Source organism: Pagrus pagrus, assembly GCF_965226575.1.
Source record: "Pagrus pagrus genome assembly, chromosome: 16".
Lineage (NCBI taxonomy): Eukaryota > Metazoa > Chordata > Actinopteri > Spariformes > Sparidae > Pagrus > Pagrus pagrus.
The window spans coordinates 20,429,753-20,718,110 of NC_140200.1; the positions used below are offsets into that span (position 1 = coordinate 20,429,753).

At 39.7% G+C, this 288,358-nt stretch overlaps 14 protein-coding genes and 1 long non-coding RNA gene across 20 annotated transcripts in view; 5 read left to right on the forward strand and 10 right to left on the reverse strand.

Moving 5' to 3' along the window:
* The window catches only part of msraa (methionine sulfoxide reductase Aa), a 40,195-nt gene extending 27,395 nt beyond the window's left edge, over positions 1-12,800 (reverse strand). The window contains exon 1 of the mRNA XM_084377740.1: positions 12,585-12,800. Coding sequence (XP_084233866.1) covers positions 12,585-12,720 — 136 coding nt within the window. The 5' untranslated portion in view covers positions 12,721-12,800. The remainder of the gene's footprint in view (positions 1-12,584) is intronic.
* Positions 12,801-22,902: 10,102 nt separating this feature from the next.
* On the forward strand, positions 22,903-26,378 carry LOC311271853 (nuclear factor 7, brain-like). The gene has a single exon (XM_084377758.1). The coding sequence runs from the start codon at positions 24,659-24,661 to the stop codon at positions 26,168-26,170; it is 1,512 nt and encodes a 503-aa protein (XP_084233884.1). The 5' UTR covers positions 22,903-24,658; the 3' UTR covers positions 26,171-26,378.
* ift172 (intraflagellar transport 172) lies at positions 26,160-71,199 on the reverse strand. Of its 2 annotated transcripts, XM_084377756.1 has the most exons (48): positions 71,000-71,199; positions 70,354-70,497; positions 69,509-69,621; positions 69,361-69,400; positions 68,887-68,952; positions 68,368-68,447; positions 68,072-68,159; positions 67,749-67,963; positions 67,491-67,614; positions 66,705-66,800; positions 65,153-65,314; positions 63,486-63,539; positions 62,474-62,577; positions 61,641-61,726; positions 59,989-60,101; positions 56,447-56,614; positions 55,223-55,359; positions 52,948-53,055; positions 52,040-52,124; positions 50,725-50,817; positions 48,636-48,713; positions 48,055-48,303; positions 46,794-46,872; positions 45,372-45,492; positions 44,682-44,826; positions 41,778-41,867; positions 41,494-41,591; positions 41,080-41,215; positions 39,063-39,179; positions 38,110-38,252; positions 37,614-37,707; positions 37,395-37,459; positions 36,546-36,726; positions 36,290-36,399; positions 33,892-34,021; positions 32,443-32,541; positions 32,228-32,337; positions 31,921-31,984; positions 31,547-31,633; positions 30,894-31,010; positions 29,886-29,996; positions 29,643-29,762; positions 29,356-29,451; positions 28,977-29,036; positions 28,771-28,869; positions 28,532-28,685; positions 27,406-27,497; positions 26,160-26,994 (listed from the first exon to the last, which is right to left on the reverse strand). In XM_084377756.1, exons 1-48 carry the CDS (start codon positions 71,036-71,038, stop codon positions 26,905-26,907), a joined length of 5,250 nt encoding a protein of 1,749 aa, XP_084233882.1. In that variant the 5' UTR covers positions 71,039-71,199; the 3' UTR covers positions 26,160-26,904. The 2 variants fall into 2 exon arrangements, with proteins under 2 accessions (XP_084233882.1, XP_084233883.1); XM_084377757.1 differs by lacking the exon at positions 48,636-48,713.
* Positions 71,200-75,214: 4,015 nt separating this feature from the next.
* On the forward strand, positions 75,215-97,753 carry cad (carbamoyl-phosphate synthetase 2, aspartate transcarbamylase, and dihydroorotase). Its single transcript, XM_084378466.1, has 44 exons — positions 75,215-75,619; positions 76,516-76,655; positions 76,889-77,018; positions 77,235-77,377; positions 77,543-77,684; positions 78,089-78,260; positions 79,437-79,622; positions 79,723-79,832; positions 80,097-80,239; positions 80,480-80,611; positions 80,975-81,208; positions 81,303-81,524; positions 81,710-81,898; positions 81,984-82,108; positions 82,357-82,490; positions 82,633-82,745; positions 83,828-83,992; positions 84,084-84,169; positions 84,461-84,707; positions 85,703-85,801; positions 86,051-86,275; positions 86,450-86,632; positions 86,717-86,935; positions 87,124-87,291; positions 87,377-87,559; positions 88,434-88,538; positions 89,029-89,274; positions 89,381-89,462; positions 89,683-89,849; positions 90,046-90,210; positions 90,572-90,703; positions 90,890-91,091; positions 91,206-91,396; positions 91,902-92,042; positions 92,521-92,610; positions 92,862-93,021; positions 93,259-93,452; positions 93,998-94,072; positions 94,351-94,563; positions 94,774-94,899; positions 95,046-95,201; positions 95,296-95,397; positions 95,740-95,834; positions 96,810-97,753. The coding sequence occupies exons 1-44, from the start codon at positions 75,529-75,531 to the stop codon at positions 96,907-96,909; spliced, it is 6,723 nt and encodes a 2,240-aa protein (XP_084234592.1). The 5' UTR covers positions 75,215-75,528; the 3' UTR covers positions 96,910-97,753.
* Positions 97,754-98,844: 1,091 nt separating this feature from the next.
* On the forward strand, positions 98,845-117,990 carry dnajc5ga (DnaJ (Hsp40) homolog, subfamily C, member 5 gamma a). Of its 3 annotated transcripts, XM_084378467.1 has the most exons (7): positions 98,845-99,008; positions 110,139-110,266; positions 111,778-111,991; positions 112,538-112,694; positions 113,096-113,274; positions 114,518-114,557; positions 115,222-117,990. In XM_084378467.1, the coding sequence occupies exons 2-5, from the start codon at positions 110,148-110,150 to the stop codon at positions 113,269-113,271; spliced, it is 666 nt and encodes a 221-aa protein (XP_084234593.1). In that variant the 5' UTR covers positions 98,845-99,008; positions 110,139-110,147; the 3' UTR covers positions 113,272-113,274; positions 114,518-114,557; positions 115,222-117,990. The 3 variants fall into 3 exon arrangements, with proteins under 3 accessions (XP_084234593.1, XP_084234594.1, XP_084234595.1); XM_084378468.1 differs by lacking the exon at positions 114,518-114,557; XM_084378469.1 differs by lacking the exons at positions 113,096-113,274; positions 114,518-114,557.
* A 6,797-nt stretch (positions 117,991-124,787) lies between these two features.
* trim54 (tripartite motif containing 54) lies at positions 124,788-138,800 on the forward strand (the record flags this gene model as incomplete). The annotated part of the gene is made up of 8 exons (XM_084376710.1): positions 124,788-124,979; positions 126,249-126,427; positions 131,051-131,225; positions 133,446-133,541; positions 133,646-133,879; positions 136,426-136,448; positions 138,178-138,302; positions 138,648-138,800. 8 exons carry the CDS (start codon positions 124,788-124,790, stop codon positions 138,719-138,721), a joined length of 1,098 nt encoding a protein of 365 aa, XP_084232836.1. The 3' UTR covers positions 138,722-138,800.
* Positions 132,661-141,172, reverse strand: LOC311271172. The gene is made up of 6 exons (XR_014624360.1): positions 140,912-141,172; positions 140,529-140,782; positions 139,199-139,291; positions 134,717-134,970; positions 133,457-133,525; positions 132,661-132,870 (listed from the first exon to the last, which is right to left on the reverse strand). It is a non-coding gene; the product is annotated as an uncharacterized lncRNA (long non-coding RNA).
* A 3,220-nt stretch (positions 141,173-144,392) lies between these two features.
* uts1 (urotensin 1) lies at positions 144,393-147,410 on the reverse strand. The gene is made up of 2 exons (XM_084377332.1): positions 146,991-147,410; positions 144,393-146,422 (listed from the first exon to the last, which is right to left on the reverse strand). The coding sequence occupies exons 1-2, from the start codon at positions 147,096-147,098 to the stop codon at positions 145,979-145,981; spliced, it is 552 nt and encodes a 183-aa protein (XP_084233458.1). The 5' UTR covers positions 147,099-147,410; the 3' UTR covers positions 144,393-145,978.
* A 1,740-nt stretch (positions 147,411-149,150) lies between these two features.
* mpv17 (mitochondrial inner membrane protein MPV17) lies at positions 149,151-166,770 on the reverse strand. 2 transcript variants are annotated; one of them, XM_084378307.1, is made up of 8 exons: positions 166,727-166,770; positions 165,848-165,928; positions 162,201-162,316; positions 160,252-160,344; positions 157,294-157,389; positions 152,432-152,464; positions 152,223-152,275; positions 149,151-150,954 (listed from the first exon to the last, which is right to left on the reverse strand). In XM_084378307.1, the coding sequence occupies exons 2-8, from the start codon at positions 165,918-165,920 to the stop codon at positions 150,885-150,887; spliced, it is 534 nt and encodes a 177-aa protein (XP_084234433.1). In that variant the 5' UTR covers positions 165,921-165,928; positions 166,727-166,770; the 3' UTR covers positions 149,151-150,884. The 2 variants fall into 2 exon arrangements, with proteins under 2 accessions (XP_084234433.1, XP_084234432.1); XM_084378306.1 differs by lacking the exon at positions 166,727-166,770 and adding an exon at positions 166,646-166,687.
* Positions 166,771-168,598: 1,828 nt separating this feature from the next.
* Positions 168,599-190,243, reverse strand: LOC311271965 (uridine-cytidine kinase-like 1). 2 transcript variants are annotated; one of them, XM_084377985.1, is made up of 15 exons: positions 190,129-190,243; positions 187,704-187,912; positions 184,666-184,772; positions 183,494-183,664; positions 181,342-181,413; positions 176,781-176,970; positions 176,325-176,386; positions 173,988-174,007; positions 172,678-172,776; positions 172,464-172,557; positions 172,195-172,257; positions 171,943-172,065; positions 171,272-171,379; positions 170,839-170,995; positions 168,599-170,379 (listed from the first exon to the last, which is right to left on the reverse strand). In XM_084377985.1, exons 1-15 carry the CDS (start codon positions 190,215-190,217, stop codon positions 170,303-170,305), a joined length of 1,641 nt encoding a protein of 546 aa, XP_084234111.1. In that variant the 5' UTR covers positions 190,218-190,243; the 3' UTR covers positions 168,599-170,302. The 2 variants fall into 2 exon arrangements, with proteins under 2 accessions (XP_084234111.1, XP_084234112.1); XM_084377986.1 differs by lacking the exon at positions 173,988-174,007 and adding an exon at positions 174,625-174,641.
* Positions 190,244-192,320: 2,077 nt separating this feature from the next.
* slc30a2 (solute carrier family 30 member 2) lies at positions 192,321-211,654 on the forward strand (the record flags this gene model as incomplete). The annotated part of the gene is made up of 8 exons (XM_084377951.1): positions 192,321-192,403; positions 202,063-202,268; positions 203,299-203,445; positions 204,562-204,715; positions 204,898-205,117; positions 205,546-205,651; positions 207,207-207,341; positions 208,750-211,654. 8 exons carry the CDS (start codon positions 192,321-192,323, stop codon positions 208,893-208,895), a joined length of 1,197 nt encoding a protein of 398 aa, XP_084234077.1. The 3' UTR covers positions 208,896-211,654.
* Positions 211,655-216,212: 4,558 nt separating this feature from the next.
* On the reverse strand, positions 216,213-243,148 carry gtf3c2 (general transcription factor IIIC, polypeptide 2, beta). Its single transcript, XM_084377458.1, has 20 exons — positions 242,874-243,148; positions 241,993-242,101; positions 240,253-240,871; positions 239,954-240,099; positions 238,262-238,464; positions 237,936-238,021; positions 237,489-237,566; positions 236,779-236,880; positions 235,598-235,825; positions 235,208-235,319; positions 234,947-235,064; positions 227,704-227,729; positions 227,352-227,481; positions 226,921-227,065; positions 221,946-222,107; positions 221,588-221,666; positions 220,192-220,320; positions 219,715-219,993; positions 219,384-219,491; positions 216,213-218,589 (listed from the first exon to the last, which is right to left on the reverse strand). Exons 2-20 carry the CDS (start codon positions 242,015-242,017, stop codon positions 218,389-218,391), a joined length of 2,976 nt encoding a protein of 991 aa, XP_084233584.1. The 5' UTR covers positions 242,018-242,101; positions 242,874-243,148; the 3' UTR covers positions 216,213-218,388.
* Positions 243,149-245,222: 2,074 nt separating this feature from the next.
* On the reverse strand, positions 245,223-250,705 carry LOC311271949 (uncharacterized protein). The gene is made up of 4 exons (XM_084377952.1): positions 250,623-250,705; positions 246,655-246,707; positions 246,087-246,446; positions 245,223-245,899 (listed from the first exon to the last, which is right to left on the reverse strand). Exons 2-4 carry the CDS (start codon positions 246,698-246,700, stop codon positions 245,697-245,699), a joined length of 609 nt encoding a protein of 202 aa, XP_084234078.1. The 5' UTR covers positions 246,701-246,707; positions 250,623-250,705; the 3' UTR covers positions 245,223-245,696.
* A 2,887-nt stretch (positions 250,706-253,592) lies between these two features.
* Positions 253,593-255,533, reverse strand: LOC311271395 (uncharacterized protein). Its single transcript, XM_084377039.1, has 3 exons — positions 255,271-255,533; positions 255,107-255,175; positions 253,593-254,078 (listed from the first exon to the last, which is right to left on the reverse strand). The coding sequence occupies exons 1-3, from the start codon at positions 255,527-255,529 to the stop codon at positions 253,846-253,848; spliced, it is 561 nt and encodes a 186-aa protein (XP_084233165.1). The 5' UTR covers positions 255,530-255,533; the 3' UTR covers positions 253,593-253,845.
* A 5,725-nt stretch (positions 255,534-261,258) lies between these two features.
* LOC311271367 (uncharacterized protein) lies at positions 261,259-263,242 on the reverse strand (the record flags this gene model as incomplete). Its single annotated transcript, XM_084377004.1, has 5 exons — positions 261,259-261,276; positions 261,629-261,744; positions 261,932-262,291; positions 262,501-262,553; positions 263,208-263,242. The coding sequence occupies 5 exons, from the start codon at positions 263,240-263,242 to the stop codon at positions 261,259-261,261; spliced, it is 582 nt and encodes a 193-aa protein (XP_084233130.1).
* Between the last annotated feature and the right edge of the window lie 25,116 nt (positions 263,243-288,358).

Below are 288,358 nucleotides of genomic sequence, written 5' to 3' on the forward strand. Positions count from 1 at the left end.
CAAGATTTGTCCCAGCTGTTCCTAAACGCACCACAAAGACAGTTGATTGTTGAGTCTCATTCCCAGGACGTCAAATATTAGCGACTTTGTAAAAGCAATTCAGGGCTCCATAGTATTTTTTCTAACTGGTTAGGTGCACCAGCATATAATATAGGCCCACACAATAATACATTTTAACACGTTCTTAAAACAATATGTAAATGATTGTAAAGAGTAATAAAGGTTCAACCAAAAGTTTTTTCTTTATTTAAATCATACGCAACAAGAAATTACAATAACCTCAATTTAAAAAAAATAAATTGCTAGATTTCAGGCACACCAGTGCGACCAATGAAAATGTTTAGTCACACTTGACAGATTGTTTTGTGCACCTTGGAGCCCTACCTACACCTATTGTGCATGCATACTGGCAAAAAAAAAAAGGCTGAAGGATTTGAAAGAAAATCTGAGTCCTGGGACAACTTTTAATGCTGGTGTACATTCAAAACCCTGTCCAGAGGTTGTTTCTAGGGCAGAGTGGGTTACTCTTGGACAGGACGTTGGTGATGCTCTCAATGTGAGTAAAGTACAAGAACAAGAACATGTACTAGTGACTTTTTAGGGCGGCTTTCTGTTTTTCTGACTTCCCATGCTGCTCTGATGTATTTTCAACCTCAGTTCCTAATTTTTGTGTTTTCACGTACAAGTTACAGCAGGATTAAGACCTGTCAAAATCATATATAAGATATTTTAAGGACAAAAAATATTGGGTTATTGGACTTTGGGTACTTAGATTTTGGGTAGATAAGATCTGAAAACCCTGCAGAGTGAAAACCATACCATGGTGGCAGCTGTGGCTCAGGGGTTAGAACAATTCCCCTGGTCTGCATGTCGCAGAGTCCTTGGGAAAGATACTGAACCCCAAACTGCTCCTTATGTGGTGGTCGGCACATTGCATGGCAGCCACTGGCATCAGTTTGTGAATGTATGTATGAATTACTGTACGTTGCTTTGGACAAAAGCGTCTGCTAAATGCCTGAAATGTAAATATCATACATTTTAAAGATGCACCTTTTTATTTGAACTTCCCCTGGCATGTTTGTGTCGCCGTGTCTGTCCTAGTGCACCTTTTTCCTAAACATTCAAACAGTGCTAGCAGCAGGCAGGTAACGGCAAGCAGGCTTACGCTAATAATGGTGACTAGCAAAAAACAATTGTTTCGTCTCCTTGCCAAATTTTGTTTTTGTCCTCATGTTTCCAGTTATTGTTAACTGTTCTTGTTGTTAAGCCGTGTGTTAATGGAATCAGTACATTTTACTGCTCTTGACTGCTTACAATTATTTACAATGATTATTAAATTATTATTGTGTTTTATTTTATGGACAAAAGCAATAAAGAAAAGGGTTTCTGCTCATTCAGGCCTAAACTGTGTTAACTGGGCCGATGACATTGTCTTGACTGCAGACCCGTAAATGGAATCGCATCAAAATCATATCATGACAGACTTTTTGATATCATCAAATACTGCTTTGTCGTTAAAAAAATTGACATATCTTATCGCAACGAAAAGCGATGATTTACACCCCTACTGTATAATCAAAGTCAGCAAAATTTAGCACAGTGGTTTTCTACCTCGATTACCCATTTCTCTTTCCCTTCATGCTGGAAAATAAAAGAACCAGGAGACCAGACCGGAGCCTCACGACGCTGCCCTGAAAAAGAAGCTACAACCTGGCCTGAACGTCCAGGGCTCCCCCGTCTCCTCCCCCAGGAGCTCCAGACCTGACAGTGATGAATGAAACACTGCAGCTAATGTCTGGCTGGGGGATATTGGAGAGTCCACACACACACACACACACACACACACACACACACACACACACACACACACACAGTGAGAGAAAAGATTGCCTCAACTGCTCTGCAATTAAATCTACAAAGTAACCTCCCCCCCACCCTTTCCTCCTCCTCCTCCCCCTCCTCCTCCTGTGTCTCTCTCTGATTGCCTGGTTTCTTCATCTTCCTCCTCCTCTCTTTCCTTATCATCATCCTCCTTCTACATCTCCCTCCTCCACCCATTTTCCACCGTGTTTCTCTCTCCCTCCATCTGAGCCTCTCAATCAGCTCTTCTGATTGCCATCGTCGTTTTTATTACTGCCCATCATTACAGTCGTCAGTGTTATCCTCATTGTTCTGCTGCTGACAGCCTTCTGTGCTCGTCTCACAACACACAGGACGTCTCAAGGAAGCCGTGCACTTAAATTACTCATGTTTCTTAGAATAAAAACATTCTGCTTTAATGGGCTTCGGACACAATGGACAAGGTTGTCGTTGAGGATTGCTGCCGCCCGGATGTGTTGTGGAGGACTTCATCTTAAAAAACACTTGTTGAAAATGATGAAGGTTGTACATTGTGTTGGACTGCTTAAAATTGTAGAGGCCAGTTTCCCACATGAAAGCAGAGACATGAAGGTTGCTGGCTCGATTCCCCAGATCCAATAAGTGTTGTAAAGCGCTTTGAGCTGTCAGTAGACCGGAAAAGCACTTTAGAAATGCAAGTCCATTTACCATATTTATCATCAACTAAATGTAAATAAAGTGTCCTGCTGGCGATTGCAAAACTGGTGACTTTTTTTTATTTTTCAATAAATTACCTACAATGGATTTGGGTAGATTAATTCCAGATTGAATCCAAAATTTGGGGTTTTTTCACTCAATTTAGAGCAAAAAACTTCTCTTTGTCACTTTCCTCGATGCATGGTGGGTCAGGATCTCAGTCACAACACCGTTTAACAGCATCCATATGATTATAAACAGTCGGCGGATACATTCTTAGATTTACAGGTGGAAACTACACAGATCTCAACGTTATGATGTGTACCGTCACGCCTCTTTTGGTTCCGCAACACCGGCATGCTGTATGAAGTGACAAACTGGAGCGGCTTGTTTCAGTGTGACAATACAAAGGCGGTTTAGAGGCAAGACTTTGTTGTGGCGATATTGCACAATCTCTGTGTGAAAAGGGCTCATATTTTACTTGGGCAGTCCGTGTTCCAGGATATTAGACTCCTTTTATTTTCTTAATCCGTCTGAGAGAGCAACACCATCCATGATTGATGCTATCTAGTATTACATCCCTCCTGTAAATGCACTGACTGTGATGCGGCCTCTCCTTTTTAATGTAGTACTTATGACGTTGTTTTGTAAGTGCACTTGGTTGTTGCGATGTCGCTTGGTGCATGTTGGTTTTGATCGGCTACATAATTAACGTGGCTGAAAAATCCTGAACACAAGGTGTGTTTTTTAGTCAACTATACTGTATAAAAGTTTCTGCAGATGAAGAAAGCAGACAGCGTTGCTGGTAGAGAGAAACAGAGAGGCAAGGAAAGCCAGTGTGCATTCATGAAGGTGGACAATTACAGTATAGCAACAGTGCAATGTCGGCGGACTCTTAAAGGGGTGCTATGTAGTAGATTTAATTGCAGAGCAGTTGAAGCAATCTTTTCTCTCACTGTTTGTGTGTGTGTGTGTGTGTGTGTGTGTGTGTGTGTGTGTGTGTGAGAGAGCTGTAGGCTTTGACTCGATCGATCACTCAGAGCCATTAGCAGTGAGTGTGTGTGTGTGTGCTGTAGGATGGTGGGGTGAAGAAAAACAGAACTTAATACACTTTCCACTGTAAAGACGGACTGATGAGAACCTCTCAGACATGTTTTAAAGTAATGGCTTTATGCATTCACGACGTACCGTACTGTAAGTCTACGCTGTGGACCGATCGACTCAATGCTCACAAGATATCTGGTACTCAAGATTATTTGTAGTCAATAAATGTAGAGGTTGTTTACTGCAACATGTTTACAGGCTTTTATAAACATCAATACATCTATAATATGTTAAGAAAACCACTTCATCATACTGTGTACATTATTATGTGGTTCCTGTGATTAATGCTAAACTATAGTATAGCAGCTACTAAGTAAAGAGCAAGCACTTTAGCATTGCTATGTTAAGGAATAAAAGGTTGCAGTGTTTACATGGAAGGAAGTGTGAGAGAAAAGACAGATGTGCATTGGTTTCAGTCAATCAGACCAACAGACTTTAGTTGACACAGACATTGAAATTTCTGACTATCTCCTGCAGAAATGGGCACAAACGTACTTCTAAAAACCACCAATGATTGCTGTTACACCTAGTTTCCACATATGTGAATTATGTTTTTACGGAGGGGAGGAAATTCTCAAACACATCGGATATCACAGAGATTCCCATAAGAATGAACGGACTTATGGTTGGCGTGCTCCTTCATAAACATACGTATGTGGAAGTTGTTACCCATTTCTGAAGCCAGATACGGATTGAATAGATCAAATAAATGTCAATTTGTGTAAATGGTAAATATATTTCATGCTGCATGAATATGATTATTCTGTTTTGGAGGCAGGAAATAAGCACAGCTCTGGCACTTTAGCGACTCATAAAACTGCTGAGGTTCAAGTGTTAGCAGGTAACACATTGCCATACTTACATCCCACATATGCAGGAAAACAAAAATATTTATTTGGTTGTATGAAAAATCCAGTCGAACATGCACTCTTCTGAATAGTTGGATTTTGAAGCTTTTCAAGATCATTAAACTCTCTTCTGATTCAGTCAAATACACCTTTTACACCAAGAATCATCTTGTGTTTCCAGATAAAACAACATTAACGCTCGATAACCGAACCAACACAGTTAACCTCTCAGCCTCATTCTCTCTCTGCCTCCATCTTTTCATCTCCACCTCTCTGCTGATCTATAGGTCTCCCTCATCTGGTATGTCGCTCACGTTCTCCCCTAAACGCCCGTCATTTTGCCCTTCAAGGTTATCGGGCCAGTGTGTAAACAACAAAGAGCTCCGCTGATGGGATCTCGCACAAAAAAACACATTCATTCACTGGAATCCCTCTGTGTTGTCGTGGTAACGGCTGTTACAAAGGTGGATGCACTGAAGAGCGTCAGCCTGAACCTGATAACACTGCACAGTCACTTAACAGGTACAAGAGATGAGATGGAAGCTCTGATATACAGGTTTATAACACCAGCTTCACCTGGATTCACCTGCTAAACATGGCTGTAAGTATGTGGACACCTGAACGTTACACCCACATGTGATTGTTGAACAATGGAGGAGGAAGTATTCTCATATATCATGTAATCAGATCACTATTACGCACGCATTAATGTGGAAATCAGGATTTTAATGTTGTAGTTTTTTGAGATGAAGCTCATTTTGAACTCTTCTGCACAGGAATTAAACTTACGATCATTTTCATTATGGTTTAATCTTCTGATTGTTTTCTCCATTAATTGATTGATTGTTTGGTTTGTAAATATTCTGAAAATAGTGAGAAATGCCCGGACAATGATCCAGTGCCCAAAATGACACCATTGCAATATTTGTTTTGTCCAAACAACATGTATAAAATTCAATTTCTGTCCAAATTTCATTTTGATATGTAGTGGTAGTGGATGTAGGGATGAAATGGAGAACCAAAACCGTTGAGAACTGGTTCCAACTAATCTAATCCATCAGCATCATATGTCTCAGAGGTTATTAACTCCTTGCATCTATGCTCGCATGTTTCTCTGACAGTTATGCATTGCAAAAGAAAGACGTCAAACTCATGCAGGAACATTGCGACAAGGAGTCGTGACAAGGAGGAAGAAACGGTCCAAAGTGTGGCTTCATTTCACAAAGAGAGATGACAAAGGTAAAAGTGTTGAAACACCAGTAATATGGTGAAACATCTTTCTATGTAACATGAGCTTCAATTCCAGGAATGACATGTATTTGTCGCTCTACATGAGTGCCACTGCTTCCTAACGAGGCAGCATGTTTGTTACCTAGCTAAATATTCTGGGTTGAAATAACGTTAGCATCATGCAGGCAGTTTTAGCAATTTTTTTCATTGACAAAGAAAACCAAAATAAAGAAAAAATGAAGACTGTCCGTTTTAGATGATAAGACAGTTGCTGCAGCTAGATGTCAGGCTGCAGCCAGCTCAATTAAAACCGATCAGGAATAAGAGAATCAACCGACAGGCAGAATAGATAATGGCATTGGTATCAATAAATTTTATCAATTACCTCTTTAGGTAGAAATAGAAAGTGACTCAAGTAAAGTACAAGTACAACAGTGTGAAGAGAGCGCTTGTATTCTGTAGAATTAAATGTTACTCAAGCAGTCTGGACCTGGGATTGATCATTTTAGACAAAAGTAAGTTTCTTGAGTTTAAATCACATGTTAGTTCCTGATGAACAAGAGTAGGGTAGCTGTTGTTAATCTAATCATTCATTATTCAGTCATTGTTTAATCCTGTCAAAAAAATGGCAAATGGCTGTCCAAAGAGATGTCTTTCAATTGCTTGTTTTGTCTGAGAAGTCTAAATCCACTTAATTTTCAATAACATGCTTCGAAGAATAGGTAGAAAAAGCTCACATTTAAGAAGCTGTAACAAGCCAGTGTTCTGGGCTTTCACACTAAATAGTTTGCTCTTAGGATTCGGTTAATTATCAGAATTAATGGATCGATTATCTTTCAATTCACCACTTGAACATTTTTTGTTCATCGTAGTCCACTCCACTACGTTTTCTCTGCTTCTGAGGTGCAAAAACACCAACAAAGAAATTAGTCTTTCTATCTGAAATGATGGATACAGTTGCGTTATCTTTGCCAACTAAAGCTCAGTGAATTAACTGGTACTTGGAGAGCAACTGGAGTTGCTGCAGGCTGTTCATATGGAGAGAATCAAAACAGCTGGCCAAAGGGGTTTCTGGCTTCAACTGAGCGGCAGCTTCCAGCTCATGGCGTGTGGTGCCAAGAAACAACTTTTTGTTTTTTAAATAAACTTGTAGAAATCACAGTCTCATTAGCACATCATCACTCCTGATATTTATATCAACCTCAACGAGTCTCTCCAAATATCCTCTGTAAAAAAAATTACACGTTCCACCACAGAAGGCTGCAATAATAATGATTTACACCTGCTCATTAAGAAAGCAGCTGCTGGATGTCTGAACACATCTGTGTGAAACTGTGATGAAGATGACATTAACTTCTTCATTAAGCTTCAGTTTTCACTTTTTCCATCTGTGTGTGTGGGTGGGGGTGGAGGGGTTTACAGGGCAGAGTTAAATGTTGATGATAATGCCCAAGTAACAAGAAACCACTGTAACTAATGAGTTTTATACAATATAGTAATCTTACGAGTCTAATGTTTTCTGCTTCACCAGAAAAGACGTCACATTGTAACCTCAGTTGCATGGTGGGTAATGTAGGCAGCAGGGTTTGAAAAGAAAGAAGAATGTGTGGAATAAAAAAGGTGATATCTCTGGTTATGCTGTATTGATTTTGATCATTTGTTTATAAACTGTCCATAATGAGTCCAACAGAGTTATAGGAGTGCAATGTTAGACCAGTGGACTGGATTAAGAGGCAATTCATCAGATTACCTGCAGCTTCCTCTGGACTTTATACTACTTTTTCACATATGCAGTAGCACTCCCCAAGACCTGTAAACACTCTTTCATGTGAAAAATTGGTAGAGTTACCCCACATATGTCAGGTTCTTACCTACATCAGTAACCAAACAATGGGGGAAAAGCAGTCTGTGGGTATTCCTAGTGGTGTCTTTTAGCTTGTAGCTGAGGTTTGTAATTCTCGGAAGTCATTTAAAAAATGTTGATGACTCATCCTGCACTCAGGGTGTATTAGTTCAGCATCTAATTAAATGCTTTCTGAATTTTTACGACGCTGTCATGGATGCATTAAAAAGAAAGTGGTCCTGGGGTCTGGTCCTCATTGATTACTGTACAAAAACACATCTTAAAAACTTGTTAAACTTAAGTTCCTTCAGTGTTTGTAGCAAAAAGCACATTCAGCACAATTGGCTACTGTGAATGGCAATCACTATCCACCCTTGGGTTAGGGTTAGGGTTATCCCTAACCCACCATCACCCAGAGAGGGCAGTAAAAAACTGCTTTTTAGCCTGGTGTTGATATACATATACACCAGCCAATCCAAAAGTTCTGATTACTTTTTTGATGTTAATATTTAATCATTTAAAAAAAAAAGTTTTTATTTATTGAAAATGACTTCTCACTGCCCACCTGCAGTACCTTCACGGCCCACCAGGAGTTGCGGACCACACTTTTGGAATCTCTGCTTTAGCCAGTGACAGCTGGACAAATTGAATCCAGATCATGTGATATGATTAAAATCTCCAGAACATGACTAAATGGACTTTGTAGTGGGGTTGTTTTGTCAACAAGATGAATATTTAACTTTCAGTCACAGCTATCAACAGCAACCAAGTCAACTGCATAAAGATATTCAAGAGGTCAAACAAAATGGAAACACCTGCTTTGGTCTAAGGTTTAGGATTTTCTAGGCCCCTCACCATCTGATTAAGATTCAAGGGGCTACGATGCAATTATAAAACAATTCACATTTTGATGAAGCAAAACTTATGATTCCTCTACATGATTTATTTTTCCTTGCTGTGTGACGACTTGTTCCACTTTTTGAAACATAGCATTTTTTGCAATTAACCTGATGTGGCAGATGGTTTGAGAAAGTCGTCTTTGGAAATTGGAAAAGGGAAGGCACTTAAAAAATACTTGGCAGGTGATAGGACGAACCATCTGTCTACCACCATCTATCATGGGCTAGCTTCAACCAATCAGATCAACAGCTGAAGCGTGCTACCACCAGCGGAGCCAGTTGGTAAATCAAACTCTTGCCAAAGCCAATCGAGAGAAGAGTGAAAACATCCTTTTCATCGAGAAAGGCCTTCAGTACCTATCTTTGGTCTTATTTCAATGAAATAAATTCTCCAATTCCGACATGACTGATGCTATAGCAGCAACGCTAACCTTTTTAGGAGCCGCCATTGTTTGTCTCAAACGAACAGGCGCCTCTTTTGCCCGGAGCTGCCAGTAGTTCCTCGTAGGGTGCTAACTGGTCCAAACCACTGTGGGTAGGCCTTAAGCATGATCTCATGAATCCAGCTATCTCACAAAGTAATTCTGTAATGTCCAATTATTAAAAAAAACCAGATGAATTTACTTCCTTTATCTTTGATAATGCTCAGCCATCTTCGCCAAAACTCAGCAGCTAGCTTAGGACGTAAACACAGCGCACAGGTTAACGTCCAATTGTGACCAACGGTGTTAAATGTCCAATTATCAACCATTTCTGCATCAAGATATAATCTTTCATAAGAGAGTCACAATATATCTAAGAATCCATTGTTTCCCCACTGTTACTTTGGTCTTTAGGCTTCTGGCCCAACCGGGTTTTGAGACAAATGATCACATTAACAACACATCAAACATCTCTCTGCGCTTCAACTCTACATGAAGATTTAGTGCTTACACTAACATGAAACCATTTTCACAACATACTTTCACTTCCAATTGGTTTTGGTCAAAGACGTTTCAAAGCCCAACAAGCATTCGTTCACAAACCTCTTGCTTGGCGCGGCGTTGGCCTTCCTCTGGCTACTAGTAGACTTTGAAGTCAAACATCCGTCCTTGTCCTGTTCAGAGTCAACGTTTGGCTAAACGAAAAAATTTACTAGATGCTACTTGGCTGACATTAAAATCACAGGTCGGCTTATCGGATATTGCTTCACTTTGTCTCTGAAACCCGGTCTTGTCCGATGTCTCCGATTGCAGAATATTGCTCAAAAAAGAGAAAATCGCTTGTTTTGTTTTTGGTTTCCATAGCCCTTTCAGAAGCCGAGTTTTCGGTCAAAGTACTTTTTCTCTCTCTTCTTTTCGGAGCCGAGACAGATATTGTCCCCATCCACCACCACCACCAGCACCACCACCACCACCACCACGCCTGGACATTTCTTGATTTCCTCTGGCGCTGCAGCCCTGAGCCAGACAGACAAAGGAGGGGAAGCCCTGCCAAGTCTCTCCACTGCAGGCATGGCTTTTTCCTTTCCTCTCTGCTCCCTCGCTCTTTCTTCGTCTCTGTCGATTGTGGCAGCGTTCCCGAGAAGCTTTGGCGATGGTCCAGCCTGTCTGCCACTCCGTCTGAACCCATCCATCCATCCATCCATCCCATCCATCCCAACCGTCCTTTTGCAGTGGACCCCCGCCCTCCTAACCCCTCCACTTCCACTTCCTCCTTCCCCCGTCCAACCCCCACGAAAAAATACTCAACACACTTTGCGTAAATCGACCCAAAATAAAATTGAAAGACTCATTTAAAATCACTCAAAGGTTTGACTCTCTCCTCCTCCCATCCTACCATTTCTTTCTGTCTCTTTAAAACTGAACCCAAACAGAGTCAATATATCATCTCCACACAACCTTTACACTCGCTCCTTATTTCTGTCATCTTTCCTCTGTTAAATGTTAAAGGGTAGTGAGTGAGTGTGTGTGTGTCTGAACGAGTGTGTGTCTTGTGTCTTTTGTTCGGTGCCAGTGCAGATCTATTCATCATTTGCCAAGACTCAGCGCCCTCACTTGTAGTGAAGAGGGGGCAGATCAGTGCCAACTGCCCCGACTGCCAACTTACTGCTGCTGTCGGTCTGTTTATACACACACAAAACTCTCAACTGTCTCACAAACACACACTTTTGTTTCAGCCACAGACATGTTAGAGTGACAATTATCCTTTAGAATAAATAAATAAATCAACAGATGTATGGATTATTAAAAGACAACACTGATATTCAAGAACAGGAGATGATAATATCATTATTTAATGCTTTTATAATTGATGAAGCAAGAATTCAATATTGTCTTTATAGAGTTTTACAATATTCTTCGGTCTACATTATTGTTTCATAGCAAATTGTGCTTAATAATAAAAGGCTTTACTTTATTGAAAATGATTTTTATATATGTAAAGATGTTTCTGAGATGATGCAGAAAGGTGAAACATTTCATTATTGCTTTGAATATTGATTTTGATTGTTTTATGTGATTACCAGTGTTGGGGGTAACAGTTAGTAACACATTTCTTTAAGAGTAATATAACGAGTTAAAAATATTTATTCCTATCTCATAATAGATTTTTAGATTTAGGCTATTTAATTGTTCTATATAGGTTATTTGGGCATTTTGTTCATAGTAACTAAAAAGTAGTGTAATAAGTCATTTATTCCTCTGTGCAGACAGTAATATTGTAACGTAATGTATTACTTTAAAATGAAGGTAACTAAAAATATGTAATTTATCGCATTTTGAAAGCAACTTGCCCAAAACTGGTGATTATGCACACATTTACTGTACAGTGACTTTATGCAAAAGTCATGTCATAATTGATTGATAGTAGAGATGGAAAGATTTCCATACTTTATTAATGACGTAAAAAATAACTGTGCATCAATAATATATGTTATAACCATCTAATTTGGTTTAATCACACTGAAAACTAGGTTTTCAGGCACTTCTGTATTACTAAGTTGGATATATCTGAGATTTCAGAAGAATCCTAGTTTCACAGGGTTGCTTGATGATTCAGACCAACGCAGACCTGCACAGCTTTGATTGCCGTCTTGCTGGGTGCACTGCATGGTGAGTGATTTTGTCTGACTTGCTCTGTAGGCTCACATAAGACATGGCAACCTTGTGGGACAACGACATGAGAAATTGAGTTTCTCTCTACGAGAACCGAAATGTTTGATGGGAAATGACTTGCCAGTAGATCGAGCTGAGTGCTTATCGGGAGCTTTTACCCTGAAATGCTCCACAAAAGTTCTACATATATTAATAATGTATATAATCCGCGATAATACGAAGCCAAATTGCTTTCATGGACTTAACAAGTTCAGCATTTACAAACTGTGATTACAGCACAGCAGGTGGCTCTTAGCACCGTGAAAGTTGGTCTGCAATCCAACTACATCACTGGCATTCAACATGATCAACTTCCATCATGACACTGAGCAGTAAACAATGTATTTAATGAGTACATTTCTGATCATTACAATTAAATGAATTTGTGCAACCTCCATAAATGCAAATGAACTGACACAAGACAGACAAATGTGAACAAATAACAGGCTGGTTGTAAGTTATATAAACACAAGTTATCAACCGACACTTTTAGATGTTTTGCAGTTGTTGCTGCTGCTGTATAACTTAATTTCAGGTTTTATTCTTATGCTTTTATTTATTTATTGTGTTTCTGCACTTCTATCTTCTTGTTTCCTACATCTTTAATGAGTCAATTAGTCAGGAAATGGTTTCATACTTTTAATCTGTACTTGTGTCCATCCTCTTACAGTAACAGTGATGTTTATCAGTAGCACAGGAAGCTAATCCTCCTCTGAGTCCTCCCTCGACTATAACCGATTACTCTCGTCTCATTTCGGGTCGAGGCTGAACTCATCTCTCACTTGCTTTGGACCTGCTCTGCATCTTTATAATTCAGTATGTTTCGTCGTGTAAAGTATACCCATACACGTTATTCTACGATAACCAGAACACCGTACAACCCACGAAAGTTGCTCATATTAGCTTGTTAGCTAACATGGTTGTATCATAAAGTTGTGTAACTTCGCTACAGAAGCTGACATTAGCATGCTAAAGCTAGCTCCAGACTTACCGGATACTTTGATGCCGTCTGTCCGGCCGGGTAGTGCTGTCTCCGGGGTCGGCATCTGGGCTTTAGAGGCCATCTCTCCCATCCTGCTGTTGACAAAATGACGCCAAATCAGACGGACCCTGGAGGAGGAGACCATTGAACCAACAGCAGCACTGACACACTCCTGCTGCACACCGAGGGCTAGCTCAGTTAGCTACATAACAAGCTAGCTTACCTAACTGTCAACACAGGGCTTGTGTAATCTCAAAGTCCCCACGTGTTACTGACCATGAGCACAAACAAGGCGTCATGCCACATATATACAGTTATCGCATGTTATAAGACAGTTATCTCTCATGAATACGTCAGAATTACTGCTCAAATGATGACTTAACAGTAATTATTTAGAGAAAATATTAGTAATTTACTTATTTCCTCTCTTTAATTGGCATCACATGTGCGCCGAATTCACCAGACAACTTTGTTTTTTCTTCAGTTAGTTGATAGTACACTTTAAAGATATGTACCATTATCAGTAAGTAAAATAACACTAATTTGTTAATTTTACGAGTGGAGTTTGGTGATGGTACAAGCTACAGTTGTCCTGCAGAATAGTTCCATTGGCATCTTACATTTGAGCTTTGATTCTGTTAATATGTCACTTTGTTCCTGCCTGTGGCTGTTTATAATTGTTTACTAACAGGTGTTACAGGTTCTAGCCCACTCTGAGCTGCTGGTGTCATTTACAGATTGTAGTAAAAGTTTAACGAGTTTATACAAAATCACCAAGGCTATTGTTTTACCCATGAGTTATCTGTAAACGATAAAATTAACACATAGTATGGCCAATATCTGACATATACTAGCCTGTGATAATCTGATATAACTCAATTTCTTCTTATTTTAGTCAAAAACGAGTGGTAGAATTTTATATAAATGAGGTCTAATTGACTGTAAATGACCAAAATCAGTGTCTACCTTTTGGTAATGTGTTGAAATTAAGTTGGCTAAAATGTGTAACATAGACTTTTGCTAATAATGATTTAATGCTTCATGAATTTTCAAAACAACTCAATGTGCTGCTATTTAAAAAACTGAAATGGTTTCAAGACAATGTCCCGATTAAACTTTGACACATAACAGCTTATGATAATCCATCGACATGTATTGATTAAACATGATTAGCAAACAAAACTCAGATTATTGGGGAATTCAGTTTACTTCTTATATTCTGTCTATCTTATTCACAGTGCTGAAATTATCAATCTAGATGTAAATGTAGCAGAGAGAGCCGGTAATCATGACATTTATATGCTTGAATGTTTTTTATTTCAAACAATCATTCAGATTTTAAAACCAAAAAGATCATTAATATTAAATCAGATGAAACCAAATCACCTTACGGTCAAAATGTGGCAGTTAGGCTAAAATATGGTGGGATACAGTGCAAATAAATATAAATAGGAACATAATAAAGTGATCATATATAATGCAACGTACCTTGACATCAGTAAAATATACATATGTTGAATTATAAAATTGAACAATATGAATATGGCATGTATAAGCACACTGTAGAGAAAAAAACAATACAAACAGCAGATATAAATGAAGTATATGTGATAAATATAGGCTAGATAAGTAGTTTCGACTATAAATGTAAAATAAATCCTGTATTTCTTGACATTTATGTATGGTTGTGTGTGTAAATATTCATTATATTCACAGTAGAAGGTCCACAGATGAAACAAATCTACACTCAAATGATCCGTTTGTATTGTTCAGACTCTAACCAGTAAAGCTTATGTGTGGCTGGCTGAAGAAAAGATGGAAGCCACTGATTATTTCATGGTTTGTGGCTGTAATGGTGCAGTCAAATGAGTGCACAACAGCCCCCATCAATCTACTGGTTCCCAGTACGCAGGGCAGGGAGGGGGAGGGAGGAATGGAGGGGGACAGATGACGAGCCATATGGAAGAACCCAGGAGGAACGCTGCTCGAGTTGGAAAAATATTAATTCCAGCGTCTGATTATCCCTGTATGAAGGTGAGAGTCATCAATAATTCAGGAGGCTTGTGCATAATTTCACATTCCACCAAAGAGGAGTCGAGAGTGGAGAGGGATACGTGCCGTTTAATGTCTGGTACCTTGGAAATGTGTTTCTGGTTGCCTCAGCTAGTGCAAGTGATCCAGTGGAGATATTAAATGCAAACGAGTCTCAAATATAACCAACAACAGACGCTTCAGGACAACATTTGTTCCGTTTAAAAACCAGTTATAGGCTTGTTTCTCCCTCAGGTGCCTCGTATGACTCACATCGGATGGATATTATGAACACCTCATTAAGATTTATGCCAACCTACAGTGGTTAATCTGGTTTTTGGTGGTTTTGATCGCCACTTTATCACAACATCCAACCCTAGGCAACAAAATGGAGTTAAGTCTGAAATGCCGACTGAATAAATAGGAGTTTACTAATGGTTCGGCCTACACGATTTATATGCTTTAAGAAACAGACAAAAATAAACTGAAAATCACTTGAGTGGATGAATTTAAATGGATTTGTTTCGTGCTTTTATTTTCTGTTTCTGTGTCATTTTGGGAAATGGGCCTACAATTGTTTCATGCAGCACATTAGCCTAGCTTAGCAGGCTGAAAACAGTAGGAAGTTAGCCTCCACCAAAAGAGAAAATTAGCTGTAATGCTAAGGCTAATGGCTCCTTAAACCACAATGTCTTGATTTATATGTTAAACACGCAGGATACAAATGTAACCTAACTAACAGAGCTCTTATTTGTTTGGTGAAGCTAAGTTCATAGACTAGCCACATTTTTTGCTTCCACTGTTGGTGCTGAACTAGCTTAGCCTAGCTTAGGCTAGTTGGCTTAAACAGGGGGAAGTTAGCGTCCACCAAAAGAGATTTACAGCTGAAATGCAAAAGTCCCCTTAAACCACAATGTCTTGATTTCTGTTTGTTCAATATACAGATACAATATATAGGCTGAAATAAAACAGTTTTGAATTGTTTGTAAAGCTAGCTTGATTTCTACTTGTTAAATACACACAGAAACGGCTAGTAGATGTAGTCCTAGCTAAAAAAAAGACAACTATTACTTGTTGGAAAGCATTTTTTTTAATGAAGCTAAGGTGATGCGAGCCATATTTTTCTGCTAGCCTAGCTTAACCCCAACCATGACTATGCACAGAGAATACATTTAATCCAATCTGAGCTCAAAGGACAAACACAAAGAATTAAATCCTGTATTCCAATAAATACAAAAGCTATATAAGGCATATGGCCAAAAGTATGTGGACAATCCTATCTAGGCTACTTTTTTGTAGGCTAAGGGAGAAATCTAAATTTTCCATTGTGGAAGAGCTGCACGGACCTGATCATCCAACATTAGAGACCACCACGGAGAACATCTCTGAAGATCAGGGCTTATTGTTGGAATGAAGTGTCTAAAAATCAGGCTACATATTGTCCCTTTGGCCTTTTTGGGGGATATGTTGTTTAATTAATGACAGGTCAGAGTCAGCTGGATTGTGTTTCTGATGTGTTTGGTGAGGCAGATGCTCTCACTCTTTCTTTCCTCCCTCCATCACCATCAGAGGAGGATGAAAAGCAGAGAGGGAGGACGGAGCTGGAGGCTGAAGCTGAGGATGTAAAAACCATCTGACTGCCTCTCTGTCAGAGGACCACCCCCTCCTCTCTCCTCTCTCCTCTCTCCCTCTGACTGCGCCCAACTTCTCTCCCTCCATCCATTCGGCTACTGTATCCAGCTCCTGACTGCACCCAGCGCACACAAAACCTGATTTCTGAGGGTTTAGGATGTCGCTTTTCCTCCGGCTTTCTTCTGGATTTGGACTTATTCATGAGTCTGGGAAAAAAGAAAGGCGTTTTTTTTTTTTTTTTATGTTTTCTCCCTGAATTCAGCTGCAGAAGAAGGACGGTCCGACCTCCGCATCCCCCGCAGCATCCCTCCCGCTTCCTCCGCATCCTCAGCATCATCCCCGCACGGAGCTCCAGAGGAGAGAGAGCACCGCGCGGCGCACAAGAACCGAGCCGGTCTAACGCCTTCCATCACCGGACAAACTCAATCACCTGCATCGGTGTGTTTTAAAGGAGGTCTCGGCTGCTTTTTAAAGTAAATGTCCGCTAGAGAAAAAAAAAAAAAAAAAAAAATAGAAATCTGCGCCATTTGTCCTGCACCCTGCACCCTGCTGCTGAAAGGTATTGTTCGTCTTTATCCGCACTCATGTAACGAGGCCTCCAGCGCTCATTTCTACAGAATGTTTCTTGAAGGCCTCGCAGGTTTTAAACCTCCATCAGCTGCTTTCATCTGCGCTAAATGTGCTCGTGCAGCAGCCGCAGTGAGCTCGTGCTCTGCGGAACTTCTTATTTCTCTCTAGAATAAGAGGCTGCACACACATCAGGGGTAAACACCCGGATCCCACTGAGATACGTCATAAAATGCATGATATTTTACTCTATAATGCTGCAGTATTATAGCTGTTATGTAAAAAAAGAAGCCCATAACCTTTTTATGCATATATAATTTACTGTAATCTAATCACAGATCTGTTCATTATGTTATTTAATGTGCCCTCTGTAGGTGTGTGTGCCTGAATATTGTAAGATTTTTTTTAATATAGGCTCCAACACACACGCCCGACCCCCACAAAGGCAGCCATCCTCCCCCCTCCCTCCTCCTCCTCCCCTCCCCTCTGCATTTTAGCCTACATGAGCTATCTGGGTCATTAGCATTTCAGCGGTTAATGAGGCTGCAGATGGGTCTATCTCCTCTCCTCTGCTGGGGAGCCGATGAGCAAGCACATCTGCATCCGCAGCAGCTGGAATCAGAATGAGCAGAAATATGAATGCACCACGGTGTGGTGTGTTTGTGGAGCTGTGGGTGAGCAGCAGCAGCAGCAGCAGCTTCCTCCCCTGCAGCTGTGTCATTAATGCAGTGGTGTATAAGAACGTGCATTATGGCTGCTGCTGCTGGATAATGGAGGATAATGCTTTAATGGTCCGCAGTGCTGCTTTAAAGGAGCATACCGGCGTTTTCTCCGTTCTCAAAGGCTGCATTCTTATATCACTTTTAGTCATTTTCCTCTTCATGCTGCATTATTTCAGATTTTTTTCCTCTTTTTTTGGAAAAGGAAGCCATTTTTGGTTGCAGTTCATTTCACTATGGTGTGAAAATCAGTTTGCAGAGACTTTAGAGTCGCTTCAGTCGGGCGATAAATCTCAGTAGAGTCAATCTGAAGGGGGCCACAGGATTAAAAGGGACACAATGTCTCTCGCACAAAACAATGTTTGCCTTTTTTTGTAAAATACTTGACACTTTATCCTCTTCGGGTCCTTAAAATGACACAATCCAAGAAGGAAAACAATAAAGATTTGGTTGAATGTGTCCAGCTGACCTGTGAAATGAGCCATTAAAGAAGGTGAGAAGCAACACTTACATCTCTGCAAACTGATTTTCACATCAAAGGAAGAAATAAATGCAAACCAGAGGCTGCTTAATGTCGCAGCATTTATGGCATATTTAGGATAAAACAGTCATAGTAACAGGCTTAAAACATCCAGAATGCTGGTGTTGTCATTAGTGGTAAGTGCTGGTAGTCAATAGTCAATATAGCTAGAAAATAATATACTATCTTGTCAATTTTGTCCTTGGCTTGAAGCCCCCAGCATGTCGCCTTTTGTGTGGAGGTCACCAGGACATCCTTGACAGTTAATCACAAGGCTGACATGGACACACACACACACACACACACACACACACACACACACACACACACACACACACACACACACACTCATACCGATGGACTTTCTAAAGCATCTTTCCGAGCTGATCGTCAGAGGCTGCAGATAGAGACAGAGCACTGCAGGAAAACACACAGAGGCCACCAGAGCATAAAAACACAATGTACTAACAGTAACTGTCGGCAGTATAAACATAAAATCCAGTGTAATCAAGCAGTGTCATCATAAATGCTATTGTCAGAGTGATCCCATGGTAGTGTACATGATGTACAGGTGTGATTAGTCAACATTTATACTCGATATGACTGTAGAATTATTTTTAGGCTATACTGTGACATCAAATCTGTATCTTTTATTTTGAAATCTCCTCAAAAGCACCTCATAAATGCTCCGAGTGGGCGACAAAATAGAATATCACTACATTATTAAGCAAATATCTCGATATTGATGCTCGGGCAATATTGTAGGAATGACTGTTGATAAATAATCATCAGTATTGTGGATATAATGGCTCAGTGGGTAAAGACAAGTATCAGAACAAGTGTAGAAAATGACATCACTTTACTGAAAAGACAACACTTACGTCATATCATGATACAACAATTTTGAAAAAAGACGATATATAGTCTCATATCACTATAACTATTCTACAGCAGAGCCAGGAGTCAATATATTTGGCCCAAACTGTAACAAAACACTATATATTTCAGTGTAATTAATGTAATGTATTTCAAGCTCCATATATTTAACCAGGAAAAATCTCTTTTTCAGGAGAATCCCTGCCAAGACAGGCAGTAGCACAGTTACACGGTTACAAACATAAAACAATAATGATCTAACTTGATGACTGAAACAACTACTGTGAGCGATAAAGAGGAACTGACTTGGACAAAGCCCAGTGAAGCTGAACACAGAGATGTGAAGGGATAAAGTGGGACTGAACAGCACTGGATGAAATGGGACTGAGTGGCATTGGTGGACAAACTGGAGCAGAGCTGTTTAATAAAGCAGAACAGTATGAAAACCCATTGAATTAGATGAAGTAGATGAGAGTGATCTAGTGAGACAGGACAGGAAAAGAGGAAGCAGAAGAAGAATCTGGGTCGTCTCTCCTCGTGTTCACAGCGGACCTTGATTTAAATGTCCATACAATTAAGGCACGCGGTGAATGCCAAGAGAGCGGCTGAAAATCAGCTCTGAACTCAGTGACCGAGTGTGTTCAGGTGACGTGAGACAGCCTCTAGTGGTTAAATTAAGATCAATGACTACCAGCTAAAAATGGCTAAAACTCAAGTGGCCTTCTGAACCAACAGCATGGATTCACTGAATAAAGACGGCCATTTTCTACTGTTTTAACCACTTTGATAATCGATTCATCGGTTTGAGTAATTTTCTAAAGATCAGATAAAAAATCTTCTGATTGCCTCCGTTTGTGAATAGTTTCTGGTTTCTTTCCTCGGTGACAGTAAACGGACAAAACAAGACGTTTGAGGACGTCGTCTTCTGCTTTGAGAAATTTTTTTTTCATACATTTTATAAGTCAAACTAATTGATTAATTGAGAGAAATGCAGCCATTTTGTCTCATATCTGAAAAGCATCCCAACTTAAAACTGAAACTAATATGGAAGAGGTTGCTGCAGTACCACTGATGAACACTAGTGGCCACTAGATAGGTGCTCCAAAATCCAATCACTACTATAAATCCCAACTTCTCAATTAAAATACAATAATGACTTTTTTAACATGAGAAATATACTTCTTGACAGTAAACTCACCCTTTTCCATGTGTCTCGGCGATTTTGAGAATCATAATACAATTTAAAGGACATAGAAGATATATTTGTGGGCGCATTTCATTTATTTATTTGTAAGTAAAACAAACATTAATGGACATTTCTATAAATGTGCCAGTGTTAGCTGGCTCATTTTGAACTGCAGTCCTTTGGTGAGATGTTTTGAAGCCTATAAAGTCATAAAATTCACACAATAAAGACAACAAGACAGCAACAGCAACAATGCAAGAATGCGCAAGACAGAACACAAACATTTTCTTAATTAACATGCGTCTCAGCTCATATTCACCAAACTCCAGTCAGAGACCTCCATCCATGACACAATTTTCTGAAGAATTTAATCACAGAGGGAATTTGCAGAAATTGCTAAAGAACTGTCAGTAGAAACAAAACCCTGCTGAAAGATTCCTTAAGATAACTAAGTTCATATTCATTAATAATAATACCGTAAACTTTACTAAAACATTACTCTTCTTATTCTCCTTGATGCAGTAGAGTTGATAAAGCTCCTCTATCCCTACATGTAATCGTATCACCAAGGAAGAAAGAACAGAGAAACAGTCAAATAGTCTCTCACAGACTCTGTAAAGGCTTTAAATGTTGCTTTATTAACGCTGCTTCCACCTCTCTCCTTCACCACCACCATCACTGTTTCTGCATTTCTGCTCTGTTGCCTCTCGCTTACATCACCCTCCATCATTAAAATCAAAAATCCAGACTCCCGGTCCGACATGCAGGTCAAGTAAACGTCCTCACCGATGCATCAAGTTTATTTGAGTTTATAGACTTTTTTACAGTAAAATAACAATTACATTTTTTTTAAATAACTTTCAAAATCATGTTGATGGTACAGTGACTTGTAACAGGGTGAATGGCGTCTCTGTCACTTGTTTCTGCACTATGTAACGTCAGTGAGAGGGAAGGATCACAGCGTTACATACATACAAGTTTTCAACACATGACATTGTTCTGCTGTAATGAGTTTTGTTTGTAGTCAGCACCTACATCACATCTGACAAACTGTTACAGACCTGGGATTTGTGTTTTAAAGAGTGGTGTTGCACTCAGAAACTGTGGGGGGCGCCAAATTGCACAAAACACCAATTTCTATATAATGTTTCTTTAAAGTATGAAGGGTGATATTCAAATAACCAGGTTTACCAGAGGCCTTATACTGAATGTTGATCAGGCATGTAGAATATCCTCACATGTATGTAGATATAAAAATAAAGGAGCTGAGGAAGGTTAAAGCAGTGAGGACACTGCTTCTTCGTCTTCTTCTTCATCTTCTTCGTCTTCCTCTTCCTGAGCTGATACTCTCAATGACAAATAAAGAGTCGAATTACAAACAAAATCAAGAGAATTGCAACATTTTGCGACCATAATTTCTTAATTCCCTTCAGTAAAAGGCACATTTTTGGAACCACAGCCTCCTGAGACTTTGTTAATCGCCTTCTTTCTAATAAAATAACTGTATTTTAGCATAATATTTGTCTGCCAATCACATTTTCTCCTGTGTAAATGTAAATAAACACATGAATACACTGATATATGAACTGAATGATGAGCATGTCGGTGAGTATGTTCAGTTTCAGGAGACATGGAACCAGAACAGGAAATGTCTTCTCTTATCACTTACTAATGCATTTCCCTCAAACACGCAGGCTTCTATATTGATTGCGGATGTACAGTATCTCTGCTGGGAAATGAGGCCATATATATACTGTAGGATGCAATGGATGTATGGACAGTCAACCACAGTGAGGGGATATACAAAGCAGGACTTTGTGTTTGATATTTTGTTTTGCAGATTGTGTTTTTTAAAAGATGTTTTGTGTAAAAAAGGTAATGTAACTGCAATCTGACTGAAGTAAGATGGAAATACAAACAGTAAAGCTTTATTTTTGCAACTGATTGATCTGATGGTAGTACTTGCATCTTTACAAGTGGAATCTGAGCCTGAATTTAAAGGTTTTGAGGGATTACAAAGACTTTTTTGTAATGCAGACCTTAAAACAGCTGCCAATCATCTTACAACAGTCGGTCTAGAATGAAACACATCTGAAAAATATAAAATAGATGATCAATATAGAAGAAAGGAATAAAAAAAACTATATAATCTACTAATTGTATCCTTCAAATAGATTATTTTACTTTAAATTTTACAAACGTGATGACGTGTCCACATTTCTATATCAACTTCAAATAAACAAATGAATGTGCTGTATTTTCCCAATGATGAAATGTATGTATGTGTATTTTCTCATTGACTGCTGAAGAATGAAATAAAGAAATGATTCAAATGATTCTTGTTTTTCATCTTTCTTCTCATTTGACAGATTTATTTATATTCCGCACATATTAAAGGAGCTTTATGCCAGAATTTGAGTTTAAAACGTTTAAAATAATCAACAGAGGTTTGAAGAAATAAGCGTCGACATCATGTCGAACACGTCTATGTGTAGTGTTGCAGAGATGACTACTGAAGCTAACCAGCTAGCCTCGTGAGTTAGTGTAGCGTCTGGTCTGCCCTCAGTCCAACAGGAGAGGATGAAGAAGTAGCACCTCGACGGCGAGAAGCCACGATCGTCAGCAAAGAAAGACGTGACAGGAATAGAAGCAAAACATTTTGCGTAACATTGGTGTTCCCACTGCTGGAGAGTAAACTTACATATAGTACTTTTAAGGAAAGATTGTGATAATTTTGAACACTGATAAAAATCCAAAGGTGACACCTACCGTAACCTTCCTGGTCTGTAGGAGCCTTTAGCTGTATTATTAATATATTATAACATATTGATTTAGATAGGCACTTATTTTTAAAGAATCATAAAAATTGACTTCTCTTCTTTTCTTGAACTTGGAGCGAATAGTGTTTAGGTCTGTTATTATCATGTCATGCACATTGACTTTAAGGACACAGTGGTTAAACACACAGTAAATAGTTCTGTGGGGCATTTTTGAATTTTTGCGTCAGGAGAATTATCAACAACAGCAACAAGACAGTCAAGATAATATGGTTTTCATCCTCACATTCAAAGTTGACATCACTGTTCATCAGTTTTGTCTGCGTTTGAGCACCGAGCATCAATGACATAAACAGAGTCCACCTCTCCTCGTCCTGATGAAGTCCTGTTGCAGCACCTACATACATACATTTCTTACAATGTGAACGTGAAGATATGAAGGATATAAAACTTTTCTTCTACAGGCAATAGTGGTTTACCCGAACGTCCTTAAATGTGCATACAGATCTTCCTTCACTGCAGCTGCTTTTCACAAGAGAACATGTTCTTGACATACCAAACATCAACAGACCTTCTGTCCTCGTGCATCAGGAACACTGAACTTCATGACAGGAGATTCACATCCACCTGTTTTTTCAGCATAGATGAGTGTTAGATTTGTGAAATTCTCAATGTTGAGTTATAACAGCCCAGAATACGGGCTGTTAACAGTGTTTCACCACAAAGTTTATAAAAAGAAACTTCAGAGGTGGGTGTATTGATTGGAAAAACAGAGTGTGGACATGTTTTTGCATCCAGAAAGACAATCACATCTATGAAAATCAAAATTTTTAGTCATAACTGCTATAGTTTAGCTAGCTAGCTAATGTTGCTCACGTTAGCTAGCAAACATTAACGTTGCTAATGCTAGCTAATGTTAACATTGCTAATGGTAGCCAGCTAATGTTAGGGCAGTACAGTATGCTGGGTGAATACTGTAGAACTCAGTCATTCGTTTTTTTCAACTACCAAGACTATTGATACCAACGGTGTTACACTATTGGCTGACAAATCTTGTTCGAAGCAGGAACCAACTGTCAGGATTCTAACACAGACATAAACAAAACAATCATTTTGGACGAGACAAACTTTTAGATTAAAAAAAATGAAATTCATAAAAATGTTATCAATACGACCTTCAACAGTTTGGTCACAGATTCAGTTGGGCTATGATTGAAGCTGCTAATGAAGCTTCGGGCCAATAACCTCGACCAGAGTTGAGGAGAGTTTTCACATTTCACAAACCTCCATATCTCACAAATGCAGTCGTACTCCCTAAAACCTGCATCAGATGTTCAAGTGTACAATCGGTGGACTTCTCCTTTAAAAACACTAGTCCTGGATCCAGGATCAGTCTGACAGGATGAGTCAGACTCTCCCTCAGGTAATTTGGCAATATCCGTTTTCACAGTTACGCTAACACAGTGGATTGAAACACACCCCTGGTTTATTCCAGTTGAACATTCAGCTCCGCCTCCATCCTCTTTCCTTGACTCACCTCTTCCTGAGTAATTACTCCTCCACTGAGAAGACACTCATACACCGAGAGACGAGAGAGAAGATTTAGGAGGGGAAACTGGAACATTAACACCTCCACCTGCTGCTGACTACAACCAGTAAGTTTTCAGAGAGCTCAGACTCTAAACAAGTTTATGCAAGACCAGAGACGAGTCAGCTGACTAATATCTTGTCTCAACATCGTGGCTTGGGTGTTTCCTGCTACGCTGAAAGAGAAAATGGCGTCCAAATCAGAGGAAAATCTCCGCTGTCCTGTCTGCCAGGACATCTTTAAAGACCCTGTTCTTCTGTCATGCAGTCACAGCTTCTGTAAAGACTGTGTGCAGAGATGGTGGAGAAGGAAACAAACACTCAAATGTCCTGTTTGTAAGAGGACTTCTTCAAGAAAACACCCGCCTCCTAACCTGGCGTTAAAGAACCGGTGTGAGGCCTTCCTACTGGAGAGAGATCAGAGGTCTTCAGGCGCTCTCTGCAGTCTGCACTCTGAGAACCTCAAACTCTTCTGTGTGGACCATCAGGAGCCGGTGTGTCTCGCCTGCAGAGATTCAGAGAAACACACCGACCACAGATTCAGACCCGTCGATGAAGCTGCGCAGGATCACAAAGAGGAGCTCCAGAAATGCCTCAAACCTTTGCAGGAGAAACTGAAGCTCTTTGAAGAAGCTAAAAGAAACTGCGATCAAACATCAAAACAAATTAAAGTCCAGGCCCGAGACACAAAGAGGCAGATCAGGAAGGAGTTCAAGAGGCTTCACCGGGTTCTAGAAGAGGAGGAGGAGGTCAGGGTGGCTGCTCTGAGGAAGGAGGAAAAGCAAAAACGTAAGGCGATGAAGCAGAAGATGGAGGATCTGCGCAGAGAGATCGCAGCTCTTTCAGACACCATCAGCGCAGCAGAGGAGGAGCTGAGAGCTGAAGACGCCTCGTTCCTGCAAAACTACAAAGCTGCGCTGGAAAGAGTCCAGCAGCGCCCCCTGATGGATGACCCAGAGCCGCTCTCAGGAGCTCTGATAGACGTGACCACACACCTGGGCAACCTGAGTCTCAAAATCTGGAAGAAGATGAAGGATGCGGTCGTCTGCACTACAGTGATCCTGGATCCAAACTCTGCTCATCCAGGACTCATCCTGTCTGATGATCTGACCAGCGTGAGAAGCAGAGAGCGACAGGAGCTCCCTGATAATCCAGAAAGGATCGACAGCACCTGCTTTGTGCTCGGCTCAGAGGGCTTTAAATCAGGGTTTCACAGCTGGGTGGTTGAGGTTGGGGACAGTGCACACTGGGTCTTGGGTGTGGCACCAGAGTCTCTTCAAAAGAAAGGAGATTTAGACCCACAGTCTCGGTTACTGACAATAGGGTTATATCATGGGACATACAAAACAATCGCCCCGAGTCTATGTGATCATGTCTACGTTCTTCCAGTGAAGAAACAGCTCCAGAGGATCAGAGTGCAGGTGGACTATTACAGTCTGTCATTTTTTGATCCAGACATACTCATACACAGGTTCCCACACCCTTACAGTGAGAGGGTGTTCCCATACATCGCCACAAGAGATACACTCCCACTGAAAATTTTACCAGACACACCAGATATCAGAATATTTGTACCGAATACTACCACCGTGAGTGATGATGACGATGACGATGACGACAGGTATGTAAGTGATAGTGAAATTATTTATGAGAATAGGGGAGGGTTAAGGGAAAGTGATTACTTGAAAATCAACTTTTAATTTTAACTTTATTAAACAAAATACATTCCATATCAAACACACGGTAAAGGCATTTTCACAAATTCCCCCCCGACTTTGCACATGAAAAAGTCTGAGAACAATAAAGTAACTGCTGGAATAAGAACTATGTAGTTAAAATGTGATGGAAACCTTTGGCTTTTATTCAGCGATGCCATCCTGACAGAGAAAATCCTTCTGATGGGAGAAAGAGGGAGAAGATAGAAAGAGAAGATAAAGTGGGAGATTGAGTTCCCAGGTTAAATCACGGTCATGTCCGAATTAAAATTTCAACTAACGTGTGTCCACATTCGTCCGCTTTGCTTCAGTGACGTGGCTTCATACATGGTCTCAATTCAGCAGGAGACTGAGCAGAAGAATTGTCTAGAAATTCCCAGGTTAAATCAAAGTCATGACGGAGTTAGAACATTTTATCAAGTGCGTGGTTGGTTTACTTGTTCTTCGAAGAAAAAGTCCAGTTACACATGGCTGATTTTTAAGATGACTGTTTCTGAGATTAAATGAATAAAAACAGGCTTTGAAACAGCGCTGAGACTGCCATGAAAGCAGATAAAAATGAAAAGTTGAATAAATAAAATAAATAGTTGGTTTGGGACAGTTTTGGGACACGTGAAAAAAAACCGACAAGAAACAGAGAAGAAGAGAGGTGAAAGAGCACAGAGTGTAACAAACACAAACAGAAAAGAAGTGTGTGTGTTTGTGTGTGTGTGTGTGTGTCAGTGGAAGGAGAAGCCAGATGCCGGCGGGCTGTCGCACCACTGGCTGATGAAATTTAGGACGTCCTGACACTCTGGACTGTGAGTGGTCTGCAGGGGAAGATGGACACAAAAAACAACCAATCACAAAACAGCTTCAACGAATTCTGTCACTGACCCACATGTGGTGTAAAGGTGTGTGTGTGTGTGTGTGTGTGTGTGTGTGTGTGTGTTTCGTTGAGATGGGAGATAATGATGCTGCGATTAGTCGACTGCTTATGCTGATTCACAGAAAACGGCTGAAGTCGAGAGATGATGAAATGCAGTGAAATGAGTTTGGCTTTTGTAAGAGAGACATCAAACAACTTCCCTTTGTGTGTGTAGTATGTGTGTGTGTTGGACAGAAATGTAAAAAAAATAAAACATTTAAATAAAAAGAGTTCATCCATGCTCTCTTCTGCCTTTGACCAATATTAAAAAAAACAACAACACAAGAAATCAATCTTGAATTGGTCTTCTCACCTTCGTGGCCATGAGGAATTTGTTCCAGTCCTCCTTGTTGGCTGCTTTCCCCACAGGAGGGAACTCCACCTTGTTCCTCAGCACCGGGTAGCCTGGAGGCAGGAACACCACAGAGTGAGGAGGGTAAACTGGGAGATCAACACCACAGTGATGTTTTACTTTGTTGCTGCTGGAGTTGTATTTTATGTTACAGCTTTACATTTTCCTCACATGTAAACTTTAAAGGAGCCGGTAATCCTTTAAATAAAGGTGCTTGTAATAGGCCTTTGTTAAAAGGTAATGGGGGCATCCTTACAGGATGTTTAATAACATTATCATAAATTATTAATGTGTTAAAGGGGCAATATGTAGTTTTGAGGAGGAAATATTATTCAGAAGAGAAAGATCTTTTTATGCCCAAACAAACTAAATAAACAAACTCTCTTTGTTTTCATGACTGAATGGACAGAATAAACAAACTGACCTTAAAGAGCATCAGTTTCATAGTGTTTTACTCTGTTTATATGTGGCGGACCCTGCCACCTTACTAGCTGCAAACAGTGTTTTGGGGACATTATTTTCCTCTGAGAACAGCTTGTTTATTCAGTTACGGAAAAGATTAATATTTCTGACTTGTGGCTTTTTAAAGGAGATCTATAAGTCCTTTATAGTTAAAAAGTTCAAATTCCCCACCAACGGGAGCTCTTCTCTCCCACAGAAAACACTGCTCCTGAAACACCTCGTCAGTTTAGTTCCGTGACTTTCACAGAGTCACACATTTGCATAATGTCTGCCTATATTCGAGGTAGAAGTGAAGCTAACTGGAAGCTGAAAACAAAGACAGAGGCGACCAGAGGCACGGTGAGCAGTGCTAGCTCATGTATGTGTGAGCTGACCAATCAGACAGAGGGGGAACACCGTGCTGCTGGACAGTTTGAGAAAACTAATTTGTTTTTTGAGCATTACAGCATGTAAACTTGTTCCAGTAGTAACCCAAAATCAAATTATGAAACTGAAAATGAGCATATGTCTCCTAAACATGCTTATTGTTTGTTTAAAAAACATTTATAAGCACTTCCAAGTAACTTGTTAACATTTTATAGACTGTGTGTGTGTTGGTATATATCTGTGCGTGTGTGTGTGTTACCGGTGAGGATGCAGGGCAGAGAGCGCAGGCCGGTGTTGACGGCCACCAGCGAGGCTTCATACGAGTTCCTCTCATCACGCGGCAGAACTTGCTCCAACCGATTGTCCATGGACACCATCAGCACCCAGTCACGGATCTGCTCCCGCTGGGCGTCCTGTAACACACACACGAACATCAGCCTCATCAGTGTGTCCACTGGGATGTTTAAGTGTTAAGTGTTTGGTGGATGGATCTCTTACAGTGACACAGAGTTTGGAGGGAACCGGAACCTCAAAGGGAATGTCGGTGTCGACGAAGTCAGAGTGGTCCAGAGCGTCCAGGGTCCCCTCATCAACTGCCTGGAGGAAGAAATCAACCAATCAGAAATGAAAAGTCCAGTGTTGATTTGAGACATTAACGTTTCATCATGTCCAGCTCTACAGTTGAGTCAAGACAGTTAACTCACTTCACACAGATCCAGGAAGTGATTGAGGAAGATGAAGGCCATGTTCTCCCAGCCAACAGCCTGCCACATTAAAAAGTAAAAAGGAACATGCATCGTTAATCTGGTACAGAGGTTCATGTCTCCGTCAGAAGAACGGAAATGATCTTCTAGAACAAAATGTACGGAAGCCCTGAGAGGCAAATGAAGAAAAAAAAAATTGGTAGGATCATTTTTAAAAAAAAAAGGGTGTAGCAATTTCCCTTTTTCTAAATAAGACTAAACGCGTTCTTCTTTTCTTCCTTGTTAGTTTTAAATTCTCTGCGTAGTCTAGACACAAGGTATATTGTGTGTTGGCAAAGTTATTAAGTGTAGAGACTACACCTCCTCATGGTAGACTCACCCTGCAGGCCAGACCTGCCTCGTAGAACGCCTTGTCTGCAGGAACGAGCTCAGTGTGACGCAGCAGAGACACCGACAGCTTGGCTGCTATACTGATCTGCATAGAAACAGCAGCAGAAGAAGAAGAAGTAGAAGGAGCTTTAATTTGAAAATGACTAATAAAACAACTGTCACCTCCAGCTGTGGAGGAAGAAGTAGGAAGTTAAGCTCTGACATTAAAAATATAATGTATCTATCAGAGTCTTGTTTTGGTTAAAAGGTAAAAAGAATCTGTGCTGTTTGGAGTACCAGCTGCTCCACTCCTCTGGCGGCAGATCTCGTGGCGTAGTAGTGAGCGATCAGCAGCATCTGCTCAAAGTCTTCATGAGCTGGAGAGTTCGCCTCGGCTGACCTGGACATGTTCTCACACTGAAATCATGAAAAAAAAAACAGAATCAGCTTCACAGCAATGAATACATTTAGCTTTATACTACCCCCTTAAGTGGTGCTTTTCATCTCAGGTGGTCTGAACTAGATACTGTTGTGATTTACCAGCTGCAGCAGGAAGTTGCGGAGGTCGGCCCACATCCGGTACGACTCTTGTCCATCAGTGTCAGGAAGGTTAATCAGGTCCAAGAAGAGGCGCTTGTAGATGTTAAAGTTCTGAGAATAACAATGGTGAAATGTATTGTTGGTCCTTTCACACATGCTTTGTGGTTATATCAGAAACAGGGTGACTACAAGTATCAGACGCTTACATTTAACACTTTTAAAGATCTTTTCAAGATGTTTTTCACCAAATTTAAGATGGAGGAGGAAAAGGAGATCCAATCAACCATTGCAGGATAAGTATAAAGGTGTGTAGTATATATGTGGTCCCATGCAGGGGTACATTTTTATGCAGGAATCAGGTTATTAGAGGGAGTAAGGTTAATCTTCATTTTGCCAACATAAAGTAAAAAGACAATATTCGGTTCAGTGGTAAGTTTAAAGATTTGTATCATCAGAAATTTGGACTTGAAGAAAGAAGAGGACGCATTTAGGCAATTTAAACCTCGTGGATTCAAATTTAAGACTTTTTAATGACTTTTAAAGAACCCGCAGAACCCTAATAAATAAATGACAATATACTGACACATAAGAGATTATGACATTTTCTTAGTGTTGCAGTTTTGCTTCTGAAATCGTGTCAACTGGGGAGGCTGTAGCCTTATTTTGTACATCAGAATGGTGCTTGAGAAGAGAAAAAGTCCTGGTTTGTGACTTTGTTATTCAATTTTCACAAAGCAACATGGACGTTATTGTCTGGTGAAAACTGCACTGACTTTGGCGGATATCTTTGTCGAGATAACATATAACCTACAATTTTCAGTCTTGCCATGAGCAGCATTTAGGAAGGCTGGCTGACCTGAAGCTTCCTAAATCCAGGCGCTAAGAAATTCACGCAGCAAAACAGGAAGTGTGAGAAACACCTCACAAGGTGTCGACTGAGAGTGAAAGATAATAAATAAACTGGAGCTGTTTTCCATGAATATGAAGTTAAAAGTGTGTATTCAGTACCTGGGTGTTCGGTGGAGCTCCGTGCTGTATGTAGAGCTGCAGAGCCTTCAGAGCTTCTTCCTCCTTGATGAGGTGTGTGGCGTACAGAGCGACGTACTTTTGGAGGATCTTAAAGTTCTGACAAAAACACAACAGGGATAATGAGGGATGATTTCAAACGTAAACTGTACAGCTTTGAATTTTCAAATGTCTTGCTTTTTTATCTTTCCTTTTATTTTGCTACTTGCTATGTGTATTATAATGCACTAAAACACAAATTACTTTTTTGGTAAATACCTACGTGGCAATAAACCTGATTCTGATGGAGCGCTGACATGTTGAGCCAGGTTTTATGACCAAAACCCCTTGATTACATGATATTAACCCCCCCACTAATCTTACAATGACTTCCTCAACAAAACAATCAGTTGTTTGCTGTAAAAGAAATGTGAAAATAAGATGACGTCCTCAAATGTCTTGTTTTGTCCACAACCCAAAGATACTCAGTTTACTGTCATAAAGCAGGAAAGAAACCAGGAAATATTCACATTTAAGAAGCTGGAAATGGCTGACAACTAATTGTTGAACAGATTCATTGTTGCAGCTCTGGTTTGCACCATTTATCCAAATGGATAATTTTTCCAAGAGCGTGAGGCTGATTATGTGTTCAGTACCTGTTTAGATGCTGTATCCAGACATTTGTCCCACTGGCCTCTCTCTGCGTACATGTCCAGAGCTGCCATGACATCCACACCGACCAGCTAACCAGACACAGGCAATCACAAAAAACAGGTTTCATCAACGACAACATGAAGCTTAAAATCAAATGTAAACTTCCAGAAGATTCTGTTTCTTTCCGATTGCTTCATTTCCTGCGCAATATGGAGATTTTCCCTGCAGTGATTCACCTCGTTCTCATTCATTTGAGTGAATAAATGATGGCCCCAATCAGGCTCAAACCTAGTGCTCAGTGTTAGCTCGATAATATTGCAAGAGTTCTCTGGATAAATTAGATCCAGTCTGTAACAGAGTGTGTAGTTGTACTTACAGAGTCCACTTTGCCTTGGTTCTTAAGGTGCTCTTTGTATTTTTGGTCCACATATTCCTCGTACCTGCCAAAGATCACAGTGATGACATACAAGGCAGTTACAACTAGAGATAACTCCGATTAATCTGAACTGGAGACAATTATCTGTACTTTTACAAGGTTATGAGAAGTATTTACAGTCTCCTTGAGTTTGTGATTTTAAAGTGTATTTTGACTTTTGAATTCAATGTAAATCTTTGATTTTTCTTCTGTTTAGTCTGTAATGATAACTGTGCAATGCTGTGTGTGTGTGTCTTTGTCTTTAAACCTCGGCTTCAGCTCCTTGGCGACTCTCTTGGCTTTGTTCCACTCCTCGCCCTCGATGAAGACATCGATCGCCTCTTTGATGAGGTCCATGTTCAGGTAGAGCTCAGCAGCCTGAAACATGTGAGCACAAACAAAAAGAAAAAACACAATACAAGTTTAAACAAAGCAGATTGGTGCCAAGACACGGCGTGCATGCTTTTGTGTGTGTTGACCTACAGCGTTGAACTTCCTCAGCTGTGTGAGTCGTGGTCCGACCACCAGGATCACCTCCATCGCTCGATCTCCACTGAGGAACTTGATGGACAACTCTGCTGCCTGGAAACACACACACACACACATCAGGACACACAAAAAGCCCTCTGGTGCGAATAAAATAAATCAAAGTTTTTCATTGGTTTGTACTCTGCTCACTAGATTTAATCAGACTAACCATTGTGTATGCTCCAGAAGTTTTGGTAACTCCGGAGAGGAGCAGAGGTTAAGTGATCGTACCAGTAGCTGGAATAAAATCTACTGTGCACGTTCAGGCTTTTTACAGGAAGCCACTTATTGATCCTGTTGACCCTGTGACCTTCACTCGAACACCACCAGGAGACCAGATGTCCACATCTCAAATGAAAACACACTTGTCTTTCTTCTCGTCATGCTGGTTAATCAAACTCCCAAAAGGAAAAAAAAAGTATTGATCTCTGAGACCCTGTAACCTTTCTCTTTCAGCGCCACCATCAGACCAACCATTCAGATTCTAAATGATCTGATCTCCATCGCACTTCAATCAATAACACACGATACCTGCTGTGTGACCCCTGAGTGAAATCTATTGATGTTGGTGACACTGTGACCTTTCGCCGTAAGAAAACGTCGGCTACAATTATTTACCTATTCTATCATCCGTCCCCTACAGTGCTGAATGTGATACAACCAATAGAGAAATGTTACGTTTCAGTTGGAGACATTTTTTGGTTTAGTCCTCATTTTGTTAGTTAGTAATTTGTTTATTTTTTTAAAGACCAAATCAAAACCCTAATTATACAAGATGAAATTCAGATTAGATGTAGCAACACCCACGTCATAATACATTGCAAGCATTAGAAAGAGGTTATTATAACATGAAGACAATGGAGTAGAAGAGCAGCTGGGTCTTTGTGGTGATCACATACAGGTACTCTTTGGGTGAACGGCTCATTGCATTGGTGTAATATCTGCCCAATCCCAATACATCTAGGTGCAGCGTGTTGTTGTTGGACAGAGTTCTAGGATGAAGTGTTCGGGCTACACTGTAATTCAAACTGCCATTGGCACACTTCAAAGAACTCTGTTGCTTCAATGTATTACGATCCTTCTTTACAACAACCACAAAACAATCACAACTAGTTTGCTGATGTCTCCGCTACTTAGCTCGCTAGCTAACGTCACATTGTTATTGCTGATCCGTGTATGACGGTCCAACATTTCGATGTATTTCAATGCCATAATTCCCCCCTTTGATGCATATGACGGCGTGAAAAGCTGCTGCAGTTGCTACCACTCCTCTAATATCAGTGCACTCCTCTAATCATAGTTTAAGCAGTAGTAAATAGTTCAGCGATAGTTTTTTTCAGACCTATGACAACAAATGAAGCTGTATTTGTGCTGATTGGACCTATTAAAAATCATATTTTTTACCTTCATCCAGCACTTCTCCATCAGGGTGGTGTTGGAGTCGTCCTTCACCTTCAGGTAACACTCCACAGCCCGGGAGTATTCACCCGACTGCTCCCACTCCCTGGCCTGTTCCAGCAGGCCCTCCACACTCCTGAAACAAACACACAGAGTGAGAGTCACAGCAGGAGACACAAACATTCATCTCATCTGAGGGTTAAATCAGCACATCATCAAATATAAAACAAGGCACTGGCATGAATAGGATGGATATCTGGGCCAATTAGGGCTAAAAAAGTCATCGTGCTTTGTTTTAAAATTTCAATCAGAATAATAAAATTTTGCAGTTATCATACTTGCGTACAACACAACTTAGTTTTGTCATTCAAAGACTGAAGAGTGCAACAAAAACTGAAGAACAACAATAGAAGATGATAAAGAATAAAAACATTCACATGCAACATTGTTAAACAGTCGATCTGTCACGTCTCTTCAGTCTCTGGTCGTCAGATGTTAATGTACCCAACAGGAAACACATTCTTTCTGTGTTCCCACTGTAGCCATCATAAAAATTATTTGTAATTTACATAAGACTGTCTTTCAAAAAGGGTTCATGTTAGTATTTTCACTCCATTTGGGCTCTGAATGTGAAACAAATACATTCAAATCCACAAATGATCACAGCACCTGACTGGCAGGAATAATGTTCGTTTTGGTAACTGACTCGACGTCATTGTAAATGAAGGTTGCCACTAAATGATCTCGGAAGAATAAAAAAATTGATAAAAAAATTAGGATTCAACTCACATGCACCTCTTAACAAACTAAAGTCGATCATGGTTTGCAGACGCCTTTAAGAAACAGGAAGCCTTGCATTTATCTGGAGCGTGAGCTTTAAACTCTGCAGGAATAATTCAGTGTTTTCTCACTCTAACCCTCTTCCTCGTTCGTTTCCATTGGCAACTTTTGATGTTTTCTCCCACAAGTCATTAAAGAGAGAGAAGCGATGGGAGGAGGATGAGAGCTGCACGCTGCCGGTCTGCCGGCTAACTAACGAGCTATTCCTTGTTGGTAGTTTCATTTCGGGATAACACATGAGCTGTGTTTTAATAAAGCATCAAACTGACTCTTTGTGCATAGATTATACTGCCGGGGCGAGATGGGAGAGTCTGTAAAATGTTCATAGAGCTCTTTGTGGTTTCCCTCTGGTCTTTTAAAGGGTTTCTTTATAATATAACAGGTCAACAAAATCTGATTGAAAACTCTTAAAATAAAGTCCCACAGATACCAAACCTCGGATCCATAATTACGAGTGTGGTTGACGAGGCTTCAAGCATCTGCTGCTGCTGTTGTAGTAACTATAACAAGATGCAGCTTCAGTGAGTGTTTTTATTTATATTTAATCAGGAAGGGACCACAGATTTCCTCCTGTTGTTACTGTGTAATGAGAGGAAAACACTGGTAAATGAAGGTAAATTAAATCACCATTTTACAGCTCTCTGGAGTAGAGCCTGACCGATATATTGATCAGCTGATTTGATTGACAGATATTGGCTTATCACGGATATATTGGTGTATATCAGTGTCTGTATATACTGTATATAGTCTAATATATATTGAAAGATAACTTTTATTTCCAGATTATGATGCAGAAAAACATTCTCGTGGTAATTTAGATGGTGTAATTTATCAGAATCTCTAATCTTGGTGTGTTTTTGCAGGTTAGGAAATACAAGCTGTTGTTTTAAAGAATCCACCCTCAGGCCATCTAGTGACTCTTCTTTTTGTTTTTGTGTTTAACCGTTCGTTCCCAGATGAGCGGCAGAAAACCTGTTGATACATTAACATAAATCAATTATTTAAAGGAACAGTTCACCCAAAAAATGAAAATTCAGTCATTATTTACGAACCCCCATGCTGATGTAAAGTCAGGTGAAGTCTCGTAGTCCACCAAACATTTCTGGAGCTTCACAGCCAAACAGTGTTGCAGCGTTCTCCTTAACAACTGTAGTAGCTGGGGACGTTTTAAAATGCAGTGTGCGTTGAGAGACGTCTTTTTCAAATCAATTTTTGGATCTCGAACTTCCAGGGAATTGGATTACAAGTCCCCAGCTACTTCACTTGTTACGAGAATGCTGTGATGCTGTAAAGCTCCAGAAATGTTTTGTGGACTACGAAACTTCACCTGACTTTCCATCAGCATTGGTGCGAGTAGATAATGACTGAATTTTCATTTTTTGGTGAATCGATCCTTTAAATTTGACCATGTGGCCTTAGTGTGGTACATTGCTTACAGTGCTTAATGTAGTATAGATATCTGAATTTTTATCTGTATCAGCCCCAAAAATCCAGTATCGATTCTGATCTACTCTTGAGTCTTGATGGACACTGATTTCTTCTATTTGTTTGGTTTTATTCTCACCGGATTCCCTTCTTGGAGGTCTCCTTCTCGTACTCCTCTTGGAGTATGGAGAGCTTGTTGGGGAGGTACTCCTTACAGATTCTCATGGCATCACTCCACATGTCTGCATCCTGATAAACACAAACAAGACAACGACAAGGAATAAGGAAACATACGGAAGGTGGTCGAAGTCTAGGATGTGTAAAGTTTCAGTAAAATAAAGAAATCATTTTAGCTCAGAACATTTTGAGACTCTTTTCTTGGCTCTTGTAGTCACCTTGTAATATTTAACAGCCATCTCGGGTCTCTGGGCTCGGAGCAGGAAGGCTTCAGCCTTCTGGAAATCTTTCTGTTCAAAGCAGAACTTGGCTTGGCCCACCAGAACCTCAGACACGCTCTCTGGATCGTGGCCCTCAGCCACCCGCTGGGCATTGGCCCACTCCTTGTTGTGAACATACCTGGAGCAGTTCACACACACACATACACACATGCCCAAAAAATAATATGAAAAACCCAACTTTTTTAGATTCTAAAATGCTACGTGTAGAAATGGAACTCGAAGAACGACATAAACTGGCTGCTCTCTGTAAACTTAAAGCAGACACTGCAGGAAAACAATTTAAAAACACATGATACGCTTTGAGAAATGGTGATCGATAATATTATGTGTGCAGGATTTATAGTAAAAAGGTAAAAATATGCAATAAAGCACCAGCATGACCCTTTACAGTTACTGCAGCTTTTACAAACTGAGTTAAATCCTCAAACACTTCAAACGAATGAACTCTGTGAACCTCCATCAATAATTAATAGGGGCCGTATCTGCAACAGTGTTGGAGGAAGTATTCAGATCCTTTACCAAAGTAATACCACACTGTAAAAACACCCTGTTACAAGTAAAAGTTGTGTTTTTTTTAAAAAAGGTATAGAAGTATGATCAGAAAAATCTGAAAGTATTCAAATTAAAAGTACTACATCCCCTCAAATCATGATATCAATAGTTTCTTCATCTCTAAATAAACTAACTAACTCTAGATTCACCCCTGAGTCTAACAGGCTCAGCTGACAGTAACACTGAGCTACATGTGTTCAGCGTGGTCAGCACATCATCATCTGCAGCACTCACATGAACACGGCTTCTTTGGGTTTTCCTGCTTTGATGAACTCGACCTCAGCCTCAGGAAACTTGCCCTGGAAACAAAACAGTTTGATATGTAAAGGAGTATATACTGAACAAATGTTTGTGGACGTGCAATAAAACAGTCCCCGTGTTTATGGTGCGGTACAGTTACAGTATGGACAGCAGGTTAGGTCAGAGTCTGCAGCCGGACTGTGACAGAGTTACCTCGTCCTCCAGGTATATGGCGTGTTTGAGGTGGATCTCCGGGATCTTTTCCTTACACGAGAGACGAGCCAAATCAAAAGCAAAGTCAAACGAGCTGGAGAGTGACAAAAGAAAGAGCAAGAAATTAAGTCAGGATTTACAATTCAATAACCGACTGTTGGGTCAATATTCATTTGGATATGTGGATGGAATGAGCTTATTAAAGTCAGCAGGTGGGTGTTCTGGAGGAATGTCTTCTGGGCCGCACACCGGCTACAATGCCCTCTTCGTACACTGTGTTTATCCCAGAAACTACACAGCAGTTCACACTTATTAGATCTCAAGACACAAATCATTAGGAAGCTCCCTGCCGGACTGCGGAACTAATAAAACCTCCGGACGGGTATCAAAGTGTCTTTTCTCAAGATTTTAAACAGATTTGACTCAATGTGACGTAAGTAAATAAGGATGAATCATCACGGTGTATGTCGGGTCTATGTGTCGTGGTGGGCCTCACTAGTTGTTCGCCGCAGATTCGATGGCGTACTCCAGGAGGCCGAACTTGTTGAGCAGCTTGACGGCCGCCTCTCCTCCCAGGCTCCTGGCCCACAGGTAGGCCACCTGTTTTTGGGCACCAGCACCTCCATGGCTCTTCGCCACCTGACAGACAAACACAAACACACATGTGTAATCATATATCTCTATAGGAGTCCTGCAGCCGTTTCCCTCACCACAGATAATCCCAGAGAAAGACATTACACTGAAGCTATAAAGTTGCAGTGAGCTCTCAACACAACAGCAGCAATAAACACCGTCAGCAGGGACGCACACAGTTGTAATAATGCTGCTCCAATGAGGGACTCTTGATAACTTGATATTTCACTCAGATGGGCGTGGTTTTGCCGTCTACGCCCACGCTCGGACTGAGTGGCACAGTATGGGTTACATTTATTTCTAAAGCTTGGAAAATTAGGCAAACTAGACTGAATAACATGTGCATACAATATGAGATCAGCTTATTTGATCCATGTCATGTTTTCTGATAATCAAGGTATATAAGGTCTCACACTTACGTATATGGAAATTGCTAGACTGCCTTGTAGGCACCTTTGGACTCACACTACATTGATATCGGAATACAGATTGTTACGACCCCAGTGGTTATATACTCATTTTTATAAATGTATGTGCATTAATGTCCTCTGCGATCTCTCTCTACTCATAAGTATTTTGTTTTATTTATTTGTCATAATAAGCAGCCTGTGGAACAAGTTTGCCACCTGAGCTTTGACACGTCAAGGGTGTTTTTATCTTCTCCTGAACAAGTAAAAGGTGGGTTTAGAAGCACTTTTAGGGGTTTAAGATAAACAACTACAGTTCAGATGTGTGCAGTACAAACCTCTACGTATTCTGGAGATTAAATGGGATTTACAGCTCGCGAGACAACAAAACAAATGTGACCGTATCTACCCTGTATGCTTCTTCCCACATATCATTGACTCTGTACATGTGGACCGCAGCCTTCCACTCCTCAGCCTCCATGAAGTGGTACTCTGCCTCTGAGAACCTGGATTCAGCCTCCAACTCCTACAAGACACATCAAAATGACAAACACATCAGGTACAGCAAGGCCTCAGGAAGCAGCCTGACCCAGCATTGATTAGCTAGAAAATGGGTTGAAGCACATGAATGTTTAAGTATAGAAAAGATGATTAAAGCAGAATTTCTGTCCCTCAGCAATCCTTTCGCTCAGTAAGTGACACAGCAAAAAGGAAAACTGCTGACAAAATTAAATAAAACCACTTAATGATGAAACTCTATTGGATTTATTTCTGAATCTTCTTTGCTGCAACTATCCGAAGCTTAAGATAGTCCCAGAGCAACCACAACTGGACACAAATAATTCATGAGCACGAGCTTTAAAACTTCAGAATTTAGACCAAATTCTTCATTAGGGACATTTCTAATTATTGTTAGAGTTTAAAACACTGCTGGGCAATTCTCACAAGATAACCACAGAACTGTGAACACACTCTGTTACATAACACTGAGAGAACGGTCTCGCTTGTAGCCCTCACGACAAAATCATGATCAAGTTGAACTGGAAGTGTCCTCTGAGCCTGTGAGAGCTTCTCAGATGGTAATGCTCATCCATAGCTGATTGTTGCCGATAACACAGACAAAAGTCCTTCTGACAACTTTTCAACGCTTGAAAAAACTGAACAGGGAAAATACTGAGATGTAATCTAAATCTGCAAACGACAGTGTCATTGCATTTGGGTTTCCTGCTTATTCATAGCCTCGATACACGCCTCAAAAATCAAATCTCTGATGTTATGTGATTAAAGGTCCAGTGTGTAGGATCTAGCGGTGTGGGTGCAGATTGCAAACAACTGAACGCTCCTCACCAGTGGCCGTTAAAAACATGGGAAGGGCCTTCTCTAGAGTCAGTGTTTGGTTTGTCCATTCTGGGCTATTGCAGAAACATGGCTGACTCCCTGGAAGAAGATCTCCTCCCTCTGTATATATTAAAGACTCATTCTAAGGTAACAGTCATACGGTAAGGCCTGGGTCGTCAACAGACGGTCCATGACCCCTCTGAGGTCCTCAGAATTACTGCAGAGTGGCCAAATTACTGTTTGATAATATTTTGAATGTGTTTGATTTTTTCAAACATTTAAATCAAATTAATACAAATTAATTCAATAAAAAAACCTCTTAGATAGTCTACCCATTATTTCCTGTGCAATCATGTGAGCAAGCTAACCTAACTAAATGCTAAATCACTGTCCGTAACGGCAAACTAGTCAGATAACTATCCATTGCTGAAACATATCAGCCAGTTATATGTATTACCATCCTAAATTACAATCATCTCCACCTCAGAGACCACCAGAGAAAATGGAGAGAGTTAGGCTAACGTTAGCCACGCTACAACTGCTGCCAACTTGTTTATGGATAGCCCTCTGTTGTCTTAGGCCCAGTTTCAAATGCAATAGAACTTAACCTAAAATCCCACACACTGGACCTTTAATACCGGTTTGCTGCTCCTCCCACTGACAGCCAGTTGACTGATCAGTGCTCTGCAGGTGGGATTAAGAACGAGGAGATCAACTTCCTTCATAGCCACTTGGCTTCCACGCCACGTCAATGAAAAGTAGTGACAGAAGTCAGGTGGCTAAATGCTTGGCTGACTTTGACTCAGCTGCACAGGTTGTCCTGGACCGTGGTGAAACATATTAAGTTAGCTGTTTCTGGTAATCACTACCACATCATCTGTGTGGACTGAAGTGACAGCTACAGGATGGAAGACATCAGCTATCATGAACACAATGTTAGACTGAATGAAGGAAGTGAAATTAAATGGCAATTCTGTCTGATTATCAGGCTAATTAATTATTTTTTGGGGAAGAATTCAGCTGCTGCTAACAAGATCGTTGTTGAACCTCCATTATCCCACCAGTTCCCTCCTCAGTGTGCTGTATACCTTTGCCAGGTGCAGGTGGGTCTCTGTCAGCAGGTCGGGGTGATGTTTGGCCACCAGGCGAATCACATCATCAAACATCCGGTTCTTCTTGTACATGGTTATGGCGAGGTCAGGCTGCTTCACTGTGGAAAACAGGCTGCACGCACACACAGGCAACCATTAGTATGTTTGTTTTCATTTTAGTATTTGAGTGTCAAAAAAAGTCAGAGAAGACTTTTGAAAAGACTCAGTCTTCACATAATGGAAGGAAACGACCTGTCAGCAGTCAGGTACTGTGTTTATTATTTTTCCTGCCGTAACTGAGGTGCAAGATAAATTCAAACATCGTCATGTTAGTTTGCCTCTCTTTATTCTCCGTGCTTCCAGCAGCCAGTGAGGCGATAAATTACTATAAATGAAGTGATCTCCGTTTACCGCTCGGCCTCCTTGAATTTGCCGTCTCTCTCCAGCTCCTGAGCTCTGCTGAGGTACAGAGCCATCACTTCCTCCTCTGTCATGCACTTCACCGCCAACTGCAAACAAAATAAACGCTGGTTAAATAATAAAAGAATAAAAAAGAAAAATAATAAAAAGACTAATTTTAACCCTCAAAAAGTCAAATTTTATACGGAGAAGTTTAATTTCAATGTATCAAATTGCCACAAAAATGCGTGTCTTTATTTTATATACTTAATTGTGTAGTTTGTCTCCACACTGACCTTATGAGCCTCCTCCCAGCGCCCTGCTGCAGTGTACATGTCTATTGCGTCTTTGATGTGACCTCCCTTCACAAACAGTTGCTCTGCCACCTGCAGGCCATTAACACATAAAATACACACAACATACTCTTAGAAAATATAGAACACAATGTGTATACCATAAGCTCTCTATATACAAGCTCATATTTGACATTATTCTGGTATATAAGTTTGAAAATAAAACATTTTATAATCAACAGCACAGTATATGAAAATAGCATTTCTGCAGAGCAAAGTACAGACCAGGGCCTCCCTGTACGCATATTTTGATATGTGGTAAACAAACAAAATTTATAAATGCCACATGGTAATTATTATACTCTATATGTTATATATTAATAATTTAGTTAGATATATATTTGAGATTATGTAAAGTAAGAAAACATGCTCATTTTTATCACTGAAATAAGGTTTTATACTGCAAATTCTTTTAGATTTTTATATTCTTAAATATCTTAATGTGAACAAGTATGTTAAACATTATAAAGCAGTTCTTTTCTCATCTGTCTAGGCCCCCTAGTGGCAATGAGGCCCAAGGCATGTGGCCAGAACACTGATGCCTAGATCCCGCCCAGTGCGCCCTTTCAGTTCCCACGTTGGGACGTTGGCTTGCTCACATGACTGGACTAGCTAGCTGTGTAACAGGGTAGAGAAGGAAGCAAGGTGGTTCACTTGATATCTACAGGTGCACCTAAAAAAATTTGAATATCATGGAAAAGATTCATTACACATAAAGTGAAATATATCAAGCCTTTTTTTGGTTTTAATTTTGATGATTATGGCTTACAGCTCATGTAAATGTAAAAATCGAGTATCTCAAAATATTAGAATATGACATAAGGCCAATCAACATAAAGGATTTATGATACAGAAATGACGATCTTCTGAAAAGTATGTTCATTTAGGCCCTCAATACTTGGTCGGGGCTCCTTTTGCACAAATTACTGCATCATTGCGGCGTGGCATGGAGGCGATCAGCCTGTGGCGCTGCTGAGGTGTTATGGAAGCTTGATAGTGGCCTTTCAACTCGCCTCACCTGAACCAAGGTCAACAGGAAGATGAGAAACACCAGACCCAACAGTACAGACGAGCTGAAGGCCTATCAAAGCAACCTGGGCTTCCATATATGTAACTATGAAAAAGAGATATAAATCAATCTGCACCTGAACGTGCATCATCAGCTCCAGAAAAAACTGTGTTTAATTCAGAATGTTAATGATGAAGAAGAATTCTGGATGCAGTTTAATGAGATATACGGATATAAGAACAAAATAACTTTTTCAATATGGACAGATTTTTGCTTCATTAAAACAAAGGTTATATTCTATTGAACCTGAACTAACACCGGCATCGATGCAGCAAATTATGTATGTGGTGATTCTTCGTCAGGTCTGATTAACAAAACGTTTACTCGTTGTTTCTTTCCTGATATTTCCTGCATCGAAACCACAGGTGTGAGATTCCTCCATTGTTTGAGTTTGCACTGAATTATACTTTCCTGCAACTCCCACAAGTTGGAAAGCAAAGAGCTTGTTATCTTAATTACTTTCTGTGAATATGCCCATAGAGCAAACAGACAGAAATGGCCTGCTATTTTCAGAGGCTGGCAGTCTGTGGAGGCTGTTTGGCTCAGCTGAGCTCATCAGAATAAGCAGAGCACGCTGCGTTCACCACCATCATCATCTCTCTTCCCTTTCTCTTCTCTTTGTGTTTAGACCAGATTTCTCTTTCTCTTCTCCTCATCAACACTCCTGTATTTCTGGTATTTTGGCAACTATTGTTAGAACCATCCAATTTGTCATTGCTGCCAAAGCTCCCTCGAGCAAACACAGCCCACACTGCTCCATGGAGACCGAACTGAAGCTTGTGTACGTGCACGAGGCTGTGTGCGTATATGTGTGTGTTACAGGTGACTGTATATATCTCTGAGCAATGTGCAGATTTTAACTGCCGGGGGCAAAATGTCACTTTATCCCTTCTGGCTGCCTCCGCCTCACTGTCCGGTGTTCAAGGACAAAACTGACAGTATTTCTATGAGGTAAGTAAACAACTGATGGTCTATCAAAGGCATGCTATGCAGAATTTGCCGGTTGTTGTCAATCAAAGGTGCAGTGAGTGCATTTTGGAGAATGATGGTTGATCCATCTCATTCTACAGAATCACTGATATTTTCTTAAAAAGGTAAAGAATGTTAGTAGACAGTGACCTATTTACACATCCAGCAGGCACAGAGCAAACAAAATATAAATTTTACTTTAATTAAATAAGTTTCTTGCCACCTGACAAATTTAAGTCCAACTTTCACTCCTGTTTTGGCTCCATTTTTGGTCTCCACCCTCACCTGAGAGAAATATCTGGCTCTTTTGCTGCCAAATGCTCCACTATGTTCACCAGGTAGTCTAAGTAAGTCTGTCTCTCTGTTGTTTGGTGATGAGCAGGTAGTGTACAGTGGGATTTTACAGCCTTTTCTCAGAAAAGTCCAAAACAGAAACGTTTAGGGCCACTAAACCAAAACAATGAGCTGAAAGATACTAAATCTCTGCAGAGCTGATTGGAACCGCAGAGTTGCAGATTCAATCATTAGCTTCAGCACCTTTAAAATTTCATATAGTCAATTTAGGGATTGTTAACACAAAAATACACCAACTAATGTTTCTGTTGAAGTAATTTTATGCTAGCTAAACACTAAAAAATACCTATCTTGTAGTGCAACATTACCACGACAATCCTGCCCTCTCGGTGAGAGTACTTCTCAGGTAAGTCATAGGTTAACTGTCTAACTGCCTCTCCTCCCTTAACGTTTCTTCTCCTTCCCTTTTTTCCTCCATATTTAGTTCCCTCCATTCCTCGTTCCCCCTCTCTCACCTCAAAGTCCTGCAAGGAGGCGTAGTACTGAGCGATCTTCACGTAGTATTTCCCTGCTGATGAATCCTCTTGCAACTCCAGGATGTGGACGGCTTTCTTCCACTGACGAGCCGCGATGGCCGCCTCGATGGCTTTGAGTGAGCAGCTGAGAGGGGAGCAGAGAGAGACGACAGAACAGTTTTAATATGCTTGTGTGTAAGTGTTGTGTGTCTCCATCAACTCTGAAATGTAGATAATGTGTGTATTCACCGATGTTTGGTTGACAGAAGGACAAAATGGAGATACAGCCAAATTCAAAGTAAATTAACTTTGGTTAGAATTTAAGTTAAACCAAATAATTTCATTTGGACTCGGGTATAGATTCAAACTTTACTGGCAGAAGAGATCATCAGCGGAAGTCGTATTTTTAAAACCCTTGTTCCTGTGGACAGAGCTAGTTTCCCAGAATTCAGTTTTAGAGGCTTTTTCAACCAGAAAAGATTAAAAATCTGGGCGCTGATCACCTGCCTTTATTTGGTATTTTTGGGAAATGACTATAATGTTTAAAGATATCTCTTCTCATCTCTCCATTATGGTCCTGGTGATGATTTAAAGAATTATTGGCCATGTCTGTTGGATTGTTTTTTGTGTCATCTTTTCTCCTCTCCATCTGCCCGAATCTTTGTCTCTTCACTGCTCTACTCTCCTCACCCTGCTTCTATGAAGTGATTGATGGCGGCGTCCATCTGTTTCTGCTGGACGAGGTAGTCTCCCCATTCCTCCTCCAGTTTCACCACCTCGGCGGGGAAGGCGAGGCGGGCCAGCTCGACCGCTACAGAAAGCAGGAAGGACGAACTTTAAGTATAATCAAACATATATCTGAACTAACATCAACAACATACATCCACACAGCACACCACAGCGCAGCGCTTTGAGCTAAATGCTTACGTCAAAATGCTAACATACTGATGTGAAGCAGGTACAATCTTTTGACCATCTTAGTTTAGCATGTTAGCATTAGAGAGGTTAGAGTTAGTATATCAATCGCTTAGTCTATAGAAAGAAAACTATTTGCCAACTACTTTGATAATTGATAAATGGTTAGTCATTTTTCAAGCAAAAATGTCAAACATTTGCTGGTTCCAGCTTCTTAAATAAAAGGATTTGCTTTTCTTTGTCATTTATGTCAGTCAATGAAGAGTCTTTGGGTTTCGGTCTATTGGTTGGACAAAAGAAGTGAGTTTAAGATGTAATGTTGGGCTCTGGGAAATTGTGATGAATATTTTTCACAATTTTTGTCATTTTATAGACAAACAATTGATTAACAGTGAAAATAATCCACAGAAAAATCCAAATGAAAATAACTGTTAGCTCTAGCCCTTGCTAGCAAGCTAATATTGCTATTTAACTAATAACATTAAGAACAGCTAAAGCTAAGGCAAAAAGTCATTACTTTTGCAGGTATTTGGTGATAAATGAAAGTATTAGACTAATTTGAATTTTGACCTGATGGTGGCGCTAAATCAAAAGTCAGAGTATCACCAAAGTGAATACAATTCATCCTGAGGGGGTCTAGATCCAACAGCTGCTGAGACATTTGACTCAAAACAACTTCATGGTGGTGCGAGAAGAAAAGTCAGAATCACAGAATCATAAAGATTCATTCTCTCCGGGAGCCTTGAATGATGTTTCTACAAAATTTAGTGTCAATCCATTCAATAGTTGTTGAGATATTTCTGTATGGATCAAAATAGTGGACTGACCATCACTGCTTCTACACGCCATCAACATGTAGAGCTGCGTCTCCACCAAAGTACTTTCAGTATAGTACCCTTTAAACCCTGTATTTATTAAAACAAGGAAACTAGACGGCGAGACTACTGCGGTTGTTCCACTTGACCAATCAGTGGTCTGCATTATTTTAAGTGTACCTTTTAGTATCAGATCAGCGTGCTAGGTATCTCAACATAGTGGTGACCAAAAAGAACCAAAAACAGGACAGTACACAACAGTTCTTTTGGTACCATCGACAACTTTTCACAATGGAAATGCAAGAATAATTGTTCCAGGGTGTAACAAACTGAACCGGACTGAACCGGACTGCTTGGTGGAAACAAGGCTTCATTGATTTACCTTTCCTGAAGGCCCCTCCTTTACGGTAGCACTCCAGAGCTCTCTGGTTGTTTCTGATCTTCTCGTACAGATCTCCTGCCTGGTCAGAGGACACCGAGAAAATCAATTTATTAACACAAATGAACATATTAGGAAAATACAATATGCTGAGTCAGGGTTGTTGGGACGGTAAACTTTATGGCCAAAACCATAAAACCATTTCTTAAGGTTTTGGTCTTGCCCCTTAGTTGCAATGAGAGGAGATCTTCATGCTATAGGATACAATTACGTTTTTTAACAACAGTGATCATCTTCAACTTCATCAGTCAGCGCCCACCTCCGGATGCCTGAGCTATACTATCAGACTATGGCCTCTTGAGGTACAACTGGTACGAGAAAGGACAGGCTGGGGCTAGCTGGTTAGCATGCTAATTTCAGTTTGTGTCTCTGCAATACATAGACATTTTTGACATATTGTCAGAACCTTAATTTTTAGTGTCCTGCTCCTAAAGTGTGATATAACAACAAATACCCTCGAACCTTCCTATAAGCACAAATACTGTATCAGATATCTGAGCAAAGAAATACTTCAGTGTGTTCTAGGAGGATTTTCAAGGACATCCATTTTCTTTTCTTTCCCAGATTTTTCTCCATTCTCAGCTCAACTTCTCTAACTCGTTCATCCTCTAAATTTACTTTATCAGGATGCTTGTCCTTAAAGCCTCAGCCTCATTCAAATGACTTTCAGTGGAGAGTTTTCTTGTCAGATGGTTTAAATGTTTATCCAGTGGTGTTTTAACCTCTTAACAAATGCCAAACACAAGATCCTTGCGAGATACACGCAATCTCCTGAATGTCAGCAGGAATTGTTGGCTACCACAAGTTAGACGCTGCCAGTATCTATATCAACCTTCAAACCCCTAAAAACAACCATCAGGAGACGACAACAAAACTTCTCTCTGTCTGAGCCTCTTTCCCACCTGTTGCATAAACACAGATGGCTTCTGGAGAAGACTTGAGTTCTCAGACAAACAGCAACAGAGAAATAACAGACAGATGGAGGGAGACAGAGTTTAAAACTGAATAAACAAAGAAAAATGTTTTTCCTCTGTTGATAGCTCTCATCTCCTGGCATCTGTTAGGAGAAGAGGTGTCTGAGAAGAGTTCAAGAAAAGGAGGAATGGAGGAGGAAATTTAACTGCATAGGTGAGCAGTACCAGCTGTGATCAGTTCATAAACAAGTCCCCAAAGAATTTGCCGTGAAGACAGAGTGTCCACTCACCCGCTCATAAAACTCTCCCTTGATGAGACTGGCGGCGATTCGGTTCACGGTGTCACTGTTGTTGGTGATCTCCGGCCGGCTGATGGCCAATCGGGCGGCTTTAGCTGGCAGTCCGGCCTTCAGGTAGAGGTTGATGGCACCCTGGAAGTCTCCTTCGCTCTCTTTCACCTCACCGGCCTTCTCGTCCTGACTGGTATCAGTTAACCACTGATAGTACTTCCCACGCAGGCTGTCCAGCTCCGGGTGGCCCTGATGCATTGATAGGTTGAGTGAGAGGGGTGAACTTACAATTATTTTAGAAATCTATTCATCTTTAAGCCATTTATTGAGCAAAATGTTGAAAATTCACTTTAGTTTGCTGATTTTTACAGTTTTATGTATTATTGTACATTAAATATCTTTGGATTTGGACTGTTAATTGGAAAGAAGCTGTTTGAAGAAGATACAGGACCCAGCAAACACTGGTTAAATGACTGCACCGCAGAAAAGGTTACAGTCTGCATCAACAGACAGCGAGAACAAAATCTCCCTCCGGTAAAATGCAGAGTTGTTTGGTATAAATTCAGTCTGTTCATTATTACCTTGGCTTCGGCCACAGCAATGGCGTCGTCCCACATGTGGAGCTCCTGGTACATCTCTATCGCTTCATCGATGGCGTTCTGCAGAAACAAGATTATACTTCCACGATTCAACAGTCTAAACAGTGACTCGGCAGTCAGCTGTGTGTGTCTTTTAAGTAATTTTGACTTTATGATTGATTGTATTTTTAAAGAAATTTTGATTTTAAATCGAACTCAACTACTTTCAACTGTTTTACTGGCTCTTGAAGTATTTATTGTGTCCCAACTGGACTTTAAGTGGTGGCTTGTGACTGCTGCGACAGCTGTGTGCTTGCCAGTTTTTGCACACTGAGCACACTGAATTATCTATCTTAGTCTTAAATAAAGGTTTCTGATTTAATTAAAGTGAAATATACACAAAAATCTAATTATCACAGGTACAATATTGGGTTCTGAAAGTAATAAAACAGATCTGAAACAGACACACAGTGTTTAGAGTTCCTGATCTGGCAAATTCGTAGGTAAACTATCTGACCAATCACAGATGAAAGCATGCTAAAATTAACTGGTTAGTTTAGCTATGTTTGTTAAACTGACTATGTGTTCACTTTGTTGTAAAATCCAAACTGAAATGCATCAGTGATTAATTCTACATACAGTGGCAAGAAAAAGTATGTGAACCTTTTAGGATTTCATTGTTTTCTGAATAAATAAGTCATAAAATGTGATCTGATCTTCATCTAAGTCAAGGGTATTGACAAATATAATGTGTCTAAAATAATAACACAAAACAATTCTGATCTTTCATGTCTTTACTGAACACACTCATTCAACATTCAACATGGCAGTGGAAAAAGTAAGTGAACCCTTAGAATTAATAACTGGTTGACCCCCCCTGGCAGCAATAACCTCAACCAGGCGCTTCCTGTAGCTGTGGATCAGACCTGCATGTCACTGAGGAGGAATATTAGCCCATTCTTCCTGGCAGAACTTCTTTAGCTCTGTCATATTCTTTGGACGTCTCATGTGTATGGCCCTCTTCAAGTCAATCCATAGAACCTCTCTTGGGTTGAGGTCTGGGCTCTGACTTGGCCACTCCAAAAGGCGGATTTTGTGTTTCTGAAGCCATTCTGTTGTGGACTTGCTGGCCAGGCCCTGATGCAGCAAAGCAGGCCCAAATCATGATGTTTCCTCCACCATACTTTATGGTTGGGATGATGTCTTCATGATGATATGCCGTGCCCTTTCTACGCCAGATGTAGTGCTGTGTGTTTTTTCGTCAGTCCACAAAACATTTTGCCAATACCGCTGTGGAGTGTCAATGTGCTCTTTTGCAAACTTCAGGCGTGCAGCAACGTTCTTTTTAGTAAGCAGTGGCTTCCTTCGTGGTGTCCTGCCGTGGATACCCTGCTTGTTCAATGTTTTACGTATTGTAGACTCATGAACAGAGATGTTAGCCAGTTCCAATGATGACCTCATTGATGAGTCTTCGTTGTGCTCTTGGTGTCATTTTGACTGGGCGCCCACTTCTTGGTAGAGTAGCAACAGTCCCAAAGTGTCTCCATTTGCAGATTGTTTGCCAAACTGTAGACTGGTGAATTTCTAAAGTCTTTGAAATAACTTTGTAACCCTTGCCAGCTTTATGTAAATCAACAATTCTTGATCGTAGATCCTCTGAAAGCTCTTTTTGGCGAGGCATGGCTCACATAAGCGTGTTCTTCTTGTGCAGAGCAAACGCCAAAAGTTTGAGGGGTTTTTATCAGTCAAAGTAGTTGTAGTCCACACCTCCAAACTTATTATCTTAACGAGACTCCAGGTGTGCTAAAACCTGACTCCAATTAGCTTTTTTGAGGTCATTAACTCAAGGGTTCACTTACTTTTTCCACAAGCACTATGAGGTTTTTTTGGTTGTTCTCAATAAAGACATGAAAGATCAAGAAAATGTCGTCTTATTATTTTAGACACATTATATTTGTCAATACCCTTGACTTAGATGAGGCTCAGATCACATTTTATGACAAATTTATTCAGAAAACCATGAAATTCCAAAAGGTTCGCATACTTTTTCTTGCCACTGTATTAGGTGTGAAGAGTTTTGTGTGTCACCAACCTGCTCCAGGTAGTGCATCTCAGCCAGTTTAAAGTTCTTATCCAACATGGCCACGTGGGCTTGGACCTGGTAAAACGCTGTTCCATCTCCCCCCTGATCAAAAGAGACACAAACAATAAACCACACACACACACACACACACACACACACACACACACACACACACACACACACACACACACACACACACACACACACAGATATGTGTTGAGTAAATCTAATTAGTTTGACATTTCAAGAATTACAATTGCGCATTTTTCTTATATAAAGATGTGTAAAATGTGTCCTGATCAGAGTTTGGAGTATCTATTAATACATTCATGGAAATGAATAAGGCCTTGTTCAGTCTGCCAACCAAAATCTGTTTTAGGCATGTCAAGATTGAATTAACAGTGTTTGACGTTGTTGTGTGTGTTGTGTTGCAAGTGACACTAAAGACGCTTTGAAATCCAATTTGAGCGGCTAGAACATCCAGACAGTAGAAATCCGATTTGAATTGCATTTCGAACCACCTCCCAATGTGGTATTGATTTCATGTCATTTGTCACCGTCCAGACTTCCTAAAATCGATCTCGATACAATCTGGATATTCCCAAAAATGTATTTGGGCTGCTAGTCTGAACATGGCCCGAGTTATTGACGTCGTCACCACAGAAACCAGTGTATATGGTGATAAGTGATTTGGGGATTTCTGGACGCACAAATTCAATCTTTTCACTTGCAAATAACACGGCGGACAGTGTGTCTTAAGATCTGATCTGATTTGTGTGAAGTCTGAACTGAGCCTAATTTCCTTCTGTAAAGCAAGCAATCACAACAACTGTATTTGTGTTGTTCCAGTGGTCTTCTTTGCTCAAAATGCGGGTTTTTCCTACCATGTGAAGCATAAATCTTTAAAGCAAATACCACATGACCACACGCCCCAGCACAAGCACGTCGCTCCACTACATCAGCTGGCCGGCTGGTACCGCCATCGCTGAGAGCAAACAAAGGAAGCTCAGCGAGGTCACGACTCTTCTCTGTTCTGGCGCCTCAGTGGTGGAACGAACTCCCGACCAATGTCAGGACAGCAGAGTCACTCGCCATCTTCCGCAAAAGACTCAAGACTCACTTGTTCAGACTCTCTCCCCACACAGCATGACACCCTCCCATTATAGTTAAAATAAATGATTCCCCTTTTTGTCAGGGCCCCTGGAACCACCTCAAGAACCCCTGGTAGTCACCAAACCCCACTCAGAGAACCACTGGTATATACAGTACAGTCACCGTGTAGATGTACTGTTGTGTCTTGTATCTGTTTTGACACAAAACGCACCATTTCCTGTGAAACTTTGTCTGCAATCTGGTTCGTTTGGCGGAGGAAACGCACAGTTGAGACGTCCCCCAGCGCAGCAAAACACCTGCAAAAGAAAAGAGTCAGAAAAAACAAAAAGAGAGTGAGCAAGTAAACACAGAGAAGAAGCACAGAGAGAAACATTCTGCAGAGTGAAGTTACAAGGTAACAGAAACTGAGAATGTCTTCACTTAATGAACTGAGATAAATTAGAGCTTTTGTCTAATTAGCCTTTAGATACACTGCAGTGTGAGGCTGCTGAAAAATGAAAAGGCTCTTCTTAGCATTTGGCCACTTTATTAGCAACACTCTCTGAACAGTTGCATCAGATTAATGAACGAGTCATGAAAGAAAAAAAGTTTAGAGAGAAAAAAACGAACTCCTTCTGTCTGACTCTGTCTCGCTTCACTCCCTCATTAACATTACCCACTCCAGACAAAACCGTTTCTTTCCCCGATTTCATGATTTATGCAAATCAAGCCCATGCCTAACGAACAGCATATGCATTATTAATGACAGAGAATTCAAATCTGAAAAGTTTCTCAAAACAGAGACGAGAGAGAGAGAGAGAGGGGGGAAAAAGTGCTTATGATATAAAATAAAAAAAAACTGTCTTTGATGATTAACGAAGTTAGAAGTTAGAGAGGGAAGTCAGGCAGGGACACAGTTATCTGCTTTGTGTGTTTGTGTGTGTGTCTGTCCAATCCAGGTGACCACAGTGCCCTTGTTGTCTAGATAAGTCAAGATAAGATAAGTCTCAGCTACAATGAAGACTGATGAGGTACGTAATTAGCTCAGAGACATGAATATAAGCTTGCTAGCTGAGTGTGTGTGTGTGTGTGTGTGTGTGTGTGTGTGACTGTGCATGCGACTGTGTGTGTCGTGCTGACCTTTCTGCGATGTGCAGCTGCTGAGCCTCCAGAGCCAGCTTGCTGAGCGTCTTCCACATGGCTTCAGTCTCTGGTGACATCTCCAGGGTCTCAAGGAATGCTGTGGCTCTGTCAAGGCAGTGAGATATTTTTGAGAAATTGTGTAAATATCGGAGAATCGTGGTTTATTCAAAAGTCACTGGCAGGTTTGGTCTTTGAGGTCGCAGTGAAGTGTTTTATGTGCATTAACATTCATCCAATTGTTCAGAATATGTCCTAGAAAGAGCTGGAAATTGTGACACTGGAGAGACAGATGGATCAAAGACAAAGCTCTTGCTTTTTCAGTCCGTCGTCGCTCTCTTGCAGCCAGGGTTCCTGCAGGGTTCAACAAGTTAAAGCAGCTACGAGGATCTTTCATTTTTTGTTGATTCTGGCGGCCCCTGTGGACAAAAGCAGTAGAGCAGTTTTTTACTTTTGGTATTTATCTTCACTCCTGCTCATCAACCTGACTCCAGCAGCGGAGGTGACCTCCATTATCAGGTGTTTATATTCTGTAATGTTGACTGCTGACTGGAGCAGGAGGGGAAATGTACTTTACTTAATCGACGTAGCGTTACAGAGAGGAGAGGGGAAAAAGAAGAGAGAGAACCTGATTCTCTGGTGAGTACCGATTGCGGTGAGAGTTGACCTAAATTCAAACACACAGACACACACCATCTGCATGCCATTGCTGGCTACCTTACGGCTAAAGTACAGTTAAGTAATCTAGCTGTTTGGGGCAAATTAACACTTCTGCAAGTAATGGGAATAAACATAATGATCCCTCGGTCAAACCTGCTTCGCTGGTGGTGAACACACAACTGAACAACCACGTGACTCATGTAAAAATGCTCCGAGGACGTTATGTTTAGTCTCATTTGCCGACTTCTTTACTCACCCTGTCCCGGAAATTATACAAGTGACCAAATGAAACCCACTGTTACTTTGAGAAAACATGGGGATTTCTCTGGTTCAAACATTTTTGGAAACATTTGAGATATTGTAGGTACACAACTCAACAAAATATCTAACAAAGGTCTCGTCTTCTTTAGACATTCTGATGGGAAAATGTTCCATAATATACGTTTAAGAACAGATCCTTATAAAGAGCAGCCAGCTGTGGCAGTGGAGAGACAGTCGAGTCCCAGACAAACTCCTGCTTTGTAAGTCAGTCTTTTTTTTTTATCTCTTGCAAGATTTCTGCAGGGTTCAGCAAACTAAATTTAAGACTTTTCATCACCACAGTGAATGCAATTTAATTCCAGTTTTGTGATCGAAAGTATGATGTAAAGCCGCTGGAGAAAATATGGGCTGGAATTATTACACTTCCCAACGGGCAGTATATAATAATAATTCTCAAGTATGGAATAATTAAATAAATGCAACGTGTTCAAATAAGCAGCAGAATGGAAGGATCAATCAAAATGAAAATGATTTATTAATTATTTATTTTCTTATTTTCTTCCTATTATACTATATTATCATTCTCATCTTACTATTTAAAAAATTATAGTATTTTTTTGTTCACTATAAAAAATACTAATTTTAAGATTGCTGTAAGTACAAACAACATCAAATGTAGCTAAATGTAAATTTATGTAAGATCTGGCATCTTTAACATAAAGTACAGTCACAAAAATCGCAGTTATTAGATATGCAAAGTCTCCAAACAGCCTGCTATATGATCCAAAAACATTTTGACTAAGATCACAGCCCACAGAAGGCAAAACTAAATATCTAAGTACTTTTGTAAATGAAATATAAGACTTTCATATCTAATTTTAAAAGGAAACTGAATTCAATGCTTTTTAAGATACCCTGTCTTACCTATGATCAGTCTTTTAACATAAAAAGAAGCACAAGTCACCAAAATCCTCTGTAAGGTAGCTGGCTTCACTTGTGTGATGGAGTTCAGAGCAGCAGTGAAGAGTTCAGCTGCTGCTCCTCAAAACCGAGAGAGGCCAGTGATAAGGAGGAATCACTTTGGTGGTGTTCAAATCCTGACACAGTGAAGAGATTATAGATTATATAGATTATAGATCTCCCAGCTGGCCAAGGAGCTCTGAAGAAACCCTCAAGAAGAGCTGGAGGAAGCTGCTGGATAAAAGGACATCTGGCCTGTTCTGCTTGCCCTGCTGTCACTGTGACTCCGACCCAAAAAAGCAGCATGTGGTTGGAGGACCAGAAACATGTTCAACTTGACAATAATCACAGTGATGGACTGATTTTCTGTCAAATCATATGAGTCAAAACTTACCTGTTGTAATCCCCATCATCGACAGCAGTACCAAACTCAATGAGGCCTTCGTCTAGCGTGTAGGAGACGGTGTTGACGCCCTCCGTCACGATCACATCCGTCTTCCCATCGGCTCTTTCTAGATCCACAATGTCTCCCTGACAAAGAGAGGTGAAACCAAACAGTTAGACTCAATGTTTTTCTTTTATATACTTTATTGTAAGGATGCAAGTTCTTACATAGATTTACTGTAAATTACATCTGATGTTGTTTATACTCATAGAAAACTGAAAAAACGGGAAAATACAAAACTAAAATTTTAACAAAATAAAACAAAATGCTTGTATAAAAACTACTAATCATAAAAATGATATTAAAATAAATTAGAAAAAAAATGAGGAAAATAAGATAATTTAGGTTGATGATGTACTTGCACACACAATATCTATATACATGCAAATACATAAATATATACATATATGTATTTTTTTTCAATGTTAGCTTCCTTTCAATATATGTCATTTTAAAGGAGTAACATAAGCGTCCACTAAGGTGGGCACATGCACTAAAGTACAAACTCCAGGAGGAGACATTTTTCTGCATTAATACATTTTCCTAATTTTACTTACATAACATTTTGAATGCAGGCTTTTAGTTGTAACAGAGAATTTTTACAGTGTACTATTAAAACATTTTACTTAAGTAAAGGATCTGAATACTTCTTCCACTAAGATAAATATTCATTAGCTTTAACTCTCATGAGTAGACTCCCATCAAACATATACAATGGCAATAATTTTCACTATCAGCTATCTGTTGTTTGACTGTAAAACAGAGTGTCAGTCTTGCTCTGCCTGGTTTTTATTATTAATCAGAAAATCACTTCTCAGTTGTTCCACAAGTTTTAGTAACTTGTTCCTGCCGAGGGCGAGAAACTGCTCTGGGACAGCAGCTTTGAAAACACTCGCTCAGTCAGCTGTACGCTGAGCACAGAGACATAAAGCTTGAGGAAAGTACAAGTAAAACAAGTGGTTTGGGGATAGAAACTGAAACTATTGAAACTATTGATTGCAAACACAACCACAACAAATGGGCCAGAGGCAGAAACTTAAAAAGGCCAATGTGAGTCCTGATTTATTGTGAAATCATAAACCGTGTAACCCATACAGTCATGTCAATTTGCAACCTAATGGAGATGTTTCTTGTTGCTCTAAACTCACACACACAAAGACAACAAAGACTCACCTTGATTGGGAACATGGTGATGCTCTCTGGGCTGTCGATGCTGTACCAGATGCAGAGGTTTCCCCTGTTCTGGGCGACCACCACATCGCTGCCCGGCACCCACTGGACGTAGGAGCAGAAACTCAGCACCGTCGTCTTCACGCTGGACTCTATGTCGTACAGATGGAGCTGAGGAGGAAGGAGAGGGGGACACAGAAAAACTTATGCATACCACATACAAAAAAACTACATTACTGCTGCAGAGGTTGAGAAAATATACACTTAATTTAAGACTTTTAATACATTCTAATCCTTTCTCTCCATCTTCCTCTAAAACAAAAGTTAATGATTAAAAGGATTTTCAAGGCCCATAGAGACCCTGAGTTGGTGTTATGACAAGCTAAGCTAACAGGCTCCTGGGCCCAGCTTCATGTTGCATTAACAGATATGGTCGATCTTCTGCTAACTCCTAATTCATTGGTAGGAAAGCGCAAAAATGTTTTTTCTAAAGGTGTCCAACCACATTACAGTTCAAAAGTTTGGAATTGCTTGCCACAACAGCTCGGTTCAGTACAGTCAGATGGGCAAGATGACCGCTCTATTTATAATAATCTTTCATGCTTTTAGCTTGTAGAAAGTCCTCCTTACAAATAGGTGCTAGTTTTTATAAAGGAGTTGCCAAAAAAAAAGGGATGTTTTGTACACGGAGAACAAAACACTGTACAAAAGTTCAACCAAAGGGCAAAAGGAGACAGAAAGATCTCTGAGAAACAGTTCAATAGGAATATAAGAACTGAGCAGTCACGGGTAAAAGAAATCAGAAGTCAGATTTTAGTTCATAATAAACGCGGTGGTTGTCCTTATTTTTCAATTCCCTGTCTTGTAATGTTGAAGTTTACATTACGGCTCGAGCAAAGTCCTTTCCACTGGCTCCATATGAACACTCACACAGCAACGTATTCTCCTCTGATGAATAAAGATTATGTATATTCTATAAGCTACAGAGGCTCCCGAAGCACTAAATATGTATGTGAGAGACCGCCTGCTGCTGTAATCAGCTGCTTTAATATCCTCCACCACCACCACCACCACCACCTCCACCATTTTTAATAATACTCTGTCTATAGTTTCACCCTGGAGCTCAGCTGGCCAAGTTTTAATTCAATGAGGACGAGCAGCCTGTTGATAAGTTCACTTGAAAGCAAGTTTCAATTAAAGAGACATTTCACAACTTGACTTTTTATGATTTCTTACTGATGTGAAGTGTAATAAATCTGTGCTATGAATGTGAATATGTAAAAATGTGAAATAGTATAAATCCTTTTCAGTATATTCAGCTGCTCACACACATACATCTGACAGTCTGTCTCACTAAAGTTCATTTTGTACATACTGAAAGAATTTGACACTTGTACCTCACAAAAAATATAATTGATATATATATATATAAAAAAAGTATTTTAACATCATTATGTTCCATACAAGAGCAGAAAAAGTTTGAAGCCACTGAGGGATTCCCAATTACCAGAGTTCTCCATGTCATTGCCCCGGGGCTCGAACATCAAACTGTTTCATTACCCCAGGGCAACAACTGACAACAGCTCGCTGTCACTCTCATCCTGCACACAGCGCCTCAAAAATGAACCTCAGCACGGCCGAGCGTACAACAGAACAAAACTGAGATCTTTTATGGATGCTGTTTGTTTTTGATACTGGGGTGGAAAAAGTGAAATGTGTCTCCACTTAAATCAGCGGACGCAAGGAAGTGAAGAAATACAAATTAATGCAAGAAGGCATCACCAAAGTGACAATATGTTGTGCCTTTCAGGTAGTACTTTTGCATTAGAGTACCTGAAAGATTTTGTGCTGGGTTTAATCAGTTTCTGCTAGAACACAGCAACGAGTACGAAAGGTCCGAACTGATTGAAATTTCCGTCCCATTTCAATGTCTGTATTTGGTCATTTTAAAACAATGAAGGATACATTCAGGGAGCTTTTACGATTTTAGGTTAAACCAAGTAGATGCCAAACATATTATGACAAGGTTACTAACAAATTAGAGTTGTATCTATTAGTTTAAATGAAGACTACTTTCAGAAATAAGGAAATAAGGAAACATTTTCGACAGGAATACAAATGTAGCAATTTTACTGAAAGAATCTTGTTAGACGCACTTGAACAAGATCCAACCTGAGGCCACTGTGGGAGGCGTAACAAACTGGATAAAACAGCAGAAAAAGAAAGTATTCTCGACCAAATTAAGTCTATTTTTGGGTGATTGGTAGTTGGCAATTTCTGCTTTTATTCAGGTCTTTTACAATTATTCAAATTAAACATGGAAAGTCGACGTTGCTTCGTTTAAAAGGGTCACAATCCCTGGACTACAGGACTTAAACAAAGTTTCATACATGACTTCTTCGCACTTGTTCTGTTTACACCTCTTGAAAGATCTTTCGAGAGACCTTTGTTTTATATCTTGTTGAGTTGTGTACTTAAATTTTCAAAAACGCAAACGCAAATGTTCAAACGCACCAAAGGGTTATATTCAAGGTAACAGTGTTTTTCATTTGGTTGCTAAAACCTCCTGGAAAACATCAGATGATACTTCAGAAGGAAGTCTGTGAACGTGACTTAATGTAGTGTGAATTAAACTTTAATACTTTACCTCGTCTGTTAACAATTCTGCCTCTGATAGATTTTTATCTACAGTAGTGGTTATTTAACAATGAAGACAACAACTCCCCGGACCCCCACGCTACTTCATGTATCATCAGCCTACATCTTTTGATTTCATTGTTTTGACAGAGAAACCCCTCACGGCAGAAGTTAAATACTGTGCATTTAAATGTTAAATGAAGAAGAAATTAAATGTCACCCTTACTGTGTACTCGTATATGGATGGGTTAGCAACAAGTGTACGTATCCCCCTCTGGACTACCGCTTTGAAGTCTCAAGTTTGGCATTATGAATGTCACCATCTTGGTTGTTTGGAGCAAGAAATGACCATACTTGGACGAGAGGCTGGAGCTGGGGAGGATGTCCTGATTGGATCTGACTGAGAGCCCGAGGACATGTGGTGGCAGCGCCTTGTCAATCACAACAAAGCCACGCCCTAAAGCATACCCTGATTTATTGTCTATTTTACACTAAATGGGACCATAATCTACAAAATGAACATCATCCTGTGTTGAAGAAGACTTTAAAACTAGAGATTGGGACCATAAACACTTTAGGAAACTGTTCACTGAGGTAATAAATCAAGTGAGAAATCTTCTCATAAACTCACATACAATTGGGCTTCTTGAGTTGCCTCCTGCTGGCCGTTAAAGAGAATGCTGGTTTCAGGCACTTCTGCAGTGGCTTTACTTTTCAGACCCTGGAGCTCTGACCAAAATGGCCACAAGACATGTTGCGGGCGACGGTCGTGGCCATAACTCTAGTCATGTTCCAACCAAAGTGCAGATTTTTCTACTTTACTAATCATCATCCTGTCTATCATTCGCCCTCAGCCTGCCGGCCTCTCTCTCTACCGATCCCTCAGGATGCTGAGGTTTTTTCCTCACCCGCAGCTTCTTGTCCCTGAACAGCAGTTTGCGTCCGGTTTCATTGAGCTCCAGCCAGTCAATCTTGGAGTCGTGGCTGATGGTTCCCAGATTGCAGCCCCCGGCCAAGTCCACTGAGGGGAGGAAAAAAAAGGAGAACTGAGCAGCGGTCAGACTGCCAGTGTGCCAATGCATCTGACTAAAATTGGCCTTTTATTCAAGACTTGAAATCAGGCAGTCATTTATAATTATTAATGATTCTATCAGGCAGAGTGAGCGGTTTCTCTACTCTAAACTCACCGGCTCTGGGATCAAGATCATATTATTAGTCGGTTCATATCAGACCTACATCAACTTTTTAATTAAAATGGAGTGCAGTCCAGTCAGTGGAAAAGATACAGTTCAGCTGATGATCTACAGCAATGACTGTAGCTGTAGCAGTTCAGGACTTTATATCATATTATTGTGGTGAGTAAGAGACACGAGCTGGCCATAATATAATAATGATAACACATCAGCATGTTCTCCAATCAAAAGGCATTTCACAATCCCACGGCACAAAATGAACATTTAAATCTGCAGGAGTCGACAGGGTTGCTGATGACTCACTATTACTCGGTCAGGTACGGAGAACTATTGTTCTGAAAATACACCAACTAAGCTGTTCTTGCTTTGGAACAAAAACTCATCACCCACGGCAGATTTAAAACCACAGTTGGCATTTAAGGATGAGGCTTGTATTATTCTGCGGTTAGCTCCATTGTCGTCCAAAAACACATCAGTGAGCCAAACTGCTGCACTGTCTGACATAGTCTTTTAGTTTATTTTGAGTCAACCAGTCAATGCGTATTAATCCACCATGTCTGATGAATTAACGCCTTCTTTTCACTTTAATGTAAAGCACATGCGATTTAGAGGAGTAAAACCAGCAGTGTAGGCCTTTTACAGCACTAACTCGCAAGACAGTGGGATCCTAGTTATGTCAATAGCTGAAAAAGCTTTGTTTTTAACCTTTAAAGGGACAGTTCATCCCAAAATCAAAAATACATACTTTCCCTCTGACCTGTAGTGCTATCAATCCATCTTGTTTGGTGTGAGTTGCTGAGTTTTGGAGAGATGTCTGCGCTCTCTCGATGATAATAGATAATAGACGACTAGCTTGTGATGCTCAATGTGCCAAAAAAAAAAAACATTTGAAAAACTTAACAGCACTGTCTCTTTCCAGAAATCATGACCCGGTTACTGAAGATAACCCAACGTTGCATGTAAGCGCTACTTTATTTCTGTAACATTAGCTATCTTAATTGCTAGCCTTTCCTCCACAAGTAGGCGGCAGGGCAGTGATACGGAAAGAAAATAGTTCCTACATGAAACTGCTCACAACAGCAACGTCTGTGGATTATCTTGAGTAACCGGGTCAAGTGTATGTTTTTGGCGCGTTGAGCACCAGAAGCTGAGTAACATCTGGTGTCATTATGTTGGAGAGAAGGCAGACATTTCTAAGGCTGATATCTCTAAAACCAGGCAGCTCACACCAAAACAATCTACATGAATAAATAGCACTACAGGTAAGAGGGAACCAGTGTGTTTTTGATTTTTTGGGTGAACTGTCCCTTTAATCTAGGTGTCAAACACAGCTACAGTAGTCTTTTTCCACAACCATACATTCTTACCAACAGCAATGGTCTTTATATCAATCAGATAAGCAAGCTTCTTGTTGTCTTCCACTCCTCTCTGCTTCCTCTCATTTATCCGGACGCTGCGTACACAAACACAAGTTTAAAAAAACATTAATCAGTGTAACATAGCTGACATTACACTGATTTAACATTTCTAAATCCAGTGTCAGCTCAGCTTAATTGGCTTCAGCTGCTGTTCATCATACTTGAAATCCCAGGACAGCCCTGATCATGATGTTGTCATGCTACAGTGTCCAGCCAGAGGCGAGGAGCAGTCAGAGTGTCCTGAGACCTGCAGTCGGCCATTAGTCAGTCACCTGGGAGCTGTCAGCCCTGACACTTTTGACAGGGCTGAATATTTAAAATGATGTGTGCTGACTAGCAGACACTGACGCTGACATGTTACATGGTGTCTGCACAGCTCAATACAGCCACCTAATGGACAGAGCTGATAACACAGTCTGTTAGGAATGATCATGGACTGTGGTCAAACTACTTGTGATTGATTGTATTAGAACATGTATATTAAACTGACGTTTTTTCCATGTTTATCTTGGATTAAAGAAAGGGAAGATGGTCTTTTAGTCATGTATCATTAACATTTTCCTATCTTAAACTGCAGTCGGAAAGATTATAATAGATAATAGATAGTTTGAACAACCCAAAATTGTTACATACATATCTAGAAATGGCTTTAACAAAACAATCAGTGGATCAGTAATATCTTTCTGACTTATCTATGCTTCTTCTTTGGAAGCAGACAAACCGGTTGTGGTGTCACAAAACCAACCTCATAAGGTCTGTTTGTTTTGTGTAATTGGACCTACCTGATGAGGTGAGGGTTCATAAATTCTGTTCTGACTGATCCCAGGATCTCGTTGTTGCTGTATTCCACCAGGCTCAGCTCCCCAGCATTAAAGATCATACACACCTGGAACAGAAAACACAGCAGAAGAAGATATAATGGGAGCAGTGGTAGCGGGGATGTTGATAGCCACATAGTTTGAGAGCTGACTTTTTACAAAACAAACAAAACAAACAAACAAGAGGAGTAAACATGAAGTAATACGGACCAGAAGTTTAGGCAGCACTTTAAAATATAATATTTATGTCCTTTGGTGTCACAAAGAGCTCAAGAAGAAATAAGTAATTATCTGCAATATTTCTATTATTTGACAGGAAATCGACCAAATGTTGAATAATGAATCAACAGTTACGGACAGGACAGCACATGGAGCAAAAAAGCAGGTAAAAAAAGAGTAAAAAAGAGGTTTTAACTGCCATTAATCATGAAAAATAACCACACTGAGTCATGTACCTGTTAACATTTTGCATCACTAATACAGATCGATTATAAGATCACTTCCCTAACAGATTTGACAATCAGCAGATAGATTCATGAGTGGTTTAGCTGTTGAAATCATGCTGAAATCACATATCCACTATCATAAAATCCTGTGGTTGGTTGTTTGCTTTTACACCAAAACAAACCACACCAGAGTTCACTTGACAGCAGACCGAGACCCTCCTTCCTTTTCAAGGGGTCTCAGTTCAATCGTTTGGTCCGCACAAGGGTTCAATTGACAGCTTTCACACCAGCACAAATGAAACAAATCAACCTGGTAAATGGACCTGATCTCATCTTAACCAAATCAAACAGTACCCAAAAGCACGAGACATGTTAGGACCTGAAACATAACCTTCACCCTAACGGTAGTGTAATTATATATTACAGTTTATTGCTGCTTGGCGAGTACTGTCTAAACAGGTTCAATTGCGACACAACAGCCTTCTCAACAATACACTTCACACAGCCAAAAACACACGGTGTGTACTCACTGTTTCATTTTCAAAGAAGAACTTCTCGTTTCCCCCAGAACCGGGCCAAGGCACCTGAAAGAGTGGCAGCAGAATCAGGCCTTCAGTTCAAATGTTGGGCAATGCTCACCACAGATTATACATTAATACAGGGCGATCAGTCCACTTCTGTTTATTGTGAGAAATAAACAAGGAGCCAGTATGTATGAAGGCACGTGTTTTTCCAAATATACACATTTAAAATTAAATTTGTCTCTGTTGTATCGGTATCCAGGCTTGGAGCAGATAACTTTAAAATGTAGCCAGTTACTGAAAACAACATTACATGGCTATTTCAGTAATTAGTGACGTAATCCAAAACAACAACAACAACTTCTGAATACTTTTGGATTACTTTAAAATTAAACATAGAAAATATTACACCTTAAAGGATAACTACCGTTTTTTACAACCTGGACCTTATTTCTAGCAAAATATATGGTCATTTACTCACCCAGATAACTTTGGTGCCATTTGGCGTCGTTCGGACGAAATTAGATCCAGTGTAGCGCCGATATATCCATATAATGCGATTGACGGGGCATCGACACACAGCCTCTATATAACGCATTATCTGCCACGAAACTAGTTCATTTCACCAATATTTTGTTATGATATGCTAGCGCTATTCCCCTCTGAGTCAGGGCTCGTCTGTTGTCAACATCCGGGGTCTGTAGGCTGATCTACTACCTCTGACCTGGAAGATGTCGTCTCTGAGCTGCGCGCGCACCCGCGACAGCCCGGCTTGTTTACCTGTAGCTGCTACTGCTAGTTTGACCCCGGATGTTGATAACAGACGAGCCCGGACTCAGAGGGGAATAGCGCTAGCGTATCATGACAAAATATTGGTGAAATGAACTAGTTTCGTGGCAGATGTGTCGATGCGCCGTTACTCGCATTATATGGATATATCGGCGCTACACTGGATCTAATTTCGTCCGAATGACGCCAAATGACACCAAAGTTATCTGGGTGAGTAAATGACCATATATTTTGCTAGAAATAAGGTCCAGGTTGTAAAAAAACGGTAGTTTTCCTTTAACTTAACTTGTAATCCCCATTTCTCTTTAAATATCTCAAAACATTTTTTAAGCAAATAAAATGCTTTTAATGCATTTTAAACATTTTCATTATATTTTAAAAACATGATCAAAATCTAATCAAGTAATCCTTGAAAAATTAACTACAATCTAATGATACATTTTTTCCAATGTATTACAGGCTGTTTGTAGTTACTTATTTTTTATTATGTGATTACATAGTCTTGATTGTATGTAATCTGTTACTACCCAACCCTGAACTGAATGACATACTTCAAAACCTCAGCAGATAAACCTGAGATGCATTATGTAGCCACAGTTTTGAGTGCAATACCACTGATGTAAATATAAAACCCAGGTCTGTAACAATCTGTCAGATGTAATATAGGTGCTGAGTACAAACAAAACTCATTACATCACAACAATGTTACGTGTTGAAAACTTGTATGTTGAAGCGTACATGTATGTAATGCTGTGATCCTTCCCTCTCACTGAAGAAACATAGTGCAGAAACAAGAGACAGAGACACCATTCACCCTGTTTCAAGACACTGCACCATCACCATGATTCTGATGCTGTTATTTTATGGTAAAGAAGTTGAAATCCTACCTCACTAAGTTTATTTGTCAGCAGGTCGCCCAGCAGAAGAGTTTCGGAGGTGTGAGCCACCAGGTAGCGATCTTTGCCCATGATTTTGACTTCCTCTATCTCGTAGCCATAGTAGGACTTCAGGACGACCCGTGTTCCTGTAGAGAGGTTCCTCACTATCACCTACAAGAGAAGGGAGAGAAGATTCAGACAGCAAAGTGGAGAAGGAGACACTTTTGGTGACCAAGGTCTTAAAGTTTATTTACACGCAATGGATTCAACTTCCCTTTAAAACACCGCTTTGTTAACTCAGTCAGGTGGAGTCAGAGAGAAAGCACTCACTTACAGAAAGAAAGAAAAAGAAAAAGAGTTGCTTCTGAACTTTCGGCTGGAAAATGTAATTACACATCAGCTGCCTCATTAGCAGACAGAATTACTTTCTCAATCATAATCTCATCAATTTAAATTTTTATCTTTATTTTTTCAAACCAGAGGCAAAATCAATTTCTGTTCTAATTAACTTTGGATCTTTATTGTTAATCAGAAAATCCCAGATTGGGTTCAAAGGCCATTTTTGCACATTTCTATCCGTCTTGTTTCCAGAATTATTATTCTCTTTCAGTTTGGACCAGAAACGAGCATTTTTTTTCTCACAGCGTTCAAGGTTTTTAGTACAAATAAGATAACACAGCATTTGTTCTCAGCAAAGACGGCAGACCTTTATTTACATTTTGTAAAAGACTCAAATAACAAATTATGCAAAATAATTAAAGATGAAGTTCTTGTCTGTTGTGATCAGATGACCTTCACACAAAATGTTGGAAACCACCTCAGCTTTTATGTCTGTAAAGTGATTGTTTCTAAAACCACAATCCTGCCGTCTTTTTCTTGATTATGAAATTCAGACACTGTCCTGTTATTTATACTTGAAGTAATCAAATATAAATTATTGTTACTGCCTGCACACTCACTCCATGCCACGAATGTTTAATGGTGACAACACTTTGATGTTGCTTGGGTCTTTATCAGGTCAGAATTTTGGAGACAAAAAAAATTCACACCCATATCTCTACATCATGCACAACAATAGGCTGACAAGCTCCATGATGGCAGGTGTGATAGCTGATCCCAACTGCTCAGGGTGATAAACATCTGAAAAGAATTAACTAATGAAGTAAAAAAAAGTTATATAAAAATGCAAAACATATATCTTACATACTATATATATACAATATATCTGATTCATCTTCCGATATATCAGTATCGTCATCACCTATAGTCAGAATATAGTCAATTAGAGGAAAAAGGGAAGAAACCTTGAATTAAGGCCGAGAAAATGGGTCAAAACACCCTTCTATAAAAAGTTAGGCCGATCAAAACAAAATAAGAAAGAGGTCACACCTGTTTTATTTATAAAACAGATAAGTCATAAGTGGCAGAGACCGAAGTGAAGGCTGGAATGTATTATTTTGGTCTTGACTTCTACTCATTGTTGTGCAGTTAAAGACACTGTGGTTTTGTGGTTAAGATACATAATTAATTGTCACTGTTTTCTGATTGTCTGTGTCTCTACCTGGCTCAGGCCGACGTAGGTCATCTCAAACTTGTTCTTATAGATCGTTCTCCGCAAGCAGCAGTCAAACAGCTCCACTCCTCCACACAGTGTTCCCTGTCAACACACACAACATAAATCCATACATTAAACACCATGTACTTTATTACAGATTTGTGTTTGATGGTAATAGCAGGTTAATTAAAGTAAAAAAATACAGGATCCCAAAACAGCATTCAGCAGTTTTAAGGGTTTGTCCAGCTTCTTAAGAGTAATGTTCAAGCACTTTTCAAGCACTTTCAAGGCACGTCTAAATTGTTACTATAAATGCAATGGTAGAAAGTTTATTTTACACCCACTGCAACCAATGATCATTGTCACTTTGTTTATTTTAGCAGCTGTTCATATTAACCTTGATTGCATGTTTTGATCATGATTATTTAGTGCTTGCTAACTTGAACACCAGGAGACAACAAACAAATATGAAGACAGGATTGTTTCCTTTAAAATATATATATTTTTAACGATATCGTGTCGATTAAAACAGCAGATATGGCTGAAATTCAAGCATTTTTCTGGTAGTATATTCAAATTCAAGGGTATCCCTAACCTTAAAAACATTTTTTTAAAAATCCAAGAATTTGTACGAACGCTGTGTTCAGTCTGACACCAGGTTATGTAAGGGACCGGAGAGACAACTCTCCACGCAGGCATGTAGTTGAACCACTGTTACAAAGAATAAGTAAAGAGCAACAGTAGGCTGGTGTTAAAGACACACAAAAATAATGTGATAGATAAAGTATTTACAGCACAGAGGCGTGATCCATCTTTCTTCCAGGCCAAGCTGGTGATGGTGTAGAGGTTGAGGATCTCTTTGGGCTTGGCTTCGTCCCACACTCCTCTCCTAGGAGCCCAGTTAAACACCCGCAGCCTGAGTGAAACATCAGGAAGAGAAACAACTAAATTATCTGAGATGACTATTATAAATGATGCCTGAGGTGACTCTTTGAGCTGACAGGTATCATAGTACTGTCTGTATATCACCTGCGAGACCATAATACCGACCGGTCGTAACTGCCGAAGACAACTGACTGCCCGCTGGGGCTGGTGGCGGCCACGGTGAACTCCTTCTCTGTGCGGTCGCGGGTGTAGTCGAAGGTCTGCAGAATGTGACCCTCTCTGCCGTAGGCCACCACCTTCTTGTCGCAGCCGCCCACCATGATGCTGTTTGCACCCCAAGCCAGAGCGTAGGGCGGGGACGGGTGTATAAACAGTTTACCCTGTGTCAGAGTGTGGCAGAGTGTGAAATGTAATAAATTCAACTGTAGGATAAGTAAATACAGTAACGTAACATGATGACAGACATCAATGTGTGAGGCTGTGAGTACCTGAGACTCCCCTGAACCTTCGTCATCAAAGAAGTAACGCACGACGGTCCCATCGGCGTGGCCGGACAGGATGCCTTTAGCGGAAATACTGAAACAAAACAGACAAATACACAACACCACAGAAGAAGAAAATGAACAAGTAGATAATCTGTGGCATTCTGAGAGCATCCAACTTTTCCTCTTTTTTCCCAAAATGTTTTGGGAATAACAAAACCAACAGTGCACCTTATAGTAAATATACTTATATTTCAATTACATGTGACATTATATTACATTTAATATAAATATGCATTTACTTGGAAGCCAATGAGACAACGACGGACTCGGTGCCGTAGATGGTTGATGACTTGTTTGTCTGAGTGTTGGCGAGACGAACCTATTAAAAAAATTAGAACAACTTTTATTTAAACATGCACAATTTTATTTAATATTTGACCAAAAAAACAGCAATTATTGCTTATATTTTTGCACCAAGACAGATAAAAGTTATTAAAACAGTTCAGTAAAGTTTAAGATGTGTCTGTTTTTATGTAACATGTCAACAAATTGTTTTTAGCCAAAAAAATATCATTTTTGACAAATTGAAAACACCTCTGATGCAAAACATAGACGAGAAGGAACTCATATGTGCATTAAACGTTGGTAAAACACCGTTACCACTACTACATGCACTCCTGTTGCATCGGCTTACCAGTTGATACTTCTGTAACACTCCTACCAATTATAATACATGAACAAAATGTATGTATATAAACTGTAACATTAACATAATGATTCCTTTTATTGATTAGAGGTGGAACATGTTGCTGACTTACCTTTCCATCCACTAATCCATACACAATTGTATGTTCTGCAGGCCACAGCAGGCAGGTCACAGCAATCTGCAATACAGTGAATGAAATGTTGCTTTAAAGTGACGTCAGAAAGTCGGAAATTAAAACTTTCTACAAGAAAAAAATGATTTCAGACATGAAAAAGCAATTAGAGTCAGAATCCTAAGTTGTTGTATCCTAAGTAGGGAACCCAACAGGCAGAATCCACCACCCCATTACTCCCAAAACATACATATTTAATTACATACAATTAACACTAAAGTAGCGGCCAGAACTGGACCACCTATGCAGCATCTTCATGAAACATTTATGATCCCGTATCAGCTTTACAAGGCCTCAAATGTACTAAATCATCCGCAGAACATGCTAACTTACTGACCAAATATCTTTTCATCAACATTAGCTTTTGCAGTGTTAACATTATTATCTATTAAATGTCTACTCATTTTTACTCACTGTCTGAACAAACTTGTTGCAGATGGCTTTCTTGTCGCCCCTAGGAGAAAGAAGACAACGCTGATACAAATCTGTTTGCATGAATAAATACACATAAATTACAAAATAAAGATTATTGTTGGAGATGAGACCAGCCAAAGGACATTACCATTCCTCCCCGATCCTGTAGACAAAGATGATGCTGTCGGACTGTCCGATGGCGATTTTGGTGGAGTCCGGAGAGAACGCCATGTCATTGACAACATAGCTCTGTTTTCCATACTGACAAAAGATTACATGGGACTATTGTTATTAATATATACACATACTTATGGAATATCAAACCTCACACTCCTTATAGAAAAGTCTTTTAACAAAATACTTGGAGATGCAATAGGCAGGACTTACAGGGATAAAAAAATAGCACTGATGGTCTTTTGGTTTAAAGGCCAAAATCCAATTTTTCATCCATTACAAATATTAATGCCCCTCAGATTGTTGTACCAGACTGTTGTACTTGTTCTTATACTCATCATTATGTCCACATCCCTGAAGATCATATATCAAAAATGGTCGTTCGTGAAAGTACCAACAGTCATCTCTACAATAATATCCCAACATCGATCGGTCAAGTTCTTTCAGGGGATTTCAAAAGATCAACATATATAGTTCATTGTGATATAGATTAAAAATATATCATTTTAAGGCCATGTCACCCAGCCCTAATTCCTCATAACAGGATCCAGCACATGTATCAGTGTTTATGTCTGGAGTCATTTATGTGATCTGTCTTCATTTGGCTTGTCATGTAACGCTCTCACTGACTATTTTTGTATATTATGAATATTTTACGTATGATCGTCTGTCCCAAGGTTGTAACTCCTTTCTGCTTTTGCTACTGAGCAGGTTGTCTTATTTTCTGTTGCACTGTTGTGTTGCTGCCATGTCATGTTGTGTTTATTCGAGTGGCTTTGTGTGTGAGACAACATGAGGCTAGCTGCCCTCCTGTCTCACCTTGGAGTCCAGGGGTTTGGTGGAGAACTTGTCTCTCCTCTCTCCCTGCTCATCGTACAGCAGCACCACTCTGTCAACTGTGCAAACGGCGAACTTGGTGTTGTTCGGTGCCCAGGCCATACATGTCACTTTGGCAGCACCCTCCTATGAAGGCAGAGAAAACAGACGGTAACGTTAAAAAGTGATTAGCCGAGCATCTCTCTAGCTAACTTCAGCTAACTATATTTACATACGTTCCGTTATGTCCTGTAACAGACTCTCGACAAACTCCATGGAAGATGTATTTAAATGTTAAACTTGATGTAGTTTGCCTGGTTAAACAGTATTTGCCTTCAGTATTGTTGAGACTCTCGCTTTAGCTAAGTTGTGGCGTATTTACAGTAGTTTTATCAACTAAGGAACGTTAACGCACCGCAGTTGCTAGCGTGCAAAGTACGGTAAGTTAACTGTAACAATCTGAATGTAATGCCATTTAGTCACGGATCAGTAAAGTCACTTAAATGCCGAATAGACAAGAGGAAGTTAAAGTTTCGTTGCACCTTTCGATTCATGTTATTAGTTAGATCGTAACCGTTACACAGTCACACTTTACACTGACGTTGCTCTCCATCAGCATTAGCATTAGCTTACTTGTCACTGAGCTTACCTGGGGTGTTAGTAGTGTCTTCAGGTGCTTCAGTTGCATTTTCGTTCTCTCTTCGGGGAGCTCGAACAAGGAATGATGTTATTAGTGCTGAGATAAAGCGGCACTCTTTAGATTATGGACATTTTGTTGAGCAGCTCAGGTAGCAGCTAGCAGGGAGGACATCTTTGTAGTAAACATAACTGTGATCTCCTTAGTTACCGCTTGGGCGGGGACTCGCGGTGCGTTTAAAACTCTAGGAAACAGCAGAAGCTTTCACCGCGTAGTTTTGTGTCGTAAAATAGAAAATAAAAACAGTGTAAGAGCGGAGAAGCTCGTTCATGTAACTCTGACTGCCAGGATTATCATCTTAATTGATAGTTCATATGCTATCACACAATGAATCCGTATATGTGTGTATGTTCAATCCTAAAATCTGTGCGTGAGCAAAAATAGTCTTTAGCTTTTCATAGGTTTCATCGTGTTTCCGTTCTATGTGTTTTAAATGTATGCTTTTTCCACAGTCAGTGACTGGATAGTTCATGTTTATTTGAATGGAGCGTTTTTCTGTTAAAGCGCAGGAGGAAAAAAGAAAAGGAGTGGAGATGCCGGGGATTGAACCCGGGGCCTCATACATGCAAAGCATGCGCTCTACCACTGAGCTACATCCCCTTTCATATCCGCGTTGATGGAAGTAACCAATTTATACAAGTATGTGTAACCAGATCCATTAAACGTGCATGTTGTTTAAGGTAGTAGATATATTTCAGCTGGTCGTCAGGTGTTGGACAAAGCTGTCCCGACTGAAAGACGTCTTCGTACCATCGTCATCATCTTTGAAATCATCAGTGTAACTCAACTTAATTTGCTAACAATGGTGTTGCCTGTTTACCAGCCAAAGGATCTACATATGACCTTCAAGGAAAATAAACTGTCAAACTGATTGTGGTGTTATTGTTGCAACAAAAAGTTGTATTTACAAAAAGTCAAATGTATCTCTGTATTTTGACAGTGCCCTGAATGTACACCTGAAAGCTGTATGATCTTCTCATTTGTTAATTCATCTAAAAAGGCAAAACCTTGAACAAAGCACATCTATTTCAAGCCCTTTCAGCAAACTATTGAGATTTTAAGGTCTACAGGACTTTACCTTTCGTTCTACGATTCAGTTTGACAGATCTGACCGTTATTCATCAATTTAAGCTGTTTTGAAGGTCTATGAAAGAAATGATTATATCATGACTGATACACAACTTGTGAAAACACGTTTGAGCAAATTTAGGAGCCTATATCGTGGGAGTAGGCATACATACCCTCCCCCTTGATTTACAAATTAAAATGTAGTCACATTTGTCACACATTAGGGGGAACAAAAAAGCCATATGTCACATTGTCAATTTGCATGGGCAATATGTAAGAATTTAAGTTGAAAACGTGAAAAATATTAACTAAAACTATGATCGGAATGTGAAAAAAAAGCAGTTTTGACATTTTGATGTCTATGTATTGTGTTGCAGAGATCTACTGAAGTTAGCATGCTAACCAGCTAGCCCTGTCTCCATCCATAGCTCCTGTGCTAGCAGCGTAAACCCTAACAGTCCCCTGGTCCCTGAGCTCCCAGTCAGAAACACTAGCTGCACAGCCAACTAAGCTAACTAGCAAATGGCAACTACAGTCCAAAGCAGTTAGTGGGTACTCTGGTGATACGCTTCCCCCTAATTGTTTTGAGCATGAACTTGACAGGCAAGATGTAAGAATTTAAGTTGAAGACATTCAACAATTAAATAAACTATTAACAGCATGTGAAGAAATAGCAGTTTCGACATTATTTTGTCTATGTTTTATGTTACAGAGCTTTCTACTGAAGTTAGCATGCCAAAGCTCCTGTGTAAACGATGCCCTGGACCCCGAGCTCCCAGTCCAAACTGGTAGCTGCATGGCTAACTGAGCTAAATAGCTAACGACAGCTACAGTTAGCAGGAGGTAATGGCTACTCCGGTGATATGCTGCCCTCGATTTGTTTTGAGTATGAATCTGACAGGTGGCCAATTCTTACATTTTGCACCTTTAAGGTGTCGCTAAGAGATAAAGCAGTTAATGTGGAATATGTTGTCAACATGATATCAGCAGCACGTTCTTTACAGTTCTTATTGTGACAGAGTTAGGCAGCAGTCAATACGTGTCAAAAATAAAAATAGTAAATGCTTATAGCAATAGTTATGACACCTAAGTTGTGGTCAAAAGGTTGCCTCTTAGATACAGGAAAGTATGGGTTCACTATAATATGGTCCCCTCCCTCAAATGCTGCTGTTAAACTGTTTAACCCATTAACCCAATTTTTTTTTTTAAATGATCACAATGAACCAGGTGATGGGTCAAACAGGTAAACGATGCTAGAGGGCAGTAGGTCACCTTAAATTATTAACTCCCTGTGTTGAAATACATGTGTGTAGATTGTACCCTTCAAACAATAACTGCAATGCCTTTGAAGGTACATTTAAGGTCAACAGGCCATCAAGTACTGACCAATAATCACATGGATATTGACTGTAAAAATACACTGTTCAAAAAGCATTTATACTATTTTATACTTCTACTCCACCACTTTTTGGAAGTCAATGTTGAACTACACTACATTTATTTGACATTATTTATTTAGTTACTAGCTACTTAACAGAGTCTGACTATTAATATAAAGACTTAATTAATCAAGCTTTCATCACAAACACACAAACCAAAAGGAATTCCAGCTGTTGAGAAGTTCCTTCTGCAGGTTGGCCTCCCAACTTCCCGCGAGCCCGGTGACGTTTGAGTGACGTAAAACTGTGTTAAGTGTCCTGATTATACCGGAAATAAGCCACTTTGCCTTCAAATTAAAGCCCAACATGTATGACAACATTGGATTATTGTTACTACAGATTTGAAATACACATAACCTTGGAGGCTCCTTGCAAATATGAAAATGTTAAAACAATGAAAATAATATAAAGCAGATACAGATAAAAAGAGACAAAAAGCTGGTGTATAGCAACCATTAAGATTGCTTGTTATGACCAAACATTCCCCTAAAATAACTGACTTAAAGTCGAATTTCATAATTGCTTTATTTAATTGGATTTTATTTTGTATGGAATTCCCCATGTGTATAGCAAAACACACTACTTTGCAGTTCTTATTTACAGATGTTGATATTATAAAGACAAGGGAAAGTATCTTGCTTTATAGTTCTGATGAGCTCAAATCAGGAGAAAAGATCTACAGAAGTGATTGTAGCAAAAGTTTAAATGAGCAAATTTGTTTTGCTTTGTAAAATGTGACCTACTATACAAACTTTGACCTATTCAACAGTCCCTTTTAAAGTGCCTTCAATCAAGATTACACATTACTTTGGCATTATCGTATGACTTTTCATTGTGACATGTCAAAAAGACCAAATTTTTAATTTGCTATGAATATAACCTGGAAGTATAGACAATATACTCAGAGTTTGTTCTCTTTCTCATATTAAGGAGGACTGAAACTGCCCAAATCAGAAATTAATCAAGAAATAAATTAATACATCTTAAAAAGAATAAATATAATGGAATATTAAAAGGTAGATGAAAACAAATCTATTTATGTCACATTATATATATATATATATTATCAATGGCAAATTTATTTTCAATTTATTGTATTCAGTGGCACATTGATGCATTTATTCAGCCAATAAATATATTTTGGTCGTTGCATTCCTCCATGTACATCTATTTTTTTTCAAAGTCTGACAGTCAAGCAATTCCTCAACTTGACTTTATATTAAGGAGTATTATATGTAGTTGAAGGGGCACTATGTAGTTTTTGGGGAAGAAACTCTACTGTTTTTTTTTATATGCCTAAACAAATGAAATGAACAAACGTTATTCGTTTTCATGACAGAATAGACTGAAACACAATTTAATGCTGTTTATATTTGGCGGACCCTGCCACCTTTGTAGCTTCAAACAGTGTTCTTGAGACCTTATTCTTCTCTGAGAACAGCTTGTTTATTCAGTTATAAAAAATATAAATATTTCTGAGTTGGTACTATTACCTCATTAATATGAATAGAATGTTAAGTTTGAAATTCTTCTCCAAAACTACATAGTGCCCCTTTAACCTACAACTCACAGCGGTTTATCCGTGTACCTTTTATTTTGAAACATCTCACCGGAAATGCAGAGTGTCGCCTCGTCAAACTTACCGGCCCATGCTACGGGCCGACTTCCACACTGCTGGCGGCGTGTGGAACACTTTCCCCGCACCGTCCCGTCCGACCAACCGGAAATTTATATAACTATAGTCGCTTTTTTGCGCTTTTGTTTCCTCATTTACTTCATATTCATTAAGACGCTGACAGAGAGCTGCTCGGCGGTCAAGTCTGCTCTTCAACGGTAGTTTTTTGCTCAGTCTCATCTGCATCCCCTGCCTCCTCGCGCGGCGTGAGTTTCACGTGGACACCGGGGCTCATCACTACACTGAATCATCCATCTATTTTCCGGTTACAGCGGTCAGCATTAGCTATTTGAGTTAAAATGACAACGATGGGAAGCTTGATCCTAGAGGACGGGACGACGTTCAAAGGCCTCCTTTTTGGTGCTAACGTGTCTGTGTCGGGTGAAGTTGGTAAGTCCTTTTGAATTATAAGCTAATTTATGACGCCAAATTCAACACTTTAGCTAGCCAATACAACCCCCCCCTGCCTAAGTAGCTAATTTTAAGTTGGACATTTTATGTGTATGTTTGGGCATTTGATGTCACTTGACGTAACGTGGCACGACAGTGATGCATCAGAGTTGTAAAGCGCCAAAACCCCAAAACTCATCGTCACTGTCCCTTCTGCCCATGCCAAACTCCATTCAAACATCCATCAAATACATCTTCTTCAAGCTAACGTTGTCATCAGGCATGCGCGTACACCACATGACATTTCCTGTATTCCTCTAAATGCCACTTACAGAGAAACGGCAGCATTTGAATGTCAGTATTTAACCACTTGTGGTGTGATTTGGCAGGTGAATGTGTAGATAAGAGGGCATGGCAGAAACCTCTTTTAAAAGTTGAGCTGTGTTGTAATAACTGCAGCTAAAAGTGGGCCAGGCATGCCGAATTAAAGATGAGGCAATATTGATTTTAGAAACAGCCAAGGTTTGCTCTATGATGCATGTCCATGTGCTTATTGGCAATGATTTGTTAAAAGTAATGGGATTTTCAGCGCAGTTTGGCGGGACAAACTACACTCAATGGAGTGGAATGTATCTCTGCAGGTAGATTAGTAGACTATCTCACATCTGGATGCCATAAACCAGGCACAGAATTACTTGTGGCTTTAAAAATGGCCGTAAACTTGAATCAACATATGGCCACAATTAAAGCTTTTACTTAAGTTTATGTTTGTTAGGTTGTTAGTCCAACTCAAATACAGCTGTTGCTAAAGCATACAGACTGTAATGCAGCTTTGACATGAATGAATGTGAAAGACATGACTGGATAATGTACTGATGAATATTCTGTGTGTTTAGTGTTTCAGACAGGCATGGTGGGCTACCCCGAGGCGCTCACTGACCCATCCTACCACTGCCAGCTGCTGACCCTCACTTACCCTCTGGTCGGCAACTATGGCATACCAAAGGACGAAGACGGAGAGTTTGGACTGAGCAAGGTGGGCAGTTATTTACGGTTTAAGCTGTTTTTATGATAAGACTGAATCACTAGTGTGGAAGAAGATGTTGGGAGATGAAGAAAGTGGGTCTTACCTTTTTGTCTTTGACCATAGTATTTCTTTAGAGGCATCATAGATCACCTTTAAAGCTTCTGAAATGAATAAAAAAGAGGCCTCCTCACACCAACATCCCAAAGTGATGCGTTTTCTTGTATTTTTGTTGTCTTTCTCAGTGGTTTGAGTCATCAAAGATCCACGCCGCAGCTCTGATCATTGGAGAGCTGGCCGATAGTCCCAGTCACTGGAGCTCAGACAAGTCACTGGACCAGTGGCTCAAAGAGCAAGGTGTTCCTGGATTGCAAGGTCAGAAAATGAAAATCTAAATAGACTAATACTAATATTTGAAGAGTAAATAAATCACTGCAGAATGACATTTGTGTAAAGCTTTTTAAATAAATAAAAAAATGGCACTATATATACATACAGAATTATTTAGAAAAGAATAAGATACTTGCAAGCTTTTCAATTTAAGAGCTCAACTGCAGATTTGAAACAATCTTTTCCCTCCATGAACTCCAGGAATTGACACCCGCCGTCTAACCAAAAAGATCAGAGAGAAGGGCACCATGTTGGGGAAGCTGGTTGTGGACGGGACTGCTGAGGACAGCGTTCCTTTTGATAACCCGGACGAGAGGAACCTGGTCCAGGAAGTCTCCATGAAGGTAGTCCACCCTTAGTTTATTACCAATGTGAAGTTTAAGTTCAAGCCTCAGTGCTACACCTTGTCAGTGAGATAGGATGTAGACCACACAGGTTTGAAGTAAAGAAGTAAAAATGATTGATTACATTGTTCTAATTCTGGCTACTTCTCCTTTGATTGTCTCCAGGAGCCCAGAGTTTTCAACCCCAGCGGTAGTTTGCGGATCACAGTGGTCGACTGCGGCATCAAATACAACCAGATCCGCTGCCTGGCTCAGAGAGGAGCCTGTGTTACTGTTGTACCTTGGGACCACCCACTAGATAGCACAGGTCGGTCTCACACTTCTAATACCAGACATAGAGCAGCAAATGGTTTGACTAGGGTATAAAGTCAGTACCCACTGTGTTTGAGGTGGCTTACAAGATGTGAGTGGTAATTATGGCTCGTTTTCACGGTACATTTTGGAGAACACATTACCAAAATATGGGACTATGCTTGTGTTAGTTTCAAGAAAACTCCCACATGAGGTTATGTTGATTTAAATTAAACAAAACTAAACAAACAACGTCTCAGAGATGAAGTAGTTTAATACTGCTTTGAATGCTGCAAAATTGAGAGTTCTACAACCTTGGCACAGTCAATAAAAGGCCAGTATTGTTCACATATATTGACAATGTGATACATTTCCTTCATCAGTGGTAAGCATGGCACTTTTTTCCCTTCTCTCTTGTAGATTTTGATGGTTTGTTCATCAGTAATGGCCCTGGGGATCCTCAGCTCTGTCAGAACACCATCAACAACGTGAGGAAGGTGGTCTGTGTGGAACACCCCAAGCCAGTTTTCGGTATTTGTCTCGGACACCAGCTGCTCTCTTTAGTCATCGGATCAAAGACCTACAAGATGAAGTAAGTACCTCAAAGTAAACATACACCAACATATCATTTAAATTCAAAATTGTTGTAACATTATTTTAAAATTTTCACTTCAAACACAATATTCATGCAAAGACATTTATTGCCATAAGTTCTTGATTTATCATTAACTTTTTGATGATTTTATCACCATGGCCAATTCATCATACACATTTTCAGATGAGAAACTGTTTCATTTTTATCTCATGTGCTGAAACAATTTGTTGATCAACAGACGCCTGTGAAGAATTCTGTTACAATTTCGTGCAAAATGCTGGTTGCATTCACGTCTGTAGCTAAGCTACGTCTCTTACAAAGCTTGTAGAAGATTTTTGGAACAGGACAAAGACAGAAATGTGCCCTCAGTGACCTGAACCTGGGAACCTCTTCAAACCCCTTTGATACACTCTAGAAACAGACATTGTGAACACACACTTTTCTTTGGGAGAGTTGTGGTGTGAACTGCAGATTTTGCTGTTCTCAGCAGTCTGGGCTCTCCTGTACGAGCAGCGGAGTGTCAGCCTGATGGCCCCTTGTTATGAAAAAGACAAAACAAACAAGCTGGCACGCAAGACGAGGCGGTCGGCTCCTCGCTGCACTGAACTCCACAGCCACATCTGTGATGTTGGGGAGGTTTTCTTTCCCCTGAGACTTTGCTGATGGGAGCTTTATCAGGCTCCGTGTGAAGGTCACAGTGGGCAGCCAGTGTTTCCCTTACTCTGCTGGAATTTGGCATCTTGACAAACAAGGGCATTTTGGGATTGCATTGAAGTTCAAATTACAGAAGTTTGACCAAAATAGCTGTTGTGGACAGTTGTCTGTTTATTTTTATTTAGATTTTTGATGGCTGAAATTTCAATCTGTTATTAGAGGCTGTTTGACAACGTTAATTGACATGTCAAGATACTGTTGTAATCCCAGTGCTTTTTTTTTCTTGGCACACTGGAGAACCCTCTGTTAAGTCATTAAAATGTAGGATATCTCATAATTAAAACCCTGAATGATGCAACAACTATGGCTACCACCCAAAATAATCTGTCCAGGTTAAGATTTTTCGATATGCATCTACGCCAACTATACCAGATACTATTTTTGTTTTAAAAGCACATTATCAAGCAAACATGTCTGTGTAGTTCTCAACAACGATTTGATTTCTCTCTCTTGTCTCAGGTACGGTAACCGCGGCCACAACCAGCCATGCATCCACAAGGGAACAGAACGCTGCTATATCACCAGTCAAAACCATGGGTTCGCTGTGGATCCTGACACCCTGCCTAAAGACTGGGATGTCCTCTTTACCAACGCCAATGATCATACCAATGAGGGCATCGTACACAACACAAAACCACTGTTCAGGTAACGGGGCTCAGTGATAACAACGCCAGATATTACACAAGTTAGTTGGGCAGATGCCTTTATGTGAATGTGATTACATTTGTTTTGATGCATTTTCCAGTGTTCAGTTCCACCCAGAGCACATGGCCGGGCCCACAGACCTGGTCAGCTTGTTTGATATCTTCCTCGACACCGTGAAAGACCACAAGGAGGGCAAAGCCACCAAATCTGGTACAAATTTCAGTCTTTTAAGTACACGCTCTCACTTCACCCTCTTATGTAATAATACATAATTTTTCAGACCAAATAATGCATTTTAATAGAATTTAAAGGCCAACTATGTTTTTGAGAATCCTTTAATATCCATGCAGGACTTTACGCAGACAACCAGTTAAATAAGTTCTGACACTGTTGTAACACATTTGTTATTGCGGTGATTACTGGTAGAAAAGAAGCAGATTTGACCAGTATTTTTTGATTATGATTTTTTTCCAGTGAAGCAGTGTCTGATGGACCACCTCACCTACCAGGATTCCCCGAAGCCTGAAGAGGTATTCCGACCACGGAAGGTCCTCATCCTGGGCTCTGGAGGACTGTCCATTGGCCAGGCTGGGGAGTTCGACTATTCTGGCTCCCAGGTCTGTCATAACTACCTTCTGATAAGAGTAGCGCAGTAAAATTGAGTTATTTGGGGATTTAGGGTAAATTAGGAGTCTATGAAGGGGGGGATCATCAGACTGCCATTTGACTTCTGGAGGTTTAATGTGATTGTGTGGCTGCAAAATACTTTTTAAGTTATGCTCTATGCAGCAGGCACATTGAAGTAGTGCATCAGGCCATTACTCTAGCTAATGCTATTTGATTTTGTTTTTTTACAGGCTATCAAGGCTCTCAAGGAAGAGAATATCCAGACTGTGCTTATCAACCCCAATATCGCCACTGTCCAGACCTCCAAGGGCCTGGCTGACAAAGTCTACTTCCTGCCCATCACAGCGGAGTATGTCACTCAGGTACGGATGAGTTCTTTTGGCTGTAACTGACAGAATGTCATAACTGATAAGAGACGAGAGAGTATGTGGAAATACTGTGATTTTGAAAGTCCTAGATACGTTCCTGGAAAGTATAACATTTTATTAGTTACCAGCGTGGGAGAAATATCTAGTCCAGAGTCCTGAATGCTCTGGCCTCATAAGATATTTCTCCCAGAGCAAGTAAAAGTTTACTTTTGTTTGATTTATTTTTCTAAAACAAGTTTCCTGTATCACACTGAAATGCTTGTAAGAAGATATTTTGTGATATTGTGAACACATTCTGACAATAAGTGTTTCCATGGTGCATAAATGCTCAATATCTTCCAACTTTTTTGCTCTCAGGTGATAAAGAACGAGCGTCCAGACGGTGTGCTGCTGACCTTCGGTGGTCAGACGGCTCTGAATTGCGGCGTGGAGCTGACGAAGCTGGGTGTCCTGGAGAAGTATAAAGTGAAGGTCCTGGGAACACCGGTGGCCTCCATCGAGATGACCGAAGACAGGAAGATCTTTGTGGAGAAAATGGAAGAGATCAATGAACACGTCGCTCCCAGTGAGGCAGCGCTGTCTGTGGAGCAGGTGAGGAGACATTCAGATTCCTTCATTCCTTTTAAAGCTTATATTTTGTTTTCTCTTCAGATTGCCTAAATATATCTATTTAACTTTGTTATAGGCAGTGGCAGCTGCAGAACGTATAGGCTACCCTGTCCTGGTTCGTTCAGCATTCGCCCTCGGCGGTCTGGGCTCGGGCTTTGCCAACAACAAAGAGGAGCTGACCACTCTGGTGACATCAGCCTTCGCCCACACCTCCCAGGTGCTGGTGGACAAATCCCTGAAAGGCTGGAAAGAGATTGAGTACGAGGTGGTCCGCGATGCCTACGACAACTGTATCACTGTGAGTAAAGAAGAGACAGATGTTTTACTGGAGGGTTTTTACAGGGAAATGCATCAAAATACCAGAGCAAATTAGTGTATGGGAAAACCGTCTTGGCAATAAACCTGATTCTGATTTTTATTTAGCATAGATATGCTATGATACTTGGCAGTATATGGGGGATTTGATTCGTTCTTCCTGTTCAGGTGTGTAATATGGAGAATATTGACCCTCTGGGCATCCATACTGGAGAATCCATCGTGGTGGCGCCCAGTCAGACACTCAACGACTACGAATACAACATGCTGAGGAACACGGCCATCAAAGTCATCAGACACCTCGGCATTGTAGGAGAGTGTAACATCCAGTACGCTCTGAACCCGGAGTCTGAACAGGTAAGAGCACAGATCTAAAAAAATGCTAAATAATGTCGTCCGTGTCCAGATTCTGTTAAAACCTCTGTGTGTTGATGTTTTGCAGTACTACATCATCGAGGTGAATGCACGTCTGTCGAGGAGTTCGGCCCTGGCCAGTAAGGCGACAGGTTATCCTCTCGCCTACGTAGCGGCTAAACTTGGCCTGGGGATCCCGCTGCCACAGCTCAAGTACGTCTCTTGACTTTAAGAATAACAGATGAAATGCAGATGAATCGATACAAACAGCAGTAGACTGTGAATGGGGCTGAGGATTGAGCTTGTATAAGATTTGAGAACTGGTGTATGTGATTGTTTAAACAATTTATATGTTTTATTATCTTCTGATTTTTCTTGTTCTGGATTTTCTTAAATCTCTTGTACATTTTTGGAATTGTGTGATTTCATGAATGAAAAATCTGTAAATGTGTTTTCTGTAGGAATTCTGTGACCAACTCCACAACAGCCAACTTTGAGCCAAGTTTGGACTATTGTGTGGTGAAGGTGCCTCGCTGGGATCTCAGCAAGTTCCTCAGGGTCTCCACCAAGATCGGCAGCTCCATGAAGAGTGTTGGTAAGAAGCAGTCAAATCATTTCTTTACACGTTTTTGCCATCATTAATTGTATGCTTGAGTGCAGGATGGAGGACTGCTAACTGCATCAGCACAGAACAAAAGTGGTACTAAGTAGATCTTCACTGGTTCCTTTCTCGACAGGTGAGGTGATGGCTATTGGCCGTAGCTTTGAGGAGGCCTTCCAGAAAGCTCTGAGGATGGTGGATGAGAACTGTGTCGGCTTTGACCACACCATCAAGCCTGTCTCTGAAAAGGTAACGAGGAAAAAGCTATTTGTTCCACCGCATTTTTTAGTTACAAGGGCTAAAAATCCTTGAAAATGCTTGAATTTTGATGTGGTGTTTTCAAGGTATAAAAGTGCTTGAAACAGTTTGAAATTGTAACTGCATTACTTTCATAATAAATCACTAACTGACTGAATAGTTAGTTTTTTAGACAAAGAAATGGTGAATTGTTAAATGCCGTGTAAGTATATAAATGTGTGATTTACCATAGCTGTTAGTTGCAGGAATAGCTTGAAAATGCTTGAAAAGTGTTTGAAAAGTGCTTGAATTTGACAATGGAAAAGGTGTAGGAACCCTGGTAAGTTATGACCGGAGTGTTATAAGTCACTTTTGGATGTTGAAATTGCTGATACCTGTAATCCTCATCCCTCCTTGAACCTGTTGTGAGTGATTCAGGGGCCATTATTTACAAAATATCAAATTGGCCATTCAATCATCACCTGTGCGTCATGTCTGAGAAGAGGCCCCGTTTGATAAATACTAATTAATTTGAGATCAGCAATATTTTTCGCTTGTGTACCTGCTCTATAAAACACATGCTGAATGAGCCGTTTCCTCTCCGAGATAATTTTTGATGTATTTGGTTGTCTGTTTAAAACATTTTTTTATGGGTTAAATTCTTAATGCTGATTAATCATTCAATCCCTTTCTCAAATCCTACATTCATGTGAGTAAAATACACCAATATTTCCTTTAGAAAAAGTCACAAACTGTCAAGTCACTCAAACCACAAAATCATGGTATTTTAAACTGGGCCACTAGATGGTGCTAATGAGCTACTGATCCAGGACTGATTCTGTACACCATCAGGTATATAATACCTTGTAATAACACCATGAAGCAAGCCTTCCTGAGACTTTGTACAGGAATCTTTGAGTGCATTTTAAGATGGTCATATTCTGCTGTTCCTGTGTGTGAGGCTGATGTCATAAAACATATGCAGATGTCAGATAAGCTGACCAGAAGCTCATAGTTGACAAATAGCTAGCTAGATAGTTAGATGGTTCTGTATCTCAATTGTCATGCCTTCCTCTACCCCCTCTGCTCACCAGGAGCTGCAGACTCCGACAGATAAGCGCATCTTTGTTTTAGCGGCAGCATTCAGAGCCGGCTACACGGTGGACCAGCTGTACGAACTCACTAAGATCGACCGCTGGTTCCTGCACAAGATGAAGAACATCACTGACCACGAGCGACTGCTGGAGACCTACAACCAGGTGAGGCTGATAAAGAGGCAACTAATGTGGGAAAGTTAGCAGGAGCTGTTTTCTCTTGATTCTTCTTGTTAATGTTGTTTTTTCTCACCAGGATGAGAGTGCCATGCCTCCAGAGGTGATGCAAAAGGCCAAGCAGCTGGGCTTCTCAGACAAGCAGATAGCATTGGCTGTGCAGAGGTGAGTGGGAAAGACGATATGAGCCAGAGATCAATAGATGATTATTTTTGGGCTAGTCACAGTGAGTCGCACCACAAATTAATTTCAAGAGAAAAGAAAAATGCTGTTGTCGGGAGATGATGCTGTCCTGTGTGAATATAAAACAGTTTTGTCATGCTGACATGTTCTTTCATTTCTATATGACGTGCACGTGGCTTGGTGTGATGTGAAGTAGCAAAGACTATAAAATAATAACCAAAAACTGATGGTCTGAAGTTTGATTGAGATTGTGTGTTTTTTTTCCTCCTACAGCACAGAGCTGGTAGTGAGAAAGCTGCGTCATGATTGGTCCATCCTGCCCGTAGTAAAGCAGATTGATACAGTGGCAGCCGAATGGCCCGCCCACACAAACTACCTGTACCTGACCTACCACGGCACCGAGAACGACCTGCACTTCAACGATCAACACGTCATGGTGATCGGCTCGGGAGTGTACCGCATCGGCAGCAGTGTGGAGTTTGATTGGTGCGCGGTCGGGTGCATCACTGAGCTCAGGAAGGTGAGTCCTACATGATGTCATAGTTCAGCAAGTTGTTCAGGTTTCCCAGGGGTCCTTGAAATCCTTGTCCGCATGTGTCTCATGCAGTTTTCTACCATCACAGTTAGGAAGTTTTCGCACGTTCAAGCCTGTCGCTCTCTGTTTAATTGTCTGTTAGCTTCAGTAGAGTTCGCTAGTTTTCATTAAAAACATTCTCAGTGTTGTAACTGTAAATGACCTTGATCTGTGTCTCGTCCTATGCCATGTTGGATCCTTAAATTTGAGGGAAATGGGCCAAGAAAGTCCTTGAATAGGACATTTAAGATGTTGTGGGAACCCTGATTGTTGATGTTAACTGTGGGGTTGATGTCTTTGCACATTAATTGATAAAATGGAAGTGAGGGACAATTTTATTTTTTGTTCCTGGTTCAGTTTTTCTGCTGTTATGTCAGTTGCAGCATGTTCTTTTTTATTTTTTATCAAAGGAAACTGAAGTGCACCATTGAAATGATTAAACAGGTTGTGAATAGGCTAATGTAACGAACAGATTAACTGATTATTAAAAAAAACCCAACATATATAGTGATTAATTAGATCACGTAATTTGAAATAAAGGTAGTGAAATTGTAATTGAATTGAAGTTTCTACTTCACCTACGGTTTTAACAGCACATCTGCTTGATTAAAGACGTTCAGCAGTTGAATCACTGTCCGTCTGTTGATCTCTGATCTGACATGGAGAAGATGAGAGAGGCTGTTCCTGCTCTGTAGCTCTCAGCGCTGAAAATAAAAATAGCTCGCTAATGAAACTCTTGTTACTCCTCCTTGGATCGTAATTATTTGATACTGCTGCAGCAGACCTTTGTGACTTTAGCCTGGTTAGGTCATCACTATATCTTTAGATTTTTTTACTCGATTGCTTGAAATGTTTATTGAAAAACTTAAAACAACAAATGAAAACTCTAAATAATAAATCAGATATAACAGTAATTACTCATGTTGTCACATTTATTGCAGATGGGTTATAAGACCATCATGGTGAACTACAACCCAGAGACAGTCAGCACAGACTACGACATGTGTGACCGCCTCTACTTTGATGAGATCTCCTTTGAGGTAAGATTTTTATAACTAATAACATTGATTTTTGAACTATCTCTGACTTTTGCAGCAGATTAGAAGCTTTAACTTCCTCAAGATACAAAACTAGAGATTTTGTGTCACAGCATTGCTGCTTCAACTTGATAGAAATTGTTGATTGATCTTGTGGACACCATCTCAACAAAAAGCCCATCATGAGCTCTATAAAAGTTGTACTATCTGCAGTTTTGAGGATAATAAGTGTCCTTACTTACTGTATCTCAGGTGGTGATGGATATCTATGAGAGAGAGAACCCAGAGGGAGTGATCCTCTCTATGGGAGGCCAGCTGCCCAACAACATCGCCATGTCACTGCACCGCCAGCAGTGCCGCATCCTGGGGACTTCACCCGAGTTCATCGACTCTGCCGAGAACAGGTTCAAGTTCTCCCGAATGTTGGACACCATCGGGATCAGCCAGCCGCAGTGGAAGGAGCTGTCGGACACTGAGGTACAACCGACCGGGTTTATACCAGAATATGTTTTAAAATGTAGCGTTTTGAGCTATTGGAGGGTAAGACTCCAGTATTGTGGATGAAATGTTTGGGGTATTTTTCTGCATTTAAATTTAAGTTTGTGTTTTTGTCAAAATGTTTCTTAACTATTTCCTATTTTTTCTCTCCAGTCTGCTGTGAAGTTTTGTGAGACTGTGGGTTATCCATGCCTGGTCCGTCCTTCCTACGTTCTCAGTGGGGCAGCCATGAACGTCGCCTACAGTGACAGTGACCTCGAGAAATACCTGAGCAGCGCTGTAGCTGTGTCAAAGGAATACCCTGTTGTCATCTCCAAATTCATTCAGGAGGCCAAGGTTAGGAAAAAAAGACTCGTAGTAGAAGAAGTTGAGCTCTAACTTCCTAAAAATTAAGCGCTGTAACATTCTTGCCTTTTCCAGGAGATAGACGTAGACGCTGTGGCCTGTGATGGGGTAGTGATGGCCATCGCAGTGTCTGAACACGTGGAGAACGCTGGTGTTCACTCTGGTGATGCCACACTGGTGACACCGCCTCAGGATCTCAACCCAAAGACTATTGAGAGGATCAAGATGATCGTCCATGCCATCGGCCAGGAGCTGCAGGTCACTGGACCTTTCAACCTGCAGCTGATTGCAAAGGTGAGAATCAATCTGGAAGCTCTGCCATCTCAATATAGATCAGAAACATAAACTGGCTCCTTTTTGTGACTGTAATGGCAAGAATTTTTTGAGAAACAGGCGAGGGAGGTAGAACGAGTGAAGTGGAGTATAAAATAATTTAGTTTTCACTGTGTTCTAATGCTGTGATGCTTTGCTTTTTCTGCTAGGACGACCAACTGAAGGTGATTGAGTGCAACGTCCGAGTCTCCCGCTCCTTCCCCTTCATATCCAAGACACTGGGCGTGGACCTTGTTGCCGTAGCGACTCAGGCCATCATGGGGGAGGACATGGAGCCTGTGGGCCTAATGAGAGGAAAAGGGATTGTAGGAGTCAAGGTAACCAGTAACCATCAGTTATCATTTCACCTCACTGTGTGTCGACTATTCTGTTCCTGCTCACCGTCTGTCCCATGTCCTCCAGGTTCCTCAGTTTTCCTTCTCTCGGCTGGCCGGAGCTGACGTGGTGCTCGGGGTGGAGATGACTAGCACTGGTGAGGTGGCCTGTTTTGGGGAGAACAGATATGAGGCATACCTTAAAGCCATGCTCTCCACGGGCTTCAAGATCCCCAAGAAGAACATCCTGCTCTCCATCGGCAGCTATAAGGTACCTGACTGACATCAGCATTAAAGTCTCGTTAAATCAGGATTTACTGATGAATTTCTCCAAGCCAAGACTTGGTAATTTGGCAGATGTGAATGTTGTGTTCAGCTGATCCAGCTGGCAGTTGAAATCGTGCATCTTGGTGGAAACGATTTAAACTACATTTGCAGTCTTGTATTGTGATTCACAGATGGTTCTTAAGGCCACTGCGGCAATTTTAAAAAGGGTCAGTCTTAAAACCAGAAAAAAAAGAACAATTTCTACTCAAATAAACCTTACATTTTGTAACACAATAAAAACCGGCTCAAATGTTTTTGAGCTGTCATTGTTTGTTTATTTGAATCGATATTAGTGGCAACAACTACTTTTCCTGGGGGCCATATCTACGAATGTTTATGCTTCATAGTTTTTATTATTAACACTAAATAGAAGTTAAAATATCGTCAATACACCTAACCTAAAAATGAAAGTAATGATAATTCAATTAAGCTACTGCTAAGAAGGTTAAAGAATAATTACTTATGTCATAGGCCTGCTTTATAATGAACATTTACCATCAAAATATAAAAAACACTTAATTGTTAACAATCATGGACTATTTCATTGAGATACCGCTCTACACAGAAAATAAATATGATGATCAGACTGACCAGAAAGCTATTAGAAAAATCATTTGTTTCTGAATTTATTTAGTAATTTGACAAATTTAGAAGATGGTATTGAGTTAAAGTCAAATGAACAGACTATAATGAAGTGATGCACTGATAGCTGCTAAAAATGTAGGAAATTGATTGCTGGCATCCATACTTTTGTGTTAATCCAACCCTTTCAGTGAACATAATCCTGTTGATTACCATTTTGTTTTGTGTGTTTCAAGAATAAGAGCGAGCTGCTGCCCACCGTTCAGACTTTGGAGTCTTTGGGTTACGACCTGTACGCCAGTCTGGGGACTGCAGACTTTTACACAGAACATGGAGTCAAGGTAACTGGAAATACATCTCATGTTTCGATTTACAGTCTCATCACTTGGTACCAGAAAAGTATGTTTATTTGTCCTGTAAATGATTTGTCTGCACTAGGGTTTGGAAGCTTTTTTGACAGATCAACAGCATGATGTGAAATCATTGCTCGTTGATGTGGAAAAAAAGTAGTATTTTACTACTTTACATGGAAGAGTAACATTAAATAATAGAAGATAATAGTTGAACTGTTCAAACTTTTAATTGTTTGTAAATGTAAAATGATTGAGTCACACCAGTCAGGTGTGTAAATCATATCTTATTACAAGTGGAAAAAGACCTACTTTTAAACAAAGGATGTATCCAGTATCTAAACTAGTAATGTGACCTATAAAGTAAATTTGTTGCAGACTAGTCATAAATCAAAAAATAATATAATCAGAAATTATCACCAGTTTCAAAATGATCATCTTGTCTCCTCTGACCGTTGTTGGCTAACTTTTCCCGTTTCAGGTGACAGCTGTGGATTGGCCGTTTGAGGAGGATGACAGCGAGTGTCCCACTAAAGAGAAGCAGCGCAGCATCATGAACTACTTGGAGGAAAACCACTTCGATCTGGTCATCAACCTCTCCATGAGGAACAGCGGAGGTCGCAGGCTCTCCTCCTTCGTCACCAAAGGCTACAGGACGAGACGCATGGCTGTGGATTACTCGGTCCCCCTCATCATCGACATCAAGTGCACCAAACTCTTTGTGCAGGTTGGAAATAGTTGTATCTTTAGTCGTGCAGACCCTTTTAGACTTTTATTTGAAGACCTTGTCTACATATGGGCACATAAGTAAATATGAATCGATGTGTTTTCAGGCTCTCCATCAGATTGGCAGGACTCCACCTGTGAAGACTCATGTTGACAGCATGACTTCGCAGACGCTGGTCCGTCTACCTGGTGAGTCACTTGATGTGGGGCTTTATTTTGAAGGATGGTGGGTGCTTTGACATTTATGATCATTTGTAGCAGGAAACAAAATTACAAAGCTCTGCAAAAACAGACAACCTTTTAAAGTAAGGTTGTACAAAACTGACCTTTGTATAGGTAAGAATGAGCTTTTGGTTAAAAATATATTAAAAAATAAGTTATAATCTTTGTTTCTGTGATTGATTCTCAGGTCTGATCGATGTGCATGTTCACCTGCGGGAGCCTGGAGCCACACATAAGGAGGACTTCTCCTCCGGTACAGCAGCTGCTCTGGCAGGAGGAGTGACCATGGTGTGTGCAATGCCTAATACTTCCCCTGCCATCACTGACGCCAGCACTCTGGCCCTGGTGCAGAAGGTACGCCCAGATTTTCCTTCCTCGTTGATCTGCTTTATTTCTGTCAGTTCAATCAGGACTCATCTGCCCAGTTTTCAGTCTGTTCTGCTTATTGTGGCTTTCTTGAAAATGAGCGACCCTCTCATATGGGGTATTTAATCAAACTTAGCTGCAGTAAAATGGAATAAATAAATCCTGTGTTATTTTGTATCGTCAGCTGGCCAAAGCGGGCTGCCGCTGTGACTACGCCTTGTATGTGGGCGCTGCTTCAGACAACGCAGCCATCCTGCCGTCCCTCGCCAGCCAGGCTGCCGGCCTGAAGATGTATCTGAACGACACGTACTCCACCCTCAAGATAGACAACGTCTCTCTCTGGATGGAGGTTGGCTGAGTCACTGTGTACCTTTTAAACTCTTTATTCCTTCCCATCAAAACTGGTTTACAGTCATTTTAGTTGGTGTTGAATGCTTCTAAAACAAGTTGCTATTTGTATTTGTTACATTATGTATTTTTTAATTTTATGTGTGTTTTATAATCATGAAAAATACTTCCCATGGTTATATCATTTATTGTTGGTCAGTCCTGTTTGTTAAATTGAAATTAAGTAAATTCTAGTTTGGGTGAAAAGTAGTTTTTGCCATCTATTTACTTCCTTAGATTCTCTGTGTATCTGTGCTGACTAAAGCTTACAGAACAGGTCCTGCACACTAAACTAAACTCTAACTGTCTTGTTCTGTGTGAAGCACTTTGAGAAGTGGCCCAAACAGATGCCCATCGTTGCTCACGCTGAGAAGCAGACAGTGGCTGCAATCCTGATGGTGGCCCAGCTCTACCAGCGGCCCGTCCACATCTGCCATGTGGCCAAGAAGGAGGAGGTAAAATACACGTATTATTTTATTTTACAGGTTGTTTTTTTTTTCAGCTATTGTAAAAGTCAAATGATGCAGAAATTTGTCGTTACAATACCAAAAAGACAAGGAGAATACTGGTTAGTCTGTCATTTATATTTGAAGGATAAGTCCTCATAGGTGTTACTGAACCTTTTCCTTCTTCTTTTTCAGATTCTGATCATCCGAGCGGCAAAGCAGAAGGGCATCCAGGTCACATGTGAGGTGGCGCCTCATCATCTCTTCCTCTGTGAGGAAAACGTGCCAGAGATCGGCGATGGACGAGCGCAGGTCCGACCCATGCTGGGAACAAACGAGGACATGGAGGCTCTCTGGGAAAACCTGGACATCATTGACTGCTTTGCCACAGACCACGGTCAGTAACCTGGCAGAAAGCAATCTGATTATTAATCTGTTGGTTGAAGCGAGGGTGAGATTGATCGTTTTTTTCTTTATTTCACACTTAAAATGCTTTGTTTTGTGTTGTCAGCTCCCCACTCTGTAGAGGAGAAGAGCAGCGATCGTCCTCCTCCCGGTTACCCCGGCCTGGAAACGATGCTGCCACTGCTGCTGACCGCTGTCAGTGATGGACGTCTTACTCTGGATGACATCATCAGGCGTCTCTATGACAACCCACGCCGGATCTTCAACCTGCCCGTCCAGGACAACACCTATGTGGAGGTACACACATGAACCCACAATGATAGAGCATGAGTTTTATGTGGTGATCACTACTTAACTTTTCATTTTACTTCATATGTCTTTATTTTTATGCTGCATACGGACATGGGAATTTATGTATGTAAAGTTTGGAAAATGCCTCATTGTAACTGTTATGTTTTCAAGGTTAGGAATATGCTTGATTATGATGAGACTTAATGTAAAATTCTTGATTTTTAAACATAATCTGGTGTTTTATCGTCAGTCACTCACTTAAACCAAAAATCATTTAATATTTGAAATGAAATGATCCTGTCGTCTCTTAATTGTCTCCTGGCATCAAAATTAGCAAGCGTTAAATAATCGTGGTCAAAACACACAATCAAAACTAATAGTAACAGCTGGTAAAATAAACAAGTGAAAAGTGACTGTGGATATAAAGAAATGATGTGCTCAAAGAGTGAACCCTGTGTCCATAACCTGATAAATAAGGTCTGTGTGTCTGTCTTCTGTCTGTGCCCTTCAGGTGGACTTGGAGCAGGAGTGGGTTATCCCTCAGGCCATGCAGTTCACTAAGTCAAAGTGGACACCATTCCAGGGTCTGAAGGTGAAGGGTAAAGTCCGCCGTGTGGTTCTGCGTGGAGAGGTGGCCTACATCGATGGCCAGGTCAGCAAACACACACACTTTTGTTGTTTAAACAGTATGTTTATGCATTATAGTGGAAATGTATAACTAGAATGGATACATTTACTGTTTTTATTTGCTAAATTCATTGTGGATCTATTGTTAGAGATAAAATAACTTAAAATTAAAAGCTTTGAAATGCAGTTGCACGCAAATGCAACATCATTAAATCTGTACTTACTCTTCCTGCTTTCCACTCAGTAAAAATAAAACAGACGAGGATTAAGTCTTCAAGAGCTTGATTAATGGGTTGCAAGATTTTATATTTATTAATACTTGTATATACACGTACAACCCAACGTATTAAAACTTGAGATACACAAAACAAAATGAAAACATACACAGTGATGTCCATAACATTTTGTATTTTCATGTGTTATGTAATTTGATTGGTTGGTTGAAAAACTTTCTCTGTGCTCTTTAAAGCTGTAGTTCTTTCCCACTTTCTGTTCTCTCTCAGGTGTTGGTACCTCCAGGTTACGGTGAAGATGTGAAGACTTGGTCGACTGCTTCGATCCCTCCTCCTGAACCTGTTAAAGAATGTCCCATGGTATTTAAAGTGGACGAAATACTAATACATAAAAAGATATCAGCAATAAAAACATAAGATTTCTTAGCAAGTAATACATGAATGCTAGTCTGCAGCACAAATGTGTTTATTGGTTTTATTTGCTAGCTAACTGCCCAGCATGCTGATAAATGGCAGCATGTATTATAATGTTGACTGCCATCATACGACCCCTGTTTGTGGGTGGATTTTGATTTCATTTATTGTAAGATCGTGTATTTCCTGTGGTTTAGACTCCAGAGCACCCGCGTCCAACTCCACCGCGGGAAGGCCTGGTCCGAACCCGAGCACCCAGCCCTCGCCGAGGAGGAGGAGCAGGAGCAGGAGCAGGAGAGGGCCGCTACCTGCTGCCACCTCGTGTCCACCGCTCCTCTGATCCTGGACTACAACCAGGTACCACTACTCCCATGATGCAGGACATCTGTAGACATCCATAAGCAGGCAGAGAAAGCATTTTGAGCATAATTCCTTTTCTGTTTACATAAACCATCAAAACTGAAGCTATTCAGAGGTGAAAATACCCTGAACATCGTTTTGTCTGTGAGCTTTAGATCACAAAGCATTATCTGCCTTCTTTATTTCCTGTATTTAACTGATAAATTGTACATCATGTCAATGTGCTCTCTGCAGAGATGGTTATGCTCCCAACAGCTGGTGCTGGTGACGGTTACAGCCACCCTCCTCCTTTGTCCAGGCTGCTGTCCCCTCTGTCAGGACCGGGACCGTTACCTGCTGGACAGGTGTCCCATATCCAGACCTCTCCTCTGCTGCACCCGCTGGTGGGCCAACACATCCTGTCTGTACGGCAGTTCAGCAAAGAACAGGTACAACGCATGTACACAAAATTGTTATTATTTATTCATTTATTTATTAATTTTAAAAACAAAACATTAAAAAAAGATAAAAATAACCCTAACCCCTTATGTTTCTTCTCACCTCCCGTGTTTACGTGTTAAAAACAAACTAAAAACAAAAAAAAGAAAACCTTAAAACATGATCGTGCCAAATTTTCTTTCCCTACCTGTTCTCACAGATTAAAAAAAATGTAAATTGAATCACTGATTTAGAAAAACATATTATTATTATTTTTATTTATTTTCCCCCCCAAAAAATATAAAAAAAGAAACCCTCTATTTTTTCGTGTTAAAAACAAAACAAAATGCAACACTAAAAAAAACCCAAAACCTTAAAGAATTATCCTGCCAAAACGTTTTTCTGCCTGTTTTTTTCAAAGATGAGATGCAAAACAAACAAAAAACCTTGAAAATGGAAATTGATCACCAGATCACCAGAATTTTTTCATCAGTTGCCTAACTTGAACATTTCAATGCACATTATGTTTTATTCAATTTGTGTATTTTTGTTTCAGATCTCGCACCTCTTCAACGTTGCCCATACGTTACGTTTGATGGTTCAAAAGGAGCGAAGCCTAGACATCCTGAAGGTACGTCCTCTTCACAAAGGTTTTGTCTGACTGCCCATGTGTTTTCAAGTCAGTATATTCTTGTGAATGTGTGCAAGCTAAAGACACAATATGACTAAACAGACTGTAAAAACATTGTAAAACAGACAAAGCATTAAAGTTTTGGCAGCCCTAAAGAAAATTGTGTTTGGGCGATCCACACAGGTTCTGTTTTGGGAAACTGTTTTGTTTCTGAAACAAGTTTAGACCTTGTCTCTCTGGCCCAGCTCAAAACTAATCCCCTGTTCTTTATCATCCAGGGCAGAGTTATGGCGTCCATGTTCTACGAGGTCAGCACTCGCACCAGCAGCTCCTTCGCCGCAGCCATGCAGCGTCTGGGCGGCTCAGTCGTTCACTTCAGTGAATCCACCTCGTCGACACAGAAAGGAGAATCTCTGGGTGACTCTGTCCAGACTATGAGCTGCTATGCCGACGTTCTAGTGCTCCGACACCCAACGCCTGGAGCTGTAGAGGTGGGTTTCAGCACTGACGCGCCGGAGGGATTTATGTAAAGGCTCACAGTCTTCATCAGCACCAGAACATCACATGACTGAAGTGTGAAATATTTTAGCATGCTATGTTTTCTATAGTGACACAGCTTCAGTCACTGTCCATTGTTCACGACAGTTCAGAGGATTTTCAGTACTCTTGTGTTGATGTAATTCGTTTCTCTCTGTCTCCAGAGCGCATCACGTCATTGCCGTAAGCCTGTGATCAATGCTGGAGACGGTGTGGGGGAGCATCCGACCCAGGCCCTGCTGGACGTCTTCACCATCAGAGAGGAGCTGGGGACGGTTAATGGCATGACGGTGAGGGACAAAAAGACCATTTTAGATGAAAAAAAACAAACCTGTCCGAGTTAATCAACTGTCACTTCATCCTATATTTAAATTTTTGCTCAAATCATGTCAGAGATAATTTTTATATGAATATTTTCTTATGTATTTTCTGTTAGATAACTATGGTTGGTGATCTGAAACATGGCCGCACAGTTCATTCCCTCGCAAAACTGCTGACACAGTACCGCATCACGCTGCGCTACGTGGCACCCAAGAACCTCCACATGCCTGCAGAGATCATCAGCTACGTGGCCTCAAAGGGCATCAAACAGGTGGGGACTAAACTGTGTTAAACACACCTAAATAATAGGTTCTTGACGGTACACTCAGACTAAATGAGGTTGTGTGTTGTTACGTGTTTTTCAGGAGGAGTTCGACAGCATCGAGGAAGCTCTGCCCGACACCGACGTCCTCTACATGACGAGGATCCAGAAGGAGAGGTTTGCATCTGAGGAGGAGTACAAGGCTGTAAGTGAACTCATGCTTCATGTAGTTCATGTAGAAGATAAAAATATAGACATAATGCAACTGTAAATAAATGTTGTTCCCTAAAATCCTAAATCCGTTTTGAGTTGGTAAATTCATGTAGTCACTTTAGTACTGCTGATCCTGCTCCCATTGTGTAGTGTTTGTTGCAGCAGCAGTTACTTTCCTTTTCCCTAACAATATCCAATAATTCTGTAAACTGTAAAAGTTTTTTTTTTTTTTCTCACATGGTATTAAACATTGTGTGGTGTTTTTCTGAGGCAGGAGACTTGCCAATATGACTATGAATCATCTTTCTGACTGTTTTTTTCCTCTCTTTCTCAGTGTTTCGGCCAGTTCATCCTCACCCCTCACATCATGACTGTAGCTAAAAAGAAGATGGTAGTGATGCATCCGCTGCCCAGAGTCAACGAAATCAGGTAAGATCCAATCATCAATTGTAATTGTTTGTCCTACCTTCCTATGAGCACTTGAATGCACCAAAAGGAAAAGATTATCAAACTAAATCTACTATTTTTGTTCCTCTGATATTTTTTTTGGCATTTTTCGACTTTGTTAGATTGGGTGAGTGTGTTTATCTGGTATGCCTCATTAAGTATTAGGCCATCAGGAAAAAAAAACTGAGTCACTACAAAATCCTTCTGAATCTGTTCTGGAGCTTTCAATTGTATCACACAATCTGTGTGATGTGGATCCATACATCTTTAAACTTAAATTTTTCTGGCCACTTTAAGGACTACTTTTCTAACTTGGTTCAAAAGTTGAGATGGAAATCTTTATCAACAAAACAATGTCAACACAACGTCCGTTTAGTTACTTTTGTGGGACTGATTTGTCAATTAACTTCTTGACTCTTCTGATGTAGGTTGAAAGCTTGTGTGAAAGATGAATTTGACAGAAAATGTCATCTTGTGAAAAGCTGCAACTACAGATTAGTTTAATTACCGTTGCTAATAATCATATCGCTCAGTCATTGGGTTTATAAAATGTCAGAAGATAGTGAAAAATCCCCTTCAGTGGCCTTCATAAGTCAAGGTGACGTCTTCATATTGCTTGATCAGTTCTTCCATGATCTTAAACAGAGAAGCAAAACATCCTGACACTTGAGAAGCTGGAACGAAGGGAAGTAATTACTTGATTAATCGTTGTAGCTGTAGTCATATGATGGGACTTGAGAAGGTCCTAAGAGAGCTTGGAAATGTAATTTCATGCCGATGTAGTGAAATTCGTTCCAGATAGCAGCTCTCCTAGAGCACATTTTATGTGTGGTGAATTTGAATAATACTTTTATTGACTGTTATTCTAATGTAGTGTGATAGTGCAATACTTTCGTCATGTGCATCGTACATGATCCTCCATTTCACTTTCTCTTGTTTCTCCGTATTTTCTTTCAGTGCCGAGGTGGACACAGACCCGAGGGCGGCATATTTCCGCCAGGCAGAGAACGGCATGTACATCCGAATGGCCCTGCTGGCCACCGTACTGGGCAGATAGATACATGTGCTGCATATATTGTCACACCTTTAGAGTAATAAGTGTTAGACACCAGGAATTTCCTCCCTGCAAACTGAATTTCTTATTTCCAGTCCTTCACGAGGTGTTAGTAGAGGTAAACATAACAATAAGATTACAATATTATGATGCTGCTTCAGTTTGACATACGACTTGTTTTTCTTTCACCTACACAATTTCTATCTTTCATTATAGCAACTGTAGTTTTAAGTCTTACGCACAATAAACTTTTATCATAAAACTGCTCCTGAACTAAAAGTGATTTAGAAGCTGCTCTTGGACCAGAGAGATTTTCTGTGTTGGTTAACAGACTGTCAGTGAGCCAGCTGGAGGAGCTGAGGACGACTCCTTGGAAGAAAATAAAAGGGGAGTCGGGCATTTAAATCCCAACGTTGATGGGACTATAATGTGTGATGTTAATGAAATGAATGTTTTGGTAGCTGGGTCAAATGTGCAGCCACTGTAACTAAGCTGCTGCACAGCTGTTTCCTCGTCTACCCAACCATAGGTACATTTAAAGGGACCAGTGAGTATACGCAAAGGGAGAATGAGTGCTAGCAGTTTGGTGTAAGGGATCGCTCTATTCTGACCAATAATGGTTCATGTTATATCTACGGTACGAAAATCTCCTGTAACATTCCTTTGTTTGAGCATGTAACAGTAACTGACAATGGAGGAATGTTTTCATGGTTGAAGGGAACTGCTGTAACTTTATGCTGTAGAAATTTAGAGGCAAACTTTCTTTTTTATCCAAATGGGAATTAATGTCATTTAAATGTTGTTGAATGACTTTGTATTATGTGGAAAAATAAAGAATAAAACGACAGTTTCGCATCTGACATTGTTTTTGATGTTCATGAATAAACTTGCCACAAGAAAATGTTGCACAAAGTTTTCACAAATTCATTAACTGTATTATGTGTCTAGTACGATTGTTTTGAAAATCATGCATTTTTTTTATTTCATTTCTTTTTTTTAAAGAAAAAATAACCTTAACTCAAGGTTAATTTTCAAGCTTTTTCTGGAGCTGTTGTCACAATGTCAACAGGGCTGATGAAGACAATAAGATGTTGCTGCAAGCTCTGGAAAAAGCTAGTTCGTGAGCAGTCCTTGAGTTAAGATTATTTTGTCAAAAATAAAATACATTTTAAAAGATGTTGCTGGACCCCCAGGCAGAAAAATGTCATCACTGTCTCCATAGAACCATTGATTGTCAGAGTTTTATTATAACCGTTTGGTCCTGAAACAAAATCTTGTCATACGGAGCAACACAGTGTTTATAATATCATTATAATCTTAATTTCCATAGATGTAAGGAGCAGACCAAAGCATGTGAGAGTGGAGTTACAATTGCTGCTGCTGCATTCAGTAACTGTCAGAAAAAAACTAAATTCAATCTAATTCACCAGGGCGCATACATGACTTACAAGTTTTAAGCGTTGAGTTAAAATAAAATGAAATTACAAGAACAGAAATAAATATATCATAAATCTGGGCTGCTGTATGACACTGGAGCTGCTGAGATGTTTTATGACCAGAATGGATTCAACTAATGAATCATAATGCTCTGTACTGTTATGAAATCCCAAGGAAACAATGTGACAAAGTGTTTTTATTCATTGTTTATCTTAAATCTTTATTGCTATTTGCAGATAAACAAGATCATTTTGTCTTGAAAGTAATGAGATGTGCAACTTTTAGGGAATAAATTCACTTGAAAACTGATATTACAACATCCTGGATGCTTTTTTCAGTCGCTGCGTGTCAACTCTGGGATGTATTTATGAAATAATCATCTTATTTTATTATTAGCTTAAGTGCTTAAAAGGTGGATTTTGGACGAAACCTTGAAAGCATCATCCTTCTTCATTTCCTGGAAGGAGGAACCAGCCAATCACAGCGAAGGTCCTCTGGCAGAGGGAGCGAAGAAGAAGCGACCCGGCGGCCACAGCAGGCTATCAGTTACCTCTCAGCCACCGGGCTAATATGAGCCTTTAAATTGAGAGTTAAGACATTAAACCGGATGCCTCTATGATCCAGCTAACCTTACAGCGAGATATACAGTGTTCAGTTTGCACAAGGTAAGGCATTTCGGCAGTACTAAACCAGCTAGCATGACGTTAGCTTACCGTGCATAGCTGTCACGGTCACGTATGCAGAACTCCATTCAAAAATCTGTCAGTTTAAGGTTGACTTGCTGCTCAGTTAAAGTAGCTTAGCATAATTTAATCGCAATTTTTCTAAACATTTTATCAAACGTTAAGATGCACTTTCATGTCGGACATATAACAAAAAAACGTATAAAGCTCATATAATTCTAACCTTATTAAATTGGAGGGCGGTGGCAGGGAACAGTAATGAACGGCTGCTGGTGAGGATTTGCACTTCTGGGGAAATACATGCTGCATACACTAGTTTTGTGTTCACCGAATGGTAGATTATGCACGGAAAAACCTTTAGCGAAATTTGACGATGCCCATATTGCACATATAGGCTAGGAATCATTAAATTGCTAGAATTTCAAATGAAGTTTGGTTTATCCCTGTAATCACTGCTACAGCGGTATCGGGGCTACTTCTGGCTAGCAGGCAGCTTAATGAAAAGGGCCACGAGTACTTTCAGACTTATAAAACATTTATTTATGAATATAGCCTTAGATAACACACTTTAAGTGGTGAGATGTCACCTGTTTGGTTAGCTAACAGCTAGGTACCTGTCAACACTGGAGCCAGCATGACAGTTTCTTTTACATATTGAAGAAAGCCAGATAGAAATAACTTGAGACACAACGAAAGGGAAACGAGCCTCGTTAGGTGGATTAGTTCAAATATTCCCTGTAATGTGTATTTATGAATGGCTGGCTGTAAAATAGAAAGTATTTCTCCATGTGAGGGGAGATTAGCAAAGGATTAGGGCTCCGCAAGGACAAATAGACGACAATCACGCGGCATTCCTTCTTCCGTCATACCGTTATCCCAAAACGCCAGACCCCTTTCCTCCGGAGCAGATTATAACTTTATCAAGTCACCCGTCTGTTAAGTTAGCTTTTATTTAGGTCATGTGGACATAAACACGAAACACAGCAGTCTGCAGTAGCCTGTGTGTTCATTCATACCTGTTCTAATGACCTATTTATGGAAATCGTGCCTTCTCTGCCCCGGGCGAAGTCTCCCAGGAGGCTCCTTCTCTCAGCCTGTAGTGCAAACAATAAGTCCTGTGTTACTGTTTATCATCAAAGTATAATACATAAAAGTAATGCTTTTTAAATGGCTTATTCTTTCTTCTGTAATAAATCACACATCTAGTTGTTTAATTTATTCACATTGACTCATCGTGTTGGAAACGTTGCATTAAAGGGGCATTATGTACTTTTGGAGAAGAAATTCAAACTCAGAATTTTAATATTCACAATATTAATGAGGTTGAAATACAAACTCGGAAATCTGTATCCTTTCCATAATTGAATAAACAAGCTGTTCTCAGAGGAAAATAAGGTCCCAGAACACTGTTTGAAGCTAGAAAGGTGGCAGGGTCCGCCGCATATAAACAAAGTAAAACAGTATGAAACTGTGTTGTCCTTTAAGGTCAGTTTGTTTATTCAGTTTATTCAGTCATGAAATCAATTCAGTCAATGAAAATGTTTCTATTTGTGTGAGTGTAGCAAAAAATAAAATGGGCCCCTAAGTCGGCGGTCCAATTCAGAATATTTGTTATGCTTTTGCAAAATGTAGTTCCTGTAATGACATTGAATGAACGTGCCTGATCCAATGATTGTGCAAGAATTGAATATATGTGCGCAAAAAAATTGTTTAATAACACTTACACATTTGTTTTTAGCATGGCCTGTTTGAGAATCAGTCAGTATGTTGATATGAATAAACCCATGTATCTGATGTCGTAATCAGCCTGAAGATGACAGATGCTGTTCCCACAAATTAGCAGATTGAACGCAATGAGATCAAAACTGGTGCATTTCTTACTTTTTTTTTCCTTGCCACCTTTGATCATAAACAAGTGCAGCATTACAGTTAGAGGCATGGTTTGGGTTAGAGTCTCCAGGATTTGTACATAGTCTGAGAGTGAAGTCTGCCTGGGAGGCTCAACTCGAGGCACGTGTTTTCAACACGAAGAATTTGTCATAAACCTAATCAAGTATAAGACTGTGAAATTAGGTAATTTGTCTAGCGCTCACCAAAACTTATGACTGAAACCTTGTTGAATCGGTCCTATATTAGTATTCATACTAACTAGCTCACAAAACTGACTAAGTCTAACTGTAGTTGTCAATATGTCCAGACTTGTTGTGATTTTGACCCATAATAGTTTTTCCTTGCCGCGGTGACCGCCACGTTGGTGTTGGTGATGCATATTAAGCGAGGCGATGGAGTTCACTGAGCAGTTTTACACAAAACTACATGATATTTAACTGTCTTTACGACAAACTGTGACTTTATTGACTTGCAAAATTATCTTTAAGTTGACAAACATCACATGTGTGGTTCATGGCACAAACAACAACAACAATCTGCGAATAGTAGAATGATAGCCAGTATTGGTCTTTCTCCAGGTGGTGGAGGTCTGGCAATGCAAGGGGAATGAGCGTATGAATGTTTCTGAACAAGCTGTGTGATATTTATTTGATTTGGCTTGATTCAGTAAGCACTGATTGGTCAAACTGACATAAGGGAAGGTGAGGCGAGGCAGCTTTATTTGTATAGCGCAAGGTTCAAAGTCTCATGGTTGAAATGCTTTAAAGTCATTTCAAGTTCAGCCACTCTATCTCTCAGATACACATCTGATACAGTACGGTTCTTAACAGATATGTAAAGCATGTGCAACACGTTTGAGAAGTGGTACACAAAGAAAAATTAGGGTGATTAACATTTTTTTTAAATATTTGGAGTGACAGATACACTGCCTATTTTCTGCTAATTTGCTCTGGTGTCAGCACCGACTTAAACTCAACTCTGTTACGACCTAATTTTGAACTAATGCTCATAATTCCTGTCATATTTGACACTTTGGCTTGTATTTATACGGTTTTGTGTGGGTTCAGTGTAGTCATTAGATCTGAGTGTCTGATTATAGTTAAACCGTCTGGTTGAGCCGTTATGAAAGGGCCTTTGAGGTGCTTGGCCTTGGCTGTTGTGATTACATGTCACACACCTTAGAAAGATAGTGTTATTTTTAACAATAGAGAGCTATTTTAAGTCTATCTTAAGAGTCTTGACGGAGAGAGTTGTTGTGGGAGTTGTTGCCCTCCATTTTGGCATGATTTTTTTGATTGGTAGATTTTTGACAAGCACGTTTGACTGAAGAAAAAAACAAAACGTTTGTGTTGAGCTGACACACAGGAGTCTTCAGAGTTTGCTTTAATGTTCTGGTCTAATAATATCCTTTTAAAATGATAATTTAAGTTTCTAAATATGGACCTGAGTAATAGAATAAGTCTAAGCAGCTCCTTTAGATGGTTTTGCAAGTTGTCACAGTCCCATTGTTCGTTGGGACACTAGAATGAACAAATGTCTTGTTAAAGGGTAACTCCACCAATTTTGCACATTAAAGTGTGTTTACAGGTCTTGGGGAGTGCTACTGCGTATGTGAAAAAGTAGTATAAAGTCTTTTGTGGCTTCAGAGGAAACTGCATGTAATCTGATGCCTCCAGTGATGTCACTCAGTAGCTACAGTGCATTGTGGATAATGTAGGCAGCAGGGCTTAAAAAAAAGGTTATCTCTGGTTCTGCTGTATCGATTTTGATTATTTGTTTTTAATTAAAGGATAACTACCGTTTTTTACAATCTGGACCTTATTTCCAGCAAAATATATGGTCATGTACTCACCCAGATAACTTTGGTGTCATTCGGCGTCGTTCGGACGAAATTAGATCCAGTGTAGCGCCAATATATCCATATAATGCGAGTAACGGGGCATCGACACACAGCCTCTATATAACGCATTATCTACCACGAAACTAGTTAATTTCACCAATATTTTGTTACGATATGCTAGTGCTATTCCCCTCTGAGTCCGGGCTCGTCTGTTGTCAACATCCGGGGTCTGTAGGTTGCCCTACTACCTCTGACCTGGAAGATGTCGTCTCTGAGCTGCGCGCGCACTCGCGACAGCCCAGCTTGTTTACCTGTAGCTGATACTGCTAGTTTGACCCCGGATGTTGATAACGGACGGGCCCGGACTCAGAGGGGAATAGCACTAGCATATCGTAACAAAATATTGGTGAAATGAACTAGTTTCGTGGCAGATAATGCGTTATAGAGGCTGTGTGTTGATGCCCCGTTACTCGCATTATATGGATATATCGACGCTACGCTGGATCTAATTTCGTCCGAACGACTTCAAATGACACCAAAGTTATCTGGGTGAGTAAATGACCATATAGTTTGCTAGAAATAAGGTCCAGGTTGTAAAAAACGGTAGTTATCCTTTAATGAGTCGACTGCTTTTCAAAACCTGCTGCCTACATTTCCCACAAACCTTAACCACAGAGTGACATCACTGGAGGTAATTTATTAGATTGCATTTAGCTTCCCAAGGAGTCACAAAAGGCTTTTGACTACACAAAAGACTTTTTCCTACACGTTCAGAATGCGAAACACGTTGTTCCCTTTCATAAATTACTAAGATCCATTTCTATGTTTTATCTTTTTTTTATTATTTCAAAAACCTGCTCTCTGTTTCTCAGAATCAGAAATATTTATTGATCCCCGAGAGGAAATTTGTACGCTACAGTTGCTCCTTCTACAAGTAATGCTTGGATTAAACTATATGTGACAACTATACGTGTATTTACATTTAGAAAGAGAATTGCTACTAGTAATAGAGATGTATAGAGATTTCGATAACCTTAAATACATGCTTACAGGTACTTGATTCCCTCATTTTCTGCTTTTGTCTCTCAGCTGACAGCCTTTCAGCTGCGTGCTGAATAGTGGCTAAAGTTAGATAAATATCTACACTTCATAAAACTTGGAGTACAAAAGCCTCACAGTGAAATGTTTGGTAAGGAAGACAAAAGACGGTGTGTCTCTCTTTCTCTCTGTCTCTAGTTTTAGAGGCTATAAAGAGGCTGTTGTCCTCTTATGGTTCCTTTTCATACCGTCAGTCCTGAGTGATAAGTAAGAACAATTTGCATACATACAGGCAGGGCAGTTTATAAAGTCTGCACCACAATGACTGCAGTTAACTAATTAACCTAATAGCCCTGGATCGATCATTTCAGCATGAGCTGCAGGGTGGCAGTTTGATCAGTGCAGACCTGTATTGGCAGCAGCCTGGGGGTCCTGAAGGTTTATGTGTAAAAACAAGTGCGTTAAGGCTTCTCCTTTATGGACCTGCTTCCTCCTGCCAGACTGCCCGATGGTTTGTGCAGCAGGTTTGGAGAATTTGGTATTTGCATCAGCTTTTTTTTGGCTTCAGCAGGCGTGCCATCTGGGCCTGCAGCGTTTCCATCGTTGAGAAAAATAACAGCCTTTTTTGATGTCTTCTTTGTTGGGCTTATTTCAATCAAGAGCCTGACCAGATTTTTTTCTTGTTAAGTGTACTCCATGCAATATTTCTGTGTTGTATACAGTCCAGAACACACAGATGCTTTCATAGGATAGTTGATTTGATTGTAATCATACTGTCATTGCCACAGCTGGAGCTCCAACTTACAATTATTATCATCGTAGATTAATCTGCAAGTTTTGTTCTCTATTAATCAATCAATCGTTCATCTAAAAAACATCTGAATATTCTCCTTGTCTTCTACTACCTATATCATATTCTTTACTATTTTCTGACATCTCTGTTTTTGTGCCTCGATGTTGGCAGCCGTCGTGGCCAGAGGCATTATGTTTCCTCAAATTTTGTCCAAGCGCTCACTTGGACTCAATGATGAACAGATTAGATTTCGGTGGTAAAAGGTCATTGAGACCCACAAAACACATTTTTGGCCATAACTGAAGATTTCATACGCTGACTATGACAACATTTCACACAAAACATCTAATAAAGGGCTCCAGACTAATTTTACACTCTAGTAGCACTGGTGCTCCCTATAGAAGTTTTTAGGAACACCACTTAAGTTGACATGCAACGCAACACATTCATATTTTCCATCTTATCCCCTAGCACTGATAGGAAAATCCTTTGCTAATAAATAGACAATTTACAGAAATAAATAAAATGATGATTGTAAGAAATAAAATCAAAGAGGGCATATTTATTTTGGTTAAGTTTCAGTTATTTATTTGCTAGTCAGACAGGTGCTCCTAGTTATAAAATTTAGACACAATGTTGCCAAAAATGGCTACAAATGCGACAATGACATTTTATATCCAAAAAGTCAAAGGTCAGCTTTGCTGTGACATCTTTATGTGCTGCAGAAACACTTATGTTGTCCATTATTCAACACCATGACTCATGAACAGAAGGGGACATTGTGACCATATTTCACATTTGAAGCTTCTTCGTGCTCCATCACAATCAGCTTTATTGGCTAAAACATGAACACATACACGGTATTTGTCTGGTTTTTGTTTCAATCATTTAATTTACACACAAATAGACATATGGGACTCTCTAAAAACTTTGTTGAGCAGGAGGTAGCAGTACACGCTTCAGCGAGCTCTATGACCGTCTCAGCCTTTGCTCTGTGTGCACGTTGTTTTTTAATAATTTGTTTACCTCATCTTTGTGCATGGAATGTGATATTTAGCCTCGTCAGACCGTTTGGTGGTTTTATGAGAAGTTTACTGCTAGAACACTTTTTGATATGGTAGGCCTTTAGGTGATATAATATGAAAATGCTCAATTACCAAATGACCTACTGTACGTGTTTAGCTGGCAGAGTGGAATATGCGTATGACTTTTGTGTGGGCGACAAGAATCATTTCACCACAGAGAACATTATTGGGTTTTACAGACCCTGCACCCCTCTGTGAATGCACTCAAATTGAGCTGGTATTGATATTTGAAGCTGCCATTTTGCAAAACTATCTGAGAAAAAACGTGACCATATCGAATTAAATAATGAATAAAATGGGGCCAACTTACAGTAACATATTTTACAGTTACAAACGCATGTAAGCATCATGAAGCTTAGTTTTTGTTTTCGCAACAGGAGGCTCGTAATTGGCTGAGAGACAATGGATCAAAGCTGCTTTTTCTTGCACTGGTGCAGCACTGGAGCCAGACTTTGATTCAGGGTGTTTTCTCATGAAAAGCAAGAAATAAAGCATAAAGAGTGAGTTTAAGGAAGCGTGGCATACGCTGCATGCGGAAAAGTTTCTTCTCAAAGATGCCCTCAGGTTGGGGATCTTATTATAGCAAACTGAAAATAGTCTTGATATGAACAAAGTGAAGTACTGTTTGTGGGTGGCTGCTTTGCATGCTGTCATTAAACTTTATAACTTGATAAAGTTTGAGGTTTTACAGGGGAAGTTAAGGGCAGCCCTATTGATCCTTTTATGGATACATATACTTGATGTTCTGTCACAGCGTTTTTAGATGAATCATGAAATCTGTCACGTGCGACTTAACATTTTCATTGGTCCCACCAGCCCTGAATGATTATGGAGGCCAATATTCAGCATTTTCCAATTATCGGTATCTGTGATTCAGTCAGATTGCAGATGAAGTGGCTAGTTTTTCTATAATTATGTTCGATCCCCTTATTATTCAATTTCCTTTCATTTTTTAAGGTAATTCTGGTATTTTAAAAACACATTTTAGAGTGTAAATGATGAAAACTTCCCAACAATTTTGGTGCTTGTTTTTGCCATTGAAGGCTGAGGGTGTTATTCCAAATACAGAGACAGACCTTTTTGTTAAACAGTAAGATCCTTTTTGTAGCCAGAAATGCAAGTCTTGCTGTGAAATCTCATTTAGTGAGTTGTTGCAGGAAGACAATGGTGGAAATATGAGTCAGTGATTTGGAGAGAGGAGTCAAAGTTTACTTTGAGGATCTGCCAGCAAGAATTAATTTCCAAAGCCATGGCTGAATATCTGATTTTGACAATCTAGACGAGGCAGCGACTGTACAACTCACCCTGCGAGATTTTAGAGCGAGACTTGTGTTTCTGGTTACAAAAAGGATCTTATTGGCCGATCCACTGGACTTTTGATAAGTACGGATCATTTATACACCTAGGGCCCAGACTTTTACATACCAGAATTCTCCTTTAATAACATGAAAACTGAGTTTGACAAAGAGAGCCGATGACTGTTTAATGGTAAGCCTAAACAACAAAAGCCCAGTGTTCACAGAGCTGCAGCATTAGCTGGGGTCACTGTGTGTTTTGTAATAACTGCAAAAAGGTCATCTGAGTTTTTAATCCTGTGCAAATCTGCTCACTTCGTAATATCTAAAGTAAATAAATCCACAGCAAATTGCCTACCATATGCCCAACAGCATGCCCGATATTATTTATTTCTTCACTTTCAAGGATTCCCTGGATTACCTGTGTTTTAAGTCTGATAGAGGCTACAGCAGTTTTGGCCTGGTTTAAAGCAGCTGGACTACATGATTCCTTCTCTCCATGTTTTCTCCATCCCATCCTTTACGAGACATTTTAATATAGATCTGTGGACACTTTTTAGTGGAGTTTGTTGTGCGTGTTGGGCTGTCTGGCCAGAGTCTGACCAGGACATTGGCTCCCTCTGACATGGACTCGGACGGGTAATCTGTGAGATCAGCAAAATGTAATCTTCTTTAGTCAACGACCCGCACAGCATTATTTGTGTGGCTGAGTAAGAGTCTGTGTATGTGTGTGTTTCTGTGTGTGTATGTGTGTGTGTGTGTACTGTAGCCACAGTTCAATAGAAATCCCTCTGTATATTGTAATTGCGAAGCATTAATTCCAAGCTTTTGAACATTGCTGTAAGTCAGTATCTCCAGTTATGAAACAATGGTGATTATGGATATAAATATAAATGTTTTCATTTGTGCACCTAAACCAAAGAGGTGTCCCTAAATATAGGGGTCAGGTCATTTAAGTTTGCATGTACACAGAGCCTACACCATATCCTACACAAGTGGCATACTGCTGTGATTTTTATACATGTGCGCTGGCGTTGCTGGTGGGTGGTGGTGAGCGGATGCCACCTGTACTCTCCCTGGTAAACACACAACCCCTTCAGCTAGCAGCTGTGTCTCTGAGCCAGGCAGAGCTGACTGGCTGAGTGTCTGCAGGGAGGGCTGCCCCTCCTTACACAACTGGCTTTGGCAACTGAAGGCATTTGCCACCAAGCTGCTTGTGGAGGGGCAGCCCACCCTTTGGATATGCAGCCTGTCCACTTTCTCTAGCCCAGAGACACTCCGGCAGCAAAGAGTGGCTCTGCAGGAGGAGTATAACCTAGGAAGAGCAGCAGCAGCTGGCTGGTCAGGATTGACTGCAACAGCTGAAGAGGTTGGTGTGTTTACTGGGGAAACTACAGGTCACAGACTGTGTTAGCACCACTGCTAACTAATGGAAGAGAAGCCAGAAAATGCAATGCTACCAAGGGGAGCAATCACAGTCGTTGCGATCTGCGTTGCTGTGACGTACATTTCTGGGGAGGTGCGGTTAGGCTTCAAAACTGAAACATAAATCAAGCTTAACACCTTGGAAACCAAAACTCATCCTATTAGCTTGCAGATCAGGGTTGAGCACAGTTATGGAGAGTACAAAAATGACTGTATTGTGCATTTGACTTTATGCATCAAAGGTAGTTCTGCCGCTCAGTCTCGGATGAAGAAACAGTGGATCTGCTCTGTTTTTTAATTGAAAACACTAGCTTATCAAGAGTGTGAGAAATAACAGTGTCTGATGCTCATTCTTTCAGTTGCAGAGTTTTCTACCCGTATGCTGAACAGAGAGATGATTTTATCTAGAAGTTATAAGTTTTGGCAGAACACACAACTCATCTAACAGGATTAGCTTCACTTAACAACACCATGAAGAAGAACGTCTTGTGCTGATTAAAGTCTTGCTCAATATGCTGTTCAGTCGGTACTGTAGGCTCATTAGAAACCCCCCTCTAGAACTGCGGTACAATTGGTTTATATGGTACTTAACAATGTAATCCTGGTCTTTGTTAACAGGAGGAGGAATAGGAAGAAGTCCTCCTCTTTGAGTCTGTGCTTCTTCTTATGGATCGTCCTGATTATTTCAAAAGCATCTCAACCTTGGGGGAAAAAAACATTGATTGCTGCTTTGTGTTGTGATAATAATTTTTGTATTTCAGAATTAAATGTACAGCACAGTACTATACAGCAAATTTCCCTTTGCGTTATATACATTATAATGGACGGTGAAACATGCATTAGTAGACTAGTAAAAGTAAGAATACACACATTGTTTGACAAAATATTGTGTGTATAATAAGAGTCACTTGAAAGATATTTTAAATTGCTGCTGAATTGTGCGGCTCATTATCGCACAACCCTACGACATGATAGCCAGTCGCTAGACAAAAGTTATTCGATGATATTCAGCAATACATGCTTGATTAGTACAACAGCAGTTATGTTGTCTGTCGTGAAGTGTTCTTGTTCTGCTTCTTGTTCTGCTTCTTCTCCTGCTGCTGCTTCTTCTTCGTTCTGTTTCTTCTTGTGCTGCTTCTTCTAATTGCAACCCAACTTTAAAGGTGCATACCACCAACTATTGTATTGGAGCCTTTGAAAAGTCAATGAAAGCAACTTCCTTTTTTGTTATGATCTCTGTCCAATAAATTTACATAATATACATTTCGTATTAAATTATTAATGGATGCTTGTTTTTGTTTTTGTTTTATGAAGCAATATTTGACATGACATTTCAGTGCAAACTAAGTTGATTAGTAATTTGTATGTGTAAATTAATTAATATGGTTAACCGACTAGTATTTTTGACAACTAGCGAGGGTAGCAACTTTTAATTGAGTTGTCGACTAATTGCTCACATACCTGATTTGATATGTGTATTATCCAGCCTATGTAAGACAAAAAACTACCGACCCTGTTGGAGTAGCTTGTTGTGTTTCTCATGTGTACTGACTTGATCTAGGCTGCTCCTTTGGTAAACAACAGGGCTGGGTTGTTGAAACAAAGTGTTTTCAGGTTGGCTGTTAAATTTGACTGCTGAGTCTTGCTACATTTGATCTGTAAGCCCTCGGCAACATTTAATAACATGTCATCTTCTTCAAATTATTTTTGACTCGCTGTTATATATTTTCTCCTCTTTTATGACAGAGGTGAGCCATGGCTGAACCGAACCCCTCCCGTCCCCAAAGGAAGATGTCCACAGCTGGGGAGAGTGTGTACAAGGTGCTAGGTCTGGAGAAAGGAGCGACAGCTGAGGACATCAAGAAAGCATACAGGTAAGATGTCTGAACATTTAGTAATCTGAATTATTACCCCGATTAAGCTGCCACAACTGTCTCCACAGAAAGGATTAGTTTCTCAAGAGTAGGCAGGCGTACCACGTTGTAATTATTACTTTAGGTATTTCCTCAATCCTTTGCTTTAATTTGAGTAATCCTGTTCCTGATTCTGTTGCTGCATTCCCCCTCATAAGTGGTCAGATTACTCAAAGGCTGTTCAGAGACATTGCTCAACTAGTCATGTTGTTAAAGAGCATATTTCTGTTCTGACTTCAAAATAAATAGTATTTAATTTTAAATAGTACTACTTTATAAAATCATCGCATCTTCTCATAATCCAAACTGACATGTTCGACCAAAAGTCGAAAACCTAATGGCATTATATTTACAATAGAGCTGCGATGATTAAGTCATTTATTGTTTATCAAAATGGCAAATAAGGGCTGAAACAAATTATAATAAAAGTAATGGATCACTTGTTGCTCTAGAATATTGTAAAAAACATCAACATTTCCCAAAGCTGCTGCCAGAGTCCTCAGTAGCAGTAAGAAGGTGCAGCACATTACATCAGCCCTTTTAAATCACTGCACTGGCTTCCAATCTTTTTACTGACCTATAAAGCACTAAATGGTCTCAGGCCTGAATACATCTTTGTTTTATTTGGATGTCGCAAAGCTTCAAACCCCTCAGGTCATCTGGGACATGTTTACTCAATGTTTCCTGGATCAAAATCAAGCAAGGTGGAACAGCTTGTAGTTTCTCTGCTGTCCACCTGTCTGTGCAACAAGCTTCCTGAGGTCTGCCAAAACTGTCAGCTCATTTAAATCAGGCCTTAAAACACTACTGTTTCCTGTGGCTTTCCAATAAGCTGGATACATGACTCTTTTTAAACCTACTACTTACTTATTTGCTTGCTTTTTTTGTTGTCTTTTTAAATGTCATTTTATTTTTTTTCTTGATATCTTAGTTTTAATGCATTTCTAAGTCTCTGTAAAGCATTTTGCCAACTGGAATCTCTGTTTTATTTTTATCCGTTTGCCGATTAAAATAAACACATTTAAAAATTGTGCTGCTCTGATGCAACGTGCAATCTGTTCAATATTTGCTACCAAAATGCAGTGGAGTGGAAGTTTAAAGTAGCAGAAAATTAAAACACTCAAATACCTCAAGTACAAGTACCTCAAAATTGTACCTAATTACAGTACTTACATTCGTCACTGACTCTTATTGAAATGTTTAATTTTCGGTCAGTCAGCTAATAGGTCACTCAACCAGTTGTTTCAGTTCAACATTAACTTCTTGTCATGAGAGCTGGAACTGATAAAGAGTTATAGTTGTCCATATAAACTGTATAAACTTGATATTACGAGTCTGAATCTGGTGAACTCTGACACTCTCTCTTTTTAATAGACAGAAAAATGACCTGATCTTCACTTGATCTTTTTCTACATGCTCCTCTGCTTCACATTGTTTGATTTGATTTCCTGTGCGCTCTTCTCTCCTGTCAGGAAACTAGCATTGAAGTACCACCCAGATAAAAACCCAGACAACCCTGAGGCAGCGGAGAAGTTTAAGGAGATTAACAACGCCAACTCTATTTTAAATGATGAGACCAAGAGGAAGATCTACGATGAGTATGGCTCCATGGGCCTTTACGTCTCTGAACAGTTTGGAGAGGAGAGCGTCAAATATTACTTCCTCATGTCCAAATGGTGGTTTAAGGTGGGTGCTTTCAGTTTATATGGCTTTTAAAAGTGATAGTTTGTGCTACATTTCACTATTGTGAGGTCTTTCTTCAGTAAAGTCCTTTTTGGGTGAGGATTTTTTTTATCGTGTACTGCTGGTGTAATATTCATCAGCTGTACAGCAGAAAATGTTGGCTGTTTTTTGCAGTTCACATACAAAATTAAAACACTTCACACAACTTTTCTCAGGTACACCACCACATTTTTTTTCACCACACATTCCTCATAGTATGTTGTTCATAGTATTTTCTGTAACTGTGTCATCTGCACACAAAAGAGTGAAACATTCGCTATTGGCACTTGTGTCAGAATCTCCAAGACTCCTTGGTTTAGCTTCTCTCTGATCATAAATTGTCATAAATCATAAAGAACCTTCCACTTTTTCCTGATGGCTCTCACACATCCATGAGTCCTAAATATGCCAGGACAATTGACTACAACCAAATTATGAACAGTTCATGTAGTTCTGTTCAAACACAGTTCATCGTAAGGCTGAAAGTTGTTTCTGTTTTTCTTCCTGCAGGGTCTGGTACTGTGCTGTACGTTGTTCACCTGCTGCTGCTGTTGCTGCTGCTGTTGTTTTTGCTGTGGGAAATGTAAACCACCTGACGATGATGAACACTACCAGTATGTCGACCCTGAAGACCTGGAGGCTCAAATCAGAGCAGAGCAGGACGGAGGTGAGAGGGTGTTTCGTATAGCTGGGGTTTAGGCTCTGCTAACACTTTAACTGCTAATAATAATAATAATAACCATACAGTGTGAGGAGAGCACAGAAAGTTACATTTTTCAGTTCTGAATATCCCCAGTGTTTCTCCAGCTCAAGTAAAAAAGGACGCCACTGTAGACTCCTTTTGTGCCTGAAGGAAGCAAGACTTAAGTTATGAAAGACAAACTTTATAAATAAATCCAACAGCCAAAGTAATGGTTAGGTTTTGGTCCGTCTGTTGTTCTGGAGTATTTCGTGTATCTAGAAAGAACAGTACACATTCATTTTCTCAGTGCTGTTACTGCACCAGTGATTTTATTGAACATGCTCTCACGCTGCAGGATGTCATGTTTTCATGCTCCAAACCAACAGGTTACACAGTAATCATAGGCCAGCCCACATCTAATGTGGGTCCAGAAAGCCCAGAAGGCCAGAGTCAGCCCATCCCTCTGCCAATGCCAATGCCCATGCCTCCAGCTGAGCACCAGTCGCCGACCAGTCCGGCCGGGGAAGAAAACCCCGGAGAAACCTTACCAGAGTCGAAATGACTCGTAAGAGCCGCCTCGTCTAATTTATGTGTCCCGTCGTCCGTTCATCCATTTTGTCTCGTGTGAGAAGTCGTCTTGATCCTTCCTGTAGCTCGTCCATGCTTATCAGCTGCCTGCCTCGCTCATCACTGCTGCTTTACTCATCCGTAACAAACCGCACATGCTGTCCAGTAATCACCGTCCTGCACTTTTACAGCAACACTCATCATGCCACTCAAGTCGTCTTGAACCTGCATGCTGTCCATACGCTTTGTCACCAGTGTTGAATTAAGTCACTGTACCATTGTGCTTGAAATGCCGTCAGAAAATAAGCATGGCTGAATTAACTGTAGCTTCAATGTTTAATATTGTACTGTTGTGTGTATCTTAAGGCATCATGTTGTCCGTACCTGTGTCTGATACTTGGATCATATGTTGTGACAGACGGGAAAATCTGAACTTTCAGAAAACAGAAGAAGCTGTTCAAATGAAGCACATGGCATTAAGAGTTATTTTATATATATTATTAGGAGATATTTGTTCAAAGTTGTTTGCACAGCATGTTATGGTTGTCACGATACCAGAATTTTAAACTTTAATGCAATTCTGGTTCTGGATACTTAATACCCCTCTCGATACCATGGGGGAAAAATAAGAAACAGGCACAGAAAAGTCTTTTTTCTTCTTTTTTTAAATTTACAACCTGCTCACAGTGCTGATACATAAAAATCACTGACGTTTGTTGTTTTTTCTTTTGTAATTTAGATAGTTTTGATACTTTTTTTGTTGGAAGTAGCAAAATACAATTTAAAATACCAAAATGCCATCCCACATGAAGCCACTACACCATTACAATAATCAATCAACGATCTATAAGCACACAAAGAATACAAATGAGGTAAGTAAGGAGGAAAAAGGAAAAAAAGGGGGGTGTGTATACACATTTAAGCCTCTGTACCTTTGACACTATGGAGTTTTGTATCTTTTTGAATACGTGGTATCGAAAAATTATTGAAGTATCGATACTTGGACAACCTTACAGCATGTTCACATCTTGTTAAATACAAAATAGTGGGTTGTTTAATTTGCAACTAAATGCAACAGACCATCTGTGCCTTTTGATAATTGGATTATAATGTTTCCCTGTATGAGAATAATGGTTTTTACCAACTAGGTATAAAGATAGTAACAGGAGAAATTCAACTTAAACCAACTTAAACATTTTATGATATGGAAGTAACGTGGTTACCCTCCTCTCCTCTAACAGGGAAGTGACGGAGTGGATGAGCCTGAACTAGCGAAAGCAGGTGGGTTAGATACTGTGCATGTTATTTTATTAGTCCATATGCACGCTAAAGCATCAAACAGACAGAAGAAGCTCTATTCAAGGTGCACTGTAGTTTTGGAAAATAAATTCAAACTTAGATTTTATTTAAGGTAATTAAACTCAGAATTATTTACTTGATGAATGTCTTTCAATAAGTTCATAAACAAGCTGTCCTCAGACTGGAATAAGATCCCCAGAACAGTTTGTTTATACAGTCAAGAAAAGTCGATACAAAGATTTCTCCTATGATTAAAATTTCTTACCCAAAACTACATAGTGCACCTTTAAGACCAGCTCTAATTACACATGTGGGTCATTCCCACAGGGACAAATGTCAACCTAATCCAGTGAAAAAATAAAGTTTAGGATACACGACACGTACAAAGAATCACAAAAATGATAAAAAGGCAAAACTTAAAAAAATCATAACTTATCACAAGTAGAGCTTAAGGAATTTGTAAACAAATAGTAGCTTTTACGTGTCATTTTCTCGAGAAAATCCTGGACATGAAGTGTGAAAAGTTCTGAGATCTGTGTTAGTTGGCACGGAATGACTCATTTCCAATCACTGCCAGATTCTTCGTGTCACAACAGCAACTGTATCTGATTATCTCAGTTTGACCTCCACTTTTCTCCCTCTGCAGCCTTTCGAGCCCCTAATATGACCCAGCCAAAATCGACTGCAGCCAGCAAGACAGAGATCAACCAGCCCAAAGCTACCAGCCGGCCCAGGCCCACACCTCAACCCTGACCTCTCAGACTACCTGATCTACCCGCTGGAAAAACGCCTGTAAGGTGGGCCTCTCCATGGAACTCAAGTTATGGAGGAGTGTTCATGCAAATTAAACTAAAACACTACGATTTCTCACTGAGAACTTCAGTTCCCGTTAGCCTAGCCTGGGCTAGATGTGATCCTACTAGCAGTTTAGTCATCCAGGGCTCGGCTTGCCTGGACTCCTCGCTAATCTGTTCTTGTCATCCCATTACAACCAGTAAGGATGTGACACTGGGCAGGAAGAACTGGCTGATATGAGGGCAAAAAAAAAAAAAAACACATGGAAAAGTGTTCCTTTTTATTAATCCGCTATCCAGACCAGGATTGGACTGATCTTTTTTTATTTTCCCTCCTCCCAGTCGCCTCCATTTTGGACTCCACTGGTCACCAATAGGTGCCCTTAATTTTTTTTTGTTTTTTTTTTTACATTTCTCCCCTTTAACTTGTTTTGGAAAGAAAACCAACAAGGTTTTTTGGTAAAATAACTCCAGTATGGAATTGGATGCCACTTGTGACGTGTACACATCAACAGACGCCAACAGCAGCCTGACGATGTGGGTGAGGAGGACTTTTTTTTTATCCTCTCCCTCCTCCTTCAGTCTGGTTTCACCATTCAGCTAAATGTTGCATTGCTACCCTCTAACGTTCATCCTTTGAAATACGCTCTTGATGCCAAGTATGAAGGTAAAGTGAGGTTTGAAAGGAGGCAGGAGGACTGAGCTTTTCACGTGAACGCACAAATGTGAAAGGGGAGGTAGCAGAGCGAACAGAAGAGATGTGACACATTATGACGTGACAAAATGTCTGAGCCAAAACCTGGAGTCGAGGCTTCTCTCCCAGCATGCATGCATTTTCCTTCCGGATGCATGCACCTCCTACTGTACAGCACTGGAGTCCAGTACCACAAAACATGAACGAGCTGCCTAGCCTAACCTTACAGACTCTGGTTATACACACTACAGTATATCCAAACATACACTTGTACCAGCCCGTGTGTCATCGTGTGCCACCCTCTGCTAGAAAATACAACCCCCAGCATAATCTACTAACTCAAACAGACAATGACTGATGCCATACCATGGAAAAGAAACGCAGCATTTAAGTGTTACCTGCAAAATAATTGTTTTTGATTGTTTGGTTGAATCTGCATCATTTAAACCCTTCTCGTGTTGCAGTTAGACCAAAAGCAACAGCTCCATGTAGCCTGCTAACACATGACGACTCTGTTTGAAGTCTAGAAATGCAGTTTGCTCCGTAAGCCACAGTTCAGTTTGTCAGAGTTGTTTTGTATAATATGCATTTGGGTCTATGCACCTTGTGAAGCGGGTCTGTTGCCAGTTCATATGGTTTTTTTGTTTTTGTTAAAGGAACAGTTCAGCCATTATCTACTCACCCTCACCCTCATCCACCGATGGAAAGTTTGATGAAGTTTCGTAGTCCATGAAATATTTTGCGTTGCAGCGTTCTCCTCAACAAATGAGTTAAATATGCTGAGAAGAAAAAAAACATAACAATGTTTCCATACAGCTTGTCCGGTGGAATCACAGTCTCTGGAAGCCCAGAGATCCCAAATTAATTTGAAAAGACGTTATTTTTAGTTTCTGGAGGCTCCGAGTAAGATTTTGTCTTTTTTAACATGTTTGTTTTGCGCTTTGGTTCTTTTTTTTGTTTGTTTGTTTTTTTCTGTGGAGCTCCAGAAATGTTTTGTGGACTACAAAACTCCACCAACTTTCCACCGGCATTTAGGACTCAGGGCTGCAGGGGTTTTTTATGTTTTGTTTTGCTGTAGAGCACCAGAAATGTCTAGTGGACTACGAAACTTCACCCTTCACCCGACTTTCCATCGGCACGGGGGTGAGTAGATAATAACTTAATGTTATTTTTGCCGTACCTGTTCCTTTAAGCCTAAGTTCAGGTTGTAAAACTTTTCTTGTACCTCTAACTTCCAGAACTGCAGTAACCACCAACTTTAAAGTTACTTGATAATCTTTAAACTCAGGTCCAGATTCACTAAGACTGCATTGCAAGGCCAATCTTCTGATTTTATGGCACTTCACTTACTTTTCTACTTTTCATTGAAGTCACATCAGGTTTTCTCAGTTAATTTGTGGCCCTTGAAAAGAGCACCGAGAGATCAATCAGGCCCTTTTTACTGCAAATTTCAGGCACTGTAATTTTAGTTGGAGGACTAATCCTTGAAAGATGAAAGTCCTTCATCACCGCACTGTTCTGTCTTGAGTTTCCGAGACAGAAAACCCTCTCACCCTGCTCCCTGACTTGATGGTGACAGTGATGTGCCTTGAACAATAATTGCAGCACAGACGACTCCTGATATTACATTTCGATGTCAAATGTAAGTGTGCAAGAGTATTTTGTGGCTGCAGGTGTCTTGTTAAACATAGAGAACCAGACACAAGTACATGACAGGTTTTATTCATTGGTTCCACTCTCAATTTATCACTTTGGTCGTTTGTTATTGCTCTTCCCTGTGCAAACATTTAGTGAATCTGGATCAGTGTTGTTTTCAGCTGCACACAACTGCATATAGACACCACATCGAGAATCTTTTGAGATGATCATGACGTTTGCAAAAAGTTTTAAACGAATGCGCATTTTTGCTTTTAAAGGATAAGTACCGTTTTTTACAACCTGGACCTTATTTCTGGCAAAAGATATGGTCATTTACTCACCCAGATAACTTTGGTGTCATTCGGCGTCGTTCGGACGAAATTAGATCCAGTGTAGCGGCGATATATCCATATAATGGGAGAGACGGGGCAGCGACACACAGCCTCTATATAACGCATTATCTGCCACGAAACTAGTTAATTTCATCAATATTTTGTTACGATATGCTAGCGCTATTAGCCTCTGAGTCTGGGCTCGTCCGTTATCAACATCCGGGGTCAAACTAGCAGCAGCAGCTACAGGTAAACAAGGCGCGCTGTCGCGGGTGCGCGCGCAGCTCAGAGACGACATCTTCCAGGTCAGAGGTAGTAGATCAGCCTACAGACCCCGGATGTTGACAATAGACGAGCCCGGACTCAGAGGCTAATAGCGCTAGCATTTCATAACAAAATATTGATGAAATTAACTAGTTTCGTGGCAGATAATGTGTTATATAGAGGCTGTGTGTCGATGCCCCGTTACTCCCATTATATGGATATATCGCCGCTACACTGGATCTAATTTCGTCCGAACGACGCCGAATGACACCAAAGTTATCTGGGTGAGTAAATGACCATATCTTTTGCCAGAAATAAGGTCCAGGTTGTAAAAAACGGTACTTATCCTTTAAGTCTCTTTTTCTTTTTTCCTCACTCTGATATTTCCCTTTCACCCATCAAAGCAGTGTTTGCATCACTTTATCTTTGTCAGAAAACAGTTAAAAATGGCTTTCATAGTTTCCCAGAGCCCAAGGTGACCTTCTCGAATGTCTGTTTATGTCCTACAGCTTCAACAAAATGCAATGAGATTCAGTTTTTTCTGTGATGTAAGACAGAGAAAGGCTAATGTGAGAGACTGGAAACAAAGGTTTGGATTTTTGCTTTATGTCCTGCAGCTGCAACTATTGAGTATTTTAATGATCAATTATCAGTTTGAGTAATTTTTAGTAAAAAGGTCAACATTTTCTGATCCTATCTTCTTAAATATGAATACTTTCTGCTTTTATTTACTCCTCTATGACCGTGAACTGAATATCTTTGGGTTGTGGACAAAAACGAAGGTGAAGATGTCATCCTGGGCTTTTGGAAACACTGATCAACATTTTATAGACCAAACAACTAATCGATTAATCAAGAAAAAATCAATAGTTGCAGCCCTGTGAGTGACTGGAATGATTAATCTATAAAAAAAAATCTGCTGTTAGATTAATAGACTAATCATTACACGTTTACACTGAGACACTTGAGGTCCCTTGTTGGGTTAGATTGTGACAGTTGTTCAGGATTTAAGTTGGTGCAGCACAGTACTGAATTTTGTGGGTATTAATCTGCATGTGGGGATATTAACAGGAGTGATCGGCTGTGTTGACTCTTTCTTATGAGAAATGTTTTCCCCTAATTGGTTATCTGCTCTAATTCATAATGTCTAGTTCCATGTAAAGTCAGAACCTCTGTGTAGTCCAGCTCAAAATGAATATACTGTTACCATGCCAACAGTCAATATCATGTGACTGTAGTCAGTACATATTGTAAAATCAAAGCTACTGTAAGTGCAGCTTCCCTCTCAAGTTGTCATGTTTAATGACTAACTCCACTGGGGCTTTGATAGATTAAACACACTTAACTTCTGGAACATAACGATAATTAATCTTGTAACATGATTTTGGAGAGCATTTGTACCACTTTAACATACCTTTTTATTAATGTCTTGTCGTTGACATCTCTAATTTGTTGACTTGTCTGAGACGCATCATAACTACAGTTTAAAACGGTTTAGCCAAATCTGCCAATGCCAGGGTTGTAAAACACCATTAAAGGAATAGTTTGACACTGTGGGAAATATACTAACTGCTTCACTGTTTCTGGCTCTGGGGCAATCTCACTACAGAAAACCACAGCGTGTTTTACTTACACTTTTAAATTTTCTAGTGATTGAATGAACAGGTTAAAACATGTTAATGGACCTATAAGGACAAATACTGGAGCTTTAGGTTTGTGGTAACCTGACCTCCCAACCCAAGGTGTCATGATCTGATGAGAGCTTTAGAGGCACTGGTGGGTAGATTTTGTTACCTCCACATAGAGCCAAGCTAGCTGTTTCCCCCTGTTTCCAGTCTTTGTGCTAAGCTAAGCTAACCATCTGCTGGCTGTAGAGTGATATTGATTTTCCAAACCGGTTCCTTTGTTTACCACCCCAAATAAATGAAGGCCATAGTGTCTTTGTATCATGCTGAGGCTTAAAAGACACAAGACTACACTTAAACTAATCTTTCAGCTGCCATACACTAATGTAGAGCTACATGTAGGACCAGCAACCAAACTCTGTTCATAAAACCAGCTCAAGACAAGTATCTCCATCCCTTTTTTTCTTTTTGCTCCGTCTTTGATGGTTTACATTTCAGTTTTTCTCTGGTCATTCATTTCAAAGGTTTCAACCATGAAGAGGCAAAACCTGCAGTTTCATAATTCCCATAACATTTCAGGAGTTATTATTTCTTTGTCTTTCTTCAGATCTTCTCAAATCAAACTCGCTGACGTGTAAAAGCCATGGAGCACTGAGAGAAGACATATTATTTATTATTTTTGTAATTGTTGTAAATAACTCATAAAACGGCAAAATAACTGACTAAATTCCTTATCGTTAATGGACATGTTTTATGAAGTAAAGTCTGTTTTAACAGTGTACATACATTTTTGATTTCTTTTTTATTTGTCACATAGAAATACCGTCATTTGAATTTAATAATACTAATTAAAGAAAAGCGTTGGTGGTGTGTTGTTGGTCAACTTGGGTTTTAAATGATTAACGCAGACTCTGACTCATTCTTCCGAGGACAGATGGATGATTTGGTGTCTGTGTTCAGTCAAACTCAGTCAACCAGTGCGACAATCTACCAAAATTGCTGTATTTCTCTGAAGAGTGTCGAGAAAATAATTAATTGAGCGTAAGAATAGAACTTGATGAAGACATTTTATCAATGTAGATGAAGTTGGTTTTTTTTGGGTTGGGGGGCGTGTCACTCTCTGTTGTGGTTCCCTGTGGACGATCTGTAAATGAGTTATTATGAAATTCAACCAAATAAAAAAGGGGGATTTTATAACTTCCTGTCTGTTAGTTTGTTTTTTCTTTGCACTACATTAAAAGGGGCACAGTGTAGTTTTAAGGGAGAAATTCAAACTCAGAATTGTAATATTTACAATATTAAAGAGGTAATAATACAAACTCAGACATGTATTATATCCATAACTGAATAAACAAGCTGTTCTCAGAGGAAAATAAGGTCCCAGGACACTGTTTGAAGCTAGAAAGGTGGCAGGGTCCGCCACATATAAACAAAGTGAAATGGTATGAAATCATGTTGTCCCTTTTAAGGTCGGTTTGTTTATTCAGTCATAAATATGAAGAGTCAGATTATTTAGCTTGTTATGGTATAAAAAGTATCAATCAATGAAGCTCTGAATCTTCTGAATACATTTCTTCCCAAAAAACAACATGGTCGACTACAATAACAGCTTTTTTTTTTCCTTTTCTTTTTTTACAGCATTTACTTTGTGTAATAAAGAGTATGTTTGGTGTTACTCTATATTGTTGTTGTCCGTAGATTTCAAGAAAAGACTGTGACCACCAGGTATGAGTTAGCTGGTGTGCCCTTTAACTTTCTGTTACCACATTTCTTCCTGCTGAGGACGCAAATCATTAAAAACAGCTCAGAAATGTATAGTTACTCTGTAACTTCCTTAAGTAGCTGGTCACTGTAGTTTTTACCAAATGTCACTCCAACAGGAGGAAATAGTGCATCGGCTGGGGACTATTTTCAGCAGAGGATTAATCCACATTTAGTGGGTTAGGGTTAGGCCTAGTGTTCCCATCTCTTTTAAGTCTACTTGCCTAACAAACATCATTTTGCTGCAGATGTCCAACATTTTTCACAGAAATATAGCTTCATTCAAAAATTCAGTGCAAAAAGACTTATTCTGCAGAGATAAACCCCAAAATTGACATAACCATAATTGTCTTCTACACAAAATAGTAACATGAACACAGCACTGACGCACTAGGACGCCTTGATCGGAAGTCTGTAGGGCTGCAAAATTAATCACAATGTTATCAAAATTGCAAAACTGGCAAGTGCAATGTTATTTGATAAAATGTGTTATAATGTGTTATAATGAAGCACTGTAGTGCTGCAGAGATGTCCTGGACTACAAATCTTGATCTCCAGATGTAAGAAAAACATGTTTGTCAGGCTTAGACACCTACAAAGGTCACATCATCATGATTTTGATATTTTAACCAGTAAAAATTAAAATCGTAGTACAAAGAAGATCATTCCTACAAACTGAGGATTTTATCATAATCCATATCATGCAGACCTGGAAGTCGGGAATAAAATGTCTCAGGCTTTGTTACACAATAATACTTGTTGGTTGGATCAATTCATTGTTGACAGTAAGAAAAAATATTCTACACTTCTATGCTATCACCTTTTAAGATGTACAGCCATCCTGCTCTATAAGTATTTGTGGTAGTGGAGAGGCATGAATATTAAATAAAGCTGTGTGTTGGTATGTTTAGCTTACTCTGCAGCAGCGCTCCACTCCCGAACCTATAAATAGAGAAGTAATCCCATTAATAGCTTAGTCTACTTAGCCGACTCCATTCTGTTGATTGGCAAATACCTCGTGTGTGTTTGGTCGCCAGGATCTGACCTCGCTGTTACCAGTGCATGTTCTCCTATCAGGGAGCAGACAGAGGTCAGAGGTCAGGGACAGGAGGAGAGAGTCACTGGGCCATGATTACTGAAGGGTTGGACTGATGTTTGATTTAAAATGGGATCTGGTTTAGTCTGATAGGAGGAGTTTAAATCAGTTTGATTAAACATTTATCGTGTAATTGATTGCTAAATTTACAACATTTGTCGAGGTCGACCTCAGTCTGACTTTTTAATACACATTAGATGTTTTAATGAGATTACGTTTCATTACTTTCATTTATTTCTGCACTGAATCTTCTAAAAGTGCTTTTTTTCATTAGCTAGCGACCTAACCCCATCCAGTTTATGTATTGGGTCCAATCAGTTTCTTAGCAAACTTGCAATTTGGTGTAAAGTTGAAAGTTTGGCCACAAGCTGAAAAACAAAGGATTAGTTTTTGGTTTTGCTCCAAGAATTTTAGAATTAAGACGAAAATACTAATCCAGATTGAAACTTATTTTTCGTTTATAAAAAAACCCCCTATCGTTTAAGATCATTTACTTGCATAATAAGTAGATGGTCTTATTATTTATTTATGTAATTTATTGATCAGGATATATTGAGGTCATCAATCCACATTCCTCCAAAGCAACAACACTACAATTATTTTACTTTATAAGGTTTATTGTAAATGTATTATATATATTTTTGCTAAGATTTCTCACATTTATTATTTAACTATATTAAAATTTATGTTTCGTTCTCATTTACTGAATGAGCTCTAAACAAATCCACCATGGGTGTTTTTGTCTTTAATTGTAGAACAAAAGCTCCTCCTCGGGTCTTTAAAATCCCCAAATCATCTCCAAAAATACAGAACACATGACCTCAGTACTCTCCAGCCCACTAGTGATGCAAGTCTATGCCTTCAAATACGAGTCAACGCTGATTTCACGTTCACATTCGACACACAGAATCACTAGATACAATCTTTCTCCATGGTGGTTGAACGCTTCCTCTGAGCTGTGTTTGTTTTGAGACAACTAAAGCGAGCTGTACATTAGGGTCTGGTTACTAGCAGGATCTCTTTCTCTGTTTTATTTTCACACTGCCTCTTCTGGCCTGATGACTCAATCAGAAACACTCCACATTTTATACTTAGAACATCCCGGTGGGTGTTACATTTTTAAAAAGAGACATATACATTTCATGAATCAAGCCCCAATCTCTATTAATAAGTTGTTTTGTATTTATGAGGCACTGCTCTGATCGACTGGTATTGTTAATACCACTCTCTCTGTTGACGGTTAAACAAGACAAGATTGAACACTAATTTAGAAACTTTCAGGAATCGGGTTGTAACAGGAAGAAGCACAAATATTTAAATGTTTTCAACATAAGCCAATTTAGAGTAGCCATACAAAATGTCTGCTGATGTTTAATCAGTCCATGAAAAGGAAACGAGGTGTGTGATGTGTCCTGAACACTGTCTTGACAAACACAAGTCTAAATTGAGAAATGAATCTAGCTGTTTATGCCCACGGTGCTAATGACCTTAAACATGGCGGCCAGAGGCTGCATTATGCCACCAAGATCCCCTCTTAAGTATCAGACTTCATAAAAACATTACCGTTTGGAACCCTGGTACTGACCACTGTCACGACGCCAGGACTTTCCAGTGGTCCGGCTGTGGCACGCAGTTTAGACAGTAACCCAAGCCAGAACAAAATGAGGAGCTAAAAATATCAACGGTCAACAATCTAGCTGCTGTGGGACTGAGACAGGGGCATGGGAGGGTCTTACATGGGGTTAGACAAGCTGGCACAGGGGTGAAGGGATGGACAGCTGGGGGAAGAGACTTTGTACGTTCTAGAACAGAAGACGGAGAGAAAATACGAGTAAAAATGAGCAGCGATGACATTTTTTTGAGGGTAGAATGTTAGACAAAGTCAAGACAGATAAACAGACGTGTATGGATATTGAATTCAAAAAGAAATAGCTAGAAAAACCTCCCGCTTTGTGTTTCTCTGCTTGTTATCCTCGTCTGTCTTCATACTTTTCCGCCCTTGGAGGTGATGAACTTTGCCCTCAGCTTCAAGCCTCCATCAGCAGGCAGTTCTGGGCCCGGTGCTGGCCGAGGAGCCACCATGGAGAACCTGGAGAAGCAGCTGATCTGCCCCGTCTGCCTGGAGACGTTCTCCAAACCCGTGGTCATCCTGCCCTGCCAGCACAACGTCTGCCGCAAGTGTGCCAGCGACATCTTCCAGGTGAGATTGTGTCTGTTAATTTGACAGTTTTCATGCCAGAAAACTTGAAGCAGTTATCAATATTTCAAACTGAGGTGGTGTTTCAATTCATTTAACATGAAAGGAATAACTCAAATTACAGTACAGTAAAAAAAACGGCAAAAAAATATAAAATGTTTCTCACTGCTACTCTGTGGCCCCATATTCCTGCCATCCATCCAGGAGCTCAGTGTGTTCCAGATAGAGTCTCATCGATATAATGGTTGGTTGATATTATCAGCTGATACTGGCCTATCACAGATATATTGGTATCAGCGTATATTTTGCCTGATGTGTGCTAGTATGAAACGGAACATAATGCAGAAAAACATATTTGGGGTAATGTATACTTACTAAATTTCATCGTGTGGGTGAGCTTAGGTCATTTTGGACAATAAAGTTTAGTGTTAAACTCTGAAATATCCTTCCTCTATTATGTCTGTATCTTTGACCCAAGCGTCTGATAACCACATTTGAGGAATGATTGCAAAAAATGTGTGTTTATGTATATATTCTGTGGTTATAAGATTATCGGCCGATATATATCGATATCAGAATTTCTTCACTCCCCAATATCAATAACGAAAAATCCAGTATCGGTCAGACTCTAGCTCCAAATACACATATATATAGATATTAGTTTTCGGTATCTGCAGGTTTTTTCTTGTAAGACATGAATATAAGCAGACTGTGAAAACAGATTCCCCTCCTGGGACCATAAATATTCATATATTTAGTGTCAGTTTGTCAGTAAGATGATTAAATGTTAGTTTTGTTGCCAGAAGCAAATGAAGCTGCATGAATTTGTAGTAAGGCAGCATTTTCATGACATGTTCAGATGTCACAGCCATCAGAAAGAAGGAATCTCGTGTCACAAAATGTCACCTAACGCTGGGATTAGTGTCAGCCATCAGCAACTGTGCAGTGTTGTAAAAAGTATCCAGATGTCATGTTTGAGTAAAATGAAAGATATCACACTGAAATATTACTGTGGTTAAATTTAAATGTGCCCATATGAGTAGTACTTGATTAAAAGCCTTAAAGTAGCTGATATTAAATGTACTACAAGGAACTGGTAACTGGAAATGATCTCAGTTTAACACTGATGCCTCTCAATATGAGCAGCAACATAACAAAATGAGACCACCAGAGAGAACATTGATTTTCTGTGTACTCATAAGCTCCCAAACCTGAATAGATCCACTTTTATTTTGTTTTTTAAAATACTTATTGCACCTTCTCTGCATCCAGTCAGCTAACCCTCTGTGGCAGTCCCGCGGCTCCTCCAGCGTGGCCATCAGTGGCAGTCGGTTTCGCTGTCCGTCCTGCCGTCATGAGGTCGTGCTGGACCGCCACGGAGTCTACGGGCTGCCGAGGAACCTGCTGGTGGAGAACATCATCGACCTGTACAGACAGCAGGAGTCGTCCAGGTGAGTGGGAGTGAGGTAAACTGCTGAAATCATTATAAAGAAAAACAGGCAACACCTTACTTTAACCTCCCCTATTTATCATTTATAAGCACTATACAAACATTTAATGAATGGTTTATAAAACACTATAATGTAGTTGTGAGATATAGATATTAAGTGTTTCTAAAACTTATACTGCATTATACTCTAAATTATTATAAAAAAAACGTATGTTGTTCCTCTTCCCACCTGTCGTCAGTATTCATGTCACATCTTTAAACAGGGTTAACAAGAAAAAGTCTTTATATAGACTCTGACGTCAGACTGCATGTTGTTGTAATATGAGGGACCACCACCAGAGAGCAGTATTGTCTTCCATTACTGTCTACAGACTTCTGAGTGCAGCCTTTCTCCAAAATAATGCAGCTGGCAGCAGACAATAGCTTAACATTGTAAGGCTGATAAAAACAACTTACAGGAGTCATTTCTTTATAAAGAGTGGTGACAAACTGATACCTGCTTAAAAGATTTATATGGTAGTCTAAGAGAAAGAAAATGGCATGAATGAGTAATTTACGGAGAGTTTTTTTAATTCATGGTTGTTTCCTTTCAAATTAAAACAGTTTTTAAACATTATTTTAAAAGTTTTATAACGCTCATTTTTATTCAGTTTGACAGTTTTGACAACAAACTAAACTAAAACAAATTCTCAGCATTAAAAAATATTTGTATCTATAATCATTTTACACGTGATAGGTAAAAAGCAATTTTTAGGGAATAAAAACAGAACAGCAAACAAATGATCATGAGCAGGGTTACAACTTTATGAGATTTCATGGTCACAAAATATCACAGTTTCATAATGTCTATGGTAATTCACAATTCTGAGTATTATTTGGTATCAGTTATTACTATCCTTGAAGGAATTAAAACAGATTAAATATTTTCAATAACACCAGCACAATAGAATTCAATACCATAGATAAACAAATAACCGTGGGTTTTCATCCCATGGTGCTTTTGTCCAAAGCGACTTATAGTAATTCACACATTCATACACTGATGGCGGTGGCTGCCATGCAAGGTGCCGACCAGCACATCAGGAGCCTGTACTTATGCTTTGAAAGCAGTTTATTGTTGCAACCCTGGTTATGGGATGATCAGTGAATCAAGGCAGATGTTCCTCATTTAAGCACGTTATTGCAACTTAAGCAAAAAATGTCGTTGCTGTCAACAGATCAAGAGATCAAATCGAACATCAGTTACAACCATTTTTTTTATGTTGATGCACTGGCTGTTGACTACAAGTCATAAACATAATGTGCATGCACTGAAAACATACTAAAGATGGAATATAAAATATCAAAGTTTGTAAGATATGTTAAGCAAAAATAAAGACCCCCCAAAAAAACCCAACAACAACAAAATAACACACAATAATTCAGTAAATAACAACAACAAACAACGTTAACAAATACATCAAAAAAAGCAAATGGGACATAGTGATTTTCTACAGAAGCCCTAAAGGGCCATGCATTCATACATTTTATTTCCTCCGTTTTCCCGATGATAGGCCTGAGATTATGGAGATGCCCGGGACCTCGTAGCTGGTCAGCTATGTAGTTAATAACGACATCAGGCTCACTTAGATTGCGCCGCCGATATAGCTGAAGCCTTGCTAACCTCTTTTTAGATTACGCACACTAATGTGTATATTATCTGTAATAGCAAGGCATAATGCTATTTCAGCCTGTGTCAGGCCTTGATTGAAAAGATATGTGACGCGGTGATCGATATGCTCCTGCTCCTCTGACATTGCTACACTGAATGATGTTTCCTGCAATGATTTAATATACTACACTATCGTTTTGTACGGAAGCCCTAGAGGGCCATGCATTCATACATTTTTTTCCTCCGTTTTCCCGTGATAACAAGTTAATTTCATTTGTTTTCTCGAGATCTCGAGTTATTATCTCAAAATAACAACCGTTTTCCCAAGATAACAAGATAATTTTCTTGAGATCTCGAGATAACTAAACTTTGTTTTCCCAAGATAACAATATAATTAATTCGAGATCTCGTCATTAACTACATAGCTGGTCAGCTATGTAGTTAATAACGACATCAGGCTCACTTAGATTGCGCCGCCGATATAGTAGAAGCCTTGCTAACTGTCTTTTTAGATTACGCACACTAATGTGTATATTATCTGTAATAGCAAGGCATAATGCTATTTCAGCCTGTGTCAGGCCTTGATTGAAAAGATATGTGACGCAGTGATCGATATGCTCCTGCTCCTCTGACATTGCTACGCTGAATGATGTTTCCTGCAATGATTTAATATATATATACTACACTATCGTTTTGTTTTCTCAAGATCTCGAGAAAATTATCCCGTTATCTCGGGAAAACGGCAGTTGTTATTTCGAGATAATAACTCGAGATCTCGAGAAAACAAATGAAATTAACTCGTTATCACGGGAAAACGGAGGAAATAAAATGTATGAATGCATGGCCCTTTAGGGCTTCCCTAATTTTCTATATTTTACTACTTTATGTTTGACATGGCTGTTACCATGGTGACCATTCATCTAAATAGTGTCCATTTTCAGCTGTATTGTAGCTGTGACCTTTTCCATAACAAAAAAATTATTTAATGTAATATAACATCCATCTCATCTCAGATGTTCAACTCTTATAATAATTAATAAGAACTTATAATTCACGATACCTCTTGGCTGGAACGTAGCGTACCCTCTGTGAATTTATTTATTAATTTATATGTTTGCTGAGTTGTGCCTGCAGGCAGCCGCAGAGATTCAGGCTGGCTGCAGTTTTACCAGCTTTGTGAACCTTTTTCATGATTAATAACTTCAGGCAAATGATACGTAACGCTTGAATTTGGTCCTAGCTTTGTTTATTTGCTCATCATCAATCACCTAACTGATGCTTTAAAATACATTTTGTTGTACAAAGTCTACTGCTGCTTAAAAAACTAGTACAAAAAGTAAAATGTTCCAAGTAGAAGCCTCTTCAGTTCATCTGTTTTATAATCCTACACACCTACTACAACTGCACGGTGATATTTAAGTCGTCCTCGGTGTAGATTTGTCACTTTCACTCCAAAATAGACGCTCAGTGAGTCACTGGTAAGGAGACAGCAGGACAGGACTCCCCTCATTATCCGCGTGGGCTAAAATAAATGTGATTGTTTGTTTTGTAACTTGTAGTGTCTGATCATTTTTTCATGTGTGGAAAAAATGTTCTCATTGCTTAAAAAATCATTTCTGTCAGAGACACCTACGTCAGAGGACAAAGGTCCCTTTATTGCATAAATGTTTGCTTCCGTTCAATAGGCTTTGATTTTCAGGATGCTCCATAGTCTACTGTCTAATCGAACTATTTTGAGAATCAACTAATAATTTCAGTCATATTTCAAGCAAAAATGTCAAATATTTGCTGGTTCCAGCTTCTTAAACATGAGGATTTGATGCTTTTCTTTGTCATTTATGACATTAAATGAAGAGTTTTGGGGGAGAAGCAATTTCAAGAATCTGGGAAACAGCAAAGAGCATTTTTCACATTTTTTTTGACATTTTGTAGACTAAATGATGCAGTGACAGATCTGGATGGAAAATGGCGTAAAACCACAGAGAAAATATACATTCATTATGTCCTTTGGGTGAAAATTAGCTGACTGAGTTCATGTGAGTAAGAAAACAACCGTCATCTCAGCCAAACTTTTGACGTGATTCTTCCGTCATCCACTGACGTCAACATACGTCGGTAATGACAGAAGTAAACTGAGCTGGTTTAACAATACAGACGCTGGTGCCAAGTCTTTTGGACGAGATGCCACGAATGCACATAAATCACATTAAAAATTGGCCAAGTTTTAAGGGCATTTGAAGCATATTTATTAGTGCATTATAATGATGGCTAGTAGCACAGAAGACTGTTGTGTTATTTATGCAAGAAAATCAATATTCTCCCTCTGGATTTTCAGGTAAAAAAGTGGATGTGTGAAAACAATCTTTTTTCTTTTTCTAACAATTTAAAAACATGAGTTTGTCTTCCTCACTTGAACTTTGTAGGTGCTACATGTCTGCACATGGTATTTACTGAACTTTGACATTTGGATTAAAGTCAGGATTTCAAAACAAACGTTGGAATCACACAGTTTGTACTCTGGTGTTTGTTTACGATGATATAAGTATTTTATTTCTTTATCAGCTTCTTACTACGAGTGATGGGATCCTACATGAACTATAAAGTCTGAACCGTTGACAGATTTCTGTAATTCTGCTTTTCTCTGACCTCTTCTCACTGGTTTGAGGTGGGCGGGGCTCCGTTGTAAAAAGGTGATGTCACCTACTTTTAGGCACCAATCAGAATTTAGCATAATTTGAATCTGAATTAGAAGACAGGTGGTTTCTCTTCCCCTGAGGGGCAAGTGAGTTTTTTTTTTCCTTTTCTGGTGAGCTATTTTCTAAGTCTGATCCTTATTGTTTTCTCTCCTGTGTTTGTGACTGGAGAAATGTTGAAGAAATAGGTTTTGCGAGGATAATCTTTCGAAGTTGAGAATACTTACATTTAGGTCTTTGACAACCAGTTTGCACATTATACATTTATACTCTATTTCAGGTTGGTGGACATGAAGCCAGAGCAGCAGCAGCTGATGTGTGAAGACCATGATGAGGAGAAGATCAACATCTACTGCCTGTCCTGTCAGACGCCGACCTGCTCCATGTGCAAAGTGTTCGGCAAACACAAAGACTGTGAGGTGGCACCGCTCAGCAGCGTCTACATGAGACAGAAGGTAAAGAATCACTGCGGGAGTGTTTATTGGTCCGATGTGGTGCAGTGCATTGTGGTTGTTGCAGGTTTTCTATTTTTTGAGCAAATGGGAATACCACAGCCCTTTTTCATGTTTTTTTAAGCACCAATTTTAATAATATTTGTGTTTTTCTGCTGCATAGATCGCCCAGTTTTATGAAAAGACCATCTTTCCAGCTGTGAAATATCACTTTAACATCACTCCACTCAAATCCAATTCTTTACACTTCACTGTCTAGCAAAGAAACCAAACAAAACCAAAAGATTCAGGAAGTGTACCTTATACTACTGTGTGGTAAGAGAGTGAAGTTTAGCCGGCAAGTCTTATTTTCCAACGCAGGCTTAAGCTTGTTTAAAGGTCAAAAGACCATCAGAGGGTGGATCCAATAGTTTAAACTCTAACATTTCTCCAAAAAGTGCATGTGGGTGTTGACTTCTTCTAAAAGACAATGGCCTTTATCCTTCAGCTAACACATTTCTTTCTGTTTCTATTTTTAAGCCTTTCTTGTTCCTTTTCTGTTTGGATCTTGGTATCTCTTTTCAAAACACAGCAAAACACGAACACAAGCCTAGATACAGAATGACCCACCACCCAGTGCAAAGACAGAGTATACAGGTAAAAACTGTATTCAACGACTGAAATCAGGACCTGCACACACATCGGTCAGTGGTGGAAGACGTATGAAGATCTTTTCCCGAAGGGGAGACATTTGGGGCTATTTTGCCTCTTGTCAGCAGTGCCATGCCAGCATGCATACATGATACATGATAATGATCCACTCGTAATTAATTATCTAGTTATCTCAGGACAACATTTGTTATTAGGTGATGATGATAAAAATAAGTAACTCGTTATCAACAGAGGAAATAATATATCTGACCCATGACTGTTGAGGGCTTCCGTACTACACCTTCCACGATTTAAAAAATACTCCTGCATTCAAAACCTTACTTGACTAAAAATATGTAAGTATTATTCAGGAAATGTACTTAAAGTATAAGTACTCACTATGCAGTCATAATGGGCTCTGTCTTTGTTACATTATTTAATGCAGTAGAGCTCATTCTATTCATTTTGTTTGATGCGTTGCACTTTATATGTATTTTGATACTTCATCTTTAAACTAAAGAGTAACTACAGGTGTCTAATGTATGTAGTTCAGTACAAAGAACAATATTTCTCTCAGAAATGTAGTGATGTGGAATTATAAAGAAGCATAGCAAAGAAAAACTCAAAGAACAAGTATCTCAGAATTGTACCTGAGTAAATGTACTTAGTTACTTTCCACCATTGCACCTGGTTATCTAAAGGTCAGCTGAGGTGATACCAGCTTTAATGCAGAATCAAGCCAATACATCAGAAGCATCACATGAAAAAAGTTTATTAACTCATTCGTTCACACGCTGCGGACGCACAAAGTCGCACAAAGTCACACAAAGACAAAGCGCAGCCGTGTTGTCATGCAGATGGTGGCGGCAGCAGCGTCCGGCACGTTATTGAGCAGTTGGCTTTGTTGACATTTCAGCGCCGGCCTCTGCATCTCTCACTCTGTCTCTGATTCACTCATCTGAAATTTAGATGAGGTGGACGAAAGTTGTTGATCCTCCATCTTCATGCAAAGGTTAATCTGAGAAACAGATGTCGGTGATTTAATTTGCACAGAGGTGAGAACATTTGTTACACTAATAAAACCTTAAATGACACTAAAACTGTACAAAATGTGCATGATGTCATGATACTCTAAGCAGATGCATGCTGGTGACTCATTTTGTTGGGCTTTAGGATGGTGACGGGCTTACTGACGAGTGCATTCCTCCTCAGACACTGCACAATCCACTAAATGTGTCTTTTTATTACCAGAAATTGTTAATCTGGTTCTGCACAGATACATGTATATTGATAGACAAGAATTCTGATCAATCAAAGAAGACTTTGGTCAAGCAGGACTGCTGCAGGGAGTGTCCGAAACAGTCCGAAACCCAGAGAATGACAGAGAAAAACAGCAAATCCTTTCATTTAAGAAGCAAATAATCATTGCTGCTCTGCGCTTTTTAAATTCAGATTAGTGGAAAGTCAAAACAATCTTTCAGTTTCATAGATGTTTAAAGAATATTAACCCTTCTAAGTGTAATTAAGTTAAATCATTTTCAAAAGGAATTTTGTTGTCTAAATTAATGTCGGTGATGTTGTGATTGTTTGCAGACGGAGCTGACCGACGGCATCGCCATGCTGGTTGCCAGTAACGACCACATCCAGGCAGTCATCTCCCAGATGGAACAAATCTGCCGCAACACAGAGGTTAGACACACAGACATTTAATGGCACAGTAACCGACCACATTTTTGTATTTGAATTTGTATTTCAATGCTAGATGAGTACTGTAACTCTCTCTCTGACTTCAGGAGAACGGTCAGCGGCAGAGAGAACAGCTGGCCAGCCGTTTCAACAGCCTGGTGGCCATCTTGGAGGAGCGGAAGCAGGAGCTGGTGGGCCTGATCACCAAGCAGCAGGACGATAAACTCAAGCGCCTTCGATCTCTCATTCGTCGGCAAAATGACGACCTGGAGGCTGCGGTGACGCTGGTGGAGTCGGCCATTCAGTCAATGGAGGAGCCACAAATGCCTTTGTTCATACAGGTGGGTGACGGTTTAGATCAGCCCGCTCCTGCAGGTGGAGTTACGTGATTGGACAGACAATGTCTTTTGTTGGGGTTTAAGTGGCTGTTCCAAAAACAGAAAAATCTCCAAGTGGGTGACACAAGGATTTACCTGGGCATGGTCAGTATTTTAAAGGTTGAATCCAAAAGCTTTTAGATGCTTTATCTTAAATTACCTCTGTGTCTGTATGTTTGGTGGTTGGTTTGTCAGGAGGATTACACAAAAACTACTGAACGAAACTTGTTGTAGGATTGGTCTCAGCCCAGGGTAGATAGGGTAGGGTAGTTTTTTCAACACAAGAAAGGGCATTTTTCGACATTTTCGTTAAATGGTATCTATCTCTGCTGGGCCTTGGTGGAGGTCTGCGCTCTATTGTGCAACCTTGTACAGCAAAATGACAATAATACCACTTTAAGACCAAAATTAAAGTGTATATGGATAAATGTGGGTTTTTGAAACGCAGGTAAACCCACTAAAAATAAGCATTCGACTTTTTCACATTGCTAGGAGATGAGTTTGCCTTTCATGTATCGTTCGTCGTCACGAATGCAACGGAAAAACAGAACAGTAAAAGGCAGCAGATCATACACCTCATCAGATTTCAGACAGAGGGGAGGAACTTTATTTTAATTTATTTTCCAACCGGGCGATATCATTATAGTTTAGTTTAAACTTTTAATTTAGTTTCATTAATCAATTTTTTAGGTGCTTCGTTTCCTTTTAGTTTACCGGTGTCTAAAATATATAAATGTCACGTTTCCCATTTTAACCGTATGATCAATAACATTTTATCCTCCAGCAGTAGTTTGTTCTCACCTCCTCAACTTCATTTAAAGTTTCCTTCCACCTGTCGATATTTTCCCAGCTGCGGGTTTCATTCGACAGGTTGATCCATTCTCAGTATTCCCCAGGTTATATCTGCTGCTGCCACTGATGATGAAGAGCTTTATTTGCACGGCTGCAGGCTGAGGATGGAAACAGGAGCAGTAAGCCCAGCGGGGTGGCTCCGTGTCGGGCTCTGTGTTGCCACAGTCCTCCCTGAGGAGAGCTGGATCTCTGGTCCTGCATACCTTCAGACCCCCACACATAACAAACACATGATTAATTCATATAGCTGCAGAGATAATGAAGAGCAGGCCGGTCTCTGCAGTGCTCTGTATTGATCACCCAATTGATCACATGCACATACATGAACAAACACCTGTTTTAATGGGATTGATTACATTAAATCCACTGACTTCTAAACTCATGTTTACAACAAAAACTCATTTTTAATTGAAGCGTTTAACTGAAACATATAAGCCTAATTAGAATATTGATTAGCTTTCCCATGTAGCTGTTTTCGAGGCTTTTCTACTATTAATAAACAAGAAGTCTTCTGGTGATACACTGAAAAAGCAGTCCACAGGTCTAGCATTTCCCTTCTCCCTTCTTTCTTCACATATGCAGTAGTACGCCACAAGACCTGTAAACACACTTTAATTGTAAAACTGTTAAACCCTTTAAACGTAATCTCAGGTCTGTTTAAAGGGGATGTGCAGATTGTGCATTTCACATCACATTACATTACACGTCCTGGAGCACATTTCAGTCTTTCAGATTAATTCCGACATAATCAGACAGACAGAGTGGCATCATGGTGTCATGATGAAAACAAACACCGGTGTTACATCACTGCGGTTGGAATTGATTAACTTTGAGGAATCAGAATTCACTCAAAGTTTTGTACAAAGCATCTTCGAACTTTCCAACTCTTTCGAACCGTATCTGCCCACATTATGCCTCACCTAACATCCAATTAGGGAATCATACGGCACTCTACAAACCATTTTTGTGTGTTTGTTTGTTTTGTTTCTGTCACTTGGTTTTTATGAATGGAATTATTTGTTTTTTTACATCTGCTACACCAGACTTACCTTAAATGTGAACCACAGTCACATAATACAACTATTTTAATCTTAACCACATGGATTTGAGAGTGTTTCGCCATGAATTCATCACAGCTTTCAGCGTAGTACAAACATTAAGATCGTGTCCAACACCAAGGTTAAGAAGGAACGTTGAGTCAATGAACCCTGTGACCTGTAAATCCAAGGATTTGAGCATTTGACGTCATTTGAGGGTCGATCAAACGTGACCAAAGTTAAAAAGTTAGTTACACTTGACAGCAGACAGACGGACGGTCGTCCCTGAAGAGACTGGCAGGTTGTTACTAAATCCAGCTTCCTTAACTGCTGATGCAACGTCTCTGCGTCACTCTGTCTCCTGTGAGGAAGTGTGAGCCTCAGGTGTCACTGTTTTATGTTCAGCCACAGCAGGTGTTAAAGAAGATAGAGTTGGTGGCAGCAGGCAGTAAACATCGTGAGGCCAATCTGGCAGCTGGCAGTATTTCTTAAAATCATGTTTTTATTTTACACGCTGACGTGTCTGACAAACACTTCTGACAGATGTGGTTGGCACAGACAACTGAAGCACAATGTGATTAATGCTGTCTCTTTCTGTCTGTCTGTCTTCTTCGCTGTCAGAGCGCCAACGTCATTCTGGAAAAGTAAGACGAGTGTTTGTGGTGAAGCTCTGATTCTGCATGTGGTGACTGCAGTCAAGCTTTAACCATTAATAAACTGAATGCTGAGGTCCTTAACTTGAGTGTTATTATACTTAATGCTTCTACTCCACCACATGTCAGAGGGAAATGTTGTACGTTTTACTCCATTACATTTATTTGACAGTTTAATGTACACGTTTGCCGTCATCATTACCCTACAGCAATCTTAAATACACTGCATTTTTACACAGAAGATGTTACTACATTTGGCAGCTCAGTCGCCCAAATAAAATGTTGGCAGTGTACGCTTCTGCAAACCACAGTTACGTAAAGTTTGTCAACAATTCTACAATATGTGTCACATTATGATCAGATTACATGTATGCCATTGCCAGCTGAAAGTTGCCAAGTGAGAGAGCAATGTTTGCTGCCAGTCTCAAACAACGAAACTGACTTGCTACTGTCGGAACATTATCCAGCCGTCTTTGTGGCAACAAAACCAGGTATTTTAAGCCATATTAGGATCTTTTCCTAACCCTAACCACGTGGTTTTTGAGCCTCAACCTAACCAGACCATAAGCACAGTTGTCACAACACAAAATTGAAACGTAAAGAAACACATCACCAGCACTTTGGCATCGCACCAATGAAGACGAAGCGCAGCGAGAGCACCGCAGCTCTGCCTGCTTCCTTTCGGTGCCCATGTTAACCAACTGGGTTTAGACGGTGCAGAGACAATACACACTGATAGTCTATTAGAAAACGTGTCACTGCTGTCTGTAATTGTGTTTTTACATATTTACTCTTCAGAGATCAGCAGACACACACAAGCTGCAGGTGGCAGAGAAGCCCTCCCTGCAGATCACCACACAAGTCTATGGTCATTTCAACTTTTTAACCTTTTAACTTCTCCGTTGAAGTAGAAGCAACGTGCTGCTTTAATCCTGGCTGAAAATACTTCATGAAGAAATAACTCAAAAAGCCTCGAGGATGCATCATCGCCCTGAATTACAGGGTTTGCAGGAGCTAACATGAACGACACCTGTCACATGAACTAATCAAATCATTGTGATGAGAAGTATGGTCAATAAGAAGATTTAAACATACTGATCATTCGATTGAAATAAGTGCAGCATTGTGTGTGTCTGTGTGTTGCTCACAGTCCTCAGCTCTGTGTCAGACGTTTAGTCACTTCGTATACATTATGTAGCAGATGATCCAATAAACCAAACAAATCTGCTCCGAGTGCTGACGTCACTGGCCGGCCACATGGGGATGACACAGAGATCGCCGAGTGTGTGTGTTTGGTTTGCTGATGGATCGAGCCGGTATTGACCTTTTTATTTGAAATCAACATCAATAACCTTTGAAATGGATGTTTGCCTCATTAAGTATTTATTAATGAATGTATCCATACGACACACGCTGCAGATTGCAGTCAAGTTACAGAGAATACCAGCTTGTGTCCTCCGATAGATGATTTAGAGTCATCGCATTTAAACACAACAGGCTGAAGAATTATTTTATACATCAGTTTGTTCTGTTGATAAATTAATATCAGTGTAACTGAGATCTGAATCCAGAGAGTAAAGTGTGATATGTTTACAACCGCCATGACTTGTTGATGTGCTTTGTATGAGTCAAACTCTGACTGGCTTCAAACTTTAACACTGTGGCAGCTTGACTTAAACATGTCTTATTTTGAAATCTGTGTTTACGTGTTTGTTGACAGAATGGCAGCAGCAGCCAGGGCCTCTAACACGGAGCGTCCAGAGCTCGGTTATGAGAGTATGAGCCACTTCGTCATCAACACAGACGACGTCGCCGTCATGCTGATGAACATCGACTTCTGCTCTGGTATGTACAGTCAGTCGTCCAACACAGGAGTAAAGTTTTATCATGTTGGTGACAGAATAACAAAGATGGACCCTAATAGTCCAATAATAATCATGATAATAATAAATATGCCTCATGTAACCACCTCAGTTGGCAGACACTGACCCAATCCGGCCTGATCTTAATTAATTTCAAGTGGGACGGTGTTTAATCTTCGATAGTCCAATCAATAGGACGATTTAAACACTTAAAGTGGTTGTTTCTCTTTGGTTGGAATAAATATTTTCTTAGGTCAATAAGTCAAACCAGTGTCTTAAGTGGAAAAACAAGCTTATTTAATGTACACATGTTTGTGTGTGTCTTTAGGTGTGGGAGATGATGAAGAAGAAGATCCTGACGACGGTGGAGAGTCAGAACTCGACTTCAGCTCCAGACATTAAGACCAAAACAGGTGGCCGTTGTTTTCAAAGACTCAAGTGCAGTTTTGGTCCTTTTTAAAGGTTGAAGATAATTTGATGTTCTCTGAAAGAGTAACAAAGGTGATACAAGGTGTTTGTTTCTGTTATGAATCTCCCTGTTGACCTCTATTGATGAATTGATCAAGGTGTTGCTTGGCCAAGGCTTTGTGGTTTGTTTGATTTTGGTTTAGAAAGTGTCAGACTCCTCACATTAGTCATTCAGCCTACAGGGCTCAGTCATCAGCTGGGATGTACCTGCAGCCCGACTCCTCTTGTTGTTTTTATAACAAACATTATATTAGACTTTGTAGTGTAAGTCTCTAGCATCTAGTGTGAGGGACTAGTAAAGGAAGATTTTATTTGTCAATTGAGTCCTGGATTATAGATCTGTCAAAACAACATACATTTTTTTTTATAAAAACAGACAAAAAAACACCTCAAGGTTACTGACTTACTAACCTTTTGTGGAGATTTTAAGTGCATCTCAGGGTCTTCATCAGCAGATGTAGTTTGCTCAGTTGTCATGGAGGTCAGTCACATTGTTAGGACCATCTTTGAACAGAGACAGAGGTTTCAATAAATTACTGTAAATTCAAAAGTCTGAACTGAAAGCTTATTTTAAGGTCCCTTTTGTTTCATGTAACAATAGTATCTGAATATAACTGAATACCTACATGAACTTTTGAGCTCATTGTTTAGCTGTTCAATTGACAACTTTAGTGGTTTTGTTCACTTCCATTGCATCATTTTAGTAAAAAAAAAAAGCTCACGCCACTCCCTGCTCATCACCAAATGATGAAGTTAGTGTCTAGCTGGTGAGGATGGTTACGCATGTAGCATCTAAAAGCCAGATATTTCCCTCTCCAAAAGCTGAGCTAATAGAGAGTTAAAAGTGTTCCTAGATTCATCAGGTCGATGCAAACATGACTCCAAATAAATGATAAAGTTGTCCTGTGACAATTTGACTATTTTCTAACAAGTTAGACTAAAAAGGTGATATGTCAATATTGTATTTGCAACTTGTTTCTGCTGCCTCCAAGTGGCCAAAAAGAATCAAGCAAGTTTAAAGAAACAGTCCACCCAAACATGAAAATTCAGTCATCTGTTTACCCCCGTGCAGTAGGAAGTAGATGGGGACTTCTTTTATAACAGAAAGAAAAAGAATAGCTCGAGATGTGCGCTCACGCTTTTAGCTTAGCAGCTACAGTGAAGAATTTGGCCAAAAGAAGGGTGTAAATAACGTATTTTCGAATCAATTTGGGATCTTGAACTTCCAGAGACTTGGATTATGCCGAGATGTCTCACTCCGTAGCTAAAACGGAGTGTTCATGACACAGTGTAAATAGGGATGCTGCAGCAATGCACCAAATGAAAAAAATGATGTGTTTTTTAAAAATTTAAGCATGTAAACCTATTCTACTAGGACCCCCAAATAAAACTATGAACCTGAAAATTAGCATGATATGACCTCTTTAATGACTGAATTTTCATTTTTGGGTGAACTGTTCCATTAAGTGGACAGTGTCATATGATGTGGCATACTGTATTTAAACAAAAACACATGATGCATTGTAGCTTCACTTGTAATGTCTTCATAGAGTGTCTAAGATGCAGAAGAAAGCCACTGTACTGACGTGATACCAATGTGTCAGAGCCTGTTTATAGATGTTCTTGTTGCTCTGCTGATTAACTGTAATATTTGGAAATGTGCACAGTCTGAAGTCAGCAGCAGCTCACTGTGTATCGAACAGAGGGCAAGTGTGAAATCGCCTCTAACGAGACCACTTACGTAAAGAGAGTCGCAGCCAGAGAGCAAAGGATTCCCCTCATCCACCCAGGAAGGGGACGGCATCAGTGTCTTCATGCTGACTCAGTCAAAGGCAACAACAACAACAGCATCCTCCTCCGTGCTGTATTGGTGCGGCGTGGGTACATTAGGGCGAGCAGCTGGAGAGTCACTGGTGATTGTTTGGACGTGGGATGATGGCACTGATCTCATGATATTTCATCTTTTGTTCATTACTCGAGGTCCTCGCTGCGGCTCTGAGGAGATTCAGACGGAAATAGAGGTTTACCATAATCCTCCGGAAGAAGGAATCCACACAGTGCTCAAGACGAACATGAAACAACAAAGACAACATGGGAGAAAAACATAAATAATCAAAATCATACCTTTATATGCATTATCCTTCTGTTTCCAGTCCAGATGCACGAGGACCGACTCGGACAGATTTTAGCCTCCCACTTTGTCTCCTTTTGTTCAGTGTATTGTGTGTAAATATATCCCTCTATGTAAAGCTCACAGGAAACACATACAATGGATTTAACACTGTATTCTGTGTTGTGGGAGGGAAAGTAAAAAGATTGTGTTCATGTGTGTCTTCAGGATTTAAAGCCCTTATATAGATTTCTATCACAAGGCTTCTGTAAAGACTCCAGGTTTATACTTGTGTTCACATGTTCATTAAAATAAACAGTGTGGGGATTAAAGTCAGTGAGACAGAAATGGTTTCTTTCAGTGGAGACTCATTTCTAACAGGGTAAGTTCAATTATTTTGTGGATTTATGCAGCAAATTGTATATTGAGGAGCAGAATTGTCCTTTTTTCCCCCTTATGCATAAATGCAGGAGAATGAGTATACCAGTGAGCTGGATGTTAAACTGAAGAGTGGGAGGAAAAGCTCATTACTGTGGGCTGTGCTGCAGATGACTTGCTTTTCTTTTTCTGGAGGGTTTCCTGAAGACTGCCTGATGGATTTTGGGTTGTTGTGTACGTATGACGAGAAAATAACAACCTCAAAACGACTCTGTGGTTAAGGTTTCAGAGGCCACCCTGGTTTCTCCTAAATGGGGTGTGAGATGAGGGGTATTCAGTTGGTTGCGATCTGCAACCTCACCACTAGATGCCACTAAATCCTACATACAGGACCATTAAGAAATTTAGGCATGAAGAAGAAGTTTTAGTATTTTTATGAGATCTGTTGTCGAAGAAAGTTTTTAATAAAGTATTTAAGCGTTTGAACAAAGAGGTATTTTTTCTTTTTTATGTGGAGGGAAGTCTAAACTATGAGGTATGAAGAAGGTGGGTGGAGGTCATCAGGAGACTGGGTGTGGTGGAGTTGAACTACAGTTGATTTACAAAGAAAAGTCCATACTTTTGTCCTTTTCTCCCACCCGAACAACTATTTTTTGACACTGGCATTGATTTTTAAAGATTTACTTCTTTTAGGCTGAGCTCCGAAATGTATTACTGATCTGTTTATGGGCTTTGAGGCTTGTTTCTAGGTAGAAATGTTTAGTTTTTGTGATAAGGGTTAGCTGGCTGATGGCTTTTTTGATCTTTTACAAATAAAGCACAAATATAAGCTGGAGCCACTGTTGAGTTTTCATTTTATTAAATCCAAATGTAATTCATTATTTAATTATGAAAACATTGTCATGCCCTCATGATTTTTTGTAGTGCTGTTAGACAGGCTGTGTTACAGCACGGTTCTCATTGGTGGAAGAAAAGTCTTGGGATATAGGAAAATTGGGGTTCACAGTAAAGAATTTAAAAAAGGACATGAAATATAACAAGGAATGCATAAAATAATAAATAAATGCTGAAATATAAAGAAAAACAAAGTATAAAATAAGTATTTCCTATTTTTAATTTATTACTGTACATATTTCTAAAGAGATGTATTGTTTGCATATAAATGAATATATTCTTCTGTATATTTTTTATTTTACAGATTTATTATTTTTTGTTGAACTCCTATGAGTCCATAGATTGGAAAAATATAAAGTACTCTCAGTCGCAAAGTGTTTCAGCACTTGATTTTGCATCACGTTTTATCCTTTAAAATAAACATTTAAAGTCTAAAGTACGCCGACACGCACGTTTGTCATTGCTTTGATGTACAGATTGATGTGTAATGACGTGTAACGGATGATGAGCGAGATGAAACTGAACCAACACACACACACACACACACACACACACACACACACACACACACACACACACACACACACACACACACACAGGAAGATAAGGAAGAAAAATCACCAACACACCCACAGTTTGGACTGAGTCATCCAAACAAAGTACCTGGGGGCCATTTTGACTTCTGTGTTTGTTTCTTCTCTCTTATCTGTTTCATTAACATTAAGTATATTAACGTTAACTGTCACTTCCATCATGTCTGAGCCTTCAGACTTAATGGATCTACAAAAATGCTTCTGTTGCAACGATAAAATACAACAGACACGTGACTGAGACATATGTCACTGCAGTTTATATATTTTATCAATGTTCTAAAGCTCAGTGATGGTCTACATCAGAGAATAAAAAAAAAAATAAAGGAATAAATTATCAACTAACAAGCCACAATAAGTGATTATTTTTACCTGAAGTTAGTGGACGCAGTCAACAGGATAGAAACATTACATTTAACCCCGAAATTCATCAATTTTATGTCCAGGAATACATAAAACAAAACTCCCAAACACTGCTTCTTTGTATTGGTCTGAATACCTGAATGTAAGTATAAAGTTTGTCCTGTGGGGAGTATTAGAAGAAAGTCAACAGAAGTAATTAAAATCATAAGGGTTAGGGCGTTCTGGTGGCTGGAGGTTTAAGATAATCACACATGCAATGTCAGCGGTTCAAGACCAGCCGAGACATTTGTTACACGTCATCCTGTCTATCTTGCACTCTCTGTTAGCTTATGAATAGCTACAGATGATGCCCCAAAATGTTAAAATAACAGGGTTTGTTTCGTTAGGAGCAAGAATCAATCAGCAAAATGTATGACTTGACCTGAGGGTTGTGCAAGTGGCCAAAATTGAAAAAGTTTATTCCTTTGGGAGCTTAAATCGGTTCAATAAATTTAAGAGTTTTGACAGTTTACACTTTAAAGATCCAATATAAGGTCAGAAAGAGAGATTTCCAGGTCTTTTTGATTATAAATAAGGTCTAGGTGCTGTATAAATACTTTGAAAGTATCAAAGTGCTCAGTCCACAGAGATATACACACAACTGTTCTTTTAAATGAGCTATCAAGACTTCTGTTACGTTGTGATGTCACAGCTATACAGTCACCGCCCTCAGTACGGCCGCGGTTACAAAAAGACCAGCAGATCTGATGAGGAAACATGATGGGCAGTGCCTGCTCAGGCTTGTGAGAGCTGACCAATCAGAGCAGGAGGTGAAGTTTTAAAGAGACAGGAGCGTTCAGACAGAAGCTGCAGCAATGGGCAGTATAAGAAAAACTGTGTTTGATAAAATTAAACATGTAAACATTTTCTGGTAGATGACAAAATTAAAATTATGAAACAGGAAATTAGCATAATATGGGATCTTTAATATTTTTGTGTATGCTGGGAATATATTTTGCCTGATGGTGGCGCTAGGACAGCGACAAAAAACATGAGGATTTAATCAGATTTTATCGTAATAAAAGTATTTTATTAGTGTAAGCAGTGTTTTCTTTTAGATACTTTGTTGTGCAAGTGTTGATTAAGTGTAAATGTAATGCTATAAAGAAGGTTAGTAAGTTCACAATCATCATTTAGAATCATCCTCAGAGGACATGAAATATAAACAAAATTTTAATGAAACGTGTTGTCAGACAGACAAACTAACAGAAAACTACATTTAAATCCTCCCTACAGGTACATTTTTGCCTTTCAGTGCTTTCATTTTACAGTATCGTCTTTTGGGAGGATCTTTTTACAAATGGGAAAACATCAGATGACTTATATCATGTTGTATATTAGGATCGATCGACACACATTTATAATCAGCACAATAACAGAATCAAAAGCAGCGATTTTTTTTACTTCAAACTTTTTTATTACAAAATATAAATGGCAAAAAAGCTTTTTCTTCTTTTGCTAAAACAAAGACAACGTGATCAGTGTCAGACGGTAAAATAAAGTAAAGTAAAATAAATTAAAGCTTTTTTTTTCTTGGTTTTTTGTAGATTAGCATGCTACAGTTGATACAGTACAGGTGATAGTGCTCCTGCTCGAACTGAAGAAACAGAACAGGATGAAAGGAAGGCGAGAAGATGGGAAACAAATCAACGTGAAGAGTGTTTTGTCTTTCTTTCCAGCTCAGATACATATCCAAACAAATCCCATCAGTCCTGTGACATTAAGTAGTGGATTTAAAACAACAAACAGACAGAGGAGAGTTGGATATCAGCGGAGAGGAGTTTTGACTTCCAAATCCTGCAGAGCTATAGTCATCTTCTTTCATTTTAAAGGTCAGTTGTGGGCTAATATGGCTCGATTCAGCACTTTAAGTTGCCAAATGACACCTTAAATTGATCAGTTATGAGTAATATCAGTATAATTTGAACCTTTTTTGTGCCAGAACCCCACACAGAAACTTTAACATGTCTGTATTCTGACTTTAACCATTAACCCATTCATGTCAATTTTAAGTATCACCCTAAAATAAGTTATATTAAGTCTATTAAGTTTTTTTTATTTTATATAATTTGGTGTTTATTTATAATGTTGATCATAAACTGGAGTCAAATTTGCCCCTTGTTTGTTTCTGCCACTACTTTAAGTGGGAAAATGTGGAGAAATGTCTGTCTGAACCATAAAACAATTCCAGGTGTGTGGTGGTTACAAGCCAAACACCCATAATGCACCTTATTGTTTTTCTGCAGGGGCAAACAAATAGCCTAGAAAGGGGGTAAATATTAGGAGCGTCATTAAAATGTCAAATGAAAACGTTCACACTGAGGTCAACAACTTTGAGATCTGAGAAATCAGACTGTAATTTGAGGGCAACATTTTCAAATATTTCAGCTGGCCCACTTTGATTCATTTATTTTGTCATCTCTCACTTTCACTTCGAGCATCAAAGCATTTGATCAGCGGCACAAAAGACAAAGAACATCGCTGCTCACATCCGCATCAAATGTGTCCAAATGTTAAAGTGTGAAATCCAGTGATCCCAAAAGTCCAGTGTGGAGAGGAGAGGGGGTGAGGGGGGTGAGGAGGGTGAGGGAGTCCGTTTCCATATTTTCCAACAAAGTCTTTAACTAACACTTAAGATGTTACATTTTACTCGCGGATGCTGTGATGCGTAATTTGGCACCATCTGTGCGTAAAATGGCGTGGAGGAGAAGGCAGGCGCACAACAACAACTAATGTCAGAGGTCTTGATTACTTATAGACAGCGGCTGGGCTGTTTTAATGAGGCATTTCTCTATAATTTAAAAAAAAATTTGAGCTTTACTTCCCGACCTCGTCTAGCACTTTGCGGTTGAGCTGCGCCTGCTCCCTCTGGCTCTCCATCTTCGCCATCTGGATCATATTCCTCAGCAGGTGGAAGGTCAGGTCGATGGACAGCGGCGGCTCCTCGCTCCGCTTCAACAGCTGCGCCGCCGCCGTCCTCACCGCCTCGTCCCGGGTCTCCTCCTCAGCTGGGAGCAGGCGCAGAGGGTCCGGGGTCCTCCTCTGGAGAAGCCTCAGGAGGTTGTCGCTAAGTAGATCTGAGGCGGCGCTGTCTCCGGCGGCGGCCGCTCTCAGGAGCACTTCGTCAAGTTGCTGCGTCTGGAGGCGGCCGCTGCCATCCAGCCAGCCGGGGAGGGTGCGCGGTCTGCCGGCGGCGGGGCGGAGGTGCGATGAGAGGAGGACCGAGGAGAGGAGCAGGAGCAGGGGGACTGGCTTCATGTCCTGCGACCACACGGAGTACACACAGTTTATCCACAGGAACATGCGGCGGCCAACAAAGCTCATTAACAACTACTCATGTTGCGCACTTTTGGATTTTTTGGACTTCAATATGATGCAAAATTATTATTTTTTTCCCTGTCACGCATAAAGAAACAAAAAACAAGTCAATCGGCTTCATGTTAAGACTTTAAAGCCCCCAAATTAAGTTAATTTGCTGTTTATTGAGGGTGATTTTTACCACTGTAGTCCGTCACTAATTCTAGCAAATTTAACATGAGCTTTGGTTAAAGTTGACCTCCATTTTTAGGTTTAACTGCTTTTATTTGATCACGCAGGCATCCTGCGAGAAAATGAACTTTTAAGAAGGTTAAACTTGACTTAAAAGCACAAAAATGTCAAAAGTTGTCATCTGTATCAGCTGAATCCAACAGAAGCACAAGAGAATAAAAATGAGGGCATCTAGAGGACTTAAAGATGAAGATGCTCTGTCTCCACCTGCCATGTTCTCACTTGCAGAAATGTGTCCAAATAAAATAATAAAAGACTAAACGGAAGCAGAGCTACTCACTTTATTCTGTCCAGATGCTGCAGCTGAACTTCGGCCGGTGGGATCTGTCCTCCGAGTCTGAAAAGTCCCTGTGAGCGTCGACCGGAGAGGACGGAGGGTTTTATACATCCAGCCTGCTGCTTTGACGTCAATGCAAGGCTCGGAGAAGCTGGATTGGAAAGTGGACAGCTATGGAGACGACAGGGCAGTGTGGTCCTGAGGGACAGCTGGGGGTCGACAGGTTGATTTTCCTCTGAGGGGTCTGGGAGAGGGACCTCCCAGCAGGGGGGCAAGAGGAGGACACAGAGGGGCTGCAGGGGCCTTGAGGTTGGGGATTCCTTGAGAAAGTTTCAAGGGCACTTCATCAGTAAAATGTTATCACCACCTCGTTCTTGTTGCATAAAATTGTCTAATTCTTTCTACTTTGGCTGTTTCTGTGATTGTTAATGAAAACTTCCCTTGGAGGACTAATAAAGTTATTTTGAATTTTATTGAGTTAAACTGAACTGAATCTGCTCTTGCACAGTTACAAAGATCTACTCTGTCTTACGTCCAACTTAAGCATGTTTTACCTCAACCAGTGATGGAATGTAACTAAGTACTTTTACTCAAGTACTGTACTTAAGAAAATATTTAAAGAATTTGTACTTCACTTGATTATTTCCCTTTTCTGCTACATTATACTTCCACTCCACTGAATTTTGGAGGCAAATATTGTACTTTTTACTCTACTACATTTGTTTTATAACTTAGGTTTGCCTACTAGTTACTTTTGCAGATTACATTCTGCATCAGAGCCAAAGTAGCAAGCAGGTTATGACTTCCAACCAGAAACCACCTTATCAAATAACTTGCTTAACAATGAGACCAATAAGATGTAAAACCTGTTTTAAAACCTTGGAGCGTATGAATCTGGGAGCTGTCCACGGTGCTGAACTCACATGATGAGTAGTTTGGTAAATAGACCAGAGTTTCTGAAGTGTTCACATACAAGTGGCCCTCAGATTACTCTGTACCAGACAACTAACCTCCCAGGAAATGTAAAAACACTCTGCTCTGAATGGTTGGAGATGGGAGAAGTAATATTACATTACCAAATCTGTACATTCTGTAACTGGGAAGATATTACTTCCTTAGACCTCAACTACCACAGTAATATCCTCAAGGACTCCTCAAGGACTAAATCTAGTCAGACTTCATTTTCCTGAGAGATCTGGTACACGGTGGCAGACAAAATAGCATGGTGAACGTAAAATACACTTGAAAACCCATTTAGCTTCTCATTATGAACCATGAGGTCTGACATGATTACATTTTCTACCAAAGTCTTTTTGGTTTTCTCTGTGCTTCTCTCACTAGTTTGAAGTTGGCAGGGCTCAGTTTGAAGACAGGTGATCCCACATACTTACACCGGTAGTGTCACCCAGTTTCATTTACATTTATAAACCTAAACCCCTGGATATTTTGATTTATACGTCTGGACATTTTCCAGATGTGTTTGTGGCAACAGAACCAGGTATTCTAAGACCAACCATGATCTTTTCCTAAACCCCATCCAAGTGGCTTTGTGCTTAAACTAAACCAGAACACAAGCATGCAAAATGAAAATTGGACATAAAGAAACATATTCGTGGTTTGCAGAAATGTACAATGCCAACATCTATTCTGGCGATTGGGTCGAAATATATTAACAAAGGATTTATTTCTTCTTTTAAGGGGAAAAACTAAATATTTATGACTCTGTACAAATGTAAACCTGCTAAAAAAAGCCACTAAGCCTCACATTCAGTCTCTGTCTGATGACATTAAACACGTCAGCTCCATCATGCCTCATGTTCAGGTTAGAGAGCTAACAAGACTCTGTCCTGTCTCTTAATTTAATTACCTCGATGTAAATGTGAAAACACAGCGAGCTTTGGTGCTGAATCAAAACTGGATTCCAGCTTTCCGGGGAGGGGCTGGTACACCTCGGGGGAAGAGGCTATTTGGCGGATTTTCAGTGAATTCGTCAGACTTTTTTTTTTTCCCCCGCTTGCTTTTCCCTGATAAAGCCCGAGAGTGTTTGTGTGGAAGTTAATTTGGTTGACAGCCGAGCTCAGCAGCCTCCACATCTCCCTCCAAACAAACCCCACCCAGCCACGGCTAAGCTGGCCACCAAAGTTAGCGAGGTCAAACGCACCATTCACATCTCTTCATGTAAAACTTTATTAGCTTCACGCTGGAGACGGCCTTTGTATTACAAATATTATCAATATAAAGGTTCCACATACATGAAAAAAATAAAGGAAAAATACACATTTTAACAGTGATTGTCAGGGATTTCTGAGTCTTGTTGTTTTGTGGTGATTTTCCAACAACTATTGTAAAATGCAGTTTGACAGAAAATAGTTCAGTGACGCTGACTGTTGAAAAGAATCACTCGATTTCTTGTCCACAGTTGGATGACCAAGACCGCTCTCATGACTGAACGGTAAATGTGAAGTCAAACCCAGCAGCCAGTTAGCTTAGCTTAGCACAAAAAGTGAACACAGGAGTAAACAGCTGGACTGACTCTGTTTGAAAGAAACAAATCCAACTACCAGCACCTCCAAAGCTCATTAATTAATGCTGTACACCTTCAGTCTGTACAAAACACACATAAAAAGGGGTTTACAGAGTATTTCTTGGCCAGGCAGCCAGAGGTGACTCCAGTAAGTTCTTGCGCCTGGTCAAGATGTAGTACAGCGTAATAATACCACTTAACGCCCGGGCCACATTGCCTGTGTGAGTGGCGCGTCATATAGAAATTCAGCGTCTCACATTTGCATGAAGTTGATGCTGAGTCTACTTTATCCACGACTTGTTTTTACGCTTTGTTTTTTGTAAAGATTAAACAAACAAGATATAACGTGTTAGTTACTGAGCTTTAGAGATTTTGACAGTTGTTTTTTTGTTACCTTCAGACAGAACTAGGCTAGCATATTCCCCCCATTTTCAGTCTTTGTGCTAAGCTAAGCTAATCAGACTTAAATGTACCATACAGACGTGAGCGGTATCTTCAAAATCTTGGCAAGAAGGCAAACTAATGTGAAACTGCCCCCAAAAACAAAATAAAACAGAATATTTTGTTGGATTCTTGTCACTCCTTTCCAGATTCCATGACAATTGATAGTTAGTTACACCATCCAAAGGAGCCTCGATAGACCAGAATGCATTGCATTCTGCAGCTGATTAGACTTTTTAATATGTGGGTAAAGGATTGTGGCTTTCTTATCACTCACTTTATACATTTATGAGAGAAATATATAAAATATTTGCTTGTCCGTTCCTGAGGGTTGTTAAAATGGCATTTTGGGAAGTGTTAGAAAACAGATACTAAAGTAGAAGTGCATAGAGGAGGTGAAGAGTAAATGAAAAACATCTAAGAAAAAACAAGACATCATTATAAATGCAGAGAATCTGAGGTAATTATTTCCGTTGTTATATGACAAAACAAGATACTATTAACCTTTAACAAAACATCCTTTATCATAATTGTTTCAAGTGATTAACATACATTACATGGTAAGAAAAGTTTCCTTTCAGTGGGTGTTAGCGTATGAGTGTGTGTGTGTTTGTGTGTGTGCGTATGTGTGGCTAACACTGCCGCCAAATCCCATTTCCATAAATAACAATCCTTCACAGACATTTCTGCAAATGCAAGTTTGACTTTCAAGTAAGTGTGAATGTGTCATTCAGAGTAGACGAGCACTTTCTCCCGACCTTTATAAGTGACTCAGTCACAGTTTTACACATTGGAAATACCACAAGACGAAGTAGCATCAAGTAAGTTAGACCAGAGCCGCCCATGTCACACACACACACACACACACTACAAATGAGTGTAAAATCATCGTCAGCAACAACAGCACAGGCCGGACTTGTGATCATCATGGCTCACATCTTATTGGCCTTCCAGGTCAGGTAGGAGTTCCAACCGACGGCGATAATCTGGACGACCGCCAGTCTGGAAGAAGGAGGAGGTTTATGTGTTTAATTGTGTCTGATGAGTTTAATCTAGAATAAAATGACAATTACAATGATCTTATGACATTTTAGGAGATTGGTTAAAATTGGACAGTGTTGTTCTGGAAGTATAACCAACTTTCAGTTGGAAGGGACAGAGTCGTCTCTATTTTCTGAGACGGCTGAGGTCCTTCAACATCTGCCTGACTATGCTCAGGATGTTTTACGAGTCTGTGGTGGCCAGTGCTATACTCTATGCTGTTGTGTGCTGGGGCAGCAGACTGAGGGTAGCGGACGCAAAAAGACTGAACAGACTGATCCGCAAGGCCAGTGACGTTGTGGGGGTGGGGCTGGACTCTCTGATGGTGGTGTCAGGGAGGAGGATGCTGTCATCAGGTTGCAAGTCATCTTGGCTCCCATCCACTCCATGACGTGGTGGTCAGCCACAGGAGTACATTCAGCACTAGACTGATCCCACCAAGATGCACCGCAGAGCGCCACAGGACATATTTCCGGCCTGTGGCCATCAAACTGTTCAACTCCTCGCTGAGTGTCAGACACTCTGAGTCAACAGGAGGACTCTGGACACTGTGTTTCTCAAATATTGTGCAATAACCCAAATTTCACCTGAAGCACTATTTATTACACTGTATATATAGATATATTTCTAGTAGAATGTACATTTCTTATATTTTTCATTCTATTTTTATTATTCTTGCTTATATATAGTTTTAATTTTTCTGCATATTTTCTTTTAAATGGGAGCAGCTGTAACACAAGCAATATCCCCTCGGGGACCAATAAAGTATTTCTGATTCTGATCCGATTCCGATTATTTAAAGGGCGCATTATTAAGATAGCAAGATGCTCCTCCACAGGTGGGCTCAGTCACGCTTTCAGTCATTTTAAACATTTCCATGTGCAGTATAAACCTGACAGGACAGAGGAAACTCTCCAGATGAAACAGAATTTTACTTTTAGTTTCTGAAACATATTTTTTAGCTGAGAAGGAGAAACAGATTTGAAGATGGGACAGAGGACTGGGAAACGGCAGAGTCAGAGAGTCCAATGGCCACATACCTGTCCATTGGAGGACACAAGTGCCGCTGTTTAAATAGCAATGCACAGGCACACCTGACTTTTAAAAGGAATGGGAGATGACACTCTGATTGGTTTAATATATTTTACGCCCAAAACACACCCTTACATCCTACTTTTCGCCCAGATTATGTGCCACAGATTGTTTGAACAGGGCCTTTAAACTCTTACCTGTGGTGCAGTGGAATGAAGTAGAAATTGGCAATCTGGACTGGCGGCCACAGCTGGAACACAAACAGGAAACACTCAGTTTAACTCACTTGATGCAACATGAGGTCGAGTGAAAATGTATTTCAATCAATAGGTTAATTAAAATAAAACAAATATTTACTTCACAAGCATATTTCAATGAAATGGTAAATAACACAGGAGAAACTTACATAGTAATTTGAGATCAGGGCATCTGTGTAGTCCTGTGAACAAAGTTTAAAGACAGTTACTAATTCTACCGGCATTCATTTTAATGAGTCGTGCCTCGTAGGATAAGACTGGACTGAAATTAGTCTTTAAAGAGTCATACAAACATTTTTAGTCAGAGGTTGCTGATAGTTGAGTTTGTTTTGATATCAAACCTGTGAAAATAAAACTTTCATACTTTGGGCCTAAGGCAGGTTTCAGGTTCAGCCCTCTAACACTTTTCATCAGAGAACTGTTGAAGACATCAGTGGGGGATGAAGTGAGAAATGGTGATGTGCTGAAACTCCAGTTGGTGAGGAGTTTTCCTTCCAAAAACAATGCAGGATGGACGTTTTATAGCCAAAGTATCAGCAGCAGGGAGGCCGAGTAATTGTTGAGTGATTGTTAACGATCGACATCTCTCTCAGCCCCCTACAGATACAGTGTGTGTCAGTCATTTTATAGTATCACACAGGAAACAGCTTTGTTTTCCTTCAGTGTTGAATATTCACACTGAAGAAACATTACTGCATTTAAAAGAAACAATACATTTTATAATGGAGGTTGTGCCCTTAAGAATTGCAACAGTGGGACAAAACAAGTAGCGTTCATTGGCGTGTACACAACAAGCCCATAATGCAATGCATCATATTTTATAGATGGGAAAATGTAACTAATGCAGCTACACTTGCTGAAGATAATCCAAAATGAAGTGTCTGAAGAATCTATTGGAGCTTTATACACTTGGTTACCGGTTCTGAAACATTGAGACCCTGAGCACATTCATATGATTTCGGTACAACCAGAAAAATAAGTTTTCCCTTGGAAAACTTACGTGAATGCCCCTAGGATCAGAGGACAGACTCGTAAAAGTCAGTGAAAATTGTGAAGCACGGCTTTCTGACTTGGATGTCATTTACACAGAAACTTAGCGGATGAAAGTCAATGTTTGGTTGATGGAAAGAAACTTTCTCGCTCACACACTTTTTAATACAATTATTTAATTTGCACATGATGCCAAAGCAAGAGCTGTACTGGCCATCAACCTGTGAAACTCCACCTTCAACTTGGCAGAAATCCCTGCAAAATCAGCCCTATCAGTGATCATACACATTATCATGAGCTCATTATTTATGTAAGCTGTTCGTTTCTTAAAGAATTTAAACTGTGTGCAGGCAAAAGAGAAAAGTGTTAATGAGGATTAAAAATACTGAAAAATATGCTGATAATACTGTGAAAATAATCAAAGAAATGTATTGAAATAAGTGAAAACGTGTATTATCTATTTTAAGTTCCTTTAACAATTTAATAATGACTTTTCCTCTCCACAGTACATATGAAAGGCACGTGTGTGTTTATACACAAACTCTGTCACACACAAGAAATCCCTCCGTCGTCCATTTAAAGGTCACCTCAACAAGTCTCGACATATAAAAACAATGAGCCAATATTCCAGTTACAATCTTTTCTTTCTGGTTGATTTTTTTTTGGTTTTTCAGGGTCAAACTGTTTTTCTAATTATGGTCAACAAGCTCCTTGACCACCTGAGGTGAAATTACCCCCGCTGCGTCAGTGACACGTCAAAATGTTTCCTCACACACTCTGGAGAAGACGGGACCTTTCTCAGCTCTACCAGGGGTTTCTAAACTGGCTGTATAATTTCCTTTTCTTGCAGTTGGGGCACAAGAAATATTTAGTCTTCAGTGCGACATGTGACTACAGATGTCAATTAAACTTAACGATGAGGCTAAATGCTTTTCCAAAATCAAATGATTTGATTTGATTTCCTACAGATGTCTGTGAATTTTGGTACATGCATTCAACCCCTCACAATTAAAAGTAATAACTTTGGAGAACATCAAGAAACACTTTTCCTGTAGCTCACTGTAGAGCTAGGGACTTCACCCACATCTGTCCAAGAGCCAGAATCTTTTTAAATAAACACTGTGGATCAATCTCTGGCTAATGTCCAGTTGCAGGAAAATGAAATGGAGAATGGGCTCAGGCTGGAACTGAAGATATGAGACTGTTGAATCCACATCTTTACAGAGACCTGTCTCCACCACAACATCCCGACAGAGCGCAGGACAACAGCGGGACGAGGAGAGCTGGACTCTGTGTTTATATCATTGATGCTTGGTGCTCAAAACCAAGTCAAAGTTGATAGACTGTTTTCCCCAGATGTCAAACCTTTACAGTGAAAATGCCGACTGTATCAACATCATCATCATCATCATCATCATCATCATCATCATCATCATCATCATCATCTTGTTGCCTCTGTTTACATTCACCCAGACGCGTCTATAAATGACTGTATAAAGATTTGTCTCCATAAAAATGTTATCAATGTAACCTTTAAGGAGAAAATACGCTCTGACCTCAACGCAAAACCGATATATTTGACATGAAACATATACACTTAATAAGTTAAGCAGTGTAGATGCACGCACACCAACAGAACTTGATTAACTAGGACACAATGCAAGAAGTTTGTGCCGTCTCAGGTAAGAACAGAAGACAGAGAGCAGATAAGTGGCAGGTAAACAAGAAGGTTAAAGTCTTGATTACACCTGTGTCAGACTTTAACAGTCGTGGCGTCCGTCTGGTCGACGGCTCCATTAATTTTCATCTCACATTTCCTCAGTGCCAGGCCTCATTGTAATGAGCACATTTGTCATTTATTTTCTGTCCTTTCTGACATTTACCAGGTTGGCCTTTCAGGTCCGCGCGGCTTCGTTGGTAAATAATTGACGGTGACTGGCTGCATGTTGGGTAAGCAAGGCGCTGACGGACGTTTGAGCAGCTGGCACAAGATGACAGTTAGCTCTGACCTGGCATACAAATACAAACACACACACCCAAACACACACACACATATACATATGAAGGTATGAGTCACTCCAGCTATTTCCACAGTCCCCCCAGCCCCCCCTCTCGTCTCTACCTCGATCACAGGAAATAGTTTCTAATAATAATGAGAGGTGAGTGCTGGAGGTCAGATACTGTGTACTCTCATTTACCTGAGCTCTGTTCATACAGAGAAAACACTGCTCTCCAGCCAGTTCGTACCAAGTAAAAATAAAGACCACGTCACCCATTGTGGTTAGAGGAGAGTTTGGCGATTTGGTCATTGCCATCTTAGTTTTTTCGGAACCAGAAGTGTCCAAATAAGGACAACAGGGTGGAGCTGATCCTGATTGGATCTGACTGGGAACCCAAGGACACACTGTGGTCGTTATTTTACTCCAAGGGCCTCTGCCTACATAGCGCCAGCGTCTTTTTTCATTTGTTTCCAATGAGGAGCAGGCGTCTGCAGCAGCAGGCAGCTGCCCACAGAAAAGGTGCAGTGAGCACTCCACCTGTTTTGTGCTTTGAGTTGAAAAATCTCTCAACTTTTCGGAAAGACGCTGGTGATGTCACCCTCGCTCTCTTTCTTTTTCCTGGCCTAGGCGATAATATTCACGATATTTTTGTTTCGTACAGATCACGTTGTAAACCGACATCCTCCTTGATCTGATGTCCTGGTATCAAATAAAAAACAAACAGATAGTAAACCGCAAAGGGGCCGTGTCGATCATACAGCGGCGACACGGGCAGCATTTCTTTCTCTCCCACACCGTAGCGCTCCTGAGCGCAACACCAGGACTTTCCTGCCCGAATAAATGCTATGTGGACACGCTCCCTAAATGGGACCATGATTTACCAAATGAACATCATGCTGTGCTGAAGAAGACTTGACACTAGAGATTGAGACCATAAATTCATTAGCAAACTGTTTAATTAGGCGATAAATCAAAAGAGAAAAAGGGTCATTTTCTCATAAGCTTACATACAATCGGATTTCTTTTTGAAACCAGTTGAAAGGTTAGAAAGTATCTTTAAAGCCTTGAGGTCCTGTCATGACTTGTTTTGTGAAAATTGTAGCTGAAATACCTGTTGAATGGAAAAGACTCACTTCTTCATGTGCACAAATTAGGAATTTTAGATCCAGAATTTAAATAAAACATTATTTTGCTACGTTATTGTTCAAACTTCAAGTTGTAATATTTCATTACAACTTGCCGTGAATCTTATTACATATCCATAAGGCTTGAACGGGGCACACTCCTCCTCAGTGTGCCTCTAATTCAACATTCATAAATGAAATATGAGCCGAGGACAAATCAGGTCAAACACTGAACTTTTACCTCAAGTGGAGATAATTTTGACCCAGACAGTTTTTCAGGTTCAACTCACCTACATGAGTAGGCATTTTTTCCACATCACTACAATACAGACAAGAACACTCATGTAAGAACAACAATAAAAAAACAGTCATCCTATTTTTATATCGTGCGCACTGGTGGAAGGCACAAACACATCGGGGTCGTGTCTCATTAAGAGTGTCCAGTTGACTTAAACACACATTATGTAGTATAAACAGCTTGGGGTCTCTCAATCAAAACTACAAAAACAAAAGACGTAGTTTGATGATGTTGTGAAGTAGCGTGGGATCATGGGAGTTTTTGTCTTCACTGTCAAACAACCACAAAAATCTCTCTTAAGTAAGTCAGGCAGAAATGTTAATGGACGAGGTTTTATTTTAACTTTAATTAATGTTATGTTTAGTCTCATTTGCCGACTTCTTTCCTCGCTCTCTTACGAATCATCTGATGTTGACCTGGATGTTATACTGACAAGCGACCAAATATATTTAGATAGAAGAATATTATATCTTTAACTGCTGCAGGAACTGAAGACAGAAGACGAGAGGGATCATACCCACAACCTTCTCGCTGTGAGGGAACAGAGAGTAACTTTCTCGCTGACACAGTAATGTGGCACTGAAATGAAGTGAACTCACCCTCTTCAGCTTGTTGACGTTCTCCTCCACCGTCAGACCGTTCAGAGCGCCGGAGAGACAGAGAAAAGCTCCCAGGAAACACGGAGCAAAGCCCAACTGCAGAGAAAGACACGGACAGAAGACAAGAAACTGACTTTACAAATCAGTGATTTATGATCCGAACATTATGATGCGAAGACGCAAGAGAAGACGAACTAAAATCACTTCAGTGGTGGAGGCTGTAAGGTCTTTCAATTGATGGGTCATATTTAATGCAATATAAAATAGGAATGTCACATTACAGTATGTCTGCAATAAAAACAAACAACTAAAGAAGAACCGATGGACTTACTGAACTGCTCTACAGCACTCCATGCTTATTATTACATTTCTTTAACCTCCACTGCTCAGCTTTTTTACTTAACACATTACGTGTACTAACAGGAGTAAGAGTCGTCTTTTTATGCACATCTGAAATTCTTATATGTACTTTATTATATCTTTATGAGTCATGCACTGGGGAAAGGCACATTTCCATTATTGCCAGCATCAATGGACAAGGAGGTTTTTTTATTTTATCTTTGAATCTTGAAAAGTAGCACTGAAAAAAAAGAGGGTTCAGTTTAAATGCGTAATCTGAAACTTTAGTATTTAAGATAAAGAGGGTGATCCAGTTTCACTGGGTGCAGCTGATAGTTAATGCAATAAAAATCTAAATTTTTAAAGCTTTAATTGAGCAAAGAGGATGTGTGAACTTATGTGACCTTCAATCATCTTTGAATTTGTAAGCGTTTATGTTGTTTGAGTCATGTTTCGTTTGGTCTAAAATAAGAAAAAGAAGCACTCCCCATTTATAAGTGAAGCTACACTTGTCTACTTTTGGCTATTTCATGTTAATTTTATTTAAAAAGACGTATACGGTGAAGAAAAATGATCTGAAATGATCTCAACACAGTCCTGACAGTTTGATAAGTCGTAAAACTGAGTGATAAATGCTTCAGTTGAGAGACTTTTGCTTTAACAGACGGTGTAGTAAATATTTGCAGTGGAATGGATTTTCTGTATTTTACTGACTGTTTTCTGCACAAAGGAAAATCTGAAATCTCTGTTCAGTTGTTTACAGCGAGGTCAAACTGCTCCTTCCGTATGAAACTTACATAAAACAGCCTCTTGCCTTCCATCTGTTATTCAGCTCTGACGCAGATCGACGCCGCTCACCTTAAATCTTTCAAGTCGCCAAATGGCACTCGAGTTATTGCTGAAGCAGAGGGAGCAGCGTTCAGTGTGACCACATCACTATTCAAGCGTGAGACTGGACCCCTTTGCTCACGTTAATATTTCAGTAGGGGGGCGCGTTGAAAGCTCTGAAGTCTTCTTCTGTGGTGGTTTTAGTGGAAGCTGTGTGCAGTTTGTGTGTTTGTGTGTGCAGTTTGATCGAGTCAAACAGCAGAGGGCAGAGTGAAGAGAGGAAAACTTTTTTTTTTACATGTTCTGAAGAGTTAAGCTGCATTTTAGCACTATATATCATATTTGCACAGATGCACTGTACGGATACATGTTGTATTTTTTTTTGTCATTCTTTGTAATCACTTATATTCCTGGTATTTTATTATTTCTGTTTCCTTTATTCTTCTAACTGACGACTACTTCCCTTACATTTTAATGTCATACTTTGTACTTGCTAGGTTTGATAAAAAGTCACTATTTTAATGAAGGTGAAATGATTAGTCAATATATCCATTAGTCGCTTGGCAGAAAATGTATCAAAAGGTGCACGTAGCTTGTGCATTAACATAAATCTTACAAGTTCGTTACATGTCACACTGCGATGGGTCCTGAAAATCAAATCCAAAACCACATTTGGAGGCGATTTGAAATGTGATTAAAAAAATCTCGACTTCTACAGATGGGTCTCAGTCTGGACGCTCTGGACACTATCGTATTTCAAAGTGTCCCTTGTGTCACTCGGTGACGTCAAACCCAGAGCGACGGAAGTGCATCTGCGCAGCTGAGCAGAATCCGACTGCTACTGCTACAGTCCGTGGATTCACTCTGAAATAAACTGCATGCTGGGTGAATCCACGGCGCAATTATTTGGAGAGCGACATGACAGATCTCCATTTTTAATGCTTCCATTTTGGGGCTGCACGTCACCGTACGTAGTTACCTACGCCTACACTGTTACCACAGCAAACGATTGATCCATTTGTGTCACTTACGTATAACAGCTCGGAAACTCCGTCGTTCACATCTGATTTGAAAAACAAATCGGATATGCCTGCAGTCTAAGTATAGCATTATAAAGTTTATCTGTGACTGTATATCTATTTTAGGCCGTCAGATAAAAGTCTGGTGAATCTCTGTACAGCTCAACAGCTGTATAGAGAAGGAAGGAGGGGGAATCACAGAAAACAGCCTTTGTGCCAAACTCCTCATATAATTTGACAGATTTGTCCCATCAGCACAACAGAGAGCCGTCTGTCAGCCTGATACGAGGAAATTGTATCTTTGTAGTTGGGGCTCAGCTAATGAGCTGAGCCTGAGTGGAAGACAGCAACACACTCACACACAATATGGGTGTATCACTGAGCTTGTTTACACTTTGTTGCTTTGATTGATGAAAGCATTTGGACTTTGGAATTATTCGGAACAAAAATAATCTTCAACTATTGTGATGAGTCTTTTTTCAAGCAACATTTGCTGGTACCAGCTTCTGAAATGTGAGGATTTGTTGCTTTAAATGACAAATATCTGGGATTTGGACTGTTGGTTGGATAAAATAAGCAAACTGAAGACGTCACTTTGGACTCTGGGAAATTGCAATAGGCATTTTTCACAATTTAATTGAATGATTCATTGTAAAAATAATCTGCAGATTAATTGTCAGTAAAAATAATCTGTAGTTTTAGCCCTCGTTTTATATAAAACACCAACAGGAACTAAAAGAAGAAGAGGAGAGGGACACTGTGCTTCTCTCACCTGGTCAACCAGCATTTTCTTCATGGCAGCACTTTTAGTTCCTCCAACCACCAGCCTGTCCAGAACTTTGTACCAGCTGCCGATTACTGGACCCTTTAATGTAAATCAAACAAAATCATGATTCGATTACAGACATCGGTTTTCTTGGAAGTTCTTCTGTAAAATTAACTTCACATCAAAGAAAACGTATTGCTTTACTCATCAAACATTAGCATCTGTATGCCGACAGCACATTAATTGAATTAAACAAACAAATGTAATAAATTATTGACGTGACAAAGAGCGATACATGATGTATGAGTCATGAAACAGTTGTGTCTTTCTGGATGAATGAGCAAACAAGTCTTAGTGTAACATGACTCCCATATGTGGCAGAGGAGCTGTTCTCAAGACAAGCGTCTATACATCGTCCCTCTATAATTCATGGGGACGAGGCAGCCGATTGGACGAACGTAAGACGATTATGGAAATATAAATAAACTTTGTCAACGTCACGGTGATGTCAGAAAAGAAATGTGCTACTTTAGAGGTGAATTGTTCGGCTGTCAGAGGACTCACGAACACACAAAGGCTTCAAGAAACACTACGTGACACAGATAAGCATCCGCACACTCTGAATAGTCACTTATAGATCTATAAATACGATTTTTGATGCTGTTGAAGGTTGAGTTTGTCCATGAATTTCTTCATTTTGCTTCACATTTGCTTTCTCATGTTAAATAACCAAACAGACACCATAAAAAGCACTTATTTTATATTTTAGAAATCTAATTATGCTGTATGTATGTATGTATCTTTTCATTTCAGTATACAGTACATGATTAAAGTGAGTAAAGGGCCGTCCACACCAAGAACGGTAACTATGATGAGTGGCGCCAAGCATGTGCTGCATGCTCCAGCTGTGTCGGCAGCTTCGGAAAATGTATATTGATGACCTGCTACTGCTGAACGTCTACTTTGAGTCAACAACAATTATCCTGGCGATCTTTAAAGAAGACATCGGTAAAGATTAAACGAACTTCAGCGCTAGGCTCTGGTGAGATCCAAATTTTCTGTATCCTGATATTGTCCTGCTCAAATATCATGATAGACGATGATATTGTCTCACGGCAAAGACAACATGTAGCCTCAGTCAAAAATCTTGGCTCGCCATGTTGAAGTGCTGCATGCGCGGCGCCTCATTTGGACAGTTAACCCACAGTAACCTCCGCCAGCACCGTCTCATCCACATCTCATCTAATATCAACACGCGTTGCCTCCTCCAACACAACAGGGTGTCAAATCAGCACCAAAGAATGTTTGGCAGTACATCTCAGATGAAATCACCATTTTGTATGTGTAATTTTCAGCCTAATATCCGGTTATAAGTGTTTAATAAGTTGTGAATGTGACGCTCCATAAATTCAGATGATTGACTGTCTGTCACCGTTTCGGTTGTACATTAAATCTCAATTAAGACTCCACCAACTAATTGAGTTAGAACAGTTTTAAATCAATTTATATAAAGTGATTTTTATACTTCTTGATATTGACAGCAATAAGACGAGAGGTTTGTTTTAGACAGCCAATAAACCAGTTAGTAAATAAAAAGCGGTGACACTCATTCATTATCTACTCATTCATCACTTACTTACTCATTATAAGTTCATTTAAAGACTGTTTTGTCATGAATAGTTTTTTGTTTTATGAATATTGGACAATTATGATGGGGGGAAAAAAAAATCAAGCAAATCATCACACAATTTGCTACATTGATAGTTTTAAAAAAAATATTGTTGTTACGGTGGACCAACTGAAATAATTTCCTTTGTTCATTGTGTTTCTGTTTGAACAAATATAAAACTGAGCATGTTTGTACCTGCAGATGCTGTAAATATGATGTGATGACCCAATAAAATTTGTTTAAAAAAATAAAAAAATACAGCAAGAGTCAAGATGAGACTACTTACCACGAAGAAGAAACCAATACTTATCATCTTGGCCGTCCTCTGCACGTTGTGATGAGCCAATCCTCTTCTCTCAATCAGCTGTTGGGAGATGACATCACCGACACCCACTAACGACCCTGGAGGACAAACAGGAGACAGACGCAGTGTCTCAGACCACACAGGTGATATTAGTCCTGTAGATGATCTTTTCACACAAGAGGTTTTTGTATTCATGTTTACATCATATCACACAGACCGAGTGGATAAAACTGTTCAGTCACTGTGCAAAAAAAATCAGACAGCTATTACATGCCCCAGTGTGTCTACACATTGGTGAGAAAGTAACTGCAAGTCCACCTCATGTAGAGTCACAACTAAAGATAATCTAGAGTTAGCACTGACACATTCACTGTAGTTAATTAAGGAGGAATATAAAGCTCTAAAAGTCTGTTAATATGTTGTTGCTACCTCATAGATTATGCTGTGAGCAGAGGGGGCAACAACGCTGTATGATCCCTCGCTCACAACAGGGCTTTTTGTTTTCCTTTTTACAAAATGCAACGTTGGCATCAACGGACCAGAAATCAATACAGGTACTGTAGTAGACAACTGAAGTAGATGGGGTCTTAAAACGTAATAAAAACAAACCCATTACAAATTGAGGTGTCTGCTGACGCTTTTAGCAAAGCAGCTACAGTGAAGATTTCGGCTTAAAAAGGGTGCAAATTACACCTTTTTAAATCCATGGGGGATCTCTAGGCTTCTGGACACTTGGATTATGCAAAATGAGCTGTAAAAGGGCCATTCTGTATTTTTCACATTTTAAAACAGGTCACCATCAGACCATGTGAGCGGAGTGTGAGCGAGCGGGAGGATTTTGGATGGAGTGCAGAGGAGCATTTTAAAAAAACTGGAGTGATGCCTTGCTTGATTGTCAAAGCACTTTGTAAACTCTATTTTTACAGGTGCTATATAAATAAAGTTTATTCTATATCATTATTATTATTATTATTATTATCTCCCGCTTACAATCCCGCTCCGGTAACCTCACACCATGAGCCCAAAACATTCCCGACGTTGAAATAAATCATTTCTGCTTGGAAAAAGTGGTGTTGTCTGCTCAGTTATTTTGGATGCCAGGCTACAGTTGAAGCTAAAATTAAAATACAGCGCAGTTTTTAATGTTTTTCGAGTGAGCATTGAGCGATCTGAATGGAGCGGGGTGAAATTTTAGTGGAGCGGAGAATGGCAATGAGCAGAAAATTCCCACCACAAGCTGTTTTGCTGTCAAGCTCCAGAGGCGTTTTGTGACTGATGAATCTTCACCTAAATTTCCATCGTCATGACTGAATTTTCATTTTTGGGTGAACTGTTCTTTTAAATCCTGCCTGCTGCTGCTGCTGCTGGATACACGGCTGATGAGAGTGAAGCCAACCAGTCAGTGAGCTTTAAAACAAGTCTTCAGTCTTCACAGCCGTCCATTTAACTCCTTTCAGACTGATATTTACTGTAGAGTTTTGTCCTGACTCATAAAAAAAGCCGTTCAGCAGGTGGAAAAGCTCTGAAACTCACCGACTTAATATCACCCACTGCAGCCCACATACTTAAAACTGACAGCTCAGTGTAATAATATAGACCCAGCTGAACAAGAACTAACCTTTCCTTAAAATGTCAGGGGGGAACTAATAAAGGCAGTTAGTGTGACAAGGTGGACACTCACCCACATACACACTCAAACAGAAAATTGCTCACCTTGAGAGCAATAAATACAAGCATTTCCTCTGTCACTTTGACTCAGACACTTTGATGGGCAGTAAAGCACCGAGAGAGAAGAGTTACAGCTCAGCAGCTTCAGTCTGTTGCTCAGAACTTCACTTTATGACGATGAAAAGAACGATTTCTGTTAGAAACCTCTCACAGACGGACTTTGAGCTCACAGAGGGCCGATGGAGGAAAGAATGGAGGATCACAGAGAGGACACAGAAGTATCCTAACATCAAACTTTACACCTCAAGTCTGATCTCAAATCAAAGAGCTGTTCAGTCCAACTAATGCTCAGGTTACGTCTCAAGCAGTGTTGCCAGATTTGATGACATTAATTTGCCCAATCATCCCAATAGTCTTAAAACACGCTCTGGTTTTTACATTTCTGATGTAAATACGTGTGCGTTGTTTACAACAATCAAAACTGATTACATTCAGTGTATCGTCTGATAACTTACTGAACAGATGTAAGCTTTTACAAGGCTTTTATATCAGAGCTGAGTAATGACCTGAGGGTAAGAAAGGCTGAAATGAAGTTAGAGAAGATGGATGAGTTGATATTCCACAGCTCTGAGGTCAAAGACATTTTCCTTCCCATCAGAACCCTGGAGGAACATGTGCTGCTCCTCCTCCTCTACTTCTTCGTGTGACTGACGTCTCGCAAACCAACTGTAAAGATACACAGTGGCCTACTGTATGTGTAGATGCTGCACGTGTTAAATCCATCAAAGCAATTTGGCTTCTGAGTAATTTTACTTGGTTACATTCCACAACTGTTAATGATGGATGAATCCAACATGTTTTACTTTCTCTAGACCCTCAGTCAGCTGGATGCTGAGGTGTATCAGACAGGTGAGCACTGCCTCCATCTAGTGGTGATTGAACTGTACTACACTGGAAAATATTTTGCAGTAGAGCTACAAGAGCTAGTCCATGAATCGGTTCTGTTCTGACAGTTATGACCTACTAACCATCAACTAGTCATTTCATTGAATTTTTTGACAAAAAAGTTATATTTGATGGTTCCAGTATCTTAAGTGATTTTAAGTACTTTTGTAGCTTCTCTTTCTTCTCGTCATTTATGACAGTAAAGAGTCTGAAGAGTTCGGGTTTCGGACTGTTAGTTTGACAAAAAAAGAAATCTGAAGGTCACTTTGGGCTCGGGAAAACTTTGATGAGCATTTTTAACAATTTCTTACAAATATGAAAATAATCAGCAGATTAATAGGTAATGAAAATAATCGTTAATTACAGCCCTAAAGTAAACATTACATAATTGCTCAGATATTTGGACATAGCATGAGTTTCATTTTGCAGTAATCGCATGTTCAGATGAATTCAAATTCATTGTTACACAGCAGCTCTAACATGCTTACTACAGCTGGAAATGTTGCCCTACATGTCTGTGACTTTCAGAAAGAAGGACCTTGAAGCAATTCTTTGCATTTGTGGACGAAAGGTCCCTCAAGGATCAAATGTTACCATGTCCCCAAAATAAGGCCGTTATATTTGCTGCCAAAAGATCCTACAAGGTTTTACAATGAGGACGTTTTACATTCTGAGGGGGGGAAAGCTATTTAAATCAGGAAGGGATTTGTGTTTCAGAAAAAAACATCTGTGTGGTTCAAAGGCCTTTCCTCTTTGTTGATTCTGAAACTGAGGTGCTCTGTAAACTGGAGCAAAGGTCATGAATGTGACCAGATGTTGAACACTTTCAGCCGCCTGTTTTTCTCATCTCTTCCACTCACTTTATCTTAACACGAAAAGTGAGTTTCAGTGTGTTTCTACACCTCTTAATTTGCAATATGAAATCTGTCTACTGTCTTTTGAAGATTACTGCATCTTCAGTGGAGAGATGCAGCTGTTGGATATAAATGAAGTGTGTAAGAGGGAGCCTTTCCTACCAGCAGTCACTATCTGTACTGTCCAGGGGTATTTGGTCATCAAGACTTGGTAGGATCTCCACAGGCCTGCCATGATTCCGCCTAGGAGGAATAAAGAAAGATCACAAAGTTATCAAGACGGGAAACTGCAAAAACATGATTTGTCCATTAATCCACCCCGCCCACCGGCAGGCAGCGTGACTCAAATCAAGCGACCACCACTTCTCAATTAGTTTAAGTAGCTGGTCTGCTGAGTTAGAACTGCTACTAAAACCTGGTTTAACAAAGACCTTTCCACAGATCCCGTTTTCTGACAAAATTGACAAGAACTAGCTGATCATTTAGTTTGAGTGAACATTTTATCGACAGAACGTGCTAGCTAAAATCCTCTCCACTGGATGAAGCTGCGACGTTGTTTTTTAAAAAAGTCAAATATTTCTTAAAGTTTGTCATTCTTTGTGGAATTTATCAACGCCGAATTAAAGAGTGGCTCCAAACAATTTAGATAAAAGTATAAATCAGGTTCTGACACACATATAGATTTATAAACAACAAGGGAAACTTTAAACTGTAAAGTTTTTCAATGCGGTTCGGCGTAAGTCGGACGTTCGGTATCATCCTGGCTAAGCTAACAGGCATTAGCTTAAGTTTAAAGTGCAGCGTCACGTTAAAGGTCATTTCCAGCCAACGACCCCAAGTCTCTAACAACTTTTGCATCAAAATAACGACACTTCCCCACATTATTATGCTGTTTATGGTCACGTTTCTTTAAATGTTTAAGAATATAACTTAAACACAGCAGCGCTGCTACGTGCTTACAGACATGAAACATCAGCCACAAGCGCCCGCACTGTGTATTAATACTCAATATATTACAGTTATTGTACATGAAGTGTGTACCTGCATGAGCTCCCGGCTTTAATGAGAGAGCTGCTGCTGATGCCTTCACGTCTCCGCATTCGCTCGGAAGTTTGCGCTCTGGACTTTTACAAATGGTTTCATGTTTCATCCAGGCATATTCACTTCATTGTAAATCATAACCATACGTGCAATTGAAACATTTCTGAGGACACATTTAATTTGTAATCAATCCTAAACTATTACTTCAAGAGTTTTTTTTAGACTTCAGACCTTAACCATGTCAAATGATTCCCCCAATAGATTAAATGTCAAGAACAAATTAAAGACGCTTGGTTTGGTGGCGTCAATCATGCATTTTAGTTAGTAAAATACAAGCAAACGTGAGCAAATTTGATAAGAATGAACCATTTAATTTTCGTAAAGACTAAAAAGAGACGTTGGTAATTATAGCTTAAATGCAATATGTCCCTAAATTCAAAATCTCGTCTAATATTCATTAAACCCTTTCACTTAATTTACTTGTATGATGTACACTGTATGCAGCCCTTTTACTAATGAAAAGTGAAAAATCGCAGCTGCCTAGTCGTTTTTGCCGACTCGAAATAGACTGCACACAGTCAAACCGAAAAGTTCCTACAGCCAGGGAAGGCAGCATAAGAACTGCAGTGTGCGTCACTTCCGCTGTAAACAACATGTTTTGAAGTCTGTCGCCCCCTGCGGGTAACCCGGGTGCACAACAAAATGACAATGAAAACCACATTGAGTTATTTTAAGTTAATATTTTTATTCTGTACAAGTGAAGTGGGATTTACAAAAACAAAATGGAGGGAAAGCAACAGATGTTTCACATAAAGGAAATGCTGACTGGCCAACACAGGTGTAACTACTTACATTAAGTATAGTACAGATAAAAAGTGACAGCAGCTGACTTTGTTTCAAGTTCTTGTTCTCAGATACGTGTGTGACTTGTGTTGGCTGGACAGCTGGCTGTTAATAAAATCAATGCAGGTGTTTGGACATTTGACCAGAGTACAAGTGTAATTAATAACTTAATTGAAGAGAACGCTGCCATTATTAAAGGGTACCTCCACAAATTTTACACATTAAAGTTTGTTTACAGGTCTTGGGGAGTTCTACTGCATATGTGAAATTAGTAGTATGAAGCCTTTTGTGGCTTTTGTTGGAAAGAAGAATGTGTGGACTGAAAAGATATCTCTAGTTCTGCTGTATTGAGTCCAACAGTGTTACAGGAGTGCAATTCTGGCCAGAGGACTGCTTTTCAAAACCTGCCGCTCACATTTCCCATGATTCAATTTAGCCACTCAGTGACAACACTGGAGGCAATTTATGAGATTATGTGCAGCTTCCTCTGGAGCCACAAAAAGCTTTATACTACTTTTTCCACATATGCAGTAATGCACTTTAAACACACTTTAATGTGTAAAATTGGTGGAGTTGCCCTTTAATAGTAGTTAAACCTATGTTTAATGGGTCAAACTGTCCAGTGAATAAGACCTAGGCTGCTGTCGAATAGTCAAAACAATTATCTTCTGTCAAATACATCAAAACATTTTTTCCTTGACGGAAAAAGTTATGAGGTCAAGGAGAGATGTGAAGCAGAATTCAAGGACTTAAGAAAAGACAGCCTTACTTACTTACTTACTTACTTACACTAGAGCCGCAAGGTATTGTGGGATGGCATTATCATCTTTCCTTTTGTAAAGAAAGGTCCAATGTATCCTATTCTTAAGGAGATAAGAAAGAAATATTGAAGCACCTTTCCTTAGCATTTAGAGAGCAAAAAAGACTATTTAATCACAGTGTTAAAATGACCTTGTGTTTGACTGATATGATCTGGACAGAGACTGTGTCTGCAGACCTTCAGAGTAAAAACATTAAAACAACAATATGTTGGTTATACAACTTGGATTAAGGGCTTTAATGTGCTGCACAACAGATATGCGAAGATGTGGAACTGCTGCCAACAATACAATAAATAAATAACATAAAAAAAGGCCACAAGCAGCAGCAAACATTACCACAACAGGTAAGCGTCGCATATCAATCAGTTTCTGTATTATATCCAAAAAAAAAAGAAATCTCAGTGTGTGACAAAGCGCACATGTGGACAGTGCTAGTAACAAGTGATTAAAGGCCACACAGAGCGTTACACCAGCAGCTTCTGACAGACAAAGCATTAGCTAGCTGTACATTGACTTAATTATCAGCAAAAGCTAAATGAAACGTTGTTCTGTAATGTAGTGACGATGTTCAAGTTTAAAGAACATGGCTCTGTGTTATTGCTGTTGTAACATATTGGTGTTCAAATTAACAATGAGATAAAAAAAAATTAACATAAAACAAATATGACCAACAATATTTGACCGTTTCCCTTAATCATCAGTCAGTCTTCTTTCATTCAAGTATGAATCCTTGTTTTTTCAGTCAAAGTTGCCTGAGATATAATTATTTACAGTACAGACAGCTGGAGCTTCATTAGCAGAGCAAAGCTGCGATACATGAATAATTCTATTCTTTACTGTTCTCCACTAAACACCCAATATTTGTCTTGTGTTAAAAGACGTCTATTTGCAAAACAAATTATTTGATTATTAAGAATTACACAGTCAGGAGGACACCAACACATACATTTTTGTTTTTTATAGCCTGCCCAATATATTGATTGTCACATATTATCACCAATATATCAGTATCACTGCATATGATGTCATACCGTACCCAAATGTAACACTTTTGTAACTCATTTCTTGTTTTTATTCTATGGTTTTTATGATGTGACTAGAACCTGATTTGATTCAATTTATCTCACTAATTTTACTTACCATTATTCCATTTTATTTTTCATGTTTGCATCCTTCTATATGCTGCCAAATCATAAAACAAATAAATAATTGCTCATAAAAAGAAAAAAAGAAATGGGCACATCGGCCAATATCTCATATCCAAACTTTTAGGTTCCCAAAAATCAAGTGTTGGTTGGGCTCTACTTTTTTTTTTTTTTAATCTGCTAAGGATTAAACCGAGAATAGCTCTGGCCAAATCTTCCCCGCTTACTCTCTATGATTTATTTACAACATCTGGTTTATGAAGGCAAAAAGACTTACTGTGCAAAATCCTGTAAGAAACGATTTCAAGGCTCCCCCAGTAAACTCACAGTACGTGAATATAAACATTTTCAGTTTGAAGCATCGCAGGCTGCAGCAACAAAAACACATTACTGGCAAAATTATTTACATCACAATCAAGCGTTTGTCTCAAAGCTGGCAGTAAATGCAGCTCAGCCTGTTGAGACTGCAGTGAACCGAGTTAAAACAGGCAACACTTGGACCTATTTAAAAATCGCTGGAAACTTGGAATGGAAAATGGTCTGAATCCTGCCCGGCACAAATGTAATACTCAGATCAGTAACTGCACCGACCCGACAGTGAACTCTGTGCACTCATCTGAACAGGAAGTGGTTTATACAGCGTCGCCTCCCTGTCAGAACGATGAGCAGGTGAGAGCAGTGAGGGATGACGGAGGCTCTGTTCACGGTTGTCATGGCTGTTTAAGTGCTTTTGTAACAACCCTCCACAACCCTGATCGAGTCTCCTTTCAGCAGTCCATCCCCTCATCACTTTCACACCAGTCTGACGGAGCGTCGGTGCCGAAGTAACGATCTCCAAAATTACCTTTGGGAAGAAAAAAGCAAAGTAACAAGGTTTTTTTTCCCATATGTCCTTCATCCTAAGTAATTAGTAGGGTTTCTTCTCGACATCCTCAGTTTGATTTGAATTTCGATTTTAAGGTCACGATTCAATTTGACTTTTAATTTAAATTTTTTTATCAGCACTGACAGCCGTGCCATTGTTAGACTATCACATCAGGATTTGTAAAGATCAACAGATTGTTGGTTTTATGCGCCCACAAAAGGTAATTTACAATTAATGTATAGTTTAATTTATTATATTATATGCTATACACGTGGCTACATTTTAAACACTAAAGTCAGAGCAGGGTTTTTATATATCGTTTAAGATAATAAATAAAAGATTTTTTTTTTCCTGCAACTTATATTAAAGCAGGACAATTCTCCCAGATGATGAATTGAGGAAAACTGACAGCCTATAGGGGAAAAGAAAGCTCCTCACCGATGCCTGGTATGATGTGGAACTGGTCGTTGACCTCCTTGTCCACAGCAGTGGTGATGATGCGGACTTTAGGGAAGGCATAGGCCACTGAGTGGACACCCATCTCTGCCATTAGCAGGGACAACAGGAAGATCTTGTCCTCGGCTACATCGTGGTCCTTCAGAGGAAAATGGGGAGAGAGACCGAGGATGTTGATTAAAGACCTCATGGGCTGGTTTCCGTCAAGGCTGACTGAATGTATTCACAGGTTTTTAGCAATAACACAATACCAGCTGCCTTCCAATTATCTTAACATGGATTAGATGGCTTATTCTATTTTATATGAAACTTTTTCAATAGCAATGTGAGGTTTTTCAGTGAACCACTGAGGAAACACTTATAAGTTGATGTTCATCAGTTGGTCAGTGTTTGTTAATGACAGCTGTAGACCCACCAGCAGGACTCTGACGGCCATGAGAGCAGCAGCTCCGGTGGACACGGTGCTGTCCATCAGGATGACGTAGTCTTCAGTGATGTCTTTGGGCAGACGAAGGTAGTGGAGCTAAAGGAAATACATGAGACGGTATATTAGAAACAAGCAGATATTCTCATATTTAGTATCTGTTACCAGCTTCAATCTCAGGCTCTACCTCATATTTTGATGTTCATTCATAACATTGACAATCAAATTCAAAAATTCATCCGAAGCTTCTGTACAACCCTACTAAAATCATTCAATCACTGCAGGAAAAGAAACAAGATCATGGAAAGCAAAAACAGAATGATGAAGTTGTACAAGCAATAACAAAGAAGAAGCAATGAGTAAGAACAGAAAACTCCCTCCTGACAGAAAATCCAGGATTATATTGTGTTGGATGAGCAACTCTTTTCTGATGAGTTCTGATGCTGTAAAATTTCATTTCATTTTTGATACGGCTCTCCCCACAAAAAAGAAACATGCCTACAACTGCCAACATGTGACTAATCTCTAAATCCAGGAGGGAACTGTCAGTGATGTAAGCTTGTGGAAGCCATTAACACACTCATTAAACTCCTGCTAAAAAGTATTTCTTTCTAATACTTGTGCTGTATGTGTACAGGTTGTAGTGTTTGAGACCCACATACCTCTGGTTCACCCGTGTCGTGGTTGGTCTGGATGAGGATCTTTCCCAGTCTGATGTCTTTGCACACAGCCATCAGAGCCTGCTCCATCGTCTCTCCTGCTCTCAAGATGGAAACACCCGTGATCTGCAGAAAACACACACAATACATTTAGGTAACATTTACTGGAATGTGCACGTTAACTGGATCTGAGGGCACTAAAAGGTGACAAAAGTGATTAACTCCAGGTGAACAGAAGCCTAAAGAAAGACTTACTCTTTTACCGCTCAGTCTTTTCCCGTCATAGACGCCACCCTGAGGTGTCTCAACAGACACCGGCTGGAGAGGAAGAAAAAGACAAAGTGGAAAAATATTTTGTCAACTTGCCACTTTAACAATTATACCCGTCAACTGGATGTTTAGAGCAGAACATTAAATCATGGAGAAAACATAAAACACTATTCCAACAAGATTCAACCTTCAAAAAACGCAGCAGCAGGTCAGTTAGTAATCTCCACTTTAATAACAGAAACACCAGAACTCACCTTGAGAGGCAGGAAGGAGAGGGCATGTTCTATCAGGAGCCTCATTAATCTCTTGGAGTAGAAGATAAACTCGTCCCTGTTCGTCTCCTTGTTCCTACACAAACACACAGAGGTCAGGAGCAGAGAGGAGGAAAAACATTAAGTCTCTGTTAAGAAAACTGTTCGAGCTCGACACACACCAGGGAATAAAAGTCTGAATCTTGTGTATTCTGACCTGATGATGGTGTGCATGCCGCGGACCTGCGGTGTGCTCTCCATCACGCTGAGGGTTTTGGGTAAAGGCTGGCCCTGGTGAGCCGAGGCCAGAGCCGATCTGTAAAATGTACAAACGCACAGAGTGACTCGCACGCAGAAGAGAATCGTATGAATTCATAAGTAACATACTGTAGCAGCAGACTAGGGTTTCTCTCTAACTGCTGGGATTTGAAGATATAAAAAGATAGAAATAGTTGTTTCCTAACAAAATGTAAAGTGACGCCATTTTAAGAGTTTTAAGTATATTTTGATGATTATCGTGGTATTATCTTGAATTGCAATTATGTTGACCAGGATACTCGTGACTCTAAATTTTCATATTGTCCCATTTTCGGTCACCTGAACTGTAACGAATCAAGTCAACTAGGGCAAGTAAATAAATTCTACTGCAATAAATGATCAGATAAGATCACAGATTGAGAAATAAGCAGCTCATTTCTTAACAAGCCACCTGGTTAATTTAACAAATCGATTGCAAATGTTTAAATTATTACTACCCACTACATACAGTATGTTGCTTCCAGTACACATGCTAGCTACTTGTGATATGAAGCAGATGTTTACAACATGTTGTTTGACTGAACAGGGGCTGGTTTCAGACTCTCGACCATCTCAATCAGGACTAACTGAACTTATACTGACTGCAGGGTTAAACAGGCTGCTGTGATCCAAAAGCAAAATTAATACAAAAGAAAAAAGGATTGCTTTAAGCTTAGAAAAACGTCCAAAACAAGCAACCCAAGGTGTTGGTACTTCACCTGCAAGGTTTCTAATTTGAATAATTTCATTCAGGTAATATTGAGTTGTAGGAGCAGAAATTGTTGCCATCATATTAGTAAAAAATTAGCTGAGAGTTCTGTGTTGTTCTTGAAACAGACACTGACACAGTGAGGGCCATCACCTGAAGCCAACAAGATGCAAAACAAGAAATGAAGTCCTGAAAATTAGCACATGTTGCAGCAAACACACTTTCAAACACATGCTTACAATGTTAGAGAGCAATGAAATAATGTGTTTGCTGCATGCTCTGACCCAACTCTAAAAGAAATAAAGCATGCTTTGGCTGCGAATGAGTTTAATGCTTTTACTGCCAAAACAACTTCAGTGTTTCATCGTCAGATTTTGGTCATCGAAGAGAACAATCAAGCATGTTGGCTTTAGTCATTCAGTTAAAGATGCACAGTCTGTCTGAACAATTAAAAAAAGAAAAACTACAAAACTGCTTTTTAAAGTACGACACTAAAAGAGGATGCACAAGGGGAGCCTCACATATCCCAGCGGAGCTTCCTCTGAAGAAGTGGACAGATATTCATTTGTTGAGATTAAGTGATAAAAAGTGAGAAGAGAAAGGAAAATACAGAAGAGAAAGAAGAGTATTAGAGCAGCGAAACAGCTCCACTACATCACTGCTGTGCAACACTGAACAAACATTTCAAGTTCAGGGCTGCAGAGAGGCTAGATCAATTCAATTTGTCTTGAAGTGGGTTTATTTTAGGGTGACTCATAGGTCTTTACTGCACAGGTAGGTACACTGCAGGAGGCTTACTAACAGCCTGAGAGCAGCCTCTATTCAACCATATTTAACAAACTGACCGGAGCATCGATCTTTTTATGTAAACTCAAGCTTTTTTTACAACTGTTTATGCGTCTTCTGGCCTGTGTCCTGTAGGCTGCTCAGAGGTTATTTTGTGTCTGTTTGTTGGTTGATTTGTCAGCGGTGTTGCACAAAAACTACCGAATAGACCCCATTAACTTCCACCGCAGATCCATTTAAAAGGGACAAATACAAAGACAAATATTTATTTTGTCTTTGTTTTCAAATGAGATCTGGTTAAAGGCAGGAGGGGAAAGAAAAAAGGAGGAGGGAGAAGATGTAGTAGGCTAATAAAAAAAGCAACAATCATACCTCACAGTGATCTCACGCTGGAATGGTTACACAGCATTCAGCCAGGCAAGGGGGGGTCGTGCACGCACAAGGAGACACAAACACGCATGTGGGTTTGTGTGTGTAAACAGTGAAACACATGAGGAAAGGGGGAAAAAAACATGAGATAAGCAAACCTGCAACATAAACCTTTGAAACAAGCCAAACATTTAAAGTTTAATAAATGTTTGTTAAAATGTATCAATGACATCCCACCATTGAAATATGCTAGATGAAGTTAAGGAGTCACCAGTGTTATAACGATTCATCTTGAAGGGATCATGGATGTGTGTATGAAATTTAGTGTGAATCCATGAGGTGAATGTTGGGATGTTTCACTGGATTAGTGGATACTTTGACCTGTTGGTGATGCTGAAGTAAGAGTCAGGAGATCACTGCTTTGACAGAGCAAAAATGGGACTATAATTGTGCTAACCAGTGTGTGTACTTCCGCTTGTCCGAGCTACATACTTCAGGTGTGAACGATATTCTGTGAGGTCTACTTGAAGACATGCATGAATACGTTGGAGGTGATCCAGATCATAGTTTGGTGCAGGTCATTAAGCGGCTGAGGGTACAGGGAGGTGAGGAGAGATGGAGGACACCTGTCCTGACTTTAAGTGCTCATTTATCTCAGGTAACCCTCTGTCTCAATTTCAGAAGACTATAGAGGGGAAATGAGGGGGATACAGAGACCAGGCAGATTTTTAACTGAGAAATTAAATCTTAAGTTTGCTGTTGGTGTCATTTAATCACCTCCAAGTATAACTCCTGAATTATAAGTCTACTGTCACAGAAAACTAAACAGACAGTGAAATCTGAATGGGTTCATCCATTTTTTCACCTGCAGAAAACAGCATCATTTAGCTGTTCAACCAGCAGAGGGAGGAAGAGACAACATGTGGTTTAACAAGTGTACCATGGTCACCTGACCCAGGAGTCCATTCATCCATTTCCAAAGTAATTTCATTAACCAGGGTTTTAGATAAGGCTTACAGAGGTGGGAGATGGCGCTGAAAAAAATCTCCTAATGAGATCAAATCCTCCCTTTCACACTGACACTGTTGTGCTGCTTTTCAAGAGTTAAGTTCAAGCAGTTTTCAAACACTTTCAAGGAACCTAAACCAGAGATGAAGATCAAAACACAACCCCCTCAAAGCATTTCGACGGAAAGTCTGTAATGCCAGAAGCCAATTGAGATTACTAAACAGTGATCGCCCCCTTTTTACTTTAAGTTCGGTGATAAATGAAATTTCAGATTTTAGAGAAGTGCATTTATCTGTCCATGGACTGCTGATCATTTAAATCTAAAGAGGCAAGTTATGATGAAAACAGCTAATTTAAAACAGTCAAATGTGTTGCAAAAGTTATTATTTTGCTCATTTTGAAGCCCACTAGCTACATTATGGAGGTTATGATTGTTTAAAATAATATTCCAACAGCAGCAACAGCAGATAGAAGAAAATAAATACTGTCACACTTATCAGTACAACGTGCAGTTGAGGCAGCACTTTTTTTTTTTCCTTTTGCAAAAAAGCCGTCACAGACTGACCTAAGATTTACAATCAATAAGGGTGGAATAACTAAGATAAACCAAATGTTCAGCTGAGTCAGTACATTTCTGTTGAAAAGTGCATCTCCAACTCTCACACAGTAACAGAAACAGACTGAGGAGTCCTTACCTTCTCCAGCTGGCTATGAACATGCTGAACAATCAAATCAAGGGCGACAAAGTTTTCTCCACCTGGAAATAAAATGAGTTTAAAACACAACAGGACAAGAAGTCAGTGATATTGTTTGAATTGAACCTGACCCCCCCCCCCCAAAAGTACACCATTTATCAAAGCAAGAAACTGTGAAAACAGAAATCATGATTAGATTTTCACATTCTCAACATTCTTTGAAGGCATCATTTTTTCGTTCTTACATTTTCCCACAGGTCGTCTTGGCCTGAAGAGCAGCACTTAAGATGAGCTGCTGTTGACGACTGCAAAGAAGCTTCAACAACAGCACACTGGTGTATATACTTTGGACCAGTAGGAGCCCAGTAGCACCGGTATCAAATAATATGTAAAGTGTACACATACTGAAAAGTAGTAATGTTGTATTTCTACACAGTAATCTAGATTTCCACTGACCTCTGGGCACCACGATGTCAGCTGACTGCACTGTAGGCTCGATGTACTGCTCGAACGCCGGCTTGACAAACTTATTGTACTGTTTGATGATGCCGCTGATGTCCCGTCCACGCTGTGAAATGTCCCTCTTCAGCCTCCGTATCAAGCGGATGTCAGAATCTGTGTCGACAAACACCTTCATGTCCAGCAGCTGGCAGAAGGGAAGGAAAGAAAAGAAGTCAGTATTAACATTCTGTGGGTTTTTCGACAACACAGTCGCCCTACGATAAATACTATGTAAATCCTCTGAAATGTAGGTCCCGCCCTTTTGTTTTCTATCCAAAGGAGGCAAATACTGCATTTTAACATACTTCATCACATTGATGTAAAAGTCACATACAAATCCAACACTGTCATAAAGCAGTTGTGCTCATTGATTCAAAACAACAGCTGTCTACAACAGCTTCAAACACCCACAATCTGCCTTGTGACTGCAGTGCAATACAAAAAAACTAATTTATTTTTGGGCGGTTCTCTTTGAGCAAAACAAAGGAATAAAAATAAATACCAGGTTAAACGTTGTAGTGTGTACTTTTTTCTGACATGCTGATTGAAGCATGTTATACTGATTACTTTAGACAAGTGATCAACCGATACTGATTATTAGTAACCAAGAACACCGATGTGCAGAAAAAGTGAAAATCTTAGTGTTAAAAATTTGAATAACCAATGATGGAATGCAATTAAGTACAATTTACTCTGGTTCTGTACTTTAAGCAACAGTATGTAACTTTTGTACCTTTTATACCTTGTCTTGCAATGGGGTGAATGGTTTCACTGTCTAAGCCACTTCAGTGAGAGGGGAGGATCACAGCGTTACATATATGTTTACTTCAAGATACAAGTTTTCAACAGATAACATTGTTATGATGTGATGAGTTTTGTTTTTACTAAACACCTACATTACGTCTGACAAATTGCTACAGACCTGGAATTTGTATTTACAACAGTGGTGTTGTAATCAGAAACTGTTGGGGGCACCAAATCACACAAAATGCCAATTTCTACATAATGAATAACCCTTTATTTACAATTTTGAGTTACATGTTGCTTTTTAGACTTATATTATTAATACTTCATTATTATTTGGCATCAGAATTAAAGTAGCAAATCTGATAATTTGGATAGGTCAATAATCACTTGATCACCACTTTAGACTGCGATCTCTGAAGCTGCCAAGGAAAAAAACAAATAAAACAAAAGGATATTGGGCAAACTACAGAATAATCCAGTGAGGTCTGGATAGTTGATTAAAAAAAAAAAAATCCATTATTGTCAGAAGATATTGGTTTAATCATTTTATTTGACTCTCGATTAATCTGTCAAATACTTTCTTGATCGATTGTTTACCAATAAAATGCCTCATGTTCACTCATATTTGGTCTATCAATGAATGATCATTATAATCTCCCACAGCACAAGATTAATCATTAAAATTGCTTGTTTTGTCTAAGTTACTGTTCAAAACCCAAAGACATTCAGTTTACAAACATCGAAACATAAAGAAGCAGAAAATATTCGGTCTGGAGAAGCTGAACTGGAGAAAATGTTAGATTGTCATAATTGTTGGCAACCAATTTTCTACTAACCGACTGTTTCACCTCTGAGTTTATTTAATATGTGGTGTGCAGAAACAGTATAATTGTACTTATATTAAGGAGGGGAACAAATGGCAAACAGAATCAAAGAAAAACTGAAGGCTTCATTTCTTAAAGCCAAATACAACGGCGCTTTGCTGCACACTGAAAGTCAGTAAAAAAGCATTTTTCTGCTGCTTCCATGAATTGACATTTTTATAGCTTAAATGTGGCATTGGGGTCAGGACATGTTAAAGAGTCAAACGTATAAACTGAGAAGACATCAGTTATTGCTGTCACTTTAAAAAGGGAAAGTCAGCCGTTGATCTGTCCAGTAAGCTCCATTAAACTGAACCTCAACTCAGCAAAACCAGGAAAAATCAATGCACCGCAATCACAACAGAGGTGGAACAACAAAGAGGCAACAGCCTCGCTCACCAACACAACTATTGATGACTAGTGAAATAAAAAAGAAGTTTGTGAATGATTTAGATGAGGAGGACAGTCAGAATCAGGTATAACTCAGCTGCACAACAAGCTGTCCAGTTCTGACTGCTGTAAATCTGACGAGCTGACCAACTGAAAGACAGCATGTTGCTGGATAAGCACGGCTGTCAGGCCATAGGAAGAGGTGAGTGAGGAATGGATTGTTCTTTTAACGCTAAAGAGCAAGGCTGAGGCAATAGGTACATTTTCTAAACCGCTCCAACAGGAAAACACTGGGGTGTTTTTGGCTACAATACTGAAACATGAAACCGAAAACGTACCCTTCAGTTAAGCTTTTTTTAAACAATCCGTTATCATCTGACAAATCTGAAGTAATATACTGGCAACCAAGAAATGGAATACAGTATACGTTTTAACAAAATATCAGGAAGTGTCTGCCAAACGACGTTTAACGATTCTGAGACTATGGAGAAACCAGAAAATGTCTCGAGTTTATGGTAACACTTAATTTAAAATCAATCTTGGATTCACTTAAACACGTAAATTCCCTTCAAATCATATGTTAATCATTTATTACCAACATGGACAGTGAGAGAAGAAATGAAAAAACAAATTTACTCATTTCTCATTGTCCAGATCCCCATATTTTCTCCTTGTGTGTATGAATCCATGTACTGTATCTTCAATAAAACACAAAATGCAAAATATTGGACCTGCCTAATATTTGTTTATTTGTGTGCATGTCTTGGTGGTATGCAATTAAACTAAACAAGTAAGTGCCAAGCCAATGTCATTCATGTATGCATCGTAAACAGATGGGATGCCCCCCTTTTTGGCAATTCCAGTGAATTAAAGGGGAATTCTGTAGACTTCAAAAATATAGGTCAGTTAACCAGTCACAAGGAGTTATATACAGCCTGCGAAAACAGTTGCACAATGTCTTCTGTGGCTCTAGAGTGAGCCCTCCAAAGTTTGAGATAACAACCTTGAGGTCATCAGGGTCCATGTCAACTTGGAGATAAATGTGTGTGTTGTGTGTGCTCAAGGGAAATGTAGGATCTAGTGGAGCTTGACCAATATGAGGGTCTAAAAGTCAAGATCTCTCTGCGTCTGCTGCTTTGAGTTTGTTCATATTTTTAAAAGTGTGTCTCTTGGGAGTGGAATTGCAATACTAAAAACCCTGGAGTCAAAATTTTAACAATGCAATAAACCAAGCTTCTTCATCACACTGATGCTGAAATCCTGTAAATCCAATTTTGCCATGATGAAGTCCTACTTATATACCACTTTGATATTACCAGTGTTAAAAAAGCAATCTTCTATGATCTTCTCACAGTATATACCATCATATCACCGAATCCCAGCACAAAGTTTGTCTTAATGCAGCGTCTTAGATTCACCAGACCTCTCCATTAGCATATCAGATTTGCAGCTATAATTGACTTCAATTACAAGAATGGACACAAAACGCAATTAATCACCACGGACAAAGGCTGTTATTAACTGAATCAGAGGGTAATCAACTACACAGCCAAGTCCCTGGGGAGGCTGCTTGCCTTATCGCCACGGTCCAGCTCTCACACACACACACACACACACACACACACACACACACAATCTCACAAATACACGTCACAAAAGGTTAAGGAGAGCGAGGCGGAGCAGCTGTAGGACCACTCTGCTATAAAGGACTCCCTTTTCATTCATGGATTTCCTCGGTATGCAGGATTACATTTCTCCCCATGAACTAGGTGCCCTATACACATTTTTTTTTTTTTAACATGCTCATTTGAATTTTTTTCATTATTTGATTTATTTATTTATGCATCTATTTTTTTTGCTTTTTTATGTACAGAAAGTGTTAAATATAGGTGCTTCTCTAGAAATGTTACCATCTATTTCCTATAATATGTAATTACTTATTTAACACTAAGGGGAGCTCCTAGTAATAGATGGGAATTTTGCTTTAATAAAAAAAATAATAAAATAAATAATAATTCAATTAAAAAAAACAAACAAATGGATAAAAATGATCAAACAGTGATAGTCATCGTCATGATCCGAGGGGAAAACTGACTGACTGATATTTAATAAAAGGCCCTTATCAGCACCAGTCAATTCTGTCACCCATATGAAACAATTCATCACACAGATAAATTAGCAGTTAGTGGATTTAATATCCCTGCTCAGAATCAGAACATTTACTTCACTATTAATCAGCCTGTTGGTTGTCTCTGGGCTGACGGAGCCATTAATCAGGTCTGGTGCAGAGAAGAGAGCATTATGAAAACTTTGCCAATGCAATAAATGTCTGAAGGTATTTAAAGAAATGTCGACCAGTTGCCAATCAGTGCTGCATTCACTGTCTCTGTCCTGCATGTTACTCATTGGGTACTGGATGTGTGAAACTGTTCAGGCATGTATGAGTTAAAAACAACGCGACAGGGCAGACAAAGAGAGTGAAAACTTAGTAGAGTGGAGAAACAGAGTTTTCTTACCTTCAGCAGCTCCTTGTTGGCAAATGCCAGGATGCCCTCGAAGATGACAACATTGGCCCCGTACACTGTTTTCTGTTGAGGTGAACAAATTATGGAGGACAGATTCAATATTTTTAAGTCTAGCTTATAGCTCACAGACCCATAGATGTGTGTTGAAGGTGTCAACAGATGTTAATTTCTTTTTTCAGTTTTATTTGTTCTGGCAGAAGCGTCTGGTTTGTCTCTCGTTCAGACATTTCCACGTCGGGCCAATAATTTCTAATATGCGACGCGTCTGACAGGAAACAACCAAGATGACATCAGAGAGACAACAGAGAAATATGGTGTGGGTAGGCCAGAATATTTTCACATCCAGCTCTGTGAATAAAAGGTTTATTTCGACCAAACCAGAGTTGGTGATTGTTGGAACAGTGAAAAGACAAACCATGACTGGAGCCCAATATACTGATATGCTGGTTGATATTATTGGCTGATGTTCTAGGTTGTCATACAGAATATAATGCACCCAAAAATCAAGTATCTGTCCAAGACTGTTTAGTTGAGTTTTACTCCGTTTCTGTTGAGGAGTTTGTTTTACGATGATCTGCACTGCAAAATAAGCGTTTTTGTTAATGGAGCCTGGTGGCTTTGAAAATAGCAACATAGCTGCCGTTTCTGGTTAAACAGAAAAGTATCTTCTACTATGTTATACTTCTAACAAAAAGATCCATCTTGGTGGGGATCATTTTCATACACTCAAAGTAACAATCTCAGCGTGTCAGTGGCAAAAACAAAAGCTTTTAGTGGACAGTTGAAGTTGTTACATTGCAGCCTGTTTCACACCTGCCGACTGAGGCAATCCGCTGAACCAATTCTGAAACTTTTTGTACAAATTAGACATTTAGACACCAAAATATTGACGTATGTATGCATTTTTTCACATTTTATATTTGATTAATAATTAATGTTGAAATTAATGGCAGAATAATAGTTAGGTGCAGCCCTACTGATCAGTTGAACAGTGCTGCATGAAATCCTACAGCCATGTAGCCCCACAAACACAACCTCAGCACACGTCCACGTGCTTCACTGTTATCTGATGAAACTCATTGTGAACCTGCTTTACTACCGAGGAGAGCAAGCGTGTGTGAAAGATTAATCACCATCTCAATCAAAGAGAAAATGGTGCAGAGTATGTCACAATCCTATTACCTTCCTCTGACCAGCTTCATGCAAAAGTCAATGGAAAGGACACTTGAGTATTGATTTGGAGAAAGAGAGAGAACCAGCTAGGAGACACAAAGCGAGAGAGACAGAGAGCGTCCATGCGAGGCTGTGTGTGAAGAGCAGAAAGCGAAATCTAAAGAAACGGATGACTGTTTATCGATTTGTTCATTTCCCTGGTATTTGCTAGAAGATGGTTAAGTGGCTCTTTAACATGTTTAAGAGAAAAAGAGAGAGAAGGTGACCTCCTGTTTTACCAGAGAAGAAGAAGCAACTCTTCTTCATCCACTGAATACACAGTATATCCAGCCTGAAGCTAGCTGGCCCTTTTCAGTCCTCAACTCCCCCGGGACCTGGGGCTTAATTACACTCACCCCAGTACAAAAGGCCCATAAAATGATTTCAGAGTCACAAGTCGTGATAGGCGATTTCCCGCGTGGTGTTGTGCCTTTCAGCCATGAAATTACATTGCAAAGAAATAGAGAGGAGTTGTCAGAGTGCTACACGGCTAGATTGATTCTTCACAATGCTTCTGGGAGCGGATTTGTGCTCTTTGCTTGGGTTAATGTCTTGTACATTAAATCCTTAATAATTAGCAAATTAGCAGGCATCTCAGCTGGCACCAGCCCAGATGACTAATACATCTCCGAAGAGAGTTCAGGGATTTGTAACCACAATGGTAATTTGGTCCTCTAAATTACGAGAAAATAAATATATAATACAGTTTACTACTTTTATTTTGGTGAAACAGATAATCGTCTAAAAATTAAAGTGAAATGGTCGATTCCATTGAAGTTCAGGTCATAATTCTTTAACTATGAAGACAGCTTTAATGATATTTTATCCACACAGATTGGATTATACATTCTGGTCCAACTAATGATGATTCATGTCATGCATGTCCAGGTAAGTAACCCCAGAGTCGATTAAGTTAGCGAGAATGTCTTACCCATTCTTTGCGCCTGCTGTGAGATGTAAAGTCGTAAACTGGGACTTTGATGCTTTTTCCTTTCTTCAGCTTCCTCAAGACGTTGACCAGCAGCTCAAAGTCAAAGGCATCAGGGTGGTCGAAGTTATACTCATTCTTAGCTGCGAGCTCCTGCTCTTCTTTACTCAACACCTAACACACAAACACAGCACAGACGAAAAAGAAGATATCAATCTTTTCATTCAATCTGTGTCTTTTGAATCATGTCAATTGTAAGTATTATAAAAGTTCCCATGGAGGATGAATCATCAATTATCAACTGGAATTTGGAACATAAAAGTCAATGCTGATCTTTTAATACTGAAATTAGTGTGAGATCATGAGAAAATTATGCTTGATGTAGGAAGATACATTTCATACAGGAAATATTGATGGCAAAGTGTCTTCAACCAATTTCAATTTTAAAGAAAAACATGTGAAGCTCCTCATCTGTTACATTAAATATATAAAAGGTGGCTCGACAGACAAATATGTAAAATACTTCTGAATTAAGGTGCCTCCACCAAAATGTCCTTACATCACTAGATATCTACATTTTATATTAGTGATGAAAACTGTTTAACTTAAAAGTGCCTAACATTAGAAATCACATTTTTATAATCCAACACTGTGGGGCATTAGAGTTCAGTTTTCTATCTCCACCTATTTTACTCATTAGTGTTCAATTGACTACAAGAATACAACAACTGGGTCTCAATCTATAGAAACATGCAGACCTAATGGGCTCGATTCTGTGAGTAAAGCAAACTGAAAAAACAATCGACCTCTCAGAGGAGAGAATGGAATAAATGATATGAGCTATTGTCCTCAATCGGTTATCAATCAGCAGCTTTTACTTATTGTGCTGAAATCAGCAATAATGACAAACAAGCATTGAAAGAGCAGCTGTTTGATTTTACATCAGCTTAGTATTTAATTTACACTGACTGGGTGTCGTTTAAAAATCAAAAGCTAATTAACTATTACGGATCACCGAGTTTAAAATGCTGAGCAAGTAATCTGAATTATGATTGAACTGATTAAATAAACTAATTAGTTTTTACAACTATGCACTGCTAGATGGCATCAATCAAACCTTTCATTTATATTTTAAATGACAGTTTACATTGAGTGCTGTTAACTGGATTGTGTACCTTGTAGAAAGAGTCCATGGAGAGCAGAACCACCCAGGGAACGTCCAGTGCTTCAATGATCTTATTGGCAACTGTGGTTTTACCAGAGGCACTTCCTCCACACAGACCTCCAGGAAGGAAACAGACAGAAACACCAAACTGTTACAAATAAAGAAAAATCTGAAAACATTGAGAAATCGAGCCACATATTTGTCAGATTGAAACAGCAATGACTGATCCTGATCTTTTGTTTCTAAAGTCAAAATTACCATCAGATTTCCAATGTACCTGGCGAACCTGTAGAGCAGTGATTCAAAACAGTTTTGAAGCAAATTTTAAGGAATTGCTGCCATTGTTGTGACAGTTAACTGCAGCTTTTTAAGAGTAAGATTCAATTCTAAAAATAAAGTTTACAGAATCCATGTATATTATAACTTTCTTTTTTTTCCATTTTAACTTTGAATGTATATTTTATTCCTGCTGATTTTGATGCCAGGAGACATCACAAAAATATGATGACTTAATAGCAAGTGTGATGTTTACAAAAAAATGGCAGTATGAACATCTACTTTCTTGGTGCTGAAGAAATGTTTGGGTGTCACCATATTTTGGGCTGTAATCAATAACTTGAAGAAATAAAAACATTCTCATCAGTACCGCAGGTGTAAGAAACGTTAGTCTGTGCTCGACCTCCTGGGTTAAAGACCACAACAGTGAGCCTTCAGCACAACAATGCTGGGAAATGGGCCAGAAGAACATGCTGGCTGGCTGGCGAGGAGGTGAAAAAACAGGATGCATTTACTGTGAGCGTTTGTGTGATTGTTGGTGTGTGTGCACAGGAACAGAAATAGCCTACAGAGCTACTTCAGTGGTATAAACGACTCTGAGTGAGGTGTTGGAGGGGATTTTTTTGCTCAGATAAGAACCATCAAGGTCAAAAGTGCTGACTGGCAGACACTGCAGTGCTGCTCATTTCTCCGTATGATTACAGCTCCAGAGGGGTTGTAGAAATACTGGCTCTGACTTACAATTGATGTATTAAAAAGAATTAAAATCCTATTTACTGTGTTCGTATGGATTTAGCATAGGTGACAAATTTCTAGTGAGGCCTGGCAACTGAAGCGGCTTGTTAAAGCAGATAAAACGGCCTTTCTATTAGCAATAAAACCAGACTGAGGGGGTAGAAAACAACCTCTGGTATCTATGACGCTTCACATCCTGTCCTTACGTCCCCTCTTCATCCCTCCTCTTTCTGTTCATCTGTTCATCCATCTTTTCTTTCCATCCCTATCTCCCCTTAAGCTTTTCTCTTTCTCAGTTTTTCTCTGTCTTTCGCTGACCTTTAATACATTTTGGTTTATTCTCTCCAGCCATGATGCTAGGGCCAGTTCCCTGCAGTTACACAGTCTGGTCCTTTTTAACTGGAGCCACATGGACAGCAGAGTGTGAAATTGTAACCAGTCACTGCGGCCCATTGACAATAATAGATTGCCTACTAAAGATAATGTCCACCTCTCCCTGCACGTCTTCCCATTCATGCCAATCTGATGTGTTTAACCACAGAACATCAGCTCAGTAGATGTCAAATACACACCACACACACATACAGATGTGTACACACAAACACACAGTCTCTCTGTCATGGTTCATTGGGGCAGATATTTTACTGCGCTGATCAGCAAGATGGTGGCCAGAGCATCATGAACATTTAAGACTACTGACTGGGCACGTATACACAACTGTTACTCAAAATGACAATGTGATTATTTATTTATTTTTTATATAAAATTGGTTCAGTACCCAAAAAAAGTCAACTTATTAATGAGCTGATTAAGGAAATTAATCAACAATTTTGCTGATAATTTAATAAATCATTTCATTCTAATTCAAATTTTTTTTCTCCTACTGTTCTATTAGATTTTGTATTCTTTGTGCACTTGCCTCCAAACCTGACGCACCAGATGGTTTGTTACACAGAAACATCTGGAGAGGCGCTGCTAGAAACTGTTTGCAAAAGGTCAGGCACATTAAAAAAATATTTGGTGGGTGATTGGACAAACCATCCGTTAATCACTGTCTATCACGGGCAAACTTCAATCAATCAGTATCACCAGTAAAAGAACGCTATCAGCGGAGCCGGTTTGAAATCAAACACTTACCAAAGCCAGTCAAGAAAAGAGCAAACGTGTTTTGCATCAAGAAAACTCTACAAATCTGTTCTTTGCTCTTCTTTCAATAAAATAAACTCTCCAGTTCTGATATAACTAAGGCGATAGCTGCTTCAATGTAAAATCACTGGAGGAGCCGCCATTTTTGTTTTTAAAACAAACAATTGCTTCTCTTGCTGGTTGTCACACCTAAACCACACCTGTAGCTGCCAGTAGTTTCTCATAGGATGCTGACTGGTTCAGCTTTTAAGCACATAGATGGGTTAGGGTTAGGCAAGATGGAGAATCCAAAAAACTCTAGGTGAATTTGCTGGCATTGATTTGGTAACTCAGCAGGTGTCTGAGATCAGGGATTTGCTCTCTGAATCTTTGACTGCGTGCAAAGATGGACAGCATGACAACGACCCAAAAGTGAAGCCAGTACAGGTCATAAACCCGAGCATGTGGAGCACATGTGACATGAGCCAAACTAAAAACTCAAAGTACACGTCAAATACATTTTTCCCTGAGGAGGGTTTCTGCCATTTCAGGTCATTCTTATCATGCTGATGTATTTTCAAGTGTTTAATTAAAAAACAAAATTATCAGTTAAGTAGTCATTTGATGCGATATAAAAGGGGATAAAACATTATGAACCTTGATCACAATTGAGTGGATGGGTTTACGGGCAGGACCTTGATCTCATGGATTCACTGCTTGATCACTCCTGCACAGAGTCCGACTCCAAATGACACCACCGGCGCAAAATGGCAGCACTCGTATATAGGATATTTTGGCTTCATTTTTGTTCAGTGGGAGGAGGTGGAGACACATCGTCCATCTTTATGACACTTATCAATTGGGCATACAGTACAGAAGAGCAAAAGTAGAGACCGCTTTCTGATATCTCACCAATGACAAATGCCTCTTTGAAGGTGGTCCCAGTCACGTTGTACCAGGGTGGTCTGCCGGCAGTGTAGATGGTCCGTTTGTTCGTCCTCAGCAGTGGGGGCTCCGTCTTCGACTGGCTTGTAGTCCGTTTTTGTGGTGATAAAGACGGGGTCAAAGGGCAACGGGGGACACGGTCTGAGAGGCCATCCAGGGAGTCATCCCCACTCCCACTGGAGTTAAAGACAAGAGGACAACCAATGCAAAGATCAGAGAGCAGCACATTGACTTTGTTCCAAAGGTTCAGCTCACAGGTTTCTATTTACTGTACTTCAATTGCAAACCACTGTTATAAATAACTGAAATCATTATAAAAGAAATAACTCCAAATTAATTGTATTCAGCTAAATAACAGGAGTTTACTTGGAGTCTTTACGGCAGAACTGATCTGATTTGGCACCTATTTAGTCCTTGTGACTTCATGCCTGCTAACTACTTTAATCTGTGCTGGTTGCCATCAGAGATGCCCTGTTAGCTCATAGTTGGCCCCATGCTGCTGCTCCAATTCAGGCATTTAATTCTGTAGCATCTGCAGGTTCCACAAAGCTAGTTTTAAGACCGGTTTCACAGTCAAAAGGCTTTTGATTGTAAGACCTGCAAACGGATCAAAATTTGATCCTTAATGCTTTAATTCTCTGGCTTTCGTGGACCTGCAGATACTTTGCTGTCCTGTAGAGAGATGAGAGGGAGTTTGTGTACTCGAGTATCTCTCTCTTAACTTTTCTCTCCACAGTGAGGTCTCTGCTGTCGGTGTGGTTGAGGGGGAGGAAGGGTGAACTTTCCAACACTCCCCAGGAAATCACATCGCTGCCCTGGATAGCATGAGGTGGGGCCAGCATTCACATGAGTAAGGCTGTCATCACTTGGCAGGGACAGTTTTTGACTACGATCAAACTATCTCACTATCCTCGTACTTTAATGAACCCTGTTTGAATAAAAATATTTAAATATGGTAATCTAATGGTGCTTTATCCATAAACATGAACATCTTGCATTCACAAATCACAGGGTCTTCAGTTTCTAGTCTTGTTGTGTCTAATAAGACGAAACCATGGGTGTGATTGTGCAGCTGTAGTAGCTCAGGTAGCAGCGCAGAGAGGCCATTATTTGTACAATTGGTGGTTGAAAACCAGTCCTCCTGCTTAAATGTCAAAATATCCTTGAAGAACACACTATATTCTATCAAAATGGCATTGGTGTGTAAGCGGCTATAGAAAAATGCTAAATAAAAGTAAATACATGCTTGTCTACTGCAGACTTGTTCTTGAGGTTAATAAAACAGGGCTTCTGCTTTCTTAACTTAAATGATATCTCTAATGATTAAAACAGACCCTGTAATAATAAAATGCTGTAAACCTGTTGTTTAAAATAGTATTTAGAAAAGACAGTGGAAAAAGCCTCTGGGAACTTTCTCATGCGTAATCATAACTGGGCAGGCGAATGAGTGGAAGATCAAGGATATATAGTCATTTTTAATCAGTCAAGCAAATATTTACCTGACCCATTTTAAATGGGTTCCTGCATAAAATAAAAATGACACATATCAGAGCCATGCATCTCAAATAACCACCTGGGTTCCACTCAGTTTGCCCTCATTTCAGAATAATCCTTGTGGGAAATGTAATGCCGTCATAATCACAGACCTACCCCGCACAAACCCAACGGGACAGGTGTTCAAACATAACCAGGTCCGCGTGGCTGCCAGGCAGACACCTGACACCCCCCCGCTACACATCCTCAGTGCTACGTGTTATGAATGAGCGAGTGTTAGCCACGAAGTAGCATTAGCTGCCGTTAAGAGGAGAAGACCAACAGTGCACCCCATCCTCTGTCGAAACCATTTACATGTTTCGCTTGTTATTACTTGACCCTCGTCATTAAACACATTCATACAATGCAGAATGAAAGGAGTTTTCGTTTATAGTTAGTAGTTAATATGCCGAATTTACCAGGCCAGGCTGAAACGCTGTCAGGTAAAGTTACGTCCATTGTAAACGTTTGCAGACACCATAACTCGCATAATTCGTCACATTTTCACAGAAGTTTGGCGTGACGTCCTCAGTATAACAGAATAAACCGTTATAAGCGCAAGTGAAACCAGGGGAAGAAAGCTAGTGGTAACATGACTGTCGCTGGGTAAAACACTTAAAACGAACCTCTTACAAATATTTTATGATTTAGCCACAACCACCTTATTGTTGTTTAAGCGTTATTTGTAATTTTCCGTCTCTTTGTCCTTTGCTTTTGTGTACACGTGAACACAATGCGTGGGTCTGACAGTGGAAGCTAGCCTGCTAGCCGCGTTAGCAAGCTAAGGAGAGCCAGGTTTCACTCCGTTACTCCCTTACAGTGTTCTGACACAGACACAGATTACTACTTCATGTTTTACCTGTCGGACCTCGACATGGATCTGTCTGTGTCCATTCCTTCATCTGTCTGCTGTCCGTCTTGTTTGATTTCGCAGCTTGTTGTTGCCATGTCTGCTTGGCGGTGCGGCGCGGAAACCAAACACTGGACACGTCATGACGTTGAGGAACGTAAACTGATGCTGTATTTATGGTAATCAGACAGCGTGCCATTGTAATCTAGAAAATATGTTGATCATTTCTGTTAATAATAAAAATAATAATAATAATAAAAAATAAATACATTTTAAAGAAGTCATGAGGGTTCGGGTTAGTGTTAATTTGCTTACACCTGAGAGGTCACAGAGCATTTTCTGTCAGGAAATGTGAAACGCTTCATGGTAGTCCATTCCAACCACAAGATAATAGGGACCAAATAATCAGTGGACACATTCCATATAATAACAGGAGTTTCTTTATGCTATCAAAAATATTGTCATCCTCAGTTTTAAGGTGAGCAATGTCGCAACAACACAACAAATAGGCTAGATTACTCAAATGTTAGATTGAAATGATATTGTAATTTCGGATTATAATTAATAAGCAAATTGTGTTTTTGTGCGTGTAGTTGTAAAAACATTGCTGACAAATGACAGGTAGAAAAACTTAACTTCAGAGTAGCGCAATGAAGGCAAGCCGATTAAAACTTAACAGATTTACGTTTGTCCCAGCAGCACCCGAAGGCAGCATTGGCGCGGCAGTCATCAATGATGAGCAGTGCCGCAAATCCACGTTAAACCCGTATATTTTGGACCCTGTTTCACATTGTTTTACCAATTTAATAACAAAGAACTGGACTCTATACTATCAGTTAATAATTTACATGTTAACATCTTTGTCTTTGACTGTTTAAAGCCATAATTTTGTATGTTTTATTGACGCTGAACGGTTTTTCATGCTATCAATTTAGATAAATAGGCCTAAAGCTAAATTCTACAGCCATTTTTTTTTTTACAAGATTGACATTAGTAGATATACATCTATAACATTCATGTACATGCAGTAGTATGTTTATTAGACATAAAGACTTTATGTATCTTAAATATGGATCTTTTAAAACATAAATTTGTTTTATATATTTTTTGGCTGCAAAAATCTGATTATTTTAAAGAATCTTATGAGATGATGGTGAATCTTTTTTGGCATATTCTTTAACCTGACATATCTGTAGATATATAAATAAACGATAAAACTGTAACAGCCCTGATTTATTTCATAATTTTTGTTTGGGAATATTGTTTTAGACTCTCATCTGTTTGTACATATTTAGACACAGAGAAATTAGTATTTTTTTAAAAAATCGTATCATTTCTTTTTCATTTATGACTGGGTCTGTGATCGTGGATGTTTTGCTCTGATAAAGCCTGTAAATCAATCAACATGGCATAAATCTTATTTGACATCACCCTATGTCACGCTCCTGTCGCCTAAATGTATGAAAGAAGAGTTGATTTAAAATCCAGGACAAAGATCTGCGCTGATTTATCTGAATATCTGCAACACATCCTCATATTTCATGAAGTGTAACTGACATTTGAAAAACATGTGAGCCGAACATTGTGCAATAATCTCAATTTTAACATATTGCTTATATTTTTGCTGTATGTTATGTGAGTGGAAAGCTTAAGCACAGACAGGCTTAATGTGGGTCTGTGAATGAATTGATTTTCGTTCACACTGATGCTTGTCCCATTATGATTCACCCACCGGAGGTCCTGCTTGCACCAGGCTGTACTGAAGCTCCTGTCCTGTCCACTAACAGCAGCTGCAGTGTTCAGAGCTCTGAGGCTCATTATCACTGTCGCTGCAGCTCCATGTTCGAGGCTACAACTCCAGCCCTAATTAAAACCTCCCTCAGACACGGTTCCCTCCACCTCCTGCCTCTCCGCGCCGCAATGAAGGAATTTATCCGTTTTGTCCTGAAGTCTCACTGCTCACAGAGATGAGGTATCGGCTGACTTTTCCCCGCGTCGAGTGAAGATCGAAGGAAGCGGACCTGTCGATTCTCAGCCACTCGGCAACTCCTGCAGCATCCTCCAAAAAAAAAAAAAAAAAGAAAAAGAAGAAAAGGAAATCACCTGTACTTCTTTTTTCTCCTCTCAGACGGGACACAGACTGACTGCAGGTTGAGTGATAATAATAATAATACTAATAATAATAATTGTAGCTACTAAAAATGGATAACAACGCTGCAAATTCGGAGAAATCTCAACTGATACACGAGAAGAACGCGAAAATGTATTCTTTAAAACTGCAAAGGTGAGGACATGTCATGTTTTATGTGACTGCAGCTGCATGGAGAATAAGTTACCTGTGAAATGTGACATCATGCATGCAATTCATTCATTTATTTTAATTTAAAAGAAATACTCAAGTTTAAAGAAAGTCTGAGGATTTTTTTTTTTTTTTTTTCAAGCACAAAGTGAATATTGTGCTGACGCGTGCAGATTATGTTGTGGCTGTTGCATGTAGTGAAGCATGGTGTGTAACGCACGGTGTTGTTACCGTGGTGCATGTTAAGCAGGCTGCCGGCTCTTGCGGGCTGTTTTATGTGAATGAACAAATTCATTTCCATGCTTGGCTTGTTTCTGGACAGCCTGTGACAAATGGCCCCGGGGCCAGCTCACTGAGCAATGCTAAAAACTCATCATCTGTCATTAGGGGAGGCACGAGGCAGGTTCTCCCTGCACGCTGCACGTCCAGTCTGCATGAGGGAGGACGGAGAGACACGGAAATCACCGAGACTGATAACACAGTAGATACATGCAGGTGTTTTAAGGTGCCACAAATAGATTTATCTTATCCTTATCTTATCTTTAATGTGGTTGTATGATAACATTTTTGGCGCAAGGCGTGTTTAGGGTTTTAAAAGATAAACTCACTGGCCTGTAAAAGCGTAAAATATGTTTTTCAGCAGAGAAACTGTCATGATTCTTCTCCAAAAATGACAAAAATCAGCTTCAGTAAATAAAATGTCACATAAGACGAAAAAATAGGCCTACGCTTAGATTTTGGAGCTGTAATTATTAAAAAAAAAAAAAATACATACAAAACAGTCATTAAGTTATTAAACAAAATAATGAAAAAACAAATAATAACCTAATAATTAAGTGATCTTGCGCTGGTGTTTCGTCACCAAAATACCTCAAACAAATCAAATAACGCAAATAAATAAGATGAATTTTCTGCAACAGATTCTCTTCAGCTGCTGCACAAACACACCTGGCGGGCTTCAACAACCTCCCGCAGCCTCATGTTAGCATCAGAAATATCAGCTCACATGCGGAAAATAAAACTAATCAAGTGGAAAATATTTCTCTGTCGTCACATCGTCGTCATATAAAAAGCGGCTCGTCATGAGGCCTCCTGATGCATCTCTTCTCACACCTCTAATCAATAAGTGTGACAGGCTGCGGACTCTGAGGTAGCTGGAAGTGATTTGGGATCTCACATCAGCTGCTTCTCACCTTTCAGAGTCAGTCAGCCCACCTCGTTTAAAAGATCTGACAGCAATCTGATGTTTTATAATTAAATAGAGGAAACGTTTGGACATGTTCTGTGACTGTCAGGCTGCAGATGTTTAGGCCTCTGAGAGATACCGCTCCCCGAGGTGGAGAAACAATATCCTGTAGAAATTATAGAAATTATTATCAGGGTTCAGAGAGTCAGAGAGAGGGGGGGGGGGGGGGGGAGAGAGAGAGAGGGAGAGAGAGAGAGAGGGAGAGAGAGAAAGGTGCATATGGCACCACATTTAAGATTTCATGCACCATTTGCACCGTGTGTGTGTGTGTGTGTGTGTGTGTTTACTGTGTCATCTTCAGCATTTTCCCAGCTGGCAGTAAAGTGGTTTATATCGTCAGTGCTGTAGGAGGAAGTCCTCACATATTTTACAGAAGAACAAGTAGCTACATTAGAATAAAAATATTCCATTACAAGTAAATAAATCTCACTAAAGTTAAAGTACATAAAAATTAGTACCAAAACGTACTTATATTACCAAAAGTGGATGGCTCATTATAGAATACATATATTTTATATCACTGGATTATAATTACTGATGCATTGATGTGTAAGCAGTGATGGAAAGGTTCTGTCAAGTTCTGTCATCATGTACGATTTTGAGGTGCTTGTACTTTACTTGAGTATCGTTTTTTCTACTTTATTCTCCACCACATTCTGGAGGCAAATCTTGTACTTTTACTCCTATACATTTATTTCACAACTTTAGTTACTAGTTACTGAAGATTACAGGCTGCATCAGAGTCAGAGTCAGAGTAGTGGATTCTTTAATAATCTTTTCATCATCAGATTATAAAAACAACACTGATTCTGAAGATTCAGAAAAATACAAAATATTGGATATAATAATCGTCAACTCCAAGTAGACATGTATACACATACATATGAATATATCTATAATTTACTTTTACTTGTACTTTTGATACTTAACTTCATGTAAGATCAGATACTTTAAGACTTTTACTCAAGTACTATTCAAATGTGTGACTTTCACTTTTACCCAGGTAATATTTTAACTCGATATCTTTACTTTTACTCAAGTATGACTTTTGGGTACTTTTTACAACACTGTGTGTAAATGTCACTAATGTTGCAGCTTGTAAAGATGGAGCTACTTTAAGTCACTTTATTAACTGCTGGGTATCTTAATCCATAAAATGACATTATAATTAACTACTTGATTTTTATTTCGTTTTGTAATATTGGCTTTCAAATTGTAGCAGAGTAGAAGTATAAAGTTGCATTAAGTAGAAATGCACAAGTAAAATACAAATACGCCAAAATTGTACTTAAGTACAGTACTTGAGTAAATGTACTTAGTCTTGTCATCATTCTAGGCCCAAAATATATACAGCATAATCTATAATATAATATAATATAATATAATATAATATAATATAATATAATATAATATTCATGTTTGAGAAGCTGAGTGCGTTTTTGCTTGATCGATAAACACCATTAATAACATGGGAACTCAAAAATGTTCTTATTAATGGTTTACAACTGATCTAAAAATCATTTATAAATGATCATTATCAGTAAGTCCATTTGTTATAACTCATGAAACAAAGGTGCCTTTTCATCAGAGGTGAAAGTAACTAACTACAACTACTCAAATTACTGTAATTAAGGCATTTTTTGGAGTACTCATACTTCTAATATGAGTATTTTCTCAAGTCTGTTATTTTACCTACTTACATACTCTGACACGAGTACAGATTTTCAGTACTCTTTCCACAACTGCTTTTCAAAAATATACAAAAAAACAACAACCCAGCTCTCGGTCACACACTAACAGTCAGCAGGTGTTTACATGACGTCCATCTGTAAAGTAACCTTATTCACCATAAACAAGACTTCTGGTGTCCAGATGTGGGGAAACACTAAATCTGCCAGATCCCATGGGAAAGTCACAAGTTTACAAAAATAAATGTTTTGGTCCCTAAAAAAGAGCCGGATCATGTGGACGGTAACAAAAACCATGACCAAAAACTTCAACCATTTCTAACCATTTCTAACCAGCAACCAGGCTAAAGCCTCCAATTAAAGATGTTTTGTACCAGTATCATACAAATATAAATCTGAGGTAATGTTGAGGACAAATAAAGCTGCTACTTTAATCACAGTTTATGTTCATGTAGCTGAAGGGTTGGTGGTGTTATGTACAGAAAATCAACAAATTCCCTTTCATATCACTCCTTATAACTTACCATTGGTCTAAATGATGTCACCCAGCTGTACTTACCAAAGCCTATTAGTTGGGTCGTTTTTCTCAATGGTAATTGTGATATTTCTGGCAGCATAATTGGCTGAGGGTTAATGTGTGTCTGGCAGGAGATGCTGGATCCGTCACTGCTGCTGCAGCTTCCACAGAATCCCCCAGACAACAACCAGTGAAGCCAGACTTCTCATGGACCGTGGTTACCAGCCCGGTCCAACTTGTGCTCGAGCCAAGAGAAGTTTAACTTAATGTCCCTGAAGAGATTTTTCCAAATAGGTTGTTATGAATATGGTCTATCTAGCAAAACACTTAAAAGTCATCTTCTCAGAAGGCTAAATCATGACAAAAGTAATGTTAGCCCGCTCAAAGAAGGTTTTTCATAGACAAAATGTGTTAACATCAAAGAAAACGATTGGAAGACAGCACGACAGCACATATAATGTTGACAGTGTTCACCATCATACTTCACAAAACCCATCTGGCTTTTGTCTTCAGTGGAAAAGGGCACAATCAGCTGTTTATTTTCAGGTCAAATGGCACATGACACCTAGGTGGACACACTAAGATGCATGTTTAGGTTACGTTTGAGGTGCGTAAACACAACACAAGCAATCTTCTCCATTCAAACAGCTCTCGAACGTTGTTCAGTTGGCGTTAAAATAAAATAAAAAAGTAGCCACCTTACTCTTGTCACTTGTCTGCATGCAGCTTTCTGTTCCCTGTTTTCCGGCACATTTGTGACGTCCAATGTGACACACCAGAAAAAACAAACAATCAAACAAACAACAAAACAACAGACAGGCAAGCTTGTCTACCGGTAATGGGTAAGGAGTCATTGAGCTATTTTTTGCAGATTTAAAAACACCTAGCATCAATAATGTCATACAACTCACAGCAAGAAGGTGAATAAGCATATTTACCAAAATGTTAGACAATTCATCTAAAGGAAAAGTTGATTTGAATGGATTTGAAAATATCTTATTTATACCATTTTCGAGCCAAAATCTTCACTGTAGCTGCACCTGGGAAGTGGAGGTGGAGGGTGTAAATAGCATTTATATTTTAGGGTGAACTTCTCCCTTAAGAGAAGATATAAAAGGAACCAGTCCAATCAGAACAACCTCGGATATGTTGAATCTTTACGTTTGATATGTTGAATTTTTTAATTGTCCCGGTGTCTCGCTACAAACTATCGAGTGGTTTCACACTTACAAATGTTGAAACGCAGTCTTGAACAGTGGTCTCTCGCTCGGCGGCTGTCTGGCACAGCTGTTATGTATGTAGATATGTCGATATGATACATATGAAACTTGAAAATGTGGATGTAGCCGTGGTTTGCGGAGGTGTAAAATGCCAACATTTTATTTTGGCGACTGGGCTGAAGAAACACAGAGACAATATGTAAAGACACATACTGACCAAAAAGAACTGAGATCCACCCGGAGAAATAACTCTTAGATCAGCATATTTTTAAGACTTACATCAAAAACAGCTGACATGAACAATGAAACACGGCAAAATGATGCTTATTAGGCCACAAAGACATGTCCTAGCAAGTGCTAAAATAACAGTAATAATAAGATTATCATCGAATACCAACACTATTTCTCGAAAGACATTCAGCATCCTTTCTCACTGCAGGCATTGTTAAATATAGTATGGTGCCGCAGCTGTAATTAAATGCTTGATGGTTAGTTTTGTTTTCACTGGACAGCTATTCTGAGGTCTCTTCATATCATATAATTTCACAGATCACTGAATATTCCCTCCGGTCCTGGCACCGCTCCTTAGAGAAGGAACCAACAAACACACACCTGCCCCGAGGGATATTTACTGACCCAAACATTTTGGAGACACAACATGACCTCAGCCAAACAACAAGTCAATGCATCAGCTGAAACAAACTTGACTGAATACATTATGTTACTGTAGGCAGGATGATGACTGCAGAAATCATTAAAGCACTTACTAAATGTAACTGTAAAGATCTTTATTACCTTTGGATTGCCTATCAAAGTGGTTTATTTGGAAGTTAGCAGTTAAAGGAGATAATCAATGATGACGGACATCAAAGAAGCAGAATCTGTGAAGGGTGTAAAAATCATTGACTGCACAAGTCTGAGTGCATTATCTTACTTAGTGTATAATCAAATAAGAGCATTTGCTTATTTTGTTGAACCTTTTGGACATTATAAAGCGAGTGTGCATGTGCAATGACCTGGTGGCAAAAAGTTGTCAGTTTCTATGTAAGCTTATGAGAAAACGACCCTACTTCTCACTTGATTTATTACCTCAGTAAACAGTTTCCTGGTGAGTTTATGGTCTCAATCGGTAGTTTCAGGTCATCCTCAACACTGTGTGATGTTCATTTTGTAAATAACGGTCCCATTTAGATTAAAATAAACAATAACGCAGGGTATGATTTTGGGCGTGGCTACCTTGGGACTGAAAAGTTGCTACCGTTGCGTGTTTTTGGGTTTTCAGTCAGATCCAATCAATATTCACCCCCAGCTCCACCCTCTCATCCAAATATGATCACTTCTGGCACCAAAAAATCCCAAGATGATGATAAAACAATAAAAACAATAAAATGCGTATAGAAATTCACATATTCAAATGTGAAAAACTGGACAGTTTGTCTGCATTTATCTAGAAAAGCAGGAAAAAGGCAGCACTGCAGAGGTCAAAAACAGCTAAAGGATGACGTCCTGATCCTCTCATCAGAAACAATATACAGTCTCATGAGTGATGCTCTGTCCACGTGAAATCTGACTGGTTGGAATAGCCATTGAAAAGTCTCCACACCCTCTTCATTTAAGGTTCAGTAGCCTTACATGACTTTATTTTACTCCTGACTGGTAATTAGTGAAGATTTAAAGGTGCCGCTGGGGTAGCAACTCCATCAGGTAGGCAGCTTTGGCAGGAAAAGTGTGTTTGAGTAAGAACTAATTACCTCATTGATCAATCGAATCAACTCTCACCGCGCTACTTATTACCCCTTCAAACTAATTAGGCTGCAATTAAATAGTATACACAGGTAAGCTCAGATTTACACATTAGACCTATTTACCTGGTTGAAAAGATGCTACATCCACACGTTTGTACGGAGACACGTGGGGAATGTCTCCACAAGCATAAAATTAAGACTGTTATTTGATATTTTTACCTTCAGGATGTTTGATGATATTGCAGATATTTCTCAGGAAAGCCTTGGCTTCAAACCAGGACAAACTCACATTAATAAAACTGAGGTCCCAAAAGGTTTTATATTTTTAGAACTTGTAAACACTAGATAGTAACATGTGCGAACAAATAAGAAAATATGATCTCCGTCCTGGAGATCATATACTTAAACTATATTCAATTAACTAGAACTTTTTTTAAATAGGCTTTATAAATGAAAACACAGTAAACCGTGTTGTTGCTGTTTTTTGTCTCCTTCTTTTAGAAACATGGAGAAAGTGAAAAACTTGTTGAAAAGCTAAAAATATAATGATAAACAAAACCACAAACACACATAAAGACAATCTTTCCTGGTCTGAAGAGTTTTACAGCTTGGTTTGAAGCTTTGAAAGAGTGATTTGCTCTTCAGCAGCACTAAGCTCACAGCCCCTGACCTAAAGAACGAGTGGGCAGCCATAGTGGTGACAGATTGTTGCTCAGCTGCTAACTGAATACCACAAAGCACACAGCTCCAGAGCCAAAGAAAATGGCAGCGGCAGCAACACACTCCTTTGTCGGCTAATGTTAGCATAGAACACACAGTCTGTTGTGCTCGGTAGCCTTTTCGGACTGACTGACTGTTATTTTGCGTGTGTTGACACAATATATTATATATATTGACAGAGTTGTTTGTTTATGTATTTATTAGTCTGAAAAGCTAAGACAGTGTATTGAATGTAGCAAGCGACTAGCCGCTAAACCCCCAGCTGGCTTGCCAGAGCTACAGCTCGGTCAGTGTAGTCAGGCAGTACACGTTCATGTGTTTTGGAGGAGGTGAAAAATATTATAGAATATTATTTTACATCCTTTGTCAGGCAAGTAGATTTTAAGTGCATTGCTGTGAAATATCAGAATAACAATTGATGAGTTTTAGGCCAAAAATTATGTAGTCATTTGGCTAAAACCAGGTTAAACTTGGTTGAAAAGTGGACATTGCTAAATGCTAACAAAAGAATCATTGTTCAATTGATTATATTTTACTGTCCAGTGCTAGATGCTCATTTATTATTTAGAAATGAACATAAAATCTCAGTAATATTTAGGCTTTTAAGGAAAAACTAATGAAAGACACCCTTAACCCTAGCAAACAGAGGCTAGTGAGATGCTAGCTGGGCAAGTTCTATTTTAAACAGCTAATTCTTCTCCCTTGATAACGTGGTGAATACATTTGTTATACAACAATAATGCGTCTACATTTTGTACATGTTCGATGTGTGAGTATTTATTATTGTTTGTGTTGCTGTAGTTGTTCAGCATATTTTGCACTAAGGTTTCAAAGACTATGAGCATCGTCTGTTTTTTTTCCCTCCATAAGAACAAAATGCTCACATTGAACATAACATTGCCCTCAGGCTTCAGAGCACTCGAGTGTGTATACTTTATGCGTTGTGTGTACGCAGTCTATGTGTGTGTGTTGCGCTTTTGTCCATGCGTTCGGGGGGTGTTTGCTCGTACGTCCCAGTGGTATAATTGAACAGAATCTGTTTTCCACTTGGCTGCATCTTTTCAGCTTGGACATCCCGTAAGACTTTAAGTGTGTGTATGTGTGTGTGTGAGAGAGATAAAGGCTAACAATGAAACACTGGCAATCTCCCATGTGAAGAGTGTGACATTAAGTGTGTGTGTGTGTCTGTTTGTGCGTGTGTCTGTGTGTGTGTGGTTATCTGAAGTGAGCCCAAATTAGTTTTTTTCCACCTCATTACCCACATCATCGCAGCTCTCCCTCACTGCACTTGGCAAGAATAGCAACCTGGGCGTGTGCGTATGTGTGTGTGTGTGTGTGTTTGTGTGTGAAGAAAATGGAGAATTCAGCATTTTGTTTTGTTCTCATGATTAAAATTCAGCTCATTGTATTGTGTTGTCAAATGTGAAGTAGCCTATATCTGTAAGTGTAATTCCCAGGTTGAAACATAATTCGTTTAGGTCTAAACATGTAGCAATGTTAAGAGGATCTCTCAGTAGTCAGATATGGTGTTTGACTGAGAACATACAGAAGAATCACTCAATAATATAGAAACTGTTATTGGGAAAACCTGAATCTGAATGGCTCATGGATGGAAACTTATTTTGATTTGTCTGTTGGTTAGATGTTTTGCCATCCACATATCCACGTGTCCTTTGGTGATCTCCTGACTTCTCATCTCAACTCTGAGAACCTCTAACTGGGAGCGGCAAAGTGAGATGCTAACTGCAGCAAATGCTAGCATGTGAATCTAAGATTGGGAATGAGTAGCTGCCTAATCTGAGTGGAACATTAGCATTTTTTCCCAATTTAATTCACAATCACTGTGTGTGGTTTGTCCAAACGGCGTTGTCTTACCTAGCTGTTCAAGACGCAGTTGCGCATACACCACTCGGATCAGTTACTGACAAACCCCTACGACTGGGAGCAGCAAAATGAGATGGCTAACAGTGGCGCACTTAGAGCATTTTGCCATCTGGGGTAAAATAGGGTCTGCTTGACACTAAAAACATAGCAGTTAAATTATGTTAAAACAATGTTTAGGCTAATCGTAACCTTATAAACAAATATAGCCCAGTATAAACCTAAATGTCTAAATGTTTGTCAACTTGCAAATCACCAAAACTATGCTTACTGGGTCATGGCAAGAGGAAAGAGGAGTGTTTTCATACACACCTACCTCACTGTCAGCATTAATCGATTTCACAAGCTTCTTCAGTGGCTGACCGATCTCACCGTTCTTCCACTTTACTGAACATTGATTGTAGTCCACTTAATTTAGAAGATCTGTTTCAGTTTATTGTAACTCTTTCAAACAACATTATGCTCTGCAGCAACATTTACTCAAAAAATCAATTCACCCAGTGCTCTGATATACTGCAGAACGGAGTGACAGTGATAACCTGCATTATTACAAACTGAACTAATGTACGAATGTTAGGGAGGATCCATCTCTGTCCTCATGAACACATCCCCTCTGTGTCCCTGCAGCTCCTTCCCAGACTCCAAAGATCCCGACTTCCCTTTCAAAAACGGAGGCATGGCCGGCGCCATCGAGCTGAAACGACCTGTCGGTGCCCACTGCCACGGTGCCAAAGCCCTGGTGTGTGAGGACAGTGTGGACAAGCTGTTGGCCAAGAAGAAACTCTACATCGCTTCAGCCGTCTGCCTCGTCTTCATGATCGGTGAAGTCATAGGTAAAAGTTTATACACTCACCTTCACACACAAACACCTCCACACACAGACCCACACAACATATAGTGCCAACATCCCAGCACTGCTTTCCAATTTTAATAATTTCATTTTTTTCTTTTATGCCCCTCCTCTCTGTCATCAATGTTTGTTTGTCTTATGATAATGTGCTTATCCAATCATGTCTTGAGACACGCTCAGTTGTGTCTCGTCTTGTCTCAATTGTTATGTCTCGCATCACTGATCATCAGCTCCTATCATCTGACAAACATCAATTTAATTCCACTGTGGTCACTTGTTGACAGGCTGACATAAATTTGACCCTAACAACCAGGTTTTGGTGTAGTGCATTGACGCCTGTTGGCTGAACATGGTTAGCACGTGTCCTCCCGAATTCTCCGAAACAGCTGCAGAGAAGATTTTGAGATTTTGACTTTGTGCACAAAACCTGGATTGATTAGTGAGTATTTTGTGCTCCTCTGATGTTGGGCAAACGTTTAAGATGATACCATTCAACAGGAAAAACTTTCATATCACACATCCGTTACAGAGATTTACTTCTTCTGATTAAAAAAAAAGATTTTATGCAGAAACCGATGGGACTGTAATGTAAATACTGTTATGCTGACATCTTGACTAACTGCACATTTCACTCTAAAACAAAGAAACTACAAAGAACAAAGCTTCAAACTTTTTATAGCCAGGAGTGTGGACTGGCTCACATTTATTGGCTGATTTCCCAGACGTTTATGATGATATAAAATAATATTGCATCTCTTTTACCCGAGGCATTACCCTGTGTCTAAGAATTAATACACTTCCTGGTTTGTAGCTGTATTAAACTACAGGTTTAACAATCCTTTAAATGGCTGAGATGGATGTTGTTAAAAGTGGAGGGTGTTTTCACAGCTGGTGACACACTCCTGATCAGCAGGTTTTTAAAGTCAGTTTTCTTATAACTTGATAAAAACTGAAAACAAAAAAAGTCAGCAAGGCTAACTCATATTTCTTGGTTTTGTTCTGGTTTCCTCCAGGAGGCTACCTGGCTCACAGCCTGGCCATCATGACTGACGCAGCCCACCTCCTGACAGACTTTGGCAGTATGATGGTGAGCCTGTTCTCCCTGTGGATCTCCTCCAGACCGCCCACCAAAACCATGAACTTTGGTTGGCACAGATCAGGTCAGGACGACAGATCAGACACCTCTGAGTGGATGGGTGGAGTGAGGCAGGAGGAGAAGAAGATGAATGAATGTTTAAAGTGATTGATGATAACTGGATGAACAATTTAGTACATGTACTTATTGATATTTAAATGTAAGAATCACTGATTAACAGACGGGCTGTGGAAACACTCCTTGGTTCAAACCTTGATGTTTCAGACCAGTCAGCTCCACCTTCAGACAACATTATAATTGTAGTTTTTCGTGACCTTTTTAAGCGAGTGTTGGCATTTTTCAAACTTAATTAGCTATTACTTTCCTTAACTGAAAGTGCCATTGTCAACATGACAACATCGGCAAGTGTACAATGCTGCTACTGTTTTCCTTTCCTTAAGGTGGTGCAGGTCAACCCAATCACAAGAATAACTGTTGGCATTGTACTTTTTCCTTTTTGTTCTGCAAACCATGAATATGTTGAAACTTTATATTTCTTTAGATTCAATTTTCAGTTTTATGTTGTGACGGTGTGCTTATGCTCTGGTTAGGTTTAGGCGCAAAAACCACATGGTTAGGGTTAGGAAAAGATCATGTTTTGGCTTAAAACACCTGGTTTTGTTGCCACACACATGGCTGAAAAATGTTTTGACTAATCAATTTGGGATCCTGGGGCTTCTGGAGACTTGGATTACGGCATGTACGTAATCACTGAATTTTATTTTTGTCTTGGGTGAACTTTTCCTTTAATGTGACTGCTTTCTGTCTCATCCAGACAGAGAAAGATGTTGTTCAACTTAAAACTCTGGAGTTTCTGTTCCACCAGGTATTTTAAACCCCATGTGTAGGAGAATCGTTGCTTGTAGCAAGATTTGTCAACTCATGAAAATAAGCTGCTATGAAACTGTATTCAAAGCTGTGATTGTTAACACACCTGTGCTCCATGTGTCTGACTCTCTGTTGTGAGTCTCTGTGTCTTTTGTGTCTGACTCTAGTTTGATGTTCTGCCTCTGAGGGATGCTGTCTGTTATTTAACTTCACGCCTCACTGTGGGATTCAGATGGCGTGTGTTTTGTGATGAACTTTGTTACTATGTCAACGTGATTAAGAATCCTCTCTCTCTCTCCTCGTCTCTCCACAGAGATCCTCGGGGCGTTCATCTCAGTCATCTCCATCTGGATCGTCACGGGGGCTCTGGTCTATTTAGCCATCGAGAGGATCGTACGCAACGACTACGAGATCGATGGCCACGTAATGTTGGTCACCTCCGGCTGTGCCGTCATCGTCAATATAATGTGAGTAGTTCTCAGCATAATGGGTGTTAATTTAATTATGTAGCTATAATAAAGACAGAAAATCTGCCCACAAGTCCCTATAGCTCACTGAAATGTTACTTTCTAGGTAATTTTGTCCTCTATCAAGTGTAATGAGGTATTTTGACTAGAAATGGCAGACAATCATCTCCTTCTCTCTGCAGCATGGCCTACATCCTCCATCACTCCACCACCTTCCACGCCCACGGCAGCGGCTATCACCAGATTGACGAGGACGGCCACAGTCCCGTCTCTCACGGACACTCCCACACGCTCCTCAGCGGCCACGGCAACACGAGCGTCCGCGCCGCCTTCATCCACGTGGTGGGAGACCTGCTGCAGAGCATCGGCGTCTTGGTGGCGGCGATCATCATCTACTTTCGGGTCAGATATAGCATCCATTCGTGAATTACCAGTGTGTCTTCATTCTTGTTGTTATAATGTTGGATTTTAGCTGAATTTTGACTAATTTATTGTCTAAAACAGCTGCAGGAGTTTTTCTGTAAAATTCACAAGCAGATATTGAATTGATTTTAAAATTTTCAGGATTAAAATACTCCTAGACCTAATAAAAAGCATCATGGTGTGCTTTAAGTATTTTATTGTGTACAGAAGTGGGAGAAGAAAGAATTAATTTATTCAGAGTCTTGTTTATTATGGATGAAAGGGTTAAGACTTCTATCATCATGCAAGATGTTCCCTTGTTTTCGCCCTGGGCACTTTAATGGCTTGTGACAGTGGAAAAAAACACCATCTGATGCCTCTTTACTCTCTTTAAAGTCTCCATAACCTCTTTTATCTTTATCTTTCAGCCCGAGTATAAAGTTGCAGATCCCATCTGTACGTTCCTGTTCTCGGTCTTCGTCCTCTGCACCACCGTCACCATCCTCAGAGACGTCTTTAGGATACTCTTAGAAGGTACTTGGAGATCAGTGAACAGGCTTGTCTTTTAGGATGGGAGAGGGACATTGTGAAAAAGTTATCCTCCAGTGTGATTCTAGTGAAGAAAAAAAAGTAGGGATTCAAATTTAAAAATTTCAAGACCACAGCCGCCATTTCATAATCACAACAAAACTACTTGCTTAAAACGATAAAACACTAATCTGAGGAAAAATGTAATGAATTGTACCAACTCAGATAAGTTTTACCTTATATAACACTGAAGCCAGGAGGGTTTTTACTTAGCATAAACGCACAAAAAGGAGGAAACAGCTAATCTAATCTAAAACTCACTAATTAAGGACATTTTTTTGTCCACAAAACATTTCTGGAGCTTCACGGCTCAACAGTGCTGCCGTATTCTCCTAAACAACTGAAGTAGCTGGAGATTTATCTTAAAATGTAAAAAAACCAACCCCCTAAAAAACATAAATAGGCTTCATACAGCTCGTCCTGTGTAATTAAGGCTGCAAACAATGATTATTTTAATTGCCGATTTACCTGTTGAATATTTTCTGGATGAATAGATTAGTTGTTTGGTTTATAAAATGTAAGAACATGGTGAAAAATGTCGATCAGTGTTTTCCAAAGATGACGTCCTCATCTGTTTTGTCCACAACCCAAAGATATTCAGTTTACTGTCATAGAGGAGGAAAGACACCAGAAAATATTCACATTTAAGAAGCTGGAATCACAGAATTTTGACTTCTTGGATGGATTACTTATACTTATTATATTTTTTTTAACATTTTCAAAATAAAAATCTAAATCTAATCTAACGATGGCACATCCACCATCACACAGAGTTGGGGTTTGTTTTGCCTGCAGCTGAGATCAAGCTGTCGAGTTTTGACCTGACTGACAAGGTCACATGACGCTTCAGGCTCTCGTGTTCTATGAATCCACGAGTAGATCTGAAACATATTTTTTAATGTACGTGTCGAGGTTAAATCTCCTCACACATCTGTAGATGGCTCATGTTAAATTACATAAGCGCTGTACATGAATACACAGACCTCAGTTGGCTGTTTCAACATTAAAGTTTACACAGAACAAAGAACAAGAGCGCAGATGGTCACATCCCGGGGATGTCACGTCAAGACTTTTGGGGACATTTTAAAATTCTCTTTGCACATCAATGAACTTCCTTTAAAATGCCCCTCACAAAAGTAACGCCAGAGGCATCTTTTAAAACGGTCAGTAACAACAGAAACAGGCCTGTGCTGAAGGAATAAAGACGAATCATTTATTTTATATTACTTTCACGTATGTATACTGAACACATACTTCAGTCACGGCGTTGTCTTCCAGCAGCAGTGGAATATGAACTCAGAAATGTTGCCAATTATGAAATGTCAAATTTAACTTGTAGATCAGTGACATAAAATATGTTCCTAAGAAAATTAACAGGCTTTTTATCCTCCTCAGAAAAGCCAGTGTCTCCTGTCTGTAGCCATACATAGCAGACTGTGTTTTGCATAAAATGACATTCTGGGAGCTACTGTGTATTAATGTGTGGCCTGTTGTTTTTCAGGGTCTCCTAAAGGAATAGAGTTTAACTCTGTGAAGGAGGTGCTGCTGTCTGTGAAGGCTGTGAAGTCTATGCACGGTCTGCACCTCTGGGCTCTGACTCTAGGCCAGACTCTGGTCTCTGTTCACCTGGCCATCGGTAATGTAACATAACAATATATGCCTTATACTAACTAAAATACAGCAGGGTAGCAGATGAAACCACTCAGGAAATTGAGGATCGAGGAATAAAAGGTTTTGTATGTTGCACAAATGGTTGTAAACTATACAATAGACAATATATCGACACTACATTGTTATTTTGTTATAAGACTATATGTGGTCTTAGATTTTCAATATCGTTACATTGATATCAATCAATCAATCAATCAATCAATCAATCAATTTATTATTTAAAGTGCAAAATCACCATGGTACATGGTCTCAATACACTTTACAGTAAAAACAAGAACAATAATAACAGACAATAAAAATAAATAAAACAATAGTAAAATAAAACAATAGTAAAACACCAGAGGAGAGTGATAAAATTAGTTAGTGTTAACCAAAGTATTGGGTAAAAAGGTGTGTTTTAAGACGAGACTTAAAAATCGCAGTGGATGTAGCATCTCTGATGTCTTGTGGAAGGCCATTCCATAAGAGAGGAGCACGGTAGGAAAAGGCCCTGCCACCAGCTGACTTTTTACTGATATATGGGATGACCAGGAGGTTTGAACCAAGAGAACGTAGAGGACGTGACGGAGTGTAGGGAGTGAGTAGTTCTGTTAAATACAGTGGTGCAAGTCCATTCAAGGCCTTGTAGGTTAAAAGAAGAACCTTAAAATCAACTCGATCTTGAATGGGCAGCCAATGTAAGGATGCCAGGACCGGAGTTATGTGGCAAAATTTACCTGTTTTCATTAAAAGTCTAGCGGCTGAGTTTTGTACAAGCTGGAGACTCCTGGTAGTGCAGATGGGGAGGCCGGAAAAAAGGACATTACAGTAATCTAAACGGGAGGACACAAGGGCATGGAGAACCACCTCGGCGCTACGCAGGGATAGAGAAGGGCGGATTTTGACAATATTCCGCAGGTGAAAGAAAGCGGTTTTGGTGATTTCTTTGATGTGGGACTGAAAAGTCAGGGTTGGATCAAAAATAACACCGAGGTTTCTGATATGACATAAGTGTTGTCTTCTCCTGGTAAAGTAAATAAAGTGATGTCAATTTCTGGTTACAATAATGTTTGGAAACAGAAAAATGAAAAGATCTCATCTTCAATGAGTGTTGTGCCTGTTTTCTAGGATATTGTTAAAAAATAGTGATATATCGATACGTTGATTCTGTATGTTTGAAATGGTTTTAATCTTCTCTTTCATCTCGCTCGTCTCCAACAGAGAGTGGATTCACATTATTTTTAAAGGCTTTAAAGTGTTTTCTAACAAAAAAAACCATTTAGTGTTCACTACAGTCATTCTGCTGTCTCTGCCACTAGCTAAGAAAAGTAAAAACAGAGAAAACTAGTCTAACAGTATTTAATAAAACAGACTCACTGTGTTGTTTTCCACAGAGGAGGGTGCTGACGCTCAGTCTGTGCTGCAGGAGGCCACTGATCTGCTCCACACCAAGTTTGGTTTCTACAGCATCACCATCCAGGTGGAGCTCTACTCTGAAGACATGAGCCACTGCTCCCACTGCCAGGACCCCAGTGACTGATACCCATACTGGACCGCACCAGACTGGACCCAACAGGACATGGAACGGGACTCAGGCACGTTGTCATTCCCTCTGGGTGAGCTGGACCAGTGAGAGCTGCATTCACTACGCAGCCCACTGTTAAAGGATGGAAAGAGTTTTTGGTTGTGTTCGCCATTAAATCACAAGAAATTAGACAATGAAATCATCCATGTGTTGGTAGTAAGAGTGCTGACGCTGGAGCTCCATGCTAACATGGAACAGGCCAACTAAACCCTGCAGTTCTCCTCAAAGTCCCTCTTCAACAAAAGGGTTGTGTAGTGCTCAAGTTCTCAAGGTTACATGGAGCTTTTGAGAAATAATGGGACAATTTAACAAAAGCACTGCGGTGAAGCTTTATACCAAGGTGAAATCTATCAAAACTAAAAGAATGTGGAGCCCCAATGAAGACGTTTTCCTGAAATATAGTTTGTGTCCTCAAAAAATATGCAAAAAAGCCACAAAACCTCGTCCATCTTACCTCCATCGTGTCATCTGAAATTCTGAATCCTGTCACAAAAACCACTAAACCCAAGATCGCATTAGTCCTACATATGGAATCAGTAGTTATTGAGAGATGGAGACATTTAAAACAAAATTTAAATCTATAAAAGCAAACGTGTCCGCCAGAAACTATCTCACAGATAGTTTGCAGTAGTTGCAAATAAGATACAAACCTGTGACTGCAGCTTATTTTTCTTGTTTTGTGTTGGTAACATACGTTTCTACCAACCTTTAAGGACAAAAAACACTTTGGTAGGGTTAAAAAAATATCTGGTTTTGTTGCAACTAACACGGCTGGAAAATGTCTCAACATTTCAACAGAAATATCCGCCATGTTAATAAACAACATATTTATAAGCATCAACCAAACTTTTTACTTTCAGCTGCCAAGTTTCTGCGCATAAGATGTCAAGGTCGGTAAGTCATGTACCAAAACTTAGACCGACTTGCAGAGTTGCTTTTCTGATTTTCCCAGTCGGTGACTAATCTTTCTGATTATTCCAACGTCACATGATGACAGTAGCTGCTGCTGGTTGAAAACACTGCCTAACTTTTTTGTATTTCATGTAAATTAGGGAAAACTGCCAAGTATAGAATTGTTCACAACTACGTCACAGCTCTGGGTCTACGACTTATTTTCTACGGTAACTATCCTGATAATGCTACTTAACCACAATATGTTAGCATGGAGCATAAAATCAGTTAGCACTGTATGTGCTGAGCTGTTAGCATGGAGCACCTGCTGGACACACATGGATGAATTTGATGTCTGCCGTTCACTCACTGTCATTAAACTGCTGTCCACTAAAGGCCGGAGATGAATCTGCGACGCTACTGTAGATTCATGAATTATATTTTCTAGGCTTTTTGATTTTTTTCTTTTTTTTTGCTGAAAAGTTCTTTGTTTAGATAAATCATTGCAAACATTGTTGTCTTTAGGGAAGGAAAACATGAATGATACCTCTCTAAAAATCTACATTTTGTACATACAGTTGGTTGTTGCCTCGGGAAGATCACAGACTGAGGGGGTAAGGACTTTGAAACCTGCTAATTCATCAGTGTCATGCTAAACAAATGAGAAAGTATGGTGATGATGAATTGTCTGAAGACACCTTTTAATCTACAAAATCTGCACTATTTGTCGCCAAGTTGACAGCAGCTATAAAAATGAATATAAGACTGACAGATACAACAACTGATCAGTCATGATGTCAGTGCAGCTTTTCAGCCAGTTGTCACAGATATAGTTGAGATATTTCCGATCTTATGCGCGTACAAACTGTTTGATTTGGACAAGGCCTGGTTGGATCCCTCGCATACCCCTTTTCAACTGAAGCGAACCAAGTGTTGGTTCTGGGCCGGTGATAGTGCTGGTTCAAAGTTGCTTCAACCTGTGAACCTTTAATGAACCGGTTTGTTTTTCCCCAGACATGAGAGCTGCAGCTGAGTCATATCAATTGGTCATGGTACACATTTCCCTTTTCCCCGACATCATTAGGAGCAACTATGGCGAACTAGGCTCGGTGTCGCTCTAGAACCAGTTTTCCTGGCCGGGAACCAATTCTTTGGCTCTGAACCAGCACATGAACCTCCTTGGTCGAAAAGGGGTAACACTGGTCTTAAACCTGAGGTACCCTGGTGTAAACTGTCCCAGTACTACCTTTAAACATGATACTGTACTTTGTTCCTCGTCATGCTCATCCTCAAGTGTCTGTCTTATATGTAATAAATCTGTCTTCATTTCAGAGGATCATGGGAATCAGATATTTAAGACTAGCGAACATCTCGACTTGAGAAAAATTCAGTGGAACTAAGAGGATTGACTGACATGGAGTTGATGTTTAAGGTACCAACACATTAAATCCAAACTCATTAAGGGCTGTTTTGTTATAGTAGATCTTTTGACAGTTTTGTTGTGGTACAGGCATTCTGTGTTTTGTCAGGTCACAAAGAACTGCCTTCAGTACCGTTTCCATAATAGTGGGCACTGTATTGATTGAGCAGAAGGAAAATGAGTAAGTGTCAGACTGAGAAAGCTTTCGGCTGCTTCCACTGTCAACTCTGAGCGGACATTCAGGTCTGAGGGCAGAGATGATTTAGTCCTGCAGTCGGACGATTAGTTTCAGCTTCTCGCTGTCATCCATCTCATCCATCTCTCTTTCCTCCTTTATCTCCGATGTTACTCATCCATCTACTATATGTGTCTCTGTTCCCTGAGCTGTCATCTATCCATCCGTCCATCCGTCCATCCATCCATTCAAAGTCTTTGTAAGTCCTTTGGGATTGGTTGCGTCAACACAGCTTAAGCCCTCGTCCCGCTAATACTGAGTGTATATCTTATGCCTACTCCGGAGCAGGCATCAAAATCTACGTTGTTCATTGCACTCATCTGTGCAACTCCTCTGCTGTTAACAATGCAAATAACTTATCTAGTCACAGAGTAACTGACAGGTAGGTACTGCAACACATCAGGACTGACACAATATTTTTTTAACAAAGTAAGGAATAACTTAAAGGATAAGTACCGTTTTTTACAACCTGGACCTTATTTCTGGCAAAAGATATGGTCATTTACTCACCCAGATAACTTTGGTGTCATTCGGCGTCGTTCGGACGAAATTAGATCCAGTGTAGCGGCGATATATCCATATAATGGGAGTAACGGGGCATCGACACACAGCCTCTATATAACGCATTATCTGCCACGAAACTAGTTCATTTCATCAATATTTTGTTACGATATGCTAGCGCTATTAGCCTCTGAGTCCGGGCTCGTCTATTGTCAACATCCGGGGTCTGTAGGCTGATCTACTACCTCTGACCTGGAAGATGTCGTCTCTGAGCTGCGCGCGCACCCGCGACAGCGCGCCTTGTTTACCTGTAGCTGCTGCTGCTAGTTTGACCCCGGATGTTGATAACGGACGAGCCCGGACTCAGAGGCTAATAGCGCTAGCATATCGTAACAAAATATTGATGAAATGAACTAGTTTCGTGGCAGATAATGCGTTATATAGAGGCTGTGTGTCGATGCCCCGTTACTCCCATTATATGGATATATCGCCGCTACACTGGATCTAATTTCGTCCGAACGACGCCGAATGACACCAAAGTTATCTGGGTGAGTAAATGACCATATCTTTTGCCAGAAAAAAGGTCCAGGTTGTAAAAAACGGTACTTATCCTTTAATGTATCACATTTGCCAAATTTATAAAAAGGGATAAATAATTAAGAATGTGTCATAGAGTCAAAGACAGCATTTCACAAAGTTTATAAAGTTTCCCCAAACTCAAAAAACTCTATGTTGGATTCTTTTTCTTAATGAAGTCTGTTATTACATGGCTGGCTGTCCAGCTTTATTAATTCACTTATCTCGATGTCGCCGTGACGTTGCCGTAAATGAGAAATTATATAAATCAGCAAGACAGTGAGAGTTTGTTGACAACGTATCCCAGCAAAGCGTGCTGCTTGGCAATAACCATAGCTGGTGGGCCTTAACATGGACGCACATCGCTAAACCGGGCGTGGTAGGCTGACACTAACCAAACCATGCCCAACCCTTACCTTAACCAGGACCTCAGGAATCATGTTTTGTCGCATTAGGACCGGTGTTCGGTCCATGTGAAGACTACTGGTCCTGATAAGGTTAAAGTCCCAAATAGCCCCAACGCTCCTGTACTACGCAGCAGGCTTGGACCTCAGCGCATGATTCTCTGCACATTTAAGCTCACATAAGTAACAATATAAATGTGATGCACTGCTGCCCAGAATGACTCCCCATAACCTTATATTGGGAAAAAAGATTCTGTAAAACGGTGGATAAATTCTTTTGAGCATCACAACCCCAGCGAAATGACTCGTTTCACTGTCAGAATTTGATCCATTCAGTTGAAATAAAATTTGGAAAGTCTAGAAGACCCGCACAATTAAACTATTATATCTCTATTCAAGTTAGCCGGCTCAGTTGGCAGAAGTCTCCAGTGTGCCAACTTTATGGGCCACGCAACACGGAAGATCCGTTTTCTTGGCTTCAAAGCGCCACTGAGAAGCTTTCATAGGAATGAACAACACTCTGAGTCCAACACTGTGCCCAGATTTTAATGTAACGTCCTTGATTCAGCCCCCGCTGTACATGAAACAATGCAGTTCAGCTTCCAGCTTTTCAAGCAATGCAGTTTAGCTCCCGCCTGCCCATCCAGCAATGCAGTTCAGCTTCAAGCTTTTCAACAGCCAGCAATCACACCGCAGTCTCTTCAGAAATTGCATTCTCTAGAGGAAAGGTTGCTTCATAAGCAGCAAACCCTTAAGATTTGATTTTAATTCAATTTTGGGTTGATGGTGGTGCTAGAAGGACAAAGAAGAATTTCTGGGTACCACAGTTATTCACAGCATGTTTCATGGAACCAGTTGTGGTGGTTAAAACTTTGGACTTGGGTAAAGAGAATATTTTTGAGATCATTTTCCAACCATAAGAAAAGCCAACAAGCCAGTTGACATGCCTGTAATGTTTCGCAGCTACTATAAAGTGTTGATGTTGTTAGTTTTTCTCTCCAAGAAAGGACAATTGTACAATGTAAACGCCTAGTTGACATCCATTCTGATCCAAATACTTGCATGGTTGTTAGCTGTTATTCAATATCATGTACAGTAAGAAGTTTCTTGTTCAACTGCCAATCAGAATATGTTGATATACCATGCGGAGGATTAATCAAAGGAAAAATATCGCCTTTAAAATTCTATATTTTCACCAATTTTTAAGGAGATCCTGTATATTTAAGTACGTTTTTCCAAAAATATATGGACCCAACAGCTACGAAGTTAAAACAAAGTGAATGTAATGAAGACCAATGCATTTTACTGTACTAGTTTTGATATACATGCACACTGTAAGTTCTCCTCTCCAGGCTGCGGTGTTAAACTTGAGCCAAAGTCTTTCTTTACAGTTGGATCGAGTTCATTTCATTCCAGAATAACACTGTTCCTGTTTGTCACTATGGAAGTCTAATGTTTGAGAATGCTCTGTATCGTGCTGTTGATGTCTTTGTGTGACTGTTGTTGTAAATATGTCAAATATTGTGTATTTTCTGTGTATGATTTTGTGTATACATGTGTAAATACATTTATCTCCATTATCTCTTGTACAATCAGTCCTATTTGTCCAAGTGTTCTGGTGATGTTGCATAAATCCACGTCACATCTGTGAGGTTTGATATTTCATTTTTATGTGTGGCAAGAGTTTTTTTGTAAGGTGAAATAAAAGACTGCAGATGATGGATGGCGATTCTTTTTCTCTGTATATCCTGATGTTCTCACGCTTGGAGCAGCTCTCCTCTTCAGTTATTTTGGCATCTAGTTTGACTTGGAGCTTGAACATTTCTGTTAGGATATCCTCTTTGTTTTGAATTCTGTTCACAGCTTCAACTGATCGCTCTTCAGAATTGTCCACTCTGGTGTTTATTTTTACAGTTTCCTTGTTTGTGTCCTCAAACTGCTCTTTATTTTCCTGGATAGAGCCCCTCAGCTCCTGAAAAGCAGCTACAAATTGGCAGCGTCACTGTGAGCCATTAGCACCCCTTTGTCTTGCTTTTGAATGGCTGAGAAGTTGCTTGGTTACTTTGTCATATATTTTTTGGTGGCTGTGTGTTTTTCTTACTTTTTAGTATGGTATGCTGCCCCCTTTCGTTTTGAGTTTAGTCTGATAAACAATGTGCAACTGTGAGGGTGTTGTTTAAGTCATGTAGTTGCAAACTGTACTGCTTAACTGATATTTATTAAGGAAATGTAGCAGGTCAACTAGGTTTAAAGCTGCAAAGATTAGTCGATTAGTCGGTTGAAAGAACTATTTTTATAATTGGTGAATTGTTTCAGTCATTTTTCAGGTAAAAATGTCAAAACATTTGCTGGTTCCAGCCTTTATAAATGTGAGGCTTTGCTGCTTTTCTTTGTCAGTCATGACAGTAAATGAGTCTTTGTGTTTTGGACTGTTGGTTGGACAAAAGAAAAAAAACATGAAAACGTCACTTCAGGCTCTGGGGAATTTAGATGAGCATTTTTCATAATTGTTGACATTTTATTGACTAAAGGATCACTTGAATAAACGTGAAAACAACAGTCAGATTCATCGATAATGAAAATACTTGTAAGTCGCAGCTTGAACTAGGTCACTTTAAGGCAGAATATTAGCCACTAGATTTTTTTTGATAACTTTTGAGACAGATTTAGATTAATTAATTATTATTTTTTGGCATTCTGTCAAAAAAGTAAAAACCCAACACACTCATAACTGGGAAAATGATTAATATTGGCTCTGATAATTGGCAAGGATGATAATTGGCCTATTCCTACTATTCTGTATTTGGGTTTCTGATAATACTAATTATTCTGAAGCCAAGTTTTATACCAACCTTTTATACCACTAAACAAGTTCCAACAGACAGACACAGTCACTTTTGGCAAATCAATCTCACCACAAGATCCAATAGAAGCTGTTCTGGGGCTTTCGAACGTATTACATGCTCTTCCTCAGCAGTTTGAGTTTGCCCAGTTGTCAATAACATGTTCAAATTTGAGTAGTCAAGTGGTGAAGATTGATTTTTAAGACGTTTGAGGGTCGAAACATCATCAGAATAAAAGACAAATGCAGATGGAGGCAGTGTGCGACAGTTTTTTCTGACTTAAAAGTGGTAAAACTCCATCTACTGATGAAGATCATGCAATATGATCAAAAGCTCCAAAACAGTTATTAACTAACCTTTAGAAAAGATTGTTTTGCCAACTGCCATTTCCGAGGTCAGGAGTGTACTTTCAATCTCAACTTTAATATTTATCTTTTATTACAAAAACATTTATTATAACTAACATTTCAAAAATAGCCACAGAGCAGAAAAAGAAAAGAGCAGGTGCTGTACATTCTGATGCTTTTATATGATTTACAAGTTAACAATAATATTGTCAGGACTGAAATATATTTAATGACTGACAACATCCTGCTGTTGTTCACTAAACATCATTCTGAAACTGTCAATGACATTTGTAAATAATTTAAAAAACAAAACTCATCACAACCCCTAATTTAACTTAGAGGAAAACATGTTTAGACCGGCTCTAAAAAAAGAGACACCTGTCTATAAATAATAACATTTCCCAACTTGTTTTGTGGACTACAAAATAAAGCTGTTAATATATTTTTTAAAAATAAACAAGACAATCGAATCATCCGAAAACAACAACAGCAGTAGGTTTAACAGATAAAGACAGAAACAATGAAAATGTATCATTTATAAACATTACATCCAGCAGTGTTAGAGTAAAAAAAATTCAAGTATTTCCTCTCAGTTACATCCTGAGTTGGTAAAAGACAAAAATTACATCAATTCAGCAGCAAAAATGAGCTCGAACATACGCTCCAATATGTTTCCCAGCTTGCTGTTGAGATTTTGAAACTCAGTCCAGAGTTTTAAAACATCGACAGTGATGTGAGAGGAGATTTGAGGGAAACTATAACTGCACTGGAATGTGTTGCTGATTATAAAATAAGAGTTTCATCAAAATAATGTGCAAGAAAGTCTTAAGGTTTCAGGGTTTCCAGCTTCTCATGTTTTGCAAATTTGTATCTTCCATTTTGTGACCAGAAACAGTTTTTGTCAGAATTTCCACACAAACTAGTGACACACTGGAGAATAATGAGTGATGTCTGCCTCGTGGAAGTGGCAAAAGGGATTTATGTTTTTGGTATTTTGTATGGATTCACTTTTTTAAGCAGGTTCAATTCCGTTGCACCTGTAACCACACCCAACAGTGACGTCACAGTGTACCGACACACCCTGAGGTACACTGTGACATCACTGTAGCGCTGCAAAAACGATATTTTCAGTTGTTATTATAATAAACTTTTTTTTTTACATTTCTATTATCTGCTGTCAACAATAGATGTACAGCCATGTTTGCCACTTGCAATGTATTTGCCAAATAAGAGAGACTGGAACAACCTAAAGCCCTATTGGACTAACTTAAAAATAAAAACTGCTAATGCGGTACGTTTCAAGCAAGGCACTTAACCAGCTGATCACACTTCCTGAACACAAAAAAACATGACGATCGACAAAATGGTGGAACAGTGGAAACAGGGATTTAGACTGAGGATGTGGTGAGGCTACAGGAGGAAAGTTTTACCAATGGCTCTCCAATAAAGGAACACTTCACCCGAAACTGAAAGTTCAGTCATTATCTACTCGCCCCATGCTGTTGGAAAGTCAGGTGAAGTCCACAAAACATTTCTGGAGCTTCACAGCAAAACAGTGATGCAGCATTCTCCGAAACAATCCAAGTAATCCAAGTCTTCAGAAGCCCAGAGATCCCGAATGTATTTGAAAATATGTCATTTTTACCCTATTGTTGGCCAAAATCTTCACTGTAGCTGCTAAGCTAAAAGAGTTAGCGTGCACCCTGCCTGAAGTGGGTGGACGAGGGTGTAAATAACATCTTTTCGAATCAATTTGGGACCTGGGGCTTCCAGAGAATTGGATTACGTTAGAAGAGATGTATGGAGTCTTTATATATATTTTTTTGATATTATTTTATTAAGTCCCCAGCTACTTCAGCTGTTAAGGAGAATGCGGCAACGCTGTTTTGCTGTAAAATTTTTATTACAGAGTGAACTGTTCCTTTAACTTGCAACATGAGTTCAAGCAAGTGTAGCACTGAGCTACTGTTGAAGAACACCTGCAAATAATTTCTCCTTCATAACTTTAAAGTTGAATTGGTCGATCATTATGATCATTACGTCGTTGTTGGCCTTTGGACTTGAAACAAGATAAAACCCAGCTGTTAAAAAGTAAATGTATACAGTAGTTCATTGTATCTGCTGATGACATATTGATATTGTTTTTATCATTCTTAAAAAACATGTTTTTGCAGTTTTGTGGATCATAAACCACGTGTGACAGTGTGATCCACCTTGTAGTTGAGCTCCTGCTATAGATCGTCTGTCACAGTTTGGACCTCCTCTTCCGAGTCTTTTGGTGAGTACAGTGCATCAAATTGAGCCCGGTTCTTTCTGATTATTTGCTCGGACTGGGAGCTGATCATACTCCTCAAAAAGTTCAGCCTGACCAGCCCTGTCTGGCCTGCGGACGCCATCCAGGTGTGGCAGCACATGTTGGGGTTGAAACGCACCTGAAGGGAGGAGGAAGAGGAGGAAAAATTGCTCACAATATCAAGCAACAATCTTTATTTGTAGCTGCAGACCGCTTTAATCTGAAGCTTCTCACAGTTTGAACACACACTGCTGTGAGTGGAGAAAGAAAAGATACAGTGAGGAATTATAACATCAGAAACTTAAACACACAAAAAAACAAATACCCACTTCATAGTAGCTTTCTTTGTCTCCCCTGTGAGTGACTCAGCTGTTGCTCCTCCTGAGTCAACACCAGCCTCCTCCTTCCTGTCTTTACTGACGCTCATCCGTCCCTCTCTTCATCACTATAAATCCTCCTGTTGAGCCTCCTCTTTTATTTTTTCCCTTCCTCTCGCTCAGTCTCTTCCTCTTTCTAATCTATCCATCCCCTTCAGACCAAAAGCCAGTCAAACACCCAGTGGCGTTTTGTTTTCCAGACTGTCCCATGAAGTGCCCGTCCATCATCTCATCCCAGAGGGCATGGCGGCACCCTCCACTCCGCCTCTCTTAAAATTAAACACATCAAATCCTCAAATGGCCGCTTTCCATCTCCCCCTCCCTCCTTCCACCGAGGGTGACATTTTTCTCATTTTACACATCATTACATTCAGCCCGTCTTTATAGCTGCCCATCAGAGGAGGAGGAAGAGGGAGGAGGAAGAGGCTTTTCTTCCATCCCTTACCTGTTTCTATTCTTCATTGTCCTAGTGTTTATCTTTCTCTCCCCTCGTTCTTCACGTTGAGCTGAAGAGGAGTCTGATAATGCCTGAGTGTGTGTGTGTGTGTGTGGATACCTTGTGAAGTGCAGCCAGTGGCATCTCATCCATGTTCATCTTCGCCTTCACCTCCGTGTCTCTCATGCGTTTCCACACAGCTCGCTTCTCGCTTCCAGCAAAGGTCTCCTGAGAGTCGGAGAAGATGATTATCATATTGGTTCATGTATAGAAGGGATGAGTCTAAAAATACAATAACAAATCATTTTAATCATCACTAATCAATGATGGATTAGTGAGTAAAACATTCAATTTGGTATTTTATTTGTTTCCCTCTTTAATTTCTTTGATCATAACTTTATCTGTTATCTTGTGTGAAGCACTCTACATCTTAGTGTTTGAATATACCCACCATATCATTGTCCATCAGGAGGAGGCTGTATTTCTTCACAGCTTCTTTGTACGTCTGGAACCGCAGAGGGGGACCTCTGTCCTTTCTACCTCGTCCTCCGTCTCTTCCGTTGTCATTATTGTTCTCATTTCCTCCTTCAGATCCAGCCTCCGCTCCCTCTGTCTCTCCTCCTTCCTGCGCTTCATCAGCATCTCCCTCCTGCTCCTCCTCCGCTCCTCCCACTTCTTGATTTTCCTCTTTAGTTGTATCATAAGGCACCAGAGATGTGAGGTAGACGGGCTGAAGGGAAACACATATTTGCTTCTACTTTGAAACTGAAAATTCTTCAATTAAATCCAATATTTAATGGTAAAATGTATGTTTTGACAGTCACATAACATCGAATCATTATCTGAAAGGTGATTACAACAAGGTAGAAGAAAGAAAGAGAAAAGAGAAGTGCAGGAGAGAGAATACAATAAAGAATAGTTAACTTACAAAACGCCTGTCCAGCGTGCGTTTGATGTATTGAGGAGTGTAGGCTATCTGAGGTAACACGGAGAAGATCACCTCACCAAGGCTGTCTGACGTCAACACGCTGTTCAACCAATCACTGTAAGATATAGACTGCAATGAAAGAAAAAGAGACGAATCAGCATTAAGATATTTGTTATTTCCCGCGTGAATTACTGTCTTGTTTAGGATTTTGCTGACAGATGATGCAATTTAACTTATGAGTCGCTTCAGTGGAGAAAACTGGTTTCTAAATGACTTAAAGTGAATGTAAAATATTTAAAGGTAGATTGAGTTGACTAATCTAGCTCTACAGTTTAATAACATAAAAATGCCAAGAATGTATCAGTTTAACCTGCTGTGGTTTTGTCACCACTGAACTAACAACACAAAAGGTGCTCTGAAAACACAATGAACAGACCAAAACCAACAATCACTCCAAAACTCATATCCCTCTGTGACAAAGAGCTCCATTGTCTCCACAAAATGAATGTAGTTTATTGAGCCAATCCTACAAATATCATCCTGATGCAATAAATACCCACTAGAGCGGAGAATGTGTATTAATCCACCACTGAAAATAGTCCCAAACAAAACTCTATTTCCTCCTGTTTGAGTAACATTTGCCAAAACCTGCCCAGTTGTTTGAGGAAAATTTATGTTTATGTACCTTGTCTCAGTTTTATGCAACTGAGACAAGGCAGGGAAGTCAGAAAGTGCTGAGGGGAACTAATGCACTGCTGGTTTGGTCTTTTCATGGGATGATTTTACAAATATAGAATAACAGCAGCCTTACGCTTCATTTCCACAAAGTTTTGTTTCATGTCTTTAACAACGGTTGCATGCTCGTGTTCAAAGCAGGGAAATGTATTTCTTCATGGATACAATCTGCACCACAGTTTTCTCTGTTTTATATGCACATGAAAAACAGAGGAATAATGCATGAAAAAAAAAAAGATGTTAAGAGGTTGGAATTTTTGTGAAATGTTTTGTTGAAAGACGTATGAACCACTAACATTATGCATTCACTCTGTATGTGACACAGCTAGCATGCTGTTAGCTTAACACATTGGAGATCGCAGAATAAATACTTCAGGTTTACTGCATGTACACAGAGCTATGTGGAAATGAGGCACTATCTTTTCATAGTCTGGATAATTTGACCTGGTACAAGGTACATTTAGAAAACAGGGCTCAGTTTGGGTTTACATCAGACATCCCTCCCCCGTGTGTTTCTTCATCCTTGCCAACATTAGCGTCATAGACACATTTCGAGGACTTCCTGAAGAGCAAAGCTAATCTATCTTGTGCCCCACGGCTGATTTAGGGCACGTCAATGACTGACTTGACGGTTAGAAGATTACAGCACAATCACACTCACCCACAGAGTGCCTGTCCGTGGAACTGCGAAGATGGAGCGCATTACATGGTCAAAGTAATGGACGCCATGTGAGCCAATCCTAGACAAACACATAAAACAGACATGACAGGTAGGAAGAAAGGAATAGAGAGGAAGAAATAATGAAACATCCTGAAATCTGAAAATGACCCTCATGTACACTCTTTAAATAAAGAGTGTATTATTTTTGAAATTATTTTTGCACAATGAAACTGTCTAATCCCTTATCTCATCCATCCTACGTAAACTGCAAATTCACATTACAGCGGTCATGTGATGGCAGTTACATTATACACATTTCTAGCTGTATGACAAGTAAAAAACAATAAAACTGTCGTACGCTGCGTAGGCGTTCTCCTGAGCCATCATGACACCAGGTGCGTTCAATGGCCAATGAATTTCATTGGTGAGAAAGCGTTTGAGAACGGTGACGGGCTTGTAGAGCCTCCTCAGATCCCAGGTCTTCACGAAGCGGTCCTCTCCTGCTGTCGCCAACAGGAATCTGACAGAAAAGGAGAAGGATCTTTAATAACTCAACAGACAACTAGAATGGCAATCTGTAGAGTGCAAACCTCTGCCAAGACCCAACAGTCCCCTGTGATACAATCAAGCCTAATCTAGTATAAAACCTGATTACTCTTAATTTAATTCAAATACAATTTATTTTAACACAATAAAAGATTTTTATCATAATACATTTTTAGGATCTTCATCAAATTCTACTCATGGATACCAGCCATCTACGTACACCTGAGTTTTTTCATCAGGATCCTTATTCCCTGAGAAATTAATGAAAATGTCACCTTATCTTGTAATGGTAAAGAAAGTGACAAAAATATCAGTCCCTTTATCTGGAACCACGCAATAGAAGTTAATGGGGTCTATTCTGGGCCGAGACCCATCGTCCATCCACGTTTCCTGGAAATCTGTTCAGTAGTTTTTGTGTAATCCTGCTGACAAACTAACCAACCAACAAACAAACATCCTTGGTGGAGGAACAATAATGATAACGATATTACTGTGATGAGCTAATGTCATTTAGGCTCTACTGAGTATATACATTTATTTGTAAAGCAAAGCTTCAACACAGAAATGGAATGCATCATTCCCCCTACATTGATCAAATCTGACAGCTGTGTCTGCCATAAAACAAATGAAGATGGAGCAATCAATACAACCAGATTTCATTGTGACAAAAACTGTGGTGTGTGAATGTGGAGAGCAGAGAGAAAAGATGACTGTTCAGGTGTAAAAAAAGAAAGGAAACGCAGACGTGGAACAGAGAGAGGGAGAGTTTTATCTCTTTCAACATGGCTATGTAATTAAAAAGCAGTGATCCAGACAAGATATGTTTCCTCTCTGCTGCCAGGAGGGTGACTCTCTCCGCAGGATTAATCTTGTAATTCACGTACGCACCTTGGGTTCAACTTTAGGTTCATATTTTCTATGTCAGCCTCTAGAGAAAAAAAACTTTTCTAGAGTGAAGCACAAACACAGTAAGTGATAAATAATGGAAAGAAGGACATGTTCATCAGTTTGTTCTCAGATCTGCGCACAGATGAACAATGCTGCAGTAATGTTAATGGCAACATTAATTACCTAGAGAAATTACTAAACGGTATGTAAGCTTCAGGCATGCAATGTGAATACAAAGCTCTATAGGCAAGTAGGATTGTTGAGGAGGGGACAGTTGTACTTTTTCAGTGGGTCACTGCTCCAGCAAGGAAGTACAATGAACAATAGTGCAAAAGCAGAACACAAGTTGATGCTGATATATCATAGTTTGACCTGATGGTCAATATGCATTTAACAAATGTTCTCAAAAAACGTTTTTCAGCATTTCTCCTAGAAATGTAATTACAGCGTTTTTCCGTAAACTGTCGAGGCAGGCAAGACATTTACATCATGTAACCCCAAAAGCCAGATTACTCATTTTTTAGGTGGGTTGTCAGCACCTTACAAAATGATGGTGCAGATTTTTCTTGCTGATTTAACAGACTACAACTACTGAGGCAGTTTAGAGGAAACTCTTTGACATCAGAGGTGGATGACATTCTGACTGGCCAATATCAGGTTTTTAATAAGAAGCCAATTTCATCCGAGGACATTGCTTTAGCCCTTGTCATGTCAGTGAATCCTTGTAGCAGACATTAGTGATGTAAATGACCCCTCTATCTTTCTTCTCAGCTACACATTCATCAGCAGAGTAATGGAGCAGAGAGAGGTTTCACAAGGATGACAGCGTCTCTATGAGGGTTAAAGCGAAATGGTCGGCTATGACCTTATATCACCTGTCAGATATTGGCCAGTCAGTGTTCACCTCTGTGCACAGTCATAGTCATATATAGGATAAATCAGAATCTGGGATGTAGTAATATGAGGAAAGTTATGAGCAAGAAAGTAATGGCTAATAAGAATAATGTCATTTGGGATCAAGAAATTCCTGCATGTAGACACCTAAAGAGGCAATTGTTTTAATACTTTAATAATAGTTATGGTGTTATTGGATCTCACTGCTCCATTTCACATAACTGAACACAGTGCACAGCTAGAGTTGGTTGGACTTTCTAGTACAGTTGATTAAAGTTCCACAGGGGTCCATCATAGGCCCCTTTCTGTTTAATCTATACTTCCAGTAGCTTAAATTATACAAAATAACAAAAGCTCTTGCAGCTTATCATATCCAGGCACCACAGACCTTCTACTGTCTAAAACGGTGTCTGTACTCAGTCAAGTTTGTTTATCAGGTAGAAGCAGCATCACTCTGCTGCACTGCTTTGCATTCGCGGGTAGTGAGTGTTTTTGTTTTTCAATAACTCAAACAGAGTGATATGTCTTCCATATAGCTGATCACTTCACAACAATTTCAAGAGCTGGCTAAGATTCTTTATCATATCAAAAATTCAAGCTGGTCAATTATATCGCTTTGAACAGGGCAGGGGACCAGGGTACTTGGATCAAGTAGTTGGTTAAAAACGTTTGCCAAATTTAGAATGCTATAAATGTCATTTTGATCTGTCGGATACATATTTAATCAACACTAAATAAATAGTAAAAAGTTTTGGATCAGGCTCCCTATCAGAGATACACACTATTAAAGAACTCACATTTGGATAAGGGCCAAATAAACATGATGAGGACATCCCTATGCTGAATGCCTTTCTTCAAGTTACAAGATACAATGTCAAAGAAGAAACTGTGAGACTGTTACAGACTTAGACCTTACTCTTAACAGCCACACAAAGCCAAGTAAATCAATAGCCTGTTATCAGCTTAAAATATAGTATGAAATCAAGGATTTTGTCCAAGCAAGACATAGATACTTTGCATTGATTGATTTAACTAGCCTGGAAATGTGTCTTTACAGATCTTTCCCATGAAGCAATCAGATATGTGCAGCTTGTATTGAGTTATTTATTCCTGACAAATTAAAGACAATAAATGCCAAAAACACAAAGAGATTGAAAGCTACTGTATGAGTGAACTTGCTTTTTTGTGGATAGAACTGGTTTTATTTCCCTCTTCCAATACTCCTGGGCTGTACTGTCTGAAAATCTTAAGCCGGGCAACTTTGGAGTAATTTAGGGAATATCTTACTGAAGGGTGCAGCCTGAAGGTCAGTGGATGCTGAGTAGCAGAGAGATAAGTTAGGTTACCTCTTCTGAATAGTGATGGCTTCGAGAGGACATGGCTTCATGCCCGGCCTTGTACCCCACATTTTGAATTAGTGCCTGAATACACTGGAGCAAGGGCTTTTCTGCCAAACTTCAGCACATCTTTCTGCTTCCAAGATTTATTGCGCTGCCTTTGGCTGCGAGTACCAGAGCTGCCTTTAACCCACATTTTAAGCGGCTGTGAATAAAACTGCCAAACTAAAGTAGATGGAGAAAAAACCTTTAAAAGATAAACGAGCAATCAGACAATCCTGCAGTCCGTGAAATTCTTTCTCTCTTCTGTGACAAGAATTTCTATGATTATTCTCATGAAAGAGTTTTTCTTTGCCTGCACGAGGCTGTTTTATTGCTGAAACTGGTTTTATGATTTGGGGTTATGCAAATAAACTCAATATGTCCTGTTTTATAGCATGTGAGACCAACCACCATATATCTATTTAAAGCTGTTGCAATAATAACTTCAATATGCGGATATAAAACATCATCCCTACTTACTTGCAATTGTGACATGCTCATATCACACTTACACTTTTCATTACTATATTTGACGAGGTGGGGAACCACTGACAGACTAGCTGCACCTAATATTGTATGCTATTCTGTCATGTTTTGAACTGAAGTTCAAATTTTAAATATGTAATCGACCCAAGAGTGCCAATTCTGTATTTCACTGCAGCACCCAGGAGCATCCATAATTTAAAAAAGATTCCCAGTGTGTCAAATACATGAAAAATAGAATCCCGAGCTCGGAGTAGCAGATGATAATATTGTCTATTGCGATGTTTGGGCAGGACAATATTGTGATACTAAACTCTGGATATTTCCAAAGCCTACTATAGATCGAATTGAAAATCTGAAAAGTTTTCCTTCATTACACATTTGTTTATGACTAATGATGGTTAAAATGATATAATGTCAATGCAGCATCAGCATACAGGTGAGATCAGAGTAGAGCTGCGATGATCAGTTCATTAATCCTTCAGTAGTTTTACAAGCAAAATGTGTGACAATTGCTGATTCCAGCTTCTTAAATGTGAAGATCTGCAACGTTTCTTTTTCTCTTTGGGTTTTTGACTGTTAGTTGGACAAAAGCAAACTGAGGACGTCACTTTGGGTTCTGGGAAATTGTGATGAGCATTTTTGAATTTTTTTACTTGTTATTAAACAATTAATCAATTAAGTTTGAAAATAATCAGTAGATTAATAATCATTAGTTGCACTTCTGCACCAGTTGAAAGTGTGCAGGAGCAAATTTTTCATTATTTTCATGTGGGACTCCGTTTGGATGAATTAAATCCTGTGTGTAAATACTAAGCTTTAAGGAAAATCTAGCAACAAACGCCTATTTTTTGTTAAAATAACTAGACATCAATGTCTAATCCAGAAAATTAAATACCGAGGCACTGAATATTGATACAATGACAGCCTCGACACCGATTTTTCATCATGTCCATGAGGGGGCATGATGATATATTCCTCAGAAATGGTGTATGTGAATGGTATATGACGATAGACAAATTTATATCAGAGCTACAACTACTAAGTATGTTGTTATCAATTAATCTACTAGTGATGATTAATCTATTTAATGTGAGTGCCCTAACACTATGTGTAGCCCTGGATCTGAGTGAAAGTGTCTACCTGGAGGCGGGACAGAAGGTCAGAGCTCGGACGGCGTGGTCGTGAGCCAGGAAGCATCGATAAGGCAGCAGGCTGAGCGACTTGTCGGGCTCTCGCACTCGCAACAGTGCAGACTTGGAGGACAGATCCCACAGACCTACGACACCTGGAGGAAAGAGAGAGCGCATGAATTTAACACACAACACTGTATAAAAATAGAAACACACTAGCTCAAATTGTAAAGCTACCAGTATACAAATCAAGATGAGAAGAACATGTCTTTTAAAGCCACCAGATCATGAAGACAAAAACCATAAAAAGAAGAAGGAATGTGCTATTCTGACACCAGAAGCATGCAGATAAACCTAAAGGGGATTTACACTGTGCATTTGTTTTTTCTTTCAAACACTGATCCAATTCATCAAAAGCATCTCCGAGAAATCAATTCACACCATCATAAAATCCAATAGCCATTATATCGTGTGGTTTTGCAGGCAGCCAATCCATAGACAGGACTTGTCCACTCTTTTCATGGCGAGGAGCTTTGAAGGCGCCGAGCTTCAGTGTTAACACTCCTGCTGCCTGCAGACAACAAGAGGGAGGAACACACAAATGTTACTGCAACATCAGTATATAGCAGGGTGGGACAATATGTCTTCCTGCAGCATTCTGTTGTTTTTTGTACATATTTCACAACGTAAAGTGTGGGTGGGCAGAATTTATCAACATAAACAGAGAGGATGGTGACAGCAGGAGAGGAAATGAGAAAAGAGAAAGACAAATGTTTTTTAATTACGAACCTACCTGGTATATTGGCAGCTGTTGACCGGCTGCGGAGAGAAACAGAAATCACACTTAGAAATTGTTTACTGGTAATAATTAAAACTAAGCATAACAATGAGCATTTCCAGAAAACAAAAAGCTAGAATCTTGTATTGAACATAAATATAGAAAACCTTTATAGCAGTCATCTGTTTTGCCTTAGTTGGCTGTGCAGGGTCGAGCATGTTTAATGTTCAATTGGAAAGGCTGCTGCAAAGCTGCAGGACTTGACAAAGTAGTAACACAATTTGAAATAGGAGAAAAAATTCTGTGTGAAGAGTGGGACTAAATAAAAAAAAAAAATTTGTGCTAGACCTGTCACATGGATGTTATTTTATTTGATCCTTATCTTAGTCTTTCTTGCACCCAATTGTCTTTTTTGTATGACACCATATAGTCTTGTGTTTGTGTAATAAAAAAATGATTTCGCATGCAATTTCTACCATACGAGAGAGCGACTCATCACTGAGGCTGCAGTAGACTGGTCTTTTTTTGCTGGAGGAAGTATTAAAGTGGCAGCCATGATCAGAGCTAGTCGTGTTTTCTAAATGCTAAGCAAAGCATCAGTGCTTCCTGTTTTATCTCCTTTAACAAGGGGTACACTGGACCATCCTTCATGAAAGGAAAGGAGATAATGTCGTCCCACAAATACTTTCAGGAAAAACATTTAAAGCAACGCACCAGTCATCCACCACCACATAATCTGCAGGTGCACTTGGATTCTCTTAGCACAGCAGATCTCTTTTCCATAGTTGTTTTCCATCAAGGTCAAGTGTTTAGGAAAACGCATTGTACGGTTTGTTTTTTTGACAATTGACCACAGTTTAATCTTGTATAGATGAAAAGCTTTGCTGCACTTACATTTATGTTTTGCAAAGTTCAATTCTCGTATAACCAAGTATGCACGTATAACCAAATCCACCATAAACTACTTGTGACCACACCCAGCTGTGAAGCATCATTTTACAATAGCACAGTATGTAAAGACCTAAACAACTCAACCAACGAAGCAGAGCAGAGGCAGAGTAGGGCGGGTCTGAACAAGAAAAGCAGTGAGAGTCCATATGACGCTGAAACTTTGCTGACTTAAAGCACGTTAACATTGAGCTCAGAGTAAAGCTGAGGCTGAAGGGAATTCCATCAGCAGTTTCAGAGATATCCTGACTTGAAATGAAGTGTGGAAAAGGGATCGATAAACTAAAAGGTACAATGCATATGGTAGGCAACAACTGCAGAAATCTGATGAGTGTCTGATGAGCTGAGACACTCTGGACTAAACTGTCAGACAGACAGACCAACTGATATTGCCATCTGTAGAGCCCCTCCCCTGGTGTGGTTAAAAAATGACCGGACGTTAAGCACCACTTTAAAAGTAATTCTGCCGTGCCTGCCTTGACGATCACTGTTGTGCTTAATAGATGTAAAATCCAATAATGAAAAAAAAAGAAAGGTGTTGGACTGTTCCCCATCATTAGTTTCCTCACCTCCTTCAGTTTAGATTACTGAGAGTTCAGATCAATACAGAGTCCTCCTCAATCCTCCTCCACACTTTCCATCGACTCACCTCGGCCTCAGAAAAACACACACTCATACTTTTAAAAGCCTCTTGTGTCCTAAATCAAGTCCGGACCAATGTTCAGACTGGGTGAGGGTTGCCGTTAACGAGAATATGTCAACTCACGTCTTCCAATATGGCTTCACGACCTCAAGATGAGTCTGACGCAGGTTTGGACTGCTTGGCTGTGATATTAGCAGGACTGCAAACGTATCAGATTTTTGAATAAGAGCACACAAGTTGTTTTATGTTAAATATGTGAAGTAATATGTTAACAAAATATCAATTTTATCACGCAAATGTAAGTTTTAGTTTAATGGCATACCACTGCAACTCTAGTTAGAGTGAACGCATATTACCATTTTGACTTTAAAACTTATATTTTGTTGTTAAAATCATAATGATTTTTTTGTCAAAGACCTCTTGCCTACTCAGACATTAAAAAACCCCTCTTCTACTTAAACTTACTTCTAATTAAATCATTCTGACAACATACAGCAGGCAAATTTTATGATCTGAAACTTGATAAACCAATTAGATTTCGATGTATTTAAACAACTAGTATAATTCAATGTTATTGCAAAAGTGTGTGCATCAAATGCTGCAGAACTGGGCCTTGTATGAACTGAAATCACAGGTTTTTTTCTCGTGACCAAGTCCAACAGTCCTGTATAACTGATGATGGTAATTAGCCTGCATCGTACACAGACAGTTTTTGTGAGAAAAGTACAACATACAAAGAAGCGCTCCAACGTGGCCTTCCTGTGACCCCCGCACCTCCTTCCCCCGCCCAATCCCAAGTAAGTCTCGGATGATTGACAGAGTAGGGATACAAGAGGTGTCAGCTAGTAGACCTAAAATTCATAGCTTCCAACACTAACAACTGGCTCGGTGATGCATCTTCTTTGTCATTTCAATTATAGATCCTTGTCTGATGGAGAACGGCGCTGTAAATTATGTGCGTTCACTTCTCTCCCTCTTGTCTTTTTTTTCTCTCTCCACGCGACGCCTCTACACCTCCAACACCCCCGCTCTCCACTTCTGCAGCTTTAACAGCCTCCTCTGCTCATTCACTCGCTCGTTCATTTTGGCGACTGGAAAGACAAAAGCCATTTATAATTATCTGTCGCAAAACAGCACCGGGCTGGCGGAGTGAGACTGGGACACACACACACACACACACACACACACACACACACACACACACACACACACACACACACACACACACACACACACACACCCTTTTTAGCCAATTTCACCTTTGACCCTTTTAACTGATACTGAATCTCATGGAATTTCTTTCCACCCATGGTCATGTAGGATAGCTAATCTACATTCAATTAGCACTCATCATGTCAGGCTAAAATAAGTGAGGAGCTGTGAAGCTACTCGATGGTTATTTTTCACTTGGTTAAATGTACCTTCACTCTCTCCATCCCTCCCCCGCCTCCCTACTGCCAGTTCAAAATACATTTCCCTGTCTGCCCTCTTAGAGCACTCGACATGATGAAAGGTATTTTCCAGCTACAATAAACTCCACGTCAGCAGCTCAAATTCACACCTGACAGCACAGTCAGTGTGCAAGTTATTTGTTGAGAGCCTACAGAAATGTCCACATCCTACCTGCATTTGAAAAAATATAAAAATATTTTTTTAATTGCTTCAGGCTGGTGGACAAAAGTTCATGTGAATGTTAGTTGATCACATTTTTGGTGTGTTTCACATGCAATTCCAGAGGCTTCGCATGTGGTCTCATAGGTTTAACATGAGCATTAGTATGGGTGTAACATGGGTATTTATGTAGGTTTCACATATAATCCCAATGGGTATCAAATATAATACCAATGGGTTTCACATGTAATCCCATATATTTCACATGGGAATTCATGAGATTCATGTGGTAGATGCTGTAATTGAGGACAGCAAGGTCCTTAAATTTGTTTAAATCATAATTAAATAATGCTGTATATATTAGAGGCTGAAATCAGTAGACTCAACATATTTTAACTGAAGTACTTTTTGGCCAACAAAAAAATGGGTACTCAATATTTCCCAACAAGAATTATAATTCTTAGAAGAGTGGAGAAAGATTTGAAGCAATGTTTACACCACCCAGTTGGGAAAAAGAAAACACAACACAAACTTAGACCCTGTTCAAAAGCTTACTATTAGTCCAAGTGTGTGTGTGTTTAGAGCGACCGTATCCTCAAATGTGAGCGCTCTGCAACCTTTCTATCCAATAACTATAACCTATGGTTGGAAGCAGGGGGCTGATGGAGTAGCTCTCTGGATATGTGACCCAATGACCCGTAGCTACAAAATAAAATGGAAACCAGGAGCCATGAAGCAGTGGGGAAAAGGGGAGAAAAGGGATGGAAATGTCAGGTTTTATACAGCTTTTTATGTCCAAACTGCACAGGAAATTTTTCTTAATTGTGAAACCAAGCCAAGTGTAGTACAGTGGAGTCTGCTGAAACCCAATATACTGTGTTTCAATTACATATTAACACATGAATGACTATGCTTGAGCTCCTCCATAATGGTGTCCTTAAATCAGGGAGTTTTGTGTTGCCTATTCCTTTTCTTGCTAGTGTGCTTCATAGATTTATAGGCGAATAACGGTGTTGATGTGATTGTTTGACCAAACATTAAATACAAATCTGGGCAAGTTAAAGAAGAATTTAAACATACTACAAGGAGTTTTTATGTGGAAACATCATGAATCAATTTAATTCTAATGCCTCTATATGACCATCTGTTAGCTGTAGGCTACATGTAAGCTAACTGAGGCATATGAACGGCTTCTTGAACAAAGTTTACTTTGTTCCACCCTCATCATATTGCAGTGTTTAAAAAAGAAAAGTAGTGTTAAAAATATGTCGTGTCTTTCTTTATTTGTTCTCTAACAACTAATGCACGCATTAGCCAAATCAAGATCTTTACGACAGGAGGCGGTGGGACTCATACTGCTTTTGTCCAAAGGTGCTGCCAGCTATTTGTAGCTTCTTTAAGTTTATACTCTGGGTATTCTCTTAAGCTACGAAGGATTGCTTTGTAACTTATCCAGCAAGAGACTCTGACATATCCACCTCAGAAACCACTGGGGAAAGTGCAGAAGGTGAAGCTATCAAGCTTAACATAACCCTATTAAAGCTTCTGTTGACCTGTTTATACATGGTGCTATGGGCCGCCCTACACGTTTTGTAGGCCCAGTTTAAAAAGGTGCAGTATGTAAGAATTGGCAAATCTGCCTTCGGTGGATATCTATGCAACACCACACACAGATGTCCTGGAAATATGTAGTGGTTTAATACTTTAGCAAGGCATCCTCATAATTTTCAGATTTTCCTGAAACAAAATTGCCAAATTTGAGGTACTACGTATCCACACAAAATGCTGAATATGAGTATTCTCCACTGAAGAACTATCACTTTACAACAACAACTATCATCCAACCCTCATACTACATTGTGCTACAGAGCAGATATGCTCCAGAACACAAGGCTTAATGGGACGTGTGAAGATTGTGTCGGCTGTGATATAATGTAATGTGTGTGAGAGTTCATTTTCTAAGTGTGTGCTGTTCTGAAATGCTGTGATCTCAGACTGGTATAGTGTTCAATCAGATTAGCTTCTACGACTGTGCAACACAGACAGATAAACACACACACACACACACGCGTGCACACACACACACACACGCACACACAGACATAACCAGGTTTCTGTGTATGATGGATGTGGCAGATAAGCTCCCCATTAATCTCATTCATACAGTCTTCTATCAGCAGAGCCCCAGAGGCAGCTGACGCAGTGATCTGAATAGACCAGACCACAGGCTCCAGCATCTATAATGTCAGCATATACTCACACTCCTGGAGAGCGTTCTGTGTGTGCATGTGTGTGTGTTTCTTCCAGAGGGGCAGTTAACTACTGCTATTCTTAAAGCTGCATTAAACAGTTTGAAAGACCCTCAAGCTCTAAACATTCACAGGCAGGCACACGAGGAGGCTGAGGGGCTTCATGGATGCTGTCCTGAGATCCTGTCCAGTTAATGATGTCCGAGTCTGATATGATGGATATGGTGCTGTGTGATTGATTACATACTCACTGTGGAGTTAATCAGGTTGTGTATTAACGCCTGTAACCTGAAATCATTCTAATGAGACCAGAGCTAGAACTATTTAGCGATTAATCGATCAACATAAAATTAGTTAGCCACTATTTTGGTTATCAATACATTGTTTAAGTCATTTTGTCTGTCAATAATTCCAAATATTCATTTGTTATGAATTCTCTATTGTGAGGATTGGGCATCAGTGTGCCTGTATCTTTATCCCTTAATTTACCTCTCTACAATCATACTCACTCACATAGATACCAGCCACCTAAATACTATTGTTGTCATCAACATCCATGCATTATTCCCCCGAGACACAATCATCTCACAATGTTAAAGAAGATGAGAAAGAATTCCTGGATAAATCCCTTTGTTCAGATCCACACCAAAGTTAATGGGGTCCATTCTGGGCCGAGACCCGCCCTCCATCCAAGTTTCATGGAAATCCTTTCACTAGTTTTTGTGTAATCCTTCTGACAAACCAACCAAAAAAAAACAACAAACCTCCTTGGTGGAGGTAATGAGATTTTTTATAAATAATCTTGAGGAATGTGGCTGTAATGACTAAGTTGGTTAAAAGCAAGTATTAGAACAGCCTGGTGAGTTAAAAAAACTACATCTCTTTACTGTAAAACCAGAAGACGATATATAGTGCTAGATTATGATTAAGATTCTCTATAATATAAAATGATTGCCTCCACCTCTATAATTCCACTGGACCTAGTGACCAATTCTTTTAATTTGTACAAAATCCAACGATGTGAACAAGTATCACTGATTATATTGCATTTTACAGTCGACCCCACACATCTTCAAAGTCACGAGTTCCTGCTGGTTATCACTGCGTTTCCTTTGCCTCTCCCAAGAGACAGTTAAGGCAACTGGTCCAGGTCACTGGATATCGGATGTGTTTCATGGCAACTCCAAATGTCTGAGTCACCAAATGGATCCACATAACACCAAATCACTCTCAGGGTGCTTCAAAGTGACCGTGACGCCTGCTAAAAGCACCTAATCTCAATCTCTATTCTCGCTTTATAGTGGTCACAACATGTGAGCTGTGGGTCGGACTCTTCTAAAACACAATAGATGGATGCATCTGTGAGCAGATACAGAAACTCATTAAGGTGTTTTTATCCATTTCCATTTTTTGTGGTGTGTGAAGAAATCGAGTAAGGAAGCTGTGTAATACGCTGCAGCAAACCTTATTTTAATCAGCAGTTGGGTGGAGTTTAGCAGCATGTGAACAAATCCATAGTCCAGCTGTTAATTTTTACAATGCTGCCATGATCTGCTGCTTTACTGCAGTCCTGTGTGCTCTCAGGCTACAGCACCAATCAGGTATCCACTGACTTCAGGCTTTATAAGGACAACACTGCCCTCTGCTGACCACTGGAGACAGTTCATTTTATGGGTGTCTGAATCTGCTCAAGTCAGAGTTGTGTACTAAGGTTTACTACTTCTATTTGATTTTTTTTTTTAACAGGTAATGGAAACTATAACATCAGTATATTAGTGTTGCAATACTTGTTATTAATGGTTCCTACCAGAGTTATCTTGCTTGTTGTTGGAAAGCAGAGCATCAGGGTGGGGCAGGCTGTAAATGGTGACCACGCTGTTGGAGGTGGCAACCGCCAGAAGACCCAGTCTGGGCAGAAAAGGTTCCTGGGCGTGTAGGGGATTTACATGTTTTTTTATACAAATGTCATAAAGTATCAGCTATAAGGCAAAACCAGACCACATATGTTAGTACTGGCAATCAAAAAGTCATGTTGGTGGAAGCCCACTTTGAAAACAAAGCACTTTACCTTTCTGCCACAGCTGGGAGGCTCCCAGCCTCCTGCAGGACACCACTTTAGATGCCAGATGAAGCCTTTGTCCTGGGCCAAACCATAGGCCAAGGCTGGCTGGGAATCTGGTCTGCAGAGACAGTGGAGGATGAGCAGGACAACATAAGATGTAACTTGTAAAACAGACAAGATGGGGGAAACAAGATGTGGCAAAGGCAAAAAATAGATATCTCTTTTTTTATTTGGTAAGAAATACAATAATGATGGTTGATTAATAAAGAACAAGCTGGAAAACCAAAACTACACTCTGGCAGTGACGTAGCCATTCAACATAAAAGCCTCCAAAATAATCCCAAACATATCACGATCAGTCCTCAAATAACCCCGGTGCGCCCACTCCAGCTGTACCTGCTGTTGTACTCCAGCTTGCTGATGTCCCACAGCTGAACGAGTCCAGGCCCGCTGTACGTCTTGTTGACGTAGTGCTGGTCATCCATCCCTCGATGACAGGCCAGAGCTATGTACTGAGACGCCGGAGCACCGTCAGGTGTAGGACACCACTCCAAGGCCCAGACAGGTCCGCCTGCATACAGCACCATGTCCCAACGGTCGGGGTGAGCAGGTACTGCTGTGAGCCTGTTCAGTTACACACACAGAAAGCACTTTACTTCAAAATACCAAATCAGACTTTTAAAAAGTCACTGATCTCAAAACATCTTTTTCACTTTTTGTAACATCCACCACATAAAAAGAAAGAAAATCATCTGGGTCATATTTTGGATCAATGCTTTTTAGCACAGTACACAACACAGCAATTATTTAGCAGAACTGAAACAAGATTCATTCCCACAATGAATCAGAATGGCATGAAGAAATGTCAAAAGAAAATACAGAAATAAATGAATAAATAGGATAAAAAACTGTTAATGGAAATAACATGAGATATAAATATGTAAAAAACTAAATTAAAATTAAATAAATAAAATGGAAAATAAAATTGGAAAGAGGAATTGATAGTGGCAAATAAATACAGGTGCAAAATAAAACAGGAATATACATTTATTAGTAGAAGTATCACATTTTTTTCAATTAACACAATCATTTATTTTTTATATTATTTTTGATGCATTTAATGGCAGATTAATTTATTTATTAAGCCATTCATTTACTTGATTTGGCAGTTTTGGTCTTCTATACAGAGACCCAGACTAGAACTACAACAGGCAGCTAAATTACAAAAGATGAATGCATCAATGTGAAGAATGTAAATATTATCATTCTCTGGAGTTTGTACAATGAGCAACTAAAAATACAGATTTCTCACTCTGTTATTATTTGTAGGTTATAAGCAGGAGTGGACAGCTTCTTAGCTGTAGCTGATATAATATATCGAAAATGACAGGAGACTAAAACACGGATATTCTGAAGTAATAAATCATTAAATAATTCTTCACTATATATGACACTAAGGAGTCTGAAACAAAATCTTCTTTATAAAAAAAATACATAAGTCTAGAAAAGTGATAAAGTTACTGTAAATGCTGGTGAACATTTCTTATGTTTTAAGTTTGGCTGTTGCTCAGTCTCACCTGTTGAGTCTTTGCAGAGGCGTTTCCTCCTTACTGAGACCATGTCTGGACACTTTGAATGCAACTGACTGAAGCTCCTGAGGCAGGTATTTCTCCACATCACTGAATAACAAATTAGACACACACACTTTTAATAGTTAACTTAAATAACTTCAATGTTATATCAGAATCCCCAGCACACCTGACACATACAGCATACTGCATAACCCCTAAAGGGGCTGATACACACGTGAACTGTCTACTATTTAATTACCAGGTGTGTATATCAGATGTCATCATAACACAACTGGCCAGATATGTTACAGTGAGATGCTGCAGCAGTGACATAGTTATGTCTCAGTATAAAACAGCACACAAACTAACAACACCCATTCAGTTTGTTCAGACAAACAGACTGCCGGCCTTGAGACATAAGTCAGCTGTTGACAGCTCCTGTTAAAGACCTGAGAAGGTCCAACATGGCTTCCTGAGGTTAGATGTCTCAGTGTGTAACAACAGAACAGACGGTCACAGTGATGAAAACTTGGCTACAGTAGTAAGTAGCACCAAATGGCAGAAAGCATTCTGCAATGAAAAAAAACCCATTAAAATATGGTAAAAGTATGACTTCATTTTGTTCATCAACTTACAAGCCTCCTCTCTTGCAGAATGCTGGATTATATCTATGCATGTCAGTAATTACAAACAAACAAAAGTCAAAGGTTGAGTACCTTTGTGGTACAGGATGCCAGTCACTGGTGGAGGGGACCCACGCTGGGAACACCCAGCTGCTGAAGTGCTCCTCCCGGCTGGAAAACACACGTGAGCACGTCACAATATGTCACAAACACACACCAGGGCTAAAAATAACAAGAAGTTAAGTCACCAACTCCTGGTTTTTCCAATGGTATGTTGTTCTAGTGATGCTTTGTACATCAGTGTCAGTGAATTTGTGGAATAATGTCATCCCTGAGTTAACGAGATAAATGCAATGCCACTCACCATCACTCAGCACTGACAATTACTCATCAGAATGAAATAAGACAACACCTGCTTGCTCTGGCAATAATTAAAGCAGAGCTGCACTTTCAATCTTAAAACACTTTTTTATTATTATTTTCAAAAAAAAAAACAGTGAGCAAAAACAACAAGACTTAGTGCTGAGTAAAGCTACTTACAATTTTTTGGTTGTCTCAGTGGTGTCCCAAACGATTTTCATGAGGCTGGTGTTGAGCCCGTTGGGGGTTTTGGGATTTGGGCCTGTCTGTAGGAGGAAAGGAGGGTTTGGATGAGTTTCATTGGTCACTTCTTAATGAAGTTTCCGCAGAGATCCAAGTTTAGTTTTGAAGAAAACTTCCTAATATTTAAAGGAAGGTGAGAAAAACTGTGATCATAACTTTTAAGCCATTACCAATAACCACCATAATCACCATTCAGGTGATAAGGGGATATGTCAGGCCAACACATATTAAAGACATACATCAGAGATGAGAAAACTACTCACCCAGGTCCTGTTGACTTGATATGTTGCTGGATTTCTTCTTGTCCTATACTCTGAGTCCGAGTCCTCTGCTTCTGCCTCTCCTTCTTCTTCATCATCGTCGTCTTCCATCTCTTCAGCCTCGTCTTCAACACCTGGAACAAAGTCTCCATCGTCTGAATTATCGCTGTCAGAGCCAGCACGTTTCCTCTTTTTGCCTTTACGTCCTGCAGGAATGTAGAGAAGAATGAGTCATGTCAGAGTATGTAGGGATCCTCACTGTTTAAAGTATAGGAGGATTATAACGGTCAATTCTTTAACTAAAAGCACAGTATGTCATTTCTGCTGCAAACACTGAAAAACCAAGGATGTAGTTTGATGCCATCTTGAAGAAGCGAGGGATCATGGGAGTTGTCATCTTCATTGTTGAACAACTGCCCTTGCCGATGAAAATCTATCTAAAGTTTAGGCACGTTCACCAGCTTTCTTCCTCGCTCTCTGATGTATCATCTGATGTTTCCCCAGAAGGTACAGCGATATGTGACCAAATGAAATGCAACGTTTTCTCTGGGTTTGAACACTGTTGGAAACATTTCAGATGACGAAGTACACAATTAAACAAAAAGCAATTTAAAATTGTCAAACCCTGGTTATAACTACAGGTATTCTGGAAAAGGTCAATGGTAATGGTTACTCAGTGGTTGAAACCAGTAGAAAGCCACACTCGCTGTGCTGCTATATATATATATATATATATATATATATATATATATATATATATAATATCTGCCTCTGGCCTGCCCCTGACCTCTGACCCACAACTACCATGAGAGGAAATGTTGACACCAGCATGTACAGTGACCTCTTATCTTATCAATAGCCACACTGTCATGAGCTCACCAACAGTGCACCTTCAGTCAGGAGTCAGGATTAATAATATAAAAGAAACAGTTGGAGTAAGCTGTGAATAAAACAACATTTATTCCTCAGCTGGATCATAAATTCTCCTCAATGGTAATAAACACAGATAATATTCAACCTGAATTTCCTTCTTTTGTCTCAGACAATAACATTTTGGAGACGGGGAAAGACACAAAACGGAAACCCTGCTTCTAATGTCACCTTTGAGCAGATGTTATAGTCCTCAGTGATGGTACTGTTCAGCTGGTTCTAAGGCCCACTGTCTCCATTTAACTGAAACTGCCAACACTAAAAATAAATGGCTCAATAAATAAAGAAATGTCATCAAATGCAACAAAAATAAAACTAATAATAAATCTAGGCATTAATAATTGTTGACAAAGTGTGACAAAATGTGATATTTCTGTTTAAATTTGCTTTATACTTTTACCACTTTATTTACTCCCCTATCTATTTACTTTCCCACATGTTTATGATTTATCAAAAATGTTTTATTTATTTATTCATTCATCTATGCTTTTATTTATGTATTCTTTTGCAAAATGCAAAGGAAAAGGAACACAGAAGTAAGCATTTAATAGAATATTAATTAATTTATTGAGCAATCTCTTTATTTTTTTTTTGATTTTGGCAGTTTCATCCCTCCTTACTTTTGGAAACTGAATGAAAACAACACCATCGTCTTAATCATGATGTCAGTCTAACATACACATCCACCAAACACATCATTGACTATCTTCAAATGTCTATGCAACATATATTAAAACACGTTTGTGTGGAGTTGTGAAACTGTACCTTTGCTTCCTTTGAGACTTCTGCGCCCCGTTACTGACACTGCTTCTGTTCGGGTGACATCGCTGTTGGCCCCCGGCTGGGAGCCTGATTCATCACCGGGATGATTGAATACTTCTTTTGCCAGAATGTGGAGGTACTTCAAAGCCCTGGAGAAATTTTAACAACAATTTTTATATAATGACGACATTGCTCTTTGTTAAACTGTAGGCATGGAGAAAACTGCTGGCTGTTTTCTCTCGATCTCCATGTTCTGCAGTGCAACATACAGTAAACATGAAGACAGACTGCACGTGACTCACGCTTTAGCAGCACCTCTCCTGCGGCGACCACCTGGTGTGAGCTCCTCTTCAGGTTCAATCGGAGGTTCCCCTTCAGCCTCCTTACAAGGTGGTTCTGTAACTGGTTCCACTTCCTGTGCAGGACGCTTCCTGACATACTTTCTCTTTGGTTTCCCGTTTGCCTGCTGCACAGTATTTGAAACTCCATCCTCCTCGGTTGGGAGGTCTCCATCAGTCGCGTTAGTTTTTTTGGCAGGAGTTTTTTTGGCAGGAGTTTTTTTTGCGGGAGTTTTTCTGGCGGGAGTTCTTTTTATTGGGGTCTTCTTGGCCTTAACTGCCTTTTTAGGCGTTTCCTCTGAGATTTGACCATCGGACTCTTGTGGTGTTTTGTCAGTTGCTTCTATTTCCACATCTGCAGTCTGTTGTGTGGCGTTCTTAGCTTTTCCACTCTTTGCCGGAGTCCTTTTCAAAGCTGCTCCTCCTCTTCCTCCTGAGCTCTTTCTCTGTGGTTTTTGCTGGCCACTTTGCTCATTAGTCGTGTCCTCAGTTTCATAATCTAAATATTTGGGATTTTTCTTCCGCTGTCGTCCTCTGGAGGTTGGTGTTAAATCGCAACACTGCTCTGACGGCTTCTCTTGCCCTGTGAGGAGAGTGAGTTACTACTCAACAGGTGTACAGTATACAGCATTGTATAAACTACAACAAATTAAATTAACAATTATAGCTTCACAAAAGGACTCACTGTCTTTCTATTCATCCTAATCAAATGTTGCTCTTACAGGCTGCAGCCTCACAAGAAGAAATCATTCTTTTGAGTAGGGTTGTATGATATGCTAAGTAAATAATTAAATATTGCGATTACTTTGACAGATAGTCAAGCAGGATTTTAGTGGAAATGGTCATTTTTGAATGTTGATGTGATTTTTACACATTTTTTTTAGCATCGCAATGCTTCATTTATAATGGTATGCTGTGACATGTTGTAACTTTATCAAAAAACTGCAGCTCCTGCAATTTGGATGTTGTACTACTCATATTGAGATTCAAAAAACATAGTGATTAATTGAGGAGCCCTACTTTTAAACACAGGACATATATGATGTTACTGTGTTTCAAAGTCTGATATCTTATGGCAATTGTGATTAGAAATGAAAGAAAGAAATATAAGTTATTTATGCTTTATTGAATTTATAGATTGTGCAAATGAATAAATTACTTTGACTCTCAACTTAATCAACTGTGTGCAAAAATTAACTGAATTACACACGCTGAACGCCCAAAATAACAGTTTACGATGTTAAACAATACGTTGAGGGATTTCAAAGATCCAAAATATATCGGCGAATGTCTCTACACAAATAAAACAATGCATTAAATCCAATCAGCTTTCTAGATTGTTATCATGCATCAACACCACTCAGCTAACAGCCTGCCACTCGGCATGCTCTTCCATAACTGAGAGTGGTCAACAACCTGCGACCTCAGCTCCTATTGTTACAATTTTTATTTGTTTTCAGTATTTTTGGGGCGCTTTTTGTTCCTTTACTTGTTGTGATAGCTGGAGAGTTGACAGGAAATGGAGGAGAGAGAGCGGATGACATGCTCTACCAACTGGGCTCTTTGGGTGCCCCATTGCTACAGTATCTTTACATGAATTCCAGAGCAATTTACAAATAAGTAACTATTTTTTCCCAACATGACACCCTTGTAATAGATAGTAAACTAATGTAGCTGTTCAAGAAAAAAGAGCATGCTGGCAACCTTGTTCAGAGTCAATGGGATCCATAGGCCCTGGGTTTCTTGTGCTGTGGTTGTCTCGACTGATGCCTCCTCATGTGTGGAGTAGTTCCTTCTTACTCTCGCCTTGGTGCTGTTCAGACAAGAGACAGAAATTAAGAAATATAGAAGACATACCTTGTTTATAAACCAAATCACAATATTCATAAAATAGTACTTCTGAAAATATGGTACAAACAAACATTCATTTCTCAAGGTATGTACAGTGACTGTACACACACAGTAGTATTTCATCATTACAATTTCATCACCTCAGTGTCTCCTCCTTGAGGCTACAAATTGTCAGCCACAATTAGACAGCCTGTACTAACATTAACATCACCAGGAACGTCTCTGCTGTATTTATTACAACGCTTGACACCTTGCGTCAGATAGTTTCAAATACCTACTGTGAAAACGTGGTGTCACGGAGCCAGACATACTGTCGATATCACGTTGGTATCGCGTTGTCTGCGACTGACAAACCAAACCTCATTCAATAAACTGACAGTTTAATGCTCTCTGTCGCGCTGGCAACTGTACACAGGTAAGAGATAGATGAACTATTAAAATAACTAATGTTTTTAACCCGCTCGTAAATTCGGCACACGTCTCAAATTCCACAAATACCAAGTACCAAGTTATTTAAGTAACACACTTTAGTTAGTCGTTTGTTTTCCCAGTGACTCACATCTCCCTCTAGCCACGCTATTGAGCTAACACCACACAGCTAAAGCTAACAGGCTAAAGTAACTGTGGAGTGTAGCGCTTCATAATCTGACGTTCAGTAGCTATAATACTTTATTAATCCGCCTGTTCACAGACACACTTTGTCAGGAATACTATCACCACCGTTAAAAACTCACCCTGCGCTACACGGAGGCTTTCTCCACGGTGGCGAAGGGTGAAGCGCCTCGGACCGAACCCGGGAAGCTAGATCCTCGCCACTCGGGATCGAATCCCAATCTCTGCTACCGGGAATGACACCGTGAGAGACCACCGACAGACCCGACAGAGAAATCCTGCCGTTTTTATTTCACGGATGGCAAAATATCAACATCACCCGCGGTGTTCCCACTGACTCAGGCTGCTGAAACTCACATTCCGCTGACATCAGACCGCCATGTTGTTACTGTACAGACATGGAGATCACACCGCCCCCTACCAGCGCAACGTGGAACTACACCGAATAACAGCTAACCAAATATCAGGTGGAGGTCATGAAATACATTTAACAATAGGTCCAAACTTGCGAGGATAAATATTTATATATTTTTAAAATAACATTTGCAATATTGTAGACATTCTATAGCCTGATACTGTATGCTTTCAATGGTGTGCTGTATATGCATTGTATGCACCCAGTAATGGGATGTAATTAAGTGCATTTACTCAGCTACTGTACCTCAGTACAATTTTGAGGTACGTTACTTGAGTATATTCGTTTTCGTCTACTTTATAATCTCACTCCATAACATTTTGGAGGCAAATAATCTACTACATTTAACTTAACTAAGAAAACTTTGTTTATCTATTTTTCAGATGACATGCTGCATCAGAGCCAAAGAAGCACATTTTGAAATGTATTTATTTTATCAGCAATCAGATAAAAAAAAAAAAAAAAGATTTCTGATTTTGATAATCAGCCATGTTGATAATTGGTCGACCCATAAACAGTACATACATACATGTATATAGAGGTATCATTTATTTTTCCTTGTACTTTTGATACTTAAGCACAATTATCATTTGACACTCTTTTTTTACCTGAAGAAATATTTTTAACACAATATCTTTACTTTTTCTCAAATATGACTTTGAGGTACTTTTTACAACACTGTATGGACTTTGCTGTACTTAAAAGTAATAAAGCTGAAGATAAAATTCCACTGAGGTGGATGATGTCAAAATGTCTGACTAATCCATAAGGATTACTGAAAAAACATTTAAAATATTGCACCTTATAAAAAAAAAATGGACGCAGCCACAAAAAATTGAGCTCTACAAATACTCTTTTTTTCTCTTTTAACGTCTCCAAACATTTTCAATGACATCATACCAGTACTGGCAAAATTACAGGTGTGCAGTGTGTATTCAACATGTTGCATGCTGTTTCTTTTGTGCAAGTTGTTGTCGCTGTTTTGTAATCAAAAACCACATGGAGGACTTTGCTCTTGTACAGCAAGTGGATTAGTTCCTCAAAATGTTTATCTTTCACTTTCAATATAACAAAAAAAAATGTTTTGCAATATGATCGCATGAACCGGATTATATTTAATCCATTACTATTCAACCCTGAATACTGGTGCTTGAATGATATAAGGGAGTCCAGTCATGAAGTCCAGGGACATGAGGAATAACAGAAGGTGTGGTGCAGCTCACCTCGAGCTCTTGTATTGAGCAGACAGGACAGGTGAGGTCCACTGAAGGAGGAAGGCTGAGGAACACAGGTCAAACAAGAGCTAACTAACACTGATGCTCAAACTGAGAGTGGAGAGACCTTTGTCAGGAAACGATCAGTGAAACTTACAGTGAAGGCATCACTTTCTAAAATAGTGATCTAGAAAAACAAAGAAAATCTGAACTAACTAAAGCTGCCAACTTAAAAAAGACAGTTCGAGGGTTGAGCCTGGTTATGAAGCTGAAATAAAAAGCAACTTGAGAAAATATCACATGTTGATTAATGATGCCAAAAGTGCACATTGATGATGTGCCTTGTTGATGAAGGTTCTCAGTCATCCAGGTCATGTGTAATAGTAACTGGATGATTTTAGTGGTAAAAGTGGTTCACTTTTACCACTATAACATTAGCCAAATTAACAAGAAGGCCCAAGGCAAGCCTGTCTGCTTCTGTGTCTGAAGAGTCTGTTACCTCCAGCAGTTGTACCTCAACATTTACACCACATGTATTAAAGAATAAAACATGGTGATGGGAAACATCTGCAGCTGTCTTTATGATTTAATTCTGATGATTCAAACACATATCTCTCTAAAGCCACTGTACCCCTTTTTTTTGCCAAGTAGTTTTTAACAATTTGAATTAGTGTGTTGGTGCATCACAATAAACACAGTAAGTAGAAAAATGTACAGAAAGATAAAGGGCTGGTACTTCCAAGTCAAAAGCATGAATGGATTAATTGATAACATGTTAATAAAAACAGCTACTCTCATATTAATGGATTTATTTACAGCATGTTCACATTATAAACAGAACATCAGGTACAGGCAGTGCATTGTAACAATGTTCATCAGAAGACAAAGATGAAGATAAAATATATAAAGACATCACTTCCTGTGTGTCCTGTAACATCGTACAACACATGAGAACAAGCAGATCAGTCCAGCTGAAGCTTCATGACATCCTGCAGGAGTCCAGTACAGGAGAGATGAGATATGAATCACGTATCAGATTTTATTATGGATAATACATCATGTAGAGAAATGAAAAGTATACATGTAACATATATACAGTTGTAACATACACATGGTGTACGAGGTCGACATGTTTCTCAGCATTATTTCAGTAAAGTGAACACAGAGTGGATTTCAGATCTGTCTAATAAGTGACAGAGTTTGATGAGACGTCCTGTCAAAATAATGGACAACATAAAGGTGAAGAACAGCGTTTCTTCCATCAACTCCATTATTGTTATTCATCAGTTGTTCCCTCTGTCTCATTAAGTTGTTGATCAAACTGTTTCCTCTGATCCTGCTGAGCTGGAACATTTCTTAAATCCTCCACTGGACTCATCAGACAGACAGTGAATAAATAAAAGGTAACAAACAAACAACACAACTACCACTGCTGCTGTCAATCCCAGTCCACAGTAGAGGCCGATCATTCCCCAACTCACCCTGTTGGGTCTCTCAGGTTCGGGCCAATCCCTCGCTGCTGTAAAGAGACCAAACAACAGAACAGCTGAAGTTGTGACATATTTCTCAGATACTGTGCGAATGAAGTGAAGGATTGTGGACTGTGGACGTCCTCAATACTTTTCTTCAGGTTCTTATTGATCAAAAAAAGCTGCTGAATTGAACCTGTTAATAAAGTTCTACTGACTTCTACTCAACCAACTTACCAGAGACGTTGAGCCGACATTCACCAAAGTCCACACCATAGTTTGTCCTCACATCACACATGTACCGGCCCGAGTCCTCAGTCCTGAGTCTGGACATATGAAGTCTGAGCCGTCCATCTCTGAGGACGTCTTTGTCCAACTGGACTCGTCCTACAAACTGTTGATCCCGAGACTCCGGGACCTCAACACCTTCATGTAGACGAAACAGGACTGAGACTTTGTGATCAGTTATCATCTCACAGTGGATAAAAAGTGAGTTGGGGGAAGTGTCAGTTGTGGTTGGGAACATCCATTCCAGTGTGATGTTGTGGTTCTCCTCTGCCTGATAGGAGGTCTGTGTCACATTCACTATAAATGTTCCTGTTGAGGAGACAGAGAGGGAAAGTGAGAAGCAGACACACTGACAACTTTAACATGGCAGCCTTTAAACTCCATCTACATGTTTCTGTGGACAGTTAGTGACGTCTCAGAGCTGCAGAGGCTCATCAACATCAACTGTTTGCTCACATGTGGCTACTTTAACTGATTCATTGAATCACAGTGTAATAAAGTGAAGCTGGAAACTAACCACAGACACAGTTGAGGCTGATGAGCAGCAGGATCCTGCAGATCATCTTCTCCCTGTGAGAGGAGACAGAGGTGAAGAGTCATGTGATCACAGTTCAGTCCTCACATGTACCACAACAAACATCTACAGTCTGTCTTTAGTCTTTACAATACTCCTTTGTCTTTATTATCCTGCTCATTACACACAAGGACTTCCTGACTGGACACAGTCCTGATGCTAACGCTAAGCTGCTGTGTTGTACTTCTGACACAAGATGGCGCCAGTGGTTAAACTGTCCAGCCAGCTTCAAACAGCACCATGTAGCTGCCACATGAAAACACTGCAGAACTCGTGCTGCTGCTACAGACACATGGAAGTTGTGTATCTGGAACATGGTGACATGTTGTCAATGTTGTAACACTGATACATTAGAAACACATATAAACGGTGTCTCCATATAAAGTCATGAGACAACAACTGCAAATAAACACAAACAAGCTCATGTTGTTGTCAGATGTCAGTAACAATGCATCATATTTGATGACATGATTTTATAGTAAAAAGTGAATGAGTCCAGTTGAAACGTCCTGGGGTCCGTTTCACAAAGCAGGTTCAACAAACTCTGAGTCTAACCTTGAACTCTGAGTTGATCTACTCTGAGATAGGAAACTCTGAGTTTTCGGTTCCAGAACAGCTGATTTGAGTCAGTTTGATCAACTCGGAGTAGTTTCACCTGGAGTTAAGCGCGTGCGCCACAAGTATAAAAAGACAGCGTCAATGGAGCCCCGATTCGACGAGTCACCATGGCAACGGGGAAGAGGAGGGCTACGTTTTTTTTTATTAATGCGCTCATACGGTGAGTTTGAGCACGTTTTTAGAAGGAAGTGTAAGCAGCTTAAGATGAAACATAAAAATATTGTTCAAACAGGTAAGACCTCGGCATAATCTCATGGGGGTACCTCATTTTGATCATGTTTTACATTGTAAAGTAAATATTAAGTGGCTGTTTGACTGTACAGTTGTTTTATCCCCAACATAATGCTGTTTTCACACACATACATGTCTTCTCATCTATATCATGTTCTGTTAATAATTAAGCCTATTTAAACTAACACAGACTTCTACTCAGCCAACAGAAAGAAAGCAGATGCCCGTAAAACGGGTGGTGGCCCAGCACCGCACCTCTAACAGAGGCAGAGGAGCCGGGCCTAAGCCTGGAGGGAGCTCATCCTCTGAGCTCAGCCCCCAAGACACAAGCGCTTTTATAAAATTTAATATGCCTAGACCTATCTATATATTTTAAGCCTATTCATAAAAATATTTATTTCCCTTTCATGACTTTTTTTTACTTTTGTAAAGTGCTCTGCATCTCCGACGTTGTATAAAAAACTCCCATTTGCAAAAAAACGCAGCGCAACACACAATATCTGCTGGGATGTGAGAGCATGACTTCGGTTGGTAATGTTGGAAATGTAAGGACGGATTAGGTTGTGTATGTAAATGATGGACTGTGAGTGAAACGGTACCGCTCAAAAAGATAATTGTCTGGAAATGCAAGAACATCTATGCGCAGTCTGATAATTATCTCCCGACGAATATTTAATTCTCTGCGCAGTAATGCTGCACCTTCATCCACGGGATCATTATCAAAAGGACATGCCATGGTAGTGAAAATAGTCGCCACCTAATATAACTTCTAATGTCGCCTACTGACTGATTTTTGCAATGATTTTCTCAAAAAACAGACGGCAGAACTATATTACGCCAAAACTCGCCTGCTGACTGAATGAATGAGGAAATCAAATACCGTGTGTGGCTGAAAGAGGGCGGAGACAGAGAGAAACTCGAGGTTTGTTGAGAAAAACCTGGGGTCCGTTTCACAAAGCAGGTTTAGTGAAAACTCTGAGTCTGTTAACCCTGAAATGAGGGAAACTCTGAGTTTTCCGTTTCACAAAGGGAGGTAACTCAAACCAGAGAAAGAGGGGTAACTCTAGCCTGTTTCACAGAGAGAGGTAACTTAAGCTCTCGGTCAGTTACCATGGTAACATACTCTATGAACCTAACCTGGTCGGGACCAGGTTTTTCTCACCAAACCTCAAGTTTCTCTCTGTCTCCGCCCTCTTTCAGCCACACACGGTATTTGATTTCCTCATTCATTCAGTCAGCAGGCGAGTTTTGGCGTAATATAGTTCTGCCGTCTGTTTTTTGAGAAAATCATTGCAAAAATCAGTCAGTAGGCGACATTAGAAGTTATATTAGGTGGCGACTATTTTCACTACCATGGCATGTCCTTTTGATAATGATCCCGTGGATGAAGGTGCAGCATTACTGCGCAGAGAATTAAATATTCGTCGGGAGATGATTATCAGACCGCGCATAGATGTTCTTGCATTTCCAGACAATTATCTTTTTGAGCGGTACCGTTTCACGTCACAGTCCATCATTTACATACACAACCTAATCCGTCCTTACATTTCCAACATTACCAACCGAAGTCATGCTCTCACATCCCAGCAGATAGTGTGTGTTGCGCTGCGCTTTTTTGCAAATGGGAGTTTTTTATACAACGTCGGAGATGCAAAGCACTTTACAAAAGTAAAAAAAAGTCATGAAAGGGAAATAAATATTTTTATGAATAGGCTTAAAATATATAGGCTAGATAGTTCTAGGCATATTACATTTTATTAAAGCACTTGTGTCTTGGGGGCTGAGCTCAGAGGATGAGCTCCCTCCAGGCTTAGGGCCGGCTCCTCTGCCTCTGTTAGAGGTGGCGGTGCTGGGCCACCACCCGTTTTACGGGCATCTGCTTTCTTTCTGTTGGCTGAGTAGAAGTCTGTGTTAGTTTAAATAGGCTTAATTCTTTAACAGAACATGATATAGATGGGAATACATTTATGTGTGTGAAAACAGCATTATGTTGGGGATAAAACAACTGTACAGTCAAACAGCCACTTAATATTTACTTTACAATGTAAAACATGATCAAAATGAGGTACCCCGTGAGATTATGCTGAGGTCTTACCTGTTTGAACAATGTTTTTATGTTTCATCTTAAGCTGCTTACACTTCCTTCTAAAAACGTGCTCAAACTCACCGTATGAGCGCATTAATAAAAAAAACGTAGCCCTCCTCTTCTCCGTTGCCATGGTGACTCGTCGAATCGGGGCTCCATTGACGCTGTCTTTTTAGACTTGTGGCGCACGCGCTTAACTCCAGGTGAAACTACTCCGAGTTGATCAAACTAACTCAAATCAGCTGTTCTGGAACCGAAAACTCAGAGTTTCCTATCTCAGAGTAGATCAACTCAGAGTTCAAGGTTAGACTCAGAGTTTGTTGAACCTGCTTTGTGAAACGGACCCCTGGTCCCGACCAGGTTAGGTTCATAGAGTATGTTACCATGGTAACTGACCGAGAGCTTAAGTTACCTCTCTCTGTGAAACAGGCTAGAGTTACCCCTCTTTCTCTGGTTTGAGTTACCTCCCTTTGTGAAACGGAAAACTCAGAGTTTCCCTCATTTCAGGGTTAACAGACTCAGAGTTTTCACTAAACCTGCTTTGTGAAACGGACCCCTGAAGAAGAGGAAAGCTGAAACATACAAAGTCAAAACAAGTTTGTTGAGGATTGAACTTTACTAAATGTGCAGCAGAAAAAAAGACAAACATGTTGAAATCCAGCGGCTGTTAGTAAAGTTCAGTAGAGCCAAAACAGAGTCAGTTATAGAGCAACGACGACTCATCCCAGTCTACATTCACATCACTGTCACACAGGACATCAGGAGCTCACAGCTGACTGTTTGACTACATATTGATGAATGAATGTGTTTAACTGTGTAGATGAAGGTGGAGGTAAATATCAACACTGACTCTGTTTAGTTTCATCAATAAAATCTTCTCACACACAAGATTTATACAAGTGAAATGATGTTTCTGGTAGAATGTCCTTCATACAGCTGACTGACTCATCTGACTTCAACAAACATGATTACTTACAGAGAGGAGCTGCTGAAGTCTTCAGTAAATGCGGACCAGAGAAGAACACGTAGTTAGATTGTTTTATTTTCTCAAAGAGAAAGAACTATTACTGTAGTCATGAGTTTTACTTCCTCTTTTGTTTCTGCCATACAGGACATGATACTTACAAAACAGCATTTACATGATAGTGTCAGAAGCAACGTGTAGTACAAAAATAAGTGAAGGACCACCTTCCTCTCGTTTATATTGATATGTGTTTGAATCATCAGAATTAAATCATAAAGACAGCTGCAGATGTTTCTCTTCTCTCCACAGAACACAGTGCATGATGGAAAACACTTTTCTCCTGATGGAAAGAAGTTTGATCTGAACTTTTCTTTATGTTTAAATGTAACTACATGATTTTATTTGACCTATTAAATGATAACATGTTAATAAAAACAGCTTCTCTCAATTAATGGATTTATTTACAGTATGTTCACATTATAAACAGAACATCAGGTACAGGCAGTGCATTGTAACAATGTTCATCAGAAGACAAAGATTAAGATAAAATATATAAAGACATCACTTCCTGTGTGTCCTGTAACATCATACAACACATGAGAACAAGCTGATCAGTCCAGCTGAAGCTTCATGACATCCTGCAGGAGTCCAGTACAGGAGAGATGAGATATGAATCATGATGTCAGATTTTATTATGGATAAATGCATCATGTAGAGAAATGAAAAGTATACACTACTGGTCAAAAGTTTTAGAACACACAATTTTTCTAGTTTTTTATTGAACTTTATGCAGTTTAATGTCTCATTGTACTCTGAAATGAAAGCACAGAACAAATAAACAACTGAAGTTAAAAAAGAAATCATGGAATCAATTTATAATCCAAAATGTAATCTAAACTTTTGACTCATCGCCTCCTTTGGCAGATATAACAGCTGAACACATTCATGGGAAGTCTGGTAGACACTCTATAGACATAAGGCAATTACTGAAGTACTTAAAATATAACACATGCATGTGCAAACAAAAGAGGAAGATACTGTGAAGCATGGGAGTTTCTTAGCAGACAGAAACTTCCCTATTTTACATTTGAACCAGCTGCACAACAAATGTTGAAACTCAGGAAGGTGTTCCCCTTCACAACCACACTATCTGACTGTGGTCTGTTTCAAAGTTTCCTGCGCAGCTTCAGAGTGAAACCACAGTTTGAGTTGTTTGCTTCCCAGCTTCCTCTCATATATATCGACATGTGTCTGAATCATCAGAGTCAAACCATAAAGACAGCTGCAGATGTTTCTCTTCTCTCCACAGAACACAGTGTATGATGGGAAACACTCCACTTTTCTCCTGATGGAAACAAGTTTGATCGGAACTTTTCTTTATGTTTAAATGATTTTATCTGACGTATTCAATGATTACCACGTTAAGCTACCATTGTAGCATTAGCCGAAATAACCAGAGGGCCCAAATAGTTATGAATGTGTTGTAGACAGTGTTTCACAGAGTTTATACAGTGGAGTCTTAATGGAGTCTGTGACTTTCTCCACGCACCACGAGAAGCAGTTTACTGTAGTTAGTTTACTGTATTTGTAAAATGTGACATGTTTCCCGTCAGCATGTTTTATTCTTTAATACATGTGGTGTAAATGTTGAGGTACAGCTGCTGGAGGTAACAGACTCTTCAGACACAGAAGCAGACAGGCTTTGACAGCGATGATCAATATCACAACCAACAGGTGGGATTAATCATACAGGTGGTTGTGGTCACTTATAATGAACCCCACCTGTTTATACTGACAGTGAATATGACAGGATATACACTGAAGAGGCCGTTTTCACAAGACGTCCTTGTGCCAAGTATTAAAAAGTCACATTTAAAACTGTAATAAAGCTCAGCCTCCTCTACTGCAGGAACGTAGTATTGTCTGCTGGGATGGAGGAGGAGACTGAGCGGGCTCGGGGCACCCTCTGCTGGTCAAAGTTCTCCAGGACCAGGTAGGAGCAGGGTCACACAGATGGAGGTGAACTTTAAACTCTGAACAAACCATCCATGAAGTGAGAGATCATTGATGGAAAGCAGATTAAAGACAGTGAGAGTTGTTCTGCTTGAGACAGGCTGAAACACTACAACTGTCTCAGTAATAAAACAGAGCTGTGCAGTGGGTTAGTGGAGCTGTCTGTGAGGAATTACATAGAAAATGTCACTAACAAAGTATTCTGTGCTATTTTAATAATTAGCTGACAAAAGATGTGAATAACTGATATTTATTAGCTACAAATGATCCACAAAGTTCATTAATTTAAAATAATCACATTATATTCAGCCTAGTTTTTGGTTTGTTGGACATCTTACAGCTGAACTGTCTGGGGTCTGTTTATGAGGAAGTCCAATGTTCAGTTCAGAGTGTTGATTAGTCATAAACAAAGTTAAATTAGATTAACTGAGAGTTTACGTTGTCATTCTTCTTGACTTCAGACTTCATTATATTTCATTGTTTGGCAGCTTGTCCTGAAGATATTTTGAAGTGAACTGGGTGCATCTTTATGATTTTATCTTCTCTTCCTGCAGTTTTTGGTTCAGGTCATTATTTTGAGATTATTGCGATCAAACACTCCTGTCAGCTGTCAAAAGAGTGTGCTGACCCTGGACACTCCTCACATGAACCATCTCTGTACAGAATCTGTGTGTTTGAGGTCTGAAGGACACAAAGAAGCGATGCTGCCTGCCGACCTGCTGGACTTTATTAGAGATCAAGTACAACAAAAACTGAGAAATGATTATCTTCATAAGAAATGCAGTCCTTCTCCTGGATCAGACTCATTCACCAACTTCATTATCACACGTGAAAACATGTTTGGATCAAAGTAAGACTGATGTTTGTTCTGTCGGGATGTTTGATTATATGTAATAAATGTTAATATATAAATATAAATATCAATCACAAATATGTATCTGTAGAGCTGAAGCCACGCCCCTTCAGGTTTGAAGTGAGACTAATCATTTATTGATCCTGTTTGTGTCATGAATCACACAGATGATGTTTGTCAATTTAAAAGATTATTTTTAAGTCAATAAAATTTTGTCATCAAACTAATGAAATATCAGACTGTGAAAATACGTCATCATAAAAACGACACAGCAACGGTGTCGTTAGTGACGTCGTCTCGTAACTTAAACATTGTAGAGCTGCTCCTGTGTATTAGCAGCTCACAGAACTGAACCAGAACCAACTATCCTTACACATAACTGCAGTTGTCAAAATGAGCATGTTTATTGTGATTTTCATCTTTTTTACTATTATTACATTGACGAATGACAGCTGCCAGAAATCTCTGAGCTGCAATGAGGAGAACTATAAGATTAGCGACTAAGAAAGCTCCAAGGGGAATGACTCTGAGGACCATTTCAACTTTGCTCCAGTCGTGTCCCGTCACTTCCTTCTTCGGCCCTCCTGGTGTGTGTTCTGCATCTGCATGAAGACAGAAAACCAGTGTTAGTATCTGATATCAGGAGCATCAAGTCATCAGAGTCAAACCACCACATCAACAACATTCACACCAACTCAGCAAACGTACAAATGAGACAATAAGTGACTAAATAAACAGGTAACAACAAGTAAATATCACAACCAGCTGCTAGTCACATAATAAAAATAAATAAAATAAAATAAAATTGTAATAAACAAATGTAACTTCCTGGAGAAAGATGGTTGATGTTGAGTCTCATCTCCAGGTCATCAAATATCAACGTTTTGTGTTGACGTCTGACCTGACCTCCAACCAAAGGCGTCATTATTAGACGACCTGGAGATGAGACTCCACAATCACATCGATGTCAAAACCAGCTGCAACGGCCCATCATGGTCCAAAGTTCCTGTTCTGGCGTCGTTAACACCAAAACTCCCCCGGTGCTTCAAACACTGCACTGCTAACTGAGTGGATGAGCCAACAACAGCTACAGTTAGCAGCAGTTAGCGGTTACTCGAGGGATATTCTGCCCTCTATTGGTTTGGGTATGAATTTAATTCCTCCATATTGCACCTTTAAATACATTTCAGACATTTCAATTTGAACGACAGGACTGAAAATGGAGACAGGCATCAGGCTCAGAACGTTGTGCTGCTACGCAACTCACAGCCAGTTACTCCTCCTACAACATGGCAGCTTGTTGGTGAACTTCCTGTTATATTTTAAAGGAGATGCCTAACTCCTAAAAATCTATAAAAACTAACCTTTGTGGGTTGAAATGAAGACAGATTTGGCACCTGCATGGCTTAAATGTCTTCAGAAACACATTTCACTGAGCTGCTTTTAAAATATAAGAGGAAGTTTCCAAACGAGCCGCCATGTTGGTCCGTTTTGAAATCCCGCAGCAGACAACCGATGAGTGGTGTCTGTCCAATCAGGTGCAGCCAGGAGAGTTTGTTGCTCGGGTCTTTAAAATCAGATTTGTTTCCTTTGATGCATTATTTCTCCATGAGTAACGACGGTGACCTACCTTCAGCTGACGCTGGTCTGAAGACACCGCTGTTCTCTCCATGAGAGGTCACATTCAAGACTAAATGTTCTGTGGGTGTAAATCAGGAGGCTGTTAGATTCTGATGTCTGACCCGTGTGGCAGTGACATGTTTCCATCCTGCACTACAGCAGAGTTCAGCTTACCTGTGGTCTCCAGTGCCCATCTCCTCGTCATCTTGTTGTAATTAGCAGCCAGATCACACCAGTAGTTTCCAGAGTCTTCAGCCCTGACTCTGGACACATGAAGTCTCATCCGTCCGTCTCTGAGGGCGTCTTTGTCACACTGGACTCGTCCTGCAAACTGTTGATCCTGAGACTCTGGGACCTCGACGCCGTTAATCATTTGATAGAAAAGCTTCAGATGCTTTGACTGCAGAAAACAAGTCATGTTGGTGAGAGACATGTCAGTTTTGGTGCGACTGTCCCATCTGATGGTGATGTTATCGTCCTCCTCTGCCTGATAGGAGGTCGCAGCAAACATCCCTGCAGACAAGAGAGAGTTCAAAGAGAGACATCATGTGGAGTTACATCAAACTTTACCTCATTTCAGCCTGAAACACTTTTATCAAGGAACTGAGAGATCCTGGAGCCACGTGAGTGTTCAGTCTGAACTAATGCAGCGATTTGACTGTGTGTCTTCATCGTGTCCACCAGGAGTCAAGTGATGGACAATGCCCGACGAGCTGTCCATTATCAGGAGGCCAGAACGGACACTTTGAAGGGCATTATCCTGCTTATACCAGGGTCACGTGCCAAAGATAAAAATAAGATCATTTATTTATATTTTCAGGCATTCTGCGATGACAACATTAAGTTTTTCATAAACAATAACCTCCTGGCAACACCTGAGGGTTTGACTAATAGCTGGAATAATCAAACCTTCCCTTGAGGTTCTTCTACGATGGAAACGTTCACTGGAGCTACTGGAGTAGTTTCATATGTGTCAGTTTATCAGGGGTTCATTGACACCCTGCAGCCAATCAGAATGGAGAATTCACCCAGACCATGGTATCAAGGTCCTTAACATTAAACCAGCCAATAGAACTGCAAGAATCAGTCGATTAATGGATCAAGGAATATTATCGGTCGACTATTAATATCATTAATTGTGAGTTGCAGGACGACTGACCACAGACAGAGGAGGTCAGAACGACGAGCAGAGCCATCAAGATCATCTTCTTCCTGTCAGAGAGGAGACAGTTTTATTAGAGAAAGAAGATTTGACTTCATCAAACAGGACAGGTTTTAATAATAAAGACTTTATAATAAACTGGTTTTATAATAAAAGTACTTAAAACTGCTTTTGGGTCTATTAAACTTCAGAGAGTGTGTGTTATATCCCACGTCCCGATGGATCAAGTGACGGATTATAAGTGGAAGTAAATAAACATTTTATTTTGGCAGTCTTGGTCCTCCCTTATTAAACTCAATCCGCCTTATGTGCTCGTTGTTATACTGTTCATACTCTTAGCTGCTAGATTTAAAAGCACCTGTTAACATTAGAGTACAGTGTCTTGTTTCATATAATCTCAGTGTACATTTATTGTAGTGATAAAATAAAATCCCACCTGTTTGTGTGTTTGTGTTACAGGTCTGTCAGCTGCTCCACAAGCCCATGAACAAGAAGATGAAGACAGTTTTCCTGCTGAGCGACTTCCTGGATTAGTCTGATTCTGACCTGAAAGGAAACAGTTGTTTATTTTCATTTGGTCTTAAGTGTCATATTTCTGCATATTTCTACAGACACTTTGATCAACTTTCCATATGAACACTAAGAAAACCACATGTGAATCAGTGGTTCATATCATCTGTTCAAACAGTGTTGATGATGAGGATGATGATGATGATGGTTTTCAGGCTGAAGGAGGAAGAGACTGATGAAGATTTGTTCAAACACAGAAGAAGAAAACACACAGACCTGTGCTGTGGACACTCAGTTCATGTTTAGTTTACAGTTACACACAAATTATACTGAATTAGCTTTTAAGGCTCGTTATGATCATTTCTGGTGACAGTTTTCTGTTTTAAACAGAATTATTACACTGAAATAACAACAACTGTCAAATAAACAACCTTTTCTCCAGAGTTTGTGTTATAATATAAAGTTATAGGACAAAGGTTTTATGTTTCTCCTCAAGATGCAACAACCCTTAAAATCATGTGGTTTGCTAAGGGAGTCTGGGATATTGTCTTTTTATATCAATAATGTGAAAATGACTCATTACATTGAAAAAATCATTATTTATGATTAAGATTATGGCTGTCGGTGATGTATCAGTGACCCTGAACCCTGTTTTTCTCATGTATTGAACAAATGTAATGAAAAGCTTCAGTGTTAAAGATTCATGATCCATAAACACTTTTGACTGAGATAAAAAAGTTATTTATGTTTTTATGACACTGATGAAATAAAGAAATAAATGATAAATAGAAATAAATAAAAATGTAAAGATGGTGAATATGTTAGTTGAGTAGTTAAAGGGACAATCATCACGTTGAAGCTGCACTTCATTGTTGTTTTGTTCTTGTCCTCTGCTGAATGTGCGCAGTTTCCTGTCAGTCATTAACTCTCTGAACTCTGAATATTAAATCCTGGAGGAGGTTTTTCCCTCTGACATCAAACTAGTTGAATAAACTGCTGTGCATCAGTCCCGTAAAAACAAACAGTGGAGGAAACACAAAAACACAAACTAAACCACACAACATGTTTTAGTTACTTACGTGTTTGTATGAGAGCGAGCTGTCCCACTTTGTGTCAGCTGAAGTATTTAATTGTGAGCTGGACTGAAGAACTGCTTCTCTTTACAGCAACAAGTGTCTGAAGTGAGGAGGAGGAGTTGTTGTTATGTGTTGTTGTATCAGCTCAGCTCGTCATGAGGCTGCAGTGTTGTTTATTTTGGTGAAAGTGAAAGTAAAGTTGGATCAGCTGGACTGGCTGTTTACAATGACGTCATAACACAAACTCACAGATATGTTTGTTTTCCACAAGTGAATAAAGAAGCTGTTCTCAGAGGAAAATGAAGAACACTGTTTGAAGAAGCACAGAAAACTTTGTTAGTGACATTTTCTATGTAATTCTCACAGACAGCTCCACTAACCCACTGCACAGCTCTGTTTTATTACTGAGACAGTTGTAGTGTTTCAGCCTGTCTCAAGCAGAACAACTCTCACTGTCTTTAATCTGCTTTCCATCAATGATCTCTCACTTCATGGATGGTTTGTTCAGAGTTTAAAGTTCACCTCCATCTGTGTGACCCTGCTCCTACCTGGTCCTGGAGAACCTTGACCAACAGAGGGCGCCCCGAGCCCGCTTCATCCTGTCTGCTTCTGTGTGTTTAAAGGATAACTACCGTTTTTTACAACCTGGACCTTATTTCTAGCAAAATATATGGTCATTTACTCACCCAGATAACTCTGGTGTCATTTGAAGTCGTTCGGACAAAATTAGATCCAGCGTAGCGCCGATATATCCATATAATGCGAGTAACGGGGCATCGACACACAGCCTCTATATAACGCATTATCTGCCACGAAACTAGTTCATTTCACCAATATTTTGTTATGATATGCTAGCGCTATTCCCCTCTGAGTCCGGGCTCGTCCGTTATCAACATCCGGGGTCAAACTAGCAGTAGCAGCTACAGGTAAACAAGCCGGCTGTCGCGGGTGCGCGCGCAGCTCAGAGACGACATCTTCCAGGTCAGAGGTAGTAGATCAACCTACAGACCCCGCATGTTGACAACAGACGAGCCCGGACTCAGAGGCTAATAGCACTAGCATATCGTAACAAAATTTTGGTGAAATTAACTAGTTTCGTGGTAGATAATGCGTTATATAGAGGCTGTGTGTCGATGCCCCGTTACTCGCATTATATGGATATATCGGCGCTACACTGGATCTAATTTCGTCCGAACGACGCCGAATGACACCAAAGTTATCTGGGTGAGTAAATGACCATATCTTTTGCTAGAAATAAGGTCCAGGTTGTAAAAAACGGTAGTTATCCTTTAACTGACTCTTTTAACTGTTCTCATCATTTACATCAGATTTAATTAAGAATATGACATTTTCGAGAGTGACGATGTCAAATTGTACTAATACAGTTAATAGGAACTATTATAACTGATTCTTGTGGACCGTGGAGAAAGTCACCAGACTCCATTAAGTAAACGGTCAATTTTGAGACTGAATAAAACTGAACTGAAACTGTATAAACTTTGTGAAACGCTGTCTACAACACATTCTTAACTATTTGGGCAAATAAAGTCATGTAGTTCCATCACAAGAAAAGTGTTTCCCATCATGCACTGTGTTCTGTGGAGAGAAGAGAAACATCTGCAGCTGTCTTTATGATTTAATTCTGATGATTCAAACACATATCGATATATATGAGAGGAAGATGGGAAGTACCAAAGCCCTAAAGTATGGAAGCCCTAAAGGGCCATGGATTCATACATTTTATTTCCTCCATTTTCCCGTGATAATGAGTTAATTTCATTTGTTTTCTCGAGATCTTGAGTTATCAGCTCGAAATAACAACTGCCGTTTTCCCGAGATAACGGGATCATTTTCTCGAGATCTCGAGATAACGAAACTTTGTTTTCCCGATATAACGATATAATTAATTAGAGATCTTGATAAAACAAAACGATAGTGTGGTATATTAAATGATTGCAGGAAACATCATTCAGTGTAGCAATGTCAGAGGAGCAGGAGCATGTCGATCACTGCGTCACATATCTTTTCAATCAAGGCCTGACACAGGCTGAAATAGCATTATGCCTTGTTATTACAGATAATATACACATTAGTGTGCGTAATATAAAAAGACGGTTAGCAAGGCTTCAGCTATATCGGCGGCGCAATCCAAGTAAGCCTGATGTCATCGTTAACTACATAGCTGACCAGCTACAAGGTCCCAGGCGTCTTCATAATCTCAGGCCTATCACAGTCATTATCTCGAGATCTCGAAATAATTATATCGTTATCTCGGGAAAACAAAGTTTCGTTATCTCGGGATCTCAGGAAAATTATCCCGTCATCTCAGGAAAACGGCAGTTGTTATTTTGAGATAATAACTCGAGATCTCGAGAAAACAACTGAAATTAACTCGTTATCATGGGAAAACGGAGGAAACAAAATGCATGAATGCATGGCCCTTTAGGGCTTCCGTATTTGAGGGCTTCTGTAGGGAAACAAACAATATAAACCAACTGTAGTTTTACTCTGAACCTGAGCAGGAAACTTTGAACCAGAACACAATCAAGAAGTCAGACCAGTTTTGCTGTGGAATTGTTTGAAGAAGTAGTCAAGTTAACTCAGTCAACTAACTGCTTCATAAAGGAAACCTTGTCTTGTGTCAGCATGTCAGAGTCGGTGTTGCTATTCACACCTGAAAACATGGGAATTCTCAGCAACCTCTTCATAACTAATACATGGAGGCAACCAGCAGAAAAACTGGTGTCAATAAAGGACCTCACTCCGCCTACAAGTGTGTTGGCTTTGCCAGGGATATTCAAGCCTCAAGGACTTTCATCGGTGGAAACTTAATAAGTTTCAAACATAATTGACAGTCTGCTCTGAGTACATTAAAAATAGAGGAATGTCTGTGTTTGAGGTCTGAAGGTCTGCTGATAGAAAAAGTCCTTCAAGACTGAGGATGTTTAAAGAAAAATAACATTTATAAAATAAACAAACTGAAGCAAACTGAAGCAATAAAAACACAAATGAATCTCTTGTCTTTCTTTTAATATTATTTTCATCAATGTGGCCTGAAATTCAGTTTGTAACTGTTTCTGAGTGATAATAAAGTTTATTATTATGAACTTTGTTGCTGATAAACTCTTTGAGGTCTTGACATCTTACAAAAAAACTTACAGAACAATCAAAACAACGTCTCTCATATATAAATAGATTTATTTACAGTATGTACAATTTATAAACAGAACATTAGGAGACAATGTCCATCAGAAGGCACAGAGTGAAAACTCTCCATACAGTGATTTACTGAACCAGCTGTGACATTTAGAGATCTGACAGTGGAGGATGTTGAATAGATGAACACAAATCAAACAGCAGCACTCCATTTCAGTTTAAACTGCACTCAGTGTTCATGTCATATCTTATTAAGGCCTAATTCATCACATAGAGCTATAAATGAAAAAGGTAACAACATAAAGTGCACAGAGTCGTTACACATGGTGTACGAGGCCGACATGTTTCAGTAAAGTGAACACAGAGCAGATTTCAGATCTGTCTAATAAGTGACAGAGTTTGATGAGACGTCCTGTCAAAATAATGAACAACATAAAGGTGAAGCACAACGTTTCCTCCATCAACTACATTATTGTTGTTCATCACTTGTTCCCTCTGACTCTAAAGTGTCTCATTAAGTTGTAGATCAAACTGATGCTGCTGAGCTGGAACTTTTCCTAAATCCTCCACTGGACAAATCAGACAGACAGTAAATAAATAAAAGGTAACAAACAAACAACACAACTACCACTGCTGCTGTCAGTCCCAGTCCAGAGTAGAGGCCGATCCTTCCACGTCTTTCTGTGTTGGGTCTCTCAGGTGTGTCTGTGTTGGGTCTCACAGGTTTGGGCCAATCCCTCGCTGCTGTAAAGAGACCAAACAACAGAACAGCTGAAGTCGTGACATATTTCTCAGATACTGTGAGAATGAAGTGAAGGATTGTGGATTGTGGTCGTCCTCAATACTTTTCTTCAGGATCTTATTGATCCAAAAAAGCTGCTGAATTGAACCTGTTAATAAAGTTCTACTGACTTCTACTCAACCAACTTACCAGAGACGTTGAGCCGACATTCACCAAAGTCCACACCATAGTTTGTCCTCACATCACACAGGTACCAGCCCGAGTCCTCAGTCTTAAGTCTGGACACATGAAGTCTGAGTTGTCCGTCTCTGAGGACGTCTTTGTCCAGCTGGACTCGTCCTACAAACTGTTGATCCCGAGACTCTGGGATCTCAACACCTTCATATAGATGAAACAGGACTGAGACTTTGTGATCATTTATCATCTCACAGTGGATAAAAATGGAGTTGGGGGAAGTGTCAGTTGTGGTTGTGAACATCCATTCCAGTGTGATGTTGTGGTTCTCCTCTGCCTGATAGGAGGTCTGTGTCACATTCACTACAAATGTTCCTGTTGAGGAGACAGAGAGGGAAAGTGAGGAGCAGACACACTGACAACTTTAACATGGCAGCCTTTAAACTCCATCTACATGTTTCTGTGGACAGTTTAGTGACGTCTCAGAGCTGCAGAGGCTCATCAACATCAACTGTTTGCTCACATGTGGCTACTTTAACTGATTCATTGAATCACAGTGTAATAAAGTGAAGCTGGAAACTAACCACAGACACAGTTGAGGCTGATGAGCAGCAGGATCTTGAAGACCATGTTCTCCCTGTGAGAGGAGACAGAGGTGAAGAGTCATGTGATCACAGTTCAGTCCTCACATGTACCACAACAAACATCTACAGTCTGTCTTAGTCTTTTCAATACTCCTTTGTCTTTATTATCCTGCTCATTACACACAAGGACTTCCTGACTGGACACAGTCTTGATGCTAATGCTAAGCTGCTGTATTGTACTTCTGACACAAGATGGCGCCAGTGGCTAAACTGTCCACCATCAGCAGGAAACATGACAACATGTGGATTCAGCTGCAAACAACAACATGTAGCTGCCACATGAAAACACTGCAGAACTCGTGCTGCTGCTACAGACAGATGAAAGTTGTGTATCTGGAACATGGTGACATGTTGTCAATGTTGTAACACTGATACATTAGAAACACATATAAACAGTGTCTCCATATAAAGTCAAGAGACAACAACTGCAAATAAACACAAACAAGCTCATGTTGTTGTCAGATGTCAGTAACAATGCATCATATTTGATGACATGATTTTATAGTAAAAAGTGAATGAGCTGAAACATACAAAGTCAAAACAAGTTTGTTGTTTTACTAAATGTGCAGCAGAATAAAAGACAAACATGTTGAAATCCAGCAGCTGGTAGTAAAGTTCAGTAGAGACAAAACAGAGTCAGTTATTACGGTGACAGGTCGCCATTCCGAACGTTCACTTTCATGTTTCGGAATGGCGAACCCGAACCCGAACCCGAACCCAAAACCCTAACCCTAACCATAACCCGGTCGGAATGGCGGATCTTCGAAATGGGGGTCGTCCCCCGTTATTACAGAGCCCCCCTGGTGTCAGTCGAGAAAAAAAGCCATGTACTAAACTGAGGGAACCGATTACTAAACTGTGCGCACAGTTTACTAAACTGAGGGCACAGATTACTAAATGGATGGGGGGGCATTACAGTTTTTCTCAATTGCTAAAACACAATTTCTGAAACCTTGCTCCATTTTCTGAAAACAAACACAAATCTCAGCTTCGAGCACTATTTACAAAACCTCTGACTCCTCGTGCAAAATGAAACTTTCGCCTCAAAACAGATTTACCTGTGCTCAAAATCAAACACTGCTCTCAAATCATAAACAAAGCGATCAAAATGATATACACTATCAAGCAGTCAGTAAACAATACACCAAAAAATAGAAAACACGATGTTCAAAACATATAGTTCTCAGGGAGAAGTACATTTTTAATCTAAAAAAAATTTCATATTTTTCCATCATTGTCTTTTGATGAATGAAAACATGTTCTATCATAGTAGCTCAAAATTGATCAGAAATTATACTCTGCTTTGCTCTTTGCAATTTTTTTGTTCTTCCTCCTCCTTGTACCTTTATTTTTACAGTACTGTACCCTGCATCTCACAAACGTGTCCTTTGTTTCTGTGAAACTGTAATTCTTGTTCTTTGTTGATATGAACCTGCAACCAGTCAAAGTCTATTGAGCAGTCAGTACTGTAAACAAATGGAAAGCACAATGTTCAGGGCCAGACAATTTGTTTCTTCCATCCATTCTTAGACTTTCTCCGTCCCACCTTCAACAACCTGTTTGCTCTCTGAACTGGCTTATATTGGTTGTGTCACATGATTTGAAACAAGTGAAATCAATTTCGAGTGGTTGTGTTTAATCAATGACATGTGTTCTCTATTTGTATTTGATTGTTGACACTTGTGTTCACCAGTATGGGTGACATGTGCATTAGAGTGCAGAATGTGTTTTGAGAATGAGAATGTGTTTAGAGTTCTGCTGAAAAGTCTAAGTGAGATCTGCAAATTGTGTTTTACCATGTGAAATGGTTTAAGGTATTGACAACAGACTGCACAATTAGCTAAATGAGTTCAGGCAACTGCAAACTTTGTTCAGCCAATGGGTTTTAGTGTTTTAGCAATTGAGAAAAACTGTAAAATTGCCTTTTATTTTCACCGAACAAGGTCTAATACTCAATTTTTACTGTACAGTAACATCACTTTAGCTCATAAGTTCTGACAATGGTTGGCACAGTTGACTTCAGGAGCATCCCAACTACTCCCTCAGTCATTATTAAACATTTTTACTGTATCATTTTGGAGACATTAAGCCTCACAATGGCCTTTTTTGCTCAGAATAAAAGGTGTAATACTTCAATTTTACTGTACTGTAACATCACTTTGGTCCATAAGTACAGACAGTGTTTGGCATTGTTGACTTCAGGAGCATCCTGACTACTCCCCCACTCATTTTAGCAATCTGTTCCCTCCGTTTAGTACAGTGCTTTTTTGCACTGTACAGTGCTCTCGACTGACACCAGGGGGCTCTGTACAATCCACATTCACATCACTGTCACACAGGACATCAGGAGCTCACAGCTGACTGTTTGACTACATATTGATGAATGAATGTGTTTAACTGTGTAGATGAAGGTGGAGGTAAATATCAACACTGACTCTGTTTAGTTTCATCAATAAAATCTTCTCACACACAAGATTTATACAAGTGGAGATGATGTTTCTGGTAGAATGTCCCTCAAACAGCTGACTGACTCATCTGACTTCTACAAACAAGATTACTTACTGAGAGAAGCTGCTGAAGTCATCGGACAGTCAAAGTGGAGATGTTGAGAAAAAGAGATCTGCTGCGTGGAAAAGACGGAGATTATGAAGTCAAGCTGAGAAGAGAGCGTAGCTCGCTGGGTACAACGTTTCCTCACAATGCTTGCAATTGTGAGGGAGCCAGGCAAAATTTAAATACAAGTTGTGGGCGTGGAGTGACAGTCCGAGGCACGCCTACCTGGCACTGGCACAGTACTCTAATCTACCGCGATGATCATTTGGAACTATTTATCAAACTGCTCAGACTATCTGACTGTGTTCTGGTCGAAAGTTTTCTGCGCAGGTTCAGAGTGAAACGACAGTTGGTTTATATTGTTTCCCCTCCAGCTTCCAATAATGTGTTTGAATCATCAGAGTTAAATCATAAAGACAGCTGCAGATGTTTCTCTTCTCTCCACAGAACACAGTGCATGATGGGAAACACTCCACTTTTCTCCTGATGGAAACAAGTTTGATCTGAACTTTTCTTCATGTTTAAATGTAACTACATGATTTTATTTGACCTATTAAATGATAACATGTTAATAAAAACAGCTTCTGTCATATTAATGGATTTATCTACAGTATGTTCACATTATAAACAGAACATCAGGTACAGGCAGTGCATTGTAAGAATGTTCATCAGAAGACAAAGACTAAGATAAAATAAATAAAGACATCACTTCCTGTGTGTCCTGTAACATCATACAACACATGAGAACAAGCTGATCAGTCCAGCTGAAGCTTCATGACATCCTGCAGGAGTCCAGTACAGGAGAGATGAGATATGAATCATGATGTCAGATTTTATTATGGATAATACATCATGTAGAGAAATGAAAAGTATACACTACTGGTCAAAAGTTTTAGAACACACAATTTTTCCAGTTTTTTATTGAACTTTATGCAGTTTAATGTCTCATTGAACTCTGAAATGAAAGCACAGAACAAATAAACAACTGAAGTTAAAATAGAAATCATGGAATCAACTTAAAAACCAAAATGTAATCTAAACTTTTGACTCATCAAAGTCGCCTCTTTTGGTAGATATAACAGCTGAACACAGTCTTGGGGAGTCTGAGCACTGTATATGTACGAGAGAAAGCCAGGAGGCAAACAACTGAACAGTCAGGTGTTCAAACCAGTGTGAATCTGTGTGTTATGAGCTCTTGCACGCAAATGCACAGCATAGTAACGTTGTGGTGGCGTAAGACATTCGTAACTATTTGGGCCCTCTGGTTATTTCGGCTAAGTTGCCTAACTCTGCTGATGTCACTTCTGGACTTTATGATCTAAAGCGGACCTGAATCTCTCTCTGTCTCTATATGGAAATGTATACGTTAAGCCAGATCCAAACAATTGGGATGAGACTTGCGATTTGTATAATTAACAGAATTAGCTACAGTAATTATATGAATTAATTATAGTATTCATTCAGTCGACAGTTAAAATAAGACACACAGTCGGGCTCGGTTTGGATTCACAACACAAACATTAAACACGTGATTGAGCTAAAATCACAGTTAGACCTTAAAGAAAGACGAGGACAATAATCAAATGTGACTTTTTAATACTTGGCACAAGGACGTGTTGTGAAAACGGCCTCTTCAGTGTATATCCTGTCATATTCACTGTCAGTATACGCAGCTGGGGTTCATTATAAGTGACCACAACCACCTGTATGATTAATCCCACCTGTTGGTTGTGATATTGATCATCTCTGTCAAAGCCTGTCTGCTTCTGTGTCTGAAGAGTGTGTTACCTCCAGCAGCTGTACCTCAACATTTACACCACATGTATTAAAGAATAAAACATGCTGACGGGAAACATGTCACATTTTACAAATACAGTAAACTAACTACAGTAAACTGCTTCTCGTGGTCCGTGGAGAAAGTCACCAGACTCCATTAAGACTCCACTGTATAAACTCTGTGAAACACTGTCTAAAACACATTCATAACTATTGGGGCTCTCTGGTTATTTCAGCTAATGCTATAATGGTAACTTAACATGGTAATCATTCAATACGTCAGTTAAAATCATGAAGTTTTAATTTAACATGGAAATAAGTTCAAATGAATCTCCACGAGCTGTGATGTTCAACTTGATATGGTTCTATCGCTGGTAGGTGTGTACTCCTGGTTTTGAACTGATTAGTCATCAAGACGTTAACACCCTTCAGTCATGGTCTATTGGCAATGACAAAGTACAAGACATGACCACAGCCCGTCACACATCACATCCTCCTCACTGCCTCCCGACCAGATCGGTCTGACTATCTGACTGTGTTCTGGTGTAAAGTTTCCTGCGCAGCTTCAGAGTAAAAACACAGTTTAAGTTGTTCCTCTCTACTTTGCTCTCGTATATATCAATATGTGTTTGAATCATCAGAATTAAATCATAAAGACAGCTGCAGATGTTTCTCTTCTCTCCACAGAACACAGTGCATGATGGGAAACACTCCACTTTTCTCCTGATGGAAACAAGTTTGATCTGAACTTTTCTTCATGTTTCAATGATTTTATCTGACATATTCAATGATTACCATGAAAAACACAAACATTCATGACAACAGATTTAACTTTCTCACGGCAACATTTTCAGTTTTTATTCTATTAAAACACACCGGCAGGCTGGTGTGATGTCACAAGCTCATGATTTTCTCTGGGAGTAAAACACTCGTCACACAGATCACTGCAGTCTGTCCTCTCATCATGATTTCATCTGCAAATGACCGAAGACTCTCGACCTGACATGTGCAAGTGTTCATTTAAGTTGGACTTGTCATCTGACTATATGAGGGACATTCTGGCAGAAACTTCATTTCCAATTTTCTAAAAATCTGTTTGTTCTTGACATGTTAAACTATAAATGACACATTAAACTGTCAGCTGTAATAAAAGTGTATTTGAGAATGTTTTTCTAATGAAGATCTTTGATAGAAATATCCTCTCGTGGATCACATGTCTCTGATTGTATGATTAAACTGGTTTTGTCATTCCTGTGAGAAATAAAAGCAACTTTTCTGTCAGTTGGTAAACACAGAATAGCTGCCAGGGACTCGTACAGTGGTGTCGTTTATGTGATACAAAAGCTCCTGAATTTCCATATAACCACTTAAAAGTGTCCAATGATACGTAACAACAGTTTTCTGACAGAACTTGGACTTCAGCAGCGTTCACCCTCAGAAAATATGTTTCATTTTTTTATTGTGTGCTGCTGTAAAATTCTGGTTCAACTTTACTGAAGTTCATGTAAACTTCAAGAGTCGATGCTCGTGTCTGCAGTCAGTCTTTGTATGTGGAAGGAACACCAGAAAGCCTTCACGTCAAATAGTGAGAGTACATCACAAGCAGAGGAAAACACAGACTGTCAATGAAGACAGTTCTTTGTGTCCTTCAGACCTCAAACACACAGTTTCTGTAGGAGATGGTTCATGTGAGGAGTGTCCAGGGTCAAACACACTTCTTCTGACAGCTAACAGGAGTGTTTGATCACAATAATATCTCAAAGTAATGACCTGAACCAAAAACTGCAGGAAGAGAAGACAAAATATGTGAAGAGTTTCAGCAACATTTACATCAGATGTATTACAATAAAGAATAAAACATATTGATGATAAACATGTCACATTTTACAAATATAGTTAACAGTAACTAATATAATCTGCTTCTTGTGGTCTGTGGAGAAAGTCACCAGACTCCTTTAAAATGACGAGAGAAACTTTATAAACCTTGTGAAACGCTGTCTACAACACATTCTTAACTATTTGGGCCGTCTTGTTAATTCGGCTAACGTTACAGTGAGAAAAATGAATGGTCAGATAAAATCATGTAGCTACATTTAAACATAAAGAAAAGTTCAGATCAAACTTGTTTCCATCAGGAGAAAAGTGGAGTGTTTCCCATCATGCACTGTGTTCTGTGGCGAGAAGAGAAACATCTGCAGCTGTCTTTATGATTTAATTCTGATGATTCAAACACATATCGATATATAAGAGAGTAAAGTAGAGAGGAACAACTTAAAGTGTGTTTTTACTTTGAAGCTGCGCAGGAGACTTTGAACCAGAACACAGTCAGATAGTCAGAGCAGTTTGAACCTCGTGCCACGCCCATTAGATACAATTATTTGTTTGCAATCATAAATAAATATCCTGTTGAAGTAGAGAAAAAAATCAAAAGCAGAAGCTTGATTAGGAATTCAATTGAGCTGCTGGTGTCATGTTTGTTGGATATTATAATGATTGCGTCCCAAAATGAATGAAGACTAAAGCAGCTTCTCTCTGTAAGTAATCATGTTAGTTGAAGTCAGATGATCAGTCAGCTGTATGAGGGACATTCTACCAGAAACATCATTTCACTTGTATAAATCTTGTGTGTGAGAAGATTTTATTGATGAAACTAAACAGAGTCAGTGTTGATATTTACCTCCACCTTCATCTACACAGTTAAACACATTCATTCATCAATATGTAGTCAAACAGTCAGCTGTGAGCTCCTGATGTCCTGTGTGACAGTGATGTGAATGTGGATTGGGATGAGTCGTCGTTGCTCTATAACTGACTCTGTTTTGTCTCTACTGAACTTTACTAACAGCTGCTGGATTTCAACATGTTTGTCTTTTATTCTGCTGCACATTTAGTAAAGTTCAATCCTCAACAAACTTATTTGACTTTCTATGTTTCAGCTTTCTTCTTCTTCAGGACGTTTCAACTGGACTCATTCACTTTTTACTATAAAATCATGTCATCAAATATGATGCATTGTTACTGACATCTGACAACAACATGAGCTTGTTTGTGTTTATTTACAGTTGTTGTCTCTTGACTTTATATGGAGACACTGTTTATGTGTTTCTAATGTATCTCTCCCTCTCAATGCATCAGTGTTACAACACTGACAACATGTCACCATGTTACGATACTCTGTGCTACATTCCTCTGCATGTCACTGACTTCACTTCTTCCCTGGACTCCTTGTGCTTTCTAGTCCTACAGGCTCTCATGGATCCTGGCCGCACCCGGGTGGTGGATCGTGGATGTGCCTACTGCCATGACCCTGCCTGACACCCACCACTACTGTTGCTAATATTAGTCATATCTCTGTTACATACATTTCACTACTATTATTGTAATGCATTACTACATACTATCCTTACCATTAACCACTACTACTGTTATTACTAGTAATCACATTTCCATGTGCATTTCATTATTATTGCTGTAATACCTCTTTATGTACTTTCATTCCTGTCAACCATCCATTATAATTGTATACATTGTGATCTCGTTGATCTGCTCTGTACATGCGACATCTATTGCACGTCTGTCCGTCCTGGGAGAGGGATCCCTTCTCTGTGGCTCTTCCTGAAGTTTCTTCCACAATTTTTTCCCTGTTAAAAGTGCTTTTTTTGGGGCAATCGAGGGTTTTCCTCACTCGAATCGAGGGTTGAAGGACAGAGGGTGTCGCCTCTGTACAGATTGTAAAGCCTTCTGAGGCAAACTGTGATTTGTGAATTTGGGCTATACAAATAAAATTTGATTTGATTTGATTTGATGTTCCAGATACACAACTTTCATTGTCTGTAGCAGCAGCACTAGTTCTGCAGTGTTTTCATGTGGCAGCTACATGTTGTTGTTTGCAGCTGAATCCACATGTTGGCATGTTTCCTGCTGATGGTGGACAGTTTAACCACTGGCGCCATCTTGTGTCAGAAGTACAATACAGCAGCTTAGCGTTAGCAACAAGACTGTGTCCAGTCAGGAAGTCATTGTGTGTAATGAGCAGGATAATAAAGACAAAGGAGTATTGTAAAGACTAAAGACAGACTGTAGATGTTTGTTGTGGTACATGTGAGGACTGAACTGTGATCACATGACTCTTCACCTCTGTCTGCTCTCACAGGGAGAACATGGTCTTCAAGATCCTGCTGCTCATCAGCCTCAACTGTGTCTGTGGTTAGTTTCCAGCTTCACTTTATTACACTGTGATTCAGTGAATCAGTTCAAGTAGCCACATGTGAGCAAACAGTTGATGTTGATGAGCCTCTGCAGCTCTGAGACGTCACTAACTGTCCACAGAAACGTGTAGATGGAGTTTAAAGGCTGCCATGTTAAAGTTGTCAGTGTGTCTGCTCCTCAGTTTCCCTCTCTGTCTCCTCAACAGGAACATTTGTAGTGAATGTGACACAGACCTCCTATCAGGCAGAGGAGAACCACAACATCACACTGGAATGGATGTTCCCAACCACATCTGACACTTCCCCCAACTCCATTTTTATCCACTGTGAGATGATAACTGATCACAAAGTCTCAGTCCTGTTTCGTCTACATGAAGGTGTTGAGGTCCCAGAGTCTCAGGATCAACAGTTTGTAGGACGAGTCCAGTTGGACAAAGATGTCCTCAGAGATGGACGACTCAGACTTCATATGTCCAGACTGAGGACTCAGGCCGGTACCTGTGTGATGTGAGGACAAACTATGGTGTGGACTTGGTGAATGTCGGCTCAACGTCTCTGGTAAGTTGGTTGAGTAGAAGTCAGTAGAACTTTATTAACAGGTTCAATTCAGCAGCTTTTTTGGATCAATAAGAACCTGAAGAAAAGTATTGAGGACGACCACAATCCACAATCCTTCACTTCATTCTCACAGTATCTGAGAAATATGTCACAACTTCAGCTGTTCTGTTGTTTGGTCTCTTTACAGCAGCGAGGGATTGGGACTGACAGCAGCAGTGGTCCTTTTGTGGTCTGTTCATTGCCATTTATTTATTCACTGTCTGTCTAAGAAACAAAAGTCCAGCAGAAGATTTAAGAAAAGTTACAGCTCAGCAGGATCAGTGGAAACTGTTTGATCAACAGTGTAAATGAGACAGTTAAAACACATCCTGCCTTCATGTTGTTCAGTAAGTGTCCATGATATAAGAGTCAGAGGAGATCAACGTTGATGGAGGAAAACGTTGGTCTTCACCTTTATATTGTCCATTATTTTGACAGGACGTCTCATCAAACTCTGTCACTTATTAGACAGATCTGAAATTTGCTCTGTGTTCACTTTACTGAAACATGTCGACCTCGTACACCATGTGTATGTTACAACTGTATATATGTTACATTTATACATTTCATTTCTCTACATGATGTATTTATCCATAATAAAATCCGACATAATGATTCATATCTCATCTCTCCTATACTGGACTCCTGCAGGATGTCATGAAGCTTCAGCTGAACTGATCTGCTTGTTCTCATGTGTTGTATGATGTAACAGTACACACAGGAAGTGATGTCTTTGTCTAATATCGATATATACGACAGGAAGCAAACTTAAACTGTAGTTTCACTCACAGAAGAACCAGATAAAAATAAAATAATGCCAGCAAGAATAAGTCATTATAACACATCCACAAAAACATAAGACCACTACATCAAATCATATCATTTACTCACTAACGTTTCATTGTGTTCTTTTGTGTGTGTTCTGTTGTTTTATGATTAAACTGTGTATGCACGTACATCCTGTATTTGAGTGCTTCATTCTCTCTAAACTGAATTTTTTATAAAATGAGGTCAGAACTTTTATTTGGTGTCGATTTTCTTTCATCTGTTCCACAAAGAATACCTGAAGTACAAACGTGTTGCTGCAAAACAACTGGGGTGATGTCATAGTTTAGAACACAAGAAGGCGCTCTCTCAAATGGTGATGATACAATGATAATGATATGTATAATACAAGAGCCATGACAACTGACAAATTAATTTAGACTTTGATTTTGAAACTACCTCTGGTGTCAGTTTAGTAATTAAAAAAAACATAAAGAATGTAAATGTACATAAGCCCTGAGAGGCAAGGGAGAATTTTTTTTTCATGTCTCCCTTGCCCCTCAGGGCTTCAGTACATTACCCTCTCTGTCTACAGAGGAGTGTATTAAGGAACAAGCTGCTACACTGACGTGTTTGCTTGAGTTTCTGTCCAGAGAGCAGCTTCAGTGTGTTCTTGGTGGCTGTTTTCTTGATGGAGGGTTCCAGTGAGGGGAGTGTGAACCGTGTGCTGAACAGAGACCTTGTATTGAGCACATCACATGATGGAGTGGCAGGTCATCCTGCTGTGAAGGAAACTTAAATACTGACACAGATGAGCTTGTATGCGATCAGTCATGAGTGGATGAAACTGTGATGAGACAACAGAGTGCAGTGGTCTGTGTAAGAGACCTGAGCTGACAGGTCCGTCACGCCTCATCTACAAGGTCCACAAGGTCAGTTTTAGGCAGTGCTGTTGGTTAATGCATCGAGGAGTGAACTGCTAACTCCTCCCTTAAAACTTTAAGACTTTCACCACCTGAGGATTGTGTGTCAGTTTTCTGACTCTTGGCTCAGACCCAGCCCTCTAAAAGTGAAGGTGTTGATCAAAGTCTGTGTCTCTCTCACTTTGTGTTCAGGCTGCTGGCCTGTTTGTGATGTCCAGGTCTAAAACTGATCTTTAACTGTACCTGTCTGTCTCTTGAGTTGTGCTTTAGGGACGTTAACATCAGTGATGTTTGGACACGCAGCAGTAAAATGGTGGTTTATAAACCTGCAGTCTTCACCACTATGATGCCACTGGTCATTAATGAGGCCTGTAAAGCAGTTTGTAACTGCCTTCAGTTTATGTTTTCTTAAGAAGACTCAGAGAGACTTTGTGTCAAACTGGAAACACAAAGCGATGTGTTGGAAAATCGACTACAGGCCTACAAACAATATATGTCATGTTTTATAAGACTCTTTAATAAAGAACAAAATATTGTCAGCTACCATTCCTGCACAGACTGAGTAAATCAAAGTGAAGCTCACAGCTGATGATGTATTTGATCTTCTCTGCAGCAGCAGCACCTGATCCACATGTTGTCACAGGTTGGTAACCACTGGCGCCACCTGCTGACATTAATACATGACTGCAGCTGAGAAGGTTTGATTTTACTGTCATGTCAGATGTCAGATGTCTTCAGGAAAAAAATCAAAAACAAGTAGCGATCCTTTATCTTCCATTACAGCCTTATTTATTTAAACATGATCTGTTTATACTGTTTATCCCAGTCAGCTCCAGTGGACGGCCCCATAACAACTACACAAACCTGCCTCCTCTGAAAGCTACACAGCTGATGAGACTTTAACTTGTGGGAAACCAAATCCACTTAAATTAACTGCACCAGGTGTCACTTCCTTCTTCGGCCCTCCTGGTGTGTGTTCTGCATCTGCATGAAGACAGAAAACCAGTGTTAGTATCTGATATCAGGAGCATCAAGTCATCAGAGTCAAACCACCACATCAACAACATTTACACCAACTCAGCAAACGTACAAATGAGACAATAAGTGACTAAATAAACAGGTAACAACAAGTAAATATCCGTCTCACAACCAGCTGCTAGTTACAGAACAGAAGTTACACCACATGGCCACACGGTGGCACTGTAGAACATTTATTGACTTATTTACCAAAACCTGCTGAACACAAACAAACTTTGTTCTTCTGAACTTTACTTGGATCAAGTGAGATTTATTTCAGCGTGTTCATATTGAATTATCCAACATGTTGTGCTTCATGTAATGTTCCTGCTTCCTCAGGTTTTTACTGCGTGTCTCCAAAATGTGAAACTAAATATTTTTTTAGGCGTAGGTGAAATAATCAACCTGGTTTCAATTCATTGATCCAGTTCAGTTCATGTTGATACACTATTAAAACTATTATATTTGAAAGTCCAAATAGTGACGTCAAAGCAACAACGTGTAACTTCCTGGAAAAAGACAGCTGATTGTTGAGTCTCATCCCTGGATCATCAAATACCAACGTTTTGAGTTCAAACTGAGCTCCAACCACAGCCAATGAATTGTCCAATTACATTTTTTCAAAAGCTGCCAGGTCATGTGACACTTTGACTGCAAATCAATGCAGAAATGTCTTTTTATACTGGTTCTATGAGACACACTTCATTTTATTGGATTTGAATCCTTTTTCTATTTTTTTATTAATATTTTTACAACACGCGTCTTTCTGTTGGATTTTAGTGTTTTTTCCGATTTTTTTATATCTAAAATCGCCAATAAAAGGAGAAAACAGACACGTTACACTATGAATGACACATTATACCATCTCAGCATGTTTTAAATAAACTGTTCAACATCCTCAACTGTACAAATCACTGTATGGAGAGTTTTCACTCTGTGCCTTCTGATGGACATCATCTCCTAATGTTCTGTTTATAATGTGTGCATACTGTAAATAAATCTATTTTTATATGAGAGACATTGTTTTCACTCTTCTGTAAGTCTTTTAATATCAGACACCCAGAAGATGTTAAGACCTCAAAGAGTTTATCAGCAACAAAGTTCATAATAAACTTTATAAACACTCAGAAACAGTTTCAAACTGACTTCCAGGCCACATTAATGAAAAGAATATTAAAAGACAGACAACAGATGAATTTATGTGTTTTTATTGTTTCAGTTTCTCACAAGTCACATAATGAAAAAAACAAATAGTAACATTTTATAAATTACATCATAAGAAATGTTTAGGTACTTTAAGACATTTATTAACTTCATATAAATCTGATATGAAAAGCATTTAAAGTTAACAGTTAAATATAAAAAAAAACACTTAATACAATGACTTTAAAGTGAGGAGTGCTCTCTGCTGACCTCTCTGATCAGATTTACTAATGTTTTCAGTGGTTCACAGTTCTTCAGTTCATTTAATGTTTTAATGTGTAATTTCTGTTTTGATCTGCTGAATGTTCTCTGCGCTAAAGTTCACCTGATTCTTCTTTACATCCTGCAGGAGGCCAGTACAGGATATACAGGATATACTGTCAGTGTTAACGTCATATCTAATTAAGGCCTAATTCATCACATAGAGCTATAAATGAAAAAGGTAACAACATAAAGTGCACAGAGTCGTTACACATGGTGTACGAGGTCGACATGTTTCAGTAAAGTGAACACAGCAGATTTCAGATCTGTCTAATAAGTGACAGAGTTTGATGAGACGTCCTGTCAAAATAATGGACAACATAAAGGTGAAGAACAACGTTTCCTCCATCAACTCCATTATTGTTGTTCATCAGTTGTCCCCTCTGACTCTAAAGTGTCTCATTAAGTTGTTGATCAAACTGATGCTGCTGAGCTGGAACTTTTCCTAAATCCTCCCCTGGACTCATCAGACAGACAGTGAATAAATAAAAGTTAACAAACAAACAACACAACTACCACTGCTGCTGTCAGTCCACAGTAGAGGCTGATCCTTCCTTGACTTGCTGTGTTCGGTCTCTCAGGTGTGTCTGTGTTGGGTCTCTCAGGTTCGGTCCAATCCCTCGCTGCTGTAAAGAGACCAAACAACAGAGAAGCTGAAGCTGAAGTGACATATTTCTCAGATACTGTGAGAATGAAGTGAAGGATTGTGGATTGTGGTCGTCCTCAATACTTTTCTTCAGGTTCTTATTGATCCAAAAAAGCTGCTGAATTGAACCTGTTAATAAAGTTCTACTGACTTCTACTCAACCAACTTACCAGAAACGTTGAGCCAACAATCACTGGCGTTCAAAATGTTATTACTCAACACTTTGCAGCGATACCGGCCTGAGTCCTCAGTCTTGAGTCTGGACACATGAAGTCTGAGTTGTCCATCTCTGAGGATGTCTTTGTCCAACTGGACTCGTCCTACAAACTGTTGATTCTGAGACTCTGGGACCTCAACACCGTCATGTAGATGAAACAGGACTGAGACTTTGTGATCAGTTATCATCTCACAGTGGATAAAAAGGGAGTTGGGGGAAGTGTCAGTCGTGGTTGGGAACATCCATTCCAGTGTGATGTTGTGGTTCTCCTCTGCCTGATAGGAGGTATGTGTCACATTCACTACAAATGTTCCTGTTGTGGAGACAGAGAGGGAAAGTGAGGAGCAGACACACTGACAACTTTAACATGGCAGCCTTTAAACTCCATCTACATGTTTCTGTGGACAGTTTAGTGACATCTCAGAGCTGCAGAGGCTCATCAACATCAACTGTTTGCTCACATGTGGCTACTTTAACTCATTCAATGAATCACAGTGTAATAAAGTGAAGCTGGAAACTAACCACAGACACAGTTGAGGCTGATGAGCAGCAGGATCCTGCAGATCATGTTCTCCCTGTGAGAGGAGACAGAGGTGAAGAGTCATGTGATCACAGTTCAGTCCTCACATATACCACAACAAACATCTACAGTCTGTCTTTAGTCTTTACAATACTCCTTTGTCTTTATTATCCTGCTCATTACACACAAGGACTTCCTGACTGGACACAGCCTTGATGGTAACGCTAAGCTGCTGTATTGTACTTCTGACACAAGATGGCGCCAGTGGTTAAACTGTCCACCATCAGCAGGGGTCCGTTTCACAAAGCAGGTTCAACAAACTCTGAGTCTAACGTTGAACTCTGAGTTGATCTACTCTGAGATAGGAAACTCTGAGTTTTCGGTTCCAGAACAGCTGATTTGAGTTAGTTTGATCAACTCGGAGTAGTTTCACCTGGAGTTAAGCGCGTGCGCCACAAGTATAAAAAGACAGCATAAATGGAGCCCTGATTCGACGAGTCACCATGGCAACGGAGAAGAGGAGGGCTACGTTTTTTTTATTAATGCGCTCATACGGTGAGTTTGAGCACGTTTATTAGAAGGAAGTGTAAACAGCTTAAGATGAAACATAAAAACATTGTTCAAACAGGTAAGACCTCGGCATAATCTCACGGGGTACCTCATTTTGATCATGTTTTACATTGTAAAGTAAATATTAAGTGGCTGTTTGACTGTACAGTTGTTTTATCCCCAACATAATGCTGTTTTCACACACATAAATGTCTTCTCATCTATATCACGTTCTGTTAAATAATCAAGCCTATTTAAACTAACACAGACTTCTACTCAGCCAACAGAAAGAAAGCAGATGCCCGTAAAACGGGTGGTGGCCCAGCACCGCACCTCTAACAGAGGCAGAGGAGCTGGGCCTGAGCCAGAGTTTAGGAAGGCCAGTGGCTGAGCTCATCCTCTGAGCTCACCCCCCAAGACACAAGTGCTTTTATAAAATGTAATATGCCTAGACCTATATATATATTTTAAGCCTATTCATAAAAATATGTATTTCCCTTTCATGACTTTTTTTACTTTTGTAAAGTGCTCTGCATCTCCGACGTTGTATAAAAAACTCCCCTTTGGAAAAAAACGCAGTACAACACACAATATCTGCTGGGATGTGAGAGCATGACTTCGGTTGGTAATGTTGGAAATGTAAGGACGGATTAGGTTGTGTATGTAAATGATGGACTGTGAGTGAAACGGTACGGCTCAAAAAGATAATTGTCTGGAAATGCAAGAACATCTTTGCGCGGTCTGATAATCATCTCCCGACGAATATTTAATTCTCTGCGCAGTAATGCTGCACCTTCATCCACGGGATCATTATCAAAAGGACATGCCATGGTAGTGAAAATTACAGAGCCCCTCTGGTGACATTGGTGAAAAAAATATTATTGATTAATAAAGCGTGGCCACGCGATATTAAAGCGTGGGAACGAGATAATTAAGTCGTGGTCACGCAATATTAAGTGGTGGCCACGCGATATTAAGGCGTGGGAACGAGATAATTAAGTCGTGGCCACGCGATATTAAGGCGTGGGAACGAGATAATTAAGTCGTGGCCACGCGATATTAAGGCGTGGGAATGAGATAACGTCAATACAAACTCCACATGTGGTGGCGGGATGGTTGTGAATTTCGGAGTGATGCTGTATATGAAGTGTATGCTACGGAGTTCGTCTACTGTTTGCGTGTGAGCCTATTTTTCTTGAGCAGCCTAATTAAGTGTCTCTTGCTATGAATGACTCCATGCCTAACTGCAAGAGCCTGAAGTATATCATTGTAATTCATTCCTAGATTAACATAAAACGAAATGTATTCAAACCCTTCCATGTTTGCATGCAGCTAAAGGAACAATGAATATGATGATGAGTTAATGGTCACTCTTATTTATCTAATTCCCACGCATTAATAATGCATGGCCACTGTCTTGTTCATCTTTTAAAATGATGAGGCTTTTGTCTTTCATATGAGCTAACGCTCAAAACCTTTATTTACATCCTCATACACGTTCTGAATCACCCCTACAGGAAGTGCCTCTATATGTTGTTCACAATCACCAGCCCCCTCTATTGGTCACCACTGGTAATGACACATTGATATCAACACAGCCACGACTTATTTATCTCGTTCCCACGCCTTAATAACACGTGGCCACGACTTAATTATCTCGTTCCCACGCCTTAATATCGCGTGGCCACCACTTAATATTGCGTGACCACGACTTAATTATCTCGTTCCCACGCCTTAATATCACGTGGCCACGACTTAATTATCTCGTTCCCACGCCTTAATATCGCGTGGCCATGCTTTATTAATCAATAATATTTTTTTCACCAATGTCACCAGAGGGGCTCCGTAGAAAATAGTCGCCACCTAATATAACTTCTAATGTCGCCTGCTGACTGAATGAATGAGGAAATCAAATACCGTGTGTGGCTGAAAGAGGGCGGAGACAGAGAGAAACTCGAGGTTTGGTGAGAAAAACCTGGTCCCGACCAGGTTAGAGTCATAGAGTATGTTACCATGGTAACTGACCGAGAGCTTAAGTTACCTCTCTCTGTGAAACAGGCTAGAGTTACAGTACCCCTCTCTCTCTGGTTTGAGTTACCTCCCTTTGTGAAACGGAAAACTCAGAGTTTCCCTCATTTCAGGGTTAACAGACTCAGAGTTTTCACTAAACCTGCTTTGTGAAACGGACCCCAGGAAACATGCCAACATGTGGATTCAGCTTCAAACAACAACATGTAGCTGCCACATGAAAACCCTGCAGAACTAGTGTTGTTGCTACAGACAGATAAAAGTTGTGTATCTGGAACATGGTGACATGTTGTCAATGTTGTAACACTGATACATTAGAAACACATATAAACAGTGTCTCCATATAAAGTCAAGAGACAACACCTGCAAATAAACACAAACAAGCTCATGTTGTTGTCAGATGTCAGTAACAATGCATCATATTTGATGACATGATTTATAGTAAAAAGTGAATGAGTCCAGTTGAAACGTCCTGAAGAAGAAGAAAGCTGAAACATACAAAGTCAAAACAAGTTTGTTGAGGATTGAACTTTACTAAATGTGCAGCAGAATAAAAGACAAACATGTTGAAATCCAGCGGCTGTTAGTAAAGTTCAGTAGAGACAAAACAGAGTCAGTCATAGAGCAACGACGACTCATCCCAATCCACATTCACATCAATGTGTGTTTCACGCTGATGCACACAAAAGCGCCTCCTTTGCTCCTCCCCTGAGTGGGACAGAGAACAGGAGGGGAAAAAAAGTTACATGGGGAGGAGCTCAGCCCAGCTGCACGGTGCTTATTAGATATGCAAATGTAGCATGACGCCACCTGAGTTGTGCACGCTGCCTTCATTCATCCATCATCATCAATCATTGTAGCCTGCTTTGTTTTTTAATGTTTAGTTGTAAGTGTTAAGGTCACAGTGTTGCATGAATAACAAGTCATGGTAGCTTTACACACATACGAACAATTTGTACAGGGGTAGATCCAAAATAGTGATGTCACTGTCAAAGCAGAGTGACATGGCGCAACCTTGCGGAATATTTACAGTGAATCCAGATCAGACTTTAAAATCTAGTCCACACATGTCAAATGAGTTATAATCAATATTTCAGAATAATTCAAACTCAGATATTGGTTGGATATCTAATATTGTATCATTTTGTTCCAAATCTCACCCCATCATACCTCCCAGTGATTATTTCCAAGATAAAATAAGTTACCTTTTAAAACTTAATAAACCTAAAAATCAGTCAAATGAGCCAGTTTTTTGAATGGCTCTTTGAAAGGAACAGCTCACCAATCTGGCTCCCCTCAAAGAGCCACAAATCCCATCGTTATTACTTACAGATAGATGAGCTGCTGAAGTCCTCATTCAATGTAGAGTTGGAGTAGAATGTATGTTTCAGCATTGTCTAGTGAGGTTGTCTTTTATGAGCAAGTACTAGCAAACTTTGTCATGAATATTACTTCCCAGTTCATTCAGTCATAATGGTCTGCAGAAGGAAGTGAAACCTCAGTGACTTGTCAGCAGTTATACAGTTCGACAGACAAAGAGCTTCTCCATTTAGTCCGATCCAACACATCAGTGTGTTTTGGTCTGAGTTATTGGGCACATTCAGCCTCCGAGTGAAATGAGTTTATATTGTTTCCTCTCCAGCTTCCTCTCATATATATCGATGTGTCTGAATCATCAGAATTAAATCATAAAGACAGCTGCAGATGTTTCTCTTCTCTCCACAGAACACAGTGCATGATGGGAAACACTCCACTTTTCTCCTGATGGAAACAAGTTTGATCTGAACTTTTCTTTATGTTTAAATGTAACTACATGATTTTATTTGACGTATTAAATGATAACATGTTAATAAAAACAGCTTCTCTCATATTAATGAATTTATTTACAGTATGTTCACATTATAAACAGTACATCAGGTAAAGGCAGTGCATTGTAACAATGTTCATCAGAAGACAAAGTTGAAGATAAAATATATAAAGACATCACTTCCTGTGTGTCCTGTAACATCATACAACACATGAGAACAAGCAGATCAGTTCAGCTGAAGCTTCATGACATCCTGCAGGAGTCCAGTACAGGAGAGATGAGATATGAATCATGATGTCTGGAGACTGTGTGGGTCACTCCATGTTTTCAAGCTTACCATCTTGTTCTTTTTTCCTAAGGAAGTTCTGGCATAGCTGGGACTTATGTTTTGGGTCATTATCTAGCTGTATGATGAACCCCTGACTAACTAGGTGCATACCAGAGGTTCACTGCATGGCGCTGCAGAATGCTGTGCTAGCCGTCTTGGTTCAGGTCACTGCCACTGCTGTTTTGCTTACCTTGCTTTGCCCTGTTTTGTCTTATTTCCTTTTGTTGTCAGGTTACTTTCATTGTTTGGAGTCTCTCACCATCAGGAGAAAAGTGGAGTGTTTCCCATCATGGACTGTGTTCTGTGGAGAGAAGAGAAACATCTGCAGCTGTCTTTATGATTTAATTCTGATGACTCAAACACATATCGATGTATACGAGAGGAAGCTGTGAGGCAAACAACTGAACAGTCAGGTAGACAAACCAGTGTGAATCTGTGTGTTATGAGCTCTTGCACGCAAATGCACAGCATGATACCTTTAAGGGAAAGAAATGCTGACTATCCCCCCAGTGATTACTGAACTTCAGTGAGACTGACAGATTGTTGATATTAATGTTTGGTGATGATGTGAAGATCTTGAAAAAATTCCCGGGCGGCGGCCTACAAGTTTTAAAACCAACAGGACCATTTCCATCTTCATATCACATAAACATTGCTGCCTGACATTCAGCCAAAAGACCTCAGGTGGTTGTTGGACTTGTCTCATAACAATTACTGAATATACAAAAGCAGGAACAGAAACAGAAAGTTTCTGCAATAGATATAAACTTCCCCTTTTAATGATTGTGCTCATACTCAAGTTGAGAAAAACACGCAACCATCATGGTTTGACTTCACAACCAGACTGGTCTGACTGTGGTCTGTGTAGGGGCAATCTAACTACAAAAAAGGCCACTTGAGGGAATCTGAAGTCATTTCCAACTCATGGCGGTGTGTAAAAAATGTCCTCCATGGGAATGAGTTTGACATTTTAACACTAACTTTAAATCTTTAAAAAATCACCTACAAAAGGCCAGGTGCCAACAGACTTCAAATGAGCTCATACAAAAATATTAAAATTGTGATACAACTCATTCAGCCATCACACACACACACACACACGCGCAGTTGAAAAATTGTGTGGCTTCCCTGATGCTGATTCCCTGCCACTCCACTGCTATGTCTCCCTCATCTAACCTCTGTGTAGCTGATTAACCACCCATATCCATATCCATATAAGTGTGCAGGTAACCCTCAACAATCATAGTGCCATACCCACACACACAGATCCAAATTGGCTACAATCTGGTTTAGAGGTTCCTGCGCAGCTTCATAGTGAAGTCACAGTTTAAGTTGATTCATTCCCAGCTTCCTCTTATTTATATTGATATGTGTTTGAATCATCAGAATTAAATCATAAAGACAGCTGCAGATGTTTCTCTTCTCTCCACAGAACACAGTGCATGATGGGAAACACTCCACTTTTCTCCTGATTGAAAGAAGTTTGATCTGAACTTTTCTTCATGTTTAAATGTAACTACATGATTTTATTTGACCTATTAAATGATTAACATGTTACAGTTTTTCTGAATTGCTACAACACAATTTCTGAAACGTTGCTCCATTTTCTGAAAACATTTAACACAAAACCTCAGCTTCAGCACTATTTTTACTCTGATCTCATGCAAAATGAAACTTTCGCCTCAAAACAGATTTACCTGTGCTCAAAACCAAACACTGCTCTCAAATCATAAACAAAGCGATCAAAATGATATTCATTATCAAGCAGTCAGTAAACAATACACCAAAAAATAGAAAACACGATGTTCAAAACATTTAGTTCTCAGGGAGAAGTACATTTTTAATCTCAAAACAAATTTCATATTTTTCCATCATTGTCTTTTGATGAATGAAAACATGTTCTATAATAGTAGCTCAAAATTCATCAGAAATTATACTCTGCTTTGCTCTTTGCAATTTTTTTTGTTCTTCCTCCTCCTTGTACATTTATTTTTACAGTACTGTACCCTGCATCTCACAAACGTGTCCTTTGTTTCTGTGATACTGTAATTCTTCTTCTTTGTTGATATGAACCTGCAACCAGTCAACATCTATTGAGCAGTCAGTACTGTAAACACATGTAAAGCACAATGTTCAGGGCCAGACAATTTGTTTCTTCCATCCATTCTTAGACTTTCTCCGTCCCACCTTCAACAACCTGTTTGCTCTCTGAACTGGCTTATATTGGTTGTGTCACATGATTTGAAACAAGTGAAATCAATTTTGAGTGGTTGTGTTTAGTCAATGACATGTGTTCTCTATTTGTATTTGATTGTTGACACTTGTGTTTACCAGTATGGGTGACATGTGCATTAGAGTGCAGGATGTGTTTTGAGAATGACAATGTGTTTAGAGTTCTGCTGAAAAGTCAAAGTGAGATCTGCAAATTGTGTTTTACCATGTGAAATGGTTTAAGGTATTGACAACAGACTGCACAATTAGCTAAATGAGTTCAGGCAACTGCAAACTTTGTTCAGTCAATGGGTTTTAGTGTTTTAGCAATTGAGAAAAACTGTAATACAGCTCAGCCTCCTCTACTGCAGGAACGTAGTATTGTCTGCTGGGATGGAGGAGGAGACTGAGCGGGCTCGGGGCGCCCTCTGCTGGTCAAAGTTCTCCAGGACCAGGCAGGAGCAGGGTCACACAGATGGAGGTGAACTTTTAACTCTGAACAAACCATCCATGAAGTGAGAGATCATTGATGGAAAGCAGGTTAAAGACAGTGAGAGTTGTTCTGCTTGAGACAGGCTGAAACACTTCAACTGTCTCAGTAATAAAACAGAGCTGTGCAGTGGGTCAGTCACATTTCAGGTTTAAACACAAAGTTAGAAAGTGCTTCACAGAGTCAGAGGTGCTTTGCAGAATATACAATACAAACAAAGACAAATAGATACACAAACAAATTGTTAAAATGTGAAATTTCAGAGTTCTTTGGTTTTATATCCACAAAATATAACTGTGGATTTACGCAAATGATTGCAAAACTAAGTGACTGATTTAAACACAGTTTTAAACAGTGTTTAATGTGTTAATGCTGGTGAATGCTTCTGTTATTCATGTTTCAGTTAAGTTGAGTCATAATGCAGTGGATCCTTTTCAAATCAATCTGCACTTTGACCTGACAGCTGTAGTACAACATGATGAGTATGGAGAGAATTTTGTTCCTTTATTATTCAATCAAATACAATAGATTTGAAACCAAAAAAGAGATTTGAGAGCAAAAGAGAGTAAGTGGCAATCAAATTTATTTTTTTTGAGATCGAAACAGAACAGGTTGCAATTGAAAAAAAAATATGAGAGAGCATATTTCTTCAACTTCAATCAAAACTCAAAAACATTTTGCTTATAAATCAGCCCTCTTTGCTTTCAAGTTAAAAACCTTTGCTTGCAGATCAGTCCTCTTTGGTTGCAAATTCTAAAGTTTTGCTTGCGAATTCAACTGCACTTGATGGGCGGGGCCTACGCTGGTGGATGAGAGAAGAGTTTCTATTGGCTGGTTTGACCTGGCTCCAGCGCCAGCTACGCCTTCCGCATTACACCCACTTCCCCCTTGTGCTGTGCTGCTTGGAGGTAGAGTTTAGATTCTCTGCCCGAGCCCGAGCCCGGACTTATTTCCCACCACTATCCTCGGGCCAGCATTTGTGTTTTTTTTATTTTTTATATAATCATTACTTTTTTCATTTGCGATCCATTCCGTTATGAATAAACAAACAACGCAGTGTACATGCTTCGTCCTTGTTGCATTATTCATTAAGATGATTGTAAACAGACTTCTGTAGTTCAAACACCTGGGAGTTGTAGTTGAGAACGTCAGTTATAACAGCCCACTGTAACGTGGGCTGCTGAAGGGGAAGGTGATTGTCCACTTTAGTGCGGTGCTTCCGGTTACTCAAGAGACAGCAGGCAGCATGTGGGGGTTTCCACACGGCACTTTTATTCATAATACTGACCACACCATGCCAGGTCTCTACGGCACTAGATGTTACAGGCATACATGCAAACGATCCAGGCCGAGGTTCTTGCACCAACACTTTACTAAATAAAATGGGGAGTCTTCTCTCTGTCAGCAGCATCCTCACGGGGAGCGGAAGTACACCTGCTCTTCTTCATCGTACAGGTTACATCACCCACTAAACAAAAGGAGGCTACATTGAATAACTCTGACTGTTACGCCACGTATTAAAAAATTGTCGGGTTTAAATCGGGCTCGGGCTCATAATTACAGTTAATGTGTCGGGCCGGGCCGGGCCGGGCTCGGACACAACGGGCTCGGGTAGGGTCGGGCCTGATCTAAGCTCTGCTTGGAGGTAAGTTGATAGCCTGATGCTCTTGAAACGTTTCCCATAAGTAATGAATTGCGCTATATATCGTTAGCTACAGCCTGCCGTACATTCACAACAACAACAACAACAACAACAACAACAACAGGTAATGAATTATAATGCCCTGCTGCTGCAAGCATTAGCAGCATCATGGTTGTCTCTGCTAGTCACGGCCTGAGCAGAGTAGCCTAATGAGTGAGTGAATTACAGGGAGGCGTATACAACGTAGGGCTGTGATTTAAAGCTCTGGTCTACGATCTGAGAAAGGTTTGAAAAAAGCATCCCCGCCACACACACCCCCCTCCCCTCTGTGCTCCTTAACTCCTCCCCTCCGAGCTCGTATCGCTCTCCCCTCGGAGTCCCGCGACACACCCCCTCCCGCAACAAGCTTTTTTTTTTTTTTTTTTTTCTCTTCAACGAACTTTATACGTCCCGCAACAAGCACCAAGAGCAACGAGCCGGCAGAAACCAAATACAGCCCAGCTTTGAATGCGGAGTAACGATGTCGGATTCACAGATAAAGTTATTACAATGCACGTTGAAACTCACGTAAATCTTGTAAGTCATTACAATGTCCACAGCTAAGCTCCACAGCCAAGCTAGCGTAACGTCATTAGCATGCTACAGCTACGTTACCTTACAGCTAGGTAATCAGTTACAACAGCTAAGTTAGCCACTTCTAAAAGTTACTGCGGGCCAAGAGACTAACAGATGCTGCCGTCAGCTTTCATCACAACGATCGCCTCCACATTGTGGCTGAAAAACAAACCTGTGTGTGTCCCAGCTGCTGTTCGGTGCTACTCAGACTTGTTGTTAGCTTACAATGCTAGCATAGAGGCTAACGTCTCCGTCGAACAAGTAAACAATTGTTGACAATACTGCAGCGACAGGCACGTCTAATAACAGAAACAAACTAACGGCAGCTTTCACAGTCATAAGCAGCATCAGCATGAAAGTTATCTGTGTCACAACATCCACAATAGAGACGAAGGTTACCTGGGGGGTATTCCAGAAAGGAGGTTCAACAAACTCTGAGTCTATCCATGAACTCCGAGTTGACTTACCCTGTGAAGTGAAACTCTGAGTTTTCAGTTCCAGAACAGCTGATCTGAGTCAGGTAAGTCGACTCTGAGTATGTTAACTCTGAGTTGAGCTCGTGCCTGACGACTAGTAAAAAGCCATCATCAATGGAGCTCCGATACTGTGATTCACCATGGCAACAGGGGAGAAAACAGGAAGCAGACATTTTCTGGGAAAAAAAAAAAAAAAGCAACACGGCTGCGGCCGTAAAATCACTGACAGAGTTTTAGATGCGGTCGTCTTTTCATTTGGAATTTAACATCAGTTTCTTTCATATTAGCCTTTGGGGAAGTGGTTGAATGTTGTTCAGTGTTTTATTTTAGGCTATTGTATTTCATTTAAATCGGCTGAAAATGAAATAGCCTACCTATAAAAACAGTCTCACGGTGGCTCCTCCTCCTTCTTGCTGCTGAAGGTGATTGATTAACCTGCGAAGTGAACAAAAAAACAAAAAAACAAAAAAACAAAAAAAAAAACCGCAGAGGATGGTTCAGATCTGAGAGCACGTCAGCGATGACGTGTAGCCTGATATTCGCTGTGCGGCCGGAGAATATAAATGACGGACTGATGAGGAGCGGTCTACTGTTCGGTCCAGTCCTCGTCAGGGAGCGAGAGCTCATCTAAATTAATCTAAATTCTCCTCCTGGTGTAAAACTGTGTGAATTATTTCTGCTTCAACATGATCGGACTGAAGGAAAGGACAGCCGCTGTCAGACAGCTCCGTCAGACTCAGGGTTTCTTCAGGTGAACCTGCCAGTGAGCAGGTTATGTTCACAGAGTCAGTTACCGCGGTAACAGACCCAGAGTTTAAGTTACCTCTCTTTCTGGAACTGAAAACTCAGAGTTTCTCTCATCTCAGGGTTAACAAACTCAGAGTTTTCACAAAACCCGCTTTCTGGAATACCCCCCTGCTCAACAGAAACGCCGCTGTATCAGCACCGGGTCCATATCTTCACGGA

Coding starts and splice junctions, on each gene's coding strand:
- LOC311271965 (XM_084377985.1), bottom strand. CDS start 190,217: ATGGCAACAACAAGCTGCGAAATCAAACAAGACGGACAGCAGACAGAT. Junction 176,971..181,341: donor CCAACAAGGAGCTGCTGAAG/GTAAGAAAACTC, acceptor CCCTTCTGCCAG/CTGCTGGACATGAAGGTGTT. Junction 171,380..171,942: donor ACGACACGGGTGAACCAGAG/GTATGTGGGTCT, acceptor TATTTCCTTTAG/CTCCACTACCTTCGTCTGCC.
- cad (XM_084378466.1), top strand. CDS start 75,529: ATGACAACGATGGGAAGCTTGATCCTAGAGGACGGGACGACGTTCAAA. Junction 75,620..76,515: donor GTCTGTGTCGGGTGAAGTTG/GTAAGTCCTTTT, acceptor CTGTGTGTTTAG/TGTTTCAGACAGGCATGGTG. Junction 81,899..81,983: donor TGAACCCGGAGTCTGAACAG/GTAAGAGCACAG, acceptor GATGTTTTGCAG/TACTACATCATCGAGGTGAA.
- ift172 (XM_084377756.1), bottom strand. CDS start 71,038: ATGCAACTGAAGCACCTGAAGACACTACTAACACCCCAG. Junction 69,622..70,353: donor CCAAACCCCTGGACTCCAAG/GTGAGACAGGAG, acceptor ATCTTTTGTCAG/TATGGAAAACAGAGCTATGT. Junction 65,315..66,704: donor CCTACGTCGGCCTGAGCCAG/GTAGAGACACAG, acceptor CTTCTCTTGTAG/GTGATAGTGAGGAACCTCTC.
- LOC311271949 (XM_084377952.1), bottom strand. CDS start 246,700: ATGATCTGCAGGATCCTGCTGCTCATCAGCCTCAACTGTGTCTGTG. Junction 246,447..246,654: donor CAGCCTCAACTGTGTCTGTG/GTTAGTTTCCAG, acceptor TCTCCTCAACAG/GAACATTTATAGTGAATGTG. Junction 245,900..246,086: donor ATGTCGGCTCAACGTCTCTG/GTAAGTTGGTTG, acceptor GTCTCTTTACAG/CAGCGAGGGATTGGCCCGAA.
- dnajc5ga (XM_084378467.1), top strand. CDS start 110,148: ATGGCTGAACCGAACCCCTCCCGTCCCCAAAGGAAGATGTCCACAGCT. Junction 110,267..111,777: donor GACATCAAGAAAGCATACAG/GTAAGATGTCTG, acceptor CTCTCCTGTCAG/GAAACTAGCATTGAAGTACC. Junction 112,695..113,095: donor CAGAGCAGAGCAGGACGGAG/GTGAGAGGGTGT, acceptor CCAAACCAACAG/GTTACACAGTAATCATAGGC.
- LOC311271853 (XM_084377758.1), top strand. CDS start 24,659: ATGGCGTCCAAATCAGAGGAAAATCTCCGCTGTCCTGTCTGCCAGGAC.
- uts1 (XM_084377332.1), bottom strand. CDS start 147,098: ATGTATAAAACCCTCCGTCCTCTCCGGTCGACGCTCACAGGGACTTTT. Junction 146,423..146,990: donor CAGCATCTGGACAGAATAAA/GTGAGTAGCTCT, acceptor GTGTGGTCGCAG/GACATGAAGCCAGTCCCCCT.
- gtf3c2 (XM_084377458.1), bottom strand. CDS start 242,017: ATGGATCCCATTGACTCTGAACAAG. Junction 227,482..227,703: donor AACAGCTGCCAATATACCAG/GTAGGTTCGTAA, acceptor TGTTGTCTGCAG/GCAGCAGGAGTGTTAACACT. Junction 222,108..226,920: donor ACCTTCTGTCCCGCCTCCAG/GTAGACACTTTC, acceptor CTTTTCTGTCAG/ATTCCTGTTGGCGACAGCAG.
- mpv17 (XM_084378306.1), bottom strand. Junction 152,465..157,293: donor ACGTCAACAAGCTGAAGAGG/GTGAGTTCACTT, acceptor CTTTGTTCACAG/GACTACACAGATGCCCTGAT. Junction 150,955..152,222: donor TTCATTCCACTGCACCACAG/GTAAGAGTTTAA, acceptor TCCTTCTTCCAG/ACTGGCGGTCGTCCAGATTA.
- LOC311271395 (XM_084377039.1), bottom strand. CDS start 255,529: ATGTCTCTCACCAACATGACTTGTTTTCTGCAGTCAAAGCATCTGAAG. Junction 255,176..255,270: donor ATGGGCACTGGAGACCACAG/GTAAGCTGAACT, acceptor TTACACCCACAG/AACATTTAGTCTTGAATGTG. Junction 254,079..255,106: donor CAGACCAGCGTCAGCTGAAG/GTAGGTCACCGT, acceptor GTCTTCATGCAG/ATGCAGAACACACACCAGGA.